The sequence below is a fragment of the Ceratotherium simum genome, chromosome 22 (assembly GCF_057802395.1).
Source record: "Ceratotherium simum simum isolate JZ-2026a chromosome 22, ASM5780239v1, whole genome shotgun sequence".
Taxonomy (NCBI): domain Eukaryota; kingdom Metazoa; phylum Chordata; class Mammalia; order Perissodactyla; family Rhinocerotidae; genus Ceratotherium; species Ceratotherium simum.
Window position 1 is genome coordinate 25,377,677 of NC_141921.1, and position 286,665 is coordinate 25,664,341.

The 286,665-nt window shown below is 45.6% G+C and overlaps 10 protein-coding genes across 22 annotated transcripts in view; 5 read left to right on the forward strand and 5 right to left on the reverse strand.

The window, feature by feature from the left end:
- Positions 1-20,367: 20,367 nt before the first annotated feature.
- TMEM54 (transmembrane protein 54) lies at positions 20,368-27,229 on the forward strand. 2 transcript variants are annotated; one of them, XM_087446358.1, is made up of 6 exons: positions 20,368-20,586; positions 22,865-23,058; positions 25,458-25,517; positions 25,756-25,845; positions 25,984-26,118; positions 26,557-27,229. In XM_087446358.1, exons 1-6 carry the CDS (start codon positions 20,571-20,573, stop codon positions 26,623-26,625), a joined length of 564 nt encoding a protein of 187 aa, XP_087302484.1. In that variant the 5' UTR covers positions 20,368-20,570; the 3' UTR covers positions 26,626-27,229. The 2 variants fall into 2 exon arrangements, with proteins under 2 accessions (XP_087302484.1, XP_004425969.1); XM_004425912.3 differs by having other exon boundaries at positions 20,369-20,586; positions 25,657-25,845.
- A 280-nt stretch (positions 27,230-27,509) lies between these two features.
- HPCA (hippocalcin) lies at positions 27,510-35,224 on the reverse strand. Its single transcript, XM_004425911.3, has 3 exons — positions 32,875-35,224; positions 27,871-27,976; positions 27,510-27,742 (listed from the first exon to the last, which is right to left on the reverse strand). Exons 1-3 carry the CDS (start codon positions 33,328-33,330, stop codon positions 27,645-27,647), a joined length of 660 nt encoding a protein of 219 aa, XP_004425968.2. The 5' UTR covers positions 33,331-35,224; the 3' UTR covers positions 27,510-27,644.
- Positions 35,225-47,593: 12,369 nt separating this feature from the next.
- Positions 47,594-57,228, forward strand: FNDC5 (fibronectin type III domain containing 5). Of its 2 annotated transcripts, none has more exons than XM_087446367.1 (7): positions 47,594-47,704; positions 49,484-49,792; positions 51,448-51,563; positions 52,035-52,233; positions 52,597-52,686; positions 54,634-54,767; positions 55,685-57,228. In XM_087446367.1, the coding sequence occupies exons 2-7, from the start codon at positions 49,585-49,587 to the stop codon at positions 55,721-55,723; spliced, it is 786 nt and encodes a 261-aa protein (XP_087302493.1). In that variant the 5' UTR covers positions 47,594-47,704; positions 49,484-49,584; the 3' UTR covers positions 55,724-57,228. The 2 variants fall into 2 exon arrangements, with proteins under 2 accessions (XP_087302493.1, XP_087302492.1); XM_087446366.1 differs by lacking the exons at positions 47,594-47,704; positions 55,685-57,228 and adding exons at positions 48,673-49,036; positions 55,335-55,678 and having other exon boundaries at positions 51,452-51,563.
- Positions 54,869-95,462, reverse strand: S100PBP (S100P binding protein). 6 transcript variants are annotated; one of them, XM_087446365.1, is made up of 7 exons: positions 95,392-95,462; positions 89,219-89,335; positions 87,414-87,521; positions 86,678-86,763; positions 85,301-85,395; positions 65,123-65,207; positions 60,573-63,229 (listed from the first exon to the last, which is right to left on the reverse strand). In XM_087446365.1, the coding sequence occupies exons 3-7, from the start codon at positions 87,447-87,449 to the stop codon at positions 63,088-63,090; spliced, it is 444 nt and encodes a 147-aa protein (XP_087302491.1). In that variant the 5' UTR covers positions 87,450-87,521; positions 89,219-89,335; positions 95,392-95,462; the 3' UTR covers positions 60,573-63,087. The 6 variants fall into 6 exon arrangements, with proteins under 6 accessions (XP_087302487.1, XP_087302491.1, XP_087302489.1 ...); XM_087446363.1 differs by having other exon boundaries at positions 86,678-86,766; XM_014784116.2 differs by having other exon boundaries at positions 87,414-88,273.
- A 311-nt stretch (positions 95,463-95,773) lies between these two features.
- YARS1 (tyrosyl-tRNA synthetase 1) lies at positions 95,774-123,392 on the forward strand. Its single transcript, XM_004425908.3, has 13 exons — positions 95,774-95,930; positions 99,504-99,650; positions 99,792-99,967; positions 105,632-105,761; positions 108,251-108,331; positions 112,274-112,366; positions 115,533-115,668; positions 116,153-116,238; positions 118,471-118,606; positions 119,382-119,479; positions 120,355-120,548; positions 121,105-121,246; positions 122,526-123,392. Exons 1-13 carry the CDS (start codon positions 95,874-95,876, stop codon positions 122,634-122,636), a joined length of 1,587 nt encoding a protein of 528 aa, XP_004425965.2. The 5' UTR covers positions 95,774-95,873; the 3' UTR covers positions 122,637-123,392.
- A 308-nt stretch (positions 123,393-123,700) lies between these two features.
- On the reverse strand, positions 123,701-151,367 carry NHSL3 (NHS like 3). Of its 3 annotated transcripts, none has more exons than XM_087446359.1 (7): positions 151,053-151,367; positions 130,229-130,399; positions 130,090-130,145; positions 129,667-129,790; positions 128,953-129,069; positions 126,292-128,862; positions 123,701-125,879 (listed from the first exon to the last, which is right to left on the reverse strand). In XM_087446359.1, the coding sequence occupies exons 1-7, from the start codon at positions 151,285-151,287 to the stop codon at positions 125,857-125,859; spliced, it is 3,297 nt and encodes a 1,098-aa protein (XP_087302485.1). In that variant the 5' UTR covers positions 151,288-151,367; the 3' UTR covers positions 123,701-125,856. The 3 variants fall into 3 exon arrangements, with proteins under 3 accessions (XP_087302485.1, XP_087302486.1, XP_014639600.1); XM_087446360.1 differs by lacking the exon at positions 151,053-151,367 and adding an exon at positions 141,341-141,504; XM_014784114.2 differs by lacking the exon at positions 151,053-151,367 and adding an exon at positions 132,353-132,521.
- A 25,697-nt stretch (positions 151,368-177,064) lies between these two features.
- Positions 177,065-192,319, forward strand: SYNC (syncoilin, intermediate filament protein). The gene is given in 5 exon segments (XM_087446372.1): positions 177,065-177,180; positions 181,431-182,613; positions 189,450-189,574; positions 190,980-191,025; positions 191,028-192,319. Coding segments are annotated over 5 exon segments (1,434 nt in total). The 5' UTR covers positions 177,065-177,127; the 3' UTR covers positions 191,055-192,319.
- On the reverse strand, positions 192,173-212,001 carry RBBP4 (RB binding protein 4, chromatin remodeling factor). Its single transcript, XM_004425905.3, has 12 exons — positions 211,870-212,001; positions 211,141-211,288; positions 207,086-207,231; positions 200,868-201,041; positions 200,405-200,520; positions 200,127-200,287; positions 199,905-200,031; positions 199,690-199,767; positions 198,275-198,351; positions 198,106-198,163; positions 197,906-198,016; positions 192,173-193,143 (listed from the first exon to the last, which is right to left on the reverse strand). The coding sequence occupies exons 1-12, from the start codon at positions 211,883-211,885 to the stop codon at positions 193,078-193,080; spliced, it is 1,278 nt and encodes a 425-aa protein (XP_004425962.1). The 5' UTR covers positions 211,886-212,001; the 3' UTR covers positions 192,173-193,077.
- A 275-nt stretch (positions 212,002-212,276) lies between these two features.
- TSLIG1 (tRNA splicing ligase complex subunit 1) lies at positions 212,277-231,056 on the forward strand. Of its 4 annotated transcripts, none has more exons than XM_087446371.1 (7): positions 212,277-212,546; positions 224,401-224,425; positions 224,700-224,821; positions 225,040-225,122; positions 226,039-226,091; positions 227,789-227,825; positions 230,555-231,056. In XM_087446371.1, exons 3-7 carry the CDS (start codon positions 224,749-224,751, stop codon positions 230,639-230,641), a joined length of 333 nt encoding a protein of 110 aa, XP_087302497.1. In that variant the 5' UTR covers positions 212,277-212,546; positions 224,401-224,425; positions 224,700-224,748; the 3' UTR covers positions 230,642-231,056. The 4 variants fall into 4 exon arrangements, with proteins under 4 accessions (XP_087302497.1, XP_004425961.2, XP_087302496.1 ...); XM_004425904.3 differs by lacking the exon at positions 212,277-212,546 and adding an exon at positions 212,558-212,786; XM_087446370.1 differs by lacking the exon at positions 212,277-212,546 and adding an exon at positions 212,673-212,778.
- Positions 231,057-237,708: 6,652 nt separating this feature from the next.
- The window catches only part of ZBTB8A (zinc finger and BTB domain containing 8A), a 58,646-nt gene continuing 9,689 nt past the window's right edge, over positions 237,709-286,665 (reverse strand). The window contains exons 2-5 of the mRNA XM_087446368.1: positions 284,891-284,994; positions 249,631-250,454; positions 246,451-246,620; positions 237,709-242,494 (exon numbers count right to left, since the gene is read on the reverse strand). Of these exons, the coding sequence (XP_087302494.1) occupies positions 242,162-242,494; positions 246,451-246,620; positions 249,631-250,453 (1,326 nt within the window). The 5' untranslated portion in view covers position 250,454; positions 284,891-284,994 and the 3' untranslated portion in view covers positions 237,709-242,161. The remainder of the gene's footprint in view (positions 242,495-246,450; positions 246,621-249,630; positions 250,455-284,890; positions 284,995-286,665) is intronic.

A 286,665-nucleotide genomic window follows, 5' to 3' on the forward strand; every position in this document is an offset into this window, starting at 1 on the left:
TCGTGTCCCACCCACTAACCCTTATTGCCAACAGATCTGTAACTAGAGTCAGATCCCAATATGCTTCTGGAAGGCAAACACAAAGTCTGATCTGAGAGAAGGCTACAGAAGAATTGTAAGATTTTGCTAATTTGAATCAGCAGAAACCTGGGGAATGCATGTGGACTGGATTCTAAAGGTATTAGACCAGGAAGAAAACATAATTTTATTCTCATTTGGGTTGAATTTATTAATATGGACGTGCTAGAGATTCTGGATTTAGTATATTGGCTTTAGCGGCTAAGAGTGGCTCTTAGCTGGTTGGTTGGATGAAACCTGGACTTAACAGTGGTCTACACACAAAGAAATTGAAATGCCAAAAATTCCTTAGTATAGCATTAGAAGACAAATCCAAACATATATGAAGATAGAAATGTTGATACCAGTTTATCATGTGTGATCTGCTCATCTAATTTTGCCCTCCAAATTGCTCAGAGGATATTCCTTTCACTAAGGAATTGGAAAGTACATAGATAAGGGGAACACTCTATCTTGAAAAGTGCTGTAGTGTATATCCTCCATAGGCTGGGAATGAACCTAAGAGATGCTGCCATTGAAATGGAATCCCCAATGTCAGCAGAGATGATGGGATCCTGGAGTGGCAGGGGCCAAGGGGCCATACCAAGGCAACAGAGCTGGAATGATGAAATATAACCTACTAAGGTCCTACCTGGTTTGTATAACACAAAGCAAAACTCCAGGTCTGGCAAAGAAAAGCCTGTTTTGAGTCACCAAAATGGAGAGTTATGGACACTCACTAAATTCTCAGACCCAAGGCCCTTGAATAAAGGGATACCCTTTATTCCTCCAGGGATACCCTGGAGGAAGCACACAGCAATATCACTATAACTGAATTGTAAATCTTAGTCTTTCACAAAGGAATCTTAAGGCATTTACCTATGTTCCTCTGCTTAGGGAAATGGAAGTACCCAGGTCTTTAGGGAATACTTAGAAACTGGCCCTTAGCCACCAGTAATCCCAAAGGACCTAAAAGGTCCTTGTGTTCCACTAGTTAGAATAGAGGGTTATGGGGGTGTTATGGGTTGAATTATGTCCCCCACAATCAACCTGTTGGACTCCTAACCCCCAATACCTCAGAATGTGACCTTATTTGGAAATAGAGTTGTCACAGATGTAGTTAAATTGAGGTCATACTGGAGTAGGGTGGGCCCCTAACCCAATATTATTGGTGCCATATAAAAAGGGGAGATTTGGACACACAGACACAAATGCAGGGAGAATGCCATGTGAAGATGAAGGCAGAGATGGGGATGATGCAGCAGAAGACAACGAATGCCAAAGATTGCCAGCAAACCACCAGAAGCTAGGAGAGAGGCCTGGAACAGATTCTCCCTCACCACCCTCCGAAGGAACCAACCCTGCCAACACCTTGATCTCGGACTTCCAGCCTCCCAAACTGTGAGACAATAAATTTGTGTTGTTTAAGCCACCCAGTTTGTGGTATTTTGTTACGCAGCCCTAGCAAACTAATACATGAGGGTCAAGTAATTTAAAAGGAATTTTGGCCTGTGTCTATCTCGCATATTCACCCTGTGGTTATTTTTCAGTTCCTGCAGGCACAATTGTAATAGACACACTTGGCCACTGGCAGAATCTTCACGTTGACCCATAGAGTGAAAGCTATTGTGGTAAGAAGAGCAAAGGAAAACCCCTGGAGCTGTACTTCCCCACCAGAATCATCATCCAAAAGCAATAGTGCATCCCTGAGGGCATGACAGACATTACTGCCACCATCAAAGACTGAGAAATTCAGGAGTGTTAATCTCTGTCTTATCTGCATTGAAATGATTTGTTTGCGCTGTACAGGACTTGACTTGTAGCTGTTCTAATCTCTTTATGAAGCAAATCAACACCTGTCCTGGCACCTGCAGCCATGCAACTATTGATCTGAAATATGCCTATTTTCTGTAGCCCAAAGAGCAGAAAACATCAAAGCAAATTTCTTTCACCTGTCAGGGTCAACAGTTCATCTTACTGTCCCACACCTGGGTTATATCACCTCTCCAGCTCTGTTGAAATCTCATCTGCAGGAACTTTAATCATCTCACATTTCCCAGAACATCACTCTACATGTGATGACATCATGTTTTTGGACCTAATAAGCAAGAAGTAGCAGGTATCTAAATGCCTTGGTACAACACATGTGTTCTAGAGGATAGCAGATAACCCCTGTGGGAATTAAGGGCACTTCCACCTCCATGTAGTTTTTAGGGATCCACAGTGGTAGTCTGGAGCATGGCAGGTTATCTAAAGTGAAAGGTGAGCTGTTGCCCTGTATATCACCCACCACTAGGAAAAACCTTGAGCATCTGATGGATCTCTTTTGATTTGGGATGTGACATACCACGTTTGGTTATGCTTCACTGACTTGTTTACCAGGTAACTCATAAGGCTACCAGCTTTGATGGGCCCAGCTTAAGAGAATGGTCACCACTTGGTACAGGATGCAGTGTAATGGTTTGAGGTTTATGACTTAGCAGATCCAGTGGTGTGGAAATTGGCAAATAAGGATACTGTAAACACACTGTGGCAAACTTCCATAAAAGAATCACAGCACAGAACCTTAACATTTTGGAGTCAAGCCGTGTGTTTTTTGGCAATGGATATCCTTTGGAGAAGCTGATGTTGGTTTACTGCTGAGCCCTGCTCCATGCTCTGGGGGGACCAGCTGGGCACTTAATAGCAGATCAGATCCCTTCTGTCACAGAGAACACAGGGATTTGTCCTCATTGGAAAAGATGCTCATACAAGATATGGATTGTTTCCATGCATGCCTAAAATATTCACCAAGAATAAATTTTAAATGAGAAGAATCCCAATTATTATGAAACCAAAGACATGCCCCCTAGTTATTCTAAATTTGATTATATGTTCACATTGAGAAGCGTAGTGGTTAAGATGATAGACTCTAGGAGCCAGAAAGCCTGGGTAGGAATTCTGACTCCACCATTTGAGTAACTTATGACCTTGGGCAAATTACTTAACCTCTCTCTCAGTTTCTTCGCTTGGGACTGTGAGGATTCGATGAATACATATAACAGTGCCTGGCCTGTAGTAAGTGCTTTAAGTATTAGCTAGTATCATTTTCATTTATTATTATCATGATCACGATCATCGTCATTATTATTATCCGCGAACTTACTGAATGCCTTATTCGTCATGGAGTATTCCATACAACACTGCCTCTCATCAAGTGAGGCAATGGGCTAAGACCCATGGGATCATCCCGAAGCAGCAGGCCTTACAGAACAGCCGAATGACTTACTAAAGACTCCTTTATGGCGCTACTGGAAGACAATATCTTGTGAAGTCGAAGGTTTTGTCTTATAGGATGAGGTATGTATTCTGGAACAGTGACCCCTATATACAACCCACTCACAAAAGTTTTGCTTCTTTTCCTGTGACTTTGGTCTTTGTTAGTTTAGTAGTCTCAATACCTAGAGGAGAAATACTTCCACCAGGGGACACAGCAATGAGTCCATTGAACCAGAAGTTTTCTGGCCCACTTGGGCTCCTCATCCACTGAACCAATAGCCTTAAAGGGGGCAATTGTGTTATGTGGAGTGATTGATCTTGATCATCAAGACAGATAGGTTTGCTGTTGTTCGATGAGGGCAGGAAGGGGTATATCTGGAACCTAAAGGACCCTCTGGGGGCTACTTCTAGTACGCCATATTAAGGAGTCAAAGTTCTGAAAGGCTAGACCAGCAAGGGCTCACTTCCTTTAGGAATGAAAATTGGGTCACCACATCAGATAAAGAACTTCATCCAGCTAAGGTACTGGCTGGGGGAAGATGAACTTAGAATGAGTAGTAGAGAAAGAAAGTTGTGAATATAAATAACTAATTCATGAAAAGTTGAGAAATGAGGACTATATTAGCACTTCATATTTTTCCTTGCTCTATTGTGTATGTATTTATAGATACCAACTCATTTCTTTCCCACTTCCCACATTTTCCCTAGTATTGTAAGATGTGTTATTGTTGGTAACTTGATCGTTTAGTCCTCAGGTTACAGTTTGCTGAGGTAGAATCATGACTGAACTAGAATGAACATCACCCAGAGATGGATTTTGGATCTCTTCTCCTAGGGAGAGGGCTTAGATCCCTAAAAGGCCAAAGGATGAGTTGGTGTAGATATGGTGAATTGTCTGTCAGCATCCATTCCAATCTCTTCCTCATCCTGCCGAGGCTGCGAAGTCAAACACTACATTGCCCAGAATCCCTTGCAGTTAACATTTTGCATGCAAATTAGGGTCTATAAATTGTATCCATTTATATAAGAGTTGGGAGGAGAAAGTGAGGCCAAGGCCATCTCCCAGCTGTGTGGTTGTTGCTTCATTTTTGTGGCAAAGTAGGGTTGCTTCAGCAGCATTCCAGTGTCCAGTCACTAGCTTCATGTGGTTGAAAAGCAGTCGTGGCAGCAGCAGAGGTGATGTTTAGTTTGCAGCCACAATGGGTGTGTGTATTTTAACCATCCTATTTTTTTTATTGAGATATAATTCTTATAACATAAAGTTCACCATTTTAAACTGTACAAATCAGTAGATTTTAAATATATTCACAAAGTTGTGCAACTATCACCATCTAATTCCAGAACATTCCCATCACCCGCAAAGAAACCTATTAGCAGTTATTCCCAATTCTGTCCTCCTTCCTGCCCTGGCAACCACTACTCTACTTTCTGTCTCTATGAATTTGCCTATTCTGGATATTTTGTATAACTGAAATCATACAATATGTAGCCTTTTGTGTCTTGGCAAGAGGTTTTCAAGTTTCATCCATGTCATAGCATGTATCAGTACTTCATTTCTTTTTATGGCTGAATAATATTTCATTGGATATTATGTGGATATTGTATGGATATACCACATTTTGTTTATCCATTCATCAACTGATGGACATTTAGGTTGCTTCCACTTTTTGACTGTTGTATCAGTGCTGCTATGAATATTGGTGCACCAATATGTGTTCAAGTCCTTGCTTTCAATTCTTTTGGGTATACACCAAGAAGTGGAATTGCTGGATCATACAGAAATTATATGTTTAATTTTTTGAGGAACCATCATCCTGTTTCCACAGAGGCTATATACCATTTTACCTACCAGAAATGCACAGGGGTTCCAATTTCTCTACATCCTTGCCAAGAATTGTTATTGTCTTTTTCATTATGGCCATCCTAGTGGGCATGAAATGGTATCTCATTGTGGTTTTGATTTGCATTTCCCTAATGACTAGCGATGTTGAGCATCTTTTCATATACTCCTTTCTTATCTGTATGTCGTCTTTGAAGATATATCTATTCAAATCTTTTGCTCATTTTTTTTTTTTTTTTGTGAGGAAGGTCGGCCCTGAGCTAACATCTGCCAATCCTCCTCTTTTTGCTGAGGAAGACTGGCCCTGGGCTAACATCCATGCCCATCTTCCTCTACTTTATATGGGATGCCGCCATAGCATGGCTTGACAAGCGGTACGTCGGTGCACGCCCGGGATCCGAACCGGCGAACCCCCCGGCCGCTGCAGAGGAGCGCATGCACTTAACCACTTGTGCCACCGGGCTGGCCCCTCTTTGCTCATTTTTTAATTGGGTTATTTGTCTTTTTGTTGAGTTATAAGACTTCCTTGTGTTTTCTGGTTACAAGTCCCTTAACAGATGTATGATTTGCAAATATTTTCTCCCATTTTGTGGGTTGTCTTTTCACCTGGTGTATTCTTCAATGCAACTATTCTAGTAGTGCCCTCGTGACTCATCACCTTCATGATTGTGCCAGAGTTGGCAGCTATTCTGGGGTCTTGTTCTGAGAGTCACTCCTGGAGGCTCATCCTAGAGCCCACTCCTCCAAGCCCTTCCAACTAGTTTTTTTTTCTTTATTGTGAAATTTTTGTTGTACATTATTGTTTGTCTGTCACCATATAAATGCATCCCTTCACCCCTTGTGCCCACCCCCCATGCCCCTTGCCCCTGGTAGCCACTAAACAGTTCTCTCTGTCCGTGTGTTGGTTTATCTTCCACTTATGAGTGAAATCATGTGGTGTTTGTCTTTCTCTTTCTGGTTTATTTCACTTAACATAATACCCTCCAGGTCCATCCATGTTGTTGCAAATGGGACGGTTTTGTCTTTTTTTATGGCTGACTAGTATGCAACTAGTTTTTTAAATATCTAATTCCCTGTATTAAATCCCTTTCTGCTTAAAATAATTAGAATAGTTTCTGTTTCCTGTGGCTGATCCCTGACTGATATACAACACAACTTGAAACCTTCGAGCAGGGATATGATATGCCATTTCACTAGAGCTGATGTGCAGCCAAACTATAATAATAATAAATTCCTAGAAAGTCAGATTTGGAAGTACCTTTGAAGATCAATTGATCCAACCCCTTCATTTGTCAAAGGAAGGAAGGAAATCGAGCCACAATGAGGAAGACACGAAAACCATGAAGCTGAGTGCCTGCAACTCCCTCAGCCTCCTCCTGAGGCCAGCAGACCTGAGCTGATCTTGCTTCGTGAAATCACTGTGATCTAGGTCACGTAAATCTAATGAGGCCAGCCCTGCCAACCTTCCTGCAGCTGACTGGACACAGGATTTGGGCCCACGCCAAACGCTGCCGTGAACAAGCTACATGTGGTGGAGGCCAACCGCCTGTGTGAGCCTGTCTGGTATGGGAGATATAAGTGCTAGGAGCACAGCCAGGGCACGTCACCGGATCATTGTTCCTATTCCCCAGGGACCTGCTTGGGGCTGCTGAGATGGCTTCCCCTGATAACCTCACGTCCTCTGTGTCCTTATTGTAGCCCTCATCACTGACTATCATCTGAGCATGGCTTTTCCTTGCATACCTGAAGAAGTTCACGAACAGATACCAAACATGGCCACTGATTTTCTGGAGATCACACAGCCGGATCAAAACAGCAGCAGACCACAAACCCAGATCTGGAATGCCAGATATCATGCTCTTTCCACTCTGACACTCTTACATGCAAACGTGAGAGAGAGGGCTTCCTGGGTGGAGGGTGGCAACGAGAGAAGACTGCTGGCACTGTGGGGTTGAGTTCTGAGGCCTGAGTAGTCATCAGAAGGATCTAGCGATGGCAGGATAACTGCCCCTCCTCTTAACCTTCATTGGAGATGCTACTTAAGTTTTCTTTTGTGGGGTCTGCCTTTGTGAGTGGCTTGGGATATAGTTCCAGATCTGGATATGGTTCCCCGCTTTGCCATTCCTTAGGCACCTGCCTTTGAGGAAATCCATTCATTGCCCACTATATATGGACAGTTGCTCTGTTCAGGCTTTGTGCGGTGTCAATAGAAATGGACACCCACAGACAGACCCAGGCCCTGGAGATGGGGAATCACCCATGAAAAAATGGCACTTGAAACCATAGATGTGAGTAAAAGGGGAATTGGCTTTCTCTTCTCGTAAACCTTTAACCAGTGAGCACAGGGATAGGAGCAACCAGAAAAGGGAGAAGGAGAGCCAGGAATGAACAAAATTATGGAAGCCAAGTGGGGTGAGAATTTCAGGAAGGAAAGCATGGTGAGCTGACATGTGAGATGGGTCAAGCTAGCTGAGGACTGGATTTGTCATGTGGAAAGTAGTTGGTAATTTAGAGAGAGCAATTTCAGAAGACAGCAGCAACAGAAAACTGATTTCATTTAGTTGAGGTGTGAGTGAAAGGTGAGGAGGTAGAAATCGCAGACAAATCTCTCCTAAGAAGGGGAGGAGGTTTATTTTTTCAGGAGGATAGACTTAAGCATGTTTGGAGGCTCAGGAGAAAATAGAGAGGGAGAGAGTGACAACATAAGAGCAAGAGGAAGATATTTGATGATGTTTTTTCTCTAGGAAGAGAGAGGGATTGGAGCAAGCGCAGAGGCAGAGGGTTGACTATGGACACAAAAAAGAGCCCCTCCCCTCTCAGCTTGGAGGGAGGTGGAGACGACCATGAGACTTTGTTTCCTTCCTCAAACAGGATAATCCTCACCATGAGAAGATATAAAATGCCTGCTACAGAATAGCTGGTTGATAAATATCAATCCTTTCCTCCCCTCCCTGGCTGTGCAGCTTCAGTCCTCTGAGGCCACATGTGACGTGACTCTGGGATGTCACAAGGCTAAAGAACATAGCTATTTTTTTTTAATAATTTTATTTATTTATTTATTTTTTCCCCAAAGCCCCAGTAGATAGTTGTATGTCATAGCTGCACATCCTTCTAGTTGCTGTACGTAGGACGCGGCCTCAGCATGGCGGGAGAAGCGGTGCGTTGGTGCGCGCCTGGGATCCGAACCCGGGCCACCAGCAGCGGAGCGCGCACTTAACCGCTAAGCCACGGGGCTGGCCCTAAGGAACATAACTAGAGCTGAAGAAATTAAAGGCAATTCCAAGCTTTTCTGGAATTCCAGGAGAGTAGAGGCTGCTTTCTCCCGAGGTTCCTAAGCTGGGAAGTTGTAAGCATGGATCCTCCACTACGTGGACAGAGACTGCCTGATATTGAAACCAACACAGAGGAAGGCAGAGCTGAGAAATGGAGAAAGGGCAAGACACTGAGACACCGTGGGAACACACCAGATGACATCATCTCAGTGCTGGGATCTAACCATGTCTGAAGCCCCTGAACTTTCCCGTAATGTGATCCAACAAATTCCTTTCCCCTTACGCAAAGCCCATTTCTGTTAGGATTCTGTCACCTGTAGCTGAAGAAGTTCTGACTAATATAGGAAGTGGGCTGTTGCTAGGGATGCCCGTAACTCGTGGAATTGGCTGAGTTGAGGGAGTAAAGAACAGTGAGGATTTCCCTATCCCAGGCTCGGAGGTCAGCATTCCCTGCCATGCGGCTGCACAGCCAGGGTCTCCTGAAGCTCAGCCCATGCATCTAACATCAGTGAGAGCTTTAGGGAACTTGGTAGAAATAAGTCAGGAGGTTGTGTGTATGGGCTATTTTCCCAAGACTTCAGTTCAGAGTCAAAGAGACAGATTTGGCAGAGAGAATAATGAATAATAAAAGATAACATTTCTGAGGCACTCGTCATGTACCAGGCTCTATTCTAAGTGCTTTACACTTATTAATTCATTTAATCTTCACAGTAACACAAAGAAGTGGCTACCGCTGTTATTCCCCATTTTACATTTGAGGAACTGAGGCCTGGAACAATTCGCCCAAGGTCACGAAGCTACACAGCAGTACAGCTGTGACTTGAATCCAGGCAGCCTGGCCCCTGAGCTCGTGTGCCTACAGCTTTGCTAAGAGAGATTGCCTGTAGCCAGCAATCCAAGCTGATGCAGGCTGATGGTCACGTGCTTTGCAGGATTGAAAAAGCTCATCTCTTTCTGTCAAAGCTGAAGTGAGTGGGAACAAAGGCAGGGAGGCAGGAAACACAGCCCCTTCCCAAGCCCTTCCTACCTGTCCCCACTGGGAGAACAGTTACCCTAGGTAAAGAGCCTTCCACTGGGATGCAGCCTAGTGGTGGGGGGCAGCCAGCTGTGCCTTCCTCCCGTGCCTGGTGTTCACAGTGCTCCAAGACAGAGATGAAGAAAGAGGCTCTGAGCCGAAGACTGGGAGGTCCTGTTGCTAAGAGAGACTCCTTCTCTTTCCCTGGCACACCAAGATTCAGGGACCATGACTCACAATTCTTCTGACTTGGTTATTAGCCTATGGCATTATCCAAATGTGAACAGTCAGAAAATGTGCCCAACTTTCAAGGGAGTGGTTTTGCCAGAGAAACACCAATCCTGGCACCTAGGAGCCTGCGATTGATCAACCACTAAGGCAATGTCTTGGCTCCAAACAATACCAACAGGAAATCCTCAAAATCCTTCTAAGATGTGGCCACAGAGTTACAACAGTTAGGGGTGACTCCCCAACATGGCAGAGCAACAGACTGGCCTCACTCGACCAAGACATGGAATCCTTGCAGTTCCTGATCTGTAGGATGCAATACACACCAAGGACCATTGGGTGTTGTTTCCCCTCCTATCTTTTTCCAAATGGGGTGGCTTATTTATAATTATCTTGTGTTCCTTCCACCAATGCCCCAAGGTATTAGGGGCTGATTAACTTCATTATTTATCTATAGCAGTGTTTCCCAAACTTTTTGGACCTCTTTACAATCTGAAAAATTGAAGACCTGAAAGAGCTTTTGTTTATGTGGGTTACATTATTGATGCTTGTCATATTAAAAATTAAAATTAAGAATTAAAAAAAATATTTATCGAGCCAGCCCTGATGGCCTAATGGTTAAAGTTTGGCACGCTCTGCTTCAGCAGCCTGGGTTCAGTTCCTGGGCTCAGAACCACGCCACCTGTCTGTCAGTAGCCATGCTGTGGCAGCTGCTCACATAGAAGAACTAGAAGGACTTATGACTAGAATATACAATTGTGTACTGGGGCTTTGGGGAGGGGGGAAAAAAAGAGGAAGATTGGCAACAGGTGTTAGCTCAGGGTGACTCTTTCCCAGCAAAAAATATATATATATATTTGTTAATTTAAAAATAATAAGCCCATTAATGTCACCATAAATAACATCTTTTTCAATGCAAAATAATGACATTTTCCATATCAAAAAAATTAGTGAGAATGACATTTTTGCAAATCTCTTTAGTGTCTGGCTTAATAAAAGACCGCTAGATTTTCATATCTGCTTCTCTGTTCAATCTGTTGAGATATGTTGTTTTGGTTTAAGTACATGAAGAAAATTCAGCCTCATGCAGATGCATAATTGGAAAAAGGAGTATTTTTAAAGCCTTTTTAGCTAATTGTGTATATTCATCTCTGATACTATACCAAAACTTGACAAATGATAGTTTTGTACAATTTAGTTTCAATGTGGAATCTGAAACCATATCGATGAACTTTTCATTAAATTAAAATACAGTGGTCTATCTTGCACTTTGAATGCATCCTTTATCCATGCATGATTTTGTAACATCATGTATTGGTCACTTGGAAAATATTGGTTCAGTAAGTTATATAGCTCTTCCAAATGTTGATACATTTCATTATACAATATTAAAAATCATATTCATTAATGTCACCACTGATCTTATCAAAAAGTCTTTAAGTATTGGGAAGCTATTAAGCTCACAGTGGTGGATACAAATTTTGCAAAAGTCTCATTTTCATTCAAAAGCTCAAATTTTATCATTGGCAGCAAATACTGTCAATTTTTCCCCTTGAATTGACAGTCTCATTTCCTTCATTTTAGAGAAAATGTCTGCAAAAAACCCACATTTGCATAACCATCATATGTCTTTCAATCCTTCTTTCAAGTAGAAATGGTGTTCAGGAAAAAAAGCAGCTAGTTCAGCTTGCAACTCAAACAATTGCACAAGTGCTTTTCCTTGAGACAACTGTGGTACTTAGGCTCCAGCAGAATTCTTCCTATTCTGTCAAAATATTGAAAAGAAGTATACTCAAGGGTGGAGATTTAATAAAGTTAATAATTTTTACTGTTTCATCAAGTCATTCTTAAGTGAAACTGGTATATTTATTTCTTTTACTGTGCATGCATGCCAGTGATGAACACAGCGACCATAAGTACAGCCTGAAGCCACAGCCTTGCTTTGTGCTCAGGGGCCAGCTGTTTTGCCCACCATTGCTTTTCCACCATCCAAAAGGCAAAATAATGCCTTAGTATTATTATGAAAATAGGTTTGACTTCACAGACCCTCTGAAAACTCTTGGGGACCCTCAGGAGTGCGCAGACCACACTTTGAGAACCACTGATTTGATGCTTTATTCATCAGTTGACAAATACGTATCAAGCAACTTCCATGTCCCGGACACTCTTCTAGGTACTGAGTATTGAGTGGTGAGCTGTAGCCGAGATACTCAAGGCCTCTGCTCTCATAGGGCCAACATTCTTGTGCTAAAAGTAGAAAATTGATAAATGAACAAGATTATTTCATCTAGAGAAAAGTACTTGAAGAAAATAAAACAGGATAATTTAATAGAGAGTGGCTTGGGGATAATGTACCTTCATGCTTCAATACAGTATCCACTAGCCCCTTGTGCCTATTTAAATTTAAATTTTAATTACTTAAATAATTCAGTTTCTCTGTCACACCAGCCACATTGCAAGTGCTCGATAACCGCATGTGGCTAGTGGCTATCATATTGGACCGTGCGAATACAGAACATTTCCATGATTAAAGAAAGCTCTATTGGACAGTGCGGATTTAGACCGTGTGATAGAGAAAAGTTCACTGAAGATTTGAGGACAGAGTGTTGAAGGCAGAGGGGACAGCAAGAGCAAAGATCCTAAGATGGAAAGCACTCTGGTGCGTTGAAAGAAAAGAAAGATGAGCAGCGTGGCTGAAGTGCAGCAATTGAGAGGAAAGTGGGAGGACATGATATTACGGAGGTGGTAGGAGCCAGGGCGTGTCGGACATTGCAGGCCCGGTGAAGCCCTGCATAGGCCGTTAAAGGAGGGCGTTGATATGACCTGATTTATGTTTTCGAAAGATTGCTCTGGCTGCTATGTGGAAAATGTATTGTAGGGGTAGAAGTAGAGGGGCCAGTTAGGAGGCTACTGGATGCAACGAGTGACAATGGAAATGGAGAGAAGCTGTTTGATTTAAGACGTATTTTGGAGATAGAGAGACAGGACTGGCAGATGGAAAGAATTTGGAGAATGAGAAAAAGGGAGGAATCAGGAATGGCTTTTATGCTTCTGGCTTGAGCAACTAGTTAGATAATGGTGCCGTTTACTGAGATGGGGAAGGCTGGGGGAAGAATGAATTGAAGAGAGTGGAACTAAGAGCTTTTCTTGGGTATATTAAGCTTAGATGGCAAGTAGGCATTCAAGTAAGAGATGACAAGTAAGCAGTTGGATGCACAAGTTTGGCATTTAGTGAGAGATCAGAGCTGGAGATATACATAGGAGTCATTGACATATTGATAGTATAGAAAGACAAGGGATTGGGTGAGATCACTGAAAAAGAGGGTGCAAGTATAGAGAAGAAAAGGCCTTTGACCAAATTCTCAGGCATGCCATCATGAAGGATCAAGAGAGGGAGATCTCAAGAAGCTGAAGAATTGTTGAGAAGGTATTAGAGTGAATGAGCTGGGAAGAAAGGAGATGGGTGTCAGGGAGTAGGGTGCTGAGATGTGAGGTCTTAGAGGTAGTATATTATTGATGATGATAAGTTCAAGGCTTTGACCTTCGAATGGGTAGTTGAAGACCGGACTTAGAGATTCAAGTCCAGGAGAGGGAAATCAACTAAAGAGAGCAAGCATGAGTGGTTACAGAGGTAGGAGGAAAACCTGAAGGGTGTGGGGTCACAGAACCAAGAGAAGCACGTTTTAAGCAGGATGGAGTAGAAAATTTCTGCAGAAAAAAGGCATCTTGGTTGACTATTGCTGAGAGGTTAAGATGACAACCGAAAAGTGACCATGGGGTTTAGCAACATGGATGGCGTCCTTGACGAGAGCAGTTTCAGTGGAGTGGTGAGGTTGGAGGCCAAAGAGAGTAAGTGGGTTGAAGAGTGATGAGATTTGAGAAAGTAGGAAGGGAGGCAGAGAAATGAGTAGTGGCTGAAGGGCAGGTAGAGTCCAGGGGGGTTTTGTTTTGTAATTGTTTTAAGATGGAGATATACAGTACGTTTGGTTGTTGACTGGAATGATCCATTGGAGAAGAAGCACTTGATGTAGGGAGAAAAAGGATATAATTACAGAAGCAAAGCCTTTGATAAGGAGAGAGTTTAGCCTTAAAAAAGAGCAAGGGGACTTCATTTATGGTAACAGAGAAGAAGGCAGAGAGTGTGGGTTCCTGTTCTGGGTGTGGTGATATAATTATGACTAAACCTGGTCTGAACATTCTTGTACAAATTTTTGTATGAATACATGTCTTCAATTCTCTTGGGTACGTACCTAGGAATGAAATAGCTAGGTTATATGGTAATTCTATGTTTAACTTTTTGAGGAACTGCCAAACTATTTTCCAAAGTGGCTGCACCATTTTACATTCCCACCAGCAGTGCATGAGGGTTCCAATTTCTCCACATCCTCATCAACTCGTTACTTTCTGTCTTTTTGGTTACAGCCATCCTAGTACAGATGAAGTGGTATCTTATAGTTTTTATTTGCATTGCACTAATGACTAATGGTCTTAAGCATCTTTTCGTGTGCTTATTGGCCATTTGTATATCTTCTTTGGAGAAATGTCTATTTGAATCCTTTGCCTATTTTTCACTTAGATTATTTATCTTTTTACTATTGAGTTGTAATAGTTCTTTATACATTCTGGATGCTAGACCCTTATCAGACATATGATTCGCAGATATTTTCTCCCTGTCAGAGCTTTGTCTTTTCACTTTTTTTTTTTTTTGTGAGGGAGATCAGCCCTGAGCTAACATCCATGCTAATCCTCCTCTTTTTGCTGAGGAAGACTGGCTCTGAGCTAACATCTATTGCCAATCCTCCTCCTTTTATTCCCCAAAGCCCCGTTAGATAGTTGTATGTCATAGTTGCACATCCTTCTAGTTGCTGTATGTGGGACGCGGCCTCAGCATGGCCAGAGAAGCGGTGCGTCAGTGGGCGCCCAGGATCCGAACCCAGGCCGCCAGTAGCGGAGCGCTCGCACTTAACGGCTAACACACGGGCCAGCCCTCACTTTCTTGATAATGTGCTTTGAAGCACAAAAGTTTTTAATTTTGATGAAGTCAAATTTATCTATCTTTTCTTTGGTTGCTTGTGCTTTTGGTGTCATATCTAAGAAACCATTGCAAAATGCAAGGTCATAAAGACTTACACCTATGTTTTCTTCTAAAAGTTTTATAGTTTAAGTCTTTGATTCATTTTGAGTTAATTTTTGTATATGGTATGAGGTAGGGGTCCAATCTCGTCCTTTTGTCTGTGGATACCCAGTCGTTTCAGCTACATTTGTTGAAAAGACTATTCTTTCTTCCTTGAATCATCTTGGTACCCTTGTCAAAAATCAATTGACCGTGGATGTATTTTTATTTCTGGTATCTTTATTTATTTCCAGACTCTCAATTCTATTCCACTGATCTATATGTCTATCCTTATGCCAGTACCACATTGTCTTTATTACTGTAGCTTTGTAGTAAATTTTGAAGTTGGGAAGTGTGAGTACTCCAACTTGTTTCTCTTTCAAGATTATTTTGGCTATTCTGGATCTTTTGCATTTCCGTATGAATTTTAGAATCAGCTTATCAATTTCTGCAGAAAAAAGGCAGCTTGGATTTTGATAGGGATTGCACTGAATCTGTAGGTCAGTCTGGGGAGAATTGCCATCCTAACAATATTAAGCCTTGCAATCGATGAACCTGGGATGTCTTGCCATTTATTTATATCCTCTTTAATTTCTTTTATGTTACCGATGTTAAGCAGAGGAGTGACATGATCTGATTTATACTTTAGGAAGATTACTCAGTAATGAGGAAAAATGATTGAGGGGCAAGAGATGCTACATGAACAAGGACAATAGCAGCAGGGACAAAGAGGAAGGCACCTGTTACAGAAATATTCATGAACTAAATCAGCAGGACCGAATGATTGACTTTATGTAGAAAGAGAGGGAAAAGTAAAGAGTGACTGCCAGGTTTTTGGCTTGGGTACATCATGAGGCCACGAACTGAGACAGAAAATACACAAGAAGCAGTTTGGGGGAAGAGAAGAAATGATCAGTGGGTCTGTACGTGTTGAGCTTGAGATGACTGGGACACCCAGGTGGAGAGGTGAGGTAATTAGATATTTGAGCCTGATGCTCAGGAGAGTTGTCTAGTCTGGGGACAGTGATTTGAGAATCATCATATAAAAGGGGAACCGTGAGACTGCATGAACCAACCAATGGGAACAATAGGGGAAGTAGAGAGGATGCAAAGGAATACCAATATTTAAAGGTTGAGCTGATGACAAAAAGTCCACAAAGGAGACTCAGAAGGAACAACCAGAGAGGCAGGAAGATAACCAGGAAAGAGGTGGTCTTTAGGAGTGCAGGGGGAGTGGCGAGTAATAATAAGCTATGAACTGGGATGCTTCCGTTGGATTCAGCAGAGTTAGAAGTCACTGGTGACCTAGACAAGGGCTCTTCCTGTGGGGGGCTGAACCACACTGCTGTGGATTGAGGAGGAGGTAGGAGTTGAGAAGATGGAGACAGCAAGTAAACAGAATCCATTCCAGAAGTTTGGAGGGGAAGGGAAAGGAAGCGGTAACTAGAACTATAAAGTAAGTTGAGGGAAGGTGTGTTTTTGTAGGATAGAAGAGACTTGGGTATGCTTACAGGCTGATGGGGAGGACTTAGCAGAAAGGGGGAGGATAAGGGATGGAGTGGGGTCCAAGTGGAGCTGGAGGAGCCACTGGGAGAAGGAGTAAGGAGGTGAGAGGATTTAGAATAGTGCTTTTCAAATTTCAATGTGCATACAAATCACATGTCTCAAATCTCCCTTCTTCTCTCCATCTCCACAGCCACCATCCTGGTCCAAGTCCAAGAACCCTATACTTCTCATCTCTCCCTGGACAGCTGAGCTGGCCTTCAGATCTTCCACCTTGTGGTGTAGGCTTGGTGGTGGAGAGGCCAGGAGGGGCCTAGCTGAATGGAAGAAAATAGAACAGGCCAGTGGCCTCTGTGAAGTGAGAGGATGAGGCAGTGGGAGTCAGAAGATGGGCATGCTGTAGGAGAGGGCTTTGTGGGATGCCTGAGGTTGGGATTTCAGAGGGGACCATTCAAGGCATGGCCCTGGAGAGAATGGCTAGGGTCATGAGGAAGGTCACTGAGGAGCTCAAGGAAGGGTATTGGAGGGTCCTTCACATGGATGAGCAGGACATTAGGACAGATCACCTGACCAAGATCTGGAAACCCAAGTGCTTGACGGATGGAGACAGGGGAGAGCAGGGGCAGCAGATCAAGTGATGAGAAAGGGGTGGCAGAGTAGAGCCAAGTGACAGGAGTCTCAGAGGAGAAGGAGAAAATGACATATGCACATAGGAAAAATCCTCCAAAATGTGAATGGTGGTTGTCCGTGGGGTAGGGAGGATTATGGGTAGTTGTGATTCTTTCTCTATATTTTCCTATTTTTCCCCTAAGTTTTCTACAAGGAGTTTTTTTTTTTTTTGGTAATATAAAAGAAAAAAATACAAAGAATGATAAACAGCCCATTCACACCATCTAGCATTCGTCGTTGTAAACATGCTACAGTCCTCTTTAATCACCTCCTCTTCTCAGACAAGCGTGACCAGCTGGCTTTTCATTTTATGTTCATGTACATACACACCTAAGATAGAATATGGCAGGGTTTGTGTGCAATAATTTTATTTACCTGGAGGAACTGTTCTTATAATTAGGAAAAAACAAAAATCTTTTTTAAGGTGAGGAGGGGTTGCACAGGGACTGGAAGCCTGAAGCCCCCTCCCCAGCTGAGCAGCCCAGCAGGGAGGCCACCCTGGGAAGACCCAGCCTCCAGGTTAAGTGCACCAGGCCACACCTGGTGGTTAAATGTTCCAGGAAGAGAGGATTACGCCTTATATTTCTCTGGCTAGGTTTCAGCCCACTCCCATATCTCTCAAGTCATTTATGCCTCAGAAATCTGGGAAGCAGGGAAGGCAATCATTATCCCCATTTGACAGATGGGGAAACTGAAGCCCAGGGAAAGGCAGTGAGCTGCCAGGGTGTCACAGTGAGTTGGTGGAGGACAAGGGACTAGAGCTCTGGCCTGCAGTTCTTCCCAGAACTTCAGGCCAGTGTACAGAGGGGTGGGGCAGAGGCAAGGGACACCATGTGGCTGGGACTAATGGACTTTGGCCTCTTGGCAATAAGGAAGAGAATTGGCAGTAACTTCAGGCAGCTAAAGCTAGGCCACTGCCAGGAAAGTGTGTCTGGGGAGAAACAGGTGGGACTGTTCCTCCTCAGAGGCCCCAGAGAGCAGGCCCACGCCCTGGGGGCTATGGCTCCCCCTATTCCTCCCCCCCAACACACACACACACACACACACACACGCACTCAGAAGTTAGGAGCAGCCTTCACAGTTAGACAGGCCTGGATCCAAGTCTCAACTCTACCATTGATTCATGCTGTGTGATGTTCGAAAAGCCTTTACCTTTCTGGGCCTCAATTTTCTCATCTGTAAAATGAGGTAATAATCTTTAACTCTCAGTATTGTTCCAAGGAGAAAAAGAGAGAATCCTCATCTTTGCATCTGAAAGCAGAGACATTTGAAAGGTCTGGTCCCCAACCTAATTCCAGAAGGTCCCAGATGGGCTCGGTGTTGAGGAGACTGCCTGACACCAACTGGTAGAGAGGTCGCATGCACGCACGCGAGATTTGACATCAGCTTTGCAGTGACCACAGGTGCTCACCAGGGCAGCCCTTGGGAGGTGGCCTTTGTCATCAGAAAGTTGTTGGTGGGGGCCGGCCCCGTGGTATAGCAGTTAAGTGAGAGCACTCCGCTGCTGGCGGCCCAGGTTTGGATCCCAGGTGCGCACCGAGGCACCGCTTGTCAGGCCATGCTGTGGCGGCATCCCATACAAAGTGAAGTAAGGTGGGCACAGGTGTTAGCCCAGGGCCAGTCTTCTTCAGCAAAATAGAGGAGGATTGGCATGGGTGTTAGCTCAGGGCTGATCTTCCTCACAAAAAAAAAAGAGAAAGTAGTTGGTGGAGTGGGGGCAGGGTGGTAGTGATGGGGCCTTTCCTTCCTTCCTTCCTTTCTTCCTTCCTTCTTTCCTTTCAACAAAAGCAAGACATAAATGAATGCTTATTGTAAGAGTCCAACAATGCAGCCATGTGCAAAACAAAAAGCCAAGTCCTTCCCCTTGCTCTCCTCCAGGCCCCCTCCTCTCTTGGCTTTCACTTCGGTGCTATCTTGCTCTTAGGAACAACTTGTCCATAAACATCATGAAACGCATGCGTATCTTTGCACTCTTTGGTCTGTAGGATAAAGACCTAGAAATGGAATTGCTGGGTCACAAACGCAGTCTGACCATTTACCATAGGAATGTGTACTGCCCAGTTACTAAAAGACTGTCCTCATGGACAACAACCTTTGAATGCCAGCCTGGGAGGGCACCAGCCCCATGGCTTAATGAACTGTCCCCATCTTCCCTTCCACCTTGCAAGCCTTTCTCTCCACCCTACACCCGCTGTGCACTGTCCCCCTTCAGACAACAGATGACAGGGAAGCACGTCTGCCAAGGGTTTACCAGACAGGCCTGCCTGACTGTGGTGGTCTGCGGATGCCCTGGGGGCTTCCTAGGTGTGGTTCCCTAGGGCTCTGCTCCCTCCTTTGGTGCTACTGTGCTCTCCAAACTCCAGGGGCTCTGTGTGCTGACCCAGGCGCCCGACTCACAAGGCACACAGTAGGCACTGGAACAGGTGTGCAGAAAGGCACGCATTCGCCAGACATCTGGTGTCGGATGCATCTAGCCAGCCCCTGCCCTCAAGGCCACCGACCGGTGCCATGAGGGGTGCAGACTGTGAATAGATGCTGTCCAGATACCACGTAAGCGCCTCCCAGAGGCCTGCTCTGAGGGCCCAGAGAGCCCAGGGAGGCAGACACAGCATGGCCACATGGGAGAACATGTCACAGAGGGCTGGGTGGGAATCTAGTCTCCAGCTGACTCCACCACTTCTGGCTGGGCCCTCTTGGGTGAGGGCACTTCTGGGCGCTGGGGATGAAACAAGGCAGGGCATGGGTCCATCCTGGTACATTAAAAGGGCTCAGTAACCAAAAGCCAGGGTTAGTAAAGCTCCTACTACGTGCTCCTGCTAGGTCTGCCTTTGTAAAGATACTCTAGAGTTTTCAAAGCATTTTCTTATCTCATTTTTGTATCTCATTTTGTCTCACCACCTTAGGGGACAGGAATTATGATTCCTGATTTTCCAATGAGGGAACAGAGACCCCCCCAAGACGGAGAAGTAAAGCGCCTTGCTCAGCGTGGCAGACGGAAGAATCCCAGGCCAGGGCAGAGAGAGACAGCGATTTGCCTGAGGCGACCCACTGCTGCCCCTCCCCTCCTCTAGGAAGAAGTGGATTCTCAACCTTCACCCTGGGGGCTTTCCCGTCCAGGTGCCCACCAGGTCACGGTAACCGCAGCTCACACGCGTGTGGCCCGCAACTCACTCCCTAGGCCGGACGACAGCGGCTCCTCTGAGTTTCCATCTGTAAAATGGGCATAACTGGAGTGGAGGTGGGCCACGAGAGTGTGTGTCGGGGGTGGGGGGCGGGGGTGCAGGCGCCAGCCGGGATGCGAGGCGGGCGCAGGTGGGTGGGGCCAGCGCCGTGACTCGACCGGGCAGGCCAGGAAGGGTTGCCCAGCCGGTCAGACAGGCCCGGGATGCAAACGAGCCGCCAGGGCCCTCCCGGGGCTGGGTCGCCTGCGGGGTGACGGGAAGGGAGGCGGACCGGGCGCAGGGATCCCGGGGCTCGAGGCGGGAAGTGGGCGCGGCGCGGGCTGTACCGGGCGCGCGGCGGCTGCGGACGAGGATGGGAGCGGGGCCCCCCGGCCTCCCACAGCCTCTGGAGCCCCGCTGAAACCGGCCGCGGAGACCCCGCGCGGGAGCCGAGATGTGTCTGCGCTTTGGTGAGCGGCGGGGGGCGGCCCGAACCCGCCCCAAATCCTCCTGCAGGGGGCGGAGCACTGTAGTGGGAGCCCGGGGTCCAGGCCGCCTGCTCTGCAGGTCATTTTCCGCTCTCGGCCTCAGTTTCCCCAGCAGTGAGATGGAGGGAGGAGGGCTGCTGGTATCTTCTCGATGTGGGGTAGCACCTTTGCCTCTCGCCCCCACTTACCTTTCTTGCGGAGGAGGGACCCGCCCAGGTGGGAGAAGAGACGCTGGAGAGAGCAGCCCCCACATCGCCCAGAAGGAAGAGCAGAGGGAGGGGGATCCAGGGCCCAGGGAGTTCTGAGCCTGAGGCTGCCTGCCCTTAGGCTTCCTCAGCCTTGCAAGGGGCTCCCACTTCCGTACCCTCCTCTCCCCCAGCCAGGCAAGGAGGGAAGGGCCATTGGCAAACAGGATCCGGACGGGAGTGAGACGGATCTGTCGCCTCCCCTCACTCCCTGGGCACAGGGATGCTGCTCTTGGGCATCAGACAGACCTGAGGAGTCCCCACTCTCTAGCCAAGAGACCTTGTGAGCCTCAGTTTCCTCGTCTGTAAAATGGGGATGGTAGCTCCACCTCCTAGGACTACCCTGAGGGTGGAGTTAGCTCCTAAGAGTAAAGAGCTGACCACTCTGCCAGCCACACTGCTAAGTGCTCCAAGAATGGTAACTTAGAAACAAAGGAGACTGTGCAGTGTCCAGGCACAGCCCCGCGCTGGCACTGTGCCTCCAGTTTGACCAAGTCTTGGTCCTGGGATGCTGTTGTTGTTACTGAGCCCAGCCCTGAGCCAGGTGGTGTCTGGGCTGCCAGGTAGGTGGGTGGATGGGGTGAAGTGGGTCAGGCCCCTGGGACGAAGCTGCCTGCCCCTTCCTGTTTGGCTGGCAGTTAATCTGGGTGATGCCACTCCCGTTCCACGGTGCCTGTCCAGCCCATGGTCTGCCCTCTGCTTCTCCTAGACCTGGTCCAGCTCCAGAGGGTTCTGCAGGTTCCAGGGATCTCAGAGAACAGCTAGACCAACCCATCCCGATTTACAAATGGGAAATCTGGGGCCCAGAAAGGGAGGGTCTGGTGCAAGGTCACGCAGAGGGCCTGTGACTGAGTGGCGCCATCCCTCCCTGCCTCCTGGGGACTGCCTCTTGGCACAGAGCCCCCAAGAACATCCAGTCTAGTGATTTCTTTCTTTTTTTTTTAAGCTGCAGAGCTCCCATGTATGAAATATGATCCAATCGTCTCGGCCACAGATGGGGAGACTGAGGTCTAGGAAGGGACTCACAGGTCCCACCAGGAGCAGCTAAACAAACAAGGGAGCTGTTTAGTTCTGGGGGCCCGGCCAGTCTTCCAGTCTCTCAGAGCTGGTCAGAGTAAGGGGGATGGCGGGGTCAGAGGGCCAGCCTGGTGTGTGCCCTCGAGGGCAGAGCCAGAACCCATAGGGGAAATCCAGGGAGCAGATCTGGAACAGCCCGAGCTACCCAAGGAGTGGGCTTCCTGTTCCTGGAGGTGTGCAGAGAGGGGCTGGGCAGCCACTTGGCCATTCAGTGAGAATCTGCTTATGAGTCCCTGGCCTTCTTTTGACCCCAGCCTCCCCCGCTTGCCCCCTCCCTGCCCAGTGCCCCTGCACCGAGAGCTTGCTTTTCCTAGCACGCCCAGCGTATGTCCCACTTTCCCATCCATCTCCTCATGGGACCCTCCTTCCCTGTGGGGAGACAAGGGTTCTTCTTCCCATTTTACAGATGGGGAAATGGAGACTCAGAGGCTTGAGTTTCTTGCCCGGAGTCAGTTCAGCAACTGTGAGTTGGATATCTACCCTGTGCCGGGCCCTATCCACCAAACTGAATCCCGAGCAGGATCTGATCCCTGTCCAATGAACTAGGGGCTCCTTGGGGCCTGGACAGTGACTATCAAGCTCACTGTGGCACCTTGGGGCCTGGCACAGAGCAGGCACTCAGTGACCATGAGTATCAGTGAATGGGGAACTTGGTGGAAGGATCATAGAGCTAGAGACCAGGGTTCAAATCCTGGCCCTGCCACTACTACCCTTTATTAAGTACCACCTGTGTGCTTTTCCAACCTTGGATTCCAAGGACTCTCAGGAAGGCATTGTGAACCCCTTTTCCAGATAAGGAAACTGAGGCTCAGAGAAGACAAGTCACTGGCCCCAAGTCATCCAGAAGTAGACTTAGAATCTAGTGTCCATCACTCCTGCCAGGGCCTCGGTTTTCTCCTCTGCCCCACTCAGGACCCTGACACAGCTGTCCCCGACAGGTGGCCTGAGTGTGGATGACTTCCGGAAGGTGCTGATGAAGACGGGGCTGGTGCTGGTGGTGCTGGGCCATGTGAGCTTCATCGCAGCTGCTCTCCTCCATGGCACAGTGCTGCGCTACGTGGCTGCCCCCCACGACGCTGTGGCTCTGCAGTACTGCGTAGTCAACATCCTCTCTGTCACTTCTGCCATTGTGGTATGGCCTGGCTGGGAGGGTGGCTGGCAGGAGGAAGTGGAGGGGGCCTGAACAATCTTTGCTGAGTCCCACCCAGAGCCTGGAGTGGGCAAACAGAGAGCCATAAGCACTAACCCCCACTCCTCCACTTACCAACTGCCCAAGTCGCTCAACCTCTCTTTGCCTCAGCATCCTCATCTGTAAGATGGGGATGGTAACAGTGTCCACCTCAGAGGGTCCTGGTGAGTATTGAATGAGATCATCCATATGAAGTGCTTAGCACAGTGCCTGGCACATGGTTAGTGCTCACTCCTGAGAGCTAAGATTATTATTACAACAGGGAAATACTCAAGACGGCATTGAACAGAAGGAAGGAGCATCAGCTCAGCTTGGGAGGGTGCACAGAGGTGGAGGCCCCTGAGCTGGGTACTGATGGATGAGTAGGAGTTCAGAGATAGGCTGAAATTACCATCCCCCAGGTATGAGGCATGCTGGGGCTGGCCAGTAGGAAAGGAAGCAGGGATGGCATTGCAAGTACAGAGAGTGCCAGATACAAAGGTGTGGAGGTAGGAAGGGCTAAGATTTGTTCCGGAGACACTGAAAAACACAATTGGGCAGGAGCTTGCATTAGGCCTGGTCTCTAGTAAGTGCTCAATAACGGTGGCCATGGTATGACCAGCTGTCAGACCCTGTCTGATGAATCCATGAATGAAGGGGCCTGGTATTCTCAACTTCACAAAACCCTTGCCACCTGTCAGCAGAGGTGGCTGCAGCCTTTGAGGAACACCCACACATCAGTGTCTGGGTTCTGTCCTTGCCACCTCCTGGCTGAGGGACTTATTTCTCTCTCTAAGCCTGTTCCCTCCCCTGCAAAATGAAGCTCAGACAGCCTGCTGGCCCCGGGGCTTGGGTGAATGAGGCTCATAGGCCCCAGCAGGTAGGAGAGCCTCGCTCGGTGGGACAAGGCTGGGCTGTGCAGATGTGTGCGGGGTCCCTTGGAGGTACTATTATTGCTGTTTGTTCCTCTCTTCAGCTTGTGCAGAAGGCAGGGAAGGCAGTGAGCTCAGGGTTAGGAGGTCCACCAGGGATGGGCTCTGGGCTGGACCACTTCAGCCTTGCCCTCATTTCCTCTGTTAATCCTTACTGCTCCCAGCAACATGGGGCCATTATTATCCCCACTTTCCAGAGGGGGAAACCGAGACTCAGGGATTCACCCAACCTCTTGCTGATACAAAGAAACCACGCTGGATTTGAAACAACTTGTGTCTGACACCAAAGCCAGTGTTCTTTCCGTGAGCTCATCCTGCAGAGCAGGGCTTAGCCCAGAGAGGTTGAGGCACTTACTTGTGGCTGCACAGTGAACTAAAGACACTGTTGGGCCCCGCATCGTCTCACCTGCCTCCCATGGGTCCAGCCCATGCCTGGTGCAGTGAGGGAACTCAAGGAGGAAGCCTGGCTGAATGGAGCCCCAAAGATCCAGAGGGCAGCTGGTAGGCTAAACAGTGGGCCCACCTCTTGGGACTGCGGATGGTTGGGGAGGCCTGCAGGAGGAGGAATCAAGCAGGTAAAGAGGAGCAGGAAGGGTGTTCCTGAGAGGGCACTGTGTGGGTAGCATCATGAGCAGGTATGTGTGGGTGTCCATATCCAGGGCAATGAGGGAAGACACTGGCCGGGGTGGTTGAGAAGCTGATGGGACTGGGGCCAGGTCATAGGAGCCTGGGGTAATTTAAAATACTCCTAGGGATTTTGAATTCTACTCCATAAAGTGTCCTGATTTGTTTTATTTTTTTTTTCAATTTTTTTTTTTTTAAAGATTTTATTTATTTATTTTTCCCCCAAAGCCCCAGTAGATAGTTGTCTGTCATAGCTGCACATCCTTCTAGTTACTGTATGTGGGACGCGGCCTCAGCATGGCCGGAGAAGCGGTGCGTCGGTGCGATCCCAGGATCCGAACCCGGGCCGCCAGCAGCGGAGCGCGCGCACTTAACCGCTAAGCCACGGGGCTGGCCCCCTGATTTGTTTTAAATAACAATTTTGTTTTTAGCTCTTTGCCAGTTCCTTATTTTCTTCCAAAATCTTTTCCACTCCAAGGAGACGTGTTGTATTTATCCTGTGACATGCCCCTGCGGCCCTGGGATGCACAGCCCCCTGTTTGAGATAGACAGCTGTAGGCAGTGGGGAGTCGTGGAAGGTTGTGGGCAGGGAGTGATTGTGTTTTAAAACATCACCTCAGAGCTGGACCATGAGGAGGCAGTGCTTCTGTGCAGATCTGGGTAATGACCCCAAAGCTAAGCAGGGGTAAGGGGTGGGGGTTTGAAGGGCCAGAGTTGGCACTGGTAGAATCTTTACCCAGAGTTGCCTTGACCCCTGCCCACTCTCCTCCAGCAGCGGGTCAGGGCTGACTTGCGCCTCCCCTACAGGTCATCGCCTCGGGCATCGTAGCCATCGTTTTGTCACGTTACCTCTCCAGCATCCCCCTGGTATGTGACACCTCCTGGGATGGGGCTGTAGGGGTAGGGGCAGCAGCACACGCAAGGGCCGGGGCTGCTTGGAGGGGGTGAGGCTGACCCCATGGGGGCCAAGCCTGACATCCACTGACCAGTGGCTTCCCCTGTCCAGCGCTGGACAGTGTTTAGCTCGAGCGTGGCCTGTGCCCTTCTTTCTCTGACCTGTGCTCTTGGCCTCTTGGCCTCTATCGCCGTGACCTTTGCCACCCAGGGCCGGGCACTGCTGGCCACCTGCACCTTTGGGAGCCCCGAAGTCCTGGCGCTGGCACCTGACTGTCCCTATGACCCCACACGCATTTATGTGAGTGCTTAGGCCTGGGATGGTGGGGAGGGGAAAGGGGGGACCCCAAGGTGCTCATCAGGGGTGGGAAGGGTTCTTGGAGTCCTGCCCTCCACCCCCAATCCCAGGTGGCTATCTCTGTCCCCTGTGCCCCCACAGAGCTCCAGCCTGTGCCTCTGGGGCATCTCACTAGTGTTCTGCGTGGCGGAGAGCGTGTTTGCTGTGCGCTGTGCCCAGCTCGCCCACCAGCTGCTGAAATTGAGGCCCTGGTGGGGGAAAAGCAGCCACCACATGGTAAGGCCTACTATCCCCTCCACAGCCCTGACTCCCCATATTTCCTGGGAGCCCCTGCTGGGGAGCCCAGGCTGGGCCGCACCCACCCCTCTGGATGGGGCCCTCACCTTGAGACCTGGGGCAAGTTTTTCTCCCCAGGGCCAAAGGGAGAGGCCTGGAGGCTCAGAGAGGTCAGATCTCCCCGCTAAGTCACACAGCTGACATGTGGCTCTCCCCCTGCCCAGGATGAGTCTTGAGGGAGGGGGAGGAGTATCTGGGCTGGAACTGGGGGCACTCCAAGGGTACAGCTTGGCCGTTGCTTGGGGAGGAGTAGTGATGCCCCTTTGCCCAGCCCTCCCCTCCTCCCGTTCCCTGGGTCTTCTGGAGGAGGAGACCCAGACGCAGACCTAGACCCAGACCCAGCAGGCCTGACAGCCTCCCGTGTCTCCGCAAACACAGGAGAGCCCAGAGCCCGTGGAGGGCCAAGACCTGCTGAGCTGCACCGCCTCGGAGCCGCTGACACTCTGACAGCTGATGCCTCGCCTGGGCCCTCTAGCCACTGGAGCCCTGCAACCAAGTCTGCACCGTGACCTGGCTAGGATTCCTGCAGCCAGCCCAAGAGGGCTCAGTGGCCCCTCGGGGACCCAGGTGGGGCTTTCAACCGCGTCCGCCGGCCACTCAGCCTACTGCACTGAAAGAGACTTTATTCTGAAGTTATTAAAAAGAACAGAGATGCTCCACATAGTTGCATGCAGCGGGGGAGGGGGCTCAGCCAGGGGGCCTGTGCTTCCTTCTCACACAGGACACTGTGGGTGGGGCTCTAGGTGTGTCTGCCCATGTGTCTGTGGGTCTGTGTGTGTGTGTCTGAGAGAGGCAAAATACATAGAGGGCTCCGTGGTCTGTGTTCCTCCAAGTGCTGAAAGGCGGGCGGACATTCATGGGACCCACAGCTGGGGGGCTGGAAGCCGGAGGTTTTCCTTTTGCACTGTGGCCTCCAGGCCAACAAGAGCAGGTGCAGGAAGGGTGGAGGCCCTCCTGCAGGGAAGGATGGCTCAAGGAAAGCTTTTCCCCCACAAGCCCCCACACGTCTGGAATCCTTGTCTCCCCTCCAAATAAAAAGACAGCCTTCTCACCTGGGCATGATTCCCCCTTCCAGCCAGGCTGAGATCTACAAGGTGAGGGGAGCTTGCTCGGTGGTTCGGGGAGGGAAGTCTGGCCTCGTGGCTGTGTGTGAGGGGTGGGGGAGGAATGGTTGAAGTTCTGTCTAGGTAAGGTAGGGCTGACTCGGAGGCGCAGACCAAGCCAGAGCCTGTGTCTGTCTATCATTGCCCAAGGGAGATACTGTCTCTTGGATTGGGGGGTGCAAACCACTTGCTTGCTTGGGCCTTGGGGGGACTGCAGTGTTCCCTTCTCCATGGGCCCCCAGAGTGCAGACCCTGAGGGGGTGCAATCTGACCCCCAGCCTGGATAGACACAAGGGAGAGGAAGCTGAGAGCCGGGAGAGGGCCCGTGAGGGCAGGGAGGCGGGGGAACCTGGCTCCTCGCCCTCAGAACTGGGAGGCGCTGCTGGGGTCGCACTGCAGCAGACGCACGATGGACGGGTCGCTTTTGGCCCCGCGGATGAACTCCTCCAGGGACAGCTTGCCTGCGGGGCGAGGGAAGAAGTGATGGAGGAGAAGGCAGCCGCGAGGCAAGGGGAGGCCGAGGAGAGCCGCGGGAGAGGCAGGGGGAGTGGCGCCCGCCCCGCCCCTGCCCCTGCCCCTGCCCCCTCACCGTCGTTGTTTGTGTCCATTTGGCGGAAGATTTTCTCAGTCCTCTTTTCCGGGGTCGACTCGTCCTCCGGCATCTTCATCACGGACGAAACCATCTTGTAAATGGCCTAGGGGGCGGGAGGGGAAGGCAGGGAGTGAAGAGCGTGCCTGAGCCCCCCACCCCCAACATCCAAAAACACCCCCAGGTGCGCTGATGATCGCCGCTCCCGCCAGAGTGAGGTGGCGAGGGGCTCACGGAGCCGTGGAGAACTAGGGAGTTCAGGAAGGAGTGTGTGGGAAGGCTTCCCAGAAGAGGGGGCTGACCAAGTTCCCTCGGAGCGCTAGTTGGGAAAGGAATCGCTGGCAGAGGGATCTACATGAACAAAGGCACCGCGACGCGAAGCTCTAAGTGGGCGCTGAGAAATTTGGGGTGGCTGAGTGCAGGGGGTCAAGAAAGATGATGGAGGACATCGGTGTCCAGGTGGTGAAGGGAGGTCCTAGAAGGCTGGTTTTAGGAGCTCGTGGCCAGCTAAGTACTGAGTGAGAGCTGCTTGTCAACAACACTGGGGCTCGGCGGCCCGCGCTCGGTGGCCCACAGGGGACGCTGGGCCGAGCAGGTGGCACTGGGCTGCGGTGCCGCTGTGGCCGGCAGGGGGCGCAGGGCCACACTGAGGGCTGAGGGCCCGAGGCAGCTGGGCCCAGAGGGGGCGTGGATATTATGCAAATAAACGCAAATAAGCATCTGCTGGGGGCGGGCCCAGGGCTGCAGCCGCCACGTGCAGGAGCTCCGGAGGCGACGGGAAGGTGTTTTGCGCAAAATGTACACAGAACGCGTAGGGCTTGGCCTGTGGGAAAGGCTGAGTCCCGGTGTCCCGGAGCTCAAGCAGCTGACCGGTCGCCTTAATCTTCCAGCTCTTTGCTACTGACACCTCCTCCAAGAAGCCTCCCTTCTCCCATCCCATAAACTTCCCTTGCCTCAGATCCAGCTTCAGCCTCTGCCCTGCTCTCTTCCCGCCGCATTTCCTTGGGTCTGTCCTCCATGCGGCCTCTGAAAGCTCTTTTCAAACACGGATCTCCCCCATCACGTCCTCCGCCCAGTGATACGCCCCCTCATTCCCATCACACAGGCCTTCCTCCAGGCCCGCCGTGCACCCGGCTCCTTCTGGATGCTGCCCCACGCTCCTTCTGCTGCCTCCCACTCCTCCTTAGGGCTCAGCTTACACGGCGCTTTCTTGAGGAGGCCTTCTCTGATCCAGGGTGGCTCAGAGCCCATTAACTGGCCCAGAGCCTCCTGGGCTTTTCCTCTGGGGACACCTCTCCGGAAGTATTTATGCTTTTGTAGGATTGCTCCTAGTCCCCAGCATACAGACAAGGACCATCGACATCTAGCTAGTGCCCATATTCCCAGAATGCACAGGGCCTGGCATCTGGCAGGGACTCCCCTATTTAAAAGCTGTTGGCACCTCTTGCTGCCCTCTGTACCAAGTCCAAACCATTCAGCCCTTGGCAGTCAAGGCACTTCACGCTCTGGTCCCTGCTGACCTCTCCACCATCAGGCATCCCCTGGTGATTCTGCCACAACCAAGCCTCCCTGCTCCTTTTAGGTTTCCCAGCATTTACAGCCTCTCCCTGGAACAATAATACTAGCCACCATTTATCAGGCACCTACTATGTGCCAGGGACTTTACATGCATTATTTCTAAACTTCACAACAGTCCTGAAAAACGGGTGATAAGAAATCAAGGCTCAGACAGGGAATTGATAGCAGGCACTGGATTAGAACCTGCTCCCTCTTAGCGGTTGGACAGATGCTTGTGGGATGGTGATGACCAGCAGGGGCTTTGAAGTAAGGTGGACCTCGAGTGGTATCCTGGTTCCACTAGTCATTTGCTGTGTAGCCTTGGAGAGTACTTAACCTCTGTGAGCCTCAGTTTCCTCATCTGTAAAATGGGTGTAATTACATCTCCCTTATTAGGATTGTCTACAGGATTTTTTTTTTTCACTTTTTTTTTTTGTGAGGAACATCAGCCCTGAGCTAACATCCGTGCTAATCCTCCTCTTTTTTTTTGCTGAGGAAGACGGGCTCTGAGCTAACATCTATTGCCAATCCTCCTCCTTTTTTTTCTCTCCCCAAAGCCCCAGTAGATAGTTGTATGTCATAGTTGCACATCCTTCTAGTTGCTGTATGTGGGACGCCGCCTCAGCATGGCCAGAGAAGCAGTGCATTGGTGCTCACCCGGGATCTGAACCCGGGCCACCAGTAGCGGAGCATGCGCACTTAACCGCTAAGCCACGGGGCCGGCCCTGTCTAGAGGATTAAATGAGGTAATATGTGTAGAACAGTTGGAACAGTGGCTGGCTAGAGTAAGTGTGAGTAAATAGCTCATATTATAATCTTTACTCATCCACCACATCCTCAGGTCTTCCTTGCCCTTCAGTCCCCTGGACTCCCAGATGTCACATTTATACCCCTGTCCCCGAGCTGGTCAGTGTGGCCTGCACACTTGTCTCTCCCACCAGAGTGGGAGCCTGGAGATGCAGCGCGGACCACAGGGCTGGGAACCAAGAAGAACTGAGTGAGTGACTTAGAGAGTTCTGCTCCCCTTGTGACAACACTTCTCCTGGGCCTCCTAATTAATTGTCTGGAATTGCTGTTCACTCATTGTTTCACTGGAGCCGATTTGTAATTAATCAGTCACCAATGGTTTGCAGAGCTCTGTCTGCACCGGCCGTCAGGGGCCGCCCGGCTGCTGTAAAGGAAACCAGGAGAGAGAGAGAGCAGAGGCCAGCCAGGAAAGGATGCCCAAGGAATGGGACTGGCTTGACCGATGCCCTGGCTTGACGCCTCCATCAGGGCTAAGATTTACGAGTATACACCAGTGCAACCACACTAAGTGGTAAAACTTGAACATCCCTTTGGATTGGTTGGTATCCAGCTGCTGCCCAATCCCTGAATGTTCCCCCACCCCGCTGACTACCCCGACTCTTCTGCCAGGACCCCCAGAACTCCTGCTATACATCAACTAAAGTTAACACCAGGCCCACTGGGGTCACTGACAAACATTAAGACTTCCCCCTAGTAATGGGCGTAGAGAGGGCACCACATCCTGAGGCTGCACATTCTACTCTGGCTGGAGAGAGCAGACCCAGACCCTTAGCGAGAGAGAAGCCAACATCAGGAGTCCAGTAGGGACTGGATGAGTTGGAAGGGGGAGCAGTCAGCAGAGCTGAGGGACCAGAAGGGAAAGGATTCAGAGAGGCAGAAGGAAAGGGAGCAGGAGCTTGTGCAAAGCTGTGCGGCAGGATTACTCAGGGCACACTCCAAGGATGTTGAAAAGGCCATTCTGGCTAGAGCAGAGAACGTGCAGAGGAGAAAACAATAACCGACACTGGCTAACGTTTACCGAGTACCGATTACATGCCAGGCCCTCTGCTCCAGTTCCTATCTGACTTGATGCCTACACTAGCCTTCTGAAGTAGGGGGTTAACACCCTCACCTTACAGGTGAAGGAACCGGCTCAGGGAAAAAGTGAACACAGACCTGGATAGGTAAAATCGAACCAGAGGCCTGAGGGTCTTCAATGCTGGGCTGAGGGGATGGGTTTTTGAGATAAAGGTTTTTGAGATAAAGCTAACATGTGTCACACTTAAATTGGTAGTAAGAAAGGGCATTCATATTAGGTCCTTAAATCTCCCCGTGAGGTCGGCATCACCAACCCCACTTTACAGATGAGCAATCTAAGTGTTGAGGTCACCTCCAGAACTGGAAGCCAGACCCCTTTCAAGAGGAAGCTCTTAGCGATGGCCAACTTGAGCTTGACTCTACTCACATGCTGTGTGACCTTGGGCAAGTCACTTCACCTCTCTGAGCCTCATGGGGTTATTGTAAGGATGCACTGAGTTCACGGGTATAAGCACCTCACTTAGCACTAGGTTCTTGGTGGGCCCTTAATCAATTAGTTGGAAGGTGGCTGAGCATCCAGATGGAATGCGGATGATGGAGCCAGGTGGCTCACTCACAAGCTGTGTGGCCTCCAGCAAATGTCTTTACTTCTCTGAGCATCCCTTTTCTCCTGAGTAAATGAGGATCAATAAAACATAACTGCCCTGTATTCTGCGGAAATGTCAAGTCTTAAAAGACAAAGAAAGGCTGAGGAGCTCTTACAGATTAAAGGGAACTAAAGAGACATGACGACTAAATGCAACGTGTGATCCTAGACCAGGGCAAACGATGTATAAGGAACATTATTGAGACAGTTGGGGGCCGGCCCCGTGGCTTAGCGGTTAAGTGTGCACGCTCTGATGCTGGCGGCCCAGGTTTGGATCCCGGGCGCGCACCGACGCACCGCTTCTCCGGCCATGCTGAGGCCGCGTCCCACATACAGCAACTGTAAGGATGTGCAACCATGACATACAACTATCTACTGGGGCTTTGGGGAAACAAAAAAAAGGAGGAGGATTGGCAATAGCTGTTAGCTCAGAGCCGGTCTTCCTCAGCAAAAAGAGGAGGATTAGTATGGATGCTAGCTCAGGGCTGATCTTCCTCACAAAAAAAAAAATAAATAAATCAAACTGTTAAAAAAAAAAAAAAAAAGACAGTTGGCAAAATTGGAATATGGTCTGTAACTTGGGTAACAGCATTGTCTCTGTTAAATGTCCTAACCTTGATAATCATATTATAGGTTATGTAAGAGAAGGTCCCTGTTCTAGGAAACATTTCTTGATGTATTTGGGGTAAAGGGTCATGTTCAGAACAACAACAAAACATCACACACACGTGCACACACACGATGATAAAGCAAATATAGTAAAATGTTAATTGCTGAATCTGAGTAAAGGGTATATGGGAGTTTTCTCAACTTGTCTTAAATTGGAAATTATTTCCTAATAAAGAGTTTTTTAAATGGGTCGTAAGAATAGCACCTGCCACTACCTACCCACAAGGGCTGTGGAGAGGATAAAAAGGCAGGGTGGGTGCAAGCTGCTGGGCCCTGCGCCTGGCATCCTCAGGGGCCCAGGGGCCCACCTGTACAATCTCGAGCATCTCCTCGCGGCTGATGTAGCCGTTGCCGTCCAGGTCGTACATGCTGAAGGCCCACATGAGCTTCTGCTCCAGGCGGCCCCGCGAGGTCACGCTCAGCGCAATGATGAACTCCCGGAAGTCGATGGTGCCATCGCTGTTGGTGTCGAAGGTGCGGAAGACGTGCTCGGCGAACTTGGAGGCGTCTCCGTAGGGGAAGAAGTTGGCGTAGATCTTCTTGAACTCGTCCACGTTGAGGATGCCTGTGGGGCAGTCCTTGAGGAAGCCCTTGTACCACTCCTGCAGCTCCAGCTCCGAGAACTCCGTGTTCTCCCGCAGGTCCTGCAGCATCTCGGGCCGCAGCTTGCTGTTCTGTTTGCCCATGGCCGCCGAGCCAAGTCCCACCTGGGTCCCCCAGGGGGTCAAGGGGCAGAGAGGAGTGGTCAGGCCCTCCTGGCCCATTGACACCACTCCAGGAGGGCCCCCAGACACCAGACACCCCGGCCTCTTTTTTGACCCAGTGAGAGGGAAGAGCTGGCCCAAGGTCACACAGCCTGTACCCAGGCATCCTGCCTCTGTGACATGCTCCACACCATTTCCCCAGACCTGACAGTTCCCCAGGGAACAGACCTGGAGACGGAGGAAGGGAAGGGGGCTCACATTTACTGAGGCCCTTCTCAGTGCCAGCCACTGAGCCTTCACAGGTGTGTACCTTTCACCCTCACAAAGTGAAGCCTGGGGGTCAGCCCCATTTTACAGATAAGAAAGCAGGCTCAAGGAAGTGAGGTGACCTGGTTCAGGTCACACAGCCATGGAGTGAGAGGGCTGACTCCCAGAGTGGACCAGGAAGGTGCAGAAAGGCCTTCTGGTCCTCCTCCCTCCTACCCACTGCCCCCTTGTTGCCTCTCATACACCTGCTCACCACGAAATACACCTGCAGCCCAGACACTGACCTGGTCTCTCCCACACACACGTGTGCCTGACAAGGGCAGCCTAAGGCAGGTGTTAGCCTGGGCTCCAGAGCCAGACCACCTGGGTTTGAATCCCAGCTCTGCCTCTTACCAGCTATGTGACCTTGGGCAAATTCCTTAAATTCTCTCTGCCTCATCTGTTAAGCGGGGGTAACAGTACCTACCTCATTATTGTTGTGATTAAATTAGTTAATACATGGGAAGCACTTAGAACGACGCCTGCACATGTAAGTGCTACATAAATGTTAAATAAATAAAAATAATTTACGTGTACCCAGATGCCACAAGATGCACAACAATACACAAATGAATACATACTGACACATATGCTACACAGCTCACCAAATCCACACACTGGGTCTCATGCCACTCACATACCAGCCCATACCCACCCATGGGTCACCATGCCTCCACACATGACAACATTCCCTCTGCCCCACAGCTCACATGTACTGACACACGGGACCAAGCACGCACAACTCCCATACCCTGTGCATTGAGACACACCAGCCCACAACCCCACATCTCAGACATGCCATCACAAGCCAACTCCCATGCTGACACCTCTCACATGGCCAGCTTCACGTGGGACCCTCAGGCACCCTTGTCATCTTTCTTTCTTTTCCCAGGGGTGCTGCCAGGTCCCAGGAGAGGAAACTGCAGCCTTTCTCAGACCTACTAGGGGACCCTTTTCCAGGGATACCCCTAGCCAGCCAACCCTCCCCCAACACTTACCTTTCATCTGGTTCAGAAAGGCCCCCTCAGTGCAGGCGGCTAGTGTGTGGAAGGCTGAAGGGAAGGCACTGGAGTGGAGACAGCCAGGCAGTTCTGGGCAGGGATGTAGGGGTGTGTGCTGGTGACTCTGCCCCCATGTGGGGCTGTGAGACAGGGCGAGGGGGGTTGCCTGTGAGTGCATGTGCTGAAGCTCTGTGCACATGTGGGTGAATGTGCAAGAGCATGTGCCCGTGTATGCATGTGTCCCCGCTTTCTGCATTGCATGTCTCTCCGTGTGTTTCAGTCCATATCTGTGCATGTGCACATATGTGCTTGTGACTAGGTATGCACTCATCATAGTGTGAAGGAATGTGACTGTGTGGCCATTTGGGGGACCTGTGTGCGTCCTCAGCAGTGTGTCACATGCATGTTTTTGTAAGTTGGTGATCCTCCTTTCTAAATCAGCCTCTTCTGCCCCAGGCTGAGGACCCACTGAACAAGTGTGTGTGAGAGGACTGAGGAAATGCGTGGGGCTGGGGCGGCGGTGTCCCTTAGTCCCCTCCTCAAGGTCTAAGGAATTGGGTCATCAGGGCGGAGGCAGAGAGATGCGTTGGGCAGAAGAGATCTTCCAGTGCCCCCTCTTCCCTGCCACCCTCAGAGTTGCCCCTCCCAACTGGAAGACTTGGAAATGAGGGTGGTAGAAGATTCTGTTGTCCCCGCCAAGACCCCCCGTCCCCAAAATGGGAAGGACCGACAGCTCGAACTGAGAAACCTGCTCCGGGGACCCTCTCCAAACCTGTCCCCAGCTGTCGCCCTGAGCCCCCGCCTCAATCCTTTCAGCCCTCGGAGAGCGCCGGGCGCGTGGCCCCTCCTGGAGGGGGCGCTCCGAGGCGGCCGAAACGCGACTCCTCCAGGCTGGCCACCGGCGGTCAGGACCCTGGAGAGCTCCGCGCGTTTCCTCGGGGGAGCCCCCAGTCCCTGCGCCCGCAGAGGGAGGATTCCCGCGAGGCGCGGGAGAAGCGGGGTTGGGGAGCCCTGGACGTGGCCCCTCCCTCGGGCATGCCGCCTCCCCGCAGCCCCCAGCCCCGGCCGGAGCGGCCCCCACTCACCCAGCGACGCGGAGACACCGACTGCGCAGGGAAGGCGGCGCTGCTGCGGCGCGCGGCGGCAGAGGCGGCCGGAGGGGCGGGCGGGGGGCGGGGGGAGGACTGCGAGGGAAACGCCCCGCAGCGTTCGCCCGGAGCCCCTCCCCTGGGGGGTCCCCGATCCTCCCTTTCCCCTCTAGTCCTGTGGCGGGGAGCGTTGGGCTAGGCTCCGCCCCCGCCCCTGCTGGGAGAGGAAAGGGGACGCCCTCACTTCTCCGGCCTCCCTCACGAGGGAGCACCCCACCGAGGGAGGAGGACTGTGGTCCTCCTCAGCGTCTCAACTCAGGTAGCCTGAACGGGGTGGGGGCGTCAGTGCCCAGAGACCTCTTTCCTAAGCGCCGCTCCACCCGCATTCCTCCTCCATCCCTACCTGGACGCGGAGCCGCACTTCGCTCCGAGGGCGGAATCCGAATCCTGGGCGGCTCGCTAGGCACCCTGCCTGCCCCTGCGCCTCAACTCCGGAGCTAACTGAGCTGGAGGTGCTTCGCAGAGGGGGCAGCGCCCACTCCTCCAGTTGGTGAGGTCTTCCGGGGCCAGACACGCCCCCTACCCCACCTCCGCCTTAGAGAGCCCCGCCCCCATCTCCTGCCCGCCTCTTCGGATCTCATGCCCAGGACCCCCTCACAATGAATCCCACCTCCCACCATTGATCTGAACTGCTCCTCCCACTCCCCCAAACTCCAGTCAAGGAAACCCCCTTCCTCCCTTCCCAGCCTCTGCCAGTGCAAGAGTGTGACACAGAGGGCTGGGGAGCATTTCTAGCCTGGGGGTTCTGAGGTAGAGAGGCCCCCTGCCTGCAGACAGGACAGCCCCTTTCCAGAGTCGTTGACCCATCCCAGCTCCTCCTGCCCTCAGCCTCAGCAACAAGCCCCCCATCCCCACATTGTCCCCACCTCACAGGTGAGAAAACGGAGGTTCAGAGGGGTTAAATGATGTTTCCAATGTCTCACAGCTAGTGAGGGGAAGGCTTGGACTTGAATCCGCGAGCCCTCATCCATTCATTGCACAAGTATTTATCAAGCACTAGTTCTGTGCCCAGCACTGCTCTAGGCAGGGGGGTTACAGGAGCCGACAGTGAACAATGGACATAATACACAAGTCAATTCTATAGTGTGTTAGATAAGTGTGTTGGGAAAAGCTGAGATTGGTGTGCGGAGGTTGGGATATTGGCAGTGCTTAGGACTATGCCTGGTACTTTAGGTTTTGTTCCAGGCGAGATGGGAAGCTCTTGGGGTTTTGAGCAGAGTGAGAGGGTCTGACTTCCAGGTCAAGCTTACCTGGGCATTCTGCCAAGAACAGACTTCGAGGTGGGGGCCAGGGTGGGAGCAGGGGGCCATCTCAGGGTGAGAGATGACCAGGGTGGCAGGGATGGGTCTGGTTTCTGGGCCTACTTTGAAGGTGAACTGACAGCATTTGCCTTCTGACTGGACAGCTCTTTCCAGTTCAGTGGTGCCAGCTGGGACCCTCCTGGCTCCGTGGGGCTCAGGCCAAAGCTCCACCTCCAGGTTCCCAGACCAAGCCTCTCAGGTGGTCAAAGTCTAGCCTGAGTCTCTCCTGCTTGAAGGCAAGTGAGGAGTCTCAACTGGAGGAGCTGGGGAGCCAGGCTGCCGGCAGGGGGTGGGGGGGGTGCAGCTGGGCCCTCCAGAACACCAGTTCTTCTGTGTGCCTTGGCTCTGGTGTTGGGACCCCCGTAGAGGCGTGAGAGACGCCAGACATGTGTGGGTGGTTCCCAGCTGCCTCCTGCGTGAGGACCTGGGGGTGGGGAGAGACTTGCTGCTCAGCCCCCACCCCAGGCCCCTTGAGTGACAAGCTGCCTCCCTTCTCCACACTAGGCCTGGAGGGCCTGCTGTGCTCAGGGCGGGGAGAGGGGTCTGCCCTGCAGTCACTGCCTCAGCCCCTCCTCCCCCTCCTCCTCCTTCCTCTCTCGCCTGCCTGAAGCCTGAATCTTCCCAGCCTGCTCTGGATCCTCCTCTCCATCCTTGCAGGGTCTCAGTTCACTCTCATGGGGGCTGCGCAAACACTCTCACTGCTTCCTCCCACTGCCCTGCCCCAGCTTCACCTCCTCCAGGCTGACTCCTTGACTCAGCCCCTCAGGAGCCTACTTCTCCCCAACCCACTGTTTTTCTTCTCTGTGAAGATGTCTCTGATGCGCTGCCCTCAGGACCCTAGTCTGCATTCTGTCTCTCCAGCAGGTGAGGCTTCTGAAGGCAGAACCACGTCTTCCACGGGGTGATCCCCCTCCCTTTGACTTTCCCCGCACCTCAAATGAGTAGAGTGGATCTGGGAGCAGAGTTTGGGCCCTGGTAGGCTCTGCTGGTTACTTCCCATTAGCCACCTCGACCCTCCCCGGGGCCTAAGAAGCACTGGGAGGCCCCCCTGAGCCAGAGAGAAGGCTTGGAGCTCCCCACACTGCACACCAAGGCCCCTGGACCAAGACCTAGTACCCTGAGATATAGCCCAGGAAAGGGGGGCAGAGGGCCAGCTGTCAGGAGGCCTGGGTCCCTCACTTCTGGATGAGCTGGAGCAAGTCTCTGCCTTTTCTGAGCACAGAGGTTAGACAGGTGACCTTGGTGCCTTGAGATCCCCCATTGAAACCCGTGACCAGAGTACTGACAAGACAAGCCCTCATTCACAGACTCCCTGGCCCCTCAGGCCTGAGATTCTGGACATGAGCATGCATCGACGAGGCCCTGTGACCCTGGAACCCTGCCGATTCGCCTTCTAGGAAGGCCTGTTGCCAGGGTAGGGGTGGGGGGTGTCCTTGCTGATGATACTCAGTCCCCTGCCTCCCCAGACTGAGGGCTTTAGGAGGCAGGGAGAGGCACGGCTTAGGGTAACTGTAGAGGGGAGTTATTGAGAGAACCGAGCAGTGGACAGGTCCGTGGGAGATGGAAGAGAGAGCAAGTCCCAGAGGAGAGGATGTCCCCAGCATCTGAGGAGTGAGGTGAGGGGTACAGAAACCAGAGGTGGCTACCGACCTCCAGCACTAAAGAGGGGCAGCCCAGCTCCTGGATGCCAGAGAGAGAAGCAAGTGGGGGATGAGTGGAAAGGGGACCACATGTCTCTTGAGCACCTACTGTATGCAGAGTGCTTTGCACAGTTCACCTCATTTGATCCGCACTAATCCTGAGGAGTCAATAATGTTACTGCCATTTTACAGATGTGGAGACTGAGGCTTCAGAGAAGTGAAGTCACCTGCCCAGGGTAATATAGCAAGAAAGTGACAGTGCCAGAATTTGAACCCAATTTCGTGTGACTCAGGAGCCCAGGTCCCTCCCTAGGAGCCTCTCAGTGAGGTAAGTGGAGGTAGCCCCTCTCCAGCCCGCTCAGAGACCCAGCCCCCACTCTCCCCCCTTTGGTCCCAAATGGTTTGGAAAATCCTGATGGGAGCAGATGGTGGGGACAGATGGAGGGAAAAGCATCTCGGGGCTGAATTACACAAACAAACATTGATAAAGTGATTAAAACCTCAAGCCACCCCTTTCCAAAGGGCCCTGCCCACCCAGCCTGGAGCACAATGGACACTGAGGTGGGGACCTGGGGGTCTCTGGATGCCCCGCATCTTAGCGCAGTTGATCCCAGCTTCTGCCAGCCCCCCTTACTTCCTGGGGACCACCCCCGGACCAGAGCCCAGGGCGGCAGAGCTGCCAGGAGCACAGCCCGGGAGGGGGAGCAGGGTAGGCCTGGCTGTTCCCACAGAAGCTGGGCCACGAGGAACAGAATGGGGGCGGAGGTGGGGATGTTGGGAAAGTCCTGGGAGCTAGGACTACAGACCTGAAGTCAGGGTGAGCGGGGGGTTGTGGTGGGGCTGGGGTCCCTTGAACAAAGCTCGGTTTACAGATGGGGCTCAGAGAGCTGCCGTGCCTGCCCCAGTCACACAGCCTTGTGGCTCCCACAGAGGAAGGATGGACCCTGACCCACCTCCCACCCCCACAGTGTAGGGGGAAGACCCTGGAAGCTTTAGATGGTTCCTTCATCTGTAAACTGGAAAGAATAATAATAGACCCCCTTTGAAGGGTCATTGTGAGGATGAAGTGAGAGCAAGCCTGTCAAGTACAGGTGCTGGGCCTGCACATAGGCAGTGCCCAATTAATGTGGGCTTCAGGCGGCTAATAGGGAATCCCTAGTGTTGGGGGATCCGGAAGGTTGGGGCTGGTTGGAGATGGTCCCTCTACAGAGCCGAAGTTTGGGCTTGAAGATCCTGCTCACAGAGCCCCCAAGGCTGCCAGGATCTGCAGCAGAGGGATGGCTGCAATGGCCCCAAGAAGAGCATCAACTCTCCCCTGGGTAAAGGCGTCTGATCACTCTGCCAAGCCCAGAATTCAGGACCCCCAGGGAGAGAGACAGAGGCCGCACCTTTGCCTGTCCCTCACTACAAGCTTACAGACTTCCTAGGGTGATGGACCCGGGTCAAGACCCTGGGGCGACCCTTTCCCAGCTTTGGGAAACTTGGCAAAAACAACCCCTCTGACCCTCTGGCTCCTCCTCAGTGAAGCCCGCATTTCCAGCTACTTCCTGGACTTGCTCCCAGAAGCCCAAAGTCACCCCGGACTCAGGCCAGCCGATATCTAACTCATCACCTTGCACCCAGCCTGCCCTGCACCTGGGTCCCCCTCCACCCACCAGACAGCCCAAGGCCCCACCCCACCCCATCCAGGACCTCTCCCTCCTCTGCATCCTACGCCTTCCTTCTCTCGGGCCTGCCCTCTCCTCCCCCACCACCTGCCCCGCCCCACTCCCTCCTCTGGCCCTCTTACAGCTCTCCCCGCCTTCAGTTTTTCTAAATCCAATCCCCTTCCTCCCTGCTTAATAACCTTCCATAGCTCCCAACTGCCTGCCGCGGGAAGCGGACATTCGAGGCTCCGCATGACATGCCCCAACCCTGCTCTCCCACTGTAGCTCTTACCATCCACCTTCTTTAATAACTCCCACCAGTCCAGCACCTCCTCTCCCAGAGGGCCCGGCTCTCCCCTGCGCCGAGAGAGGAGATCTGGAGCCAGGCTGGGGAAGAAGGGCTCCCTGACCCCCATATCCCTGCATGTGAGTTTTACCCTAGGTGGGGGCGGGGTGCGGTGGTGCAGGCAGCTGGGGTCACGTGTCCGCCAACCCTTGCCTGCACAGTAATCCTCTTCCCTCTGCTGGTGAAAGCAACTCTTAGCTGGAAGGGCCTCCGGCTCAGCCAGAGAGGGACAGTGACTTGCCTGAGGCCACCCGGCCAGGCCCACCCTGTTGCCCCCTCCTCAAATCAGAAGTGACACTTCTGTGACAGCTTTTCTGACAGATAAGCATGTGGATCTTTCTTACGCATTTCCACCGCTGGGGAGCTCGATCTCGCTGCTCCTGTTGTCTCTGACCATTTGAAAATTGTTCCTCGGTTCATAGAATATGGAGCGATCACTCTTGGAGGGCACGAGGCTGAGTGTTCATTGTAACTTTATAAGCAGTTCTGTCTGGATGAATTACAACCTGCATGCAGGACAGTCGAGACTTGAGTCAACATCTAAAGAGTCTAGATTTTAAAAAGAAAATTTTTCCTAAACTGGGATCTGCCTCCCAGAAGCCTCTCGGCAGCCCATCTCTGCCCTGAGGGTTTTCCCAGGCTGAAAGGGCACCCAGTACCCGTGGTCCGGGGTGACTCTCCTCCCAGCCTGCTCCTCACAACTCAGAAAAGTGGTTGGACTCCCCAGTCACCTGTGGTGTGGCTCCATGGGCTGAGGGATTGCACGTATGGTGCAGGGCTGGGCCCGTGGAGTGGAGGCAGCAGACTTGACCCCACCACTAGCCAGCTGTGTCCTCCTGGAGCCGCAGCCTTCTTCTGGGAAATGCCCCCTTCCCAGGGCTGCTGGGAGGAGCCCGCAGGACACTGTGGAGGGGAGTGCACATGAAGGAAGCTGCTCTGTGACACTCCAGGGCTCAGGGGTGCACACTCATACAGCCTTGAGGGCAGGTGCCCTTGGGAGAGGAAAGGCAACACCCAGCTCAAGGCTACTGCTGGCGCCTGCTATTATCCCCACTTTTCAGAAGAGGAAACTGAGGCACAAAGAGATCAAGTTCCCGGCCTAAGACTGTCTGGGCTTAGAGCCGGATACAAGATGGACCCCGCTCTATTTCCCGAGCTCTTTCCAGTGGGCCAGGATGCCCGGGAGTAGTGAGGGCTTCCCAGAGGGTCCAGAGGGACCCAGAGTCCCAGAACCCAACCCCCAGAGGCCGAGGTTGCCACATCCCAGTGACCTCATGCTCCTGATCTGTCTCTCTTGCTGGGAAGACCAAGTCAGCTCTCATTTTTGGCACTTTAGGCTCTCCCGGAGGCTGGGGATTGCCTCTTTGTCTCCATAGTAACAGTGAACAGAGGGGCCTCCGAATCAGTGCAGGGATAATGCATGGCCACGTGCAAGGACGCCTGTGCCCTGGGAATCCCCGGGATGGGCAGCCTCGGGTACACGCACACATACACATGCACACTCACACTCATGTATGTGTGTGTATCCATTGCACATGCATACACACCCAATGCATGTGTGTTTGCACGTCCATGCCCCCTGTGAACACACATGCACACACAGGCACGTGCACAGCCACCTGCCATGACCCACTGCCATAACCACCCTGGCCCACTCAGGTGCAGGGAGGTCATGGGGAAATGAGGGACTTCCACTTAATAATAAAACCCACTGCTGCATTTATAGATACTTACCGTGTGCCTGGTGTTGCATTTTCCTTCTTACATATAACATCTCCTGTACTCCCCACAATACCACTCTAAGATAGGTGCCCGGTGAGGAAACAGGCTCAGAGAGGTGGACTGATTTGCCTGAGGTCACCCAGTAGGCATGGGCCAAGCCAAGATTTGAGCCCAGGACTATTTGGCTCCTTCCCTCCCTGCCAGACCCCTCGGTGCCAGACCCATGAGCACTCACCCTGGACCCACAGACACGGATGGGGAGGCCTGGCAGCAGGTGGGAGCGGAGCTGAGCCCTCCCAACTAGAATGCCAGGGTTCCTGGGCTTGTGGCTCAGGGTCATCAGATTCCTGTCTGTCCTCCAGCCATTCTTGAGACTGAGGCATGAAGGGAGGTCCGGAGGACAGGAGGGGCTTTCCTTCCTCTTATTTCTTCCCAGTCAGCAGAAAAGGAAGCTTGAATAGCAAGAACAAGACCCCCCGGGAATCTCTCGCGGGTGAAGCCCCCTGGGTTCCCTTGTGAGCTCCCTGCCCTTCCAGCAAAGGCAGGAATCCAGCTGCTGGGGTTCGGGCTCCCTGACCTGTCGGGCCTCTCAGGCAGACCTTGGAGAAATGAAGGGTCCTGACCCCAGAGGCTAGGCCAGGGGGCCACCCTGAGCAGGGAGTTGGGTGGGGGGATGTCTTCCAGAAGGCAGCTTACCGCGAGAAGATGATCTGATGGTGAAAACACGCTGCTGGGAAGGTAGTGAGCTCCCTGTCACTGGCGGCATCCCAGGTCGGTAGGCACTGGATGCTCGCTGGTTAGAAATTTCAAGATAAGCAGTGACTGAGTCCTGCATCAGTATCATCATTGTTGTCATCACAGCTACCAATGACCTTTGTGTCAGGCACTTTAAGATACAACACAACTGCCACCACCGCTGATAAAATAGCAGCGTCTATGTATTCAGCCTTACATGGTGGATCTTCATGGCCTCCCACAGAACCCTGTGAGGCAGGCACTACTGCTAGGCCCATGTACAGAGGAGGAACCTGAGGCTCAGGGAGGCAGTGACTTGTGCACAGGGCAGAGGCAGCAAGATTCAGGCTCTGCCTGGCTGCTGAGTCTGTGGTCTGTCCACCTGGGAGCTGGTCTCCTGGGACTGGGGCCGGAGGGAGAAAATCAGGAGGCAGGGTGGCCTCGCCCACCTAGGGCTCTCAGTCCCTGGAGCCTTTCCTGTTCTGGGCAACACTGGCCTCACTATGGCCAAGGCGGGCGCCCTCTGCTGGCCATTCCTGGCTCTGCAGAGCCATGTTCCTTCAGGCTGAGGGATGCCCTCTGGTACCAGGGATGCGGGAGGAGGGCAGACCCCTGTGCCTTGGCCCCTCACTTCAGATGGTGGTACCTGAGGTCACCCAGCCAGGGGTCAGCTGAACTGAAGTTTGAGCCTAAGGGCTGTCTGATTCCCAGGCTCTTGTCCTTCCACCCCTCCCTGGTGGGGAAGAGTTTTCCCTCCAGCTGCCACACTTCTTGCCACACCCCCTCCACACCTGGGCCCCCTGAAATAGGGCCTCTGACCCCACTGCTCTTGAGGGGTCTTGGTGACTGTGGTTTGTAGCTGAGAATCTGTCTCCAAAGACAAAGCTGGGGTCCAGGGTTTGAGGCAATTTGAGGCATTGAAGCAGCCACTGACTGGCTGTGTGACATTGGGCAAGATTCTCAACCTCTCTGAGCACCGTCAGATGGGAGTCGGTTCCTTTGTAGACTCTGAAGAACCGAAGAATTTTTGCGAGGTCTCCTTTACCCAACTAGAAGGCCTTGACTCAGCCCTCTCCACCTCCTCCTGCTCCTCCCTTTCTCTCTTCCTCCTCTTTTCCACCCCTCAGCATTACTTCCACCACTCTGTGCTGTGGATATTATTATTACCTTCCCTTTCAAGAGGAGGCTTTTGAGGCTCAGAGAGGCAGAGTAACTGGCCCAGCGACACCCAGCCAGGTGTTTCTGGATTAGAATCCAGACTTCAGAGAGTGGACCCCTGCCCTGTTCCCTCTTCCTCTCCTCTCTCGTCACTCACCGCACGTCATCCATCAGCTCCTTCTACAGAAAGTGTCTCGAATCCTCCATAATTTCTCTCCCTGGCCCTTGCCACCACCCAGACCAAGACGGGTCATTTCTGGCCTGGCGACTGCAGCAGCCTCCTTGCCTCCTCACAGGTCACCTGGCCCTGTTGCCTGCAGTCTGGTCTACCCACTGGAGCAGGCAAAGTGAGCCTTTTAAAATGTAAATCATATCACCTCACATCTCTCTTTAAAGCTTCCACTGCAAGTGGAATTTGTCTAAACTCTCTTCCACACCCCCAGGCCCTGGGCTATCACCCTAGCCACCTTCATTTCTTTCTTCTTGCTCATGAAGCCCCAGTCTCACTGGCTTCTTTGAGTTTCCCGAACATGCGAACCTTGCTCCTGCCCCAGGGCCTTTGCACTTGCGGGTCCTGTGGTTGGAGCACCTTTCCTGTGATGTGTGCTATCCCTGCCCCCTTTCTCTTCTTCAGATCTTAGTTCAGACGTCACCCCCTCAAACCACACTACCTAACATGACCCCACCCAACCATTCTCTACCACTTTACTCTTTTTTTCATAGCCCCGTAAGTCTCTGAAGATATTTTATTTAGTCATTAGCTCACTTGTTTATTGCCTGTCTCTGCCACTGGAATGTGAGATCCCTGGGGGTGGGGACCTCGTCATCCTGTTCACAGCCGTGTCCCTGGGACCTAGCGTGGCGCCTGGCACTCGGGAGGCGCTCAGTCAGTATCTGTGGAATGCATGAAGCCCTCTTTAGCCCTGACTTCTCTTGCAAGCTCGGAACAGTCTTTCAACTCAGTCCTAGTTCTCCTGCTCCCACTGTCACAGCCCAGAGCTGGCAGCAACCCCTCCCGCCCCCCCAACCCCCTGCCACCCTACTCTGCTGCCCCTGCTTCCCCTCCACGTGAACACTGTGCTCTCCCAGGCCCAGGGCCAACAATTCCTTTTTCCCTCGGCCCCTTTCCCCTCATTTGACTAACTCCCACCTGACTGTCAGTACTTAAGCTCAGGTATCACCTCCTCCCAGAAGGCCTCCTTGCTTTCCTTTCAAGTTAATGCTCCCTTCCGGCCCCTGTAGATCCTTGGTGCCTCCTGGTCCAGAGGGCAGTCCCCTCTCTGTATTTTAAAAGTGTGTCTCGGGCCGGCCCCGTGGCTTAGCGGTTAAGTGCGCGTGCTCCGCTGCTGGCGGCCCGGGTTCGGATCCCGGGCGCGCACCGACGCACTGCTTCTCCGGCCATGCTGAGGCCGTGTCCCACATACAGCAACTAGAAGGATGTGCAGCTGTGACATACAACTATCTACTGGGGCTTTGGGGGAAAAAATTTAAAAAATAAATAAATAAATAAAAATTTCAAAAAAAAAAAAATAAGTGTCTCCCCTTCTCTACCATGGGAGCCTCAAGGGCTAGGACCAATCTGGTTCATCACTATGTCCTCAGCGCTCAGCCCCAGGCTTGCCTGGTGCAGGCATTCAGGAAACAGTGAGCTGAGCTGGCATCATCACTTCTGGGATGAGGATTTGGGGGACTGAACAGGCCAGACTGCGTCTCCCAGCTGGATGACCCATGTGAGACGCTTCCTCTTTGAGCCTCAGTTTCCTCATCTGTAAAATGGATATAACAATCCCGACTTCTCAGGATTGTGAGGATTCAAAAGAAGCTTCTCTCATGTATGTAACACGCCAGCACGTGGAAAATGTTGGCTGAGTGGTGGGTCCCTTCCCCGGTGCGGTCTCGGCCCTGGGCTTAGCCACTGTGTCTGCGAGCAGCAAGCCCCCTCGTGTCCTCCAGGGAAGGAACATGTATGTCCTCTCACAAGCCCTGGGCCCCAGACCCCGCCCTGAGAAGTCTCCAGAGGTGAAGGAAGGAGGGAGGCAGACTGGATCAAGCCCTGAACTTGGAGCCACATAACTGAATTTGAGACATGGCTCCATAATTCACTGGCTGTGTGACCCAGGGCAAGTCCCCACACCTCTCTGAGCCTCAGCTTCCCAAGCTGGGATGGGAGCTAATAACACGTACCAGCCTACGACTCCAAATAACACGGACAAAAAGCCAAGTCCTTGGTAGGCATTTGGTTATTATATTCCCAAAGTGATCTCCTCAGTTCTCCTGATTCTTCCTGTGATTTGGAGTGTGTGTATCTTGGGGGCCCCTAGACAGGGCCATGACCATTCTAGGCGGTGAAGATGAGCCTCTCCATTCTAAGTGGTCACCTGGGATCTGGCTTGGGCACCTGCAGCCTGAGTTAGGTGCTGGGACTCCGGACTCTGGACACTGAGGAGGATCCATATGCTCACGACCTCAACGGGTGTCCATGTGTAAGTGACCAGCCAGCCCTTAGGAGTTGTCCGTGGAGTTCTCCAAATGGAGACCAGCGCAGCTGGGTAGGACAGAGGCCCACCCCTCAAACCCCACCCAGATCCCCGCCCATGCAGTCACTTATTCTTCCACTGCTGTATTTCCAGAATGCTGCACAGAGCCTGGGACAGAATAGGTGCTCAATGAACACACGCTGGAAGAACAAATTGATTCCATGCATCCAACAGACGTTTACTGAGTGTCTACCACTCTTAGCCCTGAGCTGATAGATGGTGTCCAGATGGTATAAAGTAACTGGTCCTGACAGCCTCTCCAAGATCACCCAGGCAGCCTCTAGATCCTCCCAGCTCTTCCCACCCCGACCCAGCTTCCACTGGTCCCAGGCTCCAGGCATCAGGACTTTTCCCAGAATCGAGGTAATGCGGAAGCACCGCCTGTCTTTCACGCCCCCTCCTCCAGCCACCCTTTCCCATCCCTCTGAAACCCTCAGACACAGCCATCTCCCCCCTCCCAATGCCCTACATCTACCTGGGGATATACCTGGAGAGGCCAGAAGGTGGCGCCAAGGCTCCCTTTTCCCGAGCACTGAACTGGACTCCAGACCCCACCAGGACCCTGTCCCTCCCTCCCTTTCTCCCCAGCAGGGACAGGAGTGGATTCTGTGACCTCTAACTGACCCCTCTCCTTCCTGCTGGCTCCTGTGATGAGGCCTGAGGAGATTCCAGTTGCTCCTGCAGGCCCCGGGTTGTCTTTTCCTGCCTGGTGGGTGAGGGGGTCCCTAGGGGCCAAGCTGCAGCTGCTGGGGCGGACTGGGCGGGGTGGGGCCGACAGCAGCTGCGGAGAGAGAAGAAAGAGGGAGAAGAGAAAAAGGAGAGAGAGCTGCTCTGGTTCCCTGGCTCCTATCCCAAACAGGTGGAGGTCTCCACTGAGGCTGACCCCAGGACCAGGTATGTGGCTGAGGAAGCAGATGGGGCTGGGGGGGTCAGTCTGCCAAGTGGAGCAGGCCTGGGGGTCCTGAGGGGCTGGCCAGTTAGACTGTGCTGCTCAGCAAGAACCCCTGAGCCCCCTCCCATCTCACCCCTTCCAAGGTGACCGAGTAGAAACTTGGGGGGCAGTGCGAGGAGTCCTGGAGTGGGTATTGGCAGATGGGGGCTCTATTGCTGCTCTTGACTCACTGCGTGGATTTGCACCAAGCTCTTCCCATCTCTGGACCTCAGTTTCTTAGTCTAAATTTGTAGTAGTGGGGGGAGATCTTGACGATGTTCCGGGGGATAACTTTGCAAGGTGTCCCCTTTCCAAAAAGGATTAGCCCTTCCAGAGGCCTCTGGAAGACCAGAAGACCTTCAAGACCCAAAGGAATGCCCCCCTAATGGTGGAATTTCAGACTGGGGGCCGGGGGAGGGCTCATTTGCAGAGATGGGTGGGGCTCTGGGGCCCTGGTCAATGCCTCTCTCCTCAACCTTGTTTCTCTGACTGGGACTCAGGGTGGAGAGTGGCACAGGGTGGGGGTGGGGGTGGGGCCCTCCCTAGCTGCGGGGTTCCAGAGATCCTCTCATCAGGGAGAGGGTGGTAGGTGCAGATGAGGGCATTTCTCTGCCACTCCAAGATCAGAAAAGGAGTGGATTGGACAGAAGCGTGTGTGGGACGAGGTAGGGACGGTGTCCCCATATGGATGTCCCCAAGGAAGTGAGGGAGGGGTCATCCAAGCCCTTGTATGAACTGTGGCTGCTCACCAAGTCCCCAAAGCCCCCTGCACTTTAGAGGCATTAGCTCATTCATGGCTCTCAGTATTCAGCCGGGGGAAAAAGGGGGGTGGGGTGGGATGGAGCCACTCCTCCTTCACCTTGCTCTTGGGAAGAGATTGTTCCAGATTGTTCTCTGGCTGGGGAGGAGCTGGCACAGTCAAGTGCTAGGATCTCAGGGATCCCAGGGTGGGTGTGTTCGCTCTGGATGGGGAGACAGTCCAGGCAAGCACAGGTTTGGGAGTCGGATCAGCCTGTGTTCAAATCCTGGCTCTGCCTTGGGTCCTTGGACAAGTCGCCTCTGCAAGCTGCCCTCTCCTCCTGTGCACAATGCGGACAGCAGAGCAGGCCTTATAGGGTTGCTGTGAGAACTAAGCCACAGAACGCAAGTAAAGCCCTCTGCACACCTAGGAGACCCTCATTGTCACTCTCTCGTTATGGAGATAAAAATGGAGGCCCACAGAAGGGGAAGGATGGGCCCGGGGTCACAGAGCTAGGCCCTCCAGTGAGTCAGAGGACCCTCTTCTTGGCCCAACGGTAAACACCGAGCACGGACTGTATGCACCCCAGCACCTACTCAGCACTCTATAGTGGCCCCAGCCCCGCGATGATTACTTCCCTCTGCCCACTCCCGCCCCAGCCAGCAAGGCCTCGGGTGCGGTGGAGTGAGGCTGGGGACTCGCAGGCCGCGGGAGGGGAGGTCAGCTGTGGGGTGGGGTCACAGATGGGCATATCCGTGGCACTTGTCCTCCCTGTCTCTTGGGAAAGGGCAGAGAGGGGGTCGGGTCAGGGCTGTGGGGAGAGAGGGGCTGCCAGGTTGGAGCTGAGCACGGTGGGGCGCAGAGAGCCAGGCTTGCACGGGCGAGAGGGGGAGCCGCCCGTCCGCGAAGCCCCGGCGCGCCCTGGCCCGGGCCGATCGGGGAGTGGGGGCGGGAGTGGGGGCGCCCTCCGCCCCTCACCCCGCCCCCGCGCCTCTCCCCGCAGCGGGGGCGCCCCGCCCCCCGGGCGCCCGACGTGGACGTGGACGCGGCCGCCGCCGCCACCGCCGCCGCCGCCGCGCGGGAGTCGCTGTCCGCGGAGCCGACATGCAGGCGGCCCGGGGCGGCGCGGGGCGGCCGGGCCGGACGGGCCGCGGGCCGGAGCGCAAGCTCGAGCGGCCGCCGGGCGCCGGAGCCGCGTCCCCCTGCGCCGCCCCGGGCCGGCCGGCCGAAGGGGCCGCCATGCCCCCCGGGCCGCCCCTCGCCGCGCTCCGCCTGTGGCTGGGCTGCGTCTGCCTCGCGCTGGTGCAGGCGGGTAAGGGGGCCCGGGCGGGGGGCTCGGCGCGGGCCGGCGGGCGGGCTCCTCTCCTGCCCCAGCCTCGGCAGTCAGCTCCCTTCCCTGCTCCCTGGGGAACCCGTCCCTGCCCCACTCACTGCCCCCCGAACCCCACCCCCAGCCTCCTCCCTGCCTTCCTGACCCCCAGAGCCGTCCTCCAGCCCCTAAACTCCTTCCGACCAGCCTGGCCTTGGCGTCTAGGGTCTTGTGATCCAGTCCCCTCATCCCATTCCCCTGACCCCAGGCCTTTGCCTCAGGTGCCCTAGCTCTCTTCTCTGGCCCAGGGAGCAGCTGAGGACACCAGTCCCCCACCTTGGGCCTCCCTCCCTGTCCCGAAAGCCCTGCAGGCCAACTCTGCAGTTCGGAGCGGGATGGGGTCCCAGTGTGCGTGAGCGTGTGTGAGGGGGATGGGGGGGACTGGCACCCTCCGGCTGGGGTGGGTGGGGGTGGCCCCCTGAGCCTGGTGCAGTCAGGGTCTGGCCTGCCCTGTGGGGCCCGGCCTCAGCCTCCCCCAGCCTCTCCTGACGCCCTGTCTCTGTCCCTTTGGCTGCTGCTGCCTCGCTTATCTCTCCCTCCACCCATCTCTCCGTGGCTCAGTGCTCTCTCTCTCTGCTTCCGTCTCTGTGTCTGTCTCTGATACCCCACTGTCTGTTCTTTGGTTCTGTGTCTGCCACCACCTGTCTGTGTCTATCTCTTTCCGTCTCCACGTCTGGCTTTGTCTCCCAGCCCCTTGGGCCTGGAGTCCACTCATCTGTGGGATGAAGGGTGCTTCTCAGGCCCCCATCTTCCCCTGGCAGTACCTGCCCGTTGGGAGAGCTATAGAGGCTTGTGTGACTCCACTGCTCCTCTCCCGGAAGGTTCTTCCTTCCCTGACCCCCACCATCCTCATCACTCTCCCTCCTACTCCCTTCTTCACTGCTCCCCTTTCATCCTTTTCCTGCATCCAGAAGGCCCTACCTTGTACTCTTGACTCCACTGAGGGGCCCTACTCTAAGTGACCCATCTTCCCCTGCCACCTCCCCACCGGCCGCTTGGGGCTCGCAGAGTGTGGAGAAGAGGCTCACATAGACCCTTCTCCAGGCTGTTTCTGCCTGGGTCACCACAATACTGGGGATTCCTCTCTTGATCCTCACTCTCATCCCAGGGCTCACCCAAGCCTGGCTCTTCTCGACCTCTGGCTCTTTCTCCTTCCCTCAAGGTCACTGACTTGACAGGGCAGTACTGTGGAAAAAGTACTGGATTGGGAGTCCTTTTAACTGCTTTTCATGAGACTAACCTTCAGCTCCTGCAACCCCAGTCACCTATGTCTCCTCCATGCCTGTCCCCCCACCTCTTACCACCCCTCCATTAGATCTGGCCCTGGCCCAGGCCCATCAACCTTAGCTTGGACCCCTGGTAGGGCCAGTTGTGGCCACCAGGGGCTCCCACCCTGGACACAAGGAGCCTGGGGCCTCTCAGGCCTGGGTCTTCAACCCGCTAGGAAACTGAGACCCATGTGCCAACCCCATTGGAGGCCTGGGTTCTTCCTTCCCCCACTGCATGGCCTTCCCCAGGTTCCCCTTTCTCATGTATGAGACAGTGGGCTGGGCCTCTCAGCAGGGGGTGCTGAGGCTCAGGCGCCTCCCCACCCCCAGACAGCCCTTCGGCCCCAGTGAATGTCACTGTCAGGCACCTCAAGGCCAACTCTGCGGTGGTGAGCTGGGACGTCCTGGAGGACGAGGTTGTCATCGGATTTGCCATCTCTCAGCAGGTAACCCTCCAGGGTCCCTGGGAGGGAAGAACACGTCCAGGTAGTAGTGGTGGATGGGGGAGGAGGGGTGCAGAAAGAGGAGAGAGGAGCAAGCAAGATGGGCAGAAAGTTGCACATATGGCTTGAACGGGGGGCCCAGAAGGGAATCGGTCAGTGAAAGAGGGCTCGGGAGCCTTTGATTGGAACCTGGGAATTAAGAGCATGGTTTTGATCTTAAACAGACCTGAGTTTGGGACCTGGCTCCAGTTCTCACTAAGTGTATGGCCTTGGGCAACTTCCCTAACCTCTCTGAACCAATCTCCTTATCTGTAAAATGGAGATAATGATACGTCCCACGGAGATGATGGGATGCATAAATAAGATTGTGTGTAAAAGGTTTAGCGGGTAGCCAGGTGAACCCTGTGGGTAAGCCGCAGCGTGGGGTGGGGGATGGGGCACTGAAAACAGTGGGCCCGGCCTTTGCCTTGGCAGAAGAAAGACGTGCGGATGCTGCGCTTCATCCAGGAGGTGAACACCACCACCCGCTCGTGCGCCCTCTGGGACCTGGAGGAGGACACTGAGTACATTGTGCACGTGCAGGCCATCTCCATTCAGGGCCAGAGTCCGGCTAGTGAGCCAGTGCTCTTCAAGACGCCGCGCGAGGCTGAGAAGATGGCCTCCAAGAACAAAGGCAGGCCCGGGTCACCGTCAGGAAGGGACCGGGTGGGGTGAGGGGTGCTCAGGACCAAAGCAGTGGGTGGCCTGAGGAGAGCAGTAACTCCCCCATGGCTCCCCCTGCCCCCTGCTGCCTAGTAAAAGAGTACCTGGGAGAGAGGAGGCTCACGCTAGTCCCCTAAGACAATGGGTATGTAAACGCTGAACTGTGGACTGAGTCCTGTCGCTCCACCCCAAGTAGCCGTCAGCAAGTTCTCGAATCTCTTTTTGTTACATGTGTGGGCACCTATAGAAATGAGCACTTCCTCTCTTGGGCTTGGCCCTGGAGGAGTGGCTAGGGAGGAAAGGAGCCCTGAACCTAGTGTCCCTCTCCCCACAGATGAGGTGACCATGAAGGAGATGGGGAGGAACCAACAGCTGCGGACAGGCGAGGTGCTGATCATCGTCGTGGTCCTGTTCATGTGGGCCGGTGAGTCCGGCCTCCGAGCCCTTCTTCACTTAACCTCTGGGGAATGGAGGACCCTGACCAGACCCCTTCTCTCACAGAAACGAAGGGTAAGGGGCTTGGAGACAGCTGAGAGAAGAGGTGAGGAGTCTCTAAGTCCTGCTCTGGGGACCAGACCCGATCCCTTCCCTAACTCACCCCTCACCAAAAAAATAGCACATTGAGCGCTGTCTTTTAGGATTACAGGAGCACCTGCCCTTCCCCTCCCTCAGGAGCGGTGCAGGCTCCTGGGGGTGGGCACATCCACAGCCCCTTTGCCTTCTGGCCATGGCTGCTGCAGGCTCTCCTCCCTCTTCCAGGTCGTTGGGCCTCCAAGTGCTTCAGGCCTGGGCAGCTCAGGGTTGGGACACCCTCTTAACCCACTCATCCTTCTAGACCCTGCTCTGAGACCACCTCCCTAAAACCTCCCCAGCCACACATTAGAATGTCCCTCCTGCCTCAACGCCCCCAGCACACGAGTTAGTTGGGCTCATGTCTCTCTTTTCCCACTTGCCTGTGAGCTCCCTGAGGATAAAGACCCAAGTTCATCTTTGTACTCAACTCAACCAGCATTTACTGAACAGCCACTCCATTCCAGAGAGTGGTGCTACGATCATGACTAAGAGGAGCCCTGTGCTTGCAAGGCACTCGGTCTGGTAGAAGCCAGGCCCATACTTAACTATAATTCAGTGTGATGAGAGCGGAGGAGATGGAATTAATTCTGGGGCTAGGAGTAGAAATCAGGAAAAACAGAGAGAGGAGGTCACATGGGAATTGAGCTTTGAAGGATGAATAGGAGTTCACCAGGCAGCCAAAATAAGGAAGGGTGTTCTGGGCACGGTGTCTTCAAGAAACAAATTAAGCTCCGTCTGGCTCAGTGCAGCTGTGACCCAAGAGAGAAGGCAGAAAGTGGGGTAGTAAAGGAGGGTGAGGCTGTACAGCGAGCTGGAGTCCATTTTGAGGGACTTGACCCCCAGGCCAAAGCCATATTAGCATGGTCGTTGAGAGGGCACGCTCTACTGTAAAAGCGTTTGGAAAAAAATGTTTCGTAGGCACATAGAAAAACAGGCACTTGAAAAAAAGCAGGAAAAACAAAGGATTTTACAAAAGAGGAGGTTTGCTTATGGTGCATTATTAGACTTGGCACAGACAGTATTTACGTAATCATAACAATATAAACACAGTGAATTAACCCAAAATTGTGCTGTAATTTTGTTAGGATTATGGGGAAGGAAGTAGGAGTTGTTAGGCTTTATCTACCATGATGGGAAGTCAACAGATAATATCTAAAACAGATCAAGAAATAGCACTATAAATCAAATATAGAGGTAAAAATGGGGAAAACGCCTACAAGAATTGGAGTTGGCTGCCTTATAACTATGTGATTTTCAAAAAATGGTATGTTCATGTATTATCAGTCTGAAAGCAATAAACATTTAGCAGAGTGCAGGCCCACATCCCAGCTTCACCACCACGTGAACTTGAGTGAGTTGTCTAAGCTCTGCATCAGCATCCTCGCTCCTGACCTGGGGCTGATGATACCAGGTACCCTTGGAGAGCTGTGAGGATTAAGGGAGATAGAAAATGTCAGTGCACAGCACAGGGCCTGGCACATGCTCCATAAATGCTGTTGTTTCTATTTCCCCCTAAAGGAAAAAGGGGAGCTTTCTGAGGTTTAAAAGAAGGGAAGGGAGGAGACATGATCCGATGCATGTTGTAGGAAGATCAAGCCAGCAGCAGTGAAGGGGATGGCTGGTAAAGGGACAGGTGGCGCAGGAGCCAGAGGCCAGAGGCAGACTGTGGCAGTAGTGCAGGTGAGAGACCATCTGGAGCTTGGTACCCAACAGGAGCTCAGCAGGTGCTGGTGGGAATGAAGCGGGAGGGCAAGGATTTGGGGTATGGCCTCTGACTGCTCTCCCTTGTCCCCGCCAGGCGTCATCGCCCTCTTCTGCCGCCAGTATGACATTATCAAGGACAATGAACCCAATAACAACAAGGAAAAAACCAAGAGTGCGTCAGAAACCAGCACACCAGAGCACCAAGGCGGGGGTCTTCTCCGCAGCAAGGTGAGGGCAGGACTCTGGTGGGCAGCCCCATGGCTTGTGCACTGGTAGGCCCTGGACTGCAGAAGGGTCAGCTCAGGGCCTGGTATGGCTACAGCTGGGCAGAGCCAAGCTTGGCCACTGTGTGACACGGGGGACACTGCAAATTGATTTTGGATCCTCTCCTTTTACAGGGTGCCAGGGTCCAGTGGAGTTTTTTTTTTTTAAAAAAAGGCAGTGAATGGGGAGGGCAGAATTCTTGGTTGGGGTGAGACAGCAAGAGTCAGGGGTTCTGGGCTCATTTCTGCTCCTGCTGTGCTGTGTGACCTTGGGCAGGTGCTTCACCTCTTTGTGCCTTCATTTCCTCTTCTGTAAAACAGATATGAAAACCTTTTCAGTGCTTGCTCTGAGCAGCTCAGAAGACAGACATAGAGAATGTGTGAGGATCTCATGGTTCTGACGATGATTACCCAACAAACATCTGGCCCTCTCTACATTTCCTCCTCCTTCCATCTCCTTACCCGTCCTCTCTCTTGGCTTCTCTCTTCCTGGCGCATTTTCCTGAAGCCTCTTATTAACCCCCTTCTCCAGAAGCACCTCAACAATGTCAGTGGCTGAGGCTGTGCTCAGAGGCAGATCTGCAGGATGTGAGAGAACCAGCCAGCAGGATGGCTCTGCTGGGGGTGGACTGGGAACCAGGGGCCGTGGGCCCAGGACCTAGTCTTGGCCTTTCAGTGAGTGAGGCCGAAGGCTGGGTTTGAGAAGGCAGAGAGACAAGACATCCAGGCAGGGCTACTCCTTTCCTTCCACACGAGACAAGAGCCTGGCTTTTAGGCTGCAGCCTGCTGCTCCGTTCTTTCTCGTGTCCTCTCCCTGTTTCCAACCTTGCAAGGAGTCTATTCAATTAGCCCTGGCCGCTTCTCTCATTTTCTTCCTCCCAGTTTCCAAACAAGCTCTCAGTGAACATCATCGAAGCGTGACTGCCTGTCTGCAGGGAGAAGGATTTCATTGTTCTCTGCCGATCCCCGGGTCCACGGGCACAGGGAAAGGGAAGACTGTGGTGGGGGAGGCACAGCTAGCTGCAGTTCTCCCTCTCTCCCCGTCCTAGTCTGGTGAAGGAGGCTGAACTACAAACCCAAATTCTGCAAAAAAAAAAAACAAGCCACAAAACTAAAAGGCCTTGCCCTGTTCTGGAAAAGGCAAAGCTCCGTGAGACACAGCCTTCTTTCTGCCTCCTCACCTCTCCTGGACTGGCTTCCTGAGAAAATACGCAAAGCTCCTGGGAGATGACAAGCACCTGGACTGACTCAAGCTGTGTCTTTCAGACCAAGAACCATCAGGGAAGCCATGGGGCTGCCTGCTTGGCAGGGTCATGGCTGCCATCAAGCCTTTTCTGGATCCAGCCATCAAGAACTTGTTTGTGGTGTGATGCAAAACTTTGCGTGCGTGTAAGATGTTATCTGTTTTGTTACTTTTGGAAAACGTAATCGAAGGGCTTCACTCTAGAGGGCAGAGGGATTCCCCGAGCTGGTTGCCTACATCCTCTGTCTTCTTTGGCCCTTATTTTGACTGTAAGATCATCAGTCTGGGGTCTTAAGAAGACAAAATAGGAAAGAGACCTGGAAGGTATTGGCCCCATTTCTTGAGAAAGTTCTCTTGGAGTTGTAACAATGCTGGCTTGCACAACTGAAAAGGTACGTCCACATGGGACATCCTGAGGGCTGCTAAATCACCCACTCTGGGGTGGAAGCTGCTGGAAGGCAGGACTGAGCCATTCACCACGGACAGTCAGAGCAGCCCTGGCCTCTGGGGTCTCCATATCTTGCCATCTCATCCAGGGTTCTGTGAAAGCTACCCAGGATCCTCATGTCCTTCCCTAGAGCCTGAGTGGTATGAGGTGACAGGTCTCTCTCTCCACTGCCCCTTTCTGGTTAAAAAAAAAAAATGGTGCTTGATAAGGGAAGGCAGACTCCTCCCTAGGACTGACAAGTTATGGCCGCTGAATGCCTGCATGGGAAGAGATGGACTTCTGCATCTTCCATTGGTGGCTAAGGACGGGCATGCGGGAGGACTGCGCCTAGCACAAGCCTGGCACAAGCCTGGCACAGTAGGTGCTCAGTGGATACCTGTTGAACTGAATGATAAGAGCAACGGCCCCCAAGCCAGAGAGCTAAAAGCCATTACCCAATGACCGTCCCTTCCTTCCGGTCTACAAGAGCTCTCATGGCTGGGTGGGCCACCACTCTGCTTTGCCTGAGTGTGGCAGCACAAGGAGGGAGGAGAGATAGGGTGAAAGGCAGATGTCAGCAATACTAAGGGCTTCCTCATGGGAGGGCATGAGGCTCCACTCATTGTCCTGTGACTTCCATCCCTGCTGAATGGGGCTGCAAGGCCAAGGCTCCTTAGGGGAGAGGTCCTTACCTCTGATCCAGTTAGAGCAATAACCACTTTTTAAATGTAAAATAAAAAGACAAATGAAAAGGCACATCCTTGTCTTCTGGTAAATGCCCAAATGTTGCCCTCTTTTTCTGGCAATTGGCAGCAAGTCAGGATGTGTGGAGGAGGAAGTCAGTTCTCTCTCTCCATTTTGGCCTGCAGCTTCTCAGGGACATGCCTGCCAGCCAAGCTAGAGTTGGAAGGGAAATCTTGAACAGATGGGGGTGCACGTGTAGGAGGAGAAAATAGCTGCTCCATCATCCTATTACTGAGCCCCCCCCCCCAAATCAAGCTTGGGCTGCCTCACCGCATAGGTATGCAGGCTGGTGCTCAGTTTTTAAAACAAAGGGTTTTCCCCTCTGCATGGGCTGGGTGCTTTCCCTGGCCAAAGGAATGCAGTTCTCTTTCTCCACAGGGTGGAGGAGGGGAGTGAAGAACTGCAAAAGCTGCTTGCTGCAGCTCAGTATTCACAGCATGCTGTTCTGGGCTGTTAAAGGAACATCGTCATGATCCCAACGGCAGGCTGAAAGGTAGAGTAATTGTGCCATTAGCCCATGAGCAAACCAGTAAATGGGGCACCTCAAACATTTCTGTCCAGAGCCAGCAAGAGCTTGGAAAGAAAATGTCAGGTGAGCAGGGCTTAGGGTAGGCTGTTCTGGAAGTTTCTGAGAGCAGAAGGAAAGCAAGTCTTAGAGGCTGGGTGGGAAAGTGAGAAATCGATTAGCACACAGAACTCGAATAAGCCCGACCTCAGAGAGGTACTTCCCAGGCCCTCTGTGCCCGTCCAGTGCCAAAGGATGGAGAAGCCCCCAAGTCAGTATCAGGTATAGATAAGCTGTCAGTGGGGTCCAGGGAGCACTGCTCATGGGAGAGTCCTGTCTTCAACTGATCTGTGCCTAGAGTACATCAGCTGGGGATATAAGGTGTGAGGGGAGAGGAGTGAACAATACTCCTGGCTTAGATAAACTCCATTCCCTTTAATCACCTCCCTAAACCCCCAGGTTCTACAACAACTGAGCTTTTCCTGGATCAACTGTAGTTGCACAGTAGAACCCTACAGCTGTGGCTTGTGATGTGGTCTTGTGGTCACCACTCACTTAGGTCTGCATATTCCTCACAGCTTGGGAAGGGCCCAGGCAAGTTCTTTGAGGCTAAGAGACCTACTTGACCACAGCAGGCTTGTGGAAGGAAAGCTGGACTGAGAGGCAGAAGACCCTGCCTTGTAATCATGTAACACCTCATTACTTCTCTGAGGGGGGACCTTGGTTTCCTATCTCATAAACAAAAGAATGAGAACAGAGGATTCCCAGACCCCATCACCACCTAGAGTAGGAGCCAAGGGGCTTCCTCACACCAACAAGAGGGAAACCCCAGGGTCTGAGGAGAGGAAAGACTGGTGAGTGTTTCTGTGGGGAAGGAGTCCTTTCCTCTTTTTTTTTTTTTTTTTATAATGTTTTTCCCCCCCAAAGCCCCAGTAGATAGTTGTATGTCATAGTTGCACAGCCTTCTAGTTGCTGTATGTGGGACACGGCCTCAGCATGGCCGGAGAAGCGGTGCATTGGTGCGCGCCCGGGGTCCAAACCTGGGCCGCCAGCAGCGGAGCGCGCGCACTTAACCGCTAAGCCACGGGGCCGGCCCTACAATCCACTTTTAAGATCTCTAATTCAACCCTTACAGAAAAATGTAACATCGCCTCCCTCCAGTCATGTGATCTTTCAGACTTCTATTTTATTTCTCACCCTCTTTAAACCTATTTGACAATTTTTGGATTTTGCTTTTTAGAAGTAGCTTCTAAGAACAAATTGCTTCTATAAATGGGACACCCCCCCAATCCAGCCCCACCAAGCTCCATCAGTATATTCCCAAACCCTCAAATGTCTCTTGAAGCTAAGCTGAAGGAGATCTTTGTATACAAATAGTTCCTTAATGATACATTCCAGGACTATCACATGGACTCTTTAAAGGTCGTCCAAAGGATTACATTCCAGCCCCTTCTCAATGGGTGCCGGGGAGGGTTAGATTTTCTGTCTATGGCATGTTCCAGTTGTCCTAAGGGGAGGACAGGTGGGGAGGATTGACAAGGCAGGAGCTTGTTCACTAAGGAATTCCACCACTGACCAGCTGATACTTCCTGTGACAAGTGGAAATTTTTTTCCTGACAGGTGCTCTGGCATACAAAGCAAGCATACCCTAGAATCAGCTTAGGAATAATTGTTTTCTTTTAGAAAAGCAGGACGATGTGAAGAAAAGCAGGGAACTCTGCTTTCTAGTTGAGGTGTTTTCTTCTTGTAAAAGCTCAAAACAGGCTGGTTAGAGAATGAACCCATTCGTTTTAGAGAAGGTCCATTTCTCCTCCTCCTCACTTTTTCATAACCTAAAACAAGCTGAGGGTAAGGGACATCACCATTTCAGAGAATGCAGCCTGGTCTCTGGAACCTTTGATGCCTACAATAATACACTTTTAAAAAGGAAATAAGCAATTACTGGGCAAAGGATCATCTATAGCTGACAGGAACAAAATGGATATGTATAGGTCAAGAGTACTTCTGACTCAGACAACAATATCAAATAGCTGAGTAATTAGCAAATTTATATTGAACCTTTTGCCTGGACCATAGAATATATACTAGACAAAACTTATAGAACAGCAGGACAGAGAGCCTGTCCAAACACGTTGCTACTTATTTTCTCAGCACGAGTTGAGATTTTAGAAGCATTGGCTAATAGAGGTGATAAGCTATTATTGCCTTCCCTTTTATCCTTGCTCCCAGGGGTAAGTCTAAGAAGCTTGGTTCATAAAAGGGATCTAAGGAACACTATATCTCCCAAAGCTACCCACACTTATGCAAACTTCACCCCAGGTTCTAGGAGCAGTCAACTTCTGAGAAGTTGGGTTAAGAACAACCATCAATTTTGTACTATCAATTCTGGTTTTTCACATCCCTTTCAAAGGGAGAATGTCCCAGGATAGCTCGGCTTCTTCCTTAATCAGTGCTAGCTCTGGAGAGGCAGAGATGGGGCGGGGGGTGGGGGGTGGGGGTCAACCACACAGCCATGGGAAGGAATGCAAGGCAATACCTGTCTGATGGGGCTGAGCCACCTTCCCCCTCTGCAAAAACAGCAGCACAGAGATATTTCAGGCTCTCTGTACATCAGGCTCCTGACATGCACTATATGTAGCTGCAAATTCCAATCAATTTAAACATTTCTTAACTGCTGGAACGCCTTTCTCAACACTGTAATTTACCCTCAAAAGAACAGGGAGCATTCACCCTCGCCTCCCCAGTACCACATTCTACTAACTGCCACCCCCTCCCAAACCCCACTAACCTACCTACGCAAAGGAGGAAGGAACCCTCTTTCAAAGCCCGCAACAGACGGCCACAGCACATATGCCACTGACAAGAACTTTTATTTCTTTTTAATGACATTAAACACAACTGCTACAAGGGAAAAAACATGATAAAGAGGAGGCACCAAACTTCAGTTTCATAATCGATCCTGACAACAACTCCAGTAAATCAGGGCCTGTGTTAGATGTAAAACTACAGGTTATTTCAGGCTCTTTGCTTACAAGTAAACTATGTAAACAGCACATTTTTACTCTGCTTTGTCAAGACCCCTGTGGTGAGAATGTCATCATGAAGAAAGCTAGGTAGGCAGTTAAATGCACATAATGCTTACTCAAATAAAACAATAAGGCAAGAATTCCACACGAAATATTAGACTTAGGGGTCAACACCAAATATGATTAAAATCCAGATTCTACCCACTACCATCTTTAAGGCAAACATGCCTGATAATGAGTTTTCTTTGGCTTTGCTTTTCTTAAAGAATATCATGTTAACCACTAGAGAACAGTTCTCTTCTCCCCCTGTCCAACAGATTTAATTAAGCTGCTAAAGCTTTGGAAAAACAGAATTATTTGAGCATAGAAGAAATGTGATCGTCACATTTTCTAGTTAACCCGTCACTCATTTGATTTGGCAAAGGCGATGCTCCCATTACACATTCAGATGTAAACCCTCCTGTACCAGGAAGGTGGAACAGGAGTCTTACATTTTTGCCTAAGCAAAATGCTGTCCCTTCACTCCTTGGGTTATTGTGGGGAACTACACAGTTGCAATGCTAGTTATTCCAGCTACAATTAATTTTAACTATGCTATGGTTCCAAAGGTGGATGTTTGCTTATCTCCATCAAGCTAATTTAGGGAAACCTGGAAAAGTGATTGATGTAGTAAATGCCAATTATGCCAACTGAAATAACAGATTTTGACTCTTGCCTTTCAACAGAACTTCTTTGCATTTTGGTCCCAGAATCTGTACCAAATGTCCAAGAAAAAGAGAATCCTTGACTGGATAAAAACAGTAAACATTTGGGGATATCGATCTAAATTTAGTGATGGCTTGAATGACCAAACTTTTCCCAAGTCAGTTTCTAAACCAGGGTAGGATATTTAAGACGGGTTACTCACAAAAAAAGATAGGGCTGATGAAACAACAAAACCAGACAGATGCAGCTAGCCCAATATCACAGGCTGTGCTACAGCAACTATGTACAGCCTTCACAGAGACTGAACAACAATAGCACAAATGCCGGACTGCAAAATCTCCCAAAAGATGTCTAGCAGTGTCTGTAAAAGAGAGTAACAAACTCCTAAGACATCCACTAAGACGGCTGCACAAAGTCTGTCAACTTGAATTAAAACACCAAACCTTAAGATCAGGTAATGCTTTTGTGCGCAAGCTTCATCACAACTATATTAGACCCACTTGAGCAGTTTTGTGAAACTGCACCCGAGTTTTGACCAAATGAGGAGATGGTAACATCCAGGGTGTCTAAAGGCACCTCTTGTTAACTAATAAGGGAGAGAAAAAAGTACCTCTCCAAAGTCTCTCCCATAGGATGGAGGCTCACTGACCAACACATCAACTCATACTTGAAGTTGGGGTTCAGTAGATGAAACTGAAAACCAACTGACACCTCAATAGCACTGGCTTTCTGGCCTGTCCCCTACAGTCAAGACTCTGGGTGGCCAACTCGTCAATAAAGACAGCAGGGAGGCTCTTCTTAAGAGGCATATATATTTCTAACAGGATACAGGACAACACTGGTAGAACCCTAAGGAGCATAGTGGTCACTGGGGGAAAAACAAGGAAAATCCTTGAAGAAAGGCCGAGAAGACAATCACAAGACCAGTCACAAGACCACAAATCAACAAGGGTTAGTCAGTAGTCTTCTGTCAGAGTTAAGATGTGTAAGATTTGTAAACACTATTGTGCAAAATCAATTTAATGAAGAATGAAAAAAAGCCAAAAAAATAAAGGCAGCTAGTAGGTACAGAAAGGAGAAGATTTACACTCTTAATTTGTCCTTTCAACAGGATTTTTGTCCTGCTCCATCCTACTTCAAAGGTCACCAACTTTAAAATACTGACAGGTATTCGGAGATTCAAATAAAAATATAAGAGGGGTTGTTAGAAGTGACTTGTGTCCATTTTTAAGTCAGCAGCAATAATTAACACTGGTTTGCAGCCTGATAAAGAATCTCTTCCTTACAGGAGATTTTGGGCACCAGAAGTAGACTCTACCTCTGCATAGAGGTGGGTGTTTTGCTTGAGCCTGGGTGTTTTGGCTTAATGTTGGCTTTCAGGAGGCAGCCACCTTCACTTTAAATAAAAAAATAAAAACTAAATCAACTTAACACTGCTTAAAAACATACATACATACACACACACAAACAGGAAGGACCTTATACAAAAAAATTCAAGTCAGCAATGGGCATTTCCAAAAGGTGACAAGTTCTTTAAATAAAAATCTTGTGAAAAATAAAATTCAAAATCTACAAAGCACAAAACAGCACAAGAAGATGAGATGCTGCTCTGGACAGGACCTTGGATAGGGACCTTCACGGCTGATGGGGTGAGACAAATGGACTGGACCGGAAATCTGAAAGACGCTGGAACCGATGGTGGCTTCGCATGTTCCTGTCAACCCACTGAGTCAGACTGTATCTTTGCAGAGGTTTCTGTCGTTTCCGGGCGTAGTTTCTATCAGGAAAGAGGGAAAATAAAAACAGGAAAGATGCTAGGGTTTCAGCTAGAATGGCTATTTGTATACAAAAAAGGCCAAGACAACTATTTTAAGAATATCATTACTTTTGGAAATCGGATATTAATTTTATATTTCGATTCTCACAATTTTAGAAATTTTATACTATTTATATGAAAGTCATAACATTATAAGTGCTATTTCCTTTCAACTTTCAAAGCCACCTAATTCCCATACAGGTATTATGGTGATATGTGCCATATACACAAATGTTCTAAGAAACCTAATGTATAATGTACACTAATGTTTAAGTAGGAAAAAAATATTTTCTCCCTCCAGAAACACTTAGAACAGGATCTATATTTCATTGCTTGCATCAGACCTGTACCTCCAAGCGGACCTCATTGTCTGACACTGCTTAAGGTTGCTCAGGACACAGCAGTTAAAATTAGAATAAAATTCCCAGAGAAGGTAAATCATCATGTGAGTATCACATTGCAAGTTCAGAGGCTGAAACATTAATAGCACAGACTCAAAGTAAAGTTTCTTGAGAGTCTCCTTAAGTCATATGCTGGGCTAGGGTTCTGAAGAGGACCCTCTGAGATAACATTATCCCATTCTCAACTCCAGTTGCTCCTAATAACCACCTGGGAAGCTTTTTAAAGATACAGATTCTTGGCCCCCATCTCCCTCCCAGACTTAAAGACTTAGAATCCCTGGAGTCAGGGCCTGGACATCTCTATTTTTAGACATCTCCACAGGTGATTATGAGCAGTAGCCAGGGTTGAAAATAATTATAACAGTACCTGACATTTATCTAGCCCTATATGCAAGTCCTTGTTGAATTCTTTAAATACCTCATCTCATTTAACGCTAATGACAATCCTACCCCAGAAAAGGACTCTCATTAACTCCTTGAACAGGTAAGGAAACTGAGCGTCAGGTTAGGTAACTTGCCCAAGGTCACACAGTGGAGTAAGTAGAAGAGCCTGGATTTAAATTCACATCTGACTCCAGAATTTATTTCATAACCATTACACTACACTGCCTTTCTGAGAACTGCCGTCATTTTGGCAACTATAGAGGAAACACTAAGTGTAAAGGCCTTGGAGGTGGGAGCATGTCTGACATATCTGAGAAATAGCTAGGAAGCCAGTGTGACTAGAGCAGAGTGAGCAAGGCAAAGAGTAGCAGGAAAAGAGGTCGGTGAAAACCAAGTAAGCCCAGGCCAAAGCATATAGGCCCTTGCAGGGGATGCTGAAGATGGGAAGATGTGAAATGGGAAGCCACTGGAAAATTCTGTGCAAAGAAGAGAATCCAACTTATGCTTTAAAAGAATCTCTTTGGCTGCTGAGTTGAGAATAGTAGACAGGAAAGGGCAGAAACGGTGAGACCATTTAGGAGACTTGCAATAATCTAGGTGAAGATGATGAGAAATGATCAGGTTTTGGATATATTTTGTATGTGGAGCTTACAGAATTTGCTAATAGACTGAATATGGGGTAAGAGAGAAAAGAGTCAAAGATGACTCCAAGGTTTCTGAGTAACTGGATCAAAGTAACAATAAATCTGTAAAATCACACTGCATCAAGAATCCAGAAAATCTCAGAACTAGAAAGGCCCTTTGACATCAATTAGTCCATCATCTTAATTTTACTGATGTGAGGGCCAGTGAAGTGACTTGATCAAAATCATATAGTTAGTTAAAAATTGCAAAGCTAGTATTAGAACGCAGGTTTCCTGAATTTCAGTCCAGTTCTTATTCTATTATACTGTATAACTTCTTTTTCTACCCCTGGAATTAAACAACAATTACAACCCCCAACTCCCCACCACATCCCTCCTGCAGCCAAATTCTACCCTTTTCCTCTTTCTTATAATTACCCACTCACCGCATGGTGAGGTCTGAAGGATGCTGCCACTTTGGGTCCTGCATATGAACTTGATCCACCAAGGCATGCAGCTCCCCCAGCATACCTGTGATACAGAGGGATCAGTGATTAGGAAGCAGCTCAGTGAACTACCATGTCAGCCTACGTCAAAGCATGTGCTTTCAGGGAAAGAGAAAACAGGCACTGGTCCTAATACTATCTAATTTATGATTATCACAAGCAGTCAGCACAAAAACGACAAGCCAGAGAGGGGAGCTTGCCAATCTTGGATAATGATGATAATGATGATGATGATGATGATGATGATGATGATGAGGCAATAATGACAGTCACTATTCATTCATTCAACATTTATTAGTTCCTACAATGTGTGAGGAACTTTACTTGTCCCTAGAATACAGCATTAGACAAGGCACTGTACCTCAATGAAGTTTATAAAGGACACAGGCAATTGCCAAACTTGTGATAAGTGCAGTTGACAGGAAGAATACAGGGTGCTATGTGAGCACAGAGACTGGGGAGTGGGGGTTAGAGAAAGCCCCCTCCAGGGGAAGTAGACTATAAGCAGGGATGTATAGAAGTTAGTGAGGTAAAGAGGGGTGGGAGGTGGGGGTGTCCAAGAGAAATAGCTAATACAAAGACCCAGAGATACAAGACAGCAAAATACATTCAAGAAACAAGAGAAGCTGAGACTAGAAGGCGGATGGGTACTTTTTGCTAAACAAGAAAAATTGCTGGAGGAAATTTCTCCAACATGTGAGAGCCTGGCAAGGTATAAGGCACTTTACACATAGCTTACTTAATTCTAAAAAAATGTTATATGGAGATAGATGTTATTAACATCATTTTAGAGATGGGAAACTGTGGCTTAGGGAGGTGAACTTGCCTTAAATGCTTATTAAAGTGGACTCAAAACTAGCTCCTGTTTGATTCCATGCTTTTGCCACTATTCAATAATGCTAATTTTGCACTTAAGGGGTGAGACTTAGGCTGAAGCTTACAAAATCAGCAATTATGGTTACAGAGAATGAAATAGTTTCCCTAGACCAGTGGCTCTCAAATTTTAACAGGCATCATAATCAGCTGGAAGTATTATAAAACAGATTGTTGGGCTCCAACTCCAGAGTTTCTGATTCTGTAGCTGTAGAGTGGGACCTGAGAATCTGCATTTCTAACGAAGGCCCAAGTGATGCTGATGCTGCAGGTCTGGGAACCACACTTTTGAGAACCACCGCCCTAGACAGTGGAGACCTTTCTTCCAGCTAGTTTACATATTTCTCATTACCTTATCTATTATCTACTACACTCTCAAGAACCAAGAGCAGTTTAACTAGGCTACAGACCATCTTTTCAAGTTGTGATAAAAGATACATACTTAACTTTTAGGACCAATTTAATTTATTTGAAGCCTCAAGAAGCCAAGCTTTGTAGAATAAGTACATACTTTGGAGTTACGCAGACATGAGTTAAAATTCCAATCCAGCCCCTAACTAGCTCTGTGACCCTGGGCATATCATTTTACTTCTTCTAGCCCCACTTTACTCATCTATGAAATGTGGATAATAATAATATTTAGCTTGAAGTTGAGTATTAGGAATATACTACATAAAAGACCTAGCATATTGCCTGGCACACAGACAGTGTGCGTAAGTGGTAGCTATTGTTATTATGGTGTTACAGCCTCAGGCTTATGTTAGTTTGCAAAGACTCTTCAAATCCTGTGACAATCAATTTTCCTATTTGTAAGGAAAAATACTTATTAAATGGATCAGTCTACACATAAACTATGACATGTTTTATAGCACTGAGCAGAAATTTCTTCTCTAACCATGAGATGATACTTTTCAGGAAAAATTTATAGATTCATTACATTAAAAGGTTCTGTGCAGTTAAAAAAGCACAACCAAGGGTAAAAAAGACAATTGACGAAATGAAAGATATATCTGAAACATATTTGGCAAAGGTTTAATTATTCTACAAAGGTAAGTCTTCTCATAAAACAAAAGAGGTCAAGGATACGAACAGGTAATTCACAAAAGTAATATAAGTGATTAGTAAACATAATGTAAGATGTTCAATCTCATTAATACAGAAAGCAAGCATACTAATCTCACTTCTTGAGAAGGAAATATAAATCAGAAATGAGTTTCCCCTTTAAGAAGGGAAGTAGCTTTTGATTAGAAAATCCTTTGCCTGCTGGATTTATTAAGCTAAAATCAAAGCTCTCCATTCAAATTGCCTTTTCTGTACCCTACTTTCACATCAGTAGCACCCCACTCCCTCTAGCCCCCACAAAAGGACGTTTCAGTGGGAGGAAAAAATCGGCTTTGTAAAAATTTCAAGATATAGTTTCTCTGCCAAAGCATCACCAAAGGAGGACTGGCGAGATTTGGAAATTCTGGTGTCCAATCTCAAAATGGAACAAGAACACCTGTAGACCATGTCCTTCAGTTCATTCATCTCTTACCACTTAGATTCTATAAAATTGTCCTGATGATGGAGACTAAAGATACACTATAAACCTCCTACAAAGAAACCTCTTCACTTTAAACTAAAAGAAGAAGACTGGTCGATTAGACTCAAGGAGGCTTCAAGTATTCAACTGCTAGGAGTAATAATCTAGCAGCAGCAACTTACATATAGCACCATTTATCAGGCACTGTCCTATGCGCTTTACATATATTAAGTTATTTATTCCTTATAACAATCCTATGAGGTATTTTCCTAATTTTACAGATGAAGAAACTGAGGAACAGAGAAGTAATTTGTCCAAGGTCATACACCCAAATTCCAACAGTATAATACCATCATAATGTTGAGTTTCCTTAACAATTTTTCTGGGACTAACATTTCATAGTGGGGATTAGAAAGCAAGAATCATATCACAATGTCTCTTGTATACCCAGTTGATACCTGGCACAGCACTGAGTAAACAGTGGCTCAATAATTAGGTCTTAGCTCGTGTACCAAGAAGTGTTAGTTTTCATTAGCACAAAGAACTTACTGATGTACTATGGTAACCTTTATTATTAATCAGACTTAATGATCTAGAGATAATGGGAGCTAACATTTATCAAGCATGTTTTATGTGCCAGGCACTTTGCTAAGTGCTTTGCATGTATCCTATGATTTAGTCCTAACAACCACATGAGGCAAATCCCATAAACTCCATTTTATTCATGAGTAAATTGAACCTTAGAAAAGATACTCATCTATCTTCTAGGAAATTGGAAAGCCAGGATTCAAACCCATGTGGGGCTAATAATCAAAAAACCTTATTTCAGCTCATAGCTTCAATCTCTTCTTCCTCCAAATTTAGAGATGCTACAAGAATGGAAATATCTGAATTTTCTCTTCTCTTCATAGTCTCTAACAGATGGGCTTTCTTGGACCAACAATCAGTACCATGGGTTTATTTTAAGTTGTGGCTAAAAGGTGGTAAAGGCTGTTCCTTGTTTTGGGCTAAGAATGAAATTAAGAGGAAAAAAACGCAACATTTCAGGAATGAGATCAGCAGTTCATCTAAACTTTAATCTATAAATATGTAGATGACTAGTTTGGGGGGAAATCCAGTCTAATAACTGTCTTTAGTAAGATAAAAGTGAATCAATTGTTATAAAGGAGGAGGAATGATAATGCTGAGTGCTTGCTATGCCAATGGCCCTTCTGACAGGTTTTATATGTCACCATACTCTGTACCACATGACCCTACTCAATCAAGTGTGGCACATGACCCAAGAACAGAGAATCTCTCAGCTGGCTAATGACCTAAGAGCTCCCATGGCACCAACAGGTCATTAAGTGAATCAATCAGATACTCTCCTTTGGAATGTGAATGTGAACTTTGGTAATGAGAACAGCACACAGGCAGGGCTCTAGGAGAAACAAGACACTTGAGATAGCTAATAGAGAGCAAAAGAAGAACTGGTCAGAGAGACAGATAAGATTAGAAGTATCAGAATCACTAAATCAGTGGGGAAACCTGAATAGGGAACAAAGGCACCCATTTTTGAGAGGGCCTGGCTCTATGGCTAATTCTTTTTACTTTGAGGCCTGGCTATGTTGTTGAGCATCTAATCTTCATCTTTTCCTGTAAATCCTTAAACTCAGTTACTTAAAGGCAATCACAATGTCTCTATCTCATGCAATCAAAAAAATACCTAATACAGGGAGGGAATGAAGAGGGAAGGAAGGGAAAAAATGTGCTATAGGGGTGTAGGCCACTGCTTTTACAAATAGATGAATGAAATAGGAATAAAAAGGAAAAAGAGATTAAGTAGAAAGCAAGAAAGCAAATGTGTCACCTCTAGGTCAACAAAATTGCAACGATATAGTACAAATCTTAGCTGCTTTTCCTTACAGACAAGGCAAAAAAGCGAAAGAAAGAAACAGGAATTATCATGTAACTCATTTCTGAAGTGATGTATTATATAGGGGATATTGAGTGACATGTGAATGTCCTCAACAGCAATGGCAAATGCAGAATCAGAATTTACATCACCATTGCTGCTTATGATCTTCAGTAAAAATCAAAGCAGAGACTTTCACTTCTAGTCACGATGAATGGGCCTACCTCCCATTGTAAGCAACTAGAAACGGCAAAACAACTATTTTCACACTGCTCAGAAGTGTGATCCCTGAGGGAAGGGAAACAACTGAAGTGAGTCTTGAAACTTCTTATGAGTCTATGAGTCTATGATTTTTCAAAATAAAAAGTTTTCGTGTGTGTGTGTGTGTGTGAGGAAGATCAGCCCTGAGCTAACATCCATGCTAATCCTCCTCTTTTTGCTGAGGAAGACCAGCTCTGAGCTAACATCTATTGCCAATCCCCCTCCTTTTTTCCCCCAAAGCCCCAGTAGGTAGTTGTATGTCATAGTTGCACTTCCTTCTAGTTGCTGTATGTGGGACGCGGCCTCAGCATGGCCAGAGTAGTGGTGCGTCAGAGCGCGCCCGGGATCCGAACCTGGGCCGCCAGGAGCGGAGCGTGCACACTTAACCGCTAAGCCACGGGGCCGGCCCCTAAAAAGTTTTTTTAAATGAAGGCAAAACAAACACTTTGTAAATAAACAAAAGCAGACCTGCACCTTTTGTAAGAAACTAAAAGGAGTTCATCAGGAAAAATGAAAATACCAGATGGAAAGGAATCAAGAGCACTGGAAATGGTAAATATGTGAATAAACATACAAGACTATTCTTTTGGCCGGCCCCTGTGGCTTAGCAGGTAAGTGCACGCGCTCCGCTGCTGGCGGCCTGGGTTCGGATCCCGGGCGCGCACCGACGCACCGCTTCTCCGGCCATGCTGAGGCCGTGTCCCACATACAGCAACTAGAAGGATGTGCAGCTAAGACATACAACTATCTACTGGGGCTTTCGGGGGGAAAAAAAAAGATCTTGCACGTTTTGGTTAGATTTATTTCTACTGCTTATGGGTTTTATAAATAAATTAAAAAAAAATTAAAAGACTATTCTTTTCATTTAAAAAATGTCCTTAAAAGATAACTGACTGTTTAAAGTAAAAATAATGTATTCAAGGGTTTAAAATATATGTATATGTAAAACATGAAAATAACAAAAACAGAATGGAGATTTCGAAGTATACTGTTGTTAGGGCCTTCAATTATATGTTAAGTGGTACATTATCTGAAGGCAGACTGACAAGTTAAAGATCCATATTGTAGGGCCAGCCCGGTGGCGCAAGTGGTTAAGTGCTGCGCTCCGCTGTGGCGGCCTGGGGTTCACCGGTTCAGATCCCAGGCGCGCACCGAGGCACCGCTTGTCAAGCCATGCTGTGGCAGCGTCCCATATAAAGTAGAGGAAGATGGGCATGGATGTTAGCCCAGGGCCTGTCTTCCTCAGCAAAAAAAAAAAAAAAAAAGAGGAGGATTGGCAGATGTTAGCTCAGGGCCAATCTTCCTCACACAAAAAAACAAGATCCATATTGTAAACTATACAGCAATGGTTTTCAAAGTGTCTCCAAGGATCCCTGGGAGTCCTCAACACCCTTCTGAGGCTTCACAAGGTTAAAACTATTTTCATAACAACACTAAGATGTACTTGGCTTTTCCACTTGCATTCTCTCAAAAATGTACGGAAGTTTTTTCAAGAGGCTACATGACATGACATGGAATGTAGAACCACATATGGGAATCTAGCAGTCTTCTATTAAGCCAGACATTAAAAGAGTTTTGTAAAAATGTAAATCAATGCCATTCTTCTCTCTAAATTTTTGGTTTTGTTTTGGAAAATATAGTTATTTTTAATAAAAACATGTTATTTATGTTAACAGGCAATGAGTTGTTTTTTTTTTTAAGTTCTTTTTTTTTTTTTAATTTTATTTATTTATTTTTTTCCCCCCAAAGCCCCAGTAGATAGTTGTATGCCATAGCTGCACATCCCTCTAGTTGCTGTATGTGGGACGCAGCCTCAGCATGGCCGGAGAAGCAGTGCATCGGTGTGCTCCTGGGATCCAAACCCAGGCCACCAGCAGCAGAGTGCGCACACTTAACCGCTAAGCCACGGGGCCAGCCCTACTGTTATTTTAAAATATATTAATAAAAATTTTAACTATTTATCAGTTCTAACTTTTAATATGGTTTGAATATAGATAGATATAACCCACATGAACAAAACACTTTGGGGTCCTCAATTTTTAATAGTATGAATAATCTGTAAGAATGTAAATTGGTCCTGAGACCAAAACCTTTGAGAACTACTACCCTAGAACAACCACCAAAAATAAAACAAAGAAGCAAAGGTAATAAATCAAGCATGGAGACAAAATGGAATACTAAAAAATACAAAAAAAAAGGCCAGGAAAAGATGAAAGAAGAAACATAGATAGACAAAAAGAAAACAAGTAGCAAGATGGTAGATTTAAATCCAACCATACTGATATTACATTAAATGTGATTGGACTAACACTTGAATTAAAAGACTGAGACTGTGAGACTGGAAGAAAAAAACCAAGACCCAACTATGTGCTGTCTATAAGACATCCACTTTAAACATAAAGATATAGATAGGTTAAAAGTAAAAGGATGAAGAAAACATATCATGCAAACACTAGTCAAAAGAAAGCTGGAATGGCTATATTAATATCAGACAAAGTAGACACCAAAACAAAGAATATTACGAAGAGTAAAAACAGACAGTTCCAAATAATAAAGGGGTCAATATATCATGAGGATATAATATTCCTAAATGTGTATGCATCCAATAGCAGAGTTTCAAAATACATGAGGCAAAATTGACAGAACTGAAAGGACAAACAGAAAAATCCACAATTAGAATTGGAGATATGGGGCTGGCCCCATGGCTTAGCCGTTAAGTGTGCACGCTCTGCTGCTGGTGGCCCGAGTTCGGATCCCGGGCGCGCACTGACGCACCACTTGTCCAGCCATGCTGAGGCGGCGTCCCACATACAGCACATAGAAGGATGTGCAACTATGACATACAACTATCTACTGGGGCTTTGGGGAGAAAAAGGGGAAAAAAAAAAAAGAAGGAAGATTGGCAATAGATGTTAGCTCAGGGCTGGTCTTCCTCAACAAAAAGAAGAGGATTGGCATGGATATTAGCTCAGGGCTGATCTTCCTCACCAAAAAAAAAAAAAAAAAAAGAATTGGAGATATGAACACTCCTCTTTTAGTAAGAAAATCTGTAAGGATATAAAATCGAACAACACCATCAACCAACAAAACCTCACCGAAATTTATAGAATGCTCCACCAACATGAGAATATACAATTTCAAGTGAACATGGAACATTCACCAAGATAGACTATATGCTGGAATATAAAGTCAGTCTCAGTATATTTAACGGGATTGAAATCATACTGAGTATATTCTCTGACTACAACAGAATTAAACTAGAAATTAATAATAGGAAGATAGCTGAAAACTCCCAAATATTTGGAAATTAAGCAACATACTTCTAAGTAACCCATAGGTCAAAAACGAAATCACAAGGGAAATTAGAAATTGCTTTGAACCAAATGAAAATGAAAACATAACATCAAAATTTGTGGGATGCACCTAAGCAGCACTCAAAGGGAAACCTGCAGCTTTAAATGCTTACTGAAAATGGAAAAGTTCCATATTAAAGGTTCCATATTAAAAAGCTAGAGTACAAGAGCAAATTAAACCCAAAGTAAGTGGGAGAAAAGAAATAATAAGCATTAAGTGAAGAAAAAGACAAAATAATAGCCAAAAACAATACAGAAATATGAAACTAAAAACCTACTTTAGGGGAAAAAAAATCAATAAAATTGATAAATCTTTAGATTGTGCAAGAAAAAAAGGCAAATTACCTATATTATGAAGCAGTGACCATCACTACAGAGCCTATAGTAATTAAAGGAATAAGGGAATATTGTGAATAATTTTATGCCAATGAACTCATCAACTTAGATAAAAGGCACAAATTCCTTGTAAGATACAAATTACCAAAATGGACTCAAGAAGATAAAGAACGGGCCAGCCCCGTGGCTTAGCGGTTAAGTGCGCGCGCTCCGCTGCTGGCGGCCCGGGTTCGGATCCCGGGCGCGCGCCGATGCACCGCTTCTCTGGGCCATGCTGAGGCCGTGTCCCACATACAGCAACTAGAAGGATGTGCAACTATGACATACAACTATCTACCGGGGCTTTGGGGGAAAAATAAATAAATAAAATTATAAAAAAAAAAAAAAAAGAAGATAAAGAAATTCTCAAAAGCCCTATATCTATTACATCTGTAGTTAGAAACCTTGCCAAAAAGAAAACTCCAGGCTCAGACAGCTTCATCGGTAAACTCTATCCAAAATTTAAAGGAAGAAATGATACCAACCCTACACAAACTGAGAATACAGAGGAGAAAACACTTCCCGACTCATTTTATGAAGCCAGCATTACCATGATACTTAAACCAGAGGAGGACAATACAAGAAAAACTAAAGACCAATATTCCTCATGAACAAGACATAAAAATCCTTAAAAATATTCACAAATTAAATACAGGATAATTCATCAAGGCCAAGTGAATTTATCCCAGGAATGTAAGTTGGCCTAATAGTCAAAAACTCAATATATGTAATACACCATATTACAGAATAAAGGAGAAACACCATATGACCTTCTAAATAAATGCAGAAAATTCATTTGACAAAATTCACCACTCATTCATGATAAAAACTCTCACCAAACTACAAACAGAAGGTCAACTGCCTCACTCCATAAAGGGCATATATGATAAACCTACAGCTAATATCATACTTAATATACTAGAGGTCCTAACCAGTGCAGTAAACCAAGAAAAAGAAATAAAAGTCTTCTAGATTGGAAAGGAAGAAATAAACTGTCCTTATTTGCAGATAATATTATCACGTTAACATAGAAAATTCTAAGGGGTCAATTAAAAATTTAACAAAACAGGAAAATTTAGCATGGTTGTAGGGCATAAGGTCAACATATAAAAATCAATTGTAGGCTGGCCCCGTGGCTTAGCGGTTAAGTGCGCGCGCTCCGCTGCTGGCGGCCCGGGTTCGGATCCCGGGCGCGCACCGAGGCACTGCTTCTCCGGCCATGCTGAGGCCGCGTCCCACATACAGCAACTAGAAGGATGTGCAGCTATGACATACAACTAGCTACTGGGGCTTTGGGGGGAAAAAAATAAATAAATAAAATCTTGAAAAAAAAAAATCAATTGTATACCTGTATGCTAGCAATGACCAGTTGGAAATTGAAAATTTAAAAATTACCATTTATAATACCATAAAAAAGCATAAGAAACTTATGAATGAATTAACCAAATATGTACAAAATCTGTACAATAAATACTACACAACACTGCTGAGAGAAATTAAAGAAGACGTAAATAAATGGAGAAATATATCCTGTTCATGAATTGGAAGGCTCAATATTGTTATCATGTCAGTTCTCCCCAAACTGATCTACAGATTCAATACAATCCCAATGAAATACCCAACAGGTATTTTTTAACAAATTGACAAGCGGAAGATGATTTAAAAAAAAAAAATTATGGAAATCCAAAAGACCAAAACAATTTCAAGACTTACTACAAAGTTACAATCAAGACAGTGTAATATTGGCATAAGAATAGACATATATATATCAATGGAACAGAATATAGAATTCAGAAATAAACCCATAGAAAGGATAATCTTCTCAAGAAATGGTGCTAGAAGAACTAGATATCCATATACAAAAAAAAGAACCCAAGCCTTTGCCTTACAAAAGCCACAAAAAATAGTATAATCACTTTGGAAAACAGTTTGGCGGTTTGTCATAAAGTTAAAAAAACACTTACTATATGACTTAGCAATTCCACTCTTAATTATTTACCCTAGAGAAATGAAACCACACATCCTCACAAAAACCCATATATGAATGTTCAGAGATGCTTTATGCACAATAGCCAAAAACTAGGAACACAAATGTCCATCAACATGTGACTAGATTAAACTGTGGTATGTTTTAATCTAGTCAGTAAAAGCATAGAACTATTGATACATGCAACAACATGGATGAATATTTTAAAAATTATTGCAAGTAAAAGAAGCCAAACACAAAAGAGCACCTACTGCATGATTCTGTTTATATGAAACTCTAGAAAAGACAAATGTGATCTATAGTGACCAAAAAGAAATTAGTGCTTTCCTAGGACTGGGGTGGGGGCAGGGACACACTGACTGGGATGGAACACAAGGGAAATTTTTGGGATGGTGGGAGTGTTCTATTAATCTTGATTGTTGTCATGATTTCACAGGTATATAAATTGTTCAAAACTCACCACAATGTACACTTAAAATGGGTGCATTTTATTGCATGTAAAGTATACCTCAATAAAGTTGATTTAAGAAAAAAAGTCAAGGCATACTCTCAGATAAACATAGCAGGCTGACTGTGTCAGTTTGATCATCTCAATAGATGCAGAGAAAGTATTTAACAAAATCCAATATCCATTTCTAATAAAAACTCTAAAATTAGAAATAGGAGGAAACGTCCTCAAGTTGATAAAGGGTATTCAAGGGACACCTATAGCTAACATAATCGTTAACAGTGGGAGACTAAACATTCTCCTTCTAAGATCAGCAACAAGTTACTTGTATTACTTGTATTCAACATTAAACTGAAGGTCCTAGCCAGTGCCAATATGGCAAGAAAAGTAAATAAACGGCAGCCACATTGGATAGGAACAAGTAAAAATGTCTTTATTTGCTGATGACATGACTGTATATGTAGAAACTGATGGAATCTACAAAAAAGGTACCAAAACTAATAAGTGAATTTAGCAAGGCTGCAGAATATAAGCTCAATGTATAAGAATCAACTGAATTTCAATATATTACCAATGAACAATCCTTGGTAAGGATGGGAGCAACGGGAATTCCTACACTGCTGGAGGGAATATAAGATAGTACGACCACTTTGGAAAACAGTTTGGTAGTTTCTTTCTTTTTTTTTTTTTTTTTACCATTTATTTATTTTTATTTTTATTTTCTTGTTGTTGTTGAGGGAGATTTGCCCTGAGCTAATATCTGTGCCAATCTTCCTCCATTTTGTATGTGGGCTGCCACCACAGTATGACTGACGAGTGGTATAGGCCTGTGCCCGGGATCCGAACCCACGAACCTGAGCTGCCAAAGCAGACTGCATGAACTTAACCACTACACCACCAGGCCAGCCCCTGGTAGTTTCTTAAAAAGTTAAATATATACCTACCATATGACCCAGTCATTTTACTCTTAGATATTTACTCAAGAGACATGAAAGCATATCCATACAAAGATTTGTGTATGAATGTTCATAACAGCTTTATCTGTAATAGCCAGTTAGAAACAACCTAAATGCCTATCAGTAGGTGAATAGATACACAAATTGTGGTATATCTATATAATGGAATACTATTCAGGAATAAAAAGCAATAAACTACCAACAAAACGATGCATTTCAAAATAATTATGCTTTGAGAAAGAAGCCAGGCTCCAAAGAGTATATACTGTATGATTCCATTTATATAAAACTCTAGAAATTACAAACTAATCTATAATGACAGCAGATCAGTGGTTGCCTGGGGACTGGAGGGAGCAAGGAAACACAGAGGGAGGAATTACAAAGTGGCACAAAGAAACTTTTTGGTGTGGTACGTTTATCTTAATTGCAATGATAGTTTCATGGGTGTATACATAAGTCAAAACTCAACAAATTGTATACTTTAAATTTGTGCAATTTAATGTATATCAATTGTAACTCAAAACAGAAAAATTATCTTGGGACAGATAATAAATAAATTCATAAAATAAGAACAACATGATATGAAAAGGTAACAAAACCGGAAAGAACTCTTGGAAATCATAAATGTGAATGTTAAAATAAAGTGAACAAAAAGATAGTAAATATCCTGGAAAGCAGAATAAAGAGACAGAGGCAAAATAAAGAGAGAAAAGATAAGAGATATAGAAGATTAAATCTTGGAAATTCAATATCTAACTATTAGGAGTTCCTTAAACAGAGAACAGATTATACAGGAGGGAAACAATTATCAAAGAAATATAAGAAATTCTCATAACTGAGAGATGTATGCCCAGATTAAAAGGCCCACTAAGTACCTACTATAAAGAATGGAGGGAAAAAGAAAAAGAAAGACCTGCACCAAGACATCTCAATAATTAGTACAAATTTTCAGAATACAATGGATAAAGAGAAGACTAAGAACTTCCGGAGAGAAAAAGAAAGGTCACATACAAAGGAATAAAAATTAAATTGATAACAGACTTCTTAACAGCAACACTGGATGGATGCCTTCAAAATTCTGAGGAAAAATGATTTTTCAATTTAGAATTCTTTATCAAACTATCAATCAAGTATGAGGATAGAATAAAGACATTTACAGATATGGAGGGGCTTCCCAAATTTATCTCCTATGCACCCTTTCTTAGAAGTTCTGAGGATGTACTCCACTAAAACAAAACATCAGGAAAGAGGAAGAGGAGCCAGCCCAGTGGCGTAGTGGTTAAGTTTGGCACACTCTGCTTCAGCAGCCCGGGTTCACAGGATCAGATTCCAGGCGCAAACCTACACCACTCGTCAGCCATGCTGTGGTGGTAACCCACATACAAAATAGAGGAAGACTGGCACAGATGTTAGCTCAGGGCCAATCTTCCTCAAGCAAAAAGAGGAGGATTGGCAAGAGGTGTTAGCCCAGGGCCGATCTTCCTCACCAAAAAAAAAAAAGAAAGAAAGAAAGAGGAAGAAATGAGATCCAGGAAACAGGATTCAATCCAGGAGGGCAGCAAAGAGAAATACCAAGATGACAGCTCCGTAGCAGGCCTAGAGAATAACCAGTGCAGACTGGAGAAAAAGAACATAAGGCTCTAGGAAGAAGGCTCCAGAAAAAAATAAGAAAAGAATTAACAGATTACGGGGTATGTCTGAGCATTTTCAGGGAAGACAGGGGAACAACTGCATTTGTGAAAAATTTAAGAATAAATTCATTTGTAGTTAAAAAAAAAGTGAGATAATTAACAACTCCAGAAAAACAAATAATTCAAGAAAGACAATGAAACCATAGTATACTACTTGGCTTTCCAGTGAACAATATTTGATTAGTTGTAACACCATCAATATGGTAGACCCCCCTTATCTGAGGGGGATACATTCCAAGACCCCCAGTGGATGCCTGAAACTGCGGATAGTACCCAACCCTATATATACCATGTTTTTTCCTATCCATACATGCCTATGATAAAGTTTAATTTATAAATTAGACAAAGTATGAGATTAACAACAGTAACTAATAATAAAATAGAGCAATTACAACAATATACTGTAATAGAAGTTATATGAACATGGTCTCTCTCTCAAAATATCTTGTACTGTACGCACCCTTCTTCTTGTGAAGATTTGAGATGATAACAATGCCTCCATTGGGAGATGGAGTGATCTCCCAATGAGGAGGAGATGAAGTGAGGTGAATGAGGTTTGCATTGTGATGTAGCATTAGGCTACTACTGACCTTCTGAGGATACATCAGAAGGAGAATCATCGAGTCATGATGATGTCGATGGTTACCTGAACTGCCGCAACAGTTGATCTGATAACTGAGACATCTAAGTGACTAACAGGTAGGTCGTGTATATAGTAGACAAAGTGGGTACAATGGACAAAGGGATGATTCATATCCTGGGCAGGAGGGAGCAGGACGGCATGAGATTTCATCACGCTACTCAGAACAGCATGCAATTTAAAACTTATAAATTGTTTATTTCTGGAATTTTCCATTTAATATTTTCAGACTGAGGTTGACAGTGGGTAACTGAAAGCACAGAAAGCAAAACCATGGATAAGGGGGGACTACTATAGTGATTTAACAACCATTAGGATAGCTACTACCAGAAAACAGAAAATAACAAGTGTTGGCAGGGATATAGAGAAACTGGAACCTTTGGGCACTGTTGGTGAGACTGTAAAATAGTGCAACCACTGTGTTAAACAGTATGAGGTTTAAAAATTAAACAGCAGAGGTCAAAAAATTAAAAGTAGAACTACCATATGATCCAGCAATTTCACTTCTGGGTACATATCCAAAAGAGCTGAAAGCAAGGTCTCGAAGAGATATCAGCACACCCATGTTCCTAGCAGCACTATTAATAATAGCCAAGAGGAGGAAACAACCCAAATGTCCACTAAAGGATGAATGGATAAACAAAATGTGGTATATACATACAATGGAATATGATTCAGCCATAAAAAGAAAGGAAATTCTGGCACATGCTACACCATGGATGAACCATGAGGACATCATGCTAAGTGAAATAAGCCAGTCACAAAAAGACAAGTACTGTATGATTCTCGTTCTGTGAGGTATTTAAAGTAGTCAAATTCATAGGAACAGAAAGTAGAATGGTGGTTAATAGGGGCTTTGGGGAGAGGGAAAAGGCTAGTTGTTTTTTAATGAGTATAGAGTTTGAGATTTGCAAGATAAAAAAAGTTCTAGAGGTCTGTTTCACAATAATATGAATAAACTTAGCAGTACTGAAGTGTACAATTAAAAATGGTTAAGACGATAAACTTTATGTTATTTTTTTACCACAATTTAAAAAAAAAGATTAATAGGGTCATGTCAGAAGACACAGGAGCCCACTTGAAGGAGTTCCCATTGGTCAAATTTGGGATAAATTGAGCATCAAAAAGAATAATGACTATAATTGATTATAACACATTTTTTTAAAAAATCCATGAGGTAATAGTGATACTAAAAAAAATTTAAAATCTTTATAGAAGAATGCTAGCTGATAATTGTAGAAGACATGATATATTTAGAAAATGAACTTTTTCTGTGCAACTCTGTGTAGTAGCTGATTCAGGCAAGGATCATCAATGAATGCTCAAACCATTAGGTGAACAATTGTGAAACAGGATGTTAGAATGGTACCAAAGCATTACCTTCTGATGACTTACTAATTACAAAGGGAAAAATGTACCTTACAATGGAACGATATGGCAATTAACACTTTAACAAAGTGATCAAACTTAGAATCACTATTAGCGGAACAACCTATCATTAGGTGGTGCCTCCTAATTTGATACAAGATGAATACACAAAAGTACCTGTGAATTATTCCAGACAAAAATGCTTAATCTGAATCTCATCCTTCCTCTAGACCCAACTTCTAGTTTACAGTAAATACAGGGGATGGAGGAACAAGTTAAACACCACCACAAGGAAACAATCAAACACAATTCAGAATGTGGGACAATCTACAAAACAAGTGACCTAGATTAAGAGAGACTAAGGATACAATAACTAAACACATGAACTTTGATTAGATCCTGTTTTAACAATTTACAAGAGGGGCCCAGCCCCGTGGTGTAGTGGTTAAGTGCACGCACTCCACTGCTGGCAACCCGGGCTCAGATCCCGGGCGCGCACCGACACACCGCTTGTCAGGCCGTGCTGTGGCGGTGGCCCACATGAAGTGGAGGAAGATGGGCACGGATGTTAGCCCAGGGCCAGTCTCCCTCAGCAAAAAAAGAGGATTGGCATGGATGTTAGCTCACGGCTGATATTCCTCACAAAAAAAAAAAAAAAAACACAATTTACAAGAAGATATTTTGGGGACAACTGGGGAAATTGGAATATGAACTAGATATTAGATGAAATTTTAAGAAATTATGATTAAACATAAATTTCCAATAAACATAAAAAATGCTTAACCTCACTATTAAAACAAAATATGTTAAAATTTACCTATCAAATTGGTGACAATAAAAATAAATAAACTTTGGGGGGGCAGGACAATCTGGTAACATATAACACAGGTTTTTAAAATATTTATATACTTTACCCAGCAATTCCACTTATAGGCATTCATCCTATAGAAATAAGAGTTGTATACAAACATTTATTGACCAGAATGTTCACTGCAGCATTACTAATGTAAATGGACATGACCTAATTAACCAATGGAATAAACTGTATAATACTTTGTAATCATTAAAAATCTTATTTTGAGATATTTAACATGGAAAGGTCCTTAAAATACATTAAGTAACTGGAAGAGGGTAGTAATTTTTTGTGATCCTAGAGGGCAGAACTAGGAACTACCAATGGAAAAAGGGAAGCAGAGTTCGGCTCAATGTAAGGAATAACTTTCTAACAATTAGAATTTTCTAAGCAGTGAATGGCCTGCTTCTTGAGCTAATGAGTTTTACATTATTAGAACTCTAAGCAAAGGCTGAATGGTCACTTGGCAAAGATATAAAGAATAGATTTATGTATTAGGAGATTAAAGAGAAGATCTTAATGGTCCTTTTCTACTCTAAGAAATAAGTCCATATAACGTTTTCCATTAGCTGGGATGTCAGGAAGGAAGTGGTTGGTATTTCTTTGTAAATGCTATCAAAGACTCATCTGGCACTAAACTAAAAAGAGATTATACCTATATTAGAATAATGGAGTTGAAGGATGATTTATATTATCATATTCTATATCAATAATATACACATTGAAAGAAGATGATTGGGCCGGCCCCGTGGCTTGGTGGTTAAGTGCGCACGCTCTGATGCTGGTGGCCCGGGTTCGGATCCCGAGTGCGCACCGAGGCACCACTTCTCTGTCCATCCTGAGGCCGAGTCCCACATACATCAACTAGAAGGTTGTGCAGCTATGACATACAACTATCTACTGGGGCTTTGGGGGGGAAAATAAATAAAATAAAATCTTTAAAAAAAAAAAAAAAGAAAGAAGATGATTATCCCAATGGAGAGGATTCAAACTGAATTGGCAGGAACTACATTTGAATCTGCCCCCTGCTAATTTCTCTGTGTCTAACAAAGAACTTGAAGAGTTATACTTTTCCACAGTGAAACAGTACTAAACATCTCAAAAAGAAGGATAGGAGGCACTATGCTCCCTCTTTTTGCTTCTCGCTGCCCTGTAATTCATATATAGAGGAGATGAAGAATCTGCTCCTGTCTCCCCTGCAGTATGGTATATAAAAATCTTTAAAATTTGGATGTATAAATACTGGGCAGTGGGAAGTGACACAAGAACTTAGTATCACACTGGGTTCCTGGAAGGCCTGTGAAATTTTTAGAATAACTGGTAATGTTGAAAATTCTTAGATGTCAAAAAGGAATCCCCTGAAAGATGCATTTTAAAAAACATTTTATTATGGAAATTTTCAAATATACACAAAAGTAGAGAACAGTATAATGAACCCCCACATACCCATCACTCAGCTTCATTTATCAACATTTTGTTAAAGTTGTTTTCTCTAATTTTCCAGGTTGGTTTTTTTTGAGATTTAAAAATAAACACGATGTCATACTATTTTAGCTATAAAAACTTCAGTATGAAAAGATACACTTTCTTGCTAATAATACTAAGTATTAAATAAATGTTAGTTGCTATGACTAGGTACTGTTCTATGCATTATACTTGTACTTACATGTAAAATTTTCACATAGGCTAAATAAGCCTCTTTATTATTCCCATTTTACAAATGAGAAAACTGAGTTTTTACTGGCTCAAGGTCACACAGCCAGTAAGCAGTGGTGCTAGGATACGAATCCAGAAGTTAACTCTAGACTAGACTTTACTCTCCCAACCACTAAAGTATGCTGCCTTTCCTCTACACTAGTTGTTCCAGTTGTTCCTTATGGGATATAGATTGTTGTGAGAAAATGGGAGAGGGACTGCTAAATGGGGAAGAGACTGGAAAAGATGTTATACTATGAGCAGCTGCTCATTGCTTTTCTTGTGAAATTTTCTTTTTAAATGCCCCAAATGAGAAAGGAAAATGTAAATGGATATCATCAGTGTCAACTGCCTAGGCTATAAAAGAAAGTCAGTCATCTCATGGAGGGAAAAGCAATGAACAAGTCTCTTCCACAGAGGTTGAATATAGACAAACTTCTTTTAATCTTCCCCTCCAATGATCTGAGGGGTCGGGGGAGGACTGTATCTAGTTCCACCAAACCTTTAAAATAGTTCAAGCATAAGGATCTCACAAGCAGAGGGCTGAACAATCAGTACAAGAAGTATTTGACGGCTTAAAGAAATCTTTGAGTAAAAAAATTAAAGGACCTGGAACAAAAAATTCTTCTGGCTGATGTCTCAGAGTTCTAAACCTTTCACTCATAGCCTTATAACAAACAGAAAACTACTAAATAATTCAAGATTTGTCAAAGAAAGGGGAGTGTTCTTCAATCTTCAGCCAAAAATCCTCCTAAAACCCTCCCTAGTGATTTACAATAGATCTTAGCATAATTGAAATAATTATCTTCTCTGTGGAGCCCACCTAGGGCAGCCTCCATCTTCCACTCTCCCCAAACACAAACAGAAGGGCTCCTTCCCTGCTCCTACCGCACTTTATACATACAGTCATGCATCACTTAACGATGGGGATACATTCTGAGAAATGCATCATAGTGCGAACATCATAGAATGTATTTTCACAAGCCTAGATGGTATAGCCTACTACATTCCTAGGCTATGTGGTACTAATCTTATGGGACCACTGTTGTACATGTGGTCCATTGTTGACCGAAATGTCGTTATGCGGCACACGACTGAAATTCTATTAGAGCACTAATCAATATTGTGGTGTAATTATCTTTTCCTTCTCTAGACTACCAATTCCCAGAGAGCCAAGACCCTATCTTACTCCTCTTTATATTTCCAATCCCTAATCTTCAAACCTAGCACCACTGAAAGTACTTGAGAAAGGTGTGCTGAATGAATAAAGAAAGAAGCTAAAGATGAGAAGAAATTCTTTAATCAGTATCTCTAACCTCTGCACCTTCAGTACAGCCCACAAGTTTCCCTTTAGGAGTTTTCCCATCAGCCAATAGTTCAGAATAAATGATAACCTGGACTATAGTCTCTTGAGGGCTGGAGAAAGAATCTAGCCATTTTGGTTTGCAATAGCTTTTAATGAAGCAGAGAGAACTCAACTGGAAGGATCTGGAAGGTAGTCAAAGCCTTTCAAGAGCTTTTATTTAGATGCCAAGATGCACGATGGTATTTGAAATGCCTGCTTTTTACATTTAAATGCTGAAGGCAACAGAGAAAATAAATAATTCCAAATAAAAACCCAATGATTACTAAGCAGCACCTGGTCATCCACTTCTACTATTTTTCAGACAGAAAATCCCCAGCAAAAAAGTACAAGTCTGGTTACATCCCTCAAGCACAGGGGAGGCACTCTTCATGTATTAGTATGAGTCTCCTTAGACTCCTCTCTAATACTGGTCAGCCAAACCACTTTGAGGATTATCAGGTTAGGCAATCCCTTGAAGTGAAAATCTTTGGGTAAGGAGGTTATCCTTCTCACCAATTGAAGAAAATTCAAAACAATCTCCCAGTTTAAACTATGGGGGCCAGCCCCGTGGCTTAGCGGTTAAATGCGCGCGCTCCGCTGCTGGCGGCCCAGGTTCGCATCGCGGGCGCGCACCGACGCACCGCTTCTCCGGCCATGCTGAGGCCGCGTCCCACATACAGCAACTAGAGGGATGTGCAACTATGACATACAACTATCTGCTGGGGCTTTGGGGGAAAAAAATAAATAAATAAAAATTATTAAAAAAAAAAAAAAAACCTCCCAGTTTAAACTATATTCCACTGGGAAAAAAAGTCCCATCACATCTTTTACATGCCATTCTTTGGTTACCATGTTACCTTGGTTAGAGTCCTCTATATGAGCAATGACACTTCTCAGATATTTTTGCTTCTGCTGCTCTAGATCCGATTGTGAAAATGTCGTAACATTAGTCCTTGAACAAAGCAAACCAGGAGTGAAAAACAGTCCATTAGAACCATGAGTACAGTGCTTTGTAGAGAGAAGTCACATACTGCTAATCAGTTAGAACAACTAACTTCCAGAGGCAAAATACTCTCTAAGATCCAGTGACAGAAGACAGTATTAGTGTTATGTGTTAGTAGTATGAAGCTGAAATCAAGTATGGAGTTGAGAGACAAAGGAAGAGAAAAAATAGATACAACCTCCTGTTAACAAGACATGGGAAAGTGAAGAATACCCAGTCCCCAGAGAAACAAAGTATTTGTCGAGTAATTCAACATTAGTCAGGAAATAGCTAAATTCATAGAGCCACAGAAACACTGAGATAAAGACCAAAAAGAACCAGCTGGATCTGGTTATTAGAACATTGGTGACCTTGGCAAGAACAATTTCTGGCCCTTGCTCATACTGACTGCACTGTACTGAGAAATGTGTGGATGAGAATATTGAGATAGTAAATTTATTACTGTTCCAAGTAGCCTGATTTTGAGTTCCTTGGTATAATTCCCATTGTAAGCAATTGACAAAGTTTCCATCACATATGCAAACAAAACAAAAGAAAAAAACCCAGGAAACTGGAATTAGGGGTGGTAGTCAAAGGGGACTTTAGCCTTATTTGTAATATTTAAAATTTTTTAAAGCAGAATAAATATAATATCTATGTAATAAAAAATTTTTTAAAAATCTCATTGTAAGGAAGCCAATCTGACTCAACTTAAAAAAACAGCTTTGCTAACTGAAAAGGCCCATGTAGAGACACTGCCATCTCCTGGCAACAAGAGAACAGACTGAAAAGGTGACCCAAATTTGCAACCTCGGTAAGAATTTTTCCCTAAGGGCAGCTGTATGCAAGTTGGGAGAGATGACTAAATGATTTTCTACATAGTTATATTTTAACATCTTTGTTAAAACTATTCTAACCTATCATATCTGTGACCAGGCTTCTCCACACACGGAAAAAGAAATCTTACATTTGTACAGTGCTTTCGCTAACGTGTCTTTTTTTTACTCTTCAAAATAACCCTGTAAGGCAGCAGAGAAGGTATCATTAGCCTCATTTTATTGACAAAGAAACTGAGGTCAGAGATTATTTGACTTGCCCAAGGTCACACAGCTTGTTACTGGTGGTCCCAGAACTTCAAGTAAGCTTACTCCTGGTGCAGGGTTTTTTTCTCCACACTAACAGGAAACTGAGGAGGGGAAGAAAGCAATTTAAGAGAACTAACAGAAACCAGGATATTTCATTATACTGTTACCTTGTTTTGGCTTGCAGAACAGGAATGACTTTGCCTAGTCTTCTCTCAGGGACTTTCAGCTTCCCAGAATCCTTGTCAAGAACTTCCTGCTTTTTTTCAGCAGAGAAGGAATGCAGAAGCAAAGACGGTATTTAGTTATAACAAAACAACTCAAGACACTATTTATGGAAATATTCTTGAACTAAAGGCTACATAGGCATATCCTTGAACCCTACTGTGTACCAGGCACTACGGCAAGTGCTTTAAATGAGCTACCATAGTGACTGTAATCTTAAGAAACCCTAAGTGGTAGGGATTATTATACCTATTTAACAGATAAGGAATCAGGCTCAAAGAGGTTAGGTAAATTGTCCAAGACTTTTCAGCTCTTCAGTGGCTGACTCAGAGCTGGTACTGTATCTAATATAGCATGGCAACCAAAGATCGAGACTTAGGCTGAAACCCAAAGGAAGGAGAAATAATAGTAAAATCTTCATCATCTTAGTAATTATTTAATAAATGGTAATTTAATATTATGTACCAGTTACTATAAATACATTATTTCATTAATCTTTACTATACTATGAAGTATTTACTCCAATTTACAGATAAGAAACGTGAGGGTACAGAGAGGCTAAGTAATTTAATTTGCCCAGGGTCACACTGTTAGTCAGGATTCAAACCCCAAAGCTCAGCTATACATCTTCTGAATGAAAATAATTTCATTTTTCTCTTCACTTTGGAAAAATATACTTACTTTGTTTGATGAACTGGAAACAACCGGAAACCTCATTCCACAACTTGATTCACGTGATCCACTTCTCCAGGATGACCCCGTATTAGGAGTCTCTGAATGGTCCAAGATCTGAGAGAATACAGGCGTAGGTTTCTTACTGTCAGGCATATTTTTATCAGAGACAGTTTGCTGAAAGTTATTGTTTGAAGAAGGGAGCAGGGGCCCATCCCAGGCAGAGTTATTGGGGCTGATCCCTTCAAATTCAGTGCAAAGTTTGCTCTCATTTGGGCTAAGACCATCTTCTCTCATCTCTTCTCCAAGGGAGGAGGGTTTTTCAATATCTTTGGACGTATCAGTCTTGTCCTTATCAAGCACAGCATCACAAACTGTTGGATCAAATGGTGCAACTGTTATTTTTATAAGATTCTTTTCTAGTGCAAAGCGTCTGTTTAATGGTTTAGTAGGAGTTGGTCCACGACCAACTGATGTACTTAGTTGAGGTAGTTTGGAGAGGCCAGGGGTCTCAGGTACTGGTCCCAAGCTGTACAACGAATTTTTCTCTTGGGGAGTGTCAAGGAGAATTTGACTCCCTCTCCCTCCCTTCTCAACATGCCTGCTGTCATCTTTAAGCAACCCTCCTCCCCAAGAAAAGTGCTCATTTGACAGGTCATCATCAAGAGCATCATCATCCTTCAAGAGCTCCTGAATCTCTTCCTCCGTTAAACTCAAATGGCCATCATCTTCTTCTCCATCAGACAGCTCCAGCAAGGAGTCATCCAATCCATCCTCATCCAAGGAACCCCATGAAAATGGGGCATTGTCTTTAGGCAAGAGAGAAGTACCAGAAGACTGTTCAGAGGGCACTAGTGAGCACGTCATATCTGGAGAAATAAGAGGCAGTTTCGCTGAGGAACAGGAAATACCCTTATACCAACTCCAATCTGCTCTATAGAGTGGTGGTGTCCTAATATTTCAAAATCTTTGCGCTGTGACTTGTAACATGAGAAATAATTTTAAAATATTCAACCTTACCAGGATTACGGAAACACGTATTAGAACAATGAGATACTTTTTTCCCTATCTAAATGGTAAAAATTAAGATGACATGATAATCTAGGTTGGTGAGGATGTGAGAAACAAGCATCCTCACACACTATTAGTGAGAGTAGAAGTCAGCACAATATGTTGTGGAGAGTAATCTGGCAATACCATTAGACCCAGCAATTTTTTTTTTTTTTTGTGAGGAAGATCAGCCCTGAACTAATATCTGATGCCAATCCTCCTCTTTTTTGCTGAGGAAGATTGGCCCTGGGCTAACACCCATGCCCATCTTCCTCTACTTTATATGGGATGCCACCACAGCATGGCTTGACAAGCGATGCGTTGGTGCACCCCCAGGATCTGAACCCGCGAACCCTCGGCCACCAAAGCTGAGCGCTACGCCATCGGGCCGGCCCCAGACCCAGCAATTTAATTCCTAGAAATTTATCCTGCAGAATTATCTGTACAAATGCACATGGATACATTTACAAGGATGTTCAAAACAGCCAAATATTGGAGACCTTAAATGTCCATCGCCAGAACTGTTTAGTAAAACCATGGTACATTCATGCTATGGAATACTGTACAACTATTTAAAAACACAATGAAGTAGATGTGTAATTACTATCATGGAATAATATCTAAAACATACAAACAAATACATAATGTCAAATACTTGGATTTCAGTTGACACTTTTTAAAAAACAAACATGTATTACTTTTGAAATTAAAAAAAAAAAAAAAAACTTTAAGAATACAAGAAGATAAAGAATTGTCTTCCATACTGTGTGGAGCTGCTGGCGGGATCTCTGCCTTTGCCACGAGACCAAATGGAAAAAGGTTTCAGCTCCTGCTAGCTGTTCCTTTCAGGAGACTTGTCAAAATGATTGACTCCCACCTTCCTGCAGGCATAAAGAAAATTAGAGGATCTTCTCATCACTTTCAACTCTGCTAATTACAAAGTCAACTGTATTATGCTTTAAGGTGCTCCGTCTATTAATTTTGATCTTGGTTTTTTTAAATACCCCAGAAAGTTGGATTTTGAGTCAAGAACATCAAAGAAAAACCTTTAGAGGAAAAATTATGCAACTAAGAAACTAGTTTTGTTCCTCCCAACACTTTGTACTTTTTTAAGAATATAACTTGCTCTAGTAGAATGAATACTGGCTTGGGAGTCCAAAGAACTAGGTTGTGTGTAGTCCTGGTGCTGTCACTAACCACCTGTAACAATTTGGGCAAGCCACTTAACCATTTGGACTTGTTTCCTCATTTATAAAATGGGGAAAGGATGGAGTAGGGGGACTAGGTGATGTCTAAAATTTCATCAAGATCTAAGAGTTAATCATAACCGCACATACAAAAGTTTCATTTTAAGTACATATATAAATGCAAAGAACAGTTTTGGAAAAATACAACACAAAATTGATGACTGTTATAACCTGCAGGGGGATCAAGAGAGGTCAAGAGGAGACTTTAATATCATTTTACTTTTCTACCTGAATATTTATATATTACTTGTATAATTAAAACCTAGTTCTTAAAGAGCTAATGATGGGCTAATGTATAATTATTTTCTAGGTGGGAAAGGTGATAGATAGCTGATATTTCACATATCACATGTCAACATCTCAGAAGCTATAAGAAATGCTTAAACACTGAATTCAATACTTTGGAAAATTCCTTGTAGCCTTTTAACTGTGAATTTTCCCCCACCCAACTTCCCTCTGTACTACACCCTGAATTTTAGCTTTAGTTCATGCATTCTTTCAGAAAACATTTTCTGAGCTACTATCATCACACAACACCGAGCTAGGTAGTGTCTCTATGTGACTTCTAAGAAACAGATACAGTTTCTACCCTCAAGGAATATATAATCTTGCTAGGGAGACAACATTGAAAGTTATGCACCAATATGAGAAAATATAAAATGGTATGGACAATAAAGTATTAGAAAAAGTTAGAGGGGAGGAATAACAGACTTTTAGAATTAGCAGGGATCTATGTAACATACAGCATGATGACTATAGTTAACAATACTGTATATTTGAAAGTTGCTAAGAGAGATCTTAAAAGTTCTCATCACAAGAAAAAAAAATCTGTAACTATGTGAGGTGATGTACGTTAAGAAACTTATTGTGGTAACTATTTCCCAATATGTACATATATCAAATCATTATGTTGTATACTTGAAACTAATATAATGTTATATGTCAATTATATCTCAATAAAACTGGGGAAAAAACAAATAAAAGAAAAAAAAAGAAGGAACCTGGTTAAACCTACTCATCTTAGAAATGAGATGGGATAGACAGGGAAGAAATATTAAATACCTATTACAAACCAGGCACTGTGAGACACGTTTTACAACTATTAATTTAACCCCTCAACATAACTCTATAAAACAGAACTTACCAAAGAAACTAAGCCTTCTGTTCTATTTAAACTTAGAGCTGCTAAGACTTTTTATATTATTTTACCAATATTCCAGCAATTGTTGTAAGAGAGTTCCAGGCACTGAAGCAGATGCCTCTATGAAGAGAAAAGTAATTTCTCTGCCCAGTGACTGGGTTATTTTATAAAGTGAAGTTATTTCTTTAGGCAGCAGTAACAAAAAAATTCACTTTTGGAAAATTTTTTCTTTTACTTAAAGTCTGTGGTTGTCAAGCACAAGTATTACAGACACTGGGGTTAAGCAGCTACATTTCTGAGAAGCCCTTTCTGAGCCACTATCCCCAATCTCACTCCAACTCCTTCCAAAAGGTCTAGTCCAAGCACTTGCTTGACCAAATGAAGAGTTGAATAGATTTCCACACTTGGGAAACTAAAGTTCAAGGGCATTAAGCACACAGAACTAATAATGCTAGAACAAGGATCCAAACCCAGATCTAATTCCAAAGGCAATATTTTTTCTTCTGTTTCTTCTACCACCCTTGTGAAAGACTTGCCCAGGGTCAGTCAGCAAATGGCAGAGCCTTCTAAACTCAGTATAGTCTCTAATATACTATGAAAGATGTAGGCACCAAAGAGGCCTTTTGGTCCCTTGGCAAAAATAATTTAAGCCACTTATCATGCACAGGCTTCCCTTGACTTTCCAGGTGGAATGGAAGAACATGAGAAATACCCCGGAATGTGTCACCGGAAGAAAAAAAAAAATCATTATTTGCAAACTGTACTGTGCATACATAGGACCAATATCCTTCACAACCACTGAAAGGATCAATTCCTATGCCACATGACATCCAGAGGCACAGAGCTGGCTCTTCTGAGCTTCTCTCATAGAACATTCCAATAGGTCTGGGAGCAAAAGCATGCAAAAAAATACCATATACATATAATTTTTAACTTGCACAAATCATTCTCTTCACAGTTTTATTTCCTCATTTTTTTTTTAAGATTTTATTTATTTATTTTTCCCCCCAAAGTCCCAGTAGATAGTTGTATGTCATAGCTGCACATCCCTCCAGTTGCTGTATGTGGGACGCGGCCCCAGCATGGCCGGAAAAGTGGTGCGCGCCCGGGATCCGAACCCGGGCTGTCAGCAGCAGAGCGCGCGCACTTAACCGCTAAGCCACGGGGCCGGCCCCATTTCCTCATTTTTAAAAATAATTTTTATTATAATTTACAATATGTAAAAAAATAACACAATAGTATAATGAACCCCCATATACCCATCACCCAGCCCCAAAAGCTGCTGACCCCTGGGTAATCTTGCCCCATCTACCTCCTCCCTTTACTGAACTATTTTGAAGCAAATCCCAGGCATCACATCACTTCATCTGGAAATAACACGAATTCCTTTCATAAAATATCCTGTTCAGATTTCCAATTATTTTGTTTTTTTTTTTAAGATTAAAAAAATCAGTATCCAAATAAGTTCCATACATTGTGACTGGTTGATAGATCTTTTAATCTATAGATTAAAGTGAGTATTTTAATCTAGAGATTCTCCATTTTTTTCCTTGCAATTTATTTGTTAAAGCAATACCATAAATTGTATATGGATACATATATATATTATTAAATTATAAAAACGTGCATGGGAATAAGAAACACCAAATTCAGGAGAGTGGTTACCTCTGGTGGTGTGGAGGAGAGAGGAATGCCAAGTAAGCATGGGTAGCTTCAATTCTATCTGTAACGTTTTATTTCTCAAAAAAAATTAACAAGAAAAGATCTAAAACAAATATGGCAACATAAGATAAAGCTGGATGGTGTGTATAATGGTATTCAATTATTACTTTGCTTCCTATAATTTTTATATGCTTGAAATATTTAATAAAAACATCTTAAAATTAAGACAGTGGGGAAAGATACAATGATTACATTCTGAAGCTTCAAACGTCCTCCCCTGTAAAACAGGGACCATCATAGTACCTACCTCATAGAGCTGTTGCAAGAATTAAATGAGGTCATGAACATCAAGCACGTAGCACACTACAGGCACGATGTAAGAGCTCAATAAGTAGTGGCTATAGTTATTATTTCATCCCATCATCATCACCTCCCTAACCCCTGCAAAGTCTTAAGCATAAGAATGGTAGGAAAAAAGAACGCTAAACTGGTAGGGAATTTCCCCTAGTCCTTGCTTGTTAAGAAATTATCCAAGGCTGGGCCAGTGGCATAGCGGTTAAGTATGTGCTCCACTTCAGTGGACCAGGCGTGCACCAGATCCCAGGCGTGCACCAACGCACCGCTTTTCAAGCCATGCTGTGGCGGCGTCCCATATAAAGTAGAGGAAGATGGGCATGGATGTCAGCCCAGGGCCAAACTTCCTCAGCAAAAAGAGGAGGATTGGTAACAGATGTTAGCTCAGGGCTAATCTTCCTCACAAAAAAACAAAAGAAATTATCCAGTATGCTCTAATCTCTTCTAGTTTAACCCAGCATTCAACCACATTGTCACTAAATTAAAGACCAGGCTGTATGACAAATTCTGCAAATTAATGGTCACTGACGTGTATAGAGGCACTGGACTAAAATTCAGAGACCTCAGCAATTTACTTGAAGTCTATGAACCTCAATACACATGAGAATACTCCTCTGAAAAATGGGGGATAATTATTCACTGTTAACTTCACACACATTATCGTGACAATCAAATGAGGGGATGTTTATGAAAACACGACAAACCTAAAAGCCCTATACTAATGAAAGTTGATATTTAATGAATTTGCAAGGGTGGGGAGAATCTCAGTTAAAACTGAAGTTCTAAAGTGCAGTTCCACAAGACAGCCTTAGTATTTCTGTCTGCCATTCTACCATCAACTGCCTTTCTTGGCACTTGCTTTCTAACCTCCACCCAAAATATGAGGATCTCTTTATTTTTAAGGGAAGAATCTTCTTGCCATCCCCCAAGTCTCTCTTAATTCCTCTGCTCCCCATCCCTTCTGTGACCCTATTCTGTCCTTCCACGTCTCTCTCACCTGTCCACCCCCTTCTTCACACTTCAGTTTACCACACCCTCGCTGTTCTCTAACCTCCTGGTTGCAACCTCAGAAACTGGTTCCCTTTCTATTTTTATCGTACCTAAGAAAACCTATTGCCTTAAAGCACAAAGCTTTATTTTGTTCAGGCCACTTAAATTGCAACACCAGACACAATCCCATATCCCTCTTTCAAGGCTTTAAAACCAAGACCCTTACCAAGCTGGATCTGACAGGTATGGCCAAGGGTAAGGATTATTTCCAAGGGATAGGACTTCCCCACCAGCCTTTGATTTCCAACCTTTCCCATATGCAATACATGCGAGGCACAGAACACAAAAGGCACTAGGTAGGCTTTCTCACGCCACAAAACGGGCATGTTTAAACAAAATCAAAGTGAACTGAAATTATCTGTACGAATTCTGCAACTCCCTTTGAGGTAACTGGAAACACTGTGGGACAAAAAACAACCCAGTGCTGGAAATCTCTGCTTTAGGTAACATTTCACTAGATAAGGGTGGCAGGACTCTCCTCCTACACGGGCATAGAGACCAAATATTACTAAGCTGCAGTAACAGGTTTCTTTTTAAAAATAAATAATTTAAATAACGTAAACAGGTTTGCTAAAGCTTGGGGCTTCTAACACATCCACAAGAAACTGGAGATCAGGTTGGGGCAGGAGGCCGGCAATTCGATCACTTCTTGGCCCTCTCTGGGGCCCCCCCAGCGGTGCCAACTGCCTTCCCTCCTGCCCAGGAAGGAACGGGTGGCGCCCCCAGGTCCTGAGAGCCAGGGGGAAGAGTGGCCCAAGTCCACTCGCCCTAGGATACAGCTTGGCCTCCCCCTGCTCTCCCGGAGAAATGCAACAGCCGCGTCTCAGCATCACCCTCGGGGCAGGCCCTTCGCACTTGCCTCCTCCCTCGTCCGAAAAGCCCAAGAATTCCCGCCTCCCCGTGGAAGGCGGGAGAAGCGCGGGCTGGCTCCCCGCTCCTCCCCCCGCAGGGGCAAAGCCGGTCCCTCGGCGGGCCAGCGCGGGGCACCCCGCACCCCGAGGATGGCTGCTCACGACCCCTGCCCAGCCGGACCCAGGCCCCGGCTCTCTCGAGGGCTGGGGCATCCTTCTCTCCCCCACCTGCAAGGCCCCGCGGAAAGACCGCGATCTTCTCCCTAGTAACACCCTCCCCTAGTGGGCCAGGGGGTGGCGGCATCCCCCCACCTACACATCGCTTCCCCCACCCCCACAGGGCGGAAGCATCGACGTCGCTCCGCTGTCTCAGGTGGCCAGACGGCCTCCCTTTTCCTCAGCCGGGTGAGGGGCAACTCTCGCCCGCCGACATGTACGTGGGGGGCAGGGACACTCCCCCGTCCCGCCGCCATCACCTCAGGGACGAGAACGAGCCCTTCTCTCAGTAGGGCGAGGGCTTCCCAACCCTTCAACGGGGCGGACGGGTGTGCAACCCCCTGGAGAAGCAACAGGCGTCCCCATCCCCCTCCCGGCCGGGGACCGCCGACCCCCTCGTCCCTCCCGCTCTTCACCTCTGGAAGCTGGGCCGAAGCCTGTGCGAACAACTGGGCCTCACTCCGCCCCCAGCGCCATTTTATCGCCCCCTCCCCGACCTCCCCCACCCCGAGGCAACCGGGCCAACGCCAGGGGGAGGGCAAACAGGCAGTGATTGGCAGGAAACCGCCCCGCCTCTCAGAGGGTTGCGCCCCGCGCAGGCGCCGCAGCCCCGCCCGCCGCAGCCCCGCCCTTCGCACCACCAACCCCGCCTACTGGCTCCACCCCTCCTCGTCTCATCGACCCCTTCGACTCTCCGCTGCTCCTGACTCTTTCCCGGCCACTGCCTGGCGGAGAACGGCCCAGGCCGAGCAAGCCGAGCGACGAGCTCAGCTGATGCAACCTAACCGGACCCGCGTGACACTTCCCGGCACGCGGCGGCGGCGGCGGCGGCGGCGGCGGCGACCGAGGAAGGGGCGCGAGTGCCGGGCCGAACGCGGGAGACAGAGGTGACGGAGCCATGGGAGACGCTCCGAGCCCTGAAGAGAAGCTGCACCTTATCACCCGGAACCTGCAGGTCGGGCCTCGGGGTTGGAAATGCGCCGTTGGGGACTGGGGGCCCGAGGTCCAGTGATCCTAAGCCCCACTACTGGGTCCTAAGTGTGTGGGCCCGGGGACTCCGCGCCAAGGCAGCTCGGAGAGTCTGCAGCTCTCACTTCCGGTCGGTCAGTCAGTCAAAAAGTCAAGCAGCAGTTATCTGGGTACCACAGAAATCACGGTGGGCTCACCTCCTGTGTGCAGTTACCGTGTGTTGAACCAGGCTTTAATCCAGGACTCCCACCTCACCCACCCTATTGTGCGCCAGGCGCGATGCTAGGCGCTGGGGATACGTCAGGGCCCTGCCCTCCCAGAACTTGTGTGGAGGGAATCAGGGGTTAAAAATGAGCCATAATCCAAATACTTAATTACAGTTGAAGCATGTTCTAGAAGGTACTATACGTGGGGCTTTGATAGGAAATTAGGAGATAGGGCTAGGGTAGTGTCAGGGAAGGCTGAGGAAGTGACCTCTAAACTGCGCCCAGAGGATGTGGATCACCTCTTCACTCCCATGTGTTCCTGCTGCTACCAGGAAGTGCAGAAGTTAACCAAAGGAAGAATGGGGGGGAAGCATCTCAGGTAGAAGAAACCCAGGTCAAGACCTAGTGGTTCAGAGAAGGCTAGTTTGGCTGGAGTAGAGTGAGCAAAGTGCGGATCAGATACTTAATAAATATTTATATTGTTCATTCCCTTGCCTCCTGCAGGCCTCTGATTATTGTCACATCAGGAAGGCCTTTCCTGACCACTTTATTTAAATAACAAACTCCCTGCCACCAGAACTGTCTCATTCCTTGTTCTGCCTTTTTGTGGTGGTGTTTCTCCATAGAACTTATCACCATCTGACATACTATATGTTTTACTTGTTTGTTTAGGAGGAGTAGTTAGGGACCAGATCATGAGGGCCTTGTTTAAAATTGAGGTGAGCAGTCTAAGAGCATTTACATTGGTTGAGCCACAGCTTGTTTTTTTCTCTTTTTTGAGATATAATTCACATGCCATAAAATACACCCTTTTAAAGTGTACAATTCATGGGCCAGCCCCGTGGCTTAGCGGTTAGGTGCGCGCGCTGCGCTGCTGGTGGCTTGGGTTCGGATCCCGGGTTCGGATCCCGGGCCCGGATCCCAGGTGCGTACCGAGGCACCGCTTCTCTGACCACGCTGAGGCGGCGTCCCACGTACAGCAACTAGAAGGATGTGCAGCTATGACATACAACTGTCTACTGGGGCTTTGGGGGAAATAAATAAATAAATAAAATTATTTAAAGAAAAATGTACAATTCAGTGGGTTTTAGTATAGTCACAAAATTGGCAACTATCACCATTATCTAATTCCGGAACATTTTCATCACCCTGGCAAAAACCTGGACTCATTAGGAATCAGTGCCCATTTCTCCCCTCCCCCCAGTCCTAGGGAAACACTAATCTACTTTCTGTCTCTACCTTTTGCCTATTCTGGACATTTCATATAAGTAGAATCATACAATATGTGGCCTTTTGTGTCTGACTTCCTTCAGTTAGCATAACGTTTTCAAGCTTCATCCATATTGTTACACCTGTCGGAACTTTATGCCTTTTTTATGGCTGAATAATATTCCATTATGTGAATATACCATGTTTTGCTTATCCATTCATCAGTTAATGGACATTTGGGTTATTTCCATTCATAAGTTGATCTTAACCAGAGGTGCTTGCATGCTTCCCGTTAGCCAGATCCTTCGTTTTCTACCTCTCTCCATAAAAATAGTGCTGACTGGGGCAAAGGATAGACAAAACTAGTGGTCTTGACTCACTCAGGTTTTGAAGGGTAAGTGATATGACCTTCCCTTGGGCAATGAGAACCATCCAAGTGTCCAAATAGCCAGGGGGTCAGAGGATGCAGAATCAGCCTCCAGCTGGCTTGGAACACAGGATTTATAACAAGTCCTGCTAATAGATGATTCAAACCAGCAAAATAGTTTTTGTTTATCATGGCTTTCAACAGCCTCCCCAACCATCACTTGAAGAAACACTAAAGTCTTTTTTATCAGCAGCGTACTGGCCTATTAGGATTTTTCCAATGTTATCTTAGGGCAAAAGAAAATCATTAAAGTATTTAAACAGGGGAATGAGTTAATCAGATTTTGGGTTTTAAGATCTCTCTGCCTACTTTTTGGAACATGGAGAGAGCAAGAGTAGATATGGGAGACATGTTAGGAGGCTATTCCAGTGATCCTGGTGTGATCTGATGGGGGCCTAGACTAGGGTGGTGGCATAGAGACAGAGCTGTTTCAAAGTAACTTATGCAACTTGGTGAATGAGAGTACCATTTACTGACCTAGGGATGAAACCAAAAGTGAAAAAGATGCTTGGGGAGGGAGGCAGGAAGGAGAGAGCATGAGTTTAATTTTGAACACATTGAGTTTGAATTAACTGGGCTGATAACAAGTACACGGTTCTGTATATGTAGATGTGAGCAGGAGATCTGGGAGTTACTAGCTCATAAGTAGTAATGGAAGCAAGGGGATCAGTTAGGGAGAATGCAGAATTAAGAAAAGGAGAATAGGGGCGAGTCCCGTGGCCTAGTGGTTAAGTTCAGTGTGCTCTGCTTTGGTGGCCCAGGTTTAGTTCCTCGGCGCGGGCCTACACCACTTGTTGGCAGCCGTGCTGTGGCAGTGACCCACATACAAAATAGAGGAAGACTGGCAAAGGTATTAGCTCAGGGTAAATCTTCCTCAGAAAAAAAAAACAAAAAAACAAAAAAAAGAAGAGGAGAGATAGGGCCCCAAGGATTGCTAATATTTAATGATTAGGAAGAAGAAGAGTGGGCTGGCCCCGTGGCTTAGCAGTTAAGTGCACGCGCGCTCCGCTGCTGGCGGCCCGGGTTCGGATCCCGGGCGCGCACCGCCACACCGCTTCTCCGGCCATGCTGGGGCTGCGTCCCACATACAGCAACTAGAAGGATGTGCAGCTATGACATACAACTATCTACTGGGGCTTTGGGGTGAAAAAATAAATAAATAAAATCTTTAAAAAAAAAAGGAAGAAGAAGAGTAGCTGCAAAGAAATCTGAGACCCAGCAGCCAGAGAAGTAGGAGGAAAACTGAGAGAATAATATAGAGGAGACCAAAAGAGGAGAATGTTTCAGGGAGGGAGTGAGGCCTAAAAAGTATTCGTTGAATTTAGCAATGTGGAGGCCATCTGTGATCTTAGCAAGAGCATTTTCGGTCTTGTGATGCTTGGAATGGGAGATGAGGAATGGAGACCAGAAGTAGGGACAACTATTTCAAGAAGTTGGCTATAAAAGGAAGGAGCATGAGTTAGAGGTAGTTGGAGGGGAAGATGTGGTTAGGGACATGCCCCATTCCCCTAACATCAGTGTCATTTTGCTGGAATGGTATTAGCAACAGCACCAACCTAGGTTGGCTCTCACTCAGCACTGAGAGCATGGCTGGACCTCCCTGCTGGCTCTGAGCCTGGACCCCTAGTGACACATGCCTTTGTTTTCCTTGTCACAGGGTAAAGGATGAGCAAGGTGGGGCACCAGCATTAAACCAGCTCTTCTGCTTCCACAACAGGAGGTTCTGGGGGAAGAGAAGCTGAAGGAGATACTGAAGGAGCGGGAACTTAAAGTTTACTGGGGAACAGCAACCACAGGCAAGCCTCATGTGGCTTACTTCGTGCCTATGTCTAAGATTGCAGACTTCCTGAAAGCAGGATGTGAGGTAAGAACGAATGTTATAAACCAAGCACTTGCCTTATGGGAATGGCCAAAAAAGAGACTTAACAAGGGCAGAGCAGGGAGGGTGGTTTGGAGGTATGTGGACAAAGTCACATTGTGGTGGCCCCTTATCTCTTATGTCCAGGTAACGATTCTGTTCGCGGACCTTCATGCATATCTGGATAACATGAAAGCCCCCTGGGAACTTCTAGAACTTCGAGCCAGCTACTATGAGAATGTGATCAAGGCAATGCTGGAGAGTATTGGTGTGCCCTTGGAGAAGCTCAAGTTCATCAAAGGCACTGATTACCAGCTCAGCAAGTAAGTGTTTGATCATCCACCCTCCTCATGGCTCTGGTGCTTCTAGCTAATTATAGCCCTGTGGAATGCAGGCGCTCTTTAAATTTGGATTAGAAGCTGTTTGGCTCTACCTATTAAGAACCATTTAAAAATTTATACTCTTTGTCTTTAATTCCTCCATCGAAAATGTACTGACTAGTAAATGCCTGGGTACTGTCCTATTTGCTGGAGATACCAATGTAACCATAACAAAGTCCTTGGCCTTGCAGAGCTCATAGCATATGGGAGCATGATGATGAACAATTCAGCCTCCCTTTCTCCTTCCAGCCTCTGCAAATAGTGATAAAAGAAATGTGAAAGAAAAATATTTCTCGTTTCTCACTTCCCCAGCAATTTGTATTGCTTCGTATCTTTGTCAATTTTTTTCATATTTGTAATGTTAGCATACATATAATTTTGTGTCCGAATTTTTTAACTTACAGTTTCCTAAGAAATTCCCCCATGGTACCTCATAGTCTCCACATTTTTTATTTTTAAAACCTCTCAAATAAGCCATGTATCACTCTACTAGTCACTTTTGCATTTAAACCCTTAGAACATCTTTCTAAGGTAAGCACTGTTTTATCCTATTTCACAGATAAGGAAAGAGATTGAGATTGTTTCCCAAGTTCATACAGCTAGTAAGTAGAAGAGCTAGGCTGTGAACACAGATCTTTTGCTTACAAGTCAATTTCTCTTTTTACTTCATCTAACGTAATTTTCTTTACCATTCCGCACTGTTATGTAGAAACATATAAAGCATATAAACATCCTTATATAGACAAATATTTGAATCTACAGTCTCGGTAGAGTGCCTGAGATTTCATTCATTTTTACATTTATTCTGCATATATTTATGGAGCATTTATTATATGGTAAGCACTGTTCTAGGTGCTGGGTTTAAAAAAGTAAATTAAAACAAAAGTCCCTGTCCTGAGGGGCTTACATTCCAGCAAGGGAATACAGAGGCAAAACAAATAAACAAGTAATTTATATAGGTGGTGATAGGTGCTACAAAGCAGGCAGGCGGAGAGGAGAAAGTTCTCGGGGAGTGGAGGGTTTCTATTTAAGTAGAGTGGTTAGAGAAGACCTCTATGATAAGATGACATTAGACAGAGACCTGAGGAAGGTGAAAGAGTGAGTCATGCAAATATTTATTGAGTTCTTACTACATGCCAGACACTGTTCTGGGTGTTGGGATTATAACAGTGAATAACTCAGGCAAGGTTTTTATTCTCCTAGAATTGAACAGAATTGGGGGGAAGATGGGATAAATAAAACTATCTTGTTTCAAAAGTCCCTTTGATCTTTTTCTCTATACAAAAGTGACTTCAAAGGAAGATGGCTTTGTAAGTGCATGCTTTGATGCACTCCTTCTGTTCCAGACACAGCAGTGATAGATAAAAATATAAAAATAAAAAACCAAAGAACAAAACCAAAGGACAAACGAAAAACAAACTAAACATCTCTATGGTAAGAGAGACAGGGTTGTAATGCAAATTGGTGAGTTGGGCTGAAGTTATCAGTCTGCTGTGTTCCAGTCTGGAAGCCATCAGTGGGGACAAACCAGGCTTACTGCTTAAAGCCAGAGAATAAAGTAGGGCTTTCCCCCTTTTCCCATTCCCACCCCTACCCCTCAAATAGAACCCGGGAGTGGGAGCCTGAGTCTTTTTGTTTTGTTTTGTTTTGTTTTTGGTTTTTTTTTTGTGAGGAGGACCAGCCCTGAGCTAACATCCAATGCCAATCCTCCTCTTTTTTGCTGAGGAAGACTGGCCCTGGGCTAACATCCGTGCCCATCTTCCTCTACTTTATATGGGACGCCGCCACAGCATGGCTTGACAAGCGGTGCGTTGGTGCGTGCCCGGGATCCGAACCGGTGAACCCCGGGCCGCCACAGCAGAGTGTGAGCACTTAACCACTTGCACCACCGGGCCGGCCCCTGGAGCCTGAGTCTTTAGGGACTTTTTATCAAGCTTCAGGTCTATGGAGACTGGAGTATGTGCAAACCAAGAATTGAACCAAGCTGCCCACCATTTATGAGTGTTATATCCCTGATATTACCAAAAAGACATAAGTTCTAAAATGCCAAGGAATTATGTCCATTAAAAAAAGGAAATTATAAAACAGAGGCAGAAATGAAACATGAATATATAAAAATAAAAAGAATCATTTAGAAATCTTGGAAATGTAAAAGTCAGTCATTAAAGTCATTAAACATTTCATTGTTTCATTAAAAACAATGAAACAGAAAACCTTGAAATGAACCTTCAATAGAGAAGATCAACTCAAGAGTGAACACAGTTGAAGAGAAAGTTAGAGATTTGAAAGGTAAATACTAAGAAATTCACCCAGGGTGCAGCCTAGAGAGATGGACAGAAAAACTGTAGGAGTGTTTGAGATGTGGCTAGGGACTTTTGTTTTCAGCAGTCTGGCAGACTAGGTACTCTGACTAGCCTTCCTGCTAAAAACAACTAAAAATGCTAGATAAATTTTTTTTTAAACTTCCTAAATACTTCAAATTAGTCAATTGATGAATTAGTGAAGAATACTCAGTGGCCAGAAACCAAGTGAAAGTGGGAATACAAAAAGATACTGTATTTCAGTTAATCTAAGATGCCTTAAAAAATACTGCTAATTAATCTATAACATGCCATTGTTTAAAAGACTCATCTAGATTTCAGAGATGTTAAATGTTAAAAAAAAAAATGTGTCTTGGGGCCAGCCCGGTGGCACACGCAGTTAAGTGCCCACGCTACGCTGCACTGGCCCAGGGTTTGCTGGTTCGGATCCCGGGCACTCACCAATGCACCACTATCAAGCCATGCTGTAGTGGCTTCCCATATAAAGTAGAGGAAGATGGGCACGGATGTTAGCCCAGGGCCAGTCTTCCTCAGCAAAAAAGAGGAAAATTGGCATTGGATGTTAGCTCAGGGTTGGTCCTCCTCACAACAACAACAAAAAAATGTGTCTTAGAATCTATAAAATATAGATTTTATAAAATACTCAATATAGTGTCCAGTAGAACACTGAAGACTACTTGCACTTTGAGGGAGTTCACTGAATTGTATGCACTTGAACTTTGGTTTTCGTGGCCTCACAGAGCACAATGGAAAAAAAAAGAGAAAAAAAGATAAGAGAACTAGAGTACTAGGCCAGGAGGTCAAATATTTGAATAACAAGTGTTCCAGAAAAGAGAACAAAGAATCAGAGCGAAGGAAATCATCAGTGAAGTAATTTAAGGAAATAATTAAATGACGTGAGTTTCCAGATTGAAAGGGCCCATCAGGCACCTAGCACAATGAATGAAAATAAACGCACATTAAAGTGTATTATCTTGAAATTTCAAAACACTGGGGACAAAAAAAAGTATTCTACAAATTTCCAAAGGGACAAAAGAAGTCACATACAAACTGTCAGGAATCAGAATGGCCCTGCGTTTCTCAAAAGGGACACCGAAAGCCAAAAGGTGATGAAGGAAAGCCTTTTAAATTCTGAAGAATTCCCAACGTAAAAATCTATACCTACCCGAACTATACCATTCAAGTGTAGGGGTAAAATATCTGAAAAAAAATATTTTCATGTTTTTGGCCATTTGTGTTTCCTCTTCACAAGTGTCTATACAAGTGTTTGGGCCCATTTTCTACTTTTTTCTTTTAGGAGTTCTTTATGTATTCTGGATACCAAATCCTTTGTCATTTATATATCATGGGGATAGAAAATTAACCACTGGAATAGACTAGAGAGTTCAGAAATAGATCCTCACAAATATGGGAACTTGATATATGACAGAGCTGGCATTGCAGATCAGCAGAGATAAAAATAAACTTTTTAAGAAAAAATGGTGCAGAGACAATTGGTTATCCATATGGGGAAGAAAATGATCCCTCTATTCCAAGTGGATTAAAGATTTAATTGTAAAGGCCAAACTATAAAACATTTAAAAGACAGTATATAAGACTCTCTTATGATCTCAGGTTAGGGAAAATTAAACAAGACACACCAAAAGCACAAATCACAGGAAAATAATGATGAATCCAACTTTAATACATGTAACTGGCAAAGGTTTACCATCTGGTATTATATGTCAAAAACTACAAAATTAGTTGTCAAAAAATGAGTCAATCCAATAGAAAAAACTTAAATAGGCATTTTGCAGAAGAAACTGAATGACTAATATGGACCAGAAAGATGCTTAACCTCCTTGGTTGTTATTTAAAGAAATATAGACTAAAACTGCAGTGAGAAACCCTTCATGCTTACCAAATTGGCAAAATTTAAAACAACGACAGTACTAAGTAATAAAATTGGTAAAAGACACTTTGGAAAATAGTTTAGCATTATCCACTAAAGTTCAGGATGCAAATCCCCTATGATCCAGAAATTCTACTCCTAGGCGTATATAAAGAAACTTACACATAGATACCAGGATGCATATATAAGAATATTTACAACATATTGTTTAGAGATACAAACAGTATAAAACTGGAAAGAAATAGAAAAGTTGAGGATAGGGCCGGCCCCGTGGCTTAGGGGTTAAGTGCACGCGCTCCGCTGCTGGCGGCCCGGGTTCAGATCCTGGGCGCGCACCGACGCACCGCTTCTCCGGCCATGCTGAGGCCGCGTCCCACATACAGCAACTAGAAGGATGTGCAACTATGACATACAACTATCTACTGGGGCTTTGGGGGAAAAATAAATAAATAAAATTATAAAAAAAAAAAAAAAAGTTGAGGATAGCAGTAACTCTGGAGGAGGAGGAAGCAGGACAGGATCATGGAGGGGCACCTAGGAGCTTCAGAAGTAATTAGGTCCTTTTCCTTAAACTGAGTGATGGGTTGTTGTTAGTGGCGTGGAGTTGATTCCGACTCCTGTCGACCCTCTGTACAGCAGAGCAGAACCCTGCCAGTGTTTTTGTGCCATCCTGTCACTCCGGCACTGTATCAGACAATTCCAGCGCTATATCAGACAGTGCGCCACTGCTATTCATAGGGTTTTCATGGCCAATTTTTTCAGAAGTGGATGGTCAGGTCCTTCTTCCTGGTCTGTCTTAGTCTGGAAGGTCTGCTGAAATCTGTCCACCATGGGTGACCCTGCTGGTATTTGAAATACCAGTGGCATAGCTTTCAGCATCACAGCCACACGCAGCCACCACAGTATGACGACCGACAGACAAGTGGTGTGGTTCCCTGACCAGGAAGCAAACCCGGGCTGAGGTGGTGAGAGCGCCAGATCTTAACCAGTAGACCCCCAGAGTGAGTGATGGGTACACTGTTATTCATATTGTTAATTATTCCTTACATGTATTTAAGTTAAAACAAAACAAAACAAAAACATGGGAGATAGATTGAGAAATTCTGGAGTTTATTTAATAGGCGTTCCAGAAGAAGAGAATGGAGGGGAATAGCAGAGAATCTGTATTTCAAGAGATAAGTGAAGAAAAGGGTTAATTAAAGCCATCTTTAAAAAGGAAAAACATAAAAATGAAGTAGTATTTTGAATGAGAGGATGGAGCACTCACATTTTAGAAATTCCCAGGCAGTGTTCTCTTTGAATGGCTTAAGATTGGGAGAGTGAATTAATGTGCTTTAGGATTCATCTGAGGCCTGAGCCCAGTCTTAACAGCTGCCCCTCTCGTTTCCTCTTCAGAGAGTACACGCTAGATGTGTACAGACTCTCCTCCCTGGTCACACAGCACGATGCCAAGAAAGCTGGAGCTGAGGTGGTAAAGCAAGTGGAGCACCCTTTGCTGAGTGGTCTGCTGTACCCCGGACTACAGGTATTCAGGAGGGATGGAGTTGCCCGATGACCTTTTCTGCTCTGTTTCTACCTACTGGTCACAAACCTCTCTCTCAGCCCCAGTTAAGCTGACGTACTTGCTGTTCCTTGACCGTGGTGTAGGCCTTCCTTCCTATCTCCCTCCTCCCATCCCCCCTTCCTGGAACCCTCTTTGACTTCTTCAGCTGTAGGTCCTCCTCTACCTGTCTGTCCTTTAAAACACTGCTCATCTCACCCATCTTCTTTATGTTAATCATAATCTGTTAACTGAAGAAAATTAATTTCAGAGTGACATGTGAAAATGAATTTTAGGCATGATCCTATTTTCCATTAAACAAAACAAACACATCATATTTTGTGTATGTGCATATTTGTATGAGTCAGGAGAAAGACTGAAAAATGCAAACCAAGCTGTTAATACTGGTTACAAGCTCAGGAAGGTGGGATGAAAATGAAGACAGACTTAACTTTGTCTTTGTATCTTTCTGTGATGTTTGATATTAGAAAATTAAGTCGTGGGCCGGCCCTGTGGCTTGGTGGTTAAGTGCACGCGCTGCGATGCTGGCGGCCCGGGTTCGGATCCCGGGTGTGCATCAAGGCACCACTTCTCTGTCCAGCCTGAGGCCGAGTCCCACATACAGCAACTAGAAGGATGTGCAGCTGTGACAGACAACTATGTACTGGGGCTTTGGGGGCAAAAAATAAATAAAAATCTTTAAAAAAAAAAAAAAAAAAAAAAAAAAAAAAGAAAATTAAGTCGTCCCTTGGTCACCTCCAAGTGATCTTTCCAAAGGTTAAACTCAGAGACATTCTGGATCTGCACTGCCCACTATGTGGCCTCTAGCCATAATCATATGTGGGTGTTAGCTATTAAAAGTAATTAAGGGCCGGCCCCGTGGCTTAGCGGTTAAGTGCACGCGCTCCCCTGCTGGCGGCCCGGGTTCGGATCCCGGGTGCGCCCCGACGCACCGCTTCTCCGGCCATGCTGAGGCCGCGTCCCACATATAGCAACTAGAAGAATTTGCAGCTATGGCATACAGCTATCTACTGGGGCTTTGGGGGGGGGGGGAAGGAGGAGGATTGGCAATAGATGTTAGCTCAGAGCCGGTCTTCCTCAGCAAAAAGAGGAGGATTAGCACGGATGTTAGCTCAGGGCTGATCTTCCTCACAAAAAAATAAAAATAAAAATAAATAAAAGTAATTAAAATTGAAATTTTTAGTTCTTCAGTTACATGGGCTACATTTCAAGTGCTCCCAAGCCACCTGTGGCTAGTGGCTAACCTTTTGGACAGCACGGATAGAGAACATATTCATCGTCACAGAAAGTTCTATTGGACACTGCTGTTCTAGATTCTTCCTGCTTGCTTGCCTTTCTCTTCCTCTCCTTCCTCTTGCCCCCATCCAGTTAGACACTAAATTTTATCAATTAAGTCTTAAAAATCTCTTAAATTCGTTCTTGCTCTACATCCCCACTGACTTGGTTCATCGTTATTTCTTACCTGGACTCTCACAGCAGCCTTCTAGCTATTTTCTTTGTCTCCAGCCCACAGGCCTCCACTCCGTGCTCTGCCCTCTTACTGGTGTGATCTTTCTATAGAACAGGTCAGGTTTCTCCCCTCCTTAAAACTCTTCACTGGCCAGGATGATGCTAGGCACCCTAGCATGACATTCAGGGTCCTTACCTACTTTTCTAACCTCTTCACTAACCACTTCCCACATCCCTTGAAGTTTGTGCTTTTGCAAGCTGAATCGCTCATCATTTACCTCAACACTTCACACCTCGGTGTTGTCTCACATTCCGTTATCTCTGCACAGCGAAAAATATCTGTGTATTCAAAACCAAGCTCAGACCACAAATCTGATTCTAGGAAGCCTTTACTGCCACCTGTCTGACCAGGTAGAGAATCATTTCTTTCCTGGTGTTAGCATTGTTTCTTAAGTGAGCATTTAGGTTAGCCCTTAGCACACTGTATTGAAATGATCTGTTTACATGTCTCGCTCCTCAGCTGGGTAATTGGCTTCTTGACGGCAGAGTCTGGGTCTGATTCATCTCTGCATCCACAGGGCTGGCACTAGGCCTGGCATGTAACTGTTTGTTTACTAGTTCAGTCTTGCCTTTTTTTCCTGAGCTGTCACCGCACTTACTTCTTATGCCACTTATTTGACATTTGTCACAGGCTACCTTATTCAGTGGGTAACTTTGATGTGACTATGGTCTGTCTTCTCCTTCTTCCCTCCCTTCCTTACTGGATTGTGGCAGAGACTCTTCTTATTTTTTTACCCCAGTCCATCCACATGGAGTACTGTTCACTGCAGGCACTCAGCAAATGTTTGTGCAGCTCTCGAGGCCAGCAGGGAGGCTGAATGCTGCTTATTTGCTTCCCGGCCCTGCCTTCTGAAAAATCAAGTGGTTTTCACAAGTTTCTGATTCCTCAAACCCGTGTAGAAGTAATACAAGTGCAGTTTATACTCGTGTGTTTCTTTCCACAGGCCTTGGATGAAGAATATTTGAAAGTAGATGCCCAGTTCGGAGGCATTGATCAGAGAAAGATCTTCACCTTTGCAGAGAAGGTCAGTGTCCTCCTTCCTACCTTTTTTCTTTTGAGCCTCAGAGGTATACAGTTAGAGTTTATTGAATGTGTCGCTCCCACCAGTCATAACCATATGGTATGGCAGGTATTTGTCTCCTTCTTTTGCAGATGAGAAAACTGAGGGTAGAGAGAGTGAGAAAGTTGTCCAATATCACACAGTTAGTGATTGAGCAAGAATTAGCACCCAGATCTGTCTGACTCAGAAGCCTCTGCTCCTGCTGCAACCACCAGGATGCTGCCCCCAGACCTGTGGGATTTGCTTCTTTCCTAATAGCTCAGTTTCCAGGGAAGGACACTACTAGTCAGAATTACTGCTCTTTCCCAGAGTCTTTGGGCCATATTGCTCTGGATCTTACATAAACCATTCGTCTCTGAGATGAGGTTTAACAGGGTTTAAAGGAGGAAATCAGCACAAACTCACAATAGTTCTTTTCTGGGAAAGAAACTGAGTAAGTTGAAAGGGGCTGTTGAGAAGTGGTTGGTATTATTGAGAGCTCAAAACCTCACATTGGCAAGGGTGTAAAGAAAACACTGGTAGTGGAAATGTGACTGCCTGCAGCATGATTTGATATCTCTAAAATGTCTCTACCGTTTGCCCTAATAATTTTAAAAATTTGTCCTAAGGAGATAATTTTAAAAATGCAACTTGAGTTATGTATAAAAGTATTTTTTTTTTTATAATTTTATTTATTTTTCCCCCAAAGCCCCAGTAGATAGTTGTATGTCATAGTTGCGCATTTTTCTAGCTGCTGTATGTGGGACGCGGCCTCAGCATGGCCGGAGAAGCAGTGCGTCTGTGTGCACCCGGGATCCGAACCCGGGCCGCCTGCATCAGAGCACACGCACTTAACCACTAAGCCACGGGGCCGGCCCAATATAAAAGTATTTATCACCTTATCAGTTTAAAGCAAAAATCCAGAGATAAACTTATATCCAATGGCAAGAGGTTGGTTAATACATTATGATAAAACTTCACAATGGAACATTATATAATATTTTTAAATGGTTTTTGGATATTTAATGAATTCCGGGGAAATGTTTACACTGTAAATTTTTTTGATTAATCAAGTATTTCTTATTATTCCATTTTTGTCTCCTCTATTAACATCTTAGTTGAACCTTCTTTTATTATTCTAGCAGAGATATGGCCCATAGCTTGTTTTTGTATGACTCAGAAGCTCTAAGAGGGGCCGGCCCCGTGGCTTAGTGGTTAAGTGCGCGCGCTTTGCTACTGGCGGCCCGGGTTCGGATCCCGGGTATGCACCAACGCACCGCTTCTCTGGCCATGCTGAGGCCGCGTCCCACATACGGCAACTAGAAGGATGTGCAACTATGACATACAACTATCTACTGGGGCTTTGGGGGGGAAAAAAAAGGAAGAGGATTGGCAATAGATGTTAGCCCAGAGCTGGTCTTCCTCAGCAAAAAAAGAGGAGGATTAGCATGGATGTTATAGCTCAGGGCTGATCTTCCTCACAAAAAAATTAATTAATTAAGAAAAAAAAGAAGCTCTAAGAATGGTTTTGGGCTATAAAAATTATGAAGAAGAATATGCAATAGAGATCATATGTGGCCCACAAGGCCTAAAATATTTATTATCTGGCCTTTATAGAAAAGTTTTGCCCACCCCTGCCCTATTGAATACATGTATCTTTGTAATTTATTACAGTTTGTTAGATATTTTTACCATTTCCCAACAATGCAAGAACCTACAACAATTTTACTCCATTTAACACCCTCCTGCCTTTTGTGCTATTGTTGTCATATATTTTCCTTTGACATATATTTTAAATCCCAAAAACTTTATTATAATAGTTTTTTAAACAGTCAATTTTCATGTATATTTACCCCTACTCACCCTTTCTGATATTCTTGATTCCTTTATGTGGTTTTGTGTCTCTCTGCTTCCATCTGGGATCATTTTCCTTTGGCCTAAAGATCCCCCGCTTAGTATTTTACGTTTGTAGTCCAGGTCTCTTGGTAATGAGTTCTTTCAGTATTCTTTTGTCTGAAAACATCTTTCTTTTGCTTTCACTGAGTGTTAAATTCTAGGTTTGCAGTTATTTTTCTTTTAGCATTCTAAAGAATTGTCCTGTTACCTCTGACTTCCATAGTTTCCGTTGAAAAGTCAGGTATTATTGTAGGTATTATTGTTTCTCCTTTGAAAATAATGTATCTTTTCTTTGTCTCGATTTTCAGCAATTGGACTATGATGTTTTTAGCTGTAGTTTTCTTTGTACTTATCCTGCTTGGGTTTTGCTGAGCTTTTTGAGTCTGTGGGTTGATGTTGTCATCAAATTTGGAAAATTGTCTCCTACTATTTCCTTAAATTTTGCTTCTGTCCTATTCTCTGTTGCCTCCCCTGGGACTCTAATTTTATAAAGGTTTGACATCTTGATCATGTCCCACATGAGTCTCATATCCTCTGTTGTTTTCCTGTCTTTGTGCCCTCCGTGCTTTAGTTTGGATATTATCTGCTGACTTTTCTTCAAGTTCATTAGTCCTGTCTTCTGATAAATCCACCCACTATTGTACTGTGCCATTTTAGAACTTCCATTTGATTCTTTTCTATAGATTCCAATTTTCTTTTACAGTTCTCCTTTATCAATTTTGTCCATCTTTTCCTCTCTTCCCTTTAACACACCAATTATAGTTATTTTCTCATCTTGATCTGCTTGTTCCAATATCTGGATTGTTTCTGGGTCTGCTTTTATGACTGTTTTCTCTTGACTATCAGTCACTTTTTTCTGCTTCCCATTTCTACTACTTTTTATTGTATCAAAGACGCTGTAGATATGTTGTAGAGGTTCTGGATTATGTTTATAGAGTGCTATGGTTTCTGTGGGCTGTTAGATTACTTATTTATCTCCTTGATCCTGTCGGGGGTTGGTTTTAGGCTTTGTTAGAACAGATCTGTTTCAGTTTTGCCCTTATTCCTATGATGTGGTCCTTATTCTTAGGATGTGTCCTTTCTGGGGTCGCAAACTGGAATCTCAGGGTGTTCACAAAGCTCTGTCTGCTTTGATTGGACCTAAACTTCAACCTCTGTCTCCCCACCACTGTGCAGCCTCTGAAATCTCTGCTCAGGTCTCCAGTCTCTCGGAGCCTATTCTCTGCTGGGCTTCCTGGCATCTCTCTCTTTGCATGCATAGCTATGAGTCAATCAAGAAATCAGCGGAGCCAGCCCTGATGGCCTAGTGGTTGAAGTTCGGCGCTCTCACTGCTTCAGCAGCCTGGGTTCATTTCCCAGTTGCAAAGCCACACCACCTATCAGTTGCCAGGCTGTGGTGGCGGCTCACACGGAAGAACTAGAAGGATTTACAACTAGAATATACAACCATGCATACATTCTTTGGGGCTTTGGGGAGGAAAAAAAAAAATAAATCAATGGAGACTTTTGCCTTAGATTTTTGGATGGGGTTCCCTTCTCCCTAGAGCCCTTCCCAAATCCTAGCCTCCTGGCAGCCGTGACCTCCAATCTCTGTCTTCTCTGCTTAGTCAGACTGCTACCCTCTGCTTGGTCTCTTTATCTCAGCACTTGTTTTGGAAAAAACACCCTCAAGGAGAAAGCCAAGGTGAGTGTGGGGTCACCTTTGCTTCCCTTCTCTCAAGATTTGTAGCCCTACACTGGTTGCTGTCCAGCATCTGCAAATGGTTATTTTATATATTTCCAGCTTTTATAGTTCTTTGTGGTGGGAGGATAAGTCCAATAGCCTCACAACGTAATACTAATAGAAAAGCAGTAGGGAAAAAAGCTGTGTTTATATTATGATCACCACTGAAAAGTTATATATTCGGTACAAAAAAGATTGGAAGGAATACATCAAACAATTAAGTGACTGGCCAAGTTAGATGAGACAGCGGCACCAAGGAAGAATTTATACTAATATCTGCTTTTGTGTGTTTCTTTCTAACCCCTCAGTACCTCCCTGCACTTGGCTACTCAAAACGGGTCCATCTGATGAATCCTATGGTTCCAGGATTAACTGGTAGCAAAATGAGCTCTTCAGAAGAGGTGGGTTGCCAACTCTGAGTTGAGTTTAGAAATCTTCTGCAAGAGACAAAGAGATTGAGGACTCAAAAGAACAGTAACCTGGCTAACTAGAATTCTCAAATATTTGAATTATAAGGCATCTTAAGTTATCTAATTAGTTCTAGTGGTTCTTGAGTATCGAAGGACCCAGGAAGCAGTCCTGATGGGATCCAATCCTAATTTTAACAGTTTTACTGCTACTGATAAAAAGCACAAGCAAAAGTAATTTCTTCATGCATAGAACTGTGATAAAATTCAGCATTGTTGGGGCCGGCCCAGTGACATAGTGGTTAAGTTCGCACGCACCACTTCAGCGGCCCAGGGTTCACTGGTTTGGATCCCAGGCGCGGACCTACACACCGCTCGTCAAGCCATGCTGTGGCGGCATCCCACATACAAAATAGAGGAAGATTGGCATGGATGTTAGCTCAGGGACAATCTTTTCAAGCAAAAACAGGAAGATTGGCAACAGATGTTAGCTCAAGACCAATCTTCCTCACCAAAAAAAAAAAAATTCAGCCTATTAATGAGAAGGGTGTGGTTACATTTCACCAATTAGCATCTTGAATCTTAGGGTGATATTTGATATAACTAACATGATAAAATGATATCTTTTAACATTTAAAAGTCCTGCCTAGGGGAAGTACACTTTTGTTCTGATCACTAAGGCCATCAAATAGAGGAATTAGTGGAACCCAAAGATGTGAAAGGTGGAGTTCTGGGTTCCCAAACGTGGCTGATCTTCAGAATTACCTAGGGAATTAAAAAAAAAAGAGAGTTGATTAGACCCTGTCCTTAGAGATTCTGATAAAGTGGTTCTGGGGAACAACTCAGGAATCTGTGTTTTCTTTCAAATCCTATGAGGTGATTCTGATTGAAATCATATTTGGACACTCATCTAGTTCTTTAAGTCTGACTTCTCGATCTTAGTCTGATCAGAGATTGGTAAATATATACATGGAAACTGTTACTGTTTTTTTGGGTTTTTCTTTTTGAGGAAGATTAACCCTGAGCCAATCCTCCTCTTTTTTGCTGAGGAATATTGGCCCTGGGCTAACATCCGTGCCCATCTTCCCCTACTTTGTATGGGACACCGCCATAGCATGGCTCGACAAGCAGTGTGTAGGTCCATGCCTGGGATCCAAAACTGTGAACCCCAGGCCGCTGAAGTGGAGCATGCGAACTTAACCGCTATGCCACCAGCCCGGCCCCTATTATTGTTGTTTTTAAAGGAATAGGCTCATTCCTTTTTCTCCCACGTTAAAATGCTCCATGTGTCAGTTGTTTCTCTAACAAAGTATCATGTCACTTTTCCTATTTGGTGACATTCACCATATATTAACCCTGGAAATCGGTGCTAGCAGTGGTTCCCAAACATGACTACATCAGAGTCACTTGGAGAGCTTTTTAAAATACAAATGCCTGGCCCAACCCCAAGAAATTTTGATTCACTAGGTTTGGGTGGAGCCCAGTAATTTATTTATTTATTTATTTATTTATTTGCTGAGGAAGATTGGCCCTGGGCTAACATCCGTGCCCATCTTCCTCCACTTTATATGGGACGCCGCCACAGCATGGCTTGCCAAGCGGTGCGTCAGTGCGCGCCCAGGATCCGAACCTGTGAACCCCGGGCCGCCGCAGCGGATCACGCACACTTAATCGCTTGCGCCACCGAGCCGGCCTCAATTTATTTATTTATTTATTTTTTTTTTTTAAAGATTTTATTTTATTTTTTTTTATTTTTTCCCCCCAAAGCCCCAGCAGATAGTTGCATGTCATAGCTGCACATCCTTCTAGTTGCTGTATGTGGGACTCGGCCTCAGGATGGACGGAGAAGTGGTGCCTCGATGCGCACCCGGGATCCGAACCCGGGCCGCCAGCATTGCAGTGCGCGCACTTAACCACCAAGCCACAGGGCCGGCCCAACAATTTATATTTTTTAAAAGCACTCCAGGTGATTCATATACAGTCATATGTGGACTAGAATTTGGTAACCACTAAACACACATGAGCATGAGCTCTGTCTCACTCTGAAATGAGACACAAAACCTAGTACTCTAGAAACGAAAAATGGCTCTAGGTAATATATAATACCTGGTTTTGGTGATTGCTCTGAAACAAGTATCCTCACACATTGCTGATGGTGATGTCAATTAGTATACCCCTTTCAGAAAACAGTTTTGGGCCTAGCAGTTTTTGGTAGCTTAAGGAAATAATCCTAGAGAAGGCAAAAAAAACCTCTGCAAAGATACTCATCATGGCATCATACAGTCATGCACCACATAACAATGTTTCGGTCATTGACAGTCCGCATGTATGACAGTGGTCCCATTAGATTAGTACCATACAGTCTAGGTATGTAGTAGGCTATATCGTCTAGGTTTGTGTAAGTACACTCTCTGATGTTTGCACAACGAAGTCACCGAACAATGCATTTCTCAGAGCATATCCCCATCATTAAGTGACATTTGACTGTATATAATTTGTAAAAATTAGAACATATCTAACAGTTCAGAAATTGTTCAATAAATGATATTGTCACTAATAATTGGGAATATAATAGAGCATAGAAATTATAAGTGAAGGCTAGGTAGCCACTCAGAAATACTTACGATAAGTCTTAAGTGAAAAAACAGAATATTTATTCTTTTTTTTTTTTTTTTTCTTTGTGAGGAAGATCAGCCCTGAGCTAACATCCATGCCAATCCTCCTCCTTTTGCTGAGGAAGACTGGCCCTGGGCTAACATCTGTGCCCATCTTCCTCTACTTTGTATGGGACGCCGCCACAGCATGGCCTGATAAGCGGTGTATCTGTGCGCGCCTGGGATCTGAACCCGGGTCACCAGCAGCGGAGCGCGCGCACATAACCACTACGCCACGGGGCTGGCCCCAGGACATTTATTCTCTAACTGCAAATTTGTAACAGTTCCATATGCTGTTGGCAAGGCCAGGGAAGAACACAGAAAAATTAATGGTTTTATTTGTTGGGTGGCAGTATTGTGAGTGATCCTTCACTCTGATTAATTCTGCTTTTGTTAGAGTTGTTTAATGTTTAAATCTTTGTTTAAAAAAATTAAATTACACAGATTAGTTGAACGTATTCTCATTTTCAACCACAAGAGGTCCTCTTCTCCTCCATGGCTTCTAGGATTCCAAGATTGATCTCCTTGATCGGAAGGAAGATGTGAAGAAAAAACTGAAGAAGGCCTTCTGTGAGCCAGGGAATGTGGAGAACAATGGGGTTCTGTCCTTCATCAAGCACGTCCTCTTTCCTCTCAAGTCTGGTAAGACACTCCCTGTTTTCTTCTCAGAGGCCAGGCTGAAAGAGCAGAACTAGTGCTGTGATAATGCTTGTGATTTGTCAGAGATCTTCTTCCAGGGACAGGCTTCCCTGAGTCCCTGCTCTGCTTTCGCATATATGAATGTGTGATTAGAGTTGGGATATCATTTAGTTGTCCATGTGTTTGTTACCAGGTTAGGTTCTAAGTGGGGTGTCAGGGTGGGCAGAGGTGGTAGAAATGAGGGTGGAGGCAGGCATGTTGAACTAGAGGAATGCAAAGGAAAAGTGAGACATGATTCTTCCCTTTGAGCTTGGATGCTATCTAGGTATATACAACATTGCCACTGATCCAACTTAAAAACATTAAAATGCCGTATTTTAAAGTTCAAAATATATGGCAGAAACTACAAGTACCCATACATTTGGGCTAGGAATGCTGACTCTGCCATTATCAATGAGTTTGTTGGTATGGATCCTTTTTCTTATAGAGTTTGTGATCCTTCGAGATGAGAAATGGGGTGGAAACAAAACCTACACAGCTTACTTGGACCTGGAAAAGGACTTTGCTGATGAGGTAATACCAGAGGAGGAGTAATCCCCACTGAACTCATTCTGACAAACCTCTCTGTCTTGGCCTAGCCAAGTTTCTAGTTATGTGCCACGGGGCTCTCTGTCTTGATGCTCTCCAGGGCTATATATTTTGTTAATGGCTTAGATGAGGATTCGGGTGGTTCACAGATTAAGTGGGCAAATGGCACAAAGCTAATATATTGATGTCCTAATCACTCTCCAAAGGACTTAACCTGGAATGAGGGAGCAAACCCAAGAAGATGAAGCATTTCAGGAACGGGTCAAAATCAAGGTTCAAAAAGAGACACAACTGTAAAAGGACAGAACAGAGGCTACTGTTGATTTCAACAAACAGTTTAACGGAAGACTTACTAGGTGCCCACATGTTAGGCACTGTGCTAGGGGGCTGGCATTACAAAGAGGATTAAATCCTCATGAAGCTCATAGTCCAGTAAGGGATGTAGACATGTAAACAAGTATCATTCACTGTGTTACTGTACAATGAAGACATATACATGGTCCAGAAATAAAATAGGAGGAAGGAATTAACTGGCTCTCTGGGAAAGCTTTGTGGAGGGGACAAGATCCAAACGCTGTTTCACTTGAGGATTAGGAGCTCATGAGGAAATCTGTGAGGGAATAAATAGTGCAAAGACATGGTAAGATGAAACAGCGTGGTATATAAAAATACAAGTGGTTTGGTCTGACTAGAGTCTAAAAGGTGAGGGGGAGCATTGTGGGAGAGATAGGCAGGGCCAGGTCATAAAGGGAAGTCGTAATACTAGTGTATATGGGGAATAAAATGGGGGATTTTGATAGACTCTGAATTTGAGTTGAATTGGCAATGTGATGGGACTGTAAGAAATGTTAATGATGCCTTGACCTGAGTCATCAGAAATGTAGAGTCCAGAACCAGGGAGTTGATAGTCCATTCAGTTCTCCATTGTTCTGAGTACCTTTGGGGTTGTGCACTCAGTCCTGGACTTCAATTTTATAAGGTTTATTTGACCATCTGGGTGTGTGGGTGGGGAGAGGAAGGATGCTGTGATAGGGAACAGACTCAAAACCATGTCACAAAAGCATAGTTGAAAAAACTGGGGATGTTTAGCTGGGAAGCAAGAATGTGTTCAGTCATCCTCAAATACGTGAAGGACTCTCGTGGGAGACGGGTTGAGTTCCTTCTTGTGGCCCCAGAGGGCTAAACCAGGACTGCAGATGGGGAGCACAGGGAGGCGTGTTTAAGTTCAGCGTCAGGAAGAACTTGCTAATGACCTCAATTGTGTGGGGAAGGACAGGGCTACCTCACTTGACCTTGGGTTCCCATCACTGAGCTGTCCTGGCAGAGGCCAGGGGATCACTGGAGGCAATGTTGTATAAGGGTTTGAGCATCAAATAGAGGAAAACACTTGGTGACCTCTGAGGTTTGACGGGCCTTAAAAAGCCATTTTTTGATGTTTCACAGCTGTTGCTCTGAAACCCTTCTTACTACAGTCTGAGGCAGGCCACAGAACCCACAGTTCACGCCTCAAACCTATGAATAGTCCTTTGTGGAAATAATGAGAAGGAATAGAAGAAATGCTGCTGAGAAAAGAGCCTGGAGCATGTTATCCAAGAGTACTTTCTGCGTGGTGGACATGTTCTGTCTGCACTAACACAGCTGCCACTGGCCACATGTGGCTGTTGAGCTGGACAGTGTGACCTCAGTGCAACTGAGTAACTGCATTTTAATTTACATTTAAATATCCACACGAGGCTAGTAGTTACCATACTGGACAGTGCAGGTCTAAAGATTTTCTATCGTTAAAAATTAAACATTCCTGGGGCCAGCCCAGTGGCTTAGCGGTTAAGTGCATGCACTCCGCTACTGGCGGCCCGGGTTGGGATCCCGGGCGTGCACCGATGCACCACTTCTCCGGCCATGCTGAGGCGGTGTCCCACATACAGCAACTAGAAGGATGTGCCACTGTGACATACAACTATCTACTGGGGCTTTGGGGAAAAAAAGGAGGAGGATTGGCAATAGATGTTAGCTCAGGGCCGGTCTTCCTCAGCAAAAAAAAGAGGAGGATTGGCATGGATGTTAGCTCAGGGCTGATCTTACACACACACACACTCTCCCCCCCCCCCGCCCCCGGGAAAAACCCTGCATCCTGTACTCACGTTATGCTTGGTATATTCAGGTGTCATGTGCCCCGCTTGAGTGTCCCATCTCACCAGGCCTTGTACACTTTTGCAGGTCCTACACCCTGGAGACCTAAAGAATTCTGTTGAAGTCGCCCTGAACAAGTTGCTGGATCCCATCCGGGAAAAGTTTAATACCCCTGCGCTGAAGAAACTGGCCAGCTCTGCCTACCCAGATCCCTCGAAGCAGAGTAAGGCCAGTTGGGGAGTGGGAGGGCCAGGTAGGGGGGTGACATCATTGGGATAGAGAGTCTGTCAGTGGGCCTCAGAAAAAGGTCTGTCTTAAATTGAGGGCCCAAGAAGCCAGGGGATCTGAAGGGCAAGAACATCATACCCCATTGACTCCTGGGAAGGAACTTGACTCATCTTGATTTGGGTTTGGTCGATACTATGAGGTGATTACATCCTGCTGTACCAGCACTGCTGGAGATGCTGGTGTGAGACATGTACTTAGATCCTTGGAGTCTGTGTTCACTAAATTTACCTCCTCAGTTAAGGAGATCAGTTGGGTTAGACCATGAGGGTGACACAGCAGCTTCTTAGAGAAGCTCATCTGTAGACTCACCCAGTTCCTTTCCATGTGCTTCTGACTGGCTCTTTGTTGGCCATCCACTTATCCATGATGCTGAGATATTAACATTGATAGTTTTGTGTGACTCTCCCAGAAAGATTCCATAAGTATATGTGGAATACATGAATGGAAATGCCTAAGGGTGGCGAAGCTACTACTGTGCCCTCCCCTCTCCTCCCCTCCCGCCTAATAGCTGTGGGAGAGAATAGAGGAATATCTGGCATGCCAGTTCTCAAAGGTTGCCAACCCTGTTTTAAGGAAGGTGTAGCTCAGTGGGTGGATTCTGGGGATTCTGCACTAAATCCTGCTAGTGTCCTCATTTGGTGGGATCGGTAGTTGACCTGTCATGGGGAAGGAGGAGAGGTCTGACCCCTTGGGGTTCTTCTCATTCCTAGAGCCAACTGCTAAAGGCCTTGCGAAGAATTCAGAACCAGAGGAGGTCATCCCATCCCGGCTGGATATCCGTGTGGGGAAAGTCATTAGTGTGGACAAGGTACTCGTTTTGCACCACATCCCAGAGAGGCAGATACGAGTCAGGTTTGTCTGTTTCCATCTGGAGGAAGCCTGGCCTGCGATGGGAAGTAACATCCCTGAGGTCATATTGCAAGTCAGAACCCAGGTGTCTAATTCCCTTTTCTAATTCTCTTTTCCCTTTGCTGCCCCGGACCTTATGCAACCAAACACAGCCAGGAACTCAGAGTAGGGGGCGGATGTTAGTCAGAAGGAACTTGTTTATCTGTTAAATCCGGTCTGATGGGCTCACCTGCTCTCTACCAGCTTGTCTAGACTAGCTGCAGGCCTTATGGATCAGCCACTTTGTCTCCCAGTATTCCCCATCCCCCAGAAAATGGTGAAGGGAGAAGGACTTCCTTTTCCCAGAGACAAAAGATTATGCAACCAGTAGCCTGGGACCATTGCTGTGGGCTCCGTTTTCTCCCAGCATTGATTTGCTTTTCACTGTATAGACCCAACCACCAAAACTACTCTGAGATAGCTGCTGATGCTCTTTCAGATGGTGAGGCCAGCAGTGTCCTCCCATCTTCCAGTCCACCTAGGACTGCTCTCGTGCAGCATGTGGCCATAATAGTAGCCGCCCAGACAGTCAGGCCCTTTAATCTCTGTTAGAGATTCCTTCCACCTCTTACACAAGTAATTAGGCTCATTGTACTCAAATCCTGCCTCGATTGAGAGGACAAGGTACCTTCAAGAACCATTCCCCTGGAATCATGGACCTGGAAAGAGAGTTAGCTCTAGAGGGTCCCTTGGGGGCCTCTGTAGGGAGTGGATGCCCCTTTCTGGAGTCGGTTCACCAGGCCCCTGATCTATTCCATTATGATACTCTCCGGGACTGACATCTCTTACTGGCAGCACCCAGATGCAGACAGCCTGTATGTGGAGAAGATTGATGTGGGGGAAGCTGAGGCACGGACTGTGGTGAGCGGCCTGGTGCAGTTTGTGCCCAAGGAGGAACTGCAGGACCGGCTGGTGGTGGTGCTGTGCAACCTGAAACCCCAGAAGATGAGAGGAGTCGAGTCTCAAGGCATGCTTCTGTGTGCTTCTATGTGAGTGAGGACTTGAGGGGCGCAGGACCGGGGGAGGCCAAGAGGAGTGGGGAATTGGCCCACGTGATGCCCTTCCACATGCTAGGTGGAAGCCCTGAGAATACTTTCCAAAAAATGATGCATGGATTATTTCCTGTACAAGTACTGTGAATGAAGCATTTTACCTAAAGTTAATTTTATTAAAACAGAATTTGAAGGTTCAAAACAGTGTGTACAATGCCCAAGTCTCACTGTTAGTATTAGGTGGAGCCAGGATTCAAACCCAGTTCTGAGTGGCTGTTAAGGCCTTGCTCTCTCTGTTATGTCATACTTCCTCCCTAAAAGCCCAGATTGGGATCTCTTTCCTGACACAGGATTTCCATTTAACCCAGGTTAATCCAACCCTGGTGATATCCAGAGATGTGGTACCGCAGTGAGGACCCCCCTGGGGCTCTGGTGTTGAGGATGCCCTAAATCCCATCAGGGTCCTGATGTAAAAGCCCTGGTGCTTTGGCCTCCACGACAGCTGGAGGCAAGCGATAGCCTCACTCTTCCCTTGTCCTGTGTGTCTTCCCAGAGAAGGAGGGAGCCGCAAGGTTGAGCCTCTGGACCCTCCTGCAGGCTCTGCTCCTGGTGAGCGAGTGTTTGTGAAGGGCTTTGAGAAGGGCCAACCCGATGAAGAGCTCAAGCCCAAGAAGAAAGTCTTTGAGAAGCTGCAGGTAAGAAGCTGTCGGTGTTCCCCTCTTACCTGGGCCACCTGGGCTCTGTTCTGGACTGCTCTGTTACTGACTCCACAGCTGGGCTTTCCTGCATCTAAGCCCCTCTCTTCCTTCTTCATTCCAGACCTTTCTGAATGAGGTACCTGAGGAGCATGGGGGCCCTCACATGCACTGAGCACTGACGCTATTTGAGGCATTTCCTCCCTTAATCTTCAGTCCATGATAGGAGATTATCCCCATTTTACCTAGCAGGATGCCTGCCAAGTCCACACAGGTCACCAGAAGTAACGGAGCCAGGGTCCTTCCTGCCCACTTTGACCTTAGAGCCCTCATTCTCTCTTCACCCTCGGGACATTGACACACATATGGCCTGCCCCTGTGATCCCTGAATTCATTCATTTAACAAATACTGAGTCACAAATGTATATGTCAGGTACTGTTCTATGTGCCAGCCTACATCAATGAATAGGGCAGCAAAAATGCACTCTCCTCGTGGAACTAACACCCCATGTGACTTTTTCTAGTTAATTACCTTGTTGCCTCAATTAGACAGTGTTTCTGGAGGTCGTGTAGAGTGGTTTCTATCTCTTTCCATCCTCCTGCATGTGGCAAATGGCTTTGTCCCCTCCCTCCTTTCCTGGCTTTGCAGGCTGGTTTTTTGGATCGTTTTTTTCCTGGCTATAAAATATTCATTGTAGAAATATAGGGAAATAAATATATAAAATTATATATATTTATATAAAACATAGGGGGAAAGGAATAAAATAAAATATTCATAGTCCTGCCACCTAGAGATACTGAAAAATGTCATTTAGTGATTGTTTTCTTCTGCACTTTTTTATGCATGGAGATAATATATTTGCAGTTTGTGTCATACGATGGTGTTTATTCTGCTTTTCTATTTAACTTTTTGCATGAAAAATTTCCCCATCTTCTTAAATATTGAAGGTAGAATCTTTATTATATATAGTATTATGTCATAATTATCATAATTTAACCAAAACCTCATTAGACCTTGAAGTTGTTCTCAGTTTCTCATATTAGAATGCTCTGATGGATGTCCTGGCACATAGTTCTTTGCACTTATTCATGATTATTTTCTTAAACTAAATCCCTAACATGAACTTACCTGAGTCAAAAGATATGAACATGAAGGCTTTTGACAAACTGCTCTCTTAGAGAAGCTGAGTCAGTCCACACTACTAGTACAAAGAGGGTCTTTGTTTTCTTGCAGTCCCACCACCATCACTATAATCACTTGTTTGTTTGTGTTGCCCAGGCTGACTTTAAAATTTCTGAGGAGTGCATCGCACAGTGGAAGCAAACCAACTTCATGACCAAGCTGGGTTATGTCTCCTGTAAATCGCTGAGAGGAGGGATCATTAGCTAGCCAACCCAGCATCGTCCTCCCTTCTCCCATCATCCCAAGTCATCTGCTGTCTCCCCAACGTGCTCCTCCATCACCCATTTGCCCATTTCCCAGGACACTGAAGCAGGAAATTTGGGACTTTATTAGGTGCAGAACTTGGTAAGGGGCAGCTAGCTCATTCTTCCCCGAATCCCGGATCATCCTGCCTGGCTGCAGTGCGGGGCTGACCTCCCAGGTAGTAACAGGGGCAGGGCAGCAGCAGGGAGTCCAGCTCTACCTTCTTCCCTTGGCAGCTGACTTGAGAAATCTGGTTTCAATATAACTCAAAAAAAGTTTGTACCACAATCCTTCTAATTTGAAAAATATTCGTTCCCAAGTTTTCCTCGAGTTATCCCAGCAGCTGTGCCTCTGGCTGTGATCTGGTGCCTGAACTGGGCTAATTACAGCTTCTCCCCAAACAGGAAATTGTGGGATTTGAGAAGGGAAAACAGAGAACCTAGTGGTCTACCAAGTGGTTGGCCGCTTTTCCCAGTGCCTGCCAACCCTGAGGCTTGGCACTGGGGGGCAAGGCCTGCCCCCAGAGCTCCTGGAATTTTCCTTGATCCTGCTAGGTTGGGACACTCCCTAAACCAGCCGTGTGTTGTTAACATCAGAAGTGGGGTGGATGGCACAGCCTGGTTCTTTCTTCAGAGAGGGTGGGGTACTTCTCCATAAGGCATCTCCATCAGAATCACTAACCATCACTGTCATGAATTCAAATAAAATGTCTGAACAAGGGTATCTGGATGGGGCCTGTGTGAGCTGGGCATCTCAGCAAAGAGGAACACAAGTGTGAAGCAGCTGCTGGGCCCCTCACCCAGCCTGTGGCTGCTTGTATCTTGGACTTTTGACCCTATAATGGGAGGGAGGGGAGGGAGGAGAGAGAGAATGGATGACAGACACCTTGAGTTTCCCTTTGGCAGTACTAAGCAGAAGAGGCCCACTTTTGGGGTCCAATGCTTGCAGCGGACATAACATTTTTCCTTCTAAATGTGGGCCCGGCCCACCGCCCTGTCCCTCCCCCATTAAGAAGCAGCAGCCACAGCCAAGTTTTAATCATTTAATTAACACCTTTGAATGAAACACACAGAGCTTTTTCCTGTGTCTCACTCAGGCTTCAGGGAAGAGGGAATGGATTGTTTGTATAGACATATCAAAGACTCAAAATTTTAAAGAAATATATATATATATATATATATACTTCTCTCTCTAACATTTTCATGGAAATTAAAAATCAGAGGCTTTTGGTCTTTCCATTTTCACTAGGTCAAGCTCATTTACCCCAGAGGACAAAGAAGGGTTGCCTCTTCTAGATCCTCCCTTCTCCTTGGTACTCTGTCCCACCCAGGGGGGAAAAAGCTCAGGAGATTCTGAGGATAAGGAGCTCAAGTAACATTGGGAAGAGAGGGAATGGAAAGAGATGGAAGGTGGGCTCCCTCCCACCTCCAGCAGCTCTGAGGCTGCCAGGGCCTGGTTTCATAGAGGCTTTGACCGGGTCCTGGTTCCCAGGGGGCTGGATCAGGAGCTCTGAGCAGAGCAGTGCTTACTGACTGTCCTTCCCCAACTCACTGGGCAGGCGCAACACAGACCCAGCAGCAGCTTGCTGTTACCCAAAGGGCAAGGGAAGAACATTGGTTTATAGCTACAGGGAGAAGACAGTAGTGAAAGAGGGCCAGAGGAACCGAGGCTCTCCTACCACATCCCCTGTGTTCCCAGCTCTTGTTCTGGGAGGGGGCCAATCTCTCTCCTTAGTGGAGGAGAAGCAGCTAAAAGCAACGTTCCTTGCCAGGCTCAAGCTTGAGTCACTGTTGAGGAAAGAGGGTCAAGACAGAAGGGGTGGCAGCCATGCTGCTGTGGAAGTCCCAGGGGCCAGTGGGGAAGCCATCTTACCTAGATAGGTAGCACAGGCTGAAAACAGAAAGGTTGTTAAAATTCCTGGAGAAGAGATCAGTAGAAGAGGCTGATGTCTAGGGGGCAACCACCCAGCCTGCTCCCTAGGAGCATGGAATGCCCCTCTCACTGACTAGGGAAAAGTCTGGAATAGAATGCACTTTTGGCTTCCCCTCCTTGTCACTCAGCGTCTGCTCCCCCCAGTGGAACCACCTGTGCTGAAAGGCAGCTGCAGAAAGGACATGCATGGAGACAAAGAGAAAGGTCAGAGAATGAAATCCACGGGGCCAGGCCAAATAAGCTCTTCCCCTGCCAGACCCTCCCCTTCGTCCACCTCCTCAGTACTTCCTGCAGAGCTGAAAGGGACCCAGCTTTGCCACAGCCCATGGGCTCCTGCCTCTGAAGTGTCATGCCTGCCTACCCCAACCTGATCAAGTGAGACAGGGCAGATGCCTGGCATTGCCAGGTGCCCACCGAGGTGACCCCCTATTCTGTTCTCCTGCTGAGGACACAGAGCCTGTGGACCTCCCCTCCTCTGATTCTTTCTCCCCCAACCCACTTGGGGCCTGGCAAAGTCCCGCTTCTTGTCCTCTGCATGGAGCACCTGGCAGAACTGGAAGGCAGAAGGGTGGTTGGTGGTAAGTTGAGGCACAGGAAGGCTAATGCCCACTGCACCTTTGTGCTTTGGAATTCCACAGTCCCACTCCTGCCTCCAGCCTGGCGAAGCCTGTGGGAATACGACTTGCCCACCTCTAAGAACTAAGAAAAGGAGCAAACTGGATCAGAGGGAGGGGACAGACTGGTCCCAGCTATTGGGCTGGCTACCAGGGATTGACGCTGCTGCCATGTAAACAGGCCCTTGGAATGTGGCTTCACGGGCCCTGGAGGATGGACATGCAGCCACTTTTCAAAAGTGCTTTGATTCTGGACTACAGTATGTGCATGATTTGGACATGAAAAAAAAAGGAAACAAAAGAAACTCGAGGTGTTCTGCTCCCAACTCTGTGGCCTCAGGGCCAGCAGGGGGCGCAACCACCCACTCCCACCAGCTACCTCTTCAAGATGAGGCTAAGGCCAAGACTGAAGTGGCAGCTGCCAGAGGTGAATCCAATCGGGAAAAGGCATGAGTGCTGGGTGACGGAGGACAGATCGACACCAGGCTTGCATAAATATTGAAGGCTGTGGGTTAAGGCTGCAGGCATCCTCTCTGTTAGGTTAAGTTTCTGCTGTATCTTCTCATCCTTGGAGCTGCTCAGGTCCCTGAGATTGTATTCCTGGGATGGGCCAGCAGTGCCAGTGAGGTGCCTGGTGGTCAGACCAGCTCTTTCTGTGGGTCTGTGGGAAAAAAGAAGGAACACTCAGCAAAGGGACCTCCCGCCTTGGTTCTGATCACTAAGGGCCCAAGGCACATCCTCACCCCCTCAATTTACTGACCATGCAGCAGCACTGGGCTAGACACTTCACAAATGCTGACACTCATGCAGTATCACTGCCCCACACTTTACAGCAAGGAACTGGAGGCCAGGATCGGTAGATAAAATGGCAAAGTTGGAATCAAACTCTGTAGTTCTGACTCCAAAGCCCCACACACCATGCTCTTTCACTGTAGCTCATCAAGGTGACAGTTCACCCTTCCCAGGCATCCTGAGACCAGAAGAGTCTTAAAGATCCAAGAGCAAATCCCTAAAGGCAGAACTGCAGCTACCTATTTCCCATCACCAGTGATGGGCCCCACTGCCCGCAGTACCTGAGCTAGGCACGCCCAGTTTCCGCTCCTCTGGATCCACCAGCTGCAGGACACCTCCATTCTCCGCTAGCTCCCCCTTAGTCCTGTCCTCGGCAGGGGGGAGCCCGTTGGTGGGAGGAGCAGTAAGAGGCTCAGCCCGAGAAAAGCTCGGGGAGGCAGGTGGTGGGGCTCCCACAGAGGGCTTGCGGGCCACGGGTGGGGGAGCCTTATGTGGCTTCTTTGTGGCCTGGAGTGGCCGTTGCTCCGAGATGCTCCGAAGTTCAGCCACCAGATTCCGCTGGAGATCAGCCTGGGTCTCGGGGGACACGGACCGCTCCAGCTGCAGCTTCTTAGTGCCCTTGGAGAAGATGAAGCTGGCCGTAGAGGCAGAGGACTGGGGAGACCGTGGCTCACCCTCAGGTGGTCCATTGGGCTGGGCACTCACAGGGCCCTCACTGGCAGCCAGACTGGAGGCCTTCAGTCGGACAGCAGCATGGAGCCCTGAGGAGGGGGCAGGTGCTGGGCTGGCCCGCCCTGACAGGGCCCTTCGAAGTGGCTTCTGGGGGGCCAATGGCCCTGATGCTGGGGTTGCAGCCACTGTGGGACCACCCACAGAGCGCAGTCGGACCATCTGCAGGAGTGAGGGCGTGACCAGGGGTGCACCAGCATCCTCCCTGGGAACCCCACTGCCCTTGCTGCAGCCCACGGGTTCTCTCCGAGGGGCCTTGGCCAGAAGCCCTGTGACAGAACCAGCAGGAGGTGGGGCTGGTGGAGCTGGAGGAGGGTCTGGGGTACCATGGGGCTGGCTCTGGGAAGAGACAGTAGCTGAGGAGGGCAAAGCAACCAGGGAGCTGACAGGCTCTGGGGGGTCTGAAGGACCTGCAGGCTCAGGGCCAGTCACGGAGAAAAAGGCCTCCTCGGGTGGAGGGAAGTCAGCCATGGAGAGGTCCTGCTCCTCAGGTGCAGGAGGTGGTGGTGGGGGCCAGTTGGGATCTTGCAGGGGCTCCTCAGCAATCTCTGGGGCAGACGGGACCTCCTCAACCACCTCTGGCTTCTTAGTGGGTGGTGGGGGTGGATGATAAGATGGGGGTGGAGATGGTGGGGGCGACTGGTCTTTGGAGGCAAGGGAAGACTCCTGTGGTGGAGTCAGGGATGTCTGGGGAGTGGGAGGGAACTCAGGACTCACATCAGCAGTAGAGCTGGGCCCAGGGACCACAGCAGGGGCAGCCAGAGCAGGGGCAGCTTGGTTAGGGCTCTTAGGCTTGGAGGGAGGTGGGGAGAACGGGGCAGGCACCTTGGGGTGAGGAGGTATGACAAACCTGTCACCCAGGATGGTCGACATCTGTGGACCAGAGCGTTCTGAGGGGGCTGGGTCAGAGGAGGAGGAGCATAGAGACGTGAGGGAGGAGGAGACAGAGGCCCCAGGAGATCGAAGGGAAGTGACACGCTCTGGCTTAAGAGGTTGAACCTTGCCTGGGGAAGCAGGGGCCCCTGCTAGACTCTTGGGAGGGAGGGTAGGGGTACCACTTTGGCTCGAGTATCCACTGGAAGGTGAGAGTGTCCGTTCTGGGGAGCGTGGGGGGCGCCGGGAGCCACCCGGAGACAAGCCAGGCACCCAGCTGCCTGCTGAGTTGGATGGACAGGGTGCTGCCCCCATCCCTTCTGACCCACCAGTGGTGGGCGGCCGAGGCAGCTGTGGCTGCTGCTTCCGCTCGGGCTTGGGTGGCAACCCCAAGGGCCCATCAGGTGCTGCTGAGCCCCGCTGATGGAGCGAGTGGGTCCGGCGGGGAGGAGGTGGGGGCCGCTTCAGCTTACGTAGGGACACACTCCGGCCAGACAGCTGCCCACTACTCCGAATGCTGACAGTGTCTGAGGCTTCAGCCGTGCTGCCCCCACTGGGAGAGCCCCTCCCACTGCCCCCCTGGGGAGGGGGTGCCACACTATTGCTAGCCACAGAGCCCTCTGGCCGGCCCTCAGAGCCACCCTTAGAGGAAAGGGTGGAGCCATCAGACACAATGGTCTCGGAGGACTGAGAGTGACTCCAGGTGTCACTGGAGGAGGAAGGGTGGCGGCTGTGGGGACGTGGGCTGGAGACTGAGGAGAAGCGGCCCAGTGAGCGGATGGAGGCCGGGCTGGCCGCGAGCAGGCTGCAGCGGCTCAGTGTGCGCAAGCTGCAGCGGCCCAGGGCCACCACATCCACCGTGGGTGGCAGCACAGCATGTGGGATCAACTTCGACAAGTAGGTGGCCTGGGGCGAGATGGACATGGCCGGGCTCATGGGCTCTGGAGGCCCGGCCCCTCCTGTCAGTCCAGGCACTGCTAGGGACATGGGCCGGCTCAGTGGTGGGGGCCGGGCCCCTGTGGACCGGCCAACGAGGGTGTCATCCCGGTAAACGCGGTCGATGTGGCGCTGCAGCATGGCCTCTGCCTCGGCACCGGCCTCCGCCTCTGCCTCCAGCGCCTGCAGCGACACTCGGGCCCCTGTTGCTGAGGCCAAGCCCACCGGGTGGCCATCCACTGTGGGGATGCGCACAGCATCCCGTGGACCAGGAGGCCAAGGAGTACCTGGTGCCTCACGCTCGTTCCGCAGGCCTGGAATGGACAGGGAGGACGTGGCAGTCAGCAGAGGGGGTGGCCAGGACTCCCCACCCACCACCGCTGCCCTCCTAATGCGGTGCTCACCGAGTTCCTTCTGCACATGCTGCGGCAGCCCCAGCACAGTGCTCCTCCGCTCCCGCCGCCGCCGCCCTGACTTTCCGGATGACTTGGGAAACGAGTCATGGGGTCGGAAGGTGGAGCCTGGGGGCCAGTCCAGAGGAGAGAAACCGTTAGAGCAGGTCTCAGGGCACAATGTGCAGAGCACTACTTCTGTAGAATATTAATAAGAGAGAGCTCTGCGAAAAAAGATTTCCATAGTCAAGTAGGCGTGGGCAAAGCTAGGTTAAACAAAGCTAGATGCTTTTTTTCTGTAAGACTTCTGGAAGGCTTTATTAGATCAATAATGATCATTTCCACTTAGTGAACACTTAACGATGTGTTAGTCAGCATGCTAAACATTTGTCATTCATTCCAATAATATAAGTACTCTTATCCTCATTTTTATAGAACATCAAACAGAAGCTCAGAGAGGTGAAGGGTTGGCCCAAGGTCACGCAGCTGGTAAACAGCAACACCAGGCTCAAACCCAGGTTTCCCGACTCTTAACTGTCCTGCTTTGCAGTTAATGTGCATCATGAACCTCCAAGAGGACACAGGGTACAGTGTTTCCTGAATTCACTGAATCACAGAGCCTTGGGAAACACTAGATTAGGAGGAAAAGGGGAAGCTGCAGGTGCTGGGACCCTGGTGCCCACCACCCCCCTCCCTGTCCAAGAACCCTGGCTGATGAGCAGACACCTTTGCGCTGGATCATCTCCGAGCGGATGGAGAGAGCATCCTCTGCCGTGGAGCTCTCAGCTGTGTAGGATGTGGTCTGGCTGCAGAAGGAGATGCTATCTTCATCCGGCCCTGTCCGGGAGGACTGTTGAGGGAAGAAGGTGATCAGGCCCTGGCTCCAGACCCAGGACCACCCCAGAGGCCTGGGTAGGGCTCACTGTTGCCTCTTCAAGGCTCTTCTTTGGAACTTTTGACTCAGATTCCCCCACCCAGCATCACCCAGCACTGAGCAGACATCAGCTAGAATAGCCCTCAGGGGTCACCTAGTCGAGCCCTTCATGATACAGGAAGGAAACTGACATCCAGAAGGGTTCAAAGACATACTTGCCAAAGATCAAGCAGAGACGGAAGAGTAGTCAGGACTGAGCTGGGGGCAGGGCTCACCTGGATGCTCTGGGTGTCTCCATGGTCCCAGCCACCCTTGTTCAGTTTCTGTTTTTCTGGAAGACACCAGAAAGGTGTGTTAGGCTTGACCCCTGACCTTGGGAGCTGAGAGTAGCACTGGAGGGGAGTGGAAGGTTACCTTGGTGCTGTAGGGAACGGAGCCCCTCCTGGGCCTGTGTGTGCAGCTCTTCCAGGTGAGGCGGCCGCCCGCTGGGGAAGAAGACGTTGTCCTGGTGCTCATCCACCACAGAGCCTGGCCCCTGGCCCGGCCCCACACTTAGACGTTTGTCACTCTCAGCTTTGGCAGAGCCTAGTGGGATGTAGGAGGAAGAGAAGTGAGGCCTGAAGGCATCTGGGCCCTGGGGATGCACAGGCACCATAACAAGGGCACCTACAGTCCCCAGACTGCACACGGCCCCTGCACATACATGCAATGCCCACTTCCCCCAATCAGTACACACAGCCCACAGTTCTGCGGTATACACTCAATACACAGAGCCCCCATGTACATACACAAACTATACCCAAGTGTACATATATCTGAGCATCCATACCACACAAAGGGCCCCAGAGAGGGCAGCACATGCAGGGCACACTGGCCCACCATATATGCACACACCACCCACAGGCTTCAGTATGTATACAAACAAATAGCACCCACGTATAAACACATCTGGGTACTCACACAGCACACAAGGGCCCACACAGAGCACACCCAATCCCTAGGTATACACACAACACCCACAGTCCCCGTTCTATGCTTACACAAACAGTACTCAAACATACACACAACTGCGTATCCACACATCACTCAGGGGACCATGCAAGACACCCCAGTACACATTGCCCATAACAAATACACTTCTCGTCTCCAGAGCCCAAGCTCTACTTTACAGGAAAACAAACCACCCTTTTTGTACACCTCCTTGGCCCAGGTCCAGGAAGAAGACACATGGGACACTAGGAAGGGGTGGGGGCTTGAAGGGGTCATAACCAGATCCCCAGGAAGTCCGGGGGGGAGGGACAAACCAGGGATATGGCCTCTTGAGTCCCCTACTCACCCATGTGGCTGTCCCTTAGTGGAAGGATGGGCAGGGGAGGGGAGGAGGACCTGCGTCCCTCTACCCCTAGACAAGGCAACTCCATCCTCTCTTGGGGGAACAGTCCCAGGTATCCCCCTCTCCTGGAGGCCCTGGCCTCTGATGCAGAGGAGCCAGAGATCCATTACAAAGGATCCTGTTACAGGCCCCGCCCATGGGAGAGCTGGTCATCTAATCCTGGGAATGGGGGGCTGTGTCAGCACTTTGCAGCCCCAGCCCCCCTTTAAATGGAACCCACAACATAAGCAAAAGCGCTGGGAGGGTCATGTGACCTTGGCAGCACCTTGTAGAGGGGCAGGAACAAAACAAGCCCTTTAAAGGGCCACACCCCAGGATGCCCCAGGATCCGGGTCTTCAGTTCAGACACCTGCCCTGTCCTCCTTCCTCAGCCCATTCTTCAACAGCCAGCTCCTGCCCCAGGGAATCCGCAGGAATCCCACAAAGTCAGAGCTGGGAGGTCTCCCAGGAATCCATCTAGCCAAGTCTCAGCTAATTCCCTGATTTTACAAGTTGGGAAAACAGGCTCAAAGAGGCAAGGCCTTCCCAAGGTCACCTGCAAATCAGAGTCAGACAGAGCCAGGACTAAACTCCAGGTTCCCAGAGGGGATTCCTGGATCACACTCAGATGGGGACCCTCTGGCCCCCACGTCTTACCCCAGGCCTGAAAGCCAAGCTCCTAGGGGGAGGAAGTGGCATAGGCCCCTCCCTCCAAAACTTCACCCCAGGGCCTCTAAACAGGATTTCCCTGACCATGCTCCCCAACTTCCAGGGGCACTACATTCCCCTCTACTCTGCTCCTCACATCCCATCCTCCTCCACACACTGACTGACCTGGGAGCCGGTGCCCTACCTCTCAGAACTGAGGTACTGGGATGTACCCAGTAAGGTGTGGGTACCCCTGGAGGGAGGCAGTCTCGCCCAAGGGCTGCAGGCTTCAAGGTCAGAGCCACCCGGATCCATCCTCCCAAAGACAAGCAAGGCCCAGACAAAGGCAGCGGGGGAGCGGCTGGACAAAGGCTGGGCGGACAGGGGAGTCTGGCCTCATTACTGGACCCATCCCCCACCCATTACCCTTCCCCGGCCTTGATCCCTCATTCTACATAAGGGTCTGGCAAACGGAGGTGTCGGGGATCCCTCCTGTCCCCCCAGCCACACCCACTCACCCTTCTTCTTAAAGACCCCGAGGAGCGCCGGGAGGTGGCGGCCCAGGAACACCACCATGACTGCGGGTACCACTCGGACCGTCCCCTATTCCGACCTCTCCAGAAAGCCGGGCGACGCCTTCACCATAACCCAGCACTAAGGGGATGCGAGGCCGCCCGCCCAGCCGCAGAGCGCCGGCTCCAGGCAGAGGAGGGGGAGGGGCTGCTCTCCAGGTCCTCCTCCCACCTTCGCCACTGTGCCCGCCCACCCGCCGACCCCGCCCCTCAAGCAGACGGCAGGGGCATGAGACATCCCAGACTCTGAGGAGGAAACTGAGGCCCGGAGTCTGTGGCTGCTCAGCTTTGGTGGAGAGGATGACTAGGAGGGCCAAAGATACTCGATTCCAGGGGCAGACCAGTAACCCTGTCCCTAAGTCATTTTCCAGTCAGGAGCCAGAGCTAAGGCAGGGGTCTCGGCTGCCAGATGGTAGGCGGAAGAGCCACTAGACTAGACTTGGCATGGTGCCGACCCCCAAGTCCTCCTGGCTGGTGAGGGTAACTCCCAGGGGAAGGAGCTCAGAGCATGGAGTGGCCAGGCAGAAGCCCAGGACTGCCTGTGGTGAGGGAGCTAGCCCAGGACACAGTACTGCCCAGAGTGGAATCACAGTGGCTGGTGGTAACAACCTCTCATGTATATGTTCAGCCTCCCACTTTCCAAAGGACTTTCTTCCCACTGTGGTAATGTGACATCAGCAGCCCAGAGAAGCACTGTGAACTCTCCAGGGTCACACAGCAACAGGCCTTCAACACAGACCTCTTGCTGCTCTAGCCTAGGATTCTCCCCACTGGCCTCACTCGGTGACTCCGTGACTCTGCTGCATCACCAGGCGGGGAAAACAGAATTAGCCAAGAAACAGCTCATAGGTAAGGACCGGGGGTTGGGGGGTTACTTGGAGGGAAGTAAGGTCTAGGTTCAAATCCAGCTCCATCACACACAAGTCATGACTTCACATGGAAACAAGGCCAATAACTCCTTTTTATAAGATTGTTGTATCCATTCATTCAATCAGCAAATCTTTATTAGACTAGTATTGGGGGCTACGGCTAATGGAGGAGAACTTTATGTTGTTCACCAGTATATCCCTAGTGCCTACATCAGTGCCTGGCACATACTGTGAGTGCAATAAGTAGTTGACAAATACGCAAATGAGGTAAACTAACAATACAATTTTAGATAGTGAAAACCAAGGAGCTGTGACAGGAAGGGGGTGCCTTTGGGGGCATCAAAGAAAGCCTCCCTAAGGAAAGGCCATTGGAACTGAGACCTAAAGAATGAGAAGGAGCCAGCCAGGGCAAGTGCTGGGTGCAGAGCCTTCTAGACAGAGGCAACAGCAAAGGCCTTGAGGCAGGAGTGGTGAGTTTCCCAGAACAGAGAGGAGGCCAGTGTGGCTGGAATGGTGAGCAAGGGAGAGAATGGCAGGAGGTGAGAGGAGGGCAGGAGCCAGGTTAGGGAGGGCCCCAGAGGCCTTGGCAGAGTCTGGATTTTATTCAAAGAGCCCCAGGAGGTCAGTACCAAAGGTTAAGCCAGGAGTGACAGTGTTAAAATAGATGCCCTTGGCAACTCCAAAGAGTCGCTGAGACTGTGGAAGAGCAAGTCTGTGAGCTGTGCAGTGCTGTCCCCCAAACTCGCCTAAGGACACCCCTCTCTCACAGCACCTCTCTCTCTGAGGCCCTAGGGAATCTAAGAACCCACAGTGGCGCCCATGCTGCAAGGCCCCTCTGCAGCCCCTTCCCCATTTGCTGCCCCACCTCTCAGGGAGCAGTCAAGCAGAAGGCTGAGCCCTTGCTCTCTGGAGAACAAACTTCTGTGGAGCTGGAGAGTATATACCCACAAATCACTGAAATCTAAACAACAAGCCCAAGAAGTAGGCACTTTTACCCCCATTTTACAAATGAGGAAACATAGGCCAGAGTGGGCAAGCAATATAAAGCTGGTAAATGGCGGGGTGGCATTTGCACTCAGGACAACTTGAATCCAAAAGGCATGCTCTGTCTGCTGTGCCAGCTACAAACCTGACCTCCCCTCTGAAGAAGGCTGCCGGACTCTATCATCCCCACGAGTTCCTGGTTTCTTGACCACATCCTCCCCTCTTCTCTCTCTTAGGGCAGACCCATCCACCGCTCTTATTAGTCCCACTCCAACAGAAAAAAGCAGGAAACTGTCACTTGTGATGAATTCATGCCAGGCACCACGCCAGGTGCTGCTGGAAGGCAAAGTCTTCCTGCCCTCATGCATCTGACAACAGCCCTCCAAGACCAGCTATGCAAAGATACTCTCCCCGTAATTGATCATGGACCTGTGAGGCTCAGAGAGCTAGGTGACTTCCCAAGCTCTGGCTGGCTCCAAAACTGGAGCCTTTAACCATACAGGACACAGTCCCCCTAACCAGGGAAACTAAGGGCTGAGCTCCCCCTAAGTTGGGGGTGGGGGAACATCAGCTTATCAAGGTCTCAGGTCCACAGCTGGCAGTCAGGGCCACAGCTGCAAATTCCTGATCCAAGGCTCTCACACTTGATAACATCTGGTTGCTCCAGCAACACCCCTCCCCCCAACCACCCACAGCTTGGCCAGCGCCCCAGGCTTCTCTGAGCCACCCCAGACACAGGTCTACACACCTGTGGCTTGCTTGGGGCGGAGCTCAGCAACCTGAGTCTCAGGTGGAGAGCAGGTGCCTCACAAAGAAACTGAGGCCCAGACAGTGGAAGGACCTCGCCCAAGGTCACACTTTGAGTCCGTGTTCCAGGACCTTCTGCCCCAGCACAGTCCAGAGGTGCAGCCTGGGGCTGAGGCTCACCTAGCAGCCTCCGCCTTCCCCTCCTCCCCGACCTGCCTGTGGGAGGATTCCGGGAGCTGAGAAAACAGCTTGCTCCTGGCCACGCCTCCCAACATGCAGGGCACACCAGGAAGCATACATGCAAGTTCCTGAGCTCGGATACAGTGCCCCAGCAGAGGTATGTGGCACACACCTCCAAAATGTCACTGGGGCCATCCTTATAGGTGGGCGCCCTCAGGACCACGTCCACAAAGCACACTCAGGCCACTCTAGTCCATGTCCTCCTCACGCCCGAGTGCCACCGCACAGACTCACGCACGGCCCTGCCAGGTGGCTGCATGTACAGGAAGGCAGGTGCATGTACCCACCACTCTGGGGCTTTCCTGAGCCTGGGGACAGAGAGAAATGGGGGAGGGAGCCCCCACCCCCAAGGCCACGTGCACATCTGTGCGCATGCGTACCCACTGTCTTGGCAACATCCTCCATGGGGTGAGGCCTCAACCTGCCCCATTCCAGAACAAGGGGCGGGGGCTGTGGCGCGCCCACAGCCAGGCAGGCCTGACTCAGGGGAGAGGAATGAAGGGGGGAGGGCACAGCTGCCCAGGTGGCCTCACTCAGGAGCTGGAACCCTCCAGAACTGACCCTGCCCCCAGCCCCCTCCCACCCCTCTCAGGGCTTAACTGCCCCTGGCCAGCCCAGGAGCCAGGATTCAGGGTGTTCAGAGGCCCTAAGTCTCAACCCCTCACTGTACCTGTTGACAAACCAAGGCCCAGAGGGCCTTCCCATAGGAGCAGAACCCAGGGTGTATGTAGATTTTATTCTTTTAGAAGCAGGACAAAGGGAAGTGAATATAACAAAAGCTTTCAGGTGGAGGCACTTTACAGTTCTCTAAACACTCTCTTCTACTGTCTAGCAGAACACCTAATAAGAAACCTGAAAGGTATATGTGACATTCCCTTTTTACAAATGAGTACAAGGAGGCTTGAGGGAAAGTGACTTGCTCAAGGTCACCCAACCAGGAAGTGCCTGAGCACACATTCGAACCTGGGGCTCACCCCAAAGGCCTTAGTGGTCCTAAGTCTGAGGAAGTTAAGGGGTCAGGGAGGCTGCAGCCCCAATCCCTGCCTCAAGAGGGGGAGCTCTGCACCCCACGTCTGCAGAAGGGGAATCTCCCTCTTTCCTTCCCTCAATGAGAAGCCCCGCCCTAGCAGGGGCAGAGTTGACAAGCTGGTTCTAAGGTAAATATTGGGGGGCAGGGAGTGCCCGGGACAGGGAGGGGAGGATCCCATCCCACAGGTGCCTGGGGGAACAGGCAGCAGTGCAGGGAGGAATTAGCTACAATAGTATTAATAAATGTCATAATGAGTTTCCAGGTCAGTATCTGCTCCCCAAAATGACATAATAATCTCTTTCCACCAGGGTGCAATTCTGACTTTCCAAAGTCCTTTCCTTTGTTGCTTCAAGGCATGACTATCCTCATTTTATAGATGCAGGAGAAGCAGCCACCATGAAGCCAGGAGAGGAAAAGGCTGGGAGTCAGGAGGTCTGGATCCCAGGCCTTGAACAAATGAATTAGCCTCTCTGGGCCTCAGTTTCCTCATCTGTAAAATGGGACTAATACCCACCTCACAGAGTGCCTGGGAAAGTTAAAGAAAACCATGCAACCAAGTGTGAACACAAAATGTTGTAATCGGAGGGAGCTTCTGCCTCTCCGGATATGGGGGTAGGTAAAGGGCTCTCTCAGGCCCTTCTGCCTTTCTACTTACAACACAACGATAATACACTAGCATTTACTGAGTGTCAATTGATTGAGACACACATGGTTTCACTTAATCCCCCTCACCATACAGAGGTACTCCCTGAGGGTCAGTGACTTGCCCAAGGTCACATGGCTAGGAATGGCAGAATCAGGATGTGAAACTAGCTCTGATTGGCTGCAAAATCATGTTCTTCCCATGCCACCAGAGGCCTCCTCTCCCACCCACTTCCGAGCTCTCTTCAAGTCTCAAGTGGAGTTAAGGACCATTATTAAGATAAGGTCTGATAAGGGACACTTAACATCAGCTCCCTATCAGCTCCTCAGTGACCTCGCCCTATCTGGCAGCCCTAATCCCCATTTGTGAGGGAGAGAATTCCAAGTCCAGACCAGATATCCCACTGGCCTGGGAGTCAGGAGTCCTAGGTTTGAACTCTCACTGCCTCTCAATCACAGTAGGACCCTGAGCCAGGCACTGCCCCTTTCTGGGCCTCAGGTTCTTCATCTGTGAGGTGGAAGGGTTGGAGAGATGATCTCTAAAGAGCCCTCAGCATGCATGACTCTGCCCCTAGAAGGAGGGCAGTGGTTCCACACTTCGGGGCAGGGCCTGGAGCAGCAAGGAGGTTCAGCTTATCTCAAATCCCTCAGACCAGAGAGGGCTGGGCCAGCCCCTTATCTGGAAGCCCAGAGCTCCCCAGAAGCAAGTCCGGATACACAGTTGATCACAAGTCTCCCCCAACCCCCAGAAAGGGGAGGAGACAGAGGGAGAAGCTCGGGGGTGGAGGGGTAGAGGAACTGGTCTTCTCCCAGCTGTGGGACCTAACAAAGACCCCTGGCATTCCAGTTCCAGAGGCAGGGGAGGGATGACAAGAATTCTAGGTGGTCTGACTCCACCAACAACTCAGTCCCTTCCCTTGGTCTTCTTATCTGCAAGATGGGAACAATAAACGCAACCAGGAAGAGGGCCCTGTGTCTACCTGACAGTGCAATGCATGGGAATTGGAGGAGGGTGGTGCGGTGGGGGTGCTCCCTGGGCTCCCAATTCATATCCTCCACCATTCCCCCAACCTGCCAGGACCAAGTGCCCAGCTGGCCTGGGGAGGGGAGAGTTGGTCTGGATTCCTGAGAACCAAGGCCAATCCATCCCAGCAGGTTACAGTGTCTTTCCAGCAGTGGGGAGGCCTCTCCCCATCCACCCTCAGCCCTCACCCTTCTCTCCTGTCCAAGGGCATTTGGTCCACCAGGACCCACCCTTCCTTGAATCTCAGTTTCTCCCTCCTACTTCTCACCTGCTCCCTCTCAGAGCCCCTGGGGGCTTCAACTCCTGCTCCCCCACCCCCAGCACTTCCTCCACTTGTGCTTCCTACAGAGCCCAAACCTTCCAGGGCCCCAGGCTTTCTTCGCCCAGAGGACTTGCAGGCCCCTCAACCATAAGAGGAAACCCATCTGTCCACAAACTGGTTAAGGGCACAGGCTTTGGAATCTGACAGCTCAGGTTTGAATCCCAGTTCAGCCACCTCCTTGCTGAGTGGCCTTGGGCAAGTAACTTCACTTCTCTGGGCTCCAGCTTCCTATCTGTAAAATAGGGAGAATAACAGCTTCCAGCTTGTAAGACTATTGGAGAACAAATGGATTAATCCATGTAAGGGGTTAGCATAGGGGCTTAGTATCCCTGCTACCGTCCCCCAGCCACACAGCCTCAAGCACAGAGCCTTCACAGCCCTCTCTGGCCCTTACTCACAACATCGGATTAATCCCAGGTCCTATCCCTTCTGCCACCTCCTCTGCAGTCTCTGCAGCTGCCACTCCTCGCCACTCCCACAGCCGCCACCCTGTCCCCAGTCCTCACCCCATCACCTCTTCCCTGGATTACTGCAACAGCCTCCAGACTGCTCTCTGAGCTTCCACTCTCACCACTCCACCCCCCAACTTGTTCTGCCTGCCCCCGCCCCCACCGTGAAGCCATCTTCCTAATATCTCACTTTCATAGGCCCCTCCCTTACTCAAACACCTTCACTAGCTCCCTATGGCCTGTAGACTCCAGCCCTCTCAGCTTGCCTTGCATTCTTTCCCTCCTCCTCTCACGGACTAATCATATGTCCTCAAGCCCCAGTCCCATACCTGGGCCTGTGACAGGAGAGGCTGAGGCTGGGGAGGCTTCAGAATCCTCGGCACAAGTAAAACCAAAGGGACTGAAGTTTGCATTCACAATGGAACTTGTCCCAGGCACAGGGAAAGAGCCTCAACTACTTTCCTCTCCAACCTCCATGCTCAGTTTCTACTCCATGCCTTTGCTCACGACCACTCCCCGCAGCTGAAATGTATCCGGGGCCATGTTCTCTCATTTAATCAACAATTCAGGACTAATTCCAACCCTGCAGTTACTTCAAAGTCCAAATTAAGACCATCTCCTCAGTTTTCTAAAAACTGGCCCCAACCCAACAGCCTTTTGATATACAGCCTAGAACACTCCCCAACCCCCAACACTTACTTCTCTGTTGCCTTGACATTGTTTTCTGGTTTTTTAGGAGCACCTTACAGCCTAGTTGACTCGAGTCACAGCAGGAACTGGCAGAGCACAGGGCTGCTAGAAGGCGCTTAAGGGCCAGCGGGCAGGAGACTGTAAACAGCCCTCTTAATCTCTCTCTCCCCAACCACCGATGGTCACATGTCTGGACCCACAGTTGGTTTTCAGGAAACCATCAGATCAGAGTGGCCATGGGAGGGCAGATGAAGAGCCCCATCCCAGGCCCAGCCCCACTCCCTCAGTGCAGACTCTAAGAGCAGAGAAAGGTGGGCACAGCCCAGATTTCAGGATTGCTGGGCCAAGCTGTACTGGGAGGTCCTGGAGTCTCTCATCAACCCACCTTCTGAAGAATCCTAAGAGATCCTACCAGAACTTAATTAACCCTTTTCCTATTGTTATTTTGATTATCATTATTATTTCTCAAACCACTGCAGGCAAAAGCCTTGGACAAGGCCTCCTTCTCTAGACCTCAGTCTTTTCATCCACGAAATCAGGTAGCCAGGACTGTAAGGGTCCCAGAAGTCACCTAAGCTAAGCCCCTCTAACTTCACAGACAAGGCCCCCTGTAGGAGCCAGGGAGGTCCAGAGAAGTGAAAGCAATCTGCTCAAGGTCACCAGATCCATATCGAGAACCCAGACCCCCTAATTCCCAGCCCAGGCTCTTTCTATCCCCCCTGAGTGGAGGGATGAGATCATCAGGCTCAGTTCTGAACCTCTAGGAATGTGGGCCATCCTGGGAAGACGTGGGTGGATTCTCCCACCACAGCAGGGGCCCCACCACAACCTTCTCCAGGATTCTCTCACTCCCAGAGCAAGTACCCGCCTCTGTCAGAGACCCCTTATCTTCCTGGGAGGCAGTGGATCCACCACCCTGCCCCTACCCCATCTGTGGATTCACCAGGTGGGGGAACTAGGCACGCTCGACAGCTCCTCCTCCAGCACCCCCTGGGACTCTGGGGGATACCCTGAACTGCAGCACCCGCTGGGGGAAACCAGGAATCCTGTCTTCCAGCCCTGGGGTTGGAGGCCTTCCCCATTCTCCCCACCTCCCCCCAACTTGGAGGCTGGAATGTGACCCGCGGAGGGATCCCGCAGCACGCCGGCAAAGGCTGCGTTCCAGCTCGGTGGCTGCACTGAAAAGGGGGAGATGCGGCAGCGACCACAGGGGTGGGGGGAAGGGGGACGCAGAGAGGCAGCGGCGGCGCGGGCGGGGGTGGGGAGGGAGCCCAGAAAACCAGTCCGACTCCCAATCGCGCCAGATGGAGGCGGCCCCGAGCCTCCAGCCCCCCGTTTCCTGCTTCCCCCCTCCACCTTTGTCTCCCCTCCCTCCTGCAAACTTTCAGCCTGTTGGGGGCTAAAGCCTGGGGAACAAGTGTGTGTATATGCACAAGTGCCTTCGGGTCTTGCAGCCTGAGTGTGTGTCTGGTTGGTTGTGCAGTTTTGAACCCGTGTGTACATCTGCGTGCCTAAGACAGTGGGCAACTGTACCTACATGACTGATCTGTGTATATGATTGTGTCTGGATCTGCGTGTGTGGTGTAGTTCGTGTGGCTGTGTAAACCGTATGGATAGGTATATGCACAGTGTCTCAAGATCTGTGCGTCCTACAGGGATGGTGTGGGTGTGTTTGTGTGACTTCGTGTCTGCATGTCCGTACATTTGAGTGGGTGTTGTGTGACTGTGTCAATTGCGAACATGTACGTGTGCCCGCCTGTGGGTATTCGTGTGTACGTGTGTGTCTGTGTGCATGTGAGGTGTGGGATCTGTGCGGGGGATTCCCGGCCCCCCACACTCACACCCACCAGGCCCCGGGAGGGGGCAGCACCGGTGGTGGCAGCTGCGGCAGGGAGACCCTCCTCCCCGCCTGCCCCGCCCCCATTCCCGGCCCCTACCTGCCGGCCGCTTCGCCGACCGCCCGAACCGCCAGAAACTGCGGACCCGGGGGCCGCTAGGGGCCTTCCTCTTGTGGTGTGAGTTGCCCATGGCGGGCGCGGGAGCCGGCGCGGTAACCCGAGCGCAGCCCAAGCAGCCCGGCCGCCGGGCCCGCAGCCCGCGGAGCGAGGCAGTGAGACGCGCGGGCGGCCACCGCAGGCGCCCCCAGCCCCAGCTTGGCCACACCCCCGGGTCCTGCGGCCAATGGTCGGGCCGGGGCGGGGCCGATGGAGGGGCGGGGCCTGGTGCGCGTCCCGTAGGCTCCGCCCCTCCTAGGACCTGGGAGACCTGCTGTGCCGCCCTGCCCAGAGTGCTTCGGAAAAGGCCCGTCCCGTCCAGGTGGGGCAGGAAGGTCCCCTGCTCCCCTAGCCCAGGGGCTGCCTCTCTGAGGACTGCAATGGCGCCGAGAGAACTAGGGGACGGGCTCCAGCAGGCGGGGTCCAGAGCTCTGCTGCTGCTTGGGCCCACCAACCACTACCCCGTGAGTGTCTCTGTGCCTGTGTGTACAAATGTATCGATCTGACTGTATTTCTGTAGTGATGGTGTTCAAAGTAATGGTAGCACTTTTTATACAGCAGTCCCCTTTATCCCAGGGATACGTTCTAAGACCTCCAGTGGATGCCTGAAACCGCAGATAGGACCGAATCCTATATATACTCTGTTTTTTCCTACATATACATACCTATGATAAAGGGTAATTTATAAATTAGGCACAGTAAGAGATTAACAATAACTAATAATAAAACAGAACAATTATAACAATATACTGTAATAAAAATTACTGTAGATCTTAGCAACCTCAGCATATAATTTTTCTCTTTCCTTATTAAGTGGAGAACTTTCACCTTTTCACTTAAAGGAAGCTCTTTATGGCTTCTTTTTGACATACCGGAATTGCCAGCATCACTACTCTTGCGCTTTGGGGCCATTATTAAGTAAAATAAGGATTACCTGAACACAAGCACACAAGCACTGTGATATAGCGACAAGGTGACCTGATAACCCAGACGGCTACTAGGTGACTAACGGGCAGTAGTGTATACATGGATACACTGGACAAAGGGATGATTCATGTCCCAGTCAGGAGGGAGCTAGACGGCGAGAGATTCCATCGAGCTACTCAGAACGGCAGGCAATTTAAAACTTATGAATTGTTTATTTCTAGAATTTTCCATTTCATATTTTCAGACTGCAGTTGACCACAGGTAACTGAAACTGCGAGAGGAGAAATCGTGGATAAGGAGGACTCCTGTATAGCACTTACTATGTGCCAGGCACTGTGATAACCACTTTCATGCATTACTTCATTTTTCCACAAAACAATTCTGTAAGGCAGGTACTTTTATCATCCCCATTTTACAGATGGGGAAATTGAGGTTCCATGAAGTCAACTGACTAGCCCAATATCAAACAGCATTAAGCTCAGAGCTAGTACTCAAACCCAGACTGACTCCAATACCCACTGCTCCATGCTACTTACCCCTCCACTTTATCTGTGCCTCTGCACGACCTTGAAGGCAAGCACGCAGTTGGGCATTTGTAATTGTGTGCTTTAAGGTGACTGTGTAGTTGTGTATCTGTGACCCTGAACATGTGGGTTCCCCTCTGTGTAATCATGTGTGTGACTGTGTGCCTGTATCCATATAGTTGAGTCTGTTTACATGTCTGGATGTGTGCTTTTGTGTATCTTCCTATGTAATTGTGACTGTCTCTCAGGGTGGCTGAATATCACTTATTTTTGTGTATTTGAGTGTGTAACAGTCTGCCTGTGTGCATGTAAGTGAAAGTTTGTAAGACTGTGTAATTGCATGTGCTTTTGTGTATCGATATGACTGTACAATTGTTTGTTGAGTGGATGCCCACATCTACATTTGGAGGGTGTGTTAAGTAATGGAGTATATAGGTAAACGTACATGAAACCACCCATGTCTGTGCATCTGTGGAGCTATGTGCCCCTCACTCATCTCCCCTTATACAAGTCTTGGTCTTTCAAACCTCAGGCCAAGCTTCACCTCTCCTGAAAGACTACCAAGCTGCCCGAGGCCCCCACCTCTGTATCCTCGCAAGTGCCCTTGTGCCCAGGGACCTGTCCAGGGCCCCATATCCTGGGCAGTGACTCTCCTTTACCATCACTCTGTCCTGTCTCTCCAACTAGGGGCAGCATGGTGTAGCAGAGAGAGCACTGGGCTGGGAGTCCAGGGCCTTCAGTTCTAATCCTCATATGGCTCATCCTTTCTGCCACCTGGGCAAGCCCCTCACTACACCACGCTGCCTCTTATACCCAGTGGCTCCAAGACACCCTGTTCTCTCCCTGCAAAAAGAGTCATAGCTGTTCCCCATCCTCCCTGAGGCCCATCTCTTGCTAAAAGTCTGAGCTTGACAACAGTGTAGTCCCTGAGGGGCTGGTATTTTCTTCATCTATCCAGAAAATACTCATTGAGCATACACTGTATACCAAGCTGTGTGCACCAGGCCCCTGCTTTGCACAGAGAAGAGGGTCCTAGTGTCAAATCTGGAAGAGATCTCAGAGATCTGCGAGCCCAATTCCCTTAATTTAGAGATGAGGAAACTGAGGCCCGTGAAGAAGAAAGGTGGTATGGGGGAGCAGAGCGAACACTCAAGAGTAAAGTGCAAATCCCCAGGCATGAATGGAGTGAGGACAGGCATGCAAAGAGCCTAGAAGGATGTCTGGAACCTGGCGGGTGCCTTGGCCTTTGCAGGCCTTACAGGAGCTCCCTCCGCCCACCAGTTCAGCCTCATCTCTGACCACGCCCTCTCATTCTCAGAACCCCACCCACACAAAACTGTCTGCCACTCCCCAGTGCACACCTCCAGGCCTTCAGACATGGTCCTTTCCTCTTCCACCTTCGCCTGGAAGATTCCTTGCTATCCTCAAAGCCCTGCTCAACAGTCTACTCCTCCAGGCAGTCTTCTTTGCATCCCCATCTCCCACAGGCATTAGTGCTGTCCTCTGACATAGTTATCGATCACACCCTGTGTAACACCATCCAGCACTTGTCTCAAGACAATGGTTTGTTTTGGTATCTCCCTTTCCAAACAGAAAACAAGCTCCTAGAGGGCAGTGACTGTCTCACTCCTCTTAGTAACCCCAGGCTCAGCATAGTGTCTGGCACACAGTAGGTGTGTCACATGTGTTGAACAGAAACTGGTGGAGGTGGTGATGATGGCACTTCATACTGGTGGAGATGAAGAGGCACAGGCAGGAGAGTCCAAGACACTTTCCCATCTTACATTCTTTCACGACAAAGGCTGAGCTTCAGGATCCAGCAGGAGGAGTTCTGCCTACAGCCAAGGGCATGAGAGAGCCTGAGGTAGGACTGGTGGGAGGAAGTAGGTGGTATGGAAGGCGTATGGACCAGAACTCCAGGAACCACAAGACAGGGCTTGAGTGCCTTGTGACCCTCTTGGAGAAGGGTGGTAAAGGCCTCGCCTGGCTAGGGGCTTGGAGGAGAGGATATCCTAAACAGACAGGAGGCCCTACTTGGAACAGACCCCACCAGCAGCCTCCTGGGAATCGTGCACTTTGCCAGAAAATTTGGGGTTGAAACTCTCTCCAACCTGAGCTGTCTCCCCTCCATGCCAAGCACAGAGCTGGGCACCCTGTGAGTGGAGCTGACAGCCTTTGATGAACCGACCCCCAAGGACAGTGGAGCACAAGAGCATCGAGTCCCGTGGAGTGCAATAACAGGGAAGGTGGACAAAGATTTCATCCTTCCTGCCCGAGGACGCTGCTTCCACCTACTTCCTTCCCCAAGCCCGCCAAGGAGGTGGTTGTGGCGTCTGCAGATGGAAGGTGGAGGTGTGTATACCTGCTCTCCCCACCCCACCACGTTCACTGTGGCCCAAACAATATACAATGCTTCCTCTCATTAGTTTTCTTCAGCATGTGACAGGCCAGGAGCAGCTGAGACAGCTTTGAGGGTGTGGGGAGAGGGGGATTTCCAAGGGGCAGGTGAGTGAGTGGAGACTCTCCCTCCGCCCTCTACTGACAACCGAGTATAGATTTTTCTGCCCACAGGATTTAGCCACCCCAGTGCAGACCTTGCTGGCAGCCTTGCTTCAGGGGCAGGAGAGGGAGAGAATAGTGGGTGGAGGGCCCCTCCCAGCCTGAGGGGGATTTCCAGGAGAGCGCTGGGATGTGTGCCATGGTGGGGATTCGGGCCTCCACGAGGAGGGAGAGGGAGAGACAGCTGGAATGAGCGCCTGAAGGTGTCAGTCTTCCTTGGCCTCAGCTTCCTGCTCATCTCGTCCTACCCCTGGCAGACGCACCTCTTTGGGAGGGGATTTTGCATTTGAGGTCTGAACAAAGGAGCGGAGAAGCTGAGGTCAGCCTGGCAGGTGTGGGCTCCTGCTCCACCTCTAACATTGGCTGGCTGTATGACCTTGAGCAAGTTACTTCCTCCTCTGGGCCTCAACTGCCTATCTGTATGTGCCATGAGGGCTTCCTGTGACATCTCAGGCCGTTAACTCTGAGCCTCTTGGATCCAGAGATGCCCATGCTTTGGGGGCCCATATCGGATCACCCACCTATCACCCAAAGCCACTTAGTGCCAGGCCCTGTGCTGGGCAGGGCAGAGGGAAAAGACAGTCAACCCAGCTCCTGCACTCAGGATGTTCAGAACAGTGAGGTACGGCACTCCCTGTGCCCCACAGGACCCCAGACAGCCAGGTGGTCTCAGCCCCTAGCAGATGCCTTGCCTGATTCTGGCGGTGCAAATCCCTCAACCCCAGCTTCCCTTCATCCTTCCATTTTAGCTCAAGTGTCACCTCCTCAGGGAAGCTGTCCCTGATCTCTCCCTGGGATCGCTGTGCTCCCTCGTTTGTCACACTTCTTGACCCTCAATTACTGCTCAATGTCTGCCCCACCACCACCACCACCAAATTGTGAGGTTCGTGAGGACTGGGACCTTGTCTCTCATTCATCCCCAGGACAGGGTCTGGCACACAGTTGGTACTTGTTATCTGATAAATACTTAATAAGTATTTGTGAAATAAATTACTGAGGTGCCCTCTCCCATCTGGACCCAAGACAGACAATGCCCATCCCTTCACAGGGGCCTGGAGAAGGCAGACCCAGACTCCTCTATAGAAGCCACTCCCCCCTTGGATGTATCCTACAGCAGAGGGAGCCCTAGCCCTATCACAGTAGTCCAGGCCCCAGGCTAAGACACTGAGATGCCCCCACCCAAGAAGACGGTGGCCAGAAAAGCATATACTGTCCAACTCTAAATCTCTTAAGCACCCTGCTCTAGAGTCTGGGGGGCATTAATTTCCCCAGGAGTCTCACAGAGATGATGACACTGGAGCCAGGCCTTGAGGGATGAATAGGAGTTCACTGGATAGAAAAGTGAAGAGAAGGGGGAGCAGCACATGCAATGGCATAGAATGTGGAAATCCATGGAGTGTCCATCGAAAGGCAAACAGATACCACCCTGACCTCAGAGAGGCGAAGTGCCCACCAACCAAAGTGCCTTTGGGTCCTCACTTTGCTTTAGAAATACACAGGCCCCTTGCTCAGCACAGAGATGGCATAATTCACACTGCAGTCTCCTCACCCACCTTCCTATGACATCTAGGCCACTGGGTCCCGATGTCTCGTCCACCTGACTGGCCAAAGGTGGGCTCTCCTTTCCTGGACATAGCTCCCACCCCCATGCTCCTGGCCCCTACCAGCTTGCTCCTCCAGCCCATTCTCAAACGCATAGAATTCTAGAACTACAAAGGGTCTCAGAGGCTTTTAAACCCCATCTTTGTCAAGATAGGGCATGTCTTGCTGAGAGCAGGGCAGAACTTGCCCAAGGTCATACAGCAGAGCAGAACTCAAACACAGGAGTGTCCCCACAGCTGCACACCAAGGGCAGTTCTGCCTGAGTAGCCAGCGTTCATGGGGTCCAATCTGCTGGGCCTGGCGGGGTGGCTGCTGAAGTCTTGCTATGAGAATCAGAGCCATCCCCACTCCTCCTACCCCCCAGCCACTGCCCAGTGCCTGAGAAAAACCTTCGAGGGGCTATATACTCCTTTCCCCAAAGCTGGTTCTAAGATTCTACAGAGTCAGAAACACATCCATCTCATATTATTTTGTTGGGAGGGTGGCCTCTGGAGGCAGACTCAGGGGTTCTGTCACTGCCACATCCCTCTCATGCAAGCAGGAACCTTGCTTGTCTTGTCCCACGTATCTGCGTCACCCTGAACAGTGCCTGACACTATATAGTAAAGAATATATCTTTTTCAAATGAATGAAGCTGACTGACCCTTGATCAACTTACTTTCACCCTCTGGGCCTACTTTCTCACCTATACGTGGTGACAACTGCCCACCTCCCAGGTTGTTGTGAGGACAAGGGAAACCATTCATGAAAATGCCTGCCCAGGGTCTGGCACATAGCAGCCTTCATGTTCCCCTTCAAATTAGCCAGCACCCTGCCGTCCTTCCACACTCTGCTCACCTCCTCCAGAAAGCCTCCCTTGATTATCTACTGGGCTCCAGTCCTGGCATCTGTCCCAGAAACACTTCCTCCCCACATACTTGTCTAAAGTCCAGGTGATATTTCTGGAAAATATGGATTACTGTTTGTTTTTTGACTTTTTCTTATGTCTGAGTCCTCCTGTTGGACAAAGGTAAGACTCCACCTTCTGTGGATCCCCCACAACAGGGTATCTGAGGTGTAACCAAGTGAGTTGTTTTCCAAACATGGATCAGGATGAACTTAGCTAATGCCCAAGTCCTCAGCATCACACCAGCAGAAACCTGCTACCATCTAGACCATGCTCCACAGTGCACAAAGCATTTGCATGTCTGTTATTTAATTTGATCTTTGAAACACCCCTGTAAAGCCAGGATTTATTATCCCTATTTTACAGATAAGGAAACTGAGGCTTGGAGGTGTTAATAACCTGCCGTGCCATGTGGCCTGAAAGGGGCAGAGTAGGGCCCAGGAGAGAGTTGTCCTGTCAGCCTCAGAGCCCATTGCATCTAGACTGGGTCCTTACAACTCAGGTGATGAAACTCATCAACACAATAACAGCAACCCCTGGCATTTCTAGAATGACTCCACTTTCATATATTTTTCACATTCTCTCGTGAGAAGCTTGGAGAGACAGAAAGCTCACAGACTCATCAAGACAACATCTAGACAGAAGGTCACCCCTGTGAGAAGGTCCCCCCTCTCTTCCCTGAGACAGTAATGGAATCACTGAGGCCACAGAGAAGTTGCCTGCCCAATGTCACGGGGCTGGCTAATAGCTGAGCCAGGATCTGAACACTGATTTGCCTGACTCGGACGCTATCAAGTTCCCTCACTTCTCTCTGGGCCTTTTCCCATCTGTAGAATGGGTTGGATAAAAAGATCTTTAAGCCTTACCCCTTGGTCTGTGTCCTTGGGAAAGTCACGAAAACAGTACCAGTTTTGGAGGCAGGTGATTTGAGTTCAAATCCCAGTTTGAGCAAATCAATCACTCTTTGTCCCTGAGCCTCAATTTTTTCATCTGCAAATGTGCTCAAATGAGATAATGGATACAGGGCTCCTGGCACACTCAAAGTAATCAATAAATGTCAGATGTCCTCTCTTCTTTCTAAGTCTGTGCAGGGCAGTGAAGGGAGCAGAAGAGTCCTGGAAGCCAGGTGCTCAAAATCTATTCCAAGCTCAGTTTTCTCATCTTGTAGTAGGGGAGTCAAATTAGGGCAGCCGAGACCTGCATTTATGGGTCTTTGGTTCAGAGATGGGGATCAGGGAGAGAATGACCTCCCCAGCAAAGGCCCCTGACCTCCCAGGAATTTTCTGTGTGTACCTCTTCCCTATCTCCTGCAATCTCCATTCTAAACATTTTCCCCAGAAATAGTTAAGCCTTCTTTGGGCTTCCCCTTCCTGATCAGCGGTGCCAGTGGAGATTAGAGAGATCAGATTTATTTCTCTTAATAAACAGAAAAGAAGTTAGGCCAGGCAGGTGACAAGGAAACAATTGGAATAATAGAAGGTTGGAGCAAAAGGGAGCAGGACTTCCTCCAGTTGTACCTGGGGCCACCCCCCCCCCCACCTGAGGAAACAACAGCCAGGGGCAGGGAGGTATTGCCCAAGCACGTGGGCCCAAATCAGGCCGACCTGCTGCCCAGAAAGCCCAGCGCTACCTGACACCAAACACGAGGCAGGGGGAGGCCTGGCCACTGACCTAATGACCCCTAACCAGACTGTTGGAGCAGGGACCTACAGGGTCAGCTTTTCCAGCTCCTGCCTCGACACTGGTCTTCCAGGGGAAAAGTGTCCACTACCAGCCTTCTAACTCCAATCTCGACAGTCTGACCACAATCCATCCTGCTGCAGTTCTGATCCACACCCTCTTGAGCAAAATGGGGATGACTTCAGACTGAATCCCAGTGGGGCAGCCCTGGAACAGACTCCACGTCCTGTTGGGGCTGCAGAGCACTTGCAAACACTCCTCACCCAAACCCTTCCTCAGGGCCTGGCCCAGCCATCCCAGCCCCAGCACCCTGACTTCTATTTGTGGCTGGGCCACAGTGGGGAAGGGCCCATATCCAAAAGGAAGATCATCCCGGATGCAATCACACAAGAGGCTTTTCACCCTCTTCCTGGCCCCTAAAGTGTTCCTTCAAATTCTCCTCCAGAGGCGGTTAAAGGACACTGGGAGAGTAAACACAAGCGGAATGGGATGGGCCCACACACGCCATTTCCTCACCTCTAACACGGCAGCAGGAACCTAGGACAGGTAGACAGCAGGCCCCAAGGAAGCCCCACCCTCTTGCAGAGTCTCATGCCCTCCCCCTCAAACAGGAGACAGAGGGGAAGATGAGGGAAGAAACAAGCAAGAGGCCAAAAGAAAAGTGACCCCAGCAGAGATGAGCCAGGTCAGCCTCCCTTCATCCCGCCCATCCACCAGGCCAGAGGGAGCCCAGAGGCAGGGAATTAGCTGTTGTATTTCAAGTACCCACCCCAGCCCAGGTACAGCCTCTCCATTAACTTGGGCCTCAGTTTCCCCATCTGTAAGCACACTTCCAACACTGGCAGTTTCTACCAAGGCTGGGGGGAAGGAGTGATGGGGAGGGCCGGTTGGTTCACATCAGTGAGCTGACCACCCCAGGAGGTGGATGTTTGTGGTTTGGCCCAGGTGAGTGGTGAGGGGGGCCAGGTGGGAAAAGCTAACACTGTTAAGAACCTAAAGCATGCTATGGGCCACGTTGGGTCCTTTGTGGGGTTAGACACTCATATCCACCTGGACGGCTGACACACCTTTTAAGTGCAGTTGACCCTCCAGACCCAGAGGGACCCCCCCCTACCAGAGATGCAAGGCCACTTGCCTCTCCCATTGGCCCCAGGCCAGAGTCAAGTCCCTGACCCCCTGACTCAGCAGAGGGCAGAACCTGGGTGAGCCTGGGGGAGGGCGATTGCCTCACCGTCCCAAGAACCAGGCTGCCCGCACTTCCTGCTCAAGCCAGGGGATCCCTGCCCCAGCCGGGGGTCCCCTCCCCCTAGAACGGGGCAAGGCTGAGTCTGGGAAATTCCGGGGGGCGGCGCAGAATGAGGGTGCTCCGGCTGAGCCTGGGGCTCTTCCCTCCCCACGCCGCGGACCCTCAGCGGAGCCACCCTGGCCGCACCCTCGGCGCCGCCCGCTGCGCAGCCCAGGTGCCCGGCCGCCTTACCTCGGCCTTTCCCCTTGGCCCTCCTGGCCTTGTCGTCCGCCTTCTTGGCCCGAGGGGCGGCCGGTTCGCCGCCCTCGGCCCCCGCCGCCTTCTTCTTGCGCCGCTTGCCCCGCAGCCAGCTGAAGGCGCGGCGGAGGCCGGACGCGCCCGAGCGGGACTTCTTCCTGCGCGGGGGGCCGCCCGGGCCCCCCGGCTCGTCAGCCGCAGGTGCGGCGGGGGGCGCGCGGGCCGCCATGGCGCGGCGGGCGGAGCTGGCGGCGGGGCCCCCTGCGGCGGGGCGCCCATGCGCCGGGGGCGGGCGGGCAGGCGGGCGCCGCGGGGAGACGCGCCCGGAGAAAAGTTTGGGCGGCGGAGGCAGAGCGAGCGAGGAGCCGGCGGGCGGGCGGGCGGCGGGAGCGGCGCCGGAGGGGCGGGCCGGGCGGCGGGCGGGGCGCGGAGGCCGGCCGGGAGGGAAGGAGCCGGCGAGGGAGCGGCCGCGGGCGGGATTGGCGCTGCCTGCCGCCCCTCCCCGCCTCCTCGGCCCGCAGCCCCGGGCTGGGCGCTCCGGCCTCGGGGAGGGCGAGGTCCGTGCCGGAGAGAGGTGGTCCGGAGCCCCCGGAGTCGCGCGGACCGCTTGGGACCGAGAGGGCGGGGCCGCGGGGCAGGGCCGGGAGGGGCGGTCCTGAGGGTCTGTCTCCGCGGGCGCACGAAAGGGACCAGGGTTTGGGGAGGTGGGGGGGCGCTCAGGGAAGAAGGGAAGAGAAATGCTGGAGTTGGACCCCAAGAGAACTTGATATCCTGAGTTTGGTCTGGGAAGAGATGGGGTATTCTGGAATAAGGGAATTCTGAGAATTCTTTTCAGGGCCCAGTCACTATTGGAGGTTTTGCTCCAGGGACCGAGGTTTCAGCCCACCTGAGACCTGTGACCGACAGTGGGCCTTCCTCTCCCATCTGACGGGTGGGAGTGCCCCTTCCCTTCTTTCCTTTCCCTCCCCACACCCTCCCCCAGACTCCGACAATCTCAATGTGGAGCTGGGACTCAGGCCTCCTGGGTTCCCTCCCATTTCACCCTTTGGTAACGAGGATGAGGAGAGCCATGCCTCAGTTTACCCTTGGGCTAGGCCTGGGTTTGGATTTCCCACTGGGATGCTCAGCACTGATTAGGGCTGATCTTGGCCTTGAACTCACAGCTTCTAAGGTGCTTTGAGATCCTCTGTAGGTGAGAAGTGTGACTAAGGAAGGTAGTAAGGAAGAAAGGCTTTCAGAATCATGAAACTGCTGTGCTCATTTCCTCCAGGCCTCTGGCTCTTTATTGTGGCTGACCAAACACTTTTATATCGTCTGATCCCACAACAAGCTGTGAGGGAAGCAGGGCAGGGAGTGTTACCCCACAGTACAGAAGGGACACTGAGGCCAGGAGAGCACAGAGGTGGTCAGCAGCAAAGGAGCCAAGGCCAGCAATCTAGATTTTGTCTCCCCCTGGTCCCCACGGGCTGGAAATTGCCCTAGGGGCCAGCTGTGGGTTCAGCACTCTTGGACTCCCTTCCTGGGTCCGCAGAAGGGCATCGTGATCACTCCACCCTTAGAGTTTGTCTTCATCACCCAGTGTGACCCTTGTCACATGGCTTTCTCCTGGTCCTGGTCTTCATGAGGGCAAAGACTCGTTTGTCTGGGGCACCCAGCCCAGTCAGGCCTGGCATAGTGTACACGGCACTCAGTACAATATTGTAGAATGATTAGAGTGCAGAGTGTGACCTCCCTAACCTGCCTTAGCCCCCTCAGTGTCCGCAGGGGCTCGGCTGTGGTAAACCTGCGCCATCACTGACGTTCCCCCCACTGGGGGGCCTGGGGCAGATCACTGTCTTTGCTGGGCCTGTCTCCGATCTAACCATCATTCATTCAGGTCCAGCCTGCAATCCTGGAGCACCCATTCTGGGTCAGGCACTGTGCCATGTGCAGGGATCACTGGGCCCTGTCCTCACAGGGCCTAGCACGAGCTCTGAGGACCCTGCCTCTCCCTCAGTTGGTGAGTACCAAAGGAAAAGTAAATAGGCAGGGCTGAGACTTGGAGAGAGAGCAGTGCACAGGGCCTTGGCCTGTTCGATAGCCTGGATGCATTGGGAGAAAGGAAAGCAAACATACTCTGGCTTTTGGAAGGGGTGATCAGGAGGGGAATATTAGTCAGTCTTGCCCCCACCAACTCTTTCAGCACCTCCTTCTTCCCAGTGGCCAGGACTGGCTACATAGTTTGCAGGGCCTTTTGTTAAAAAATTATTAAAAATTTCAAGAGGGCAACAGCAGGGCATTCAACCAAGCATGGGGCCTTTCTGAGAGCAGGACCATGTGTGACTATGCCCGTGAAGTTGGCCCTGGCAGTGGCTCATATAATTCTTCAGCAAAGGCTCCGCTCAAACCAGAATCCTCAGGAGTCAACTCATAGATTGGGTCCCCTGATTTGGAGGTGGAGAGAAGAAGGAGGGGAGTGGGGAAAGGTCAGGGTTGTATTCCCTTCGCTGCTCCCAACTGTAATTCCCAGACATTCTACCTGCCATCCCCAGCCTGGACCACCCTCAGGCCAGCAGCCCCAGCTTTCCCTCTTGTCCCCTGGCCTGCGGGACAGACATGCTTCTGAGACACAAAGAGAGGGCTAGCCTGGGAAGGGCTAGCCTGCAACCCTGCTCTCTGGATTCATGAATGCTCAGCTCAGCCACATTTCTTTGCTGGCCCTATGGACATCTGAGGAAATTGACTTGCCAGCAGCCCCTGTCGGCAGGGCCCAAAGTCCATCCTGGAGCCAGACTGTTACCTGACCAGGCAGGAAGCTGCCAGCCTGTCCCCAGGGAGGAACCAGCAACAACCAGGCTTGGGGCAGCAGCCCCTGGGCCCTCCAGCTTTGTCTCCTCTGTTTTTGGAAAACCCAGGTCTACCCGGATGTTACCCTCACACCCACCCAATGCTCCCCCACCCCCCACCCTTGGGAGACCTGCCTCTCACAGGCTCCAGCTTTGTCCCCTGCTGGGCCTGGCCTCCTCCCCACAGACTCCAGACTGGGCAGCCAGGCCAAGGTGTGGCTGAGCCTCCCTCATTTTACAGGGAACATCAGGAAGGGAAAGCACCTGTATATCACACAGCCGGGGTAGGGGCACCTGTGGCTTCCCTCGGTTCTTAGACCAGTTAGAGGTGCTGGAATTGTAGCGGAGGGTGGGGCAGTTCTGCAAAGTTGAAGATGTCGACAGATTAATAGTATTCCTCTTCCACGGACAAGGCAGCCTAAGGAGAGGTGGAGTGACTTGCCAACAGTCACACAGCTACCTTTGGGCAGAGGTGGAATTTAAACTTGATTTCTGTTCGTGTGTGTTTGTATGTGTGTGTTTCCTAAGCGAGCACCGGTTTGTACCAGGCACCTGCCGCCCCACCCAAGCTGCTTTCAAGAGTTGGCAGTTAAGATCCTAGAAAAGGGGAGTATTTATCCTGAGGCGACAGCTTGGCCTCCAGGAACCTCCAGAAATGTTCTGCTTAACTTTGAATGCACCTGCTTGCATTCTTCTGGGGAAACGGTCCACAGTGTTAACCAGATTCTCAAAGGGGTTCCTGTTTCAGGCTGGACTAAGATTCTACCCTTTGATCCTTCTCAGTGGGGGGAGAGGATAGAAAGGAAGTCCTCGAATCTGGGGGATGCCCTCTGCCTCTCTCCTCCCTAACCTGGGGATGTGGGGACCCTGCAGGTCCCATCTCCACAGGGGCCATTCCTGTGTCCCTTACTCTGTGGCTCCTGGCATCTGTGGCAGGGTCTTAACATTTCAAACAACTTCCCTGCTGAGGTCTTCTTGGATCCTCCCAGCAACTCTTAGAATCAGGCCCCAAGCCTAATTCCACCCATTTACCCTGCTGAGTTGAGAGGTGAAATAAGGCCCAAGGTGTTAGTGGTGTGTGGCTGGAATCCTGGAGTCTTGTGGCCTCCCAGCTCTGAGTTGGTGCCAGCTCCTAGGAGGTTGAGGGAGGGAAGGAAAGAGAGAGAGGAGGGGGAGGCAGGAGAGAAAGGAGAGATAGCTGTTGCCACAGCCCAGTCTCCAGTTGGAATGAATTCTCATTCCCTTCATTCTTTCAACAAATACCTTCTGAGCACCAGCCCGGTGCTTCAGGCTTCCAGACTGACCAGTTATTCTGTGATCAGATTGTCAGTCTCTTAGCCGTATGCAGTGGAGAAAAGTGGTTTTCAAACATTTTCTCTTAGCAGTGGAACTTGTATTTTTCCCCTCAAACAAAAGCCACTTGAATTTTATCTGATAGATAAAATGGATAAGAGCTATGTTTTATAAGTATAAATTTATTTTATAAATCAAAATTTATAATCCTTCGGGGCCAGCCCGGTGGTGTAGCGGTTAAGTTTGCCCGCTCTGCTTTGGCGGCCTGGGGTTCGCCTGGATCCTGGGCGTGGACCTACTCACCGCTCATCAAGCCAGGCTGAGGCGATGTCCCACATAGAGCAACCAAAAGGATGTACAACTATGACATACAACTATCTACTGGGGCTTTGGGGAAAAAAAGAAGAGGAAGATTGGCAATAGATGTTAGCGCAGGGCCAATCCTCCTCAAAAAAAAAAAAAAGACTTGTAACTTTTAGTTACCACAAAGTAAATCAGCAGAAACAATGACGATATTTTGATGGATTAAAAATTTGAAACCCTGCTGAGTTAATAGGTGATGGTTATGGTTTTAACTGAGAGCCAGCATTCAATTTATTTCTGCGGCAGTTTGTTTCAGTCGGTAATTAGAAAATACTGTGCCTCATAGACAAGCAGAGGCAAAAGGTAAGAGGTTTAACAACTTGGTAGAAATGTCAGGAGAAGCTTTATTCTGAGGTCTGCACAGAAATGAGTTATCCAGCCAGCCCAGCTTAATGGCTTGTCAAAAGTTAGCCTAACCTGGTTCTCAGCTCAGTCCTGCCACTAACTTGCTAGGTGTCCTTGGGCAAGACAGTTGCTCTCTCTGGGCACCAGTATCCCCACCTGAACATCCGATTTCACCTAGGAAAGGAGAGTGAGTGTGGAGGTATCTGAGTGTGTTGAGGTGTGTGTGTGGGGTGCAGCACACATATGTGGAAGCTTCATTACTCATCCTCACTGCCCACTCCCTTCCCAGTGCTGGGCTGAAGAAGGGGCCCCAAAACCACTGAACTGCCCAAGTCGGAAAGCAGAGGCGAGTTGCCATGGAGACGTGCTTTGTTTCCCAACTGTCTGGCTGCATCTGACAAGCACAAAAAGCCAGGCCAGATGGACACTGACCTAGGCTGAGAGAGCAGGGATTTCCTGACCCCATGATCCACAGGGCTCACTGCTCTCCAAGGAGAGGGGTTCAGTTCTCCGTTTTCACTCCTCCAACAGGGGGATGACCAGCCTGGCCTGCCAGCTGATAAGGCTTCGTGTAGGGGGCTGCTGGGTAGGGCTCTCAAGGTGTTTGCGTACACCCACTCCACCAGTCCTGGGCAGCAAGACTGGCCCTGTGCCCAAGGGCAGGGCTAGGAGGAAAACACCCACACTCAGGGCCTTCTGGAAGCTGGGGGAGAGGTCAAGATGTGTGGGCAGAGCTCCCTGCCCATGGTCAGCGGGAAATAGCTGGATATGGATTCTCAGGGGCCTACACAAACACACTGAGACACACAGGTTGACACACCTACATGCACACCAGTTCATGCTGGCATACCCAGAAACATGGATATACACACCAAAACACAAATCCAGATACACACTGACACATCTAGATACCCATAAACACTCAGGTACACTAAGACTGACCTCTAAACACATATAAACACACACAGATACAGGCACATACTGAAACACAAACTCATATACAGATGTATCACACACACACACTAACACACCCAAACACATACCCAATTACACACAGACATGCTGATACACAGACACACATAGATACACAAATGCACACATTCCCAATTGCACAGACCCTCATACACAGACATCCATGGATACAAAAACAGGACACACACACATACTCACCGGCTGGTAAACCAGAGAGAGAGATACAGAAGGCCTGTTACACATAGGTAGCTAGATAGAGATATAAAGAAACAAACAGTTACACGTAGAAACACAGATGCACAAATACCCAACACAGATCCAGGCAAGGGGAAGAGAAGAGAGGAAACTAACACCTGGTGAGGGTCAACTCTGCACAGGCAGCATGAAAGGGTTTGTTTTTTTTTTTTCTTTTTGTGAGGAAGATCAGCCCTGAGCTACCCTCCGATGCCAATCCTCCTCTTTTTGCTGAGGAAGATTGGCCCTGGGCTAACCTCCGTGCCCATCTTCCTCTACTTTATATGGGACGCCGCCACAGGATGGCTTGACAAGTGGTGCCTTGACGCGCACCCGGGATCCAAACCTGCGAACCCCGGGGTGCCAAAGCGGAGTGTATGAGCTTAACCACTATGCCACCGGGCTGGCCCCATGAAAGGGGTTTTATCTGTATGATCTTTTTAAAATCCTTCCAACAATCTATGAAGTTGGTAGTATTATCCTCGCTTTTTACAAATGCGATAATATAGAATATACATGCCTATAAAAGACCCAAACAGGGCCACCCCCATGGTGTAGTGGTTAAGTTTGGTCACTCTGCTTTGGTGGCCCGGGTTCACAGGTTCGGATCCACGCACAAAATAGAGGAAGATGGGCACAGATGTTAGCTCAGGGCCAATCTTCCTCAGAAAAAAAAATAATAATAATAAAATAAATTAAAAATAAATTTAAAAAGGCCCAAACAATGAAGTAAATAGAGTAAAATGTGAAAGTGCCTCTTCACACACACGTGGGGTTCCCCGGGTGGATATTAGTGGGCAGTATATACTTTTTCTATGCATTTACTTTGAAGCCTTTAAAAATACTACAAGTTTGAACAAAACCAACTCAGAGAGGTGAGGAAATTTGACCAAGCCCAGACAACTAGTTAGTAGCCAAATCAGGAGTTGGATTTAGCTCTGGCTCGCTCCAAAACGCTCTTTCTGCTGCCTCAGCCCACAGACAACCACAGAGATACAAATTCACAAAGGGGAGGCCCAGGGGCAGGGGGCGGGGCCGCCCCTCTGGGCTGGAGCGGAAGGCGGGCCCAGCAGGCTCTCGGCCTGATTGCTCTGGGTCTCTTGGGTGGCTCCTCTGGCTAAAGGCGTTGTCCTTGTAAATTCCTGTTAAGGGGCAGATATATTCCTGGGACTGAAACCTTTGATTCATTGACCCCAGGTGAGCACCAGGCAGGTGACTAAGTGACACACACACAGCTCCAACCCCCAGGACTATCACACCAGCTTCCCCCAGTCTCCTAACCTCTCCTCCCTCGATCTCTTCGCCACACGCCTCAGAGGGACCTTTTCTCAGGCTAAATCTAGACCTTGTCCTTCCGCTGCTTAAATCCCTTCCTGTTGTCTCCAGGATAAAGCGCAACCTCTTGGACACACAGGGCCCTTCATTCTCCACCCAGCCTGCCTCTCCCCACTTTTCCATTTGGCAAAGCGCTTCTCCTCCTTTAGGACCAGCTCAAATACTCTTCTTGTTGAGCCTCCACGGATACCCTGAGCAGCTTCCAGGTCCTACCCTAAGTGCCTTATGTAATCACCTCCCTCAATCTTTACAACAGCCCTAAAGAGAGAAAAAGTATTGTCCCTATTTTACAGATGGGTGAATGGAGGCCCAGAGAGGCTAAGTCCCTTCCTCAAGGTCTGATTTTCTCAAAAGTTGGTCCTTGATCATGTCACGTACAATCACATTATAGCGAACGTGTTTTCATCACCCTCCCAGCTAGACTAGGTGCCCTGGAGAGCAGGGACTGGCCTCCATTTCTGACTCTCTGGTGCCACCACAGGCTTGGCACAGTGGGGAGGGGCCCAGTGAATGTTGTTGAATGGGGTACCCATCCATTTGCTGTCCCCATGAGTGACAGAATAAGAGAGAATAGGAGAGACATGTTGGGGGTCTGGGGTTCCCTGGGAAGGCCCCTGCTAGCTGGATTCCCCAGGAAGTCACTGAAGGCAAGAGTTCCCTCAGGATCTGGCTGTGGCTGCCCCTGGAGCCCAGGGACACCTGCACAGACCCTGCTGGGGGAGCAGGCGTCCTCTGGCTCATCCACATGTCCCTTCAGTCAGGAGCTCTCAGCCAATCTGTTATTAAATATTTACTGTTTCCCACTCTGCTCAGCTTGGTGCCAGGCCCCAGTGGAGGGGACCAGAGAGCAGGAGACAGGGAACTGTTTACAGTTGATGATCACCTACCAGGTGCCATGGAATCCTCCCAACAGCCCTGCAGGTTGGGTTCTCAGCTCTATTTTTGCAGCTGGAGAAATGAAGCTCAGAGAGGGGAAGACACTGGTCTCCGCTCACACAGCCTGTGAGCCAGGATCCAGAGTCAGGTGTGTGCACATCGTCCCCCTGCATCCTGCATCCCACCCCCAGCCGGAGAGGATGTGGGCCGACTCGGAGGAGACTTGAGGAGGCCATTTTCGAGGTGGGGCTGCAGCTGGAACACAGCCTGCCCTGGTGGATTTTCTACAATAACAACAGCTTGTGTTTGTGCAGCACTTTCCCTTCCATTAGCTCACTCAGCCCTCCCCAACATCCCCTCGGGTGCCTATTATTATCTCCATTTGACAGATGAGGGATGGAAGCTCAGTGAGGTCAAGTGATTTTCCCAAGGTTGCACAGCCCGTGCACAGCAAAGCAGGAGTAAACTTTTGAACCCTAATCCTCCTCCTGGCTCTCCCTGCTGCCTCCACTTCTGCCCCCTCCCAAAAGTCCTCCGTGCTGCCCCCAGGGAGCTCTCTGAAACAGAAATGTGAGCTTCTAGCTCTAAGGAGCCGCCAGTCTCCGCCTCTCATACCTCACACTGCTGCACCTTTGCCCGTGGCTGATCTTGCCCTTAAGGTGTTCACAGTCTGGTGAGGGACATGGAAAAACAATTAAATATAACAAGATAATTGCTGTATTAGAGGTTTGTATGGAGGAAGCCAATCCAAGAAGCCTTCCTAGAGAAGGCAAGTGTCCCTTTCAAGCTCCTATTCAGCAGACAAGTGCCAACTCAAATGCTACCTTCTCTAGGAAGGCTTCCTGGATTGGCTTCCCCCATACAAACCTCTAATACAGCAATTATCTTATTATATTTGTTTTTCTGTCTCCCTCACCAGAGTCTGAGCTCCTGAAGGGCAAAGACAATGATTGTTCAAGTCTGTCTTTCCTGCTCATAGCTTTGCATTCTCAGTAAGTACTTGTTGAATGAATGGACAACATCCCTGAGGGCTGGACCTGGTGGAAGACTGTGGAGCATTAACAGAAACTGGGGCATCAAGAAGAGAAGCTGGTGTTTGGGGAAGAAAAAGAAGGGATGAGATTTTGCTTTTGGCCATTTGGAGTCAAGTTGCCTCTGGGACATCCAGCTGGACGTGCCCAGTAGGCAGGAGTTGGGGGTGGGGTGGAGAGGAAAACTGACCAGGAAAAAAAGATATTAACAGCAACTATCAGTAACTGAATACTTACTATGCCTATGCGCCAGACCCAGTGTGGAATGCTTTACGTGTATTATCCTATTTGATCCCCAGGAGGTAGGAAATATTAACCCATTTGATGGAGGAGGAAGTTGAGGCTCAGAGAAGTAAACTAATTTATTCAAAATTACATAGCTAGTAAAAGGTAGAGTCAGGGTTTGAACCCAGGTCCACATGATGCCCAAGTCCATACACTTAATCCCTCCTCCATACGGTAGACCAGCAAGGACTGAGGTTATAGAACATCTATCTTTAACAGGGAGAGTAGGAAGCTGAGATCAGAGAGGGAGCTGTCCAAGAGATAGAAGGGAAACCAGCAGGGTGGTGTTTGAGGCCAAGAAAAGAGCTCCAAGAAGGGCCAGGTCAGCAGTGATCTACTGTCCCTGAGAGATCGAGCTGGGTTGGGTGAGGCATTTGGCAACTAGGAGGCAACCTTCCAGAGAGCTGCTTCCATGTGTTTCGAGGAGTCAGTCACAGGACCTGCCGAGTGGGAGGCGAGGAAGTGGAGGTGGTTGGCTGGTAAGAGAAGGAGAGAACAGGGAAGGAAGGGAGCACCCTGTGAGTATGTGGGCCTAGGGAGGCGGGGCAAACAGGTTTAGACTGGCCTGGAAATACTGAGGATAGCAGCGCAAGCAGGTGGGAGGAGGAGGAGGGGGTGAGTATTTGAGCATTTTAGGGTGAGTCAGCGACTGGACTCAAGGACACCCTCTTCCTCAAAGAATCTCTGCCTTGAGAGCCCCGATATCATCCTCCTCTTCTGTCCCATCCCCATCTTGCAGGCCAAGCCATGCTATCCTCATTCCTCCTTTCCTCTCCCTCCCCCACTGGTCCCCTGAGGATGTTCAGGACCAGCTACCCCCCCTCTACTCTGCTGTCTCACCCTCCCTGGCCCTGCCTGGTGAGGCAGGCAGGGAGGAGTTTCCAGGCAGGAAAAGGCTGAGTCACTCGGCCACACATCTGGTCTCAGATCTTGATACCCAGCTGGAAGGGGCAGGAAGGAAGAGAGCTCCTCCCCCACTAGCTTTCCTGGCCAGTGCTCACATTGCTGGCTGTGTGTGGCAGGCTGGGAGAGGAGAGCCCCTGTCATACCAACAATCAGCCTTTGCTGGGCTGCTTCACCCACTCTAGCCAGGGTCCTTTGCTTCCGTGATTGCCTTTTCATACTCAGAGCAGCCCTGAAAAGTAGGGTTTGTCACCTCCCTTTCACAGGTGAGGAAGCTCAGAGAGACAAAGTGGCTTGGGCAAGGTCACACAGATTTGGAGAGCTGGTCCATTGGTGTCCCCATCCCATGCTCTAGGCACACAGGAGGGGGTGGTGTTTAGAAACAATGGACAAAGGGGCAGAGGGGCTCAGGCATACCAGTGGGTGGTGACTGCAAAAGTTGGGTGGGGAGAGCATGGTGGCCTATGCTCCTGCCAAAATGGCCGCTTCCCAAAGTCCCAGTAGCGGGAAGACCCTCCTTCCTTCCCCACCCCCTGCTCTGCCCCTGCTGTTGTTGGCTCAGCTCTGAGCCATCCCTGCCTCATTCCTCAGCATCATCTTTCATCCTCTCCTCACCCCACCATGCTGAGAGGAATAGCAGGGGCCTTGGCAGGAGGTGTCCTGCCCTCCTGCACTCTGCCAGGGCACAGTGTTCCTATTGTCTGGAGCAGACAGAGGTGTCCAGGTCCTGGGGAGGGGCGGGGGGTTCATGCCAGGCCTCTGCTCTCTCCCCGAGCTGCTCAGCAGCCTTCTCTGGGGCCCGGGCTGTTTTTTCACACAACATCCAGAGTAACATTGGGCAAGTCCCTTTCTTCTTCCTATATGGGGCATCCCACATATCTTATACAGAACAGCATGCAAATCGGCATTCTTCCATAGACCCAGACCATCCCTGAATTAACTTTTGATTGATTTAATGGTATTTAATGTGGCTAGAGTCACAGCTGTGCCACTTGCTATGTGATCTTGGGGCAAATTTCTGGATTTCCCTAAGTCTTGGTTTCTTCCTCTGTAAAATGGGTAGAGCAATAATAACACGTCCCTCCCCAAGTGGTTGTCAGGGTTGATTTAGATAATGCCTAAAGCAGGTACCACATAGTGTTTTGTTTTTGTTTGTTTTTTTTTAAAAAAGAGCTAGTATTGGGCCAGCCCCATGGCTTAGCAGTTAAGTGCACGTGCTCCGCTGCTGGTGGCCCAGGTTCGGATCCCAGGTGCGCACCAACGCACCGCTTCTCTGGCCATGCTGAGGCCGCGTCCCACATACAGCAACTAAAAGGATGTACGGCTATGACATACAACTATCTACTGGGGCTTTGGGGGAAAAAATAAATAAATAAATAAAAGTTTAAAAAAAAAAAAGCTAGTATTATTGAGGGATTTCGTATTACAAAATGAATTTATGCTCGAAGAGAATCTGGGAAATGCAGAACAGCACAATGTCATCAATAAAAGTCACCTGTAATTCCACCCAGAAGGACCTTTTGTGATGATTTTCTTACAGAGTAGAATTGCCCTCCCTCACCCTCCAGGGGAATGACCATGTGCTTCCAGGCTGGGCAGGTAGTGTTGGCGGTAGATATAATCTGCATTTTCTGCACTCTCTCTGGGCCTCAGTTTCCCTGTCTGGAAAGGAAAAGGTTGAACTAATCAGGGAAGACAGATTTAATGTCACATGCTAACTGCTGCCTCAGTGAAGTGGCTCTGGGCTCAGAGTGCCATGATCAACTAGTCATGTCTGCCATGGATGCAGAAAGGGGTGGTGGTGGTATGTGTATCCTGTGTAGCCACTGTGTAGAGTCTAAGAAATCCCTAAGAACCACTTCAGGTTTCAACATTCTAAGAACGTGTTCTCCTTCTCATTCTACTCCTTGTTCTAGATCCTGGCTTCCTCTGTGGAATGGGGAGGGAATCCTCGCCTCTTCTCCCACCTCAAGCCTGTCCTCAGCATACTTCTGGGGTCTAGTACCCAAAACAGCTCCTATTTAACATTCTGCATTGTGGTACCTTCTCTGTAGAGGCCAACTAAGGCTCTCCTCCAGTCAGGCTCCAAACAGGGGAGCTGGGGAGGGAGGATGGTTTGAGTGTTCTCCTCACTAGAAAGGAACTATGCAAATAGCATGCATACTAGCAGCCATTCCTCACCAGCCCAGGCTTGGATATTTGAATATTAAATGATCCTATGCAAATGGATGCAAATTAGCAATTCTCTCATTAGCAGCCCCTGCAGTTCTTTGGGCAGTAGGGCCTCTGCCCAGCCTGAGTGGATGGGCCCAGGGTCAAGACAGCCCTCCCTGCAGGTGAGAAAGGGCAGTGCCTGAAACACTCAACTGAAAGATTTAAAACTGGATAGGGCCAACCCAGGATGCCATATAACTTTCTGGAAGCTGCCTCCAGCCTACAGGACTCCAGAGGTGAGAGGAAACTCCCAGCAAATAAGAAAACTTGGGAAAGGCTCCCTTGCTCTCCGTGGCCCCAGGCCAGACCTCCATCTCATTGGCTTCCAGGGACTCAATCCCAGCCCTGGCTCCCTAGCCCCTAAGGCCTCACTGTTTGTTGCTCAGGACTGTTTGGTGTTGCCTGCCTGAGCCCCCATCCCTGCACTGAGCCCCCACCCCCTCACTGAGCCCCCATCCCCACACTGAGCCCCCATCCCCTCACTGAGCCCCCATCCACACACTGAGCCCCCATCCCCCTTACTGAGCCCCCATCCCTCACTTAACCCCCACCCCCTCACTGAGCCCCCACCCCTTCACTGAGCCCCCACCCCCTCACTGAGCCCCCACCCTCCTCACTGAGCCCCCATCCCCTCACTGAGCCCCACCCACTCACTGAGCCCCCATCCCCTCACTGAGCCCCACCCCATCACTGAGCCCCCATCCCTCACTGAGCCCCCCATCCCCTCACTTAACCCCACCCCCTCACTGAGCCCCCATCCTCCTCACTGAGCCCCCATCCCCTCATTGAGCCCCCATCCCCTCACTGAGGCCCCATCCCCTCACTGAGGCCCCATCCCCTCACTGAGCCCCCATCCCCACAATGAGCCCCCATCCCCTTACTGAGCCCCACCCCTCACTGAGCCCCCATCCCCTCACTGAGGCCCCATCCCCTCACTGAGCCCCCCTCCCCTCACTGAGCCCCCATCCCTCACTGAGCCCCCATCCCCACACTGAGCCCCCATCGTCCTCACTGAGCCCCCATCGCCCTCACTGAGCCCCCATCCCCCTCACTGAGCCCCAATCCCCCTCACTGAGCCCCACACCCTCACTGACTCTTTATCTTCCTAATCAAGCCTTGTTGGTAAACCTCCAGTTGAAACTGCAGCCCTGAGACCAGTGTTGTGTGCACCCAGCCTCTGGCCATAGCCATACCAGCCACATCCTTGTCTATATCATGGCCCACTGCCACAGAGCCTGAGATGGAGGAGCTAGAGGCAAGGGGATCAATAATAGCCTGGAAGGAGAGCCCAGCTAAGGGCCTTCTGGATCAGCTTCCGCAGTGGCTCTGGGCCTGTTCTGCCAGCGGAACGGATGCTGCGATGGTGTCACAGGCAGAGAGGCAGCTCACCCTCTGGCTAAGACTCAAGCCAGGAGCTGGAACACAAGAGCAGGCATTGGTCTCACCCTGATCCCCTGAACAAGAGCTGCACTGTGCACACCCCTCCCATCCCCCCACCCTGCCCCTCAGGCCAGGACAGGGTCAGGCAGGGCCACCCATGGAGGCCGGAAACAGAAGGACACCCAGGCAGCGAGGGAGAAAAGGAGAGAGGCTTTGAGATATAAAGTCAGACCTGCAGGCAAAGAGAGGCTGTGTGCTCACACCCCTGAGTCTGGAAGGGCAGGGGTGGCCACCAGGTGTTCCAGGCGTCTCCAGGACACAAAGAAGCAGACCCATGTGAGGGAGACCCAAGCCCACAGGCATAGAAGCAGGAAGGTTCGAGGTGATGGTGATCCTGGAGTGCCCTGGACAAGGACACAGGAATCACAGGCCCCACTGCACAGCCACAGCCTTCAACAGAGCCCCAAGGCTCCTTGGCTGACTTCACTCACTTGTCCATCAACAGAGTCGCTGCAGCTCAACTCTGCCAGCCCTGTGTTGGCACTAGCGACAGACAGATGAAAAGGCACTGTCCTTGACTTCATGGACACAGCTGAAATCCAGGTCTGGATTCAAGGGAGTTGTTGATGCTCTAAGTGCCTGCCTTGCCCACAGTCCTTTCTAAGGTTTTCTTTTTTTTTTTTTTTTTAAAGATTTTATTTACTCATTTTTTTCCCCCCAAAGCCCCAGTAGATAGTTGTATGTCATAGGTTCACATCCTTCTAGTTGCTGTACGTGGGACTCGGCCTCGCGTTGGACGGAGAAGTGGTGCCTGGGGCATGCCCGGGATCCGAACCCGGGCCGCCAGCATCAGAGCGCGCGCACTTTTTTTTTTTTTTTTTTTTTAAAGATTTTATTTATTTTATTTTTTCCCCCCAAAGCCCCAGTGGATAGTTGTATGTCGTAGCTGCACATCCTTCTAGTTGCTGTATGCGGGACTCGGCCTCAGGATGAACGGAGAAGTGGTGCCTCGATGCGCACCCGGGATCCGAACCCAGGCCACCAGCATCGCAGCGCGCGCACTTAACCACCAAGCCACAGGGCCGGCCCAGAGCGCGCGCACTTAACCGCCAAGCCACGGAGCCGGCCCAGAGGTTTGTCTGTGCACGCCTGGGATCTGAACCCCTGGCCGCCACAGTGGAGCGCACATACTTAACCGCTACGCCACCAGGCAGGCTCTAAGGTTTTCTTTCATTTTTTTTTTTTTTTTGTGAGGAAGATCAGCCCTGAGCTAACATCCATGCTAATCCTCCTCTTTTTGCTGAGGAAGACTGGCTCTGAGCTATCATCTATTGCCAATCCTCCTCCTTTTTTTTCCCCCAAAGCCCTAGTAGATAGTTGTATGTCATAGTTGCACAACCTGCTAGTTGCCGTATGTAGTTGCACCGGAGAAGTGGTGCGGCGGTGCGCGCCCGGGATCCGAACCCGGGCCGCCGGTAGCGGAGCGCACGCACTTAACCGCTAAGCCACGGGGCTGGCCCTCTAAGGTTTTCTTAAGTCACCATACTCTGAACCAAGTGTCCCAACTGGCCTGCCACTAACTGGACCAGAGGTGGGCCTGGCCCTCACTCAGCTGGCCAGTGGCCCATGAAGTGGTCTGGCTGGAAACTGCTCTCCAGGAATCAGATTCACTGCACCAAGTAGATCCTCTCCCGGGGAATAAGGGAGCAACCCACAGAAAGCTGTGAGCAGGATCATGAGGCCGCAGGAGCCAAGCCCAGGAAGAACAGACGTGAAGACCCAGAGTGACCGAGCCTTGGTGACCACTAACACATCAGACCAAGCATCTTGGGCGCCTGCAGCCATGGCAGACATCAGGTCAGTGGAGCTGTTCTGCTTCCTGAACGCCCACGGAGATGCCACCATGAGACCTGGAGGAGGGGGCACCTTCTCTGTCTTCCTTACATCCCTACGTAGCCTCACAACAAGCCCTGTCTCCGGAAGCACTTGGGTGAGTGTTTCTCTGGTCCTCCTCATCCAAAAGAGCCAAACGAACACTGCCTTTCACAGCCCTGCCTCTCTGGCCTCCTCTCAGCAAAGCCAGCCTTGGGATCCAAGAGAACCACATATGGTAGGAAGAGCGCTGGACTTGAAGTCCAAAGATGAGATTCAAGTCCTGTTTTTGCCAGGTATCTGCCTCTCAGAGCCTGTTTCCTCATCAGAAACATGAGAGGAAAGCCTGTTGCCCCAGAGGCTGTTGGGAGAATGAAATGCAAAGCAGGTGAGAAGAGTTGTTCCAGCCTCCCCCAGGGGCCCACCCTTCACACTCCCTCTGGCCCCTTGTCCCATTTTCATTGCTTCCATCCCTATTCCAGAAGGGCATCCAGGACTTCCATCAGTCTGGGACCCTCACTCTAACCAGACTCCCTCAGGCTGGGTTAGGGGCTCTTTGTGATCTCAAAGAGGAGCCTCCAGGGGACAGAGGGTAATAGAATGGTGGAATTTCAACCTCTTGTGACCAGCCAGTGCGGAGGCTGCTCAAGCCTGGGCCCACTTAGTCATGTTTTCCCCCAACCCTGTGCCTCAGTCCAGGTGGAGGGGGCCCGGGACAGGGAGCCAGACTCCCGTTAGAACAGGAAGTCCTGCCAGGCTGTTGGGGCTCACATGAGACTGCGTCACCTCGGGTCTGAGTGTGATGCCGCAAGGGAACTGTCTCGAGCCACCTTTCCTCATTTCTGCTCATGTCTCGTCATCTGTCTGCCTCTCTCTCGGCGACTAGCAGGACTGACTCCTCCACCCCAGCCTGGCCCCTAAAAGCATGAGCTCTGGAGCCAGAGAGACCTGGGTTCAAATCCCGTCTCAGCTACTTTCTGATTGTGACCCTGAGCAAGCTGCCTCACCTCTCTGAGCAAGAATGAAGCAAATGAAATGACAACATGGGAGGGGCCAAGCAAGTGGCTGGTGGGGGCGTCCCCTAATGTCAGTTCCCTTTCTCCTTCCCAGGTCCAGAGCCATGGGCTGGGGCCGCTGATGAGGCTGGAGGAGGCCAGGGATCCTACCCTGAGCTTAAACACACGTGTCCACTGTGTGACCTGCAGCAGGTCACAGTGCTTTGAGCCTCATGTTTTCATTTGTCAAATGGAGGTACAATAGAACATGCTTAACTAATGTTAGGTCCCCTTCTCTGATCACAGAAGGCTGCCTGGAGGAAGGGACTGAGACCCCCTTTGGGTGGGAAGAGGGCAAACTGGCAAGAGAGGGACTGTCCTTGAAGGCAGGAGGCTGGGGGTCGGGGGCAGGGATGGCAGGGAGGTGAGTCACCAAGAAGGGAGGGGGCACAGGGGCTGGGCTATTCTGAAGGGTGGGGCAGGCTTTATGCCTGTCAGTCAGAGGTCAGTTGGAGAGGGGCTGCTGGACGCGGACTCACACAGGCTCAGACCTATTCTGAGAGGACTCTGCTGGCAACACACAGAGTCACACACACACTTGTCCACGTGGTCACACAAAGGCACTCTGGAAACACAGACACATTCACATACTCCTGTACACTCAAGGACATTCACATAGTCACCCACAGACACAAAGATACACTCAGAGACATTCACAAACTCATCCACCCAAAGGCACACATGCAGATATATTCATATGAGCTCCTGTATACGACATCCACACAGACAAAAGGGCAAATACACACTTGTACACTCAAGTATGTTCACACAGACACCATAGGAACACACTCAGACACAATCATACTCACTCTTGCACACCAGGGACAGCCGCAGACACAAAGGCACACATAAAGATGTGCTCAGAGACATTCACGCATTCTTGCACACTTGAGTACATTCTCACAGTCAAAGGCACACACCTATTTTGTACACTCCTGTATACTCTGGAACACTCACAGACGTTCAGTCAGATTTACTCACACACACAGCCTCCCTCACCCCCCCTGCAGCCCCAGCGCCCCCCCCACCCCCCCTTCCAGCTAACTAGGCTCAGCACTCTCTCCCCAACCACTTCCCACCGTCCTCTGGGGCCTCTGGGGCCTCCCTCTGGAGCTGGGGGAGGGGACAGGGCGGGGCTCCCCCTGCTGATGTGGCAACTCTGCTCACCTGCAGCCCTGCCGGCCGCACCCTCCACAGAGAAAGGCATAAAGGAGCAGGAATCCTAAGTGCTGCCCTCACCAGGTCTCTCTGCCCTTGTTCCTCAGATGAAGAAGGTGAGGCCCAGAGAGGGGTCAGATGGTGAATGGGACTTGAACCTAGGAGCTGAGTGAGGAGGGGATGCTTGTGCTGGGAACGGGGAAAACTGGGTTCCAGGCCCAGGCCCGCCTCCTGCCTGCCCTGGCTGGCCGCCTGTGGAACCTGCTCCTCCTCACTGTTCCCTGCCTCCCTAAACAGGCCCTCTCATCTTCTGGTAGTCCTTGTCTCCTAGCCAGCGCCACAGGCCTGAGCCAGAAACCTGGGCATATGAGATACACACACACACACCCCCGCAGTCACTGCAACTTGTGGAATCTATCTCCCCAATGTTTCCTAACCCTGGACGGAAGACAGCCTGTGCAGCGGGAAGCCCAGCTCTGCCACTTCCCAGCTATGTGACTTAGGGCAAGTCACTGCTTTTCTCTGAGCCCCAGTTTCCTAATCTATAAGTGGGGTGATGATCACACCTACCTTCCAGGATTGGATTGGTGAGAGAATTAAAGAACATAACAGAGGCGGAGTGGTGCAGAGCCACGCCCCCGGGCTCCGGATGGGTTTGGTGAGTGAATCGAAGACACGTGAATGAGTTGTCAGGACAAATGGAGTTGGGCCAGGCCACCCCTTGCTGAAGCCTCTCTGATCCTGCCACCTCCTAAGGGACCCTGCAGGACCAGCCTCTCACAGAGTGGCTTCCAAAGTCCTGGCAGCCTAGCCCAGCCCAGCCCAGGCTGTACCATGGTGCGAGGAGGGCCTGGTTGGTGGGCAGGTGGCAAGGGTGGAGAGGGGTCAGCAGGACACAGCCATGCCCATGGGAGCCACCCATCTGACAGGGAAGATCCAGCTCAGTTCTGTTCCTGTAGCACCCAGCTTAATCAGACCCGTTCTGTCCTTGGAGCCCCAAGACTACTTAGTGGGGGAGATACAGCCCTGTCCCAAGGGCTCCGAATCCGATGTGGGAGACAGCCTAACCCCAGGGCTCCCAAGCTTGTAGAGAAAACACTCCCTGGGTCAGGCCCCCAAACTACTTGGGGAGACCTAACAATTCCTCTGGGATTCCCAGTCTGATGGGGGTGATTCACCCTCTCCTAGGGGCTACCAGGCTGGTAAAGGAGACTTTATTATTATTAAGGTAACACTGGTTTATAATATTATATAAATTTCAGGTGTACATCATTATATTTTGACTTCTGTATCGACTGCATTTGTTCTCCACCAAAAGTCTAGTTGCCACCCATCACCGTACACGTGTACCCCTTTACCCCTTTTGCCCTCCCCCCAAGGAAACACAACTCTTGTTCTCAGGAACCCCAAGTCACAGAAGAAGAGAGTGAATACATACCTCGGACACAAAGGTACCCAGACACAGAGAGGCAGAAATGAGCACAGGTGAATTCAGCTTTGTGCCTGTGCCTCTTGCATGTGACTGTGACTCTGTGCATGCATGTGACTCTGTGTGCGTTGCCTCTGAGTGTGTGCCTCTGAGCTGAGGCTGAGAAGGCTCACTGAGCGGACCCAGCTGGGTCTAGTCCCTCCTCCACTGGACGTGCATTTATTGAGCCTTAACTTTGTTCCCGACACTAGGCTTGGCCCTCAGATACTATGGAGCCCTCCATAGGTGCAGTTTCTGCTCTGGGGGTATCACGATGTAAAGGCCATAGATGAAGCATTAAATAAGCAATCCCCTAGGTTGTGTCCTATTTAGAGGAAGCACAGGGGGCTGCAGGAACGTAGTGGAGGGGGACTTCCTGGAAGAAGTGGCATTTAAGCTGTGCCCTGAGTGGCAGGCTTTAGGGCGGGGGAAAGGGCGTTCCAAGTAGAGGGAACAGCATGTGCAAAGGCTGTGGACCTGGAGAGAGAGAGCCCAGGAAGGGTTTTCTGGAGGAGGTAACTGGATGAGGTCTTGGAAGAGGTAGGTAGGCAAGAAGAGGGGGCATAGCTTCAGGTGTTTGGCGGGGGTGGGTAGTGGGAATAGCCAGAGGAAGTTTGCTGGCCTGAGCCTGTACCTGGAAGGACCGTGTCCAGAGGAGCCTAAGGGTCTGAGGGTGAACGGGCAACTCCAGAGAGGAGAGGAGACGCTGCTGGGTGGTGGGTTTAGGGGGTGAGCTCCCGGATTGGCCTCCGGGCTGTGCTAGGAGAGAGAGACCCAAGGAGACCCTGGGGAGCCAGGGAAAGGCCTCCAGTGGATCTTCAGCTATAAAGGGAGTTTAAAAATAGCTCCCTCACGGGGTAGAGGTGAGAATTACAATAAATGCACTTCTCCAAGCTGCTCTCTGATGAGCTCTCCAGGAGCTCATTTACTCCTCTCAAGAATTATATTATTATGTTTCCCATTTTAAAGCTGATGAGGCAGGCTCAGAGCGGCCCAAGGTACAGAGCGGAGCGTGCGAGTGAGCGGTCTGGGCTGGGACCCGGTCTGAGACTAAGCCTGGCGCCTTCCCTTGAGTCCCACAGACTCCCAGCACGCGAATACGCCTCTTAAATCGGTAACAGCTGGTTACCGGTGGATCTGGTGCTGTTACTATTATTATATTTATTATTAATTATCACTGCGATCCGAAAACATCCTTGATTCAGCTCAGGCTCTGACTTCCCTGCAGCCCGCGCCCCCCCGGTCGTGGAAAACTCCAGGCCCAGGCGGCCCCGCGCGGCCGCGGTGGGAACAACAACCCCCGGGGCGCGGGGCGGGGGGTGGGGGGGGGGTGGTCGGCGTGGTGGCGCCCCCTAGAGGCACCGCTCGGCATTGCCGCGAGAGTCCGACCGCGGAGCGCCGAGCGCTCCTGCACTGGGGTCAGCAGTGCAGGCCCATGGGCCCCAGACAGCGGTCCCAGCGGACAGGGAGGAAAGAGGAAATTAAAAGAATACCATTTATCAAGCGACTCTTGTATACCAGGCAAGGTGCTGGGCATTTCCTCCACATTTTCTCATTAACGCCCTCCTAACCTCATTTCCCGGAAGTGGAAGCTGGGGTTCAGAGAGGTTAAGTAAATTGCCCAGGGATGCAGAACTGGATTTGAACCCAAGTGTGCGGCCATGCCTGGGCCCCTCCCGGGTAAGTCTGAGGAGGAAAAGGCAACCGGACTCTCACCGGACTAGAAGATGAGCCTCTGGAGGTCAGGGATAATGACAACAATGATGATAAAAAATAATTCAGTCACTGGTAGAAGCAGTACACTGAACTGGAGCATACAGGCCTTGTGTGATAGGGCTGTCATTCTGAGCACTCACTGCAACCATGCAGATCAAATGCTTAGCTTAGCACCTGGCGTGTAGTAGATGCTCAAGAAAATTAATATATTTACTCATTCAGCCACTATTTACTGAAAACCTAGGAGCTAAGGATACAGATACTATTTTGCTTTAATGACTTCCTAGTGCCTATGTTCCTAAGATCTAGCACATTGTCTGGCTTAATAAATGTTGAAATAAATGAATGAACAAATAAAGGAACAAATGAATGAATGAATGAGGGGACATACTGTACTCAGTCAGTCCCTAGTTGCAGTTTCAGGGAAAGTAAGAGAGAGAAAAAGGAGTTTTAGAAATAATGGTTACTATTTCTTGGGCACTTACAATGCATCAGGTACTCGACTACATGCTTTCTGTGTTGTCAGTGCATCCTCACAGCAAACCTGTGAGGTAACAGAAGAAAACAATCTCTGAGGCAGAGTGACTTTCCTGAGGTTGCACGATGAGTGAGCGCAGAGGCAGGTTTTAGGTTCGGGCCTGACGCCACCAGAGCTTGGATTTGTCCCCTGGCTCCCCTGAAGCAGTGGGCGGGAGGGCCCTGCTTGGCGTCTCTCACCATCCTCCTGTCCCCTCTAGATGGTTTGCTGGAGCTCTTGGCACACAGAAACAGCAGAATGGCCTCCACCTGCACCAGTAATAATGGGGAACATGCTCCTCTCCGCTTTCGAGCAAGTTCACTTCCACTCGCTCCTGTGCTGACCCTCACATTTGATTACTCTTCACAAGAATCCTGTGAAGAGAGTATTCATTGCCTATTTCACAGGCAGGGAACTGAGGTTCAGGGAGGCTGGCTTCCCAAGGGCATGTAGGGCACGCTCTGGGGTAGAGACTGCTGCCAAGGCCGCACACCCCCCTGCTGCCCTCTGGTGCCTTCACTTCCAAGCTCAGCTCTCTGCCAGTCGTCCCCCCATTCCTGTTGACCTAGGGTGGAATTTGGATCAGTTCACATCTTTTCTGATTCTGGTTTTGGGTGGTGATTTAGAATGAGGTTCTCGGGGCCAGCCCAGTGGCGCAAGTGGTTAAGTGTGCGCGCTGCAGTGGCCCGGGTTCGCTGGTTCGGATCCCGGGCACGCACCGACGCACTGCTTGTCAAGCCATGCTGTGGTGGAGTCCCATATAAAGTGGAGGAAGATGGGCACGGATGTTAGCCCAGGGCCAATCTTCCTCAGCAAAAAGAGGAGGATTGGCAGATGTTAGCTCAGGGTCAATCATCCTCACAAAAAAATTAAAAAGTTAAACATTTAAAAAAAAAAAAAAGAAAGAGGTTCTCCCCAAATTCTCTGCCAAGGGCTCATCTTCCCTGGGTTTAGTTCTTACCTTAGGGGTCTCAGCAGAAAACAGGGGAACACTCAAAGTGTTTGCCAGAAGAGGGTTTAACGAAGGGACTGCCACACAGAGGTGTGGGCAGGAATGGTGAAGCACCCTGGGGTTCCCAACCGTGGGACGGAGTCACTACGCCCAGGCCTGAAGGGGCAAAGGGACAGAGCCTTGTTAACGAACCTGGTGAGGGCTGTACCCAGGGGTGCAGGCCACTCAACAGAACTGTGACTTTCAGCGGAGGTGCCAAAATCACGGAGGAGGGGGTATTATAAATATCCTCATCTTATTCTCTTCCTTCCCTCTATCTCCTGCCAATGTCTCCTATGGCCGAACTCCACCTGAAACCATAGGCAAGGCGGCCCGGGTGAGACTGCCTGCAGGAGTCAGCCCCAAGACACAGGGCAGGGCGGATAAGCAGGGACAACAGAGGTCAGGCAGAGTAGCTAGCCCAGGGGTTTCACTTCTCTTCCTGGACTCAGCTTTGTGGAGGGGCTGAGAGACTGAATGGGCTGCATTTGTCTTTCAAAGCAGTCTGCCTGACGCCAGAACACCCTTTCTCGTCCTTCCAGGCCCAGGTTGCTTTGTCTACAAGGCTGTCCTAGAGTTAATCTCTCCCACCCCTGGCTTCCCTGAGTCTCAGTGCCTGTCCCATCACTCTGCTCAGTGATCTGGTATTATTCTCTGCATGGGTTCGTCTCCCCAGGAGACAGTCCGGCATCTTCTACCCTGTGAGCTCTTTGCAGGCAGGGGGCTGGGCCAAGTAAAGCTGTTTGCTCTGACACAGGACCTGGCACAAAGCGAGTGCCAATGTTTGTCAAGTGAACTGAGTCCTGTGGCCTCACTTACCTAACTCTGCCCTGGTACACACAATCTGGGCACATGTGTATGTCTGTTTCCCTGAGCACACTAGGGCTCCTTGGTGGGGAGTGCCCAGGCCTGGCACACAGCAGGCATCAAATGTTGCCTGAATGGGCTTAGGGAGGAACTTCCTTCTTCCCTTCATTCATTCAACAATTTTTTGGAGATCCTACTGTGTGCCACGTCCTGTGCTGGGCCCTGAGGACACAGCAGTGAACAAGATACACAAAGTCCGTGCCCTCACGGGGCTTCCATTCTCGTGGGGGAAGCGGAGAAAGAAGGAATTGAAAAGATTATTGTTGCAGATTGTAATAAGTGCTGTACAGAAAATAAACAAGGTGATGGGATAAACAGTAAATGGGTGGACATTTATGTGGGGCGTGGGGGACACATCAGGGTGGGCCTTTCTGAGGAGATGACATGTAAGCTGAGACCTGAAGAAGGATAGAAACTGGGATATGAAGAGCTGGGAAGGGTGTTCTAGGCAGAGGGAATAGCAAAAACAAAGGCGTGCAGGTGGAGGAGTTTCTGGGACCCTGAGGGATTCAGTGTTTCAGCCTAGAGAAGGGCTTAGGAAGAGGTTAGGAGGGGTTAAGGAATTCAGTCTTGGGAACCGCCTAGGCCCAGTTCCTGGGCTAGGGGGTTGGAAGGAAAGGGATGACCCTTCTTAATGCCACCCATGCTGCCTGTTGCCTAGTGCCGACAGCAAACAGTGCTGCTGGCCGGCCTTACCCTTGCTCCCTCAGCTCCCCTCTGACTGGCAGCAGCTGTCAAATGACCAGCAGCTGAGGCTTTGCCAACCTCCTCCCCTGGAATATTTCAGGAGTAAGTCAGAAAACGACCAGCAGCCTCCAAAACTCGACTTTTTCTCGTTCATACCTTACAAGGGTGTATTTGGCTGCCCTGGGTGTTAATCTCCCACCCCCTTGCTTTAGACAGAGAGACATAAATATACAGCCACAGGCGGCGCGCTCAGATACATGGATTAATGAACACTTACTCAGGCCCCACTTGCACACAGAGGACACATCACACATCTTCTTGTGAGCACCCACCCCTCTCACACACATTAGCCCCCAGTCACTCAGGCACACACACACAGGACCATGCACACACCCCACAAACCCATCACAACAGACCACTACACACACAGACACTCCACAACTGGCACGACCACTACACACTTAATCACTCCCTCCAGGATTATACCATCACACATCCACGTGCCCACGCACAGACATGTACCCCACAACCATCACAGTCACACATGGGCACACAGTCCCACAATCCCCCTCCACACACCACACACAACCATGTGGTGTTCATACAGCCAGCAGTGGGCCCATTGGTACAACACACAGCCCAGACACGTTCAACACAGCGCACCATTACCCCACCCCATACTCGGCATCTCCGATTAAACACATCCAGCCCCTCGCTTGTTATAGTGCACAACATTCTTCTGCGATTGAGTCAAAGACCTCCCCGGACGGAGGGGCTCAGTGGAAAAAAGGCATCAGAAGGGAGAATGCTCGAGGCCCGGGTCTGGAAAGCGGGCTTTTCGCTTGGGGAGAAAGACCTCAATGTTGAAGTTTGACTCTGACACGGATGAGCTAAGGACTTGGGGGAGGGGCGTGCCCTGGAGCGGACAGAAGCAGGGCTGGGTGGGGTGACAGGTGGAGCACGCGGAGAGACCCCAGGAAACCTCGCAGCGTGGGGGCGGAAAACGGAGTTAAATATGGACTCAACCATACGTGCTTAAACCCCTCCCACGCAGCCCTCCCACCGCCCTTCCCCAAACCCGGCCACAGGCTCCCAGGCTCCCGACTGTTCCCAAAGGCACGGGGTGTGGCCGTTACCCTTCCTCCCTAGTCCTTCACGACAGCTGCGGGGCACAGCGCTGGGGCGCGGGCCCGCTCCTCCCCCTGCGCGGCTGGGGATCCAAACTCGGGCGGGCCGGCGGGGGGTGCTGGTCCCTCTCAGTCCCCCATCCCCCAACCCTGCCCCCTTCCCCGGCCGGCCGGCGGGGCAGGGGAACTGCTCTCCTGGGACTGCAGAGCCACCCTCCTCCTCTGCCCCCCCCCCAACTGGGACCCTTGGAAGGGAAGGGTGGAGAGAAAGAAGGTTCGGCAAGATCTCGGGGCTGGCCGGTTTTGGAGACGCGGATAAGTCACCCCCTACCCCCACCCCACCCCAGGCTGGTCCCGGGAGGGGCGGCCTCTCCCCGCCCCCGGCCGCGCGGCCCGCTCCCTCCTCCCGCGGGCTGGAGCCCCGGCCAAGTGGGCGCGCCCGGCCCAGGGCGGCCGGGATCCGGTGTCGGCTGCAGCTGGCAGTGCGGCGGGCGCGGAGCGGGCGGCCGACGGGCGCTATTAATAACGCGGCGGCCGAGCCGGGGTCGCGCAGCCATGGCCAGCCCGGAGCCCCGGCGCGGCGGGGACGGCGCCGCCCAGGCCGCGAGGTAGGACCGTCCAGGGCCCGCGTCGCCGTCCCTGTGGGGAAGGGGCGCTGGACGAATTCCCTACCCCCACCCACGAGCACCTTTCGCTTCGCTGGGGGATAGTGGTCCAGCCGGGGTGGGGCACGGGGCGGAGCCACCCGGCGACGGGCGAGAGGGGAGAGCTGGCCCGGGGTCCTTGGAAACCTCCGTTTGTCTGTGGCTTTTTATAAAATCTCTTCACCCTCCCGCAGGCTGTGTGAGAATTAACCCTTTCAGACTAGTGGGCATCAACCGTCAAATGCCATTTGGCCCATAGTGGCCAAAGATGCTACTTGTTTTCTTTCATTCCTCACCCCGAATTCAACTGGAGATGGAGGCCTCCAGTGCTGAATTCGCCGTGTAGAAGATAACTTGGTGCAAGGTTGGGCGTCTTCCAGCTTCGAGTTAAGAATCTGTTCCGCCAGGCAGCTTGTTGTCTCCTATCTGGGGCCTGGGATAGGGGTTGGGAAGGAGGGTCTACTGTCCCAGACCAGCAGAAGGGCCTTGGCTGGCCAGGGGCCCTTGAAGGGAGGCCCTCTTCCATCCATCCCCACTGTCAGCTTACCACTGGTTAGGGGGAAAGGACCTGTGGCTGAGGGATTTGGGGGAGTAGGGAGTATTTGTGCCCCAGGTCAGACTGTAGCCCTGGACTTCTCAATGTACCAAGAGATGGAGGTGCAAATACACACACCCCGACACCCCTTCACTGTCACACACAGCACAACGCTGAGCATAGTTTTACACATAGACTCACCTGTACTGCCATACCCACATGCAGGTACACACAGTCAGACACACACCAGCTCAGGCCTGCACAGCGTCACACACACTCCCAGCCACAGCCCTAATGGGCAGAGCTGCTGGAGTCCTCTGGGGACAGAGACAAGGTGGCAGAGGCAGGCTGCCTGGGGCCTAAGGAAGCCTGAGGTCAGGGGCCCCAGCTGGGCTGGCTCCCTTGCCCCTAGACCTCCCATAATCTACTTTTTCTGCAGCTCCTTAGAGAGAGGCAGCCATGTGAGGGCAGCATCTAGCAGAGGCCTGGCACTGTGGGTGGGGTGACTGAGGAGACATGGTGTGTGCTAACAGCATTGTTTCGAAGCCAGGAGGCCTGTGTGCTACTTCCAGCTTTGTCACTCGACCTTGAGGGCAAGTTTTCTCCTTGGATCTATTGGTTTCTGCCTGCCTTCCTGCCTGCCTTCTACAGAGCCCCACCTTGGAGAGAGAGAGAAAGAGAACTATACTTGTGCTTAGGAAACTGACTATCAGGGAGACAGACACATGTACTTCTAGAATACAAAGCGATAAGTGCAAAGATGAGCTGCATACAAAGTGCGATGAGAACTCAAGAATAGGGGTTGTCTGGGAAACACTTCCCAGAGAGGTGGAGTTTGAGCGGGGTTTGAAGGATGAATAGAAATTTGTTAGATAAATAGATATAAATATATTTTGAACGCTGTGTGCCTAGCTCTATTATGTGCTGTAGTTGTACCTCTTTTAGACCTTACGCTTACCCTAAGAGGAGAGTGGAATCAGTCGTGGAATCTCAAGTGAGTTCTTGACTCTGCTTTGGTTTCCTCATCTATAAAATGAGGATAATAGATGAACATTATATAAATGAGTATTCATGTAAAATGCATAGAATACTGCCTTGAACACAATTACGTCATTCCCGAGTGGAGGACTCAGCACGAGCATGATGTGAGAGGCGTCCGCTGGGCAAGCAGGGACTCTGCTGAGGATCGGGGTGGGTCTGGCTGGCTGAGCAGGTACATCCTTCCTGGCGCTAGAACTCTACCTTTCCAGGTAGTGCAGGACTGTTCTCTAGTCAGGTGGTGTACAATGAGCTGTATTTTCTCAGCTGGATCTTGTAGACATTCTGGGCTACGAGTAGGAGGTGTGAAAAGTTAACGCTTGTTCCAAATTGTCAAACATTGGGTGGGCTGCAGGGAGTAACGTGAGATGAGGCTGAAAAGGTATGTTGGGCCCACATCTTTTTATTTTATTTTATTTTATTTTTTTGTGAGGAGATCAGCCCTGTGCTAACATCTGCCAATCCTCCTCGTTTTTTTGCTGAGGAAGACTGGCCCTGGGCTAACATCCGTGCCCATCTTCCTCCACTTTATATGGGATGCCACCACAGCACGGCCTAGCCAAGCGGTGCGTCGGTGCACGCCCAGGATCCGACCCGGTGAACCCTGGGCTGCCACAGCAGAGCGCATGCACTTAACCGCTTGCGCCACCGGGCCGGCCCCTGGGGCCACATCTTTAAGGGCCTTGAATCTATGCTCAGCAGTTGGCTATCTCTGGGTGGAGTGGGGCGACATGGTTTGCTTTATGTTGTACCAGCTGTGGCACTATAGGGAAGAAACTGGGATGAGAAGCGAGAAGGCCCGTTAGAAGGCTGGTACAAAAGTGCAGGTGAGAGTAATGACTTGGACTAGGGCCCTCGCCCTGGAATGAAGAGGCGGATGGGGACTAGAGACTTTCTGAGATAGAAAAGTCAGTTCTCAGTGAGCTGGCTATATAAGGAGGAAAAGAGCTGTTTAAAGATTTCTTGGTGTATGGTGTATCATCAACCTGGTGTATGGTGATGCGTTTCTCTGAGCTGGAGAACACAGGTGCAGCAAGCTTGGGGAGGATATTTTGGGGGCAGTTGAGTTTGAGGTGCCAAGAAACATCAGACGAGGATATCTAAAAAACACTTCCTCTCTGGTAAAGTGATGTGAATGGACTAGGTGACTGCTGAGGTTGTCTTCAAGCTTTGAGTTTTGTTGCTCGTGCTAGGTTGAGTGAGGCCAGTGATGTCTGGGGCCTGGTGAAGCCACACTTTTGTGGTTTCCCAAGGGCCACCATGAGACACAGAAAGGGAAGCCAGGGATTCCTGGGGGGTTAGGGACAAGGGCAGAGTACACAATGATTTAGAATAATCTTTAGGAACTTAGAGTTAAGATATAGAGCTTAAAACCTGGACACAAGTAGGCCTTTTCAAGACAGATAAATCAAATTCTTTGATACGTGGGGCTTTTCATTGATACTTTATATTAAAAAAAAAAAGAAAGCTTCTTGAAAGCTAAACTCAAATTGAGTCTGTTGTATAACTGGTGCACACTGAGTATCTGAGTTTCCTTGAGCAAGTTACTTAATCTCTTTTAACCTCAGTTTCCTGATATCTAAAATGGGATAGTGGATGTAACTACCTCATAGAATTGTTATGAGGATTAAATGAGTTGATATATGTAAAGCATTTAGAACAGGGCCTGGCACATATGAAGAACTTTATGAATGTAATTTATTATTTCCATGGCATTTTATATTCTCAAAGAACTACTGAGACATCTAAGGTAGGTAAGATGCATTTGAAACAGGAAAGACCAAAGCCACTTGAGGGCCAAAAAAGCAGAATATTCCTTAAGAGGAACTGATTAAGCTAGCAGGCAACAGGCAGCTGGTTAAGGGGCTCATCTGTTAGAATCACAGAATCTCAATTCAAGAGCCTTTGACAGGCTAGAAGGATGGTCAGATTCTAACAAGATGAATTAAGTTTTACAGGAACAAGAGGTGTGGCTTAAAAACACTTGGTGTGAAAAAGTCTTAAGGATTTTTGTCAAACTCAGCATTTGTCAAGCATATGAGGGTGCTGCCTTATATGCTAAGGGAACCTTGGCTGTATCAATAAGAGTATAGTGTCCAGAGAGTCACTGCTCAGAACACACCTGGGTACTGCTTTCCATACCCATCCCCAAGGGACAGTGACAATTTGGAGCCTGGTCAGGAAGAAGTGACCCAAATGAGGAGGGCACTTGGCATGCATGGAAAAATTGAAAGAAAAGTTACTTCTCTTTAAGTGTTTAAAGAACTTACATGGAAAAGAAGTTAGATTTGTCTGATTCTAGAAAGAAGAATCAAGTCCAGGTCAAAATTGCAGGGAAGGTTTTACCTCAACACTAGAGTTTTCTTATGACAGTGGAACAAATAGCGGTGGCTCAGGTGTGAGTTTCCTGTCCTTGAAGGTATGTAAGCAGAGACTAGACATTGACATCATGGATGGGGATGTTGTCAGGGGATCTAAGCAATGAGCTGTATGGGGATAGATTGATGGAGGGACGGGCGCAGACAAGTGCCCTCTGAGATGCAAGAAGCTGATGTAATCTAGGCCTGTGGCCTAATGGCTCCAGTCACGAACCATCCTGGGACTGTGGCTGCCCTCTCACTTGAAGTCATTTCTCTTGCAGGAAAACAAGACAAGAGGCCAAGTCTCCTCTTCAAGACGAGGAGAACTCTGAATCCCTGGATGAGGCGGGGACCTTGAACCCAGAGGTTACTCTATCTTTGGAGGGGACTTTGAGTTTAGAGGACATTCTGTACCTGGGGGACATAGACGACTTTGAGACACTGTATATGGAAGCGACTGAGCAGCCTGAGGAGACACTGTATATCGAGGAGATCAGGCAGCCAGAAGAGGCACTGTACGTGGAAGAGCCTGTGAAGTGGGAGGAGACACTGGATGTGGAGGACACTGTGAAGCCAGATGAGATACAGTTTGTAGAAGAGCCCGTGAAGCCAGAAAAGACCGTAAATCCAGGGCAGATTGTTTATGGGGGAGAGATGGTTACAAGCGAAGAGAAACCTAACCCTGAGGAGAGCCTCAGAGCCGGGCCTACTCCCAGCACCGAGGTGAGCCCGAGCATGGAGGACCTGGAATTGCTAGAGGGGCGTTTCCAGCAATGTATCCAAGCTGTGGCCCAGCTGGAAGAGGAGAGGGATCAGCTCATCCATGAGCTTGTGTTGCTCCGGGAACCCGCCCTACAGGAGGTGCAACAAGTCCATCAGGACATCCTGGCTGCCTACAAACTGCATGCCCAAGCAGAGCTGGAGAGGGATGCGCTAAGAGAGGAGATCCGGCTGGTTAAGCAGAAGCTGTTCAAGGTGATGAAAGAATGTGTGGCCTACCAATACCAGCTGGAGAGCCGCCGGCAGGATGTGGCCCACTTTGCCGATTTCCGAGAAGTGCTGACTAAACGGGTAGCCCAGCTCTCGGAGGAACTGGCCCAGCTCCGGGATGCCTATCAGAAGCAGAAGGAGCAGTTACGGCAGCAACTAGAAGCACCTCCAAGCCAGAGGGATGGGCACTTCCTCCAGGAGAGCCGGCGGCTCTCTGCCCGGTTTGAGAACCTCATGGCAGAGAGTCGCCAGGGCCTAGAGGAGGAGTATGAGCCTCAGCTGCTGCGGCTCCTAGAGAGGAAAGAAGCTGCTGCCAAAGCTCTGCAGAAAACGCAGGCCGAGATCCAGGAGATGAAGGAGGCTCTGAGACCCCTGCAAGCAGAGGCCCGGCAGCTCCACCTGCAAAACAAGAACCTGGAGGACCAGATCACACTTGTGAGGCAAAAACGGGACGAGGAGGTGCAGCAGTACAGGGTAGGCCCACTGGGCAGGAAAGGAAGTGCGGTCACTTAGCCTGGGGCAGGAAAAGGTGACCGGGTCAGATGTCTTTTGGGCTAAAGGATAGTATCATGGGTAGGAAGAACAACTTCTTTGGGGCCATTCACTCACTTTTTCACTCCATTCTTCATTTCATTCATTCAGGCCTGTGCTAGGGGCTGAAAATTATCTGCACTTACTTTACATAGCACTTTTACAGCAATTCTCTCTTTTGATCCACTCATTAATCCTCCAAGTCAAATATTATCATTTTTGTATAGATGAGGAAACTGAGGCTCAGTGAGCTGGAGTAATTTGAACCCTGGTCTGACCAACCCCAAATATTTCAAGGCTCTTTCCATGGCACAATTTTCCAATTCTAAGTGAATCACACTTTATATACAGGAGGGAATGAGGCAAGGTAGAATGAATTCTTTCTCTACCCTCCCTTCATATTCATCCTCAAGTCCCACCTATCTGATCTCTGCCTTGAAGCTTTCCAGTCTTAAAACCGGGGTGAAACCTATAAATCTCTATTGCTCCTTTTCCTTTTTTGTGCATTTGTCATCATTTCACTTGTATTCAAGTTATTTCTGATTAAGTGTGAGCCAGTTCTAAACCCTTTATAGAACAAAGTGGGATATAAATACTAAGTGAATAAACAATTATGTCTGTCTCTCCCACAGAGCTTTCAGAAGGTAGGGAGTATGTTTTACTTATCTCTGCCACTCAGGCTCAGAGTACACATCAGTTAAGTGCTGACTTATGTGCTGCTGGGCACTATGAGGAGACTACAACATGGCGCCTTTCCGAGCAGTAGTTTTGTCTTTTGAAACACACATTCCTTTGGATAAACTTCAGAACCCTATGCCTCCCAGAAATTCTGATATATTTCTAAGAGAATGTCTTCTGTTGAAAATGGCTGTATTCACTTCACTCAAGATTTTGTCAAGCTTTCTGTAGCTTGTATTATGAAAATGGTGGTTTTTTTGGGTCATAATATTCAGTGTTTTCAAATTATGCATATGTGTACGACCCTCACCCACCCAACCCCCCTCCACTGCTGTTTTATTGGTTCAAAATCTAGTGAAAGGGCACTTATTTTTTCTTTCTGCATAAATACTATCTTTAACAGCTTATACTCACACAGACATTACATTAATAATTGTAACCCAGGGTAGTAAGTAACATGTTATTTAAGAGAGGTACAGGAAAGACTGCTATGGACAATGAGATTATTTTTAGCCATGGGTTAAATTAGAGAATCCTTCATGGAAGAAATATAATAAAAGCCACATACATAATTTTAAATTTTCTAATAGCCACATAAAAAAAGTAAAGATAAATAGCCATAACTAATATTTTATTTAACCCAGTATATCCAAAATATAATTAGTAACTTGGCTGCATGTGAAAGGTGAAAAACTGAAAGGCAAGTTGAACTGTAAAAGTAGGTTGGGGCAGATCACATTGGACTTTGAAATCCACTAGGGAGTCTGGACTTTATGCAGTGTCAGTTGCATCATTAAAGGTACTTAATCAAGAGAGTAACATGATTCTCTCTCTACTTTTAAAAAAAGTGCTGGTTGGGCCGGCCCCGTGGCTTAGCGGTTAAGTGCTGGTGCTCCGCTACTGGCGGCCCGGGTTCGGATCCCGGGTACGCACCGACACACCGCTTGTCCGGCCATGCTAAGGCCGCGTCCCACATACAGCAACTAGAAGGATGTGCAACTATGACATACAACTATCTACTGGGGCTTTGGGGAAAAAAAGGAGGAGGATTGGCAATAGATGTTAGCGCAGAGCCGGTCTTCCTCAGCAAAAAGAGGAGGATTAGCATGGATGTTAGCTCAGGGCTGATCTTCCTCACACACACAGACACACACAAAAAATAAATAAAAGAAGTGCTGGTGGCAGTGTGCAAAATGGGCTAGAGACCCAGAGGCAACGGAGACTAATTAGGAAGCTACTGTAAGTAAGAGGAAACAATACTGTGGGAATAAAAGGAAGGGGGAGGCTGCAAGAACAAATGCAGAATAAACTTGGTGACAATGAATGGGGCAGAGTGGTGAGAAGTCAGAGGATGCTGAGATTTCAGGGAAGGCTAACTAGGATGGTGGTCCCATTAAGTAGGGAATTCTCTGGATTGGTTTTCTGACAGTATTAGAGTTGTAGGATTTTTCTCCCCAGTGATTTTCATCACTGTACTGGATTTGTTTCCGATTTGATGATCTGTGCAGCCTTCCAAAGATCATTCTATGAAAACACTCTTAAAGAGTGTCTCCTATCATTATACCATAGTAAAAGTATGAATTAAGGTCTGAAGGAGCTAATTCTTCTTTCTGAAATGGCTTCCTAAACTGTGTTTGCCAAAGGTCATTTATGGCATGATTACTTTTCAAGGGTACACTTCCCTCTTAAAATCGTAAACTTTGCCTTTCATCGTCACCTATTCATTCAACAAATATTTTCTAAGTGCCTACTTACTATGTGCCAGGCAGTGAGCTACGTGCCGAGAGAGATGAGAAATGGGGCGGGGGGGGGGGGGGAGTTCCTGCCCTCAGTTTACAGTCCAGGAAGGATACCAGATAAAATGAACCTATTTCATAAAATCTAAGACACGTGATTTTAAGATGCATCCTGATCTGAGATGTTAAAATGTGAAATTCTTAGAATCAATGAAATAACATGCTTCAATGTGATAAACACTGTAATATTTGTAGGAATAAGGCATTGTACTGATGAAGCAGGTTTATCTATCTGTGCCAGGGGCAACAATGGGGAAATTTCCTAAGAGGATCAACAATAGCTAGTGTGTACCTGAAGTTCTTTACCTGTAATTCATTTAATCCTTACCTATAAGATAGGTACGAACTACTGTCATCATTTGAAAAATGAGCAAACTGAGGTAAGACAGAGACATGAAGTCATTTTCCAGGGTTATACGGCTAGGAAGCGATGGAAGGATACAACCCTGCGCAACCTAGCTCAAGTCCACACTCAACCAGTACAAGGTGTTTGAGCTGGGCCTTGAAGAATGAATTCATTGGGTAGACAAGGGAAAGGCATTCGAAGCAAGAGGAATGACTTATACAAAAGAATGAAACACACAAAGACATGTTATGGGAAGTGAGCAGCTTAGTGTGGCTGGATCATAAGGAATGTGAGAAGTAGAGTGATGAGGCTGGAGAAGTGGATTGGGACCACAACATCAAGAGCTTTATGTATTTTAGGTCAGTGGTTTTCAAAAAAAGGTTTTCTGCAAAGCCACAGATCCTTTTCCCAAAACAGAACTTCATGTGAAATGCCAATATATAAAACAGGTAAAAGTGGAGCTAGTTTCTGATTAAAGAGTGGCAAAGGCACTCCAATTTGGCCTCCTCCTGGGGTTTCGTGGGAAACAGTTTGAAGACCACTGAAGAGCCTATATATATGAAGGCAACAAAGCAGTTAAGAATATGAGCTCTAAGCCAATGGCAAATCCTGGTCTACCACTTCCTAGCTAGGAAACTTTGGACAAATTACTTAACCTCTGTGGCTCAGCTCCCTTACACGTAAAATGGGATTAATGATGATACACATCGTAGGGCTGCTGCAAGGAATGACTAGAGTATTTGTAAAATACCTGCAATGGTGCCTGGCACATAGGTTTGTACTCTTGCAAGTGGCAGTATGGAGGGTGGATTGAAAGAGCCTGGAGAGACTACCTAGACCTTATGAGTGAGAATGTGAGGTAAAATGGGTAGGATTTGGTGACTGGTTGCAGTGGGTGGGGGGAGGAATTTACTGAGAATGATCTCAAAGTTTTTAGCTTGAAATTGGCAGATTGAGAATGCTTAATATGCTTACTATGTGCATGTTTCACATCAACAAGCCTTATGTGTAGGGTGCTGGACACACTAAGAACCAGGAACCTACAATCAGATTGGGAGTTGGACATAAATAAAAAATATAAACAGCAATATAATAAAGCAGATGCTGTCTAGGTGACAGAAGAGGCAGGAGCAGAGGCACAGAGATCTGTGGGTTGGTCAGGCTGGAGCAGTGCTGTCCAAAAGTACAAGGCAAGCCAGAGATTTTAAAATTTCTAGTAGCCACATTAAAAAAAACTTAATAGGTGAAATTAATACATTTTTCTAACCAAGCATATAATTTTTCAACACGTAATTAATATCAAAATTTGAGGTATTTTACATTCTCTTTTTTGTGCCAAGTGTTAAAAATCTACTGTGTATCTTACACTTACAGCACATCTCAATTTGGACTAGCCGTATTTCAAGTATTCAATAGTGACATGTGGTTAGTGGCTTCCATATTGGACAGTGTGGGCTACAGGAAAATATTCACATGAACAGTAATGGAGGTTAGTTAGAGGTAGGGGTCAAACTAGAGGGAGTCTGAATGCCAGACTAAAGAAAGTAGAAAGCCTTTGAAAGATTGAGATAACAGTTTTTAGAAAGTTAATCTAGTGGTGCTACATAGGATTAAGACTGGAGATGGTTCCTAATGCCAGTCACTGTAGCAATACTTCCTTCATTCTGTGACACTGCTCCTCTGTCAGAGCACTAATGGTGCAGACTGCCTTCCCAAGCATGTACTTTTGTGCTTCACCAAAAGAACAGGTTTGCTAGATAGTGAGGATTGGGAAATTGGGGCAGAAGTAGGCAGATGCTTCCCTTCAGATGACACGCTCTTAGATGGTAAGGCTGCATCTCTGTGTGGTGCCAAAGCATGGCTAGGCACTAAAAAAAGGCCTTTTGACAGTGTTGATGAAAGCTGAGTTTCAGCCAGAGCATCAAACACTGCAGACTGAAGTGCCACAGGTATATCAAGGATGACTCAGAGAACAAATTATTTAGATCCTTCTAATAACAGCATGTACCCAAACTGGATTCCTATCTTCTTATTCTTCAAAATCTGAGGTGAAGTCATCACCCCTTTAAAATATGCTTTCCAACTTCAACCCTCCCTTCCCTTCTCAACTCCCTCCTGCTTCCTAGGGATCCATGCCAGCTGCAACTAAGCCAGAGACTATTTGCTGACATCTTCCTTACCTCATTCCTCAGGCATTCATCCTAGGCGGAGACAATTTACAGAATGCATCCTGCCTGGATCTAGCAGAATGGGAAATGGACAGTTATCTGAAGGCTCCTGAGGGCCTGCAGGGCATAGTATCTTCATCTTTCAACTTAGCACTTTTATTTATTTATTTATTTATTTATTTTATTTTTTCCCCCCAAAGCCCCAGTAGATAGTTGTATGTTATAGCTGCACATCCTTCTAGTTGCTGTATGTGGGACTCGGCCTCAGGATGGACGGAGAAGTGGTGCCTCGATGCGCACCCGGGATCCGAACCCGGGCCACCAGCATTGCAGCGCGCGCACTTAACCACCAAGCCACAGGGCCGGCCCCAACTTAGCACTTTTGATCAAATTAAGTCTTTTTAAGTAATGAGTTAAAGATACAGGAAATTAACAACCAATAGCCAACATCCTCACTAATAAACCATCTATTTGCATATGAGGTTACAGTAAGTACTAAGTAGAGATATCTCTAACTTCAAGGAGCTTCAAATACAAAACTATATTTACCATTTTTCCTGTAAACTAACTCAAATATCTTCTAAATATGGACTTCTGGTAGTTGAACAACTCTCCTAGAATTCTAGTCAATATTTAATAGGGGCCGGCCAGGTGGCGCAAGCAGTGGGGTGCGCGCTCTGCTGTGGCGGCCCGGGGTTCACGGGTTCGGATCCTGGGCACGCACTGATGCATCGCTTGTCGGGCCACGCTGTGGCGGCGTCCCATATAAAGTGGAGGAAGAGGGCCAGCCCTGTGGCTTGGTGGTTAAGTGCGCGCGCTGCGATGCTGGCGGCCCGGGTTCGGATCCCGGGTGCGCATCGAGGCACCACTTCTCTGTCCATCCTGAGGCCGAGTCCCACATACAGCAACTAGAAGGGTGTGCAGCTGTGACATACAACTATCTACTGGGGCTTTGGGGGCAAAAAATAAATAAATAAAATCTTTAAAGTGGAGGAAGATGGGCACGGATGTTAGCCCAGGGCCAGTCTTCCTCAGCAAAAAAAGAGGAGGATTGGCAGATGTTAGCTCAGGGCTGATCTTCCTCACACACACACAAAAAAATATTTAAGAATAATTGCTTACACAAAGACTTGGTTTCTTTCAACTTAAATTGTTTAAGTTGTAGGATATTATAAAAACTCTACTTATTATCTTAATGGAAATAAACTTGCATACAGAGCCAGAGGTCTATAAAATTCTCAGTTCACTGACTAGAGGATCAAAATCTTCCCCAACACTTCTTAAAATTGTGAAATTAAAAAACCCCTCTAGGGGCCGGCCCCGTGGCTTAGTGGTTAAGTGCACGCGCTCCGCTGCTGGCGGCCCGGGTTCGGATCCGGGCGCGCACTGACCCACCGCTTCTCTGGCCACGCTGAGGCCGTGTCCCACATACAGCAACTAGAAGGATGTGCAGCTATGACATACAACTATCTACTGGGGCTTTGGGGGGAAAATAAATAAATAAATAAAATCTTTAAAAAAAAAAAAAAAAAAATCCCTCTGAGTACCTGTCCACCCTTTGCAGGATTCTATTAAGAAGCTGTGGTTAACAGAAAAGACTCCTTTTAGGTCACCATTTTCAAAAGCAGTATCACTTTGTCAAAACACAACCTCTTTGAATTTCAGTTTCTCAACCTCAATACTGCTATGAAGACTGAACAATGAACAAGAAAGTGCTTTATAAACGATAATGGACAGTGTCAGGTTTTTATTGTTTGGCTCATTAGAAATATTCTTGGCCCTCCCATGCAGGAACAGCTGGAGGAAATGGAAGAACGACAGAGGCAGTTAAGAAGCGGAGTGCAACTGCAGCAACAGAAGAACAGAGAGATGGAGCAGCTAAGAATCAGTCTTGCAGAAGAGCTCTCAACTTACAGGTCAGTTTTTGCTGCTACCCAAATCTCAACTAACACTTGCTGAGGGGCCGACGGGGAGGGCAGATGTTGCTCAGGGGATATTTTACTTAACAGTGAAAAACAAAAAAATGATTTGGGAAATGATTTTCAAACATGCTGATCCATAAACAGATGGAAAATGGCTCTCTTTTTTTTCAAGGGCTATGCTACTCAAGAGCCTGGAACAGGCTAATGCTCCCACTTCTCAGGCAGGTGGAATCGAGACACAGTCTCAAGGTGATCCTTGTGGGTACAAGAATGGTGTTTGCATCGTTGCTGCTTTCCTAATTTAACAATACTAATGCCTTAAAAAAATTTAAGTGTGTGTCTAACGACAAATAAGTCATTTAGGAATAACACATATCTCCAAATTGCCTGGTTCAAGCATTCAAGGTTCATTTGGAATGTTTCAATTTCTAGTAGGACTCAAAATATGCCCTAATTATCACTAGGAATTCTGTAACAGGATAAAATATCCAGGCTCTGTACATTCTTACTTTCCTCACCCTCCCCTACCCCATCTGCTATTCACCGTTTCCTTAGAATAGCAGAGAAGGCAGTTATGCTATCTAATTCAGACTGTGACAAAGAAGGCCAAGAAGGCTAAATTAATCTGTTAAGTCATAAAAAAAAAAGCTGAAGAGGGTGTTGTTTATAGCATGAGGGACAGGATTATTGCTTAATATGTGAAACAAGCAACACATCTATCCATTAATTTCTTTATATACCAATATGTTCTCATATTCTTTATAGTCTTAAATTCTCTTGCATAAAGAAACTAATGATAAAAAAGGTCAGTGCTGACTTGCATACTACACAGATGCCCATTAATTTATTCTTCATTTCCTAGTTAACGTTACATCTTGGATACAAATTCACAGTTAACTATTATAACTGACGCTTTTCCTATCTTACTAGGATTTTCTTTTACTGTGTTCTATCCAGGCATAATTGATTACACTTATTGTTTGGGAGATTATTAGAACCTTGTAATTGAGGAAAATGATCTGCTAAACACCTTTGTGTGAATCAGATTAAAAGTATAATGGGGAAAAGGCAATGATTAATCCAAAGGAAAGAAACTACAGAATTTCAGGCATTGTAATTAATACCTGTGTAAAGTTAACCTGGGCACAGAAAACTTTTAGCTAGCCCCTCCCATCACCATCACATACGTTACCACTCATTCTATTTTGCAAATTGGAGGCACTCAAATATTTGCTCGGGAAAGTCATCCCTGATGAAACGTAAATCACACTCTAGCAATCTCTCCCCAACATAGCATGCCCTAACTAAACTTCAGAAGTTCACTGTTATAAACTTTATTCTGTATTATTTCAAGTTGCAGAAAGTATAAACTTAATTCTTTTTTCTCTCAACCTTGCAGGGGCTGTTTAGAAATGTATGGCCGAATCTGTAACCCAGAAACCACAAAAAAAACTTCTTAGCCAAGGATCACTAAGTACCCTTTGGACATACTTTTTTCCAAACAGAGAAGGGAGTGCCAGGGACTTGGCAAGCAATTCACCCTGGAAAGTTACAAATGCTGGCTGACCTGTTTAAAAAGATTCTAGGGCTGGCTGGACACAGAACACCATCAGTCAACTCTTAGCTGGATTCTATTTTATAGGCTGCTGGTACTGATCTCAATGCACCAAGGAACGGAAAAATGAGCTTCCTGTCCTGCAGCAGCAACGCTCACATGCAGAGTAAAAGATGAATGTACAGACACACCTTGCAGTGTTGTGAAGAATGTATCTTGCCTGTGTTGACCCAAACCAAAAAGTTTTTTGGAGCACAGGTAGGGTCAAAAAGGCAGCCTGTTTTCATTGCATGGGTTCACAATTTGAATTCTTTTGTGCCATGAGTGTTAGACTTTAAAGGAATCCTTTTACAAAGTTTACTTTTCTTTAAGTCTATGCCGACTCACATAGTTTACTCTTAATTGTGTCAAGATAATTTTCACTATACTCTAAAAGAACTACAGACTTGGAAAGAAACCAATCCAGATTTCAACATAAAGGTTGAGGATTTTCAGATTTCCCCAAAGATCTTACCTCATGAAAATGATCTGGGGTCAGAGTGATCTACTCAGTTAAATTGAGTGATTAGCAAAGAACCAGGCATTTTACCTGGTTATGGCTCTTGGTGATAAAGGCTATAAAGAACCTATTATTTCCAACCTCTAAGTGCAGGCCCCAGTGAAAAACATACTGGGGAGATTCAACCTAAGAGAAAAGGTTCAAACACCTTTTCCAAATTTAAATTTTGCCTTAAATTCTCTCTGCCACACTGCCTTTGAGATTCTTCAAAGTCCATGTAGTTCTCTGGGGACAGACTTCAAAAAGATGTTACTTTATCAAAGATTAATCTGTGCACCTCTGATTCAGTGTTTTATGTCTTTCACTTTCCCTGGGAAGGAGTAAAGCTCTTTTCTATAGCTCTGGGTCTATTATATTTAATTCTGCTCTTGATGGTCAAAGACCATAGAAAATAACTGTCATCTGAACAACTCTTCTAGAAGCCAGAGACTGGCGTTTGATGGATGTTATATACTAAATAAAACCCATCAGCATGGGGTTATGTAGAAAAGCAATTTATTCCATTATAAGCACTTACACAGTTAGTCATGGAGAGTAACAGGCCTGCTGGTGAAACAGGTCACCCAAAATAGAGATGGTATCAAACTAGTGGTCAAGAACTACCTCCTAAAAAAAAAAAAAACAACTCTTATCCAGGATTAATTTAATTTTAAAAACAAATACAAGCTATTGATTCACTCTTCTCAACTTGACAGTCTACCTGTGGTATAACTGTCAGGTAAAAACATACATCTTTACAACTTGGTGGTCCCAAGTTTTTTAAAAAAACCATTTCACAGAAAGGAAAGAAATAATATGAAAACAGCTCAAGAAATACACTAACAAGCAAAAATATATGGGGAAAGAGGAACACATAGTTTTGACTTAATTGAAGAAACTGAGAGGTCTACATAGGAAAATGTGCATCCTGGAAAGTCAGGTGTGAAAATTTTAGAGTAGGAATTTGTATGACTTGAATCTCCCCTATTTCCCGAATAAAAATGACACCTTGCAGTATTTATACTTGATGGCTCAGACACCTACCTCACTTGGCTCTATTCCTTACTCACTCTAGCCTTTACTTAAATGAGTCTGAAAAACTTGGGGATACAGCATAAGAAGAAAAATAACCACACACAATATTCCCCTTTCTGTGGCTACTTTAGACCTTTGTTACTAAAAAATTCCTGAAGAAAATTTAAATATAAGTCTGTGGCTTTACTGAATCAAGTCCCCCAGTTAATATTTAGAAAACACCCTCTGTTTGCGCTAATAGCATTGTTGATGGTACCTATCATAGAGGGATAGCCAAACAAAGTCTGTGTCTCAAAACCAGTGTTATATCAATCTCAGGGTTGAGAGGAAAAAAAGGGGAGTCTAAAATCACAAGAAGTGCAGACATATCTAGGACCCTTGTCCTTCTGGATCCACGCTTCCTTCAGGGTCTTCATCATTATAAATGTTCTCTGCCTGCCCAAAAACAAGAAAAAGAGAAATGGGTATTTAGTAAACATGAAGGTTACTTCTTCTTTTTGTTTTTGTGAGGAAGATCAGCCCTGAGCTAACATCCATGCTAATCCTCCTCTTTTTGCTGAGGAAGACCGGCTCTGAGTCAACATCTATTGTCAATCCTCCTCCTTTTTTCTCCCCAAAGCCCCAGTAGGTAGTGGTATGTCACAGTTGCACATCCTTCTACTTGCTGTGTTTGGGACGTGGTCTCAGCATGGCCGGCGAAGCGGTGTGTCGGTGAGCGCCCGGGATCCAAACCCCGGCCACTAGTAGCAGAGCGCGCGCACTTAACCACCAAGCCACAGGGCCGGCCCTGAAAGCTACTTCTTCTTTTTTTTTTTTTTCATAATTTTATTTATTTATTTTTCCTCCAAAGCCCCAGTAGATAGTTGTATGTCATAGCTGCACATCCTTCTAGTTGCTGTATGTGAGACGCGGCCTCAGCATGGCCCGACAAGCGGTGCATCGGTGCGCACCCGGATCCGAACCCGGGCCGCCAGTAGCGGAGCGCGCGCACTTAACCGCTAAGCCACGGGGCAGCCCCTGAAGGCTACTTCTTGAAGTTAAGGTTTCAAAAACAGATTAGGCCAGAGGCAGATTGTAGGCCATATAGTCTCTGTTGCAACTATTCAGTTGTTGGATGAAAGCAGCCATAGACAATCTGCAAATGAATGGGTATGGCTGTGTTCCAATAAAAGCGGGCAGCTGGCCCACAGGCCAACCTCCTTGGATGAGAACATTCCCACAAAACTGAAGTATGGTTACTGTTTGTCTTGCTAATCAACCTCGAGTCCTTTAACCAGACATTATGCCTAATAGTCAAAAAGTAAAAACAACACAAATATCCACCAACTAATGAACTGATAAATAAAATGATATATCCATATAATGGAATACTATTTGGCAATAAAAAAAGAAGCCAGTCACATATTGTATGATTTCATTTATATTAAATGTTCAGAATAGGCAGGGCCGGCTCCGTGGCTTAGCGGTTAAGTGCGCGCGCTCTGATGCTGGCGGCCCGGGTTCGGATCCCGGGAGCGCCCCGAGGCACCACTTCTCCGTCCAACGTGAGGCCGAGTCCCACATACAGCAACTAGAAGGATGTGAACCTATGACATACAACTATCTACTGGGGCTCTGGGGGGAAAAAACTGAATAAATAAAATCTTTAAAAAAAAAAAAAAAAAAAAAAAAAAAAAAAAAAGAATAGGCAAATCATAGAGAAAGTAGATCGGTGGGTGACTGGAAGAAAATGGGGAGTGATGGCTAATGGGTATAGGGTTTCTCTTTGTGGTAACTGACTGTGTTGATAATTGCACAATCCTGTGAATATACTAAAAATCACTCAACTGTGCATTAAAAAAAAAGACACCCCCCCCCCCAGAACCATATGTTCCAAATCTCAATTTATAATTATTTTTAAAGGAAAACTGCTCTTGCATAAAATAAACTATACTTCTATTACTTGATGAAATACCTGTATTCAAAGGCATCATCTTCAATAAACAAACCACTTTTTTTTTTTTTGCTGAGGAAGTCACCCTGAGCTAACTAACATCTGTGACAATCTTCCTCTATTTTGTATGTGGGTCACCGCCACAGCATGGCCACCAATGAGCGGTGTAGGTCCGTGCCTGGGAACCAAACCTGGGCCGCTGAAGCAGAGCGCCGAACTTAACCACTAGGTCATGGTGCCAGCCCCTAGAAACCACTTTTATTTGGGCAAAGTTTACTGTTCTTAGCGTCTACTATGCACAAGTCATAGGCTAAGTGTTGCAGAAGAAGGGATAGTCTTGTCTTCAGAGAGTTTATGATCTGACTGCAGGGATAAGGAATGTATACAAATGTATGATGTCTTCTGACAACAAATGTGCAGTGTTTTTTCCCAACACCAACTGGGTGTCTAACAATTCAGTTCTGACACTAACTATGGGGAAGTAGCGTCAGATCCCATAGGTCTAAGGGCTGTGACTAAGGGCTCAGTCTCACAAGACTGTCCTCACCTTTAGAGGCCAGTGTCAAGCCCTGAGTGCCCAGGATACCTGCATACTTCTGTCCAACTTGGCTACAAATTTGAGGGTTTCCACAACCCCCGCCTCAGGTTTCATAATTCACTGGAATGACTCACAGAACTCAGGAAAATGCTTTACTTACTATTTCTGGTTTATTATAATGGTTATAACTCAGGAACAGCCAAATGGAACCAGAGATACATAAGGCAAGGTAGGGAGGGAGCACAGAGCTTCCATGCCCTCTCTGGGTGGCATTTATATATTCACCAACCTGGAAGCTCATCAAATCAAGAGCTTTTTACAGAGCTTTTTCAAGAGTTTCTATAGAGCTCAATCCCACCCCACCCCCATGCCTGTGGGTGAGTGGAACTGAAAATTCCAGATCTCTAATCAAGTGTTTGGTCTTTCCGGAGACTAGTTCCACCCCGAGCCTATATATGGCCTCTATAAGTCACACCTAAACTCAGATGTGACCAAAAGGGGCTCCTTATAGCAATAGATTCCTATCACTCAGGAAATCCCAAGGATTTTAGGAACTCTGTGCCAAGAATCTGGACAAAGACCAAGTATTTACTTTTTCTTATACCATAATAATTCTTAAAAAGCTGAGAAAGGCCGGCCCCGTGGCTTAGCGGTTAAGTGCGCACACTCCTCTGCTGGCGGCCTGAGTTCGGATCCCGGACGCGCACCGACGCACCGCTTCTCCGGCCATGCTGAGGCCGCGTCCCACATACAGCAACTAGAAGGATGTGCAGCTATGACATACAACTATCTACTGGGGCTTTGGGGGGGAAAATAAATAAAATTAAAAAAAAAAAAAAAAGCTGAGTAAAATAACAACCTGGCCTGGGGGTAATGGCCTTGAAGGTGATATAGTTCAATCTACAACATTCCTACAGCAACTATTAAAATACCTTTAATTGACAGGCTATTCAAGGCAGCCCATTTCTCTTTTCTGTCAGAATTCTTAATTTTTTATATTAATTTTGTGTGGGTGTATTACAAGGAAAAGGGTGAGGTGGATTGTCTGTTTACACATGTAACCCATTCTTATTATAAAAAATTACAATACAGAATGATATTAAGAAGAAATCAAGAATTCCCTAAATATACCAACCACATTTTGGCAAACAGCCTTCTAAATAGCTACGTATAATTAAACACAAGACGACATACACATAATTTTAACATGAAGGATTCCATCATGCTGTTCTGCAATCTGCTTTTTTCATACTTATCTTATAAAACTAAGCATACTTCTTTTTGATACAAATTATTCCAAACTATGGATGTCATATACAATTTGTTAATCTCACAGGCCACAAATACTCCTTTTATTTATCTTTAATAGTGCTATTCTGTAAGAAAACTCAGATTATTAAAACATTTGTCCTCATGTTGAGCCAAAACCTTTCCCCTGGAGCTTATTCCTGGCTCTAGATCTACCGAGACACTAAAAGTTTCTTCTGAACTCTTTTAATTTATTAGGCTATCGTCATTCAAAAGTTACACATTTTTAAGAAACATGTGTAAAATACACATAAAATTTACCATCTTAATTATTATTATTATTTTTTTTGGTGAGGAAGATCAGCCCTGGGCTAACATCCGATGCCAACCCTCTTTTTTTTTTTTTTTTTTTCTTTTTACTGAGGCAGATGGGCCCTGAGCTAACATCCATGCCTATCTTCCTCTACTTTATATGGGACGCCACCACAGCAGAGCTTGACAAGCAGTGTGTCAGTGCACGCCCAGGATCCGAACCTGTGAACCCCAGGCCACCTAAGCGGAGTGCGTGCACTTAACCACTTGCACCACCGGGTCGGCCCCCATCTTAACTATTTTTAATAAGTATACAGTTCAGTTCCATTAACTCCCTTCACCTTGTGTGCAACTATCACCACCATCCATCTCCAGAATGTAACAGTTTGTTCTATTGCTATATATTAGATATTATTTATTTTTATTAAATTCCAGGAGCTCTGAAAATTCAAACAAGGGCAGTCACCTCCAGTTGGAGTATTATAAAGGCAGGGAATGTTTCTGAAGTCTAGTAAAGTTTCATGGACAAATGGCAGTATTTAATGCTGTGACGTTGTGGTAGGAATTGTGCTAGGCACGTTCACAAGTCATTTCAAGGGAATGACCATTCCTTAAGATACAACTGCTAGCAAAGATGGAGAAAGAGGAGGCAAGCCAACAATTAGGCGGCTATTGCAACAGACCAGCAAGTGGTAATGACCAAAAAACAAGGGTGTTGAGTAGAAACAGGAAAGTTGGGCATGCATGTTTATATTTGTAAGATGAGTATAGACTGGGGAAACAAGAGACAGACAATACAAAATCTGACAAGCAAACTAGACCTAGAGGTGAATAGACAATGGAGGAGAAATCTTGAGTTTTCTAGTCTGGTGAGCTGGGAAAACACTGGAGCCATGCAGAACACAGAAAAGTCAGAAGGAAAGGGGAGTAAGGAGACGGGGAAAAGAAGAAAAGTTCAGTTTTGTTTAGTTGAGTTTGAGAAACCAGTGGGACAACCAGATAAAGGTAAAGAGCAGGCAGCTGAAAATGATAACGTGCATACAAGCGCTAAAGTCACATTTGTGAGTAAACAGAACAGAGATGCCAGTTGCATTCATGAAGTATATAAATATGAAATGATACTACGTCTCCTTTAACTCACCTCCCCAAAATAACTGAACACTTACCATTTGCCACACTTGCATGATATTGTCTTCTGATACAGAACAAATCACCCAAGGCTCATTGGGATTCCAGGAGAAATCAGATATCTTGGCAGTGTGACCACCATGAATAAACTGGAAGAGAGGAAAACAAAGAAATGAAAAGCAGACAGAGGACAATAAATTGTAGACTATTGCAATACTGCTCAATGTCTGTAACATACCAATAACTCTGGTGGCCCATCTTCTGCATCTTCTGGGGACTGTTCCTCTCCAATTTTACTAGCACAAAAAGATTTTTAAAAGTTAAAACAGATTTATCTTGAGCAACTAATTTTGGAAAGAATAAATAAAGAAAATAACTCCACAAAGAGTAACTAACACAAGACTTACCTTAAATCCCAAACATTCAGTCTGCGATCGGTACCACTGGAAGCCAAAATAGTCTCATTGTGAGGTGACCATTGAACCTACACATAAGAATGAAGGAAACAGAAAGCTGTATGTTGGAAAACTTATCTATTCTTATTGTCTAATTCTGACCTCTAGCCAAATGTAATCCAATTCTGACCTAAGAACTAAACTACAGAACACACACACACACACATTATTTTCCCAAGTACTTATTATGAATTCAGTATTACACATAAGATTGATTAAAAATGACTCCCTCCAACAATGATTTTATTCACGTTAGCTCTACATATGCAACAATCACAAATTGTTATACTGTTTGGTAAGAAAGTCCTAGCTTCACAGTACAGATAAGCTGGCATTATGTGACCAGTATTTAGGGAAGAATTTGGATACTCTCCAGGCAAGAACACCATTACAAGCAAGGACAAAGAGATAGAGTGAAGACAAAATGTTCGTTGGAGCTGGCTGAAGAGTAGAAAATAAGGTTAAGAAACTAATGAGTATGAGTATGGCTTACCTAGAGCCCAGTTCAAATGCCACATTTACACACTAAAATTAATTTTGACCACCCTTAGGTTCTTAACACTTGACAAAACAATTTTTTATTGTAGTGATTCTAAATGGGCCTTTCCTCACTATAAAATTTTAGGCTCTTTGAAAGCAAAGACTATAATGTATTCCTCATAGTGCCCTCGCATGGTGCTGTGAACATAGTGTAACTATTATTTCTTGAATTGAGTCAGAGGGCTTTGCATGTTAAGAAAGGAACTTAAACTGATGAGGCAGAGAACATGGAGCCAGTACTTTAGGCTTGAACTGCAAAATCAATAGACATGGCAAGTTATAAAGGATGAAGGAACAGAAATAAAGGAAGAGGGGCCAGCCCGGTGGCACAGCAGTTCGGCGGCCCGAGGGTTCGCAGGTTCGGATCCCAGGCGCGCACCGACGCACCGCTTGTCAAGCCATGCTGTGGCGGCATCCCATATAAAATAGAGGAAGATAGGCATGGATGTTAGCCCAGGGCCGGTCTTCCTCGGCAAAAAGAGGAGGATTGGCACGGATATTAGCTCAGGGCTGATCTTCCTCACGGAAAAAAAATAAATAAATAAATAAAGGAAGAGACAAGTGTTAGGAACAAGGCTGATAAAATAATCAGACACTAGTTTTCTTATCAAGCACTAGTTTTCTCAATACCTTAAGAATGTAGGTGGCCAACGACCAGTTTGAGAAAGTACAGACATAACGGAGGAAAAACAATCCCAATTCCCATAGAGATTAGCAAAGGCATAGAGAAGATTTCCATTATTTATAGCAATAAGATAAAGCACAAGTGTGCCCACTCACACACCCAGGCTTTCCTTAGAAAAAAAAAAGCAGCATTAGTTTCTTACCTGGAATATTTCATCCTTATGTGATTCAAAGGAATGCAACTTAAGTTTCAGATTTCTCAGATCCCACAAGGCAACAGTCTACGTACAAAAGGGAAAGCAATCAACTTCTTTGTTATGAGAAGAAAAAGAAAACCCGTAACTAAAAGAGCTCTGTGCATTCAAAAGAAGCCAGAGAAATTCACTCTATATTTTCTCTTAAAATAAATCAAACTGACCTTGTCAGCTGATCCTGTGGCAAGAATGAACTCACTATAAGGATTGAAAGAAAGGCAGTTCACTTCAGCAGTGTGAGCATCAACTGAGTGGCTTGGTTTGGAAGTATTGTTTGAACGAGTATCCCAGCTTCGGTAAAAAAGGAAAAAAGCTTGAAATGAGTAACTGAATATAAAACTTAGATAATATATGAAGAAAAAAATTAAAAAATAGATCCTACTCACATCATAAGTTTCTGATCATCAGCAACTGACCCAAACAGAGACTCATGGAGCAGATGCCAGGAAACATCTTCTACTACTGCTGTATGCCCTGTAAAGATGGTCTTCGCATCCACAACTTTTCCTTCCTTTGGAACAGCACTGATGTCCCATAGGCAGATGGTCTTAAATGTAAAATTAACTATTACATAAAAGAAAGATTCTCACTCCCCCACACACCCTAGAAAAGAAACCAACTGATGACTAGCCCAGTTTTTCTTCAAAATGGGAAGGATACGCACATGGTCATCTGAAGCACTAAGTAAGTGCCCACTGAGATTTGGGTTCCAAGAAAGCCCATAGCCTTCTTTCTGATGTCCTCGGAGACGCAAGTCTGGATTGCACTCTCCAGAAGGGTCTGCAAAGTAACAGACACATCAAGACCGTCTAGTTCACTGCCTCTTTGAGTCTACTAAGCATAAGAGAATTTTGATCAAGAGGTCTAAAGCTCTTAATATTTATAAGTAATACAGACCCATTACGACCAAATATATAATGCTTAAGCTGCACCATTATTCGTTCTATGTAAAGAAGCATTTTTTTCCCACCTAAGGAAGAACCAAGGAAGAATATCCAGACATATCAATATAAATTATAAAATGTTAAACTATACAAAGACTAACAAGCAACTAAACTCAGACTGAGTGGAGCAAAGTATTCCCATAGTGCCTCATTATTTGTATTTGAATTGAAGAGGGCAGGTACCTGGTTTAGAAGGATGTTTCGTATAATCAAAAACAAGAACATCACTGGATGGAGTCTTGGTTGCAATGATGCAAGGGTTCTGGGGCATATAACGTGCCCTGTTTACTTCTCCTTCATGGTTGATCTTGATTTCTATTTCAATTTTTCCACTAACTGAGCCAAAACCTCCAAATTCTGTAAATAAGATAAATTAATTGCAAATGAGCACGAAGCAAGAGCTACTCTGTATATGTCACTCAAAGTACGACTCAGGCAAGGCTTTTTATCAGCGAACTGGTATAATACTAGACGTAATCTAAACATCTGTCAGCACTGTAAAGTGCGTTCACACCCTTATTTCATTTGATTCTTACCACAGCCCTACATAGCAGGGAAGAAGGGTCATTATTTCCAAAAATTTTACACGGGAAACCAAAGCTCAGAGTACCTGCACTAATTTGTTCATGGTGACATGACTGTGGCAGAACCTAAACTGAATCCCTATTTTTCTGATTCCTAGCCAGTACCTACAACGACTGTACCTACAATAACTCTAGGTAGTTATATATCTAATAAGAATATATTACTACCTAAAAGTAAGGAACATTACCAACTCCACTTCAAAAGTAGGTTCTCAATAGGCAGTTTTCAAACCTCACAGTAACAAAAAAGTGTGCCGCACAAATTTAACCCAAGTTACTATTTTAATGACTATTAAGTACACAGTGTGCTAGGTACCAAAGAGTCCCTCTTACACCATTTATTTGAAGCTCTAGTTTGGGATGACCTTTCTGAAATACCATCACACCCTTTCTTCTGCCTACACCGTTTCTCTTAGTCCAGTGAGGAAAAACAGAGCCACAACAGCTATTTCCATTTTCCTAACCCCCCACTTACACTTGCCAACCACAGGCCTTCGTTGAAATAAACCAGGTAGGCGAGGACTAGACAAAAGCATTTTTTAATTCACTTCTGGCTACTGTATGCATGTAGAGGGTTCTCCCAAGTACCACTATAAAATGTATAACAATATAATTTGTGATTATGTAAATCTTGGCAAAGCAATATATAAACAAAGGTAGTTAATAATTAGTCAAATAATTATAGAAGGCAGCATGACAAGGTACCTAAGTAAGAGGCTTGACCTAACTGACTCTGCCACTTATCAGCTTGGTGATTTGGGGAAGGCTTTCAATTTCTCTGAGCCTCAAATACCTTTGCCATAAAGCAAAGTTGTGAGTAACTTATAAACGAAAATGCTGTCAACAGCATTGTTATACAAGTGTTACACTTTGAAGGACAAAAATCTGTTCTAAAAGCAAGGACATAGATGGGTAATATGGCTGGCATATTAAATAACTTTCAACTTCAAAACAACTTTTATAAGTTGAAAAGCAAATGTTTCAAACAGGCTAAAAACCTAAAAATAAAAAGTTCAAAATAGCCTCTAAAGGAGGAAAAAAAAAAAAAAAAAAAACCACACATTAAAGGAATTTTCTTCCAGAACTCTAGACCATGAGCATCTACAATGTACAAAAAAGAAGGCACAATACGATACGTGATCTCAAGGAACTTTTAGTCCAAGCACATGGAGATAGGCACACAACTACAGATGACTTAGGACAAAAAAGCATAACAACTGCCAGAAAAGAGATAACCAATAATAAGAGAAGAGCAACAGCTGGCATGGAGCCCACAGAATAACAGGTAATCATTATATAATGTGGGTTATTTCAGTACTGAGTATATGCTAAAGTATATACTCCCTAACTGTAAAGTACAGTAATAAGAAGTCAGCTTATAGGATTCACAATTGAATTTTTAGGAAGAAAATAAATAAATCCTCGGACATTTATTTAAAATAATTTTTTAAAAAATATTTTAAATAAATTTATTTATTTATTTAAAAAATAATTAAGGGTTGAAGCCGATATGCAAAAGGCCAAATTTGAAGTAGGAAAGATTGAGGTATCAATGTACAATACACTGAATGACTATCAAGCTCCAACTGTATTCCTATTTTGTTTGCTTCTCTCCATATAAAACACTATTAAAAAATTGAGGTGTAACAATATAGTAAACATCTAGCTTGATGAATTTTTACATATGTATACACCACGGGAAACAACCACCCAGATCAAAATATAGAACATTTCCAGCTCCCCAAAAGGCACTATTGTGTCCCTCCCAACCAATACTCCCCCCATAAACTAGGTAACCAGCATTCTGATTTCTACTAAGCCACTTTTTGAGCTCATAAACATTGTGAAACTAAGAATAAGTTCTAACATTTTGAGTCAGGTATTCAATTATTCATCACGTTTTAATAGTAGTTTATGATATATAATTCAGACAACAGACTAAAGATATCCTTTAAAAAAAAAAAAACAAAACCAATCCCCCATATAAGTTGCTAAAAATAAACTTGTTGATATTTGAAGATCTTGGTAACAGAGTCTGAAGTAAAATTTTACATCTAACCTATTTTCAGGGCTTGAAATGTGACCATAGCCAGACTGAATCTAACATAAACACACAAATCCTTTTAAATGTCAAAACAGGGGCCGGCCCGGTGGCTTAGCGGTTAAGTGCGCGCGCTCCGCTACTGGCGGCCCGGGTTTGGATCCCGGGCGCCCACTGACGCACCGCTTCTCTGGCCATGCTGAGGCAGCGTCCCACATACAGCAACTAGAAGGATGTGCAGCTATGACGTACAACTATCTACTGGGGCTTTGGAGGAAAAAAAGGGAGGAGGATTGGCAATAGATGTTAGCTCAGAGCCAGTCTTCCTCAGCAAAAAGAGGAGGATTAGCATGGATGTTAGCTCAGGGCTGATGTTCCTCATCAAAAAAAAAGTCAAAACAGGCCTAAGCCAGTTTTTAGTTCTTTCACTCTGAAAGTTCAATGATCTTTTGAAGCTGCCTGCCACCAATCACCTCAAACGAAGCAGAGGCTGAAGTAGATGGTAATCAATTAATAGTTCAATCTGAGAGTCCAGAACATTTTATCTGAGAGCAAGGACAGACTAGGAAGCTATCTACCTAACAACCACCCAAGAAACTCTAAGACACATTAGGATATATCTACTTCTACCATTGCTGAGACTATATGGAGAGAGCAGCTCCCTGCCCCTTTTTTAAGCACCAAGCCTATCAAGTAATCTGAAGAACATCTGGGAGGGGGAGGTGAGAGGAAGAAATGGGAGATATGCTGTGTAACCTTAGGGCAAGTTACAAAACATCTATGAGTATCAATTTCCTTGTGAGGATTAAATAGGATGATATATATAGTTGTACATACATATCATACATATTTACTGGTATTTTAAATTATTCATCTATTAAGCGTTAGTAAGAGGGATAAAGGTATTATCGGAACATAAAAGCAAACTGGCTTAATGGCACTCAAAAAACTTGGTCACCAGAAAAAGATTTAAGTATACATGTTAAAAGATACCATTTCAAAAACCAGTGGAGAAAATGGAGTAGTCAGCAAATGGTAAAAAAAAAAAAAAAAATTAATTAGTTAAAAAAAAATATTGCTAACCACTTAGAAAAAACCTTGGATTCCTATTCCATACCTAACACGAAAACAAACACCAGAAAGATTAAAGCTTTAATGGTCAAAACATAAAAAGTACCAGAAAACAACAGCTAAGAATTTTTAAATCTTGACATGATGAAAGCCTTTCAAAGAATGACACAAAATCTCAGGGACATCAGAGGAAAGTTGGACAATTAAAAATTTTTAGCTTCTAAATAAGACTTAAGATTATATGGGGCGGCCCCGTGGCTTAGCAGTTAAGCGCTGGTGCTCCGCTACTGGTGGCCCGAGTTCGGATCCCGGGCGCGCACCAACGCACCGCTTCTCCGGCCTTGCTGAGGCCGTGTCCCACATACAGCAACTAGAAGGATGTGCAACTATGACGTACAACTATCTACTGGGGCTTTGGGGGAAAAAAAGGAGGAGGATTGGCAATAGATGTTAGCTCAGAGCCAGTCTTCCTCAGCAAAAAGAAGAGGATTAGCATAGATGTTAGCTCAGGGCTGATCTTCCTCACACAAAAAAAAAAGATTATAAGATAAACTGGGAAAAAATTACCTGCAACTTATCTGTTGGGATAACTTACCTTGCATATAAAGAGATAACCCAAAATAAAAAATGAGCAAAAAACATAAATATGCAGCTAAATGGAGAGGCAGACAAAAGACAAGTATTTTAAAATAAGTTCAACATCACAAATAACTTAAAAAGCAAAGTAAAATAAGATTGTAGTATCAAGTCCAATGTTGGCGAGGGCACAGAGAAACAGACATACACACACCTGCTACTGGTGGGATTGTGAATCTTTTTTGAAGAGCAACTTAGCAGTATCAATTATACTTGAAAACGTTCTTGCCCTTTGATCGGGATTCCACTTCAGAAATTACTGTACAGCAAAACTATGAAAGATGTAGGTACAAGAACTGTTTTTGAAGCCAAAAGATTGGAAACCACTTGAATGTCAACAAATATAAGCAATGGTTAATTGCAGCACAGTATATACAGCCATCAAAAGGAGGTAGGTCTCCAAGTCTCCAAATGCTTACACAGAAAGATAGTGACCTATACGGGATGGGTTTATGGGGAGGGGGTCACACTGTTTCACATTTGCTTTGATTTTTTAAATAATTTATTAGATTACCAACCAGAGTATTTGCTTTGTGCCTAAATAACCAAAAGTACTATTTATGGGCCAGCCCCGTGGCTTAGTGGTTAAGTGCGCGCGCTCCGCTACTGGCCGCCCGGGGTTTGGATCCCGGGCACGCAATGATGCACCGCTTGTCTGGCCATGCTGAGGCCGCGTCCCACATACAGCAACTAGAAGTATGTGCAACTATGACATACAACTACTGGGGCTTTGGGGAAAAAAAGGAGGATTGGCAATGGATGTTAGCTCAGAGCAGGTTCTCCTCAACAAAAAAGAGGAGGATTAGCACCGATGTTAGCTCAGGGCTGATCTTCCTCACACACACACAAAAAAACACAAAAACACAAAAGCACTATTTAAAGACAACTTATCTTCACTTAATAGAAAGGAAACTGAGGCTCAGAGAGGCTAAATGATTTACCCAAAACCACACACCTAGTGAGTGGCACAACAGAGCCACAAGCCCAGCCGTTCTGACACTGAAGTTCAGTGTTCTTTTTCCTCCTTCACTGTTGCCTACCCAGAGAATAACTTTCTGGTAATCATATCCTATAGTTACACACTTGGGTCAGTGACACAAAATCATGTTTGCTGACCTTTATCCTAAGAACTTATTTTGCATTCTGCATCACCCTAAGCTAAATATGGAATGACCAAAAGATTAACTGCACATTACAATCCTGGCAAATAACCGTAGCCCAAAAGAACTTAGATAAAAGAATGGATTCTGCTAATCAGGAGAAATCTAAGATAAGAAACATTAAACAACCATTTTTTAGAGCATAAATCTCAATAATGAGAGCTTATCTTCCACCTCTTGGTAACAACTTGAGTTAAAGGACAACAATAAAGGAAATTCATTCATTTCCACCTCCTCTGAAAGGGAGAAAGTATTTCATGAACAGTTAAACCCTTAGGTTACCTCCTAAAAATAGGATATAATTAAATGGCTCATTTAATTTTTATATGTATAGCAAGTGTCATGATTAAGTCATTCCTACCACTTCAAACCTGCAAAGAGTGATTTAAGCCAGTGCTTCTTAATCTTTTTTCATTATTGCCCCTCTAAGAAACCCTGTAATACATTTTTTCTGCTCCCCTCCCAAGAAATTTTAATACCACAGAGAGCCTATGTATGCTACGTGTATCTGTGCTTTATACATTCAAAGAATAAGACTGTTTTCACACACACACCGCCCCCTCCAAGAACCAATTTTCACCCCCTTAGGGGCAACATCTCCCATGTTGAGAATGCTTGCATGCACAGCAATAATATATGGTGGTTCTTTGCTTCTTTCAATTTTATAAATTACCCCACCACCAAATTTAGCAGAGGAAAGTTTATAAAAAAGTACAGAACCCAGCACGTGTTAAGTATGTCTTCTGACACCTAATACCTATACTGCAAACTCGGGCTTTCCAAAGCTTAAAATTTTGTTTCTAACCTGAGAGGCTATTTTATCAAACTATACATCCTTTTTATGATAATTCAAAGGTATGAAAGATATAACCCATACATTATTCCTTCTTTCACCTTTAAGATTCCTACCTCCTTTCTCACTGTCGTAGTGTGAAGCATCAAACTGAGCATCATCGTTAGGGAGCTGCACACTGGCTATCACAAGGTGGTTTTGTTCATCCGACGTGTGTGTCCCCAGGACAAGTCGATGAATGCTGAAATCCTTCCCTTCTGGTCTGTAATAGCGGTATATGGTCACTAGTCAAATTAGTAGCACTAAGAAAGACTACAAAGTCTGTGAGACACATGTATACAAAAGGCACTATTACAACCAGGTTTTGAGAGAAGTAAGTCATCATGAGCCACATTTTCTACTTTTAATGAATCTTCCACAGAGCAGAGTATAAGGAGGACCACATAGCACTTAATTTTCTAAGTATTTCTTAACTTGGCCAAAAATTTACAATTATTTTAGGGAAAAAGTCTAATGAAATAAAATGTGGATTAACTACTCACTCTTTTACAACGGATTGGAGGGAAAGAAAACAATTGTTGGGTACACAAATACTTTACGTTAATTCATTAGGTTAACTTCATTAAAAGGGAAAGGAAAGGAAGTAACAGTAGGTAAACTAATTGTTCAAGTATATACTAAGTGCCTAATCAACGGACATATTGCTCCAAACACTATGGAAGAACAAAGAAGATTAAGATGTGATTCCTGTTCTCAGAAAACCAGGGGTTGGGGCAAGCCTGGGGGCGTAGTGGTTAAGTTCGCACACTCTGCTTCGGCAGCCAGGGGTTTGCAGGTTTGGATCCCAGGCCCGGACCTATACAACGCTCATCAAGCCATGCTGTGGCAGCGTCCCACATACAAAATAGAGGAAGACTGGCACAGATGTTAAGCTTGGGGCCAATCTTCCTCACCAAAAAACAAACAAACAAACAAACAAACAGAAAACCACAAACAAACCCCAAGGGGCCGGTCCGGTGGCACAAGCAGTTAAGTGCTTCAGCGGCCCTGGGTTCGCAGGTTTGGATCCTGGGGGCGCACCAACGCACTGGTTGTCAAGCCATGCTGTGGCGGTGTCCCATACAAAGTAGAGGAAGATGGGCACAGATGTTAGCCCAGGGCCAATCTTCCTCAGCAAAAAAAAGAGAGGATTGGCCTCGGATGTTAGCTCAGGGCTGATTTTCCTCACCAAAAAAACAAACAAACAAACAAACCACAAACCCCCAAATCAGGAGCAACTTGGCAGTCACGTACAAAAACAATTAAAATACAAGTCAATACATAGTATATGAAAAGTACACAAGAATGTAAGAGTTTAGATAAGAAAGATTACTTCTGGAATAAGAAAGTGTTCATGGAAGAGGTGATACCTGAGCAGTTCTCAAAATGAGAGATAAAACCTGGAAGTTTGGGTCAAGCTTTGGAAGACAGTATTCCAAGGAAAGGGATTTGAACAAAAGGGAAGGTTGACAAAGTGCCAGACACTATGGTAAGCACTTTACATACCTTCTATCATTTAAACACCATAATAACACTATGAAGTATTACTGCAATTTAAAGATGAAAATACTGGAGGTTTAGGAAAATTAAACAACTTGCCTAAGATCACACAACCACTAAGTAACAGAACTAGGACTCAAGTCCAAATCTGACTTTGGATATGGGAAAACACAGTGGGAGAAAAGGCTAGAAAGCAGATTAAAATCAGACTCTAGGGTATTGAATACCAGCGTAAGGCATTCTGGACTCTATGCTGTAGGGGACAAAGGACTATGGAAAATTTCTAAGGGACACAGCACCATTTAAGTTATCTCAGATGGATTAATCTAACAGCGTAAAGCAGAGGTTTTTAAAGTATGGTATCAGGACCAACAGCATCAGCGTCACATCAGACCTTTTGCTAGAAATGCAAATTCCCAGACCCACTGTAGAGACCTACTGAATCAGAAACTCGAGTTGGGCACTTGAGGAACTCAACAATCTGTTTTACAATCTCTCTATCTGATTGTGATGCTACACAAGTAGAATTCATCAGGGCTTATAAATGGACTGTCAAGTGGAGAAAGGGAAAAACCTACGAAACGTCAAACCAAAGTCAACTATGACAGGGAGAAAGGTGAAGTGGGACCTCCACTGAAAGAACACATGCAGTTTAGAACATGTGTTGGGGAAGCCAATAAGATACTGCAAAGACACCAGTAGGCACCTGAAAATTCAGGAAGAGCCCAGAAGTTGGGTCTAGAGATACTAATAGGAATTCCTTTGCAGAGAGGTAACAGCCATATATATCCTACATAGAAAAAGTAGAGGAAAGAAAAGTGGGCGGTCAACAGAAAATTAGAAATGCTTACGCTCAGGTTAAACAAAGAACCAAAGGAAGTGAGGTAGGGAAAAAGAGAATTGTAGAAGTACAATTGTGTTTTGTTTTTACAAAAGATATGAAAATACACATAAACACACAAAAAACTAAACACCTGGCATCAGGGATACTTGCTTATAAGTAAGTCTCATCTTAAAAAAATTAACATTGTTACGTGAGTAGAAATACCAAAAAAAGGAAGGAAAAAAGCAAGGTATTTAGACTAATGTCACACATTGCAGAAAGGTTTATTTACCTAGATCAGCTAAAGTAGAAAGCTACTAACATGATAGTGCAGATTCCAGCCTTGGGGAATTGAGTCTAATTCATTGCTTTCCAAACCTAGTTAATCACTACATTATATGGGAAGCTTTTTAAGAACATGGGTTCCAGATTTAGTAGGTATGGGGTGGCCAATATTTGGGATCCACTGGTCCAATATACATAATTTATTACATGATCACAGTAAATCTGGAATCACCATTCAACTACTTCTCATCAAGTACTCTGCCACAGGTTCCTAAATCATTTGAACTATCACTGAACTCCTGACAGAAATGACTCCACTTACCCCAAACTCAAGTAATTCTGATGATCAGTTGAATATGGGAACCCCTGGTCATGATAAAGAAGCTTCCAACCCTAAGTGTCTAGGTATTTATTACAGTTCTGTTTAACACCCTTAGAATAGATTTCCCCATTTTCTTTAACGTCACTGTGAAGGTAACTGCCTCATTCTTCAGTTAACCAATAAAATTTATATCAAATTTCTATTATTTGTTGAGCTGAAGAATAGCCTAATAACCATGTTTTGCAAATATCTTGACATCTGAAGACCTGAGTTTTGAGTGAATTTAGTTATTTAGCACACAATATAATTTCTAAATGTTATTCTGAAGAGTGAAGCAGTTTCACACTAGAAAATTCATCATTCCAACAGGCACACTGGTTTTGCTAAAACTTTCTATTATCTAAATTCACCTTCATCTTTGCATTGTTACTTCCTCCTGGAAGCCCTTCCCAATACCCCAAGTTGAGGTAATTTTTCTTCTCTCTGATCATTTTATCTGTGCCACTCATGATAATTACTCTGTTACATTTTATACACACACAGTCAAGGCAAGGGCAGGCGTCTTACTTAAATTTATACCCCCTGATATGTGACACCTAGTGGACCCCCAACAAACGCAAGCTAAATTAAATAATATTTTACATCTTCTATTAGAAGTAAGCTACCCATGTGTAAGAAATACAAGTGATTATAACTTCTCATCATGTAAACTCCCATACACATAAACCACCCCTCCTTCAGGTGTTAGTTCTAAGCATCTCTCTAAAACTGCTCTTAGCACATATAACTGTAATTATTAGTTTATAGCTGCCTTTCCAACTAGACGTGTGCTCCTTGAAGGCAGGACCATGTCTATACTCATCTTTGTATTAACCAGCTAGTACCAATGAGAGAGTCAAGTGTTTTGCTGAAAAAACTGGATTCATCACAATACTTCATGAAAGTTGACATGTTTTAATTACCCGGTCAACTAGTTATAATATGGCTACTCAACTCAGTACCAGAAACAGAAAACATCGACACGTTTTCCCCTTATCAGGTAAGTTACAAAATAACTTTACATTTTGCCTAGAAAAGATGCCACCAATAGGTTTTGATCACGTGCCTTCTACCGGCGACTGGCGAGAAGAAAACAGGGAATATCAACGTGAGAAATCTACACTGAGGACGCAACAAAATAGCGTTCAAGGCATTCCTATTACCTGGTTACATCTGGAAGCCACTGTGCAGTCAGGCTGGGCCACTCCAAAGCGTGGGTCATCACCAAATCGTAAAGAAAAGGGGTGTTCTTTTTCCATATTTTGTACTCTTCGTTGATCACACGTTCTTCTACTGCGTCATCAAAGGCTGCTAAAAAGTTAAAAACAAATCAAGTTAGCGAACACAAATGGAAACTCAGTTAACACTTCCAAAGCTACCGGCCCGAGTCCCGATTCTGAAATGGGGGGATGTGTCTAAATACCCCCGAGGCGGAGGCACCAACACGCCTCCCCACCTTCGCGGGCCCGGAACCGCGCTCGGGTCCTCCCGGCCGTACGCTCCGTTAGCGGCTCGGGCGACGGCGCCGGGCCTCGGGAGACCGCTGCCTACGCGCCAATCTGCGGCCCCGGTGAGGAGGCCCGAGCGCCGGCCCCCGGGGGACGAGCGCGGCCGGCAGCACCCGGAGAAGCGGGCAGACCGACACAGAGCGCGGGGAGGGAGCAAACTGCCGCCGCGGCCCCCACCGCCAGCTTCACGCCGCTGCGACGGGCCTCCGCTCCCGAGGAGCTGGCGCGCCGTTAGCCCGCCCCGCGGGGCGATTCCTCCTCACGCCTTCGATGGTGGGGACGGTACTCGGCAGAGTCGGGCCTGCCCTCGCTGTTAGGCCGTGTCGAGGCCGCGGCGCAAGCCCGGCATCCCCTGCCCTCCTGGGGCGGCCCCGGCACCCTCACCTTCCTTGTCGGCCATGGCGGACAGGCGAGCCGGAGATCCCGGGGTCGAGCGTTGCCGGAGGGGCGGGGAGGCAGCGGGCGCTCGCTCTGCGCGCGCGGCCTCTATTGTTTCCTGCTGCCCCTGCGTGAGGGCCGACTCGCGCACCTTCGCGCCAACACTGACCAATCGGAGCGCGCCGAACGGCGAGGTGGGCGGGGAAGCCGTGTTCGCAGCCTATCCAGACGCGCGGAGTCGCTTTTCGAGGGGCCAAGGCGCGCGCTCCGCCCCTGCCCCCACACGGCCCGGAGCCGACTTCTTTCGATCGCGCGCGCGCGCGCGCGCGCGCGGGGCTCGTGGGAGTGCGCCTGCCTGGGGTCACGTGAGAGTTTTAGTCCGCACTCTCTTGGGGGCAGCCATTTTCTTAAAGGCTGTTAAGCTAAGGACCCTTTCAAAGTACTCAAATAAGAAGTCTAGGATGCTTTCAGGTCTAGTTATGAACTCGGGGTGAGGCGGCGAGAAAAGGCCTCTATCACTCAAACCTAGGGGTGTCTAATTCAAGTGTCCCCTACTCCTGGCTCCTCCAATTTATTGCCTTAGTCCTTAGGAAAAAACTATGGATGAAGCCAGCGCAGAAAATGGGGCCTTGGCCTTTTAAGCATGTGCTCCAGGCGGCGGAGCCTCAGACAGAAGTCTTAAGGTATAAAAGTACGTCCCCGAGAATGGAGTCCTGCTGGTTCTTTAAGGGTCTGTGCCTAGGGGCGGAGTCTAGAGCGGAAGTTGTATGTCAGGGCCGAAGTCCGGCTGATGAAGGGCGGAAGGAGAGTGTCTAATGCTGCAATCATGGCGCAGGAAGGGGAAGATATTAGAGATTACAACTTGACTGAGGAGCAGAAGGCGATCAAGGCTAAGTATCCTCCAGTCAATCGGAAGTACGAGTGTGAGTAGGTGGCTGACTTCTCTCATCCCCTCTCCTTGCCCGGGGCTTCCGGCCTCGCCTTCCACTTTGGCCCAGAAGGTGCTTCAGGCATGGTCCCATTTCGCCCTGTATTGTAGTTTCTTGTGCTTATTTGGGGGATGCTGAAGGAAAAAGCCACCTGGTCTAAGAGTTGGGACACCTTGGCTCCCACGTTTACAGTCTCTTGAACTTTTTCCACATGTGCTTAATCACATGTATCTTGTGAGAGTTTTACTTGTGTATTAATTCTGAAGATAATCATATTTTCAAGCGTTTGCGGGTTTGTCGCCCCCATGTATCTCCATCAGTGGGATAGTTAAGAGTGTGGCTAGGTTCGAGGACTCGGAGAGCTAAGTAGGGAACTTCTAACATGGCATTTTAACTGGATCGTGTGTTAGTAAAAAAACCCAAACCTGGTTTTGCCATTTATTAGCTTAGTGACTGCAGGCAAATCGCATAACCTCTCTGCATCTTAGTTCCTTTAGCTGAGGAATAAATGAGATAATAAATATGAAAGTATAGTGCAGAATCTAAAGTTCTATGTAAACGTTAAGTTGTCATCCCTAAAGGTGGCTGTGGTTTGGAGAGCACAAATCGAACTCTTATTTCCCCGCTTAAAATATTTCACTAATCTCCCATTATCCTCTGTATGGAGTCCAACTATTTACCATAGCATGCTAGGCTCGTACTTGCTGGACCCTGCATATTTCCCTAGCTCATTTTTCTCTCACTTAAAACAATTTTTAAAATTTGTTTTTAATAGGTGGTATATATGAGTCAAGATTCAAAAAGTACAACAGGTGTGCAGTGAAAAGTCAGTCTTTCAACTCTGGTCCCCTGCCACCTAGTTTTCCACTCTAGATCAACCATCCTTACCATTTTCTTAAGTGTACATGCAAAGATGTTCTAGCATTTACTTGAATTTATTTAACCAATTTCCAGTTGATGGACATTTATGATATTTCTACTCTTTTGCTCTTAGAAACAATGCAGCAATGAATATACTTGTACATCCATTGTTTTGCACAAGTGCAAGTGTATCTGTAGAATAAATTTCCAGAAGTTACATTGCTTTGTCAAGTATATGCATTTTTAACTTAAACAATTATTGCCAATCTCCATTGAGGTTGCTCCAGTTTATACTCAACTAGCATTGTATGAGTTTGCCTTTTTCCTCACAATTTTACCAATTTGCTGTTTTACTATACTTTTTGGTCTTTTCCAATTTAAGTATCTTGTCATACTAATTGCGTTTTTCTTATTATAAATGGGGTTGAACATATTTTAGTATGTTTGGAGCTATTTGTATTTTCCCTTCTGGGATGTGTATATTCATGGTCTTTATTTTCTGTTGGGTTGTTGGTCTTCTTTACTATACAGAAATTTATTTTTATGTAGTGAAATTTATTAACTCTTTTTATGGCTTCTGGGATGTTACACTTAAGAAGGCCTTGCCCACTCTGAGATTGTAAAATAATTCTCCTGTGTTTTCTTTTAGTACATTGAAAATAAAAGTTTTATTGAAGTATAATATATTTATAGAAGAGTGCACATATCCTAAGTGAATTTTCACAAACTGAATACACCTGTATAACTAGTAACCAGATCTATAAACAGAATATTACAGCATCCCAGAAGCCCCTCTCATGCTCCTTTCCAATCACCATCACTCTCCCTACTTCTCCCAGTAGCCTAACTTCTTTTTTTTTTTGGTGAGGAAGAGTGGTCCTGAGCTAACATCTGTGGCAGTCTTCCTCCATTTTGTTTGTGGGTAGCTGCCACAGCATGGCTTGGCAAGTGGTGTAGGTCCACACCCGGGATCCGAATTTGCAAACCCCAGGCTGTCGAAGCGGAGTGCGTGAAACTTAACCACTATGTCACCAGGCTGGCCCTGCATTAGCCTAACTTCTAACATCATAGATTAGCTTTGTCTGTTTTTGAACATTTTATTAATGGAGTCATACAGTATGTATGCCTTTTGTGTTTGGCTTTTTTTGCTCATATTTGTGAGAACTATATTTTTCCTGGTAGTTATAGATTATTCTTGCTTCTAGTATTTATGTGTTTTTTTAACATTTAAATCTTGAGTACATCAGGATTAGGGTAAGGTAGAAACTAAGTAGCCAATTTAATTATTTTCCAGATGATTTACCAGATGTTCTAACATCATTTATTCAACAGTCTGTCTTTTCCCTTTGATTGAAATGCAACATCTTTATCATATATAGAATTCCTCTGCCTATATTTAGGTCTGTAGCTAGACTTACTATTCTATTCTTTTCTTCTCTCTCTCTCTTTTCATGTGTCAGTGCCACAGATTTAATTATCGAGGCTTTATTCTATCTTTTAATATCCTGTAGGACAATCTTCTGCTCAGTACTTGCCCCTTTCCTGCCATTTTTGCTTTTTTTTCCCTATATGTAGGTAAAAATCAGCTTGCTCAGATCCGTAAAAATCACTACTGGTATTTTTTTAACTTTTTATTTTATTTTATTATTATTATTTTTTGGGGGGGGAGGAAGATCGGTCCTGAGCTAACATTTGCCAATACTCCTGTTTTTGCTGAGGAAGACTGGCCATGGGCTGACATCCATGCCCATCTTCCTCTACTTTACATGGGACGCCGCCACAGCATGGCTTGCCAAGCGGTGCGTTGGTGCGGGCCCGGGATCCAAACGGGCGAACCCTGGGCCGCTGCAGTGGAGCGCGCGCACTTAACCACTTGCGCCACCGAGCCGGCCCCAAACTTTTTATTTTAAAAGTTCCAAATATGTACAAAACTAGGCAGACAGTATGATGACTTCTGTGTGCATATTGCCCAGCTTCATCAATTACCAAATAATGGCTTATCTTTTTTCTGCTCTACCACCATATTCCCCTGTAGGGGAAGAAAAAAAACTTCCTGTACCCTTCTTAGGTTCATTGGCTGAGGCCCTACAAATTAGACTGACAAAAGACAGATTAACTAGAGAATAACAAACAAGTTTATTAACATGGGCAACACACATACACATAGGAGTACTCAGTGATGAGTAACTCAAAGGGATGCTTAGAACTTGAGCTTATATAGCATCTTAACAAACACAGTGATTTTGTAGAGAAGTGACAAGACAAAGGAAAAGCGCTTTGCACTTCTAGGGCAGCAAATTGTGGGAAGGTAAATATGTGGGAAAACTAATGGAATATAAGGGCTGTTACTAAGTTTATTATATAGATTCCTCTGGTGCTGACTCTGGATGGATAAGGATCTAGACTTTTCTCTGGTGATTAATTTCTGTCCTTGCTGATACAGAGGCAAAGGGGAACACCTTTACAAATTTATGTCCTACTTTTAGGCAAATAGTTCTTTGTATCTGCTTCCCTCACTTGTCTTCAGCTCAAAGTAATCTTTGTGCCAAAGTGGCATATTTTGGGGCGGTATATTCTGCTGCTTTTCACCTCCTTTCCTATTACTTTAAAGTAAACCACAGACAAAAAATTGCTATTGGTATTTTTCAGTCATGTTAATTATAAACAGGGAGAATTAAAGCTTTGATATTTATATGAGTCTTTTTCTCCAGGAATAATGTATGCTTTTCCATTTTTCATATATTATTTTGTGTAACCAAGGTTATTTCTAGGTATTTCATCTTCTTTGTTTCTGATGTAAATGATCTTCTCTTCCATGATATTTTCTCTATGGTTATTGATTATATTTGTGAAAGCTGTGGAATTTTATAATTAATTTTTTACACTGCCTCTATGAATTCTCTTACAGTTAGTATAATTTTCATTTGATCCTCTTGAGCAGTCATCTCCAAGCTTTTTTCATTGCACACTCTGAATTTTGTATGTTCTACTGTATTAATATATACATTATAAAGGTGTGTTTTCTTTCCTCTGACACCACTTCTGGCACTAAATGTGTGGTTTGTCCACAGCAAGCAATTCTTCAGTTCTGTGACACCAGCTGGGTGTCCAGCAATTCAGTTCTGACACCCAGAGTTAGCACAGACCCCACAGGTTAAGGACTCAGTCCCACAAGACTGCTCCTGCTTCAGACGCCAGCCCCAAATGGAGTACCCAGCCTACCCACACATCTGCCTTGCCAACTGCAAATTCTGGTGTTCCTGTGACCCCCCAATGAGGCTCAGGTTCAATAATTTGCTAGAACAACTCACAGAACTCAGATAAACACCTTACTTATGTTTACCAGTTTATTATAAGGGATACAACTCAGGAACAGCCACATAGAGGAGATGCTAGGGCAAGATACCAGAGGAGGGGCTTGGAGCTTCCATGCCTTCCCTGGGCTTTTCATCCTCCCAGCACCTGATAAGTTCACCAGTCCAGATGTTCTCCGAATCTCTTTGTTGAAGAGTTTTTTTGTTTTTTTTTGTTGTTGTTGATGTCTTAATAGTTTATAACATTGTGAAATTTTGGTTGTACATTTTTGTTTGTCAATCACCATATATATGTCTCCCTTCACCCCTTGTGCCCACCCCCACCCTCTTTGCGCCTGGTAACCACAATACGGTTCTTTCTGACCATGTGTTGCTTTATATTCCACATATGAGTGAAATCATGCAGTGTTTGTCTTTCTCTTTCGGCTTATTTCAGTTAGCATAATACCCTCCAGGTCCATCCATGTTGTTGCAAATGGGACAATTTTGTCTTTTTTATGGCTGAGTAGTATTCCACTGTATATATATACACCACATTTTCTTGATCCAATCATCAGTCAAGGGACACTTGGGTTGCCTCCACTTCTTGGCTATAGTATATAAGGGTGCAATGAACATAGGGGTGCATAAGCCTCTTTGGATTGTTGATTTCAGGTTCGTTGGATATATTCCCAGCAGTGGGATAGCTGGATCATAGAGTATTTCTATTTTTAATTTTTTGAGGAATCTCCATACCGTTTTCCATAGAGGCTGCACCAGTTGAAGAGTTATTTATTTATTTTTGTTTGTGAGGAAGATCGGCCCTGAGCTAACATCTGCCAATCCTCCTCTTTTTTTGCTGAGGAAGACTGGCCCTGGGCTAACATCCATGCCCATCTTCCTCCACTTTATATGGGACGCTGCCACGGCATGGTGTGACAAGCGGTGCATCGTGGGTGCCTGGAATCCGGACTGGCGAACCCTGGGCCGCCACAGCGGAGCGCGCGCACTTAACCACTTGTGCCACTGGGCCGGCCCCAGTTGAAGAGTTTTTATAACCCAATCTCCTGCTCCACCCTCCATGCCTTCTCACCACCCCACACCCCACACCCATTGGTGGTGGGGGATGGGGCTGAAAGTTCCCACCCTTTAATCATCTGTTTCATCTTCTCTTCTTGGTGACTGCTTCATTCTAAGGGGTCCCACCCTGAGTCACCTCATTAGTGCAGACTCAGGAGTGGTCAAAAGGGGATCATTATAAATAGCAAAAGACACTCCTAATCACTCAGGAAATTCCAAAGGTTTTAGGAGCTCTGTGCTAGGAATCAGGAACAAAGACAAAATAGGTATTTTTATTATACCTCAAAAATATTCGATAAAAAACGGCAATGTAGAATGAGAGAAGAAATAAACAGTAGTTTAACTTTTTTATTTATTGTGCAGAAAAAACCTTTTGCTCAAAAATCCTGTAATTATTTTTGTGATATGCTTCATGCTTACATCTGTGGAGATGACTGTATATTTATATGAATTACATTGATCTATTGTCTAATAATTGAATCTTTGCATTTAATGGATAAATCCCGCTTAGTGGTAGATTCTACTTGCCAACGTTTTGTGCAGAATCTTTGCATTAATGTAGCGTGAGATTAGTCTGTATTTTCTTCCAGCTTCATTTCTTGCCACTGACCTCTCCTAGATCTACCTACAAGCTTTCCCGGTAGCTCTGTTTTTCCTTTAAGACTCAACTCAGGGGCCGGCCTGGTGGAGTAGTGGTTAAGTGTGCGCGCTCTGCTGCGGTGGCCCAGGGTTCAGATCCGGGTGCACACCGACGCACTGCTTGTCAAGACGTGCTCTGGCGGCGTCCCAGATAAAGTGGAGGAAGATGGGCACGGATGTTAGCCCAGGGCCAGTCTTCCTTAGCAAAAAGAGGATTGGCAGATGTTAGCTCAGGGCTGATCTTCCTCCAAAAGAAAAAAAAAAGTTGTCATTTCATTTATTCATTCAGCAATATTATTGAGCACCTGTTGTGTATCAAACACTGAGCAGAAGTAGGGAATAAAAGAATGAGCAAACAGATATAGATCACCTGTAGTCTCTGGGTATTTAAAGTGTTAAGTCTTGTTTCCTTTGGGAATTCTTACCTGAACCCTGTGGTCTATGTTAAGTTCATTTCCTAGTCTCTCCTATAGTAGCAGTTCTCAAAGTGTGGTCTGTGGATCCCTGGGGTTCCCTAGACTCTTTCAGAGGATCTGTGATGTCAGACTATTTACAGAATAATACTGAGATGTTGTTTGCTCTTTTCACTGTGTTGATATTTGCACATATTTATTGATGGTGCAAAAGCAATGGTAGGTAAAACTTCTGGCCCCTTAGCACAATTTGAGGCAGCAGCACCAAACTGTACTGGTAGTCGTTGTATTCTTGACCACATGTACTTAAAATTAAAAAAAGAAAAAGTCATTTTTACTTAAAAATGTCCGTGATGAATTGGTAAGAACTATTAATTTCATTGAGTCTTGACCATTTAATACATACCTTTTTAATATGCTGTGTAACAGAATGGGAAATGTGCGTAAGTGTTTCTGCTGTGTGTCAAAGAATTGATGATTACCTTGAGGAAAAGAACTTGTGTAATTGTGGGAGTTGCGAGCTGCTTTTTTTTCACTAAACTATTTTTTTCTCAAAAGAATGACTGGAAGACATACTATCGTTATTCAGACTTGGGTATTTGGCAGATATTTTCTTGAAAATAAAGTGATCTGTCACATCAAGGAAAATAACACAGTATTTGTTGGCAATGATAAAATTCAAGCTTTCAAATGAAATTAGAATTTTGGAATGCTTGTATCTGCCATTATGAACTTGACAGTTTCCCAGTACTTAAAGACTTTTCTGATGAGATTGGTGGTGATATTAACAAATATTTTTTTTAATTCTACATAATTAAATTTGTCAACATTATCAGTATAACTCAGTGAACTAATATTTTCTCAAAAAACCAGGCTTGATGTTACCTAGTCAGGCGTGAGTAAGATCCATTCTAAGCAGAAGACAGAGCAATGGATTTTTTTTTTTTTTTTTTTTAAAGATTTTATTTATTTTATTTTTCCCCCCAAAGCCCCAGTGGATAGTTGTATGTTGTAGCTGCACATCCTTCTAGTTGCTGCATGTGGGACTCGGCCCCAGGATGAACGGAGAAGCGGTGCCTCGATGCGCACCCGGGATCCGAACCCGGGCCACCAGCATCGCAGTGCGCGCACTTAACCACCAAGCCACGGGGCCGGCCCAGAGCAATGGATTTTAATGTTATAGAGTGTGAAAAGTTCATTGTTACAGCTTCAGATTGCAACTAACCTTTAAAAAACTACCATGTTTCTAGATTTGGTGTAGCATCAAAGAAGATTATATACAATTTTTTGAAAAGCTATTGAAATACTCCTCCCTTTTCTTGATCTACGTACTTCAACTAAATCAACATATTGCAACACATTGAAAGACATTAAAAATATTTTCAAAAATGCTAATCATTGCCACTCTTCTCACTAAATTTTTTGGAAAATATAGTTATTTTTCATAAAAATATGCAATTTATGTTAAAATGGGTTTATTGTTATTTTTAAATGAATTAATAAGTATTTAAAAAATTTTTCAGTTAAAATTTCTAGTATGGTTAATGTTGCCAGATACAACCCATATAAACAAAAGCTCTGGGGTCCTCAATAACTTTTTTATAATTTTATTTATTTATTTATTTTTCCCCCAAAGCCCCAGTAGATAGTTGTATGTCATAGTTGCACATTCTTCTAGTTGCTGTATGTGGGACGCGGCCTCAGCATGGCCGGAGAAGCAGTGCGTCGGTGCGCGCCCGGGATCCGAACCTGGGCCGCCCGCATCGGAGCGCACGCACCCAACCGCTAAGCCACGAGGCCGGCCCTTCTCAATAACTTTTAAGAGAGTAAAGTGTTCCTGAGACCAAGAAATTTGAGAACCACTGCCCTATAGCAATCTGTCATTGTCTTTTTAAACTGTTTTTTTAAAATTGAGGTATAATTTACATATAGTAAAAGTGCTCAGATTTAAGTATAAAGTCCAATGAGTGTTGATAACATCTGTGTAACCAACGCTCCAATCAAGCTATAGAACATTTCCATCACCCTAGAAAGTTCTCTTTTGCTCCTTTCCAGTTAGTCCCCTACTCCCTTACCTAAGGCAAACACTGTTCTGATTTCTGTCACCATAGCTTAATTTTGCCTGTTTTAGAGTTTCGTGTAAGTGGAATCCTGGTGGTCTAGTGGTTAAGATTCGGTGCTCTCACGGCCTTGGCCCGGGTTCATTTCCCGGTCAGGGGACCACACTACCAGTGTGTCAGGTGTCATATTGTGGCTGCGTGTGGCTGTGACGCTGAAAGCTAAGCCACTGGTATTTTAAATACCAGCAGGGTCACCCATGATGGACAGGTTTCAGTGGAGCTTCTAGACTAAGACAAACTAGAAAGGAGGACCTAGCCACCGACTTCAAAAAAAATTGGCCATGAAAACCCTATGAATAGCAGTGGAGCATTGTCTGCTATAGTGCTGGAAGGTGAGAGGATGGTACGGAAAGACTGGGCAGGGTCCTGCTGTGCTGGACACAGGGTCACCAGGAGTCAGAATCGACTTGATGGCACTAACAACATAAGTGGAATCACACAGTATAGATTCTTTTATGTCTGGCTTCATTCAATATAAAAGATAAACACAGCCAGACGTTAAAATGGTGAACGGATTTTGTTCAGTAATTACTGACAGTAGGGGAAAGAGCTGAGCTCCATTCTGATTTGTGCAGAGGTGATTGGGCCTTTTAAAGGGAGAATGAGGGGGTCGGGGGCTCAGTAGAATCAGCGAAGTGAAAAATTACAAAAGGTTGGTCAGTGTAAATTCGATTAGGCCAGCTACGTTTGCTAGCTGGGAGTTATCCAAGTTAGGATTCTATCCTCCCACAGAGACTGGGAGTCCTTCCTGATGATTATATTTCAAAGGAATGGCTCTCGAGTCCTTGAGAAAGACACTTGTGAGTTGTAAGAGATAAATATTCACAATTGTAAGCCGTTTTCAGTAAATGCTCTGAGGCAGGTCAAGGGCCTATTGTCAGGTGGTGGCTAGAACGAACGGTAAATTCTCCTGGCACTGTGGAGCTTTCTCAGGCAGGCAGTGTAAGGGGCGGGGCTGGGCTGATCTTAGGAACACAGCCTTACGCTGCTAGAAGCCATACTCAAGTTTGGTCAAGTCTCTTAGTGCAGGAGTTTGGATGGAATAGTCATGTGCCCAGAGTTCTGCAGTCCTCACTTAACGTTTTTGAGACTCATGTTAACGCGTGTATCAGTAGCCCATGCTTTTTTATTGCTGAATACTATGGCATTGTATGATTATTCCTCAGTTTGCTTATCTGTTCTCTTATTGATGAACATTGAGTTTTTAATTTTTGGGAATCAAATTGCTATGGACATTCTTATATGTCTTTTTGTGAACACATGCTTTTATTTCTCTAGGGTTAATACCTGTCATTTTCTTTTAACTTGTTTGTTGTCTCTGCTGGTCAGTGAGCCCCTTAGTGCCTAAAATGTATTAAGTCCTTGGTAATATTTTTGAATGAGTTAGAGAAGAATTTGAACCTTGAGTGCCACCAAAAGACTCTTTGTTATGGTGCAAAGTGTACTAAATTGGGAGTCAGAAAATCTAAATTCTAGTCTCAACTCTCCCTCTAATCAACAATGTAGCCCTGAACAAGTCACACAATCTCCCTGGATTTCAGGTTTCTTCTTGTAAGTGAAGGAATTATATTAAATGATCTCCAAGACTTCCTTCTAGCCCGAATAGTCTATGATCCTGGATGGGAAAATTGACGGAAGTTATGATATGAGTGAAAAATAGACTCTGAGAGCCAGCCCTGATGGCCTGGTGGTTAAAGTTCGGCGCTCACTGCTTTGGTGGCCTGGGTTTGTTTCCTGGTCACGGAACCACACCACCCATCTGTCAGTTGCCGTGCTGTGGCTGCAGCTCACATAGAAGAACTAGAAGGACTTACAGCTGGGATATACAACCATGCACTGGGGCTTTGGGGAGGAAAAAAAAAAGAATAAACCCTGAAATATTGAGATAACAGATCAATGGGAGCTTGCTATAGTAGCAGTTGTTAATTTCTGGTATTCCTGTGAGAATAGCAGGAAAAAGCTCATAATACATATTGTGATATGTAGAGTTTATGTTCTAAAACTGTTTTATCAGCCAAGGATATCATTGAGAAGTACTTCAAATGCAGGATATCAGCAAATAAAAAACGTGGCTGTTGTTTAAAAAAAAGCACAAAAAGTCCTATTTTATCTAGGATTTGACTAGCTGTTGATGAGACAGAGAAATCTGGAATTTTATATCTTTGATGATGTAGTTCCTAGAATTTTGGTCATTCACACAATAGATTTTTAGAAGAGATTGTTTTATTGAGGAAAAGTAACTAATGGCAGGAAATGGTATTTGTTTATTAAGAAACTAAAATGTATTAGACATTTTTTAGATTACCCAGAGACTGTGGCCCTGCTGCCTTCCAGAAATTGTCATTCACTTAAATATAAATCCTGGCAGGGGCTGGCCCGGTAGCACAGTGGTTAAGTGCGCGCGGTCCATTGAGGCGGCCCAGGGTTCACAGGTTCAGATCCTGGGCGCGCACCAACGCACTACTCGTCAAGCCATGCTGTGGCAGCGTCCCATATAAAGTAGAAGAAGATGGGCACGGATGTTAGCCCAGGGCCAGTCTTCCTCAGCAAAAAGAAGAGGATTGGCAACAGATGTTAGCTCAGGGCGAATCTTCCTCTACATACACGTACATATGTACATACTAATCTTCCTCTACATACATACATACATACATGCATAAATAAAAATAAATAAATAAATAAATAAATCTTGGCTTTTTAAAAAATAACCCTTCACAAAGCAATTAACTTTGTTGTGTAAGTGAATAGCAAAAGGTATGGTCTGTCCCACATTTTCTTGCTCTTCAAGGATGATGTTCTTATTTATTTATTTGTTTTTTGTGAGGAAGATCAGCCCTGAGCTAACATCCATGCTAATCCTCCTCTTTTTGCTGAGGAAGACCGGCTCTGTGCTAACATCTATTGCCAATCCTCCTCCTTTTTTTTTTTTTTTTCCCAAAGCCCCAGTAGATAGTTGTATGTCATAGTTGCATATCCTTCCAGTTGCTGTATGTGGGACGTGGCCTCAGCACGGCCGGAGAAGCCGTGCGTCGGTACGCGCCCGGGATCCGAACCCGGGCTGCCAGTAGTGGAGCGCGCTCACTTAACCACTAAGCCATGGGGCTGGCCCGGATGATGTTCTTAATAATGAACTAGAGTTATTTTCCTGTGACTTGCAAGTCAAATGTAGTGACTTATAAGTGTTTTTCCCTCTCTCCCTTAGATTTGGATCATACAGCGGATGTCCAGTGAGTATAGCGGGAGTTTATGCCTATGAAACCATGTGCTTAAATAGGAGGGCTGATGTTTTAATCTTGATGTTCTTAGTTTTAATTTTTTTCCTCCTGTTTTGGGTCCTTAGAACATGAGAATGATGGATTAAAAGCATCCAGTTTCTGTGCCATTTAATTTATTGAGGCCTGTGGTTTTGTATTTATCGTATTGATTTTATTTTGACTTTGCTGTCAAGTTCTCTCTCTTGCATTGGTTTATATTACACGGGGCATGAATGTATTTCTTTAGGTTACACGCCTGGGGAGAGACTCTGGAGGAAGCATTTGAGCAATGTGCAATGGCCATGTTTGGTTACATGACAGATACTGGGACAGTGGAGCCCCTGCAAACAGTAGAAGTAGAAACCCAAGGTAACCAGTTTATTCACAGGGAAGAAATTGTTATACAAATGTGCAATATTCTACATAATTTCAGTATATTTTCACCATAAGAACAGCAAAATTGATTATGAGCCTATTCCTCTTTCAACTAGTCTAAGAAATTCATTGCACTTTTAAATTCAAACAAGTTTTTAGAGATGAGAATTATTAAACATCATGCTATCATGGTTCTTTTTGATCCTCTGTAGGAGATGACTTACAATCTCTTCTGTTTCACTTTTTGGATGAGTGGCTTTATAAGTTTAGTGCTGATGAATACTTCATACCCAGGGTAAGCAAGGGTTTTGTTTTGTTTTTTACTGAGCAAATGGGTTCTTTTTAGTTCATATTTTAAAATAGAACAAGTGATTTCAAATAGAACATGCAATGCAAAACCAAGCCATACAGATATGTTAGATGATACTGATTTGCAGAAATTATAATGACCATAGGCGCTTCTTGGTTAACCTGAGTTTCCCTGTGTATATGCATTTTGTATTTAGATCTCTTGTTATATACTTGTCACTAATCAGTATTGTGTCATAGGAATGCACCTACTGTCTTCATCCGCACTTTTTATGTCTCCCAAGTTTAAGCTATATTTCTGTCCATCCATATGTTCCTTTTGTCCCCTTTGAAATTTAGCAGCTCTGCCATGTTGGCCTAAGTTAAAAAATTGCTGCTTTTAGTTTTCTTTGACGTGAAAAAGGAAAAGCCAAATGGAGATTGCTTGTTGCCATCAACCTCTAGAAAGGAACATCTCTCCAACATCATTGTTATCTAACACACATGGCCCTCCCTGCTTCCGTAGTTACTCCGTTCTCTCCCTTACTGTCTCCTCTACAGCTGCTCCTCCAACTGGGTCTTTCATCCTACAAAGTTCAAGTGCCTACAATATTACATAAAAATAGGCTGACAGTGATTGAAATCCTGTATCATTCTACTCTATTTATCTGACAGAGGAATTGTTTTGACTCATGTTTTTAGATTGTACATTTTTCAAGAATACCTCCCTTGAATATGTAAGAAAAACCTTATTTCCTTGAAATATATTTAGTTTGTTGTTCTATTTTAGTTGACATTTTAATTTTCTTTGCTTCAGAGAAGTTGTATTATTTTGTAGAAAAGGTGGTAACCTAGGCATGTTTTAGTAGATGGTCTGTTATGAACATTTTTTTAAATTAAAAAAAAATTCTTTTCCTCTTTAGGAAGTGAAAGTACTTAATATCGATCAAAGAAATTTCAAATTACGATCCATTGGGTAAGTTTTGAAAATCTTTTAAGTAGCAAGTCATGAAAGATGTTAAAGTTGTATTCTTCACTGAACTTAGTGAGCAGGAAGACAGAAATGTTAAGTCGGAGGACCAATTGCATCCCATGGGGCTTTGCAGGTTAAGCTTTGTGAGGCACCTAGGAACAAGGGCTCACCTCAGCTTTGGAGGACCAGAAACTTGTCAGAACAAAGTTGATTTGGGTTCCGAAACCTGATTTCCAATATGGTGATTTTTAACACAAAAAGATATATAATTGCTAGATGGCACAGATATTTCCATAAAGCCTAGCTTGGCGATGGGAAACACTGATGCATCGTTTCTCATAGATCCTCACACCTGGACTCCATTCAAACCAGTTCCTTCTGTCAACAAAGTGTACTTTTCCTTCCAGAGTTTGCGAACATTTCATTAGCTCACTTTGATTGGACTTTGTCTTCCACAAATTTCTTCAGTCACTTAGTGATATCTTTTAGGTTATTTCTATGTAGAACTATTTTTTCCATTTTATGTTGAATTTTATTTGTTTCTTTTTGTAAAGTGAGGTCTTTCATTATCTGCCCCTCCTTTTTTTTTATAGGTAAGGAAACAGGCTTATCCAAGGGTGCTTAGCTAATAAATGGTCGAACAGAATTCTAAAACTTGGGGCCGGCTCCGTGGCTTAGCGGTTAAGTGCGCGCGCTCTGATGCTGGAGGCCCGGGTTCGGATCCCGGGTGCGCCCCGAGGCACCACTTCTCCGTCCAACGCGAGGCCGAGTCCCACGTACAGCAACTAGAAGGATGTGAACCTATGACATACAACTATCTACTGGGGCTTTGGGGGGAAAAAAATGAATAAATAAAATCTTTAAAAAAAAAAAAAAAAGAATTCTAAAACTTTGCTCTTTCTACTACTGCTACTGCTTCTGCTCTGTGATCTTCAGCCACATTAGTGTTGAAGGCAGACAGGATGCTCATCCCAAGTGCTAGGAGAGTATCTTTCTAGGGCCTTCTATATGCAGACCAGGGACATTTTTTTTAAGTTATAAAATACAAGTCCAGTTCAGACCATATTGCAGAATCTAGTATTTTTCCTCTATGGTCCTCAGACCTGCTTTCTCCAATAGGAGATATTATTTAATAAGTTCTATAGCCCTGAGTACAGTGAACATTTTGAACATGCTACTCTGTTATGAAATGATATTTATTAAGTATTGTTTATTGAGAATCTACCATATGCACACTATACTAGGGCACTTTTTTTTTTAGAGCAACTATCAACGTTGTAAGAATGGCTGTTGCACATGTCTCTCAACAGCTGTATCTGCTGGCAGTCAAACTGAAATTTATAGCTTCCTTACCCCTCCCATCTCTTTTGGCTTTCTAGTATCTTGACCACTTTTATAACGCTTATTTTAAAATATATAAAGAGAGGGCCGGCCTCGTGGCTTAGCCGTTAAGTGCGTGTGCTCCGCTGCTGGCGGCCCGGGTTCGGATCCCGGGCGCGCACTGACGCACTGCTTCTCTGGCCATGCTGAGGCTGCGTCCCACATACAGCAACTAGAAGGATGTGCAGCTATGACATACAACTATCTACTGGGGCTTTGGGGGGAAAATAAATAAATAAATAAAATCTTTAAAATATATGAAGAGAGAATAAATATTAAATCTTGGAAATCTTAATCATGTTTTAATTTTACTTTTCAAGGTGGGGAGAAGAATTCTCATTGTCCAAACACCCTCAGGTAAGGTTTTAATCCAGCCATTAAAAACATTTTATACCTCTTTACCATAAAGTCAGTATATGTAACAGTAAACTTCAGTGAGTTCTAATAATTGGTGTAAAGTGGTTAGTTTTCTCAGACTTCTCTCACCTGTCTGGACTCATGTTAAAACCCAGTGGTCTCACACATCTGATCTGGTGGATGAGGAGTCAGCCCTGGGTTCCAGGGGCGGTCGTGTTAAGGATTGTCATGGGGCTTAAAAGTCCCTTTGCCTTTTCCAGCTTTGGTGTCTTCTCCTGTAATGAAGTGTTGGACTAGATGTTCTCTAAAGTACCTGCTACCTTCTGTGCTGCTCCAGATTCTGAATCTGCCAGCCTGTAAGGCTTCACTCTCTACTAGTCAACTCTGTTGGAATAGGGTAGGCAGATTTTTCCTGTAAAGGGCTAGGTAAAGGTTTAAGCTTTGGGGCAGAGAGTGATGGAAGGGCAGCTGCTCAGCTCTTCTGCTACAGCGCTAAAGCAGCCGTGGACAGTACGTCAACAGATGAATGTGACTGTGTTCCCGTAACACTTTATTCATGGATATCGAAATTTGAATTTTGTATCATTTTCAAATGTTATTATTTTTTTTAACCATTTAGAAATGTGAAAACCCTTCTTAGTTTGTGGGGCTGTACAAAAATAGGTGGCAGGCCGGATTTGGCCCCTGATGTGTAGTGTTGCTGACCCAAGGAGACCCAAATTAGTTGGAGGTGACTGGGAAATCCTGGTTGCTTCCAGTGGCTGCAGTGTCATTTCTTCAACCACAATATAATGAAATGAAGCCTGGTGAGGGAGCCTCAGGGGAGAGAAACTTAAAAAGAAGAGAAACCGGTAGAGGGGGGAGTGTGAATAGAAAACCAATTATTTTTATTACACAAATGACAGTGGAATTTTCTTCTTAACTTACTATGTTTGAGATGCCTATTAGACATCTAAATGGAGATGTCAGATAATAGGCATTTGTGTGTATGATGACTGTCGTTCAGAGGATAAGTGTGTCTGGAAATATGAATTTAGGAGTCATCACTGAATAGATGATATTTATAGCCATGTGGCTAGATAAGATCACCAAGGAGGGAGTGTAAATAAGAGACAGTAGTAGAGAGGACTGAACCCTGGGGCACTAAGTTTGAAAGAGAAGGAGCCATAAAGGAAAAGAAGGAGGAGAGCCTAGTGAGAGGGGGCGAAAGAAGAGGGGTTCCTTAGAGGCCAGATAGCTAATGCTCTTGAGACTGCTCAGAGGTTAAGATAAGGGTTGAGTCTTGACCATGGATTTACTAATCGTGGAAAGATGTGTGTAAATATTTGGGGTGGGTTAGAGAAGGAATGAGAGGTGGGAGAGTAGAGGCAGTATATTGAGACAATTCTTTAGAAGAGTTTGCAGAAAAGGGGAACATGGATAGAACAGTAATAGCTAGTGGGGACTGTGTCTGGTCAGGGAGAAGAGTTTTGTCTTGTTTTAACTGAGATTTTGTAGCACCATTGTATGCTAAGTGGAAATGATCTAGAAATCGGGAAAAATTGATCATGCTGGAGAGGGAGAGAATAATTTCAGAGCAAAGACCTTAAGTTGGTAAGGATGGGTATGGGATAGAGTGTTGAAGTGGTGTGGGATAGAATGTTGAAGTGGAGAAGTCTGCCTTCTGATAGGAACAGGGACGGGCCATTCATTGTAACAGGAGGAAAGGCTAATGGGAGTACAGATACAGTCGGAGGGTAGATTTGATGGGGGGAAGAGGAGTCAGTTCTTACTGATTGCTCTTGTTTTCTCTAGGAAGCATGGTTGATTGAGAATGAGAATGAGAATGAGGGAAGGATGCTAGAGGTGAAGATGTGAAATAATTGCCTCAGACAGTGAGAAAGCGAATTTAGTGGTAAATGTAGGATTAGTGGTCAGTGCTGAGTAGCCTTTTGAGATTTGTGGACATACATTTAAGGTGATGCCAGCTAGCATGATGTGTGCCGCCACTGGCAGAGAGTTGAATTTGATTTAGGTTGTAGTTTTGCCAGGTGATTATAGCAGAGGGGGGACAAGCAAAGGTAGGCGCCATTCAAATCCGTCTGTGAAATCTTCAGATTTCTTTTGTGCTATAGAGCCAGCAAATGCCAATCACCTATTCTCTGATAGATTTTGTGGTGCACAGAATTATCGTAGATTCTTTTCTAGAACTGGAAGGAACTAAGAGAACATCTAATCCTGTGGTTCTATACTGGGGTCGGGTAGTGGGGAGTGTCATATATCATAAACCTATGGGGAGAGAAGAGCCCCACAAGGTAAAGTGAATATTGGCAGCGAGGAGAAGAGAATAGGCCGAGTTCCTAGGGCCCGGGTTAGACTGCAAGGAGAGAGTCTTGAGAAGGAGCCCAGAGCCAAACAGTAGGAAAGCTTTGTATTCTTTGATTCAACCCACTTGATAAATGAAAGAGAGGTCAGGCAGCTTCCATATCCAAGTGGAAACAAAGCTGGGATTAGAGTTCATCTCCTAACTCCAGGTCAGTGCTCTTTCTACTGTGCTCATGTTGCTGCTCGTTTCTATTGGATCAGTGTATAATACTATACTAATTTGATAACCAGTTGTTTTATGTGAGTTTTTAGTTTTTCAGAATAATATTAACATTTTGACTTTCTGCCAATTGTTGCTAGAGTTAATGATTCTGATTTCAATGTCCTTTTTTTCCTATTTGTTTTTTCTCTAACACCAACTTTAGGGAACTGAAGTCAAGGCAATAACATATTCAGCAATGCAGGTCTATAATGAAGAGAAGCCAGAAGTTTTTGTGATCATTGACATTTAAGACACCAAAAAAAAAAAGAAAAAAAAAGACTCCTATGAAGAACTGTTTTTTCTCTTCCTTTTGAGAAGATATCATGATTTAAATTCTACACTACAGTATCTGTTGAAATATGGAGATTTGCAGAACAGAAAATTTTAACTTAAAGTGTGACTTTCAGAAATGGAAAATCAGAGCACAGCCTTGGTCTATGTTACTCAAATATTCAAACTTTAAAGAATTCTTCGGGTGGCAAGTATGGTTCCTCATTTATTAATTCCCTACTGTAGCAGCAGGTGCATCACACCCTTCCAGTGGAATACAGGCCCTCCAGGGGTCCCAAAAGGGATCACTGATGTAAGCAGCAAGCCAAGAGACTCCAAAGCCTCTGTGTTCTTACTGAATCCAGTTTGAAAAAAAAATAATTTGAGAAATCCTACACCCAGTATTTTGCTTTTCTTCCACATTGGTTAAGACATCTATTTTCTGTATGTTCATTAAGAGAGGTTGTGTTTTAGATTGCTGTAGGACAGAGCCATTCTGTATTCCAGTTTGTTTTCTTAGAAGAAATACTTACAGTTGAACAATTGGAAGACTTCTCTAGGAAGAGCCCTGAGTTTCTCTTTCACTTTTTAGAAACACCGATGTATTGACACTTTCCTATTTTCCCATAAGAAAAATTCAATGCCCTTACAAAGGGGCCTTTCCTTCTAAGATGTAATTTTATAATAAAGCCAGTATATTTATACAGTTATACAGAGAAGAAAAGGAGAATTTAAAAAAAGTTTTTTTTAAATTACTTAAGCTCTTCATTTCTAAGGAGACAGGAGGTCAGGAAAACAACTTTAAAATGATCTGAACTTTTCAAAGTAGATAACTTTTTAAAAATGAAACTGTTTTCATTTGATTTGCAACATTATTCTATTCTCTATTCCTTGATTGAGGTGTTCTTTCAATACAAGAGTTTGCAAAGTTGCTATTGATTCACAGGTACATGAGAAAAGATCGTCACTGGGTGGTGCCAAATATCTTACAGTAAGCAGAGCTTGACTTAAAAGGAAGAATTTGTGCACTTTCTAAGTGTTCTGTCTGAGCACTGCATTATTTTTCCCTGGGTATTTAACAAAGTACAAGTAAAGGAGACTAGGCCAAGAGCCTGTGATTTGAATAGTAACTCTTCAAATGAATACATAGCAGGATCACTGGGGTAGTGTCCTTGTTAACCTTCTTTATTCTCAGGCAAGTTTTGTAAATTTGAATTGTGGCCCTCCAAGCGAAAAATGTCTAGAAGAACCTCTTTACCTTGTGTTAGGATGAATTACCAGGCTGAGGTGGGGCCCTTTTTTTGTGGACCCCTTTGCATATCCTGGGCTGCTTGGGGGGGTTGGTTGTGAAATGAGCAATGGGATACCACGAAGGCAATGGAAGAGCCAAATCCAGAGTAAGAAGAGCTCTTGGGATGTATTAAGCCAAGTAGAGTAGAAACTCGACTAGGAAAAAAAGCATAGCCACATGGGCCGGCCCTGGGGTGTAGTGTTTAAGTTCGGCGTGCTCTGCTTCAGTGGCCCAGATTCGCAGGTTCGGATCCTGGGTGTGGACCTATACCATTCGTCAGCCATGCTGTGGTGGCTACCCCCATACAAAATAGAGGAAGATGGGCTCAGATGTTAGCTCAGGGCTAATCTTTCTCAAGCAAAAAGGAAAAAAGAGGAAGATTGGCAATGGATGTTAGCTCAGGGCGACTCTTCCTCAGCCAAAAAAAAAAGAACATAGCCATATCTCTTACCACCAGTGCTGTATAACGGGGTTCAGTAAAAACAAGTCAGATGTAATTATACAGTACAAATTATATTTCTTTTTATTAAAACAGATGACTCACAAAGACCACCCCACTTTCTCTGCTGCTTATTCTAAAAGTTCAAAAGCTAATGTTATTTAGCAAAAATATTTTAACTGTAGAAACATCTAGTTTCTTAGGACAAGACAGTAGAGAATAGTGGATTTCAATTGTTTTTTCCCACCGCCAAATAAATACACAACTGTGTGTGTTTTTAAAATTACCTCCAAGTATAAACTTGAAGGACGTTAAGTCATGGATTCAAATCCTGACCCTGTCATTCACTAGCTATATGACTTTGGGGAATTTTCTTAACCTCTCTAAGGCTCAGTTTCCTCAACTCTGACATGGAGATAATGACTAGTCACAGACCAGGTGTCCCCAGCATTGCTAGGATAGTTAAGAATTTTATTTTGTAAATGAAGAGAAAGGGAGTCATTTTGGAATTACACCTGGAGCTGTGGAGTTTAGACATTACTGTACTAACATTTTTATTTCGAGGGTTTGGGGATGTAGTGGTTAATAGCACAAACTGGAGTGAGATCACTGGGGTTCAAGTCCTGGTTCTGCCACTTACTGTCCATTTGGGGCATGTTGCTTAACCTCTCTGTGCCTTAATTTCCTCATTTTAAGTGGTGATGATAGTACTTGTAGGGTTCTTGTAGGGTTGTTGAGAGGAATAAATAAATGTATACACATAAAGCTCTTAGGACAGTGCCTGACACAGGGTAAATGCCCAGTCTGTGAGGGCTGGTATTATTATCGGGACAAGCACAAATGCGAATAGCTCCCTTTTTCTCCTTAATTTTTTAAAAAGTCCATAGTGCTTGCTTAGGGGGTGTGGCCAGCGTAGAGATACCCGGTAGCCAGTGCCATTCTGCTAGAGTCTCCGTTTATTAAGAAAGGCAAACAAAGCCACTCCTTTTTGCCACTCCCTCTCTTGCCTTCTCTTCAGACTTCTTTTCCTTTCCTGCTTCTCTACTCCGGGTCTTTCCTCTGTTAACCTAGTTTCTTCCACATCCGAGTTGAGCATCTATTCAAAAGCTGTGCCCATCCATTTATGCCAAACCAATTGCCTGTCTAGGAGGCTCCCTTCTGTTTATTATCTGTTCCTGATTCCTTTTCAGCTCACAGTATTAAACATTCAGGGGGTGTATCACAATGAGAAGAAAGACAAATTATTGGGTGACTGTGTTTCTGCCTATATCATTTTACCATGGCCTCTCCAGAGTCTTCTCTCAGTACCAGTGCAGCCCACCCACTATCACCCACCAGGCAAGTTCACACCAAAATAACTCACCAGTAACTACCCTTGAGTTTTTGCCCAGATTTTTTTTCTCTTTGTTTTCGTAACACCTTTATTGAGACATAATTCACATACCATACAATTCAGCCATTCAGCAGTTTTTAGTATATTTTCACAGTTGTGCATCATCGCTACAATGAATTTTAGAACATTTTCACTTCAAAAAGAAACACACTAGTATTTAAGCAGTCACCTCCCACCCTCATCCCCCCATCCCTCCCATCCCTAACCAACCACTAGGGGCCGGCCCGGTGGCGCAAGCGGTTAAGTGCGCGTGCTCCGCTGCGGCGGCCCGGGGTTCGCTGGTTCGGATCCCGGGCGCGCACCGACGCACTGCTTGGCAAGCCATGCTGTGGCGGCGTCCCATATAAAGTGGAGGAAGATGGGCACAGATGTTAGCCCAGGGCCGTCTTCCTCAGCAAAAAAAGAGGAGGATTGGCGGATGTTAGCACAGGGCTGATCTCCTCACAAAAAAAAAAAAAAAAAAAACCTAACCAACCACTAATTTACTTTCTTCTTTTTTTTTTTTAGTGAGGAAGATTGGCCCTGAGCTAACATCTGTTGCTGGTCTTCCTCTTTTTGCTGAGTAAGGTTGGCTCTGAGCTAACATCTGTGCCCATCTTCTTCTATTTTGTATGTGGGATGCCGCCACAGCATGGCTTGATGAGCAGTGCGTCAGTCCACACCTAGGATTCGAACCTGTGAACCTTGGGCTGCCGAAGTGGAGCATGTGAACTTAACCACTACGCCACAGGGCTGGCCCCCCACTAATCTACTTTCTGTTTTGTAGATCTAACTATTCTTTTGCCCAGATTCTTACCTGCCAATCTTGTCCTTTTTCAATATATGTAACTGGAAATTCACCTCTTAGAAGCTATTTGGACTCATCCCACCTGCTTGATCCCTGCTTTACTGGGTCCTCTCAGTTCCAATGAAATACGCAGACATTTTAAATTTACCGATACATTGCTGCATAAAGTTCCTTAAGTCAATTAATATATGTAGTCAACTCCCCTTTGAAGTTGCAAGCACTTTAAGGAGTGAGGGAACTGGCTCCTGGTTATTTTGTATACCTTCTTTGAAGTGGTCTGTTTCTTGTAGTGGTCTGTTTCAGTGACACTTAATCCAGGTCTTCCTGATTCCAAAGCCCCTCGTGACATGCTCTTTAGGGAGAGATCCTTTATGTCAGGTTTTCATATCCAAATTCTACTTTCTTTATTTCTATCAATAGTGCCCTTATCCTCCCACTCTCCAGACTGGAGTTGTCTTGGACTCCGCCCACACTTCCATTCCCTGCACTCAGCTATTTGCTAGTTTTCCTCAGTTATATTGACCAACTGTCTTTTCCCTTCATTGTGTCTCCTAATTGGTGTCCTTTCCATTCTTCAAGGCATAGCTCAAAATCGTCCGTTTTTTAAGTATCAGCAGAGGTTATTTGCATGTTGGGATTAACGACCATTTTTATCTATATTCATCTTTGTGTAAAAACAAAACTCTTCCTGCCCGAATTATTTGTCTGAATTCCATCTAGGGATTTGGGTGCTTGGAGGAGGCTACAAATGGTAGATACTAAGATATTTGTTGAATGAATAAATGGATGTACTTCTGGCACTTGGTGCTTTCTACCTCACATCATTATTGGCCATATGTATGTCTCCCCAGCTGGAGTGTAAAGTTCCTCCAGGACTTCATTTATTCCTCTGCCTTGCATGTGATGGGGCTCCTGAAGTCATTATAAATGCTTCATCTTCAATATGTGGATATTTCTGTGTGTATTACATTACGGTAGGAGCCAAGGCCTCTGCTTCCAGTTTTTCTTGAAACTTCCAAACTGATCTTGGCCCATTCTTTTCACCACTCTAATCCAGTTTCTTCATCTGCCATAATAGTGCCAACTTTACAGGGCTGTCAAGTTAAAAACATTTGTTGCTCAATGTTTCTCTTAAAAGGGTTATGACCCCCTCAAAAAGAAAAGAGGAGAGGGAGGTAATAGAGGAAGAAAGAATAGAGAAAAGGCAGGCACTCTGGGTAAACTTGAGACGGTCAGTGAGGTGCCCCTGGTGGAAGCTGACCAGCATAAATTCCCAGAGTGGGAGTCATTCTCTCCAATGGCAGGTCCAGGTTCTGCCCAGGGTGTCTTTTCCCAGTTCCTATTGGCTTGACTGCAGGGAGTGCCTAAGATGATTGGCCCTGGGCTAACATTCGTGCCCATCCTCCTCTACTTTATACGTGGGACACCTGCCACGGCATGGCTTGATAAGTGGTGTGTAGGTCTGCGCCTGGAATCCGAACTGAGGAACCCCAACCCCAGGGCCGCCAAAGCAGAGGGCGTGAACTTAACCACTAAGCTACCGGGCCACCCGCGCGTAAGGCTTTTATTGGCCGACAAGCCACCTCTCCCAGTTGCAGGTGCTGTCCCCGCTGTGTGTTGAAGGGGACCCCCAAGGTGATAAAGTGCTTCGTTGCACAGACCACGACCACAGTATTATAACCGAGAGTCAGGATGAAATAGACTGGCTCTCTCTGGCAGTAGAGCACTGGCTACCGCATCCCATTTTTGGGCTCGAATCCCCAGAGAGCTCTGAGTTGGTGGTGGCTTTTGGGTCAGTCATTCAACTTCTGAAGCCTCACGTTACTTCTGTTTTAAATGGGGACGGTGCGAGTGCCTACCGCAGAGGACCGCGATCTAGTAGGTACTCGGCAAATGTGGGCTCTTTATTGGGCGCCCACTACGTAGGACAGAAGACTTTAAATTCCTCCTTCACCCCCCAAACTAGCATTAGGGGTGTCTGGTAGGTCGGGGGCCTCTCCGAGGGTCCAGCGGCCCCCAACTCTGTGATAACTTCCAGGAGAAGTAGTTGTGGGGGAACTGAAAAGGAAAAAGGTTCCTACTCCTTAATCCCACACACTGGTGTAGTCGTCCCTGAAAATAAAATATAAAGCCACGCCGGTCACCCGCCTGAACGTGAATAAATGTCGCTGCTGGTTAGGGAAAAAAACCCCAGGCTTTCATTTTTTAACATGGCCCCAAAATACTGGAGCGTCTGGTGCCAATACTTACAGGCGCCATTTTCCAATGCCGTGGTTCTTGTGGCGTTTTTTTCTCCAGGGGAAAAAAAATGTTTTAAGTCAACTCAAATGCGCAACAAAAGGCACAGTATCTATTTTATTTTATTTCAGCATTTAACCTTTTTGAATTATGTAAAAAAGAACCACTTCGTTATTGGATGCAATTCTTTTCTGTAGGAGACTAAGCGAGGGAGTGTCTGTATATACAATACTGCTGAAGGAATATACTTGTGTTTGAATTGCAAACATAACTTTAAAAGTGGAAATGAGGATGGTTACTCTACTCAAAAGTCGTTTAAAGTTATTTTTAAAATAAATTTTTAATGGCAATACTTGAAAAGGTAAAGAAGAAATTTATTTTTGTTTCCAGATTTGTCCGAAAGCTTCTTTAAATAACACATCTTAGAATTGAGTCCTACTTCTCTAGTGTGACATTTAACTTGAATTTTTAAAAAAATGATTTAATTCAATTCATGGATACATATCTAATGTGTAGCAGTTAAGCTCCATAGTGCTTAGAGAGTGTTCTGCTTCCCTTTTCAAAAGCAAAGAAAACATTAAAGCTTGCAAAATTTCAGGATATAGTATTTCAGTCACATATTCCTAATATAATTCTTTTATTAATCTGAAGTACTGTGTGAATTCCCAGAATGCAATGCCTATAATCAAATAAAATCCAAATGCATCCCAAAGTAAAAATGGGCTATTGTAAGACTACCCAATAATTTAGAGTGTCATTGTTTATCCCTAATAAAAACTTTAACTCAGGAAATCATACATAGTATCTTGAAATTTCACAAAAATAAATATTTTCTTGGACTGGACTTCATATTGTAAAACTTTTTCCTTATTGATAGGGTTGAGATGCAGTCGACTGGAAGGTCAAATGGTCCACTTTGGGCACCCATCCCTAGCATCTGTGTGGGGAGGACAGAGGGAAACTTTGCATAGAGGACCTATTTTGCACATAAAAAATGCTGGGAAGATTTTGGAAAATATTTATGCCCAGACCCCATCTGCCAGAAATTCTGATTTTCCTAGGCATCTGTATTTTTAAAAGCTCCACAAGTGACTCTAATGTGCAGCCGAGGTTGAGAGCTATGGTTTAGGCAGAAATGTTGTTCCATTTTTTTCCCTTACGGGCTGAATAAAAATAACTTACTCTTTAATAAAGGAATTAAGTAGCTGTAAATAACATCAATAAGAAATTAAAAGATTTTCCCAATGGGAAAAATCAAGAAACTGTATAATGGATTTGTGTATCTAGAAATCTGAAAGAGCAAAACCAAGTATAATCAATTCTTAGATGAACTTTACAATCTGTATTCAACGTAATAATGTTTGCAAATGATCTAATCAAATCCAAAGGTAAAGAGGTGACTGGCATTACCCTGGTCACTGTTTTCCTATGTAAAGGTGATAAAGTATCCAAAGGCTTTTACTGGTGTGAATAAAACAAAAAGGGATGGGGAAAGTGTTATCATGTGATTTAAGTAAGTACATTTCAAATAATTTGCCTTTAAAAGTTAAGAGGCCTGTGGCTTCTCTCATGGTTTATTGCTTATTAACATATTTGACTTTTTGTTGGCATTAATACAAGTTCTGTAGGGAGAAAGTGACTAACATGTTAGAAAATGAAGTTTATAGATCCTCGGTGGATTTCATTTTCCTGGTCTATTCATGGCTCCATTAGCATGAATAGTTAAGAAACTCCTGATCAAAATAAAATATTAATTATACTTCACAATATATAAAGCTGCTGGCTAAGTAGTGCCACTTCTGTGATAATCTGAATTTTATCATTGAAACTCTTGTAATTAAAGTCTCATCCTTTACATAATATTTATTCTGTATAGGATTTATCCACATACAATAATGTCAGCTTTAAAACAATTGACTGTTATTTGTATAAAGTCATCTTACAAACACACCTCAGAGAATTAAGCTGATATTCTAGGATTCAGAAAATCTGATCATTCTAATTCCTATTTTTGCCATTGTTTCACTGGGTTGTCTCAGGTAGGTTGCTTTACTGTCTGTGCCTCAATTTCTTGACCTTTCATGTGGGATAACTGTCCTATTTCATAGATATATAAAGAATAACATAAAAATTATTAAATATTTTGCAAATATAAAATGCTATATAAATGATAAATAGTAATACTGATCCACTCCAATATAAAATAACATAGAACTTTCCATTTATAATCTAAAGTTTGGTCCTCCAGTACCTATTATTATGACCCTTCCCAGTTAAACACATCTTATGCTGTACTGTTTTTAGTGGTTTTCCATAGTATTAATTTTAGGACTCAAAAATATATACACATAAAAACCCAATATGAGTGGAAGTTTCAATATATCTTAGCATGACTTGGCAAAATAACTTTAATGCATTCAGTTCTGAGCTCATAAGTAATTGAAACACCAAACTTTTTCATCCATTAAGCAGTAACTTGGTAACATAAAAGCAGTAACTCTATTTGTTTTGATTTCATTACTCAAAAATATAATATTGAAAAATTTGTTCTTGAAAAGTCTTAAGACATGATAACTATAGAAGGAGCATTGTATACTAAGGATGTGATTTGCGGCTCTGAAAGACCCTACTGTTACTGGCTTATAAGCACAGTAAGAGGAGTAAGGAAATGAGACTGCAATGCTCAAAGGGAATTCAAAACGTTATCTTGTTCCAAGGTTTTCAATGCCGTACTCCTGAGCTCTGCAGAGGTGTCTGGGGAAAGGCCTGTAGGGAGCTTTAACCAGAGCAGCTCTGATTTTAGTTTCTCCCTTCAAGATTGAACTTCTCTATGAAACAATTCATTTCAAAAAAAGGTTTCTTGGGTAAAAAAAAAAAATCTTTTAAACTGCTAATCTAGTCCATTTTGCTTCCTCCAGACACTAGGCACAACTGGACTGGTGCTTTATATTTGCAAAACATCATCCCATCAACCAGACACTCTTGAGGACCATAGAGTTAGAAGGGCCTTCAGAAGCTGATAAACAGCATTATTGTAAGAGCAAACTTTGGTCTAACTCTCATTATTTTCCTAACATTAAAAAAAAATTCTTGGCATAAATAAAGCTTATATTAACAGATTATACCCCTATGTAACATTTTCCCACATTTAAAAGCCAAAGAATTCAGTTTTCTAAGAAACATTCATAGACAGTTTCACTCTAGGAAAGAATTGGTCTCTAAGGTCTTAGGTATATATGATATGATAAGTTATTATTTACAACTTACAAACATGTCACGAATGTTCTTTTATGATACTAAAATAATAGAACAGATGCGCTGTCTAGTTGGGTGAACTTAGCTGTTTTGTGGGGATTGCTTGATGCTTGTTATAAACAATTATGAGAAAGCGTTATTTCTGATAAGGCTCTATAAGTGCTGGTGGCACTGTGTTCAGTGGACTTTGCTGACATTCATGCTGATGTATATAAAATCTGCATGCAAAAGATAATAGCATAAAAAAATTTAGATCATAAAGTGCATTAGAGTGTATACATGCAAGCACTACGTCATTTCTATGAATAAAGCTCAAATCAGTCATTTTTCCAACGACTAAAAATCAGATTATAATTTTGAAAGATGTTCCAATCATCTGGTGAGACTAGAGAATGACAAGTGTTCCCTTCCTCATTTGGATACAACTTAATTGTTAAGAATCCTGATTCAGGAATGGTTATGTTGGGAGAACAATGAACTCATGCACATCATCCAGTCTTGAAGCAACTGGAAATTTACCATCAGGGGAATCTTGAGTCTCAGAATTAAGTACCATAAAACAAAGTTGTTATTCATCTATTTATAAAAAATTTTAAAAGAAATTAACCATTTCAGCCCACAAATTGGTATTAAGGACAATCATTAATTAAAGAATAAGAGAAAAAAACATAGAAAGTATCGTCTTGAGGTATGCCATGGCATTTACAAATACACTGTAATACATGGAGTCTCTATCAAAATTAAATTACATCAAGCTTAACTGTGATAACTTGCAGAGACCTTTATGAAGGTCAGTTCTTCTGGTATTTAGATTTTATCTTTAGAACTAAAATAATCCTCCAATTTAACTATAATTTTGGAATGTTTCATAATTCATGCAGAGGAGGAGTTTAAACTTAACTTTTTATCGTAAGAGAAAAGTTTGTTTTGAAAAATTATATAAACAAGCAAAAATGCTTAAAGCATTTAAGAGAATAACTTGCTCAAATAGTTTTATATATAAAAATTACATATAAATAACGACATAAAAACATGTCAATAGATACTGTAGGGACATTATTTAGGACTATTTGAATAACTCTAGTTCAAGATATTATATGTTGTTGAAGATGATGAAATTCTTTTTCTTTTATACTTTCTAATTCTGATAGGCTTCTTTTTATAATTACTGCAGATTGGTGAGATTTGACTTAATTCTTCGGCATTTCAGGAGACAATACAAGGAGAGAAAGTTGAAAGAGGACCGTTTAAAATCAAAACCTGCTAGTCACCAGTCCCACCACTTAAACTTTCTGACCTTAATTTCCTCATTTGTAAATCAGAGACAACAATATTTACCGTGCTGATTAGGTGAGAAAATATGAGAGAGCACTTGATAAATTATACAGCAGTACATAAATGTTAGAAATCACTCTTAAGAACTGGTAAAAGTTCTTAACTCTACTTTAGGTTTTTGGTTTTTTTTTTTTAAACAATACTAACTACATAAGACTAATTTTTAACTTAATGACAAAAATTTCAAATATGAACAATTTCAAACAGTTTAGATTTGTCTTCTGCCATAATCCTAAAACATTTAGGATATTAGAATAATGATAGGTTGTTTTATTTCGGAAGTTAACAGAAAGACTTATTAGGTCAGTCAGGAGGGTGCCAGACCCTTAAATGTGCTCTTACCTGGTTCCCTGTGAAAATTCAATATTGGTAGTTTATGTGTTTTTGAAACACCTTGAAATTATCTTATGTAAAGTTTGGTTGTGGTAAATTTATTTAAAATATTTTCTTTGAGAAGAGTTTACTAAGTAGATCTTCCAATATTAAAAGAAAAAGGTATCTCTGTAATAAAAGTAAGAGGATTAATTGTTCATCCATCATGCCAACTCAAGCTAGGTCTTTCTTTCCAGTGCAGCAACATATTTTAGGGCAACAAAGTTCAGAATGGATACAATGGCCTGTTCAGAAAGCATGCAAGTTATATCAGGTCATTACTTATAAGTCAGTCTGATCAATTTGTTAACCAGACTCTGACCATGGAGAGAGAGACACAAGAAGTCAGTGTAAGTTGCAGACATGCAGCTCTGTTGGTTCACATTACAACTACCTAATGTTGGGCTTTATTTCCTTTTCTTCTTCTTCTTCACTGTCATCAACCTGTTGTATGACCAGATCAGCAGACCCGTCCTCTACAATCTCCACGTATGATCTATTCTCATCTTCACTCAAGTGCCATCTGGAATCCTTATCTCCATCTGATGGTGACATAAGATGCTGTTCAGCTTCCAAATCAATGGGGAGGCTGTCTATGCCGACTTCAGCAAGGCACTCATTACAGAGTCTGTAGCGCCTGGTTCCTTCCTGTACCACTTGACCTGTTAGATCAGTCACATGGCGTTTGCATTTTCTGCAGATTAGTTTGCATGCCTGGTGAATCTGTGTAGAGATTTAAATAGTGAAAAAAAGGATTTTTCAAAAGCAAGACAGTTTGATATTCTAGGTACCAGTTCATAAACTTAAGATGTTCAAAGCCAAGCATTAATATTAAATTAATATCTAGTTATTAGAAAAAGATCACAGGTTTTGGTGATAAATTGATGTCACAGAAATACTAAAACCAGCTTTCTATAAATAATGGCTATAATGTTTTTATGATTAATATTAAATATTTAATAATTTCACATATCCCTTAATCCATTAGTATTTTGATATCTGAGGTAAGAAGAGATACCTACCCAGATTAACAATAATTGCAAGCACTTAATATATGCTGTGTACTATTTTAAGGACTTTATAAATCTTAATTTGGGGGAAAAAAACCTCTTATTTCATGTGAGTATTACATTTTTGTTATTTTTCTAGAGAAAGAAAATTTTTTTTAATCAAATTTAATTTTATGAAAAAACATTTTTGGACAGAAGCACTGCTGCCACTTTTATTAAGGAAAGATCTGGCAGAAGGAGGGCTGGACTAGAAATTGGAAGGCTTGGGTTCTAGTCCTGGTTTTGTCACTTACCTAGTCATTTACTAACCATGTATCTTTTTTAAAGATTTTATTTATTTATTTTTCCCCCAAAGCCCCAGTACATAGTTGTCTGTCATAGCTGCACATCCTTCTAGTTGCTGTATGTGGGATGCGGCCTCAGCATGGCCGGAGGAGCGGTGCCTCAGTGTGCACCCGGGATCCGAACCCGGGCCACCGGCAGCGGAGAGCACGCACCCAACCGCTAAGCCACGGGGCCGGCCCTAACCATGTATCTTGAAGCAAGTAATTTAAAACATTATAAACCTGCTTCTAGGGCAAGAGTCAAAATATTTAACAACTGGTAAGGTATGGGCACCATCCAAACAGAATAGAAGCCTGACTAATCAGAATGGACACTGGTTATAAACAACCACTGTGGTGGTTCTGCTACATATCAGCCTATTATTATCCCTGCCTGCTTCCTTACTGGGCAATACAATCCCCATTAATCCCCTTAGTGGGGTTACAAATCAGGTTGTGAGGACCAAATGAGTTAATATGTGTGAAATATTTGGGAAAAATCTGTAATTGATGAATAGTTATGTATTATAGTTGGTAATAAACAACTTTGTTCAATAGCTGTCAGAGCAATAGATTATAGGTTCTAATCTAAAAATTATTCTAATTAATTGAATAATGCAGAATTAACATTTATGGCATATTCATTTAGATAAAGTCAGAACAGTATGGACAGAAGTAGGCCACCAAACACAAAGAGTAGAAAAACCAAGAGAACTAATACAGTCTGGTAAAATATCTAAAAATGTATGGGACTACCACTGAGGACAGTTATTATCTTTTGCCTAACCACTGATATATCAATCGGTAAATACTAAAAGTACACAATTTGAGTGTACCCTTATTTCTCCTGAGATAGTAATAGTATGGTTATCATAAGAAGCATTGTTTTTGTTACAAAGTTCTGACAGAGATTCATGTTCATCCACCCCCTCCCAATTCCAATGCAATTATGAAGTCAAAGAAATTAAGTGAAACACTATAATAATGTTAAAATTGAAAATATCATCATGAACTTATTATTTAAAAAATATATATCTTCTAGCTCTGTCCACTGAAACAGTCTGAAAAGAATGACACCCTAATAACAATGAGCACCCTAGGTGTCCAAATTTTGGTTTCTAATTTCACTCTCCACTAAAAGGAACCAAAGCTCCTTTGAGAAATGGTTGATCCCGGTTTTGTGGCAGAGAAAGTAGAAGATGAGCTTAGGGCTCTTTTGGAGCCAGAGAACAAGGACACTTGCAAAATTTAATGGAGTTATGACAAAAGCACACAAGAGCCAACTTCAAGGTATTCCCACTGGACAAAACTGAAAATCTGAGTATCAAAAATAATAATAACTGTTATGGATCCAAACACAATGAACCAATGAAAATTCATGAGACCATATGCTATTCAAAAAAAGCCATAAAAAAAACTCATCTATCATTTGAGGCTACTATTAAATCAACTCTTTACTTTGAAAATTGGTAATTAAAGGGAAAGAATTAAACATTTATCCTGCTGCTCCTGTAGGAACCCTATTTCAAAGTAACCAAATAGCCCAAAGTGATGAGCAAAAGCTTTACTTTATAGAATTCCAGCTAATAAGGTAGAAGGAAGGATAAAATTAGTAAATCATTCCACAACTCCAAGTAAAATTAATAATTGGGACAGAGATTATCAATTGGTGTTAATACCACTAAATGAAAGGTTGATGAGGAAATGGATAGTCATATAATACCAAAATAGCTCCACACAGATTCCTTTCTAATCACAAGGCAGCACCTTTAACTGTACAATGGTGAGATCACAGTATCATCACCCTAATCCAGTGATGACTCTTAACAACATGAAGGATGGGTCCACCAGATATTATGTGTCTCCTAATGTGACACAACATGAAATAGACAATTTCACCCTTGATGTGTTCTAGCCCAAAGTATTTAACCTAAATCCATTAAGCCTTTGGATAAAAGTTTTAGTTTACAGAAAATGCAAGGGGGATAGAAGAAGAAGCTAAATGACACAATGTGAAAGCAAGCAGAAAAATCCAGAGGTAGGATAGTTGATGAAACAATTGGCTCAATATCTTCAGTGATACAGTGTTGTGGAAAAAAAAGGGGGTGGGGGGAACTATGCTAGTTTAAAAAACATATTTAAGGGACCTAAAAATGAGATGGAATACATGGTTCTGGATTGGATTCTGGCTTGGATAAACAGCTATAAAAGGTATTTAGGGGATTATGGGGAAATTTGAAATTGAAGTGGGTGTTATATAAAATTTTATTGTGATGGAGAAAGGTAGAGACCAGTCACTAAAGAAAGGTTATAAAATAGCATGTACAGTATGATCTAATTTTGGAAAAACAAAAAACCATATATATGCATACGGTAAAGTATTATGAATGGTAATATCTGGGTGATAAAAATATGGTATTTTTATCTTATTATTTTTACTTTTTATAATACATATTCATTGCTTTTGTGATAATAAAAGGTTGTTTTTAATTTAAAAAAATCTAGCTTCATGAGATTGATGAAGGCAGAGATTTTGTCTGTTCTGCTCACTGCTGTATACCTAGCACTTAGAAAAGGGGCTGGCACATAGGTGCTCAAAACATATTTGTTGAGTAACTAACTATAAAGCAACACAAGAAGAAATCACCTTAAGTGACTTGGTGTCCTTTAAAATTAAAATGAGTTTGTATAAATGGAATAAAAGGATGAGTAATAGAACATAGATTTTGGAAAAAATTCTTGCTGCAAGATGAACAGCAGAATAATTCCAATGTCACTACCTTATTAAACCAGCAGAGCATTGAACAGCAAGTTCCCTGAGATTTTTCTGACGGCTGACAGTCCAGGCTCTGGGTGGGAATGGCTCTACTGCTCACCTTGCTCCTTCCTTCAGATTATAGAGAAACTAGAGAGACTAGAAAGGGGTGTAGTGGAAAGAGGTTGGACAGCAGAAACTAGACCGAGAACCTACCAGATAAGGACTCAAGAAATCACTAGTAGATGCTGAATATCTGAAGTGGTGATTCTGACCGAGACATTTAAAATATTTTTACAGTTTACATTGTCTTTGGCTCTGAAAAGACCAGTATATAAAAACATATTAGATTTTCAGTGAATTAAAATGGATATTCAAAAGAATATCTCTTACTTTGAGGTCTCAAAGGAGAATAAAAATCAATGTGTACATATTAAATTATGCATTATGTGCAAAGTAAAAACATTAAGTTGGAAAATTTTTTAGTACAGACTTGTATGAAAAGATTTCCCTCAGTAAATTAGGTTATCCTAAAACAGATAAATGCACATATTTCTTAAGAAGTAAAATGATGAAAAATCATATACATACTGTTCGAAAATGGCTACTTAAATGGTCTAGCCTGCTAAATCTTTTTCCACAAGCTTGACATGGATAGGGCCTCTCTCCTGTGTGACAACGAAGGTGGCGCTTTAGGTCTGCTTTCCGCTTCACCACATGCGTACAGTATGGGCACTTGAATCGCATCCTGGGCAGATCATCTGTGAGGAGACAGTTTGATTAAATCACTGGAAAGTTCATAATAACAATTCTAATAACATAAAGCATCCAAAAGGAGTTGGTGAGTTGACTCTCAGAAAGGTAGGAGAGAAGAAGAAAGAAATTTTATTAAGACTAGCTTGTCAATGTAATCCAAAGTACAGAAATATAACTTCAGTGTTTGATATATTTACAAAGTCTGGGTAAATTTAGACTGTCACACTTATCTTTTTATTTAATGTCATAGAATCACTAAATTTTAAATGCGAAAAGGTAGTACTGGATTTTAAAACTGTAGACACAATTCAAAAGTAAAAGTATTTAATATTTAAGCTTTTAAGTAATTTGTTTTATTTACATATTTTTATCCCCTGGCCTTTACTGTTCATACACTTGTAATACTTTTCTTTTAAAGGTGAAAAAATTTCAAGCATCTTTAATTTTTTTTTTTTTTGTGAGGAAGATCGGCCCTGAGCTAACATATGCCAATCCTCCTCTTTTTTTGCTGAGGAAGACTGGCCCTGGGCTAACATCCATGCCCATCTTCCTCTACTTTATATGGGACACTGCCACAGCATGGCTTGCCAAGCAGTGCATCGGTCCGCGCCCAGGATCCGAACCAGCGACCCCCCCCAGGCCGCCACAGCGGGGCGGGCGCACTTAACCACTTGCACCACTGGCCTGGCCCCTAATTTTTGGTTTTAAAACTCATATGTAGGGGCTGGCCCCATGGCGTAGCGGTTACGTGCTCGTGCTCCGCTACTGGCGGCCCAGGTTCGGATCCCGGGCACGCACCGACGCACTGCTTGTCCGGCCATGCTGAGGCCGCGTCCCACATACAGCAACTAGAAGCATGTGCAACTATGACATACAACTATCTACTGGGGCTTTGGGGAAAAAAAAAAGGAGGAGGATTGGCAATAGATGTTAGCTCAGAGCCAGTCTTCCTCAGCAAAAAGAGGAGGATTGACATGGATGTTAGCTCAGGGCTGATCTTCCTTACAAAAAATAAAATAAAATAAAACTCATATGTATTCAAAATATGTGTTGTGATTGGAGGCAAACTTCATCAATTTATCAGCTGTTAAATTCAGCTGTTCATTATTGAAGTTAGATATAAATAACCTAGAATTATAAAAGTGCAGAGCCCAAATAAAGATCACCTTTTTGCTGTTTTAAAATGCAACAAAGATTTCCCATTTTTGCTCTGTTATTTCTGCTTGCTTTCATCAATGGTTAGAGCTCAGCAGGACTTTCAGGAAGCTCTATGATATGATATACAATTTCATATATTTTCAAGTTAGTAACCCATAGGAAAATGTGATTAGTAAAGATCAGTCAGGTTGCCTATTATTTTAAAATACATTATCTACAACCAAATTATTTTTAAAAATTTATTATGACAGGGCTGGCCCGGTGGTGTAGTAGTTAAGTTCACACGCTCTGCTTTAGCACCCTGGGGTTCACAGGTTTGGATCCCAGGTGAGGACCAAAACACTGCTCATCAAGCCATGCTGTGGCAGGCATCCCACATACAAAACAGAGGAAGGCTGGCACAGATGTTAGCTCAGAGACAATCTTCCTCAAGCAAAAAGAGGAGGATTGGCGACACATGGGAGCTCAGAGCCAATCTTTCTCATCAAAAAAAAAAAAAAATTTTTTTATATGACAACCAGGGAAACGTGACTACTGACTGACTATTTAGTGGCTGTTAAGGAATTGTTAATTTTGTTTAGGTACAGTAATGATATTGTAGTGGGGTTTTTTTAAGACTATTTTAGGGATATATTCTGAAATATTTACAGATGAAAACTTCTGATGTCTGAGATTTGCTTAGGAGTAGAGGTGCAGATGAAATAAGATTGGCCATGAGTTGAAAGTTGTTGGGACTGGGTAATGGGTGCATGGAGGTTAATTATACTATTCTCTTTACTTCTGTATATGTTTGAAATTTTTCTAAAATAAAAATTTTAAAATATATAATCTAATATCTAATATATAATCTTATAATCTGCAAGAGTTTCATTTTATCATAAGTTTCCTTTAAATTCACATGTAAACTATTACGCAAATTTACTAACTGATTAACTGGGTGTAAAACTGGATGATATGCACTTCTCATCCCTATTTTCTACTTCAGTCTTATGGGGCTGAGGGGAGGATTACTTTGAAACTATCAACCTACATAAACTCTCTGCATGTTACTACTATCATAAAAATGAGATGCCTCATGCTATTGCTGCACACAGAATTATAGTATCAGTGTTATGGGTTGTGTGTGTTTTTTTTTAAATTTTATATTTCTATCTTTTTTTTTTTTTTTTTTTTTAAGATTTTATTTATTTATTTTTCCCCCAAAGCCCCAGTACATAGTTGTCTGTCATAGCTGCACATCCTTCTAGTTGCTGTATGTGGGACGCGGCCCCAGCATGGCTGGAGGAGTGGTGCCTCGGTGCGCACCCGGGATCCGAACCCGGGCCGCCGGCAGCGGAGCGCACGCACTCAACCGCTAAGCCACGGGGCTGGCCCCTATATTTCTATCTTAAAAAAATCAGATATAGTCTAATTTCTTTTAGATCTTGAGTCTGTGAACCTTTGCAAATATGCATGGTTGCTCTATTTAACTTTTCTGTATAAAAATACTCCTCCCCAGTGAATACTCAGAAAAAAAATATTTAAAGTGAAAATATGTGAGTTAGGGATTAAACCATTTAGAAAAGAGCTTTAAACATTTAACAGTAATCTAATCACCCATAGACACAGGTTTAGAAAATCATGGGTTTTGAATCTCAGAACTTGATTGTTTTGACTCTTATTAAATTTATTCAATATTATTTTTAATTAAAAATTTTTTAATTTATGTTTTATGAATTAATTTTTTAAAAATTAAATTTTAAAAAATCACTTGGTTCAACTGCCCATAACACTTAAAAGTAAGGCCATGTTGAGATAAGACTGATTTATGTAGGAGTCTTGGAACCTGACTGAGGGACTGATTCTTTTTTTGGGTACCTGCAAAATTTCTGGATGTGACATCAGATCCTTGACCATACTGATAGCCAACGGGAGTAGAGTCCATTTCAGCATCAATTTGTGCTTGTTCGTCAGACTGGGAAATGTGGCTAGAAGAATCAGATGCTCGTGCTTCTCGTTTGCTTGACTTATAATGGGCAACTTCAGAAGGCTGTGACAACCTCAAATGTTTGGATTTTTTAATGGCATCTTTCCTTTGTTCATGCTTGGCCAAAGGTTGTTGAGTATTCCTTTGGGAGGCTGGATGGTAATTATACTTACTCCAAGATTTTCCACTTATTATACCTGTTCCTTGATCTGGGCTTAGGTGAGAAGGTGGAGAACTGCTTTCTTCTCGCCAGCCACCGCTATAAAAAGAGGAACGTTCTATACCATTAGAATTGGCGTCTTTATCAGAGAGACTGAAATAGCGATCTTTTTCTTTCTCACTGATGTCTAAAGAAGATTTAATAAAGGTCTTACATACACTAATGACATCAGTCATCTGAAGGAAACTAGCAGCTGACATCACTTCTATGACATTCTGACCAGTAAGAGAGAGTTTGCCGGAATAGACGAAGTCCAGGATCACTGTAAAAGTGTCAGGAGAGAAAGCCTGAAATGTAGCCGTGGTTGGCTGACTGGTCTCCTTCGAATTCTGAGAAAGAAGCATTTTAAAGTAGCCACTACTAGCAAATAATACATTCCGATGTGCTTTGAAGACCTTCCCTTCAACTAGGATACTGCAGTCACAGAACACGTCTTGCCTGCGCTGCTCATTCAGTTGTTGCAGGAGGTGAGACTGATGAGAGGAGATCTCCATTCTAAAGAGGAAAAGACACATGTGGTTACCAAAAACGAAATAACACTTTTTCTAAGATGAGTCAACTAAAATAATGATCAGAAACCTCTGCCTTTTTTCCATTAAAAACACTTTCTTCTTAAAAGAATACTAAAATTCATATGGGGCAACAAAAGACCCCGAATAGCTAAAGCGATCCTAAGAAAAAAGAACAAAGCTGGAGGCATCACAATCCCTGACTTCAAAACATCCCACAAAGCAATAGTAATCAAAACAGCATGGTACTGGTACAAAAACAGACACACAGATCAATGGAACAGAATTGAAAACCCAGAAATAAAACCACACATATACGGGCAGCTAATTTTCGACAAAGGAGCTAAGAACATACAATGGAGAAAGAAAAGTCTCTTCAATAAATGGTATTGGGAAAACTGGACAGCCACATGCAAAAGAATGAAAGTGGACCATCTGCTATTGCCATTCACAAAAATTAACTCAAAATGGATCAAAGACCTGAAGGTGAGACCTGAAACTATAAAACTCATAGAAGAAAATATAGGCAACACACTATTTGACATTGGTCATAAAGGAATCTTTTCAGATGACATGCCTACCCAGACTAGGAAAACTAAAGAAAAAATAAACAAGTGGGACTTTATCAGATTAAAGAGCTTCTACAAGACAAACGAAACCAGGATCAAGATGAACAGACAACCCACCAGCTGGGAGAAAATATTTGCAAAACATGTATCTGACAAGGGGTTAATCTCCGTAATACATAAATAACTCACACAACTGAACAACAAAAAAACAAACAACCCTATCAAAAAATGGGCAGGGGAAATGAACAGACACTTCTCCAAAGAAGATACACAGATGGCCAATAGGCACATGAAAAGATGTTCAACATCACTAATCATCAGGGAAATGCAAATCAAAACAACACTAAGCTATCACCTTACGCCCATTAGAATGGCTATAATCACCAAGACAAAAAACAACAAATGTTGGAGAGGATGTGGAGAAACAGGAACCCTTATACATAGCTGGTGGGAATGCAAACTGGTGCAGCGTCTATGGAAAATGGTATGGAGATTCCTCAAAGAATTAAAAATAGAAATACCCTATGATCCAGCTATCTCATTACTGGGAATCTATCCAGCGAACCTGAAATCAACAATCCAAAGAGGCTTATGCACCCCTGTGTTCACTGCAGCATTATTCACTATAGCCAAGAAGTGGAAGCAACCTAAGTGTCCTTCGACTGACGACTGGATCAAGAAGATGTGGTATATATATACAATGGAAGACTACTCAGCCATAAAAAAAGACAAAATCGCCCCATTTGCAACAACATGGATGGACCTGGAGGGTATTATGTTAAGCGAAATAAGCCAGAAAGAGAAAGACAAACACTGTATGATCTCACTCATATGTGGAATATAAACGAACACATGGACAGAGAAAACTGTATTGTGGTTACCAGGGGCAACGGGGGTAGGGGGTGGGCACAAGGGGTGAAGGGAGACATATATATGGTGATGGACAAACAAAAATGCACAACCCAAAATTTCCTAATGTTATAAACTATTAAAACATCAATTAAAAAAAAAACACTTTCTTCTTAGAGCATATAGTCTCCAAGACACAGAAGATAATAGATTTCAAGATATCATTTAAGATTATACTATTAGTTATTAGATTTTTAGATAATTATTTGTTCTGGACTCAGCACACTTTATTGAGCATCTTCTATAAATCAGCCCTTTTGCTCTAAGCAGGCTTGATTCTTGCCTTCATGTAGTTTTCAGTCTAGAGGGGGTATCAGGTATTAAACAAATAGTCATATGAAGTTATAAATGACAAGTTAAGTGCTAAGACAGAAAGAGGGGCTATGAGTAGTAAAAAAGAGTAAACTAGCTTCGATTGGAATGGAGAGGGTTAAGGAATACCTCTCTGAGAAGTAACATTTAACTTGAGACCTCAAAGGTGACCAGGAATTAGACAAGTGAAGAGTGAGGGGAAAGATTTTGGTTCCAGCAAAACGGTGGTCTAGAAAGTGCTGAAACTTTCCTGCCGCCAATCTCTAGAGATGCTTGCTAAACTATAACCAAAACTTTTAAAATGTATGGCTGGGCTTGCAAGAAAGAATAAGAAATCCCTCGGTGCCAGAAGTGGAGATGCTGCAGAGCTGGAGCAGCAATATGGGCTCTGGTTTTTATCAGTAACACAAGTTGGAACCCTCTCAGGACCACAACCTTAATGAAAAGGGACTAGTACCCTTTGCCTGTAAGTCCAGGGAGAAGGTAAAGAAAGGTTTGTCTTTGCAGGGGCTTGGGTGGAAAAAAAAAGTGCCTAGATGAGATATTCAAACCCCAGGTTGTACCCTTTGAGGTTCTGGAGTGCAAATTTATTTACCTGCTCGGTGGGGGAAACCTCAAGCTGAAAAATTAACGTGAAAATTGGTCCTGTGCTGGTGGTGCCCGTGGGGCCCCCTGCAGAAGCAAATGCAAAACTACTCAGGAGGGACGCTCTCAGAACCCAAGCCAGGTAGGAAATAAACTCTGCAAAATCATTCCCCTCTTTATACAAAGTGGATCATTTCCACCATCGAATAACCATATCTAATACCTCTTATCTTAAAAACAAACAAGCAAATAAAAACCTTCCCTTGATTTCACATCTACCTCTGGCTACTACTCCATTTCTCTGTTTGCTTCACACAAAATTCATTGAAAGAGTTTTTTGTTTTGTTGTTTTCATTTGCCATCTTCACTTCTTCTCCCATTCCTTCTTGAACCCATCCATCAAAACCATTTTTTTAAGATCGTTAGTAACTTGCGTGTTGTCAGATCCAATGGTCATTTCTTTGTCCTCATTTTACAGACACAGTGGATCTCTCTCTTGATCCTTAAACACTTCACTTGATTGCCAAGACACCACTCCTTCACAGTTCTTCTCCTATTGGCCACTCCTTCTCAGTCTCCTTTGCTGGTTCTTCATTTTCCTAGTCTCTAAATGCTGTGAGATTCAGAACATGCTAGCCCAAAATATGGCACCTTGGCATATGGAATATTTTGAATGGAAGGAGTCTGAGACAGCAGGAGGAGCAGGAAGGTGTTCCCCCTCCCTTCTCCCCTGCAACAGGTCATAAAACCCTCATGTGAGAGGTGCCCTCCCTATACCCAGAGGAAAGGAGCATCCTCACCTCAGAAGACAAAGGGATGCTGAGAAGAATCTGAACAAACAGGCTTTGCTGAGTTTCCCCGAGTTTACTAAACTTACCTCATACTCCTTAACCTACCATATTCCTCCACGACTGTTGCCTCTTCATCAAACCTAGCATAAAAATACTCAGGTCTAGGGGCCAGCCCGGTGGCACAGGTGGTTTGGTTAAGTGTGCGCGTTCCGCTATGGCGGCCGGGGGTTCGCTGGTTTGGATCCCGGGCGCGCACCGACGCACCGCTTGTCAAGCCATGCTGTGGCGGCGTCCCATATAAAGTGGAGGAAGATGGGCATGGATGTTAGCCCAGGGCCAGTCCTCCTCAGCAAAAAGAGGAGGATTGGCAGATGTTAGCTCAGGGCCGATCTCCCTCACCAAAAGAAAAAAAAAATACTCAGGTCTAACTGTTCCTTCAGGTCTTCATTTCCTTATGAAGGCTTCTGTGTCAGGTAAAACTTATATTAAGTAAATTTGTTTGCGTTTCTCCTGTTAATCTGTCTTTGTCAGTTTAATTTTCAGACCCCGCCAGGAGGAGGGTCAGGGAAAATTCTTCCTCCTCTACAGCTGCAATGCCCCAGGCCTCAGGGCTCAGACCTCTTCTCTACCGGTATCATTCCCTAGATGAGCCCACCCACTCTCATTGTTTTAAATACCATATTTGAGCTTATGACTCACAAATTTACATATCTAGCCCCCAACCTCTTCCCTGAACCTCAGACTCATGTATCTGTTTACCTGCATCTCCACTTAGATGTTTAATAGGCATCCTAAGCTCAACATATCCAAAACCATACTCTTCATTCACCCTCATCTGAAACCTGCCTTTCCTACAGTCTTATCCATCTCAGAAAATGGTAACTCCATTCCAGCTGTTTAGACCAAAAACATTAAGAGTCATCTTTGACTCCATGTTGTTAGCTTTACCTTCAAAATAAATCCAAAATTCTACCACTTCTGTCTACTACTGCTGTTACCATCTTGATCCAAGTCACCATCACCTATCATCAATAGCCTCTTAATTAGTCTCCCTGCAACTTTAGTCTAGAGTGACCCTTCTAAAACAAGTGAAATCATGTCACTGCTCTGTGCAAAACCCTCCAATGGTTCCCCATCCAACTCCAAAGTTCTTCTCATGACCTAAAAGGCCCTACATGACCTGCATCTCCCCACTCCTGGTACCTCTCTGCCCTCATAGCCTCTGCTCCACCCTCATGCTCTGCATTCCAGCTACAAGGACCTCTGCTCATTCCTGAACATTCAAGGCATGTTCCTGCCATGCAGCCTTCGTACTCGCTTTTCCCTTTGCTTCGAAATTCTTCCCCCAGGTATACGCATAGCTCACATTCTCACATCTTTGGTCTCTGCTCAAATGTCACCTTATCAGAGAGGCTTGCCTTTACCATCCTATATAAGCACTCCTCCCACTCTCTATCCCCTTATTTATTTGTTTATTGCCTGTTTTCTCCTACTAGAATTTAAGGTCCAAGAGAGCAAAGATTTTGCCTCTTGGCAAAACAAAGGTTTTGTTTACTTTTGTATCCCCAGTTCCTTGAACAGCACTTGAGCACACAGTAGATGCTCAGCCAATGTTGTTGCACGAATAAATCAAAAATATTAAAACATCAGGGCTGGCCTGGTGGTGCAAGTGGTTAAGTGCGCACGCTCCGCTGAGGCGGCCTGGAGTTCGCCAGTTCGGATCCTGGACACGCACCGACACACCGCTTGTCAAGCCATCCTGTGTCGGCGTCCCATATAAAGTGGAGGAAGATGGGCACGGATGTTAGCCTAGGGCCAGTCTTCCTCAGCAAAAAAAAAAAAAAAAAAGAAAGAAAGAAAAAAAAGAGGAGAATCGATTGGCAGATGTTAGCTCAGGGCTGATCTTCCTCACAAAAAACAAAATGTTAAAACATAGAAGGAAACTGTTCTTTTATTTATTTATTTATTTATTTATTTATTTATTTATTTATTTATTTCCCCAAAGCCCCAGTAGATAGTTATATGTCACAGTTGCACATCCTTCTAGTTGCTGTATGTGGGACTCAGCCTCAGCATGGCCGGAGAAGCAGCGCGTCAGTGCGTGCCCGGGATCCGAACCCGGGCCGCCAGCAGTGGAGCGTGCGCACTTAACCGCTAAGCCATGGGGCCGGCCCAGAAGGAAATGGTTTTTTATGAAGAATAACCAGCAGGCATAATAGGAGAATTAGAACCCTAAGAATTTCAGAAAATAGAATAAAAATCTGATAGACTATTAAATAAGTACATTTAAAATGGTCAAAGAGATAAAAGTTGATATAGACTAGCATACAGTTATGAACATAGACACCAGAGCCAAGTAGCTTGATCTGGAATTCTAGCTCCCCCACTTAATAGCTGTGTGAACCTGGGCAATTTATTTAACCTCTGTATCCCTGTTTCCTCATCTGTAAAATGGAACAAAAACAGCACTTATTTCATAGGATTATTGTGAGGACTGAACTGATATACATAAAGCACTCAAAACAGTGTTGGGCATGTAGTAAATACTCCACAAATGTTAGCCATTGTCCTTTTACTTTGCTTTATTATTATTACCTATAAGAAAAGAAACCAGGAAAAAAGGAAGAGGTACCAAATGAATTTAATATATGAAAAATATAATTAATGAAATTAAAATGCCTCATGTTGCAAATGGCTGCCCCATCTCCGGCCTCATGTCCACAATCCTGGCAGGAAGAAGAGGAAAAGACAAAAGGCAATCACCAGCCCAGCCTAGCTTCTTTTTTATCAGTCAAAAAAAAAAAAAAAAGCTTTCCTGGATGCCTCATCCAGGGGACTTACACTTGCAACTCAATTGCCAGAACCACGTCACCTAGTTTTTAAATGTGTACTCACACTCACTAATAGTATATATTAATTTTCACTTCTCATTTTTACCAACACTTAGTATTAACAGACTTGTTAATTTTGCCAATCTTATGGATATGCAATGCTATAACATTGATTTTATTTGTATGGACTGAACAAGTTTTAATGTTTATTGATCATGATTCAGTGAATTGCTTGCTCATTACAATGTTGTTAACTAACACTGTGTAACACTAACCACAAAAACAATGTTCTACGATAATAAGTATTTAGTTAGCTCCCATGCCTGTGGGTTGGCTACTTTAGGCTGGACTTGTCAGGGCAGCTCTGCTAATCTTGCCTGGGCTCACTCACATATCTAGGAGTCAGCTGATTTAGGCTGGATGTTGACAGGACAGCTTGTCTGGGGTGGTTTGTTATTACACGGTCTCACATCTTCCTCCTGGGACCAGTGGGCTAGCCTAGACAATTTCTTCTCATGACAATGGCAGAAGTACAAAAGGCCAAGTGGAAAAATATGAGGCCTCTTAAGGCTTAGGCTGCAACTCGCAGACTGTCACATCTACACCGTCTAAGAGACTAAAGCAAATCACATGGCCAAATCCAAAGTCAAAGAAAGAAGAAATATCCTCTGCTCTGTTAGCAGGAAGAACTGAAAAGTCACTCAACAAAGGGTGTGAATATAAATAGGGGGTGATGAACTGGGGCCAATAATGCTATCTACACAGTACCCTTTCTTATTTTTTTAATTGGGTTGTCTTTTTCTTATTGATTTATAGATATCCTTTATATATCCTATATACTAATCCTTAATCAGTTATACACCTTGCAAATATCTTCTCCCATTCTGTGGTTTGTCTTTTTAAATTTATTTAAGGTGGTTTTCATTAAAAAGAAGCTTTTAGTTTTAATACAGTCAAATTTATCAATCTATTGATGGCATGTGTTTTCTTTTTCTTCTTTGTAAGGAAGATCAGCCCTGAGCTAACATCCATGCCAATCCTCCTGTTTTTGCTGAGGAAGACTGGCCCTGAGCTAACATCTGTGCCGATCTTCCTCCACTCTATGTGGGACACCGCCACAGCATGGCCTAACAAGGCCATGCGTTGGTGCTTGCCCGGGATCCAAACCCGGGCCGCCAACAGCAGAGCGCGCACACTTAACTGCTACACCACGGGGCCGGCCCTGGCATGTGTTTTCTGTATCTTGTTTAAGAAATTCTTCCCTATCTCAAGGACACAAAGATATTTTTTAAAGTTCTGTTTTTCACTTTTGGAGATTTAATCTACTATTTATTTTGCATATAGTATTCTAATTTTTTCATATAGATAACCAATTTTTCTGGCACTATTTATTGAACAGTCTGTCCTTTCCCCACTAATTTGTAATGCTATCTCTGTTATACATCTAGTTTCCATAAATTTGTGGATCTATTTCTGAGCTCTCTGTTCAGTTCAGTTGGTCTATTTGCCTGTCTCTGCACCAATACTTTACAGTATTAATCACCAAAACTTTAAAATGAATCTCTCCATCTCCCCCTACCCCAGTTCTTCTTCAAATAACATTTAAAAAAAAATTCTGATTGGTCTTTTGTTCTTCCATATAAATATTAGGATAAGCTTATCAAGTTTCAATTCAAAAAAGAAAAAAATATCCTATAAGGATTTTTTTCTGTAATTGAATTGAATTTACAGATTAATTTATGGGAGAGCTCTCATCTTAATAATATTGAGTCATACCATCCATGAGCATGGTATAATTCTCAATTTATTCAGATCTCCTTTCATATTCTTCAGTAGTGTTTCCTTATTTTCTCTATTAAGATCTTGCATGGGGCTGGCCCCATGGCTTAGCGGTTAAGTGCACGCGCTCCACTGCTGGCGACCCAGGTTCAGATCCCAGGAGCGCACCGACGCACCGCTTCTCTGGCCACGCTGAGGCCACGTCCCACATACAGTGACTAGAAGGATGTGCAACTATGGCGTACAACTATCTACTGGGGCTTTGGGGGGGAAAAAAAAAGATCTTGCACGTTTTTGTTAGATTTATTTCTACTGCTTATAGGTTTTATCGCTATAGTGAATGGGCACTTTTTTTCTACTGCATTTGTACTGGTTTCTAGGCTTGCTATTGATATTTGTATATTAATCTTGTATCTAGAAACCTTGTTAAACTCTCTATTAGCGCTAATAGTTTATCTGAAGAGTTTCTGGAATATTCTCTACAGATAATCACATGTCTGAAAATAAGGACAGTTTTATTTCATCTGTTTCCATTTTTCATCTCATTTCTTGTGTTTATCCTATTGCATGGGCTACGATCTCCCATAAAGTATGGAATAGAAGCCATGACAGCAGGCATCATTGACTGAATGGAAATGCTGCTAAAATTTCACCATTAAGAATGATGTTTAGTATAGAAGTTTGATGGGTACTCTTTTATTTCCAATTTGTTAAAAATTTTTATTATAAATGAGTGCTAACTTTTATTAAATGTTTATTCTGTATTTATATGTTTTTTCCTTTTAATCTCTGTATTAGTTTCCTAGGGCTGTGGTAACAAAGTACCACAAACTGGGTGACTTAAAATAATAGAAATTTATTGTCTCACAGACTGGAGGCTAGATATCTGAAATCAAGGTGTGAGCAGGGCCATGCTCCCTCTGAAACCTATAAGGGGGGACACATAAATACACAAAGAAAAGAGAGCTATGTGAAGAAAGTGGTAGAGATTGGAATGATGCAGCCACAAGTCAAGGAATACCTAGAGCCACCAGAAGCTAGAAGAGGCAAGGAAAGATTCTCCTCTAGAGCCTTCAAAGGGAGCATGGCCCTGCCAACACCTTGATTTCTGACTTCTAGCCTCCAGAACTGGGAGAATAAATTTCAGTTGTTTTAAGCCACCCCGTTGGTGGTACTTTGTTGCAGCAGCCCTAGGAAACTAATACAAAATGCATGAAATTGCCAACATTCAACTGTTTTTGACCAATTTCATATAGTTGGCCTAAAATCTTGATTTAAAATGAATTGGTAAAAGGGAAAAACATTTATTTCTGTATTAATAGAAGTTGTTGCTATTTAAAAGCTGTTACTTTGTTTCAGTGGACATTTTTGTTTACCAGCCTATTATATAATTTCCCTTCTGCTTATTCATTATTCTATTCCTACTATTCCTTCTACTCACTCAATGGCTTTCTCTGGTAATAGCTCTCCCAACTCTCCTTAAGAGGATCACTCCTTTATCTCTTTTGGTTCTTATGATTTGGGAGGTACTGACTTGACTCATCACTCCAGAGGTCAACCTGTGACCTAGACCTGCAAATCAGAGCACTGCATTCTCATGGCCAGTTACTGGTTTGGGGACGGACACAACAAGGCAAGCAAAGGAGGTTCAATCAAAGTGAATCTTAGCATTTTTATTGGCGCATGTGGACAAGAAGACCACTCTCGCACAGGTGTGAGGATGGGAGCCTGGAGCTACTGTAGATGTTCTGCCACAATGAGAAAACAGCCTATATGAGAAAGGACCAACACTGAGGAAAGCACAGCAGAGAAACAGAGAAACGCCAGATCCTACTAACATCATTTTGTTCCCTAGACCAGAGGTTGGTCATTCTTTTCTGTGAAGGGCCAGACAGAAAACATTTTAGGGTTTGTGAGTGTAAGACTGTGATTTATATATATATTTTGGATTTCATCCATGGTTCCTAGCTCAGAGCTCCCAAAACCATTGGAATTTCCTAAGCAATAAGAGCAATGGGAACATCTTTTGTCCTCAGTTCCTGAAATGCTCAGAGCCTTAAAGGTGAAATGGGTGTCTTGTTATTCATAACAAGCCCCTTTCAAGCACAACCGAGTTTATGTTAATTAAGTGACTTTTGAAAATCCCCTAAAGATTGGGGGGGTGGCGCCACGGGACTGGTTGCCAGGGAAACCAACCATTATATTAGATCAGATTGATTAAATTAGAGGGTTGGAATTTTCAGTCCCACACCTTGACCTCTGGCGATGGGAGAGGGGCTGGAGGTTGAATCAATCACCAATGGCCAATGGTTTAATCAATCATGCCTATGCAATGAAACCTCCATAAAAACCCAAAAGAATGGGATTCGAAGAGCTTCCAGGTTCGGGAACCAGAATGTATCCACATGCCAAGTCCCAAACTCCATGGGGACAGAGGCTCTTATGTTGGAGACCTCGCCCTATGTATCTCTTCATCTGGCTGTTGACTCATATCCTTTAATACCCTTTGTAATAAACCAGTAATCTAGTAAGTTTTATTATGAATGAGTGCTCTGGTTTTCTGAGGTCTGTGAGCCACTCTAGCAAATTAATCAAACCCAAGGAGGGGGTTGTGGGAATCTCTGATTTATAGCCAGTCAGTCAGAAGCACAGGTAACAACCTGGACTTGAGATTGGCATCTGAAATGGGCAGTCCTGTGGGACTGAACCCTTAACCTGTGGAATCTGATACTATCTCCAGGTAGAAAACGTCAGAATTGAATTGAATTAGTGTTGGAGAATCGCTTGGTGTGGGGAAAAAACTCACACATTGTAGTGGGCCACAGGTCTCTCTCACAACTACTCAATTCCACTATATTGCTCACTTCTGCCACTGTAGCACAAAAGCAGCCACAGACAAGATGAGAAGGAATGGACACGGCTGTGTTCCAATAAAGCTTTATTTACCAAACAGCTACAGGCCATCTTTTGCCAACTCCAGCCCCAGACCCAGCCATACCTTAAGCTATATATTTTTTTTAAGATTTTATTGATTTTATTTTTTTCCCCCCAAAGCCCCAGTAGATAGTTGTATGTCATAGCTGCACATCCTTCTAGTTGCTGTATGTGGGACTCGGCCTCAGGGTGGACGGAGAAGTGGTGCCTCGATGCGCACCCGGGATCCGAACCCAGGCCACCAGCATCGCAGCGCGCGCACTTAACCACCAAGCCACAGGGCCGGCCCTACCTTAAGCTATATTTACACTTGAACTTTTCAGTTACTTGAGCCAATAAATGCCCTTTTCCTTAAGCCAATTTAAGTTGGCTTACCTTTTACTTGTGAATAGAGAATCCCAATTTATACGTTATTTCTGAAGACTGAATTTTTTTGGTAACTTCCATCTTAATCATTAGTGCAACTTTTCTTTAAAATCTACTCCTAACCCTGAAAGCAAACAAAGTTTGTTTCATAGATGAATGATTAATTGGTGTCCCAGTCATTGCCAGTTCTTTTCCAGACATAAAGGTGTTATACAAATACTTTAATTCTATTCTTAAAAGTTTTAGTAAAAAGTTAACTCCTTGAGGGAAAGCACAGAATTTTTTCTTTTAGTTTAAGTTTCAATAAGAATTTGCTTTCCAGGCAATTTGTAGAAGTTCTAAGTGAGCATCGGTATTGCTAAGAGTTGCAAACAGTAGTCACTGTGTGCAAATTTTTTAAAACAGGCTTCTAACTGAGAGTTGATAGGGAGTGAGAGGATATTTAACAGTGAAAGCAAAGTAGAAAATTATCTTCTCCTGACTGGAGAGACTTGAGCACTGCCTTTGACAAGCGGAAGGAGCAACAGAGGACCTCTGAAAGAAAAGGCTGAGAGCTGTAGAGAATGACATCAGCAGCAGACTGTGTCAAAGGGTAGTCACAAGATTATTCCCTAAAGTGAAATACCTCACATTGGCAGCCGAATTCCTAGTGCTGTATACTCCAGCCCTAAAAAGGAGGATATAATTTCAAGATAGGATTAAGAGTGAGTTTAAGGGGTTTAATGAAAAGACTCCAATAGATAAAAGGGAAAAGGGAATTCACACAGACACACACACACACACACACACACACACACACAGAGAACAACAACAACTAGGGAACAAGCACATGGCAGGGAAGAGACAGAGAACAATCAAGAATGACCCCAAGGTTTATGGCTTGAGTACTGGCAGAATGGAGCTACCATGTATTGAAATGGGAAAGAGTAGGAGAGGAACAGACTGTGAGGGCTGATATCTGGAGCTCAGTTTTGGACCTGTTAAGATTAACGTGTCCTGTTATTCATCCAATGAAAGATAAAGAGTAGGCAGCTGAATATATGAGTAGAGTTGAGGAAATAGATCTAGGCTAGGGATATAAGATTGGGAATCATCAGCATACAGAAGGTCTTTAAAGTCATGAGATTAGATGTGATTACCAAAGGAGGCTGGCCACTCAGACTAAAGATGAGTCCCTGGCATTCCCATATTTAGAGGTCAGGGAGATGATAAGGAATAAGCAAAGGTACCTGAAAGGAAAGCCAGAAAGAAAGGAAGAAACACATATCCTGTAAGTGAAGAAAGTGTTTCAAGGAACAAGGGATGATCAATTGTGCTAGTTACAGTTAGATGAGAACCAAGAGTTGACCGCTGGATCTATCAGTGGGATATGTGTGTGTGTTAGAGTGGATTTAAGGGAGAATGAGATGAGAGAAGTCATAGGAGAAAAGTGCACACAACTCTTTTCAAAGAGTTTTGCTGTACAGGGAAAGAGAGAATGAGGGAGGAAGTGACAGTAGGGGAAGTGGGATCAAGACTGAAAAAGAAAAAAATAAACTGAAGAAATAAATTTCCAGTGAAGCAAGAAGGGATGAGATTGAGAACACAACTAAAATGGTTATTGTTAGAAAGGATCAGTGAGGGGTGGGAGGAGAGGGTACCTTCTTTGCAACAGGAAGAGGGGGTGAAAAAGTGTACAGATATCTCAGGGAAGGGGCTCATATGGGAGCTCATTTCAGATGCCTTTGATCTCTACGTAAAATATAATTATTTGTGAAAATGATGAAGATGGGGGAAATGTGGTAGAATTACAGTAGTTAATATAAAAATGTATATCTGATTTTTAATCTACTCTCATTTATACTTTTCACTTAAGTCACAAAAGTATCACAGCACAAGCTGAGCTTGAACCGTAGTAGATACTCAATAAATATGCAGTGGATTTCTACTGGTGAAACTGTTTCATTGACAGACTACAGCAATTGGCAGGCAGGAAAAGCTGCCATTTTTCTTTTCTTTTTTTTTTTTTGAGGAATATTGGCCCTGAGCTGACATCTGTTGCCAATCTTCCTCCTTTTTTCCTTTTTTCTCCCTGAAGCCCCAGTACATAGTTGTATGTCATAGCTGTACATCCTTCTATTTGCTCTATGTGGGATGCCACCTCAGCATGGCTTGATGAGTGGTGCCCAGGTCCGTGTCCAGGATCTGAACCAGCGAACCCCGGGCCGCCAAAGTGGAGTGCGCGAACTTAATCACCACACCACCGGGCTGGTCCCTATTCTGCTCTATTCTGATGGAGCTGGGAGTCTGCAAACTACATTACCCAGGATCTCTCATCACTGGCTTCCTGTAGAATATGCTAAATGGGTCATTAGTGGGAGATCAGAAGACCAGAGGAAGAGGGAAATTTCCAGCTGCTAGTTCTGACAGTTGCTGGTGGTAGCTGGAGTAGCAGCAGGGTTGGATGATTCTGGACCACAGCATCTCGGGCAGATGCAGAATCTTTTTGGTGGTTCCACCTCTGATGGAGGTGGCACCTCTTCAACTGTCTCCAACAGTGCGGCAGCAGGTATAGGCTTGTGGGCTCCAGCTTCAAGGGGCATTAGCAGCTTGTGATCTCTGAGTATCATTTCCTTCTTTTTGTTTCTCTAGCCCCCATCCTCATTTGTGCTCTTCCAGGCCTTCCTACATCCTTGTAATTTCCTGTATTAAATGACCTCTGTCTAGAATGGCTTCTGTTTTCCGAATAGGACTCTTACTATATAATCTTGGTGACAGAAAAGGTCCTGGGAAATAGACTCTCCAAGATAAAATTTTGCGAATGGTTTGCTGACTTTTTGAGCTTGAACAGAGTGATGGCCTTACTGCCAATGAAAAATGGAAATACTGGTAATCTGTCATGTAGTGGCATTATGATCACTTACCTTATCACCTGCGTTTGCTTAGGGTGACATCCTATTGAAGGCAAGGCTTTGGGAGATGAAGTGGCTGCTGCATTTGACCATCATGATAGTAATGATGACTACAAGGACTTGGGAGGCTAGCTGCTTCAGACTGTGCTACAACACCTACAGACACATGACAAGCTCCAGGCTTTAAACTCTCAGTTCAAGTCACCATCAGAGAACCAAGAACTGTGACAGTGGCCCTAAAGGAACCTATGTGTGAAGTCACAGGGTGGATACGTAAAAAATTAGGCCCTGAAGGTAATTGTATGGGTTGCAAAATTACAACATAAGTTGATTTACATCCTGACCAAGTCTCTTATGTGAAGAAGACCCTGAGACTTGGAATGGGAACATTTGAATAGATTCAGACGATCTGAGAACCTTGAACCTCTAAATTCCTATGACCCTCCCTTGCCAGAGAAGTAGCATCTCCTTCTCTGCCTGGAGAGACTAGCCTCCCTTTTCTTGTAGACTCTGTAATAACTCACCTGAGGCGATTGCCTTGCAAGGGGATGCCAGTTTTCTTCCAGACACAGGTCACCACCCTTCATTGCCACCAAACCATAACCAGAGTCAGGTCCCAGTATTTTCCAGGGGGGGAAATGCAAAAATATCATGCGGGAGGAGATAATTTACACATCAAAAATCCTGCAACATTTTTCTGATTTACCTTGGCACAAGCATGAGAATATGTTTGGTACTGGATTCTGAGGGATAGAATGCTGAAACAGGCTGAATTTATTGATATGGGTGCACTTACCAGAGATTCTGGATTTTGTGTGTCAGTTCAATCACTTGGAAATGGCTCTAAAAATTTGTTTCACTGGCTGACTGCAACTTGAACTCAGGGGTAGACTATATTCAGTGAGGTTGAGGTGTCAGAACTTCTGGCATAATGTGGAGAAAAAAACCCAAATGTCCAGAGGATACTTCCTTCACTAAGATATTGTGGCTGTCATCTGTAGGATGGGGATGACAAAAGCAGATGGCCTCACTAAAAAGGGGATGACGAAATCCCAGCATGGCAAAGGCTGAGTGACAGTGGTTAAACGCCAGAGACAATGTGTGCACAATTACCATAATGTACAGGAGGGGTGGATCTTTGGTGATGCCTAGTTGCTCATGTTGTCTCTAGGAACTGTCTAGATGAACAGTTTACTAAAGTATTAATTGATCTACATAACCAAAAAACCAACCAACAAACTAAAGCAAAAACAAAGAAACAGAAACTCTAGGTCTACTGAGCAGGAATCTGACTTGGTTGGTCATATTGGAGCATGAAAGCCTGTCATCCATACCTCAGATCTAAGCCAATATATGGAAATGAATTTATAGAACCTTTGATTGAAGAAGGACGCTACACTACCACAAGTGCATACTGGAAAACTTCCTTGAAGTCTTCCTCAAAGGGACCAAAATAATGTCCTAGTAAGTCGTTGCTAAATGAATCTAAATGAAGCCATTTTCTAGGATGACTGAACACTGGGAAAAGGGAAAGATCTAGACCTTTGAGGGATTGCTAGACATTCGTTCTGAACTGCTACTAAACCCCAGATACCCAAGGACCACTGTGATCCACCAAAATAGGGGCTTATTGAGGTCAAGTGATTAATGGAGTTCTGGTCTGAGTCTATCTCACCCTATGGGCTATTTCCACAGTTTCTGAAGTACAGGTCCAAAAAGTACTACTTAGCAACTGACAGAAGCTCCACATTTGCTCCCTGATTATGGTGTAAGGGCTATTATGGTAAAAGAAACAAACAGAAGCTCTTAACCTCCCCTCTCTACCAGGATAAACCAAAACCAATACTGCATCTCTCGGGGATATGCAGAGATTAGTGCCACCACCAAAGGCTTCAAAGATATTAGGGTGGTGATTCCTATCACTTCTGCAATTTAATTGCCTATTTGGCCTCTGCACAAGGTGGATGGGTCTTGGAGACTGACTGTAGATTACAGTATACTTAATCAGTGGGTAATTGTCATTGTAGCTGTTGTTCCAGATGTGATCCTCCTATTGGAGCAAATCTACATAGAACCTGGCACTTGGAATACAGCCATTGACTTGCAGAGATGCTTTTGTCTCTATATGGATTAGCAAGCTACACAAGCAGCAGTTTGCTTTCACTTGTCAGGGACAACAGTTCACCACATTGATGACATAATGCTGATTGGACATAATGAGCAGAAAGTAGCAAGTATCCTAGATACCTTACTAAGATAGATGCATGCTAGAAGGTGGGAGACAAACACCATGAAGATTGAGGGTCTTGGGGCCGGCCCGGTGGTGCAAGCAGTTAAGTGCGCGCGCGCGCTCCTCTGCGGCGGCCCGGGGTTCGCTGGTTTGGATCCCAGGCGCGCATCGATGCACCGCTTGTCAAGCCATGCTGTGGCGGCGTCCCACATAAAGTAGAGGAAGATGGGCACGGATGTTAGCTCAGGGCCAGTCTTCCTCAGAAAAAAGAGGAGGATTGGCATCAGATGTTAGCTCAGGGCTGATCTTCCTCACAAAAAAAAAAAAAAAGATTGAGGGTCTTGGTTCCTCACTGAAATTTCTAGGAGTCAAATGATCTGGGATATGTTGGGATTAGCCCAATCCAAAGCAAAAGACAAACTGCTGTACCTTGTACCATCCACCATAAAAAGAGATAATAAGTTGTAGGAATCTTTTGATTTTTGAGGTAACTATATACCTCATTTGGAGTGCTATTCCAACCTATATACCGAATAACTCATAAGATGGCCGGTTTTAACTGGCCCAGAGCAAGAAAAGATTCTGCAAAAGGTCCAGGCTGCAGTGCAAACTGCTCTGCTACATAGCCCTGATGACACAGCAACTCCAAAGATGTTAGAGGTCTGTGGTAAATAGGGGATGCTGTACGGAGCCTCTGGCAAGCCCAAATAGGGCAATGATAGCCCAAATTTGGAAGAAAATCCATGACCTCTTATATTAGTCAGGCTTCTCCAGAGAAATGAAACCAATAGGATGCATATAATATATAAAAGGAGATTTATTATAAGGAATTGGCTCACGTGACTATGGAGGCTAACAGGTCCCAAAATCTGCTGTTGGCAAGCTAGAGACCCAGGAGAGCTGATGGTGTAGTTCCAGTCCAAGTCTGAAGGCCTGAGAACCAGGAGAGCCAATAGTGTGGTTCTAGTCAGAAGGCTGGCAAGCTCAAGACCCAGGAAGAGTCAATGTTTCAGTTCTGAGTCCAAAGGCAGGAGGGAAAAAAACGTCCCAGCTCAATGCAGTCAGGCAGGAGGAAATTCCCTCTTATTCAAGAGAGGGTCAGCCTTTTGTTCTATTCAGGCCTTCAATTAATTGGATGAGGCCCACCCACATTAGCGAGAGCACTTTGCTTTACTAAGTCTATTGATCTAAATGTTAAACTTATCCAAAAACATTCTCACAGAAACACCCAGAATAATGTTTGACCAAATGACTGGGTACAATGTAGACCAGTCAGGTTGTCATATAAAATTAACCATCATGCCTCTCCAGCAGATAGCTATTCTCCTTTTGAAAAAAAGCTTTTGGAATGCTACCAGCCTCGCTTAGAGCTTGACGCTGACCATGGGACACCAAGTGGCCATGCCTGAGTTGCCTGTCATGGGTGTTACTAATGTACCAGATGAGACATTTGGGCATGTGCAGCAGCACTCCATCATCAAGAGGAAGTGCTATGTACAAGATTGGACTGAACAGGTCCTGAATCCACAAATAAGTTCATGAGCAGGTGGCACAGTTCCCACAGCACCTACTCCTAGTACCTTGCTGCCTTCCCTCAACTCACAAATATGGCCCCATGGTGAGCTCCCTACAACTAGCTGACTGAGGAAGAAAAAGTTAAGGTCTGATTTAGACATGGTTCTGCACAATATGCTGGCACCAGCTGGAAGTGGATGGCTCAAACATCGCAATTCCAACCACGAGTGTGTGAAAGACATGGGGAAGGGAAATCTCCCCAGTGGGCCTCTGGTTGTCTGCTTTGCATGGACATAGAGATAGACACAGGTAAAGATTTTACTCTGATTCATGGACAATGGACAACTAACAAGTTGGCCAAATGGTCAAGGATTTAGAAAGAACCAGAAAGAAGGAATGGTAGCCAAAAGGCATATGGGGAAGAGGCAGGTGGATATTCCTCTTGGAATGGGCACAGGGTATGAGGTTTTAGTGTCCTGTGTGAATGCTTAATAAAGGGTACCTACTGCAAAGGAAGTTCTCAGAAATCAGGTAGACAAGATGACCTGTTCTGTGGATGTCAGCTGACCTCCTTCCCTAGCCACCATGAAGCTTGCCATGTACTCCATCACCAAGAAGCAGCTCGCCTGATAAAATGGTAGAATAACCAACTGAATATTCCATTATGGCTCCATCTGAGAGAGGATACCTTGAGAGACTGGGGTGCTACCCAAATGGATGTGGTATCTGCTTTTAATCACTGACCAATATATGATGCTATTTTTTTCATAGATAGAATACTTACTTCTGGAAATCAAGGGATGAAAGTGGCAGTGCCTCCTTTCACTTTTACCTCTAATAACCCACTTACAGAATTTTTGTTTTCTGTCCCTGCAGAGGTCTTAGCTCCCAAGATAGGAATGCTTGCCCCAGGAAAACATTGCATGGTTCCATTAAGTTGGATTGTGACTGACCTAAAAGAAGAATTAACATCACCCAAATTGGGGAGAGGTGAGAATGTCCTTGTTTGTATGAAAAATAGTTGCATATTATAAGGCAGACTCATGAACTTGTTGTTTAGAATTTTAAATATGGGAAGAGTGATTCGTGTAGATGCCAAGTAGCCAAAACGGTGGACTATGCTGGTCATTTACCTGTTGTCTCTCAGCTCAACACCTGCCACACTCTACCCTACTCTCTACTGATGGAATCACAATTCTGCAAATGATATGTCCCAGGCTTCCTTCCTTGCAGCTGGCTTCTTGTTAGATTTTATCAATAGAAGGCACTAATAGGAGATCAGAAAAAGGAAAAGAAGTTGCCTGCTTTGGGCAGTGGAAATGCAGCAATTGCTGGTGGCTGCTGGCTGTTGGTGCAGTGGCAGCAGGAGTAGGGTGATTCTGGACTCCAGTAGACTTTCTATCCTTTGGATTTTCTATCTTTGATAGAAATGGTACTTCCTTGGCATATCCAGAACTGACTATGACAGCAATTCCAACTGTACAGCAGCTGGCACACACTTGTGGGCTCCAGCTCAGGGGCATAGAAGCTTCTATCTATGATTAGAATCCTTCCTCTAGCTCCCCCTGGCCCCTCTTTCCCCTTTTGCTGTTCCAGCCCTTCTTAGACTTTTGGAACCAATTTTATATATTAAATTCCCTCTCTTTCAAATACCCAGAGTGGTTTCTGTTTTCCTGAGTAGACCCTGACTGATAATGTTTCTAGAACCAAAAATAGATAAATTAGCTTTCTAAGAAAAGGATCTATCCTGAGACTTGCCTTCTGGACAAATGACATATAATCTTCCCTCTTAGCATCTCTCTTACCTTTTACTTCCTGTAGACAATCGTAGTCAATTAGAAACTGAATTTATTTTGTTGCTGTTATTGTTGGTGTTTTTTGTCATTAACGTTTTACACAAAATTTTAAACACTCACCAAAGCAGAGTTCATAATACAAGAAATGCTCATTAGGGCCGGCCCCGTGGCTGAGCGGTTAAGTGTGCGTGCTCTGCTACTGGCAGCCCAGGTTCAGATCCTGGGTGCGCACCGACGTACCACTTGTCTGGCCATGCTGAGGCCGCGTCCCACATACAGTAACTAGAAGGATGTGCAACTATGACATACAACTATCTACTGGGCCTTTGGGGAAAAAAAAAAAAAAAGAAATGCTCATGTACTTATGACCCAGCTTTAACATTGATCACTTTTGTCAATTTTGTGTCTTCCATCTGCCTCCACTTTTCCCCCCAAGAATATTTACAAATTGAATCACAGGCATCAAGTTATTTCACTCATAACCTTTCAGGTGTACTTTTTACATGTGCCTCCTTCCCTTTATTATTATAGCTGGACCTCTGCTGTCTTTTGAATGCACAGCATCCCTTTCGCTTCCTCAGCATAGGATTCCTCTTTTGCTTTTGGGACCTGCCATCCACAGTCTGGTGATGCTCTTCATCCCTTGGCCTCCTGACCCCATGGACACATGACCTACACTATCAGAGTCCTTCTTTGGGGTGTGTCATGGAAGCTAAAGATGAAGGTCTCACTCCCTGAGAACATGGGCCTTAAGAATCATATAAGCCTAGAAATGCAAAATGTTATCTTCGATAAGTGAGAAGGCCCACCTAGAAATGATGCTAACACAGAAGAAAGCCAGACAAAACTGTTTTAGAGAGTCCTGATGACATTATTTTAACTCCTAGCTCCAGCTCTGCCTACAGCCAATGCTCCCTCTGGATTTTTAGTTATGTGAGACAATAAATTTCCTTTTCTGCTTAAATTTAAGTTGGATTTCTATTATGTGTGACCAAGAGTCATTTATTCCTAATTTATGACACTCTCCAGGGCTCCAACTATAGCCCATTCAAGAATATTCTATTTAGCAGGGATAACACATTTTTACAAACAGGAACTTTAATGGAATCAGTGCAATTAAGGTCATCATATCACTAAAGCATAGTTTCTGATGTTGTTATATTGTAGGTGTTTTTTTCCTTCATATTCCCTGAAGTCCTGGCATGCCTCCAGGCAAAAGTTTCTTTCAACTTTGCTCATTCAGATAGCTGTGAGTCATTTGTTCTCAGGCTACAATAACTTTTATGATAACTTTCATGATGTCAGAAGTCTTCCACTAAACTCGAATTAACAGCTGATCAGTTTTTTGAAGGTGTTTTCCTGGTTCAAGCCACTGTAAAACATCGATTTTAACATCTAAAGTAATAATTTTATTTAGTACTCTTGTAGTAACTTCAGTCTTAACATTTGCACACCTGTGATAAGTCATTATGGATCAAAATCATTCAGCAGAACATAAAATAATAACAGAAAGTGAGATCCTGGCCTAGAAACACAAATAGATTAGCAAGGCCTCTCAGATTCAGGAACATACAATCTGCTAAGTCAGCTCTCATTAGTGCTAACTGTATCGAACTGGCTGAGCAGTTATTTTTAAAACGCATTAACTATAATTTAGTATTGTATAGAATTTATAAATATGAACATATAGAGAGATGAAGAGCACAATAATAAATTAGTGCTCAAGGAGTTATGTCTATAATGAAGTTTCTTCCATGTTTAATGTAATCCAGGTTCTAGCTAATAATAGGCTTCAAAATCCCAAACCTCCCAGAAATGATTATATAAAAAAGACTGAATTACTTGGCTAGAGATTGGGGTCTTCACATTCTCATTATGTGCCCAAAGACCCAGATTTTGCTGAGTCCTTATATGACCATGTCTCCTGAGTACAGACAAACCAGGGATACTACACTAACAGAGGTAGAATACATTCAAGGTTATGTGAGACAACTTCTGAAACAAGACATCTGGGAATATTGCTAGAGAAGAATCAAATTAATACCCAATTGTTTACTATCATATCCTGTCAGTTAAAATCTAATAATTCCTCTGTTCTCATTTGAAACACGGTAATGGGTCATGACTTTACAATTTTTTCTATTATAAATAATGCTGCAACAAATAACTTTGCTCGTCGATTCTTGAGCATTTGTGAAATAATTTGATTTAGAAATGGAGTTGCTAAAAGCAGAAAGTAGTCTGCTAGACAGACTACTTTCCCAAAACGTTATATCAACTTATATCTTCACCAACACTGTATGATAGTGCCCTTTTCCTTCAACACTTTCATGAACTCTGGTTATTATCTCTTTAAAATGTTTTCCCATCTACCCTTAGGGAAAAATACCAGGAAAATATCAATACTATTATTTAACGTTGTCCTGAAGTAATAGCCAATGAATTAGGCAAGATAATTAAATATGCAGTATGAATAATGGAAAGAATGAAACAGTTATTGTTATTGCAGATGATATTATATATCTGTAAAATGCAAAAGTAAAATTAGAAAACTATAAAAGTAAAATCTTGGGCTTTTGCCATGTTGGAATAACTAGTACTAGACTTGGCCTTCTGCTATAAACAATTAGAAAACTGGACAAAATACATGAAAAAACTGTTTTCAGACAATGAAAACAGGGAAAGTGGGACTGTGATCCTAAAGAGAAGAGAACCAAATGAGGTAGGCCTATTATCACTTTGGCTTTCTGGATTGTGACACAGGGAGGGGAAATCAAACTGGACTGAACAGACAGAGTTGGTGTCCAGGAGTTGAGGTATCTAGAAGTTGTGGGGCAAAGTACCAGAGGAGGCAACTACATAGGTAAAGAGATCAATAAATCTGCACAGGACTATTCTAGAGTCTGTGCTGAACACTAATTTGTGCATGTGTAAGGGGAAACTTCAAGAGTCCGGGTAAAGAACAATTGGGGAACTGTGAGCAGAAAAATTCCCAGAGCTCACATAGGGTTGAAGAGACAATTAAGTTTTGACCAGCCAGAGTAAAGATTCTTTGCTGAAGATCCAGGCATTTAGTAGAGACCCCAGAAGAGTAACATTTTAGTGTAGGACTAACCTAATTAAACAGTAAAGATCACTCTAGAACCGCCCCAAAGCTCAAAAACAAGCCTCAAAATCATCAAGCTGATCCATTAGCAACTTAACTAACAAGTAAACCAAAATTTAAAAGTCTTTAAAGAAAGACAATAAAATTCAGACACTCAAAAACATATATTTACAATGTCCTTCTTTCCATGAAAAATTACTAGACATGTGAAAAAGCAAAAAAAAAAATGTCACCCTAAAATCAAAATAAAATTTAGTCAATAGAAACAGACTCAGAAATGAAAGAGATGCTGGATTTAGCCAACAAGGATGTAAATACAGTTATTATACATATACTCAAAGATTTAAAGAAAAATATGAACATATTGAGAGAAACAGAAGATAAAAAATTATCAAATAAAATTTCTAGAAACAAAAAATACAATATCTGAAATTAAAAATTCATTAGATGGGTTTAATAGCAGATTACAAACTGTAGAAGAATAATCCATGAATGTGAAGATATAGCAATGGAAATCATCTGAACTGAAGTTAAAAAAAAAAAGACTGACAAAAAATTTAATGACATGTGGAACAATATCAAATGGTCTAATATGTTTGTAATTGAAGTTCCAGAAAAGGGAGGGAGGGCAAAAAAAATATTTGAAGAAAAGAGGAAAAACAGAAATATACTGTTTAAGGTACTTACGCTGTACATCAGAGGTTGGCAAACTTTTTCTGTAAAAGGCCAGATAGTAAATATTTTAGGCTTTGCAGCCTAGTGGTCTCTGTTGCAATTACTCAACTCTGCCATTGTAGCACAATACGCCATAAATAATATGCAAATGAATGGCTGTGGTTGTGTTCCAATAAAACTTTATTTACAAAAGCAGGTGGTGATCCAGATTTGGCCTGAAGGCTGTAGTTTGACAACCCCTGTTATATATGAAGTGTTATAATATATGTGAATAATAAGTGAAATACGTATTGCGATAAGGGAAAATGCATGTTGTAACCACAAGAGCAATCACTAAATATAAAACAAAGAGGGCCAGCCCCATGGCTTAGCAGTTAAGTGCAGGCGCTCCGCTGCTGGTGGCCCCGGGGTTCGGATCCCGGGTGCGCACCGACGCACTGCTTCTCCGGCCATGCTGAGGCCGCGTCCCACATACAGCAACTAGAAGGATGTGCAGCTATGACACAACTATCTACTGGGGCTTTGGGGGAAAAAATAAATAATAAAATTATAAAATAAATAAGTAAATAAATAAAACTAAGAGATTAAGCTAATAAGCCAATAGTGGAGATAAAATAGAATACTAAAAACTACTCAACATTCTTTTATTAAGGCAGGACAAGGAAAAGGCAGGAAAAGAGGGGAAAAGGAATAAAAAAACAGATGGTATAAATAGAAAACAAATAGCAAGATGGTATACTTAAATCCAACTATGTTGATAATTATATAAATGCAAATATTCTGAACACCATTTAAAAAGGAGATTATCAGACTGGATGAAGAAGGAAGACTCAAATATATGCTGTCTTAAAGAAATGCACTTTAGGGCCGGCCCCGTGGCTTAGTGGTTAAGTGCGCGCGCTCCGCTGCTGGCAGCCCGGGTTCGGATCCCAGGCGCGCACCGACGCACTGCTTCTCCGGCCATGCTGAGGCCCCATCCCACATACAGCAACTACAAGGAAGTGCAGCTATGACATACAACTATCTACTGGGGCTTTGGGGGAAAAAATAAATAAAATTATTAAAAAAAAAAAAAGAAATGCATAAAGATACAAATATGTTCAAAGTAAACAGATGTAAAAAAGTATACCATGAAAACACTAATTGTAAGAGAGCTGGAATGGTTATTTAATATCAGATGAAATAGGCTCAAGACAATACCAGAGCTAAAAAGATATTTCACAATGATAAAAGGATTAATTCATCAAGAAAATATAACAACTATAAGTATATATGCACCTAATAACAGAGCTTCAAAATACATAAAGTAAAAACTGACAGAAGGGAAAAGAGAAATACTGAAATTCATAATTATTATTGTATATTTCAATACTCCTCTCTCAGTAATTGATAGAAAGAATAGATGGAAAAATCAATAAGGATATTAAACACTTGACCAACACTATCAACCAACTGAACAAAATTGACATTTATAGAACACTTTTTAAGTGCATTTCAAACATTCACCAAGATAGACCATAGGCTGGGCCATAAAACAAGTTTTTAATATATTTAATGGATTGAAATCATACAGAGTATGTTCTCTGAACACACAGAATTAAATTAGAAGTCAACAGCAAATGAAAATCCCCAAATATTTGGAAATTAAAGATGAAACTTCTAAATAACCTATGTGTAAAAGAAATCACAAGAGATACTAGAAAATGTTTTGAACTGCATGAAAACACAACATATCAAAAATTTTTTGTTTGCAGCTAAAGCAATGTTTAGTGGGAAATGTATAGCGTTAAATGCTTACATTTAAAAAGTTCTAAAAATCAATGAGTTAAGATAGGGAACAGGGCAAAGATTTATGCTCTCACCACTTCTATTCAACATTGTCCTAGAGATCTTGGTCAGTGCAATAAGAAATGAAAAAATTAAAAAATAAAAAGCATAGAGAGTAAAAAGGAAGAAGAAAAACTGTCATTGTTTACAGATGACATGATCACGTGCATAGAAAATCCCAAGAGATCTAGAAAGACTTTCTAGAACTAATAATTGAATTTAACAAGGTCACAGGATACAGTGTCAACATATGAAAATCAATTCTATTTCTGTAAGTTAGTAATGAACAATTGGAAAATGAAATTGAAAAAACAATGAATTCATAAGAGCATCAAAAACATGAAATACTTAGGGACCAATTTAACAAAGTATATGCAAACTCTGTATTCTGAAAACTACAAAATGGGCTGAGAGAAATGTAAAAAATCTAAACAAATGAAGAGACAGGCCATGTACATTGATAATATGTCAATTCTATTCAAATTGACCTATAGAATCAACCTAATCTCAACCAAAATTCAAACAAGCTTCTTTTTCTAGAAATTCCCAAGCTGATTCTAAAATGTATAGGAAATGCAATGGACCTAGAATAGCCAAAACAATTTTGAAAAAAAGAAGAAAAGAGAACTTATCCTACCTGATTTCAAGACTTACTATAACTACAGTAACCAAGACAGTGCAGTATTGACATTAGGATAGGCACATACATCAATGGAATAGAACAGAGTCCAGAAATAGACATACAAATATAAAAATGATTTTTTTAGTTAGGTTCATTTTATCAGTTTTTTTTTTGACAAAGGTACTATAGTAATTCAATGGCGGAAATATTAATATTTTTAAACAAATGGTGCCAGAACAACTGAATATCCATTATAGGAAAAAAAAAGAAACTTAACCCTTACTTTATACCACATAGAAATTTTAACTCAAACTAGATCATAGAATTAAATGTAAAAGTTAAATTTCTAGAAGAAAACATAGAAGAAAATCTTCAGGACCTGAAGGTAGGCAGAGATTTCTTAGGACACAGAAAGCATGGATCATAAAGAAAAACTTGACAAATTCTGCTCTTTGAGAGATACCATTAAGGAAATAAAAAGCCAAGCCATGAACTAGGATAAAATATTTGCTATATATATCTGACAAAAGACTTGTATCTAGAATATATAAAGAACTCAAAACAATAATAGGACAAACCAACCATCGGCAAACGATTTGAACAGACATTTCACAAAAGAAGATATACAAATTAGCACATGAAAAGATGTTCAATGTCATTTGTCATCCAGGAAATGCAAATTAAAACCACAATGAAATGTCAGTACACACCCACTATAATGGCTAAAACTAAAAAGACTGACAGTACCAAGTGTTGGCGAGGATGCATAGAAACTGGATCTCATCCATTGCTGGTGGGAATGTAAAATGGTACAATCCATCACTTTGGAAAATTGTTTAGTAGTTCTAATAAAGTTAAAGCTACTCTATGACCCAGTACAAGTCTTTTTGTACAAGAATTTTCATAGCAGCTTCTTTCATATTAGCCCCAAACTGGAAAGAAAATGTCCATCAATTGGTGAATAAATTGTGGGGCATCCACTCCATGGAATAGTACTGGGCAATAGAAAGGAACAAGTCTCTGACACACACAATGACATGAATGAATCTCAAAAGCTTTAGCCTCCACAAAAGGAGCCTGACACAAAAGAGTACATATTGTGTGATTCCAGTTACATGAAATTCTGGAACAGGCAAAACTAATCTACAGTGACAGAAAAGAGATTAATAATTGCCCAAGGCTGGGAGTGGGGATGGGGGTTACTACAAAAAGGCATAAGGAAAAAAAAAAAAAGGACATGAGGGAAATTTGGGGTGATAGAAATGTTCTGTATCTTATTTATAGTGATTATTACACACGAAGATATATCAAAGTTCATTGAACTGTACACTTAAAATGGTGCATTTTATTGTATGTAAATTATACCTTAATAAAGTCAATTAAATGAAACTTTTAGAAATGAAAGAATTTGATATTATAGCCAGTTATAAAATTAATACACAAAAAAGTGAGTAGCCAGTTAGCAGATACAATGGAAGATCCCTTTTGCAAAAAATAGTTGAAATTAAGTATTTTAATAAGAAATATGCTGCAACTTTTTAAAGAAAATGATAAAAATCGACTGGGAATCATAAAAGAACGCTTGAATAAATAGACTACTATATTAGTTTCCTCACTGGTCTCTGCGTTTACCAAAGGGATCTGTTCAAAGGTAAGTCAGATCAGATCATTCCTCGACACAAAATGTCCAATGGCTTCCATCTCACTTGAAAAGAATTCCAAAATCTTTACCCCAGTCTAAAAGGCTGCAAGATCTCCTCTCCTCCCATCTCCCCCACCCCCAGCCCTAACCTCACTGGTTTTGATGTTTCCCAAGGTGCCAAACTCACCCCTGATGGCCCCTGTGTCAGGAAAAATGCTCCCCCAGAACTTCACATAACTTGTTCCCCAACTTTATACAAGTCTTCGCTTCGATGTCACTTCAACAGAGGTTATCTTGACAACCTCATCGTTAGTATGGGGAGTTTTAGTTGATCACCATAACTCAACAGCTACTGTCATAGAAACTACGTCATATGAGGCATCGTTTAGAAACCAAGGGAAAGGATTAAAAGGAAATATGATAGTTGTCTTCCTACTGAAGGGCAGATATATGGAAAAGGAAGTAGAATTATTCTTTTAGTAGGTCCAGTAGACTAGTCCTCTGCACTGAGCACTAGAGTAAGCTCCAAAAAGGCCGAGACTTTTGCTTTGCTCACCTCAGCATCCCTAGCACAGAGCATGACGTCTGGCACGTGGGTGCGTAATCAGTATTTGTTGAATGAATGTTTAGTGTGGTTCTGAAAAGCAAAATGGACCAATGGACAGGACTAAAGGGAGACAGATTTCAGCTCAATATAAAGAACAGCTTTTTAAAAATGAGAACCTTATGGGATTTTTTTTGAGCTCAGGTGTCCTGATCTAGAGCCTTCATATTTACATACAAGCAAACTAAGCTTTGGTAAGTTTTAAATGAATGGTTATCATACTGCTGTCTCAATCCATTAGAGGGCTTTGAAATCAACTTAGTGGGTCATAACCAGAATTTTAAAGAATACAAAACAGAATTTAAAATTTAAAATATTAGAGTTTATTGCAAAGTGGTAAGAATTCTTACATGATTTTTTTGTTTGAGAGGGAGAGAGATTAATATGCAGAATCACAAGTATGTCTGTATCGGGTCATGATGAAAAATGTATTTCTTACTGAGGGTTTTGGTTAAAAAAAAATTGAGAAATACCGGTTTGAGCTGTTCAGCAACAGAATAACCCTCCTTGCAAAGAAACAAGTTCTATGTTGCTTGTTGTAGCAGAGGCAGAATGTCGATGATTTAGGCCTGACTGCACTTGGAGAGAGGTGGACTAGATGATCTCTGAGGATTCTTCCAACTTCTACGCTGTTAAACTATTTTGTTGTAATTAAATGTTATACTATATAGTAGTCAGCCCCAGTGGCCTAGTAGTTAAATTCGGCACTCTCTGCTTTGGTGGCCTGGGGTTCGGTTCCCGGGCACAGACCTATACCACTCGTCTGTCAGTGGCCACGTTGTGGCAGTGGCTCACACATAAAAAGAGGAAGACTGGCAACAGATGTTAGCTCAGGGCAAATCTTCCTCAGCAAAAAAACCCATAAATATTATACCATATATGTTTAAGTTTCTTACAATAAGATCCTGAAATAAATCAAGTTTATTATAAGATGCCAGTATAAGTTGGTTTTTTTTTTGGTCACTCTCAGTATGATAGAAACTATTTGTTCCACTATATGTATCAATTGTTTTAGGTATATTTTGCTGTTGAACATGTGTACTTATGATATATTTAGCCTTTTATGGATGTGGAAAGATTATAGACAGAGAAATGAATCCTTTCTCCTAAAGAAGTAGAGGCCAAAGGCCTGGTTGGGGTAGGGGATTTGTCTGATATATCTGGAAAAGAGCAAATGGAGAAAGAATTTCATTCTGCTTCTGAATAATTCTGTTGAAAACAGGTACTTTGCCTCATTTACTTAAACATCTGTGTTACATTTCCACTTAGCTAATAGAGCCCAGCCTTAAAGCGGCCAAAGAGTATTATGGTTGCATCACAGCTTATAAAATAAAAATTCTAACATATCAATCATACTAGAAAAAGTAGTAAAGATCCTAAGTAGTAAAGATCCTGGCACTGTGATGGAGTAGGCATGGTAAAATCCCATTTATCTAGAATTCTTAGGGATGAATCATTCTGGTAGCACAATTTTCTAGGGAGTGAAAACCTACTTACAGCAATCAAGTCCTTTGTGGCCCTAAGCTAAAGAAGTCACAGAGGAGGTCACCAAGACGGCAGGATAGGAAGCTCCTGACTTTCTGTCCTCCCATAGGTGCACAAAATAGACAGCTATACACGGGTCAATTCCCCCAAGAGAAATCCAGAAACAAGTTGAGTGACTTCTCATTGGACAACACTCCCTGAGGAATGAAGGATTTGGACCACACACCTAGCACCCCAACTTTTAAGTTTGCCACCTGAGGAATGGGCCCCCAAAATCAGCCCGAAAGAGCTGGTGGACAGTTCCCCCTCTGTTTCCCTCTAGCTCACTCCAGTAATAAACCCAAGTTGCCAGTGTCCTCTGGAAGAAGCTTGTCCACACATCTAGCAACCCAAATTTTGTGGCTGCCACCTTAAGGATGGGCTCCCAAATCACCCGGCTCTGATAGCCAAAGGAGCTTGAATGCATGAGTCCCACAGGACTATATTAAACAAAGAAGCAGTTTTTAAACAGGCACTCAACACTTCCCTTATGTCCCTACCCTCCAGCCCAGTGCAGAGGGAGCAGGAAAAAACCCCATCTCCCAGTTTCTCCCTGGAAAGGATTTGACTGCATACTTTCCTAGCTGCTGCCTGAGGGTCCAGCTTCTAATCAGCACGTGGCTGCTGCCTGGGATCTTGAAAGAGCTGGTAGGCACATCCCTCACCTTCTCCCCTGGCTTGCTACAACAGAAAAACCAAGTCTCCAGCTTCTCCCTGGAAGGAACTTGTCTACACATCTAGCACTCCAACTTTTATGGCTGCCTGAAGGTCAGGCTTCCAATTAGCCCACGTGGAGAGCTGAAAGGTCAGGTAATTAGTAATCCTCTGGGAGCCTGAACAGGTGTGTGGGCATTCCCATGCCTCTGGAACATGGATGGGTCTCGGCACACTCTCATCTCCTGGGAGCCACAAAGAACAAAGATGACAGCTTGGACAAACACAAAGGTTTGAGAAGCAATTAGGAGCTTGGGCTCATCTCCCCTTCTTAAACTATATGGCAGTTTCCAGGCACACTATACCCTTCATGCTGCCAAGCTTTTGTACACCTTGTTCCACCCTTCTCAATGTGAGAAACTCTTACTCCTCCTTCAGAGTCAGCTCAAACAGGGCCTCCCTTGGGAAGTTTTTCTTGACTTCCCTGGGCTGACGTTAATTGCTATTTCCTCCGTGTCCCCGTTGTACCTCATACATATACTTCATGGCAATTGCTGGACTGCATTTTACCTGCCTATTTTAAGGTATGTTCCCCTGCTATACTATAGTATCAGTATGAGTAGAGACCATGTCTGTGTGTATGCCCAGCCTTTGTTTAACGTTTGGTATGTCAGAGGCATTCAATAAATATCTTTACCAGTGTCCTTACTGAACTAACAAAGGCTCTTTATATGACTTTCCCTATATGTTGCCTCTAAAGTCAAGGTCATTCTATAATTAATTCAATGAAAACATTTCAATAGCAAACTAAGCTAGTATGCTTTGAGTACATTGTTCTTTGGAATTTTATCTTGACATGGGGCTCAAGCTGATTAGCTATCTCCCTTTTTTGTGTCTGCACTGTATCCTGTACGTAACCTACTATGATACCTGTAACACTAAGGTTTATGTCTGTCTTTTCCTGTAAGCTCTTTGAAGGCAGGTAGAGTCATACTCCTTTTCTTTTCTTTTCTTGTTTTTTTTGGTGAGGAAGATTAGTCCTGAGCTAACATCTGTTGCCAATCCTCCTCTTGTTGCTGAGGAAGATTGGCCCTGGGCTAACATTCATGCCCATCTTCCTCTACCTTATATGTGGGACGCCTGCCACAGCATGGCTTGATAAGTGGTACGTGGGTCTGTGCCCGGGATCCGAACTTGCGAACCCTGGGCCGCCGAAGCAGAGCATGCGAACTTAACCACTATGCCACCGGCCGGCCCTGTCATTTTCTTTTTTTAATCTTTCTTTTTTTATAAACCAGGCAGAGTCTGGTCTATAATCTGTTCTCAATAAAAGCTTGTTGGTGATAAAATATATCTAAGTCCAAAATCTAGCATCTTTATTTATTTTCTTTTATTGCGGTAACATTGGTTTATAACATTGTATAAATTTCAGGTGTACATCATTATACCTCTATTTCTGTATAGATTACATCATGTTCACCACCCAAATACTAATTACAATTCATCACCACATATATGTGCCTAATCATCCCTTTCACCCTCTCCCTCCCCCCACCCCTCTGGTAACCACCAATCCAATCTCTGTCTCTATGTGTTTGTTTGTTGTTGTTTTTATCTTCTACTTATGAGTGAGATCATAGGGTATCTGACCTCCCTCTGACTTATTTCACTTAGCATAATACCTTCAATGTCCATCCATGTTGTCCAAAATCTAGCATCTTAATAGAAGCATTCCAGTAAAAATGCCCACTACTACCATTACTTAACACTGTTTTGGAGGCATTGGCCAATGCAATTAGACTTGAGAAAGAATCAGAGAAAGGACTACTGGAAAGTAGGAGGTAAAATTATCATTAAAGGGTAATCTCCCTAATATACACCGGGGCTTCTAAGAAATTGGCAAGAAAAAGAACAATAACCTAAGACAAAATAGGACAAAGGACAGTTAACAGAAAAATACAAATGTCACTTATCATATGAAAGGATGTTCAACGTCGGTCATAACAATATAACTGCAAATTAAAACCACACTGATGTATCATTTTCCCCCTCTCAAAGCCAGTAAAAATCCAAAGTTTGATAATATTGATAGGCTTGTAGGAAAACAGGCACTCTCAATCATTGCTGATGGGAGTATAACTTGGTATGACCCCATGGAGGGCAATTTGGCAATAGTTCTCAAAATTACAAATGCTTGTATTCTCTGACCAAGCAATTTCACCTGTGGGAATTTATCCTGCAGGTATACTGGTACATGATCAAAATGACACATGTACATGGTTATTCACTGCAGCACTGTTTGCAATAATAAAAAATTAGAAAAACGCCCATCAATAGGGGATAGTTATATGGAAAGATGGCCATGATACACAGTTAAAATGTTAAAAAAGCAAGGAATAGAGCATATCTATATATATAATACAAGGGAAAAAATAATAGAAACTCTGGAAGGCTTAACAAGAAACCTGCAAGACTGGTTGCCAATTAGAGGTGATGTGGGATCTGGGAGACAGGAGACAAGGATGGGAGGGAGACTTTACACGATATATTTTTTAATATTTTGAGTCTTGAATCATACGACTATATTTAAAAACAAAATTTTTAAAAGTTTGTCAAACAAGTGGTGAAATATTAACTATCAGTCTCACATTTAGCCAGATCTAGGTTGTAATTCGAGATTAAGATATCTTGGGAGCTCCCAAAGTAATGATATTCTGTGTCTTTACTTAAATCAAGATTCATGTGCTACATGAACAGGTGACAAGTCGACATTCCATCATGAAAAATCAAGAGATTAGGGCCGGCCCTGTGGCTTGGCGGTTAAGTGCGTGCGCTGCGATGCTGGTGGCCCGGGTTCGGATCCCGGGTGCGCATCGAGGCACCACTTCTCCGTTCATCCTGAGGCCGAGTCCCGCATGCAGCAACTAGAGGGATGTGCAGCTACGACATGCGGCTATCCACTGGGGCTTTGGGGGGAAAAAAAATAAAATAAATAAAATCTTTAAAAAAAAAAAAAAAAAAAAAAAAAAATCAAGAGATTGTATTTCTTGAGACAGAAAGAGAGACTGAACCAAGCTACTTTCAGGTGACCAAATAGCTCCTCTATTGCAAATGTCAGTCTGGTTAATGGCCTGAATGAACACAGTGATGATGGCAGGAATAGAAAAGAAGAAAAAGATACAAAAGACTTGAATGGGAAATAAATCCATGGGTCTTGATTGCTGATTGGCTGTGGAAGACTAGGGAGATATAAAGAGAACACAGTGATTTTTAAAGCCTAGGTGTATCACTAACAGAAATTAGGAAGTCAGGAGGAAGAACTGGTTTAGAGGAAAAGCAGTGACTTCGGTTTTAAGTACACTGTGTTTGAGGTGAGTGGGAAATCAGGTAGAGATGGCCACTGGGTCACTGGAAATGCTGATCTGCCGTTCAGAGGGAAAGTCAGACTTGAAGATAGCGATGTGGGAGATATCTGCAAATAGAGATGAGGGGCTCAGAGGAAACAGGCTGAGACGAGTACCTGGAGGATTGCCCACAACTGTGGAGCAACATGGGGAAGAGAAGCCAGTGTTATAGACAGGGAATTACAGGATAATCAGGAGAGCACTGTGACATGTTAGCCAAGGGTGAGGAGTTTCAAGAAGCAGTGAAGGGGTCAACATGGTGAGAAATGAAAGGGCCACAGGCAATAATAATAATAGCAATATGCATTGTCTCCTTTAATCCCTCCACCCAACAACCTCTCAGGCAGGTGGTATTATTATCCTCATCTTACAGAAAAGGGTATTAACCCAGAGAGTGACTCCAAAGCTGCAAGATGTAACTGCTGAGCTATACTCTTTCACCACTGCCGCAGTTGTGGGGGGAGCTGAGATCAGAATTCTGACAGTAGTTCTACCACTAAATTAGCTATATATCCATGGACCAGTAACTTTACCTTTCTAGGCTTACTTTCCTTCTCTGCAAATTGAGGGGATTGGTCTAGATAATCTCCAGCCTTTATGTAATATGAGTCTTTAATTAAGGTAGAATGGAAGAGATATGTACACGAGAGGCAATGAATTAAAAATTTAGCAATAAGCAAACAAGGAGTCCTGGACAAGAAGATCATAATGTTGAATGTTTTATACACTGAATTTTCATGTAATAAATCCATTCTCTGCTCTATAAAATCTGCAAGTGCAAAATTCTACTTTTGACTGACTGACTTTTTTATGTATTTAAGTTAGGTATAATATCAAGAATTAAAAATTTTCATACCTGGAAATTTACAAATGCTGCTCTTGAAACCCTGCTAAGTCAATTGAATGGAGTGAAAACGGGAAGATTCCAAGTCAAACACAGTCTATACGTGAAGGATTGTCCTGTAGAGAGAGAAAATAGCTATTTATAAGGTACTCTTGTAAGGTACAGAATATTTATTTAAATAAATTAAATGGAAGCATTTATCAGGTATCATTTTTTGGCATGTAAAAGGAGATAATCTGGCACAGGTTATTAGCTAACGGAAATTTATTTATTTATTTAATTTTAACCTGAACCATAATATTAAAATCTGCGAGATTTCCAATATTAAAATATATTATGGCAAGTTGAAAGCAAACATACTTTTCAGCTTTGACAATAAAATAGACTTCTTAAGACAACAGCTATTCAAAGGCAGGCCGGCAGATGAGATACCAAGACAACAACCCACGTCCTATTATCCTTTTCCCGCAAGTGGCTTATATGATTTTCGAGAAAACCAAACAGAATAGCTTTAAAGATTCAACTTGAAAAATTCAACATTTCTTAAAAACTGTTTGGTTAAGAGGGAAGTGGGGGAAAAAAAAATCCTCCTACATATGTTCAGAAAGCCCCACTGCAGTTACCCAATCTTTTATAACTCTTATTCTATTTGCCAGATTGTACCAGAGTGTAACACAATTTATAACAGCAGCTGTAACAACTCTTGTTATAAAGAAGTATCAGTTCCTACTATATTCCAAACCTTTTTTAATTATAATATATATATAGTGTGTGTATGTGCATATGTGTGTGTGTGTGTGTGTTCAACTATTTTTTTTCATTGATCATGAAGTTTTGTTAACATAGAGACTGTTAAGGCTTTATGTCCATAGGCAGTGGGAAAATGAATTCGATGCTTTTTTTTTTTTATAATTTTATTTATTTATTTTTCCACCAAAGCCCCAGTAGATAGTTGTATGTCATAGCTGCACATCCTTCTAGTTGCTGTATGTGGGACACGGTCTCAGCATGGCCAGACAAGCGGGTGCGTGGGTGTGCACCCGGATCCGAACCCGGGCCGCCAGCAGTGGAGCACGTGCACTTAACCGCTAAGCCATGGGGCTGGCCCTTGATGCTTTTTAAACCAATCAATTAAGCTAAGAATTCCTGCCAAAATAATTTTGACTAAATTAATGGAATCACCTTTTAAAATAATATGTATTTTTTTCTGATTGTAAAAGTATTACATACTTATAGAAAATTTAGAAAATATAGGCAAGTATAAAGAAGAAAAATTGAAATAAGTTTTAAATAAGCATCCTGAAAACACCACCAGACAAAGGAGAACTGCTCAAATATACTTTAAATTAGCAAAACAAATGCATCAACCACCCACTCACGACACGATCTGAATTCCGGCAATTTAAACCATTAAAAACACTGCTGACCTAGAGGTTTACAAAAAAATGTTTGAGCAACAACCAATAGAAAAAATAGCCCAGATGATCTGAGTATTCCACAAAATGTAATGTGATTCCTTCTTATGATTGGCAAAGATTATAAAAAACAAGTCCCACAGTCTCTATAGCTGGAAAGAAAGGGAGAAATAAAAAGAAATTTAAATTAAGGGACAAAGGCAAGCTGAGAGAGCCAAAGGTGATGGAGGTGGAAGCAGGAAACTGCTGGCGGGTTACCAACACTTTTTAAGGGTTACATTTAAAGAACAGTAAAGAATAGAATTGGCTATGAAAAGGATTTTTAAGAAACACCCATAATTAAAACAGCAGGATCAAATTTAGGGATAAACT

Bases quoted from the DNA above. Each gene is read 5' to 3' on its own strand.
- TMEM54 (XM_004425912.3), top strand. The intron at 25,518-25,656 runs GTATGTGACACC...TCCCCTGTCCAG, and splicing joins ACCTCTCCAGCATCCCCCTG to CGCTGGACAGTGTTTAGCTC. The intron at 26,119-26,556 runs GTAAGGCCTACT...CCGCAAACACAG, and splicing joins GGAAAAGCAGCCACCACATG to GAGAGCCCAGAGCCCGTGGA.
- HPCA (XM_004425911.3), bottom strand. From the start codon at position 33,330: ATGGGCCAGGAGGGCCTGACCACTCCTCTCTGCCCCTTGACCCCCTGG. The intron at 27,977-32,874 runs GTGGGCCCCTGG...CCCGCCCCCTAG, and splicing joins AGATGCTCGAGATTGTACAG to GCCATTTACAAGATGGTTTC. The intron at 27,743-27,870 runs GTGAGGGGGCAG...CTCGCCCCGCAG, and splicing joins AATGGACACAAACAACGACG to GCAAGCTGTCCCTGGAGGAG.
- FNDC5 (XM_087446366.1), top strand. From the start codon at position 48,708: ATGGGGAGACAGTCCAGGCAAGCACAGGTTTGGGAGTCGGATCAGCCT. The intron at 49,793-51,451 runs GTAAGGGGGCCC...ACCCCCAGACAG, and splicing joins CCTCGCGCTGGTGCAGGCGG to CCCTTCGGCCCCAGTGAATG. The intron at 52,687-54,633 runs GTGAGTCCGGCC...TGTCCCCGCCAG, and splicing joins GGTCCTGTTCATGTGGGCCG to GCGTCATCGCCCTCTTCTGC.
- S100PBP (XM_004425909.3), bottom strand. From the start codon at position 88,271: ATGACGTGCTCACTAGTGCCCTCTGAACAGTCTTCTGGTACTTCTCTC. The intron at 86,767-87,413 runs GTAAGTATATTT...GCTGAAAAAAAG, and splicing joins TTTCCAGTTCATCAAACAAA to CAGGAAGTTCTTGACAAGGA. The intron at 63,230-65,122 runs GTGAGTGGGTAA...CTTTCCTGATAG, and splicing joins CCTTCAGACCTCACCATGCG to AAACTACGCCCGGAAACGAC.
- YARS1 (XM_004425908.3), top strand. From the start codon at position 95,874: ATGGGAGACGCTCCGAGCCCTGAAGAGAAGCTGCACCTTATCACCCGG. The intron at 99,651-99,791 runs GTAAGAACGAAT...TCTTATGTCCAG, and splicing joins TCCTGAAAGCAGGATGTGAG to GTAACGATTCTGTTCGCGGA. The intron at 115,669-116,152 runs GTAAGACACTCC...TTTTTCTTATAG, and splicing joins CCTCTTTCCTCTCAAGTCTG to AGTTTGTGATCCTTCGAGAT.
- NHSL3 (XM_087446359.1), bottom strand. From the start codon at position 151,287: ATGGCGGCCCGCGCGCCCCCCGCCGCACCTGCGGCTGACGAGCCGGGG. The intron at 130,400-151,052 runs GTAAGGCGGCCG...ACATCCCACTAG, and splicing joins GGCCAAGGGGAAAGGCCGAG to GCTCTGCCAAAGCTGAGAGT. The intron at 129,791-130,089 runs GTGAGCCCTGCC...TTCCCTCAACAG, and splicing joins GAGACACCCAGAGCATCCAG to TCCTCCCGGACAGGGCCGGA.
- RBBP4 (XM_004425905.3), bottom strand. The intron at 200,288-200,404 runs GTGCGTATCCTT...TTTACATTTAAG, and splicing joins TTAGTGCTTCAGATGACCAT to ACCATCTGCCTATGGGACAT. The intron at 193,144-197,905 runs GTAAGTGTTCAG...GTTTTTGGGCAG, and splicing joins TCATGCAAGTGTGGCAAATG to GCAGAGAACATTTATAATGA.
- TSLIG1 (XM_004425904.3), top strand. From the start codon at position 212,654: ATGAAGGGCGGAAGGAGAGTGTCTAATGCTGCAATCATGGCGCAGGAA. The intron at 224,822-225,039 runs GTAACCAGTTTA...GATCCTCTGTAG, and splicing joins AGTAGAAGTAGAAACCCAAG to GAGATGACTTACAATCTCTT. The intron at 225,123-226,038 runs GTAAGCAAGGGT...TTTCCTCTTTAG, and splicing joins ATGAATACTTCATACCCAGG to GAAGTGAAAGTACTTAATAT.